Source organism: Diabrotica undecimpunctata, chromosome 1 (assembly GCF_040954645.1).
Source record: "Diabrotica undecimpunctata isolate CICGRU chromosome 1, icDiaUnde3, whole genome shotgun sequence".
In the NCBI taxonomy this organism is placed as follows: Eukaryota; Metazoa; Arthropoda; class Insecta; order Coleoptera; family Chrysomelidae; genus Diabrotica; species Diabrotica undecimpunctata.
Genome location: NC_092803.1, coordinates 84,329,279 through 84,617,636, shown reverse-complemented (window position 1 = coordinate 84,617,636; position 288,358 = coordinate 84,329,279). Strand labels below are relative to the sequence as shown.

The 288,358-nt window shown below is 32.1% G+C and overlaps 7 protein-coding genes across 10 annotated transcripts; 5 read left to right on the top strand and 2 right to left on the bottom strand.

Moving 5' to 3' along the window:
* Nucleotides 1-32,772: 32,772 nt before the first annotated feature.
* Nucleotides 32,773-33,342, top strand: LOC140432806 (uncharacterized). Its single transcript, XM_072520927.1, has one exon. The coding sequence runs from the start codon at nucleotides 32,773-32,775 to the stop codon at nucleotides 33,340-33,342; it is 570 nt and encodes a 189-aa protein (XP_072377028.1).
* A 16,832-nt stretch (nucleotides 33,343-50,174) lies between these two features.
* On the bottom strand, nucleotides 50,175-98,275 carry LOC140450974 (uncharacterized). 4 transcript variants are annotated; one of them, XM_072544692.1, is made up of 8 exons: nucleotides 98,109-98,275; nucleotides 95,007-95,102; nucleotides 90,835-90,929; nucleotides 73,323-73,463; nucleotides 71,568-73,003; nucleotides 71,308-71,515; nucleotides 55,716-55,888; nucleotides 50,175-52,881 (listed from the first exon to the last, which is right to left on the bottom strand). In XM_072544692.1, the coding sequence occupies exons 3-8, from the start codon at nucleotides 90,887-90,889 to the stop codon at nucleotides 51,985-51,987; spliced, it is 2,910 nt and encodes a 969-aa protein (XP_072400793.1). In that variant the 5' UTR covers nucleotides 90,890-90,929; nucleotides 95,007-95,102; nucleotides 98,109-98,275; the 3' UTR covers nucleotides 50,175-51,984. The 4 variants fall into 4 exon arrangements, with proteins under 4 accessions (XP_072400793.1, XP_072400787.1, XP_072400780.1 ...); XM_072544686.1 differs by having other exon boundaries at nucleotides 95,011-95,102; XM_072544679.1 differs by lacking the exon at nucleotides 95,007-95,102.
* A 26,794-nt stretch (nucleotides 98,276-125,069) lies between these two features.
* On the top strand, nucleotides 125,070-125,912 carry LOC140432798 (uncharacterized). The gene has a single exon (XM_072520915.1). It carries the CDS (start codon nucleotides 125,070-125,072, stop codon nucleotides 125,910-125,912), a length of 843 nt encoding a protein of 280 aa, XP_072377016.1.
* Nucleotides 125,913-126,623: 711 nt separating this feature from the next.
* On the top strand, nucleotides 126,624-127,148 carry LOC140432789 (uncharacterized). Its single transcript, XM_072520903.1, has one exon. The coding sequence runs from the start codon at nucleotides 126,624-126,626 to the stop codon at nucleotides 127,146-127,148; it is 525 nt and encodes a 174-aa protein (XP_072377004.1).
* Nucleotides 127,149-140,037: 12,889 nt separating this feature from the next.
* Nucleotides 140,038-141,687, top strand: LOC140432782 (uncharacterized). The gene has a single exon (XM_072520891.1). The coding sequence runs from the start codon at nucleotides 140,038-140,040 to the stop codon at nucleotides 141,685-141,687; it is 1,650 nt and encodes a 549-aa protein (XP_072376992.1).
* A 151-nt stretch (nucleotides 141,688-141,838) lies between these two features.
* On the top strand, nucleotides 141,839-142,786 carry LOC140432774 (uncharacterized). Its single transcript, XM_072520878.1, has one exon. It carries the CDS (start codon nucleotides 141,839-141,841, stop codon nucleotides 142,784-142,786), a length of 948 nt encoding a protein of 315 aa, XP_072376979.1.
* Nucleotides 142,787-156,757: 13,971 nt separating this feature from the next.
* Nucleotides 156,758-287,797, bottom strand: LOC140439493 (synaptic vesicle glycoprotein 2B-like). Its single transcript, XM_072529444.1, has 11 exons — nucleotides 287,508-287,797; nucleotides 257,777-257,977; nucleotides 256,873-257,035; nucleotides 222,940-223,115; nucleotides 186,189-186,373; nucleotides 170,962-171,125; nucleotides 169,043-169,193; nucleotides 168,714-168,828; nucleotides 158,126-158,285; nucleotides 157,067-157,194; nucleotides 156,758-156,887 (listed from the first exon to the last, which is right to left on the bottom strand). Exons 1-11 carry the CDS (start codon nucleotides 287,590-287,592, stop codon nucleotides 156,832-156,834), a joined length of 1,584 nt encoding a protein of 527 aa, XP_072385545.1. The 5' UTR covers nucleotides 287,593-287,797; the 3' UTR covers nucleotides 156,758-156,831.
* Nucleotides 287,798-288,358: the final 561 nt, after the last annotated feature.

The window sequence follows — 288,358 nt, the reverse complement described above, 5'->3', positions numbered from 1 at the left end:
GAGCAGTTGAGAGGAGATAATACAGTCAACAAGGAACAAGGATTTGGACCACTCATCATCAGAGAGAGATATTTTTGTTTTCTGCAGTTTTTTCTTTTATTGATAACACAATTTTTACACGTAATTTAGAAAGGATATAAATATTTGGATTAGGAGAGTTAGAATAGTTTGGGATTTTGAGATTTCAATTAATATTGTTTGTACCATTAATTTTTGATTGTTCACGTACGGAGAACAAAATTTTGAGAATCCTTATATGAGATTTGTTTATTGAAAACTTTTGAGTGTGAATTATTTCATTATTTTTATTTCAATATATAGTGTTAGATCATATGTGTTTTTTATTATTCCGGTATTCTCTGGACCTTACCTTTCACATGTAATAGCATAGATATTGAAGCACGAATTTAACCCTGAGATAAAAGAATTAAAAATTGTGATAGAGTCATAATCATATCATTTAAATAATTTTAATTAATCAAAAAAATTAATTAGCTAATTATAGCTTGGCGCACCAAGACTTTAAATATCACAATAATATATATATATATATATATATATATATATATATATATATATATATATATATATATATATATATATATATATAAATATATATATATATATATATATATATATATATATGTATATATATATATATATAAATATATATATATATATATATATATATGTGAACTTCTCTCTTATAATATAACACAAAGTATGATCCGTACCAAAGTTCGATAGTAATCATCCAATAATAAAACGAAAGGTTTTTTCCTTTTAGAAAAAAAAACTAGCAAGTTGCAGACTGTAGTCAGAAAAATTTAAAGATTAATACAGAACACAACTTAATAATCATCCTCAGAAGACGAGGAATCAGAATCAAACACGGTTTTGTCAGGCAAGCGATCTTTAACATGAAAACGACCAATTCGTTTATTTTACGAATTGTCTTTTAATTCATAAACAAGAGGTGATATAACTTTCAAAACCGTACATGGAATATACTTCTGACAAAATTTGGCCGCTATGACATCATTTTTACTGGACTTCACAAAATTTCATTTCAGTACTCTGTCTCCAGGAGAAAAACGTAACGGTCTTTTCTTTAGATTGTAATATTTCTGGAAACGAAAATAAGAAGATTTCAATCTTCTCCGAATATCAGCAAAGATATGGGGTAGGTTTTGGAGATCCTCTAGTCGGTGGAGTTTCCCTGAAACCTGTGGTAAGGTAGTTGCATTATCGGAAATTAGACCAAAATAATCGCGAGAGAGAGGAACGTTTCGTCCAAAGTTAAGATACGTGGGAGAACATTCAGTGACCTCATGAGTAGAAATCCTTATGAATGTATTTATCCCGCGATCTGTAGTCATCAAATGTATAAGACCTTAAAGCGGTAACGATACTACGATTTACTTGTTCGGAGTGATTTGCTTGAGGATGATATGCGGTGTTATAAAAAATTTGCTGCACTTTATATTTGGAGATAAGAGTTTTGAAAGCGTTAGAGATAAATTGGGGTCCATTGTCACAAGAGACAATTTGAGGGGCACCAAATACTAAAGATACTTGTTTTTCCAAATATTTAACAATTACAGGGACTGTGGCTTTCTGAAGAGGGCTAACCAAGGGAAATTTGGTGAAATAGTCAACTATTACAAGACAATAAGTATTTCCCATATATCGACGAGGATAGGGACCAATTAAATCAATAGAAATCATCTGCCAAGGGAAATTTATATTTCTAAAGGAACCCATAAGATCAGCTTGTGGTAGGTTACTTGGTTTACAAGTAACACAAACTATGCATTTAGAGATACTTTTTAATAGATTTGCGCATGCCAGGCCAATAATATAATTCAGCAATACGGTGGTACCGTTCGCGTCATAAAAAACTGGTACAACTCTTGTTACCGAAAATCGTGCTTTTCAAGTTGTGTAAGTTGAGCTTTTCACATGTGTCATTCTAATTTCTAGGGCACTGTTGCCAGTTCAACGAAAATATTATATGAAATCAGCTAAAAGCAGGGCTGTGTGACAGACCGCCAGTTTTGAGTATTCTAAAAACTAAAACATCGAGCATTCTCGATCAGTCAGTCACATTAAATTTGTTTAAACATGCATCCAAACAAATTCTCATATTAATTTTGTAATTTTTCATTATCTCAATTAAGTACTCATACCTTGATTTGTGTTTTATTATAATTTATAAAAATATTGCAATTCAAATATAGTGATAGATAAAATCAATCTAGACATAACTTTAAATTATTATAATAAAACATTACAGTGAGATATTGGATTGTAACTGTCACTTTATAATCTACGTAGGATAAAGTATACTTAATGTTAGTTTTTGTTAACGTTCATATAATAAATAATAAATTAATCTTGGTAGTTGGCCTGTGACTAAACTTATTGATACAAAATACAGTTCGTGTTCGGTAGGTAACTGAAGTAAAAAATTAGGTACAGTAGATGCATTCCAATGTTCCCTGTGCCAATAATCTAGGTTTAAAGATCCTTCAAATATTTTGGATATTAGCTGAACCCTATTTCTGGTTATTAAATTTTTTAAATACGGTTTTTTGTTGTTAATGATAAAATTAATACCTATCTAATAATAACTTTATTTTTTTTAATTAGATTTAGTGCAATTCCGTTATCTGTGATGGCAACAGCGAATTAATTCACGAACCACTGTATCCAGTCTAAACCCATGTTTACATTGGGAAAAAAAAGTGTACCAGTTTTATATGACGGGAAGTGTACGTTTTATAGAATCCAAAATGGCCAGCAGTAACTTCATCATGAAACATATGCAGAATATTTTCCCTATTTGGCGTAGGTACGACTACTTTCCATTCGGACATATTAGATAATAGTTCGACAGGACTTAAGATGTGTTTGTATAACACATTGTTCTCTACCTTAAAATCAGGATATTTTTGTGGGTCTTGAGTAACCCTCTCGATCATATTCTGATACCACGCATCAAGAATTAACGAGGATAAATCTAGAACATTAACATCAATATATATATATATATATATATATATATATATATATATATATATATATATATATATATATATATATATATATATATGGACAGCGATATGCATCACTAGACCACGCGTCATTTTCTCAGATTATGAATTATGGCGCTTTCTGGTGGGAAATAGCATAAACTATCTACAGAATAAATCAATAAATCCTATTAGTCTGTTAGTAACGGTTAACCAGATATATTTAAAAAGACCAAGTGTCTTTTTTGTTATTCTGGATTTTCAGTTTTGCATAACCAGACCAAGCGACTAATTTTGTGTATTAGTTTTGCATCAGTAGACCAAGCGTCTCTTGCGAGTGTTTTAATGATTGTAAATGGAATATTTGGCAACATACGTACTGAACGTTGTTGACAATAACTTGTTGAGACGTTTAGGTTAAGAAGTAGTGGCAGTTATTTCTTTAATTTTTCTATAAAATAACCTGTGTCTCAGTGACCTAGTGTGCGGGAGTTCCAAATGGTTGAGTACTTCCAGATGTGGAACCCAAAGACGTTATTCCTATTCTGTATTATATTTAGTTAACTTTCAGATTTTGTAAAAGAACTACGTAAAATACACCGCTTTCTCAAAACATAGTGATTTTTATTTATAAAAGTAAACCTTAACCCTCTGAGATTAATTAATCAGTAGTGTTACATGCTAGATTGTCGTCCCAACGTGTCGCGTTATAAACCGTCAATTTTAACCCAGATAATCCTGACATAAGAAATAGTATTAAAACTGCAATTTTTTGTGGTTTAATTTATTATTAAATAATAATAATAATTATGTTAATATGTTTTATTTGGAACACTTAAATACATTACTGTAATAATATTGCAAAAAATCGCAATGTACACAAAAAAAAATTAGCGTCCTACATCTAGGACGTCAGGATCAAGCACTACCATTTGTGTGAATTATGAATGTTCTTGGGAAAACCACTTTTTTAAAAACTGAACTTCACAATTAAAACTTTTATTTCGACTGACAAAGATTTTAGTAACAACAATAATAATTTAAATCAGACTTTTAATTAATCAGACTGAAAAATATTGATTTTAACATGGTGTTTTTATAATTTATTAATTGCTGATCTTGCTGTTCAATACGTCGCAATTTAGTCCAGAATGTTCAAGCGGTAGCCCCGTGTTGGAATCCACGTGGTGGAACTTACTGGATGGTAGCGGTTATTGTACTGTAACTACTCCATCCCCTGAAGAAGTTTTGTGAGGGACGAACAGAACTGTTGAGTTGGCCTCTTCTGGAGTTTCGTCGCTAGAGTTGGGTTTTTTGTTGTTTGTTTTATACCTGTAACATATATAGAGGCAGATTATTGTAATAAAGATATATAAAGGAGTCATCCAAAAATGGTTATGGCTATGGTTCCATAATTTCGGATTAATTGTCTCTAGATGTTCATCTTCCTTAGAGAGTTCATGCAGTTTGTCTAAGGGGATTTAATCGCTGTTTGAATATCTATGGTTCTTATTTTGGGAAGCATTAGCGGTTGCTCTGGGATGGTTGTCCTTGAGTTTGTGTAACTCTGGATTGAGGTTTTGAATTTGCATCTGGGCGGAAGATTGATGAGATAAGTTTCTTTTAGGGCCAAAATTTTGTTGTAGAACATCGAGTTGTAATTTCGGTTGATTCGGGGACATGGTTCTTCCAAATATTGAAAGGATTTCTTTTTTTTTTTTTTTTTATGGGAAGACATGGTTCAGGAGCAATGATTGTAGTAGAATTTGCGGTAGGTATAGAAAATAAATGATAATAAGTAAAGGAATTAAGATGTAGGACAAAAAAATGAAGGATAAATATAATACACGAAAAAGGTAATGGCTAAGTCCATTTTGAACTGCTGTGGTCTTTGCGTCGTACTGGTTTCAATTCTGTCCAATTCTTCTTTTATTGGTAGTAGTTTGAAAAAGTATATGAAATCGTGTGTACTAGTATGAATCTTTGCTTGTCCCAGGTTGAGGGGACTTATTCCTGGGTTGTCTTTCAGGTCCTTGATCTTCTGTTTTTCTCTCATCGTCAGGGTGATCCTGTGCGGATGGTTTAGAATTAGTTTTTGATTTAGGTTGGTGTTTTATGTTTTTCTTGTGAACTGTAGTTTTTGATGTTTTCACAGTCACTTCGTTATTTCTTTTTATATGTTTTGCGGAATATCGCGGAAGTAATTTATTTCTGGTAACTGTTTTCCGTGTGTAGATTTTTGTACTTGGTTTATACGTAATAGGGTCTTGTCTCGATTTATTTCTATTTTCAATGACTTTATTTTTATTCTCTTGTATTTGCTGGTTTACTTCATGGTATAATTCCTTTGTTATCTCTCTATGATTTTGGATATAATTGTTCAGTATTACTTTCTGTATGTCAACGTCAAAGGGATCTTTTGCGTCGATATGTCCGTTTAATATGTCGATGGGTCTTAACTTCGTTGCTGAATGTATGGAATTATTGTACCCAATTATAGCGTATAGCATTTGTTCTTTTATCGAGAGCTTTGCTTTGGTGTTCCTTAGGATTCGAAGATGTTCGATTAACGTAGAATGAAATCTCTCAATCATCCCGTTGGATTGCGGATTCTCTGGTGTTGTATAGTGGATTGAGATTTTATGAGAGTCTACAAATTCTTGTATTACTCCATTTTTAAATTCCGTACCATTATCGGCTACTATCATTGTTGGGAGTCCATGATGTGTTATAAAAATCATTGATTGCATTTCCTCCATTTATTGGGTAGGCTTGCCCATATTTCGAAAATGCGTCTATTATGGTTAGAAACTTCTGTCCATCAGCCTGGAATAAATCAATGTGAACTATTTCCAGTGGTTTAGTGGGAGTTGGTGTAACCATAAATTTTGGTTTGGGAGGAAGTCTGTCGTATTTATTTTCTTGACATATATCACAAAAGTTTATGATATCTTCTATGTCCTTCTTCATATTAGGCCAGTAATATCGTTTCCTTATTTGACTTTCTGTTTCAGCTATTCCTCTATGGTTCGTTTTTCCTTCATGATAGTTTTTTATAATCTCTTTTTGTTGTTCTTCTAGGTTAACATCTTCCAATAAAAGATTGCACTTTACTAAGTCATATGCGTTGTTTTTAAAAGTTTTCCTGATAATTTCGCAAATTTCTGCAAAAATTTCTTCTTCTGCTTCAAATAAAATTGCATATTTCTTTTTCGGGTTGAGGTGTTCCTTAAAAATTTTTATGGTATCAGCTTTTAACTGATCTTTCGACAGCTGGATATGATAACGTCTTTTATTCGGAAAGGTTTGTATAATTGCTGGAGGTCGTGGATTGTAGTTGACGATTTTGACTATAATTTGGTTATTGTAGAAGTTAAGTGGTTTTTCCGAAATAGAAATACCAAGAATTGGGTTTTCTACTGCTGTATGTATTGTTTCACTTCCGTCTTCGTCCATGTTTTGATCTTCGTTTTCAACAATATCTTCTGGGATGTTTGCTGGAATTAATTCTGTTGCTTTTTCTTCTACAATCTCGTCGATTATTCGATCTGCATCTGGATTATTAGTCATTGACCATCCATCGTCTTCCATGTCTACTAAATCATCAAAGACTTCCTTAATTTGTGAATCGATGTCCTTAGTTTCCTTTGTGTGTATTTCGATTCGAGACAGTGCGTCCGCATTTGTATTAGCTTTGCCTTTTTTGGAAATTACTTCGTAGTCAAATTCTTCTAATTTTAATCTCCAACGTACTAGTTTGGAGTTGGGTTCTTTTAGGGAGAATATATATTGCAAAGGACGGTGGTCTGAAAGTATTTTAAATTTTCTTCCAAATAGGTAAGGTCGAAAATACTTAGTTGCCCACACCATTGCTAACATTTCCTTTTCTATTGTGGAGTACTTGGTTTCGGTTTCATTTAGTGTCCTGGAAGCAAAGGCAATTGGTTTATCACTGCCAACTGGTCCTTGGGAAAGTACTGCACCGATAGCGAAGTTACTGGCATCTGTTGTGAGGTTAAACGGTTTGGAAAAATCTGGATATTGCAATAATGGCTCATTCATTAATAATTTCCTGCACGTTTCAAAGCATTCTACGAATTCGGGTGTATGTTCGATCTTTGCATCCTTCTTTAAGCATCTTGTTAGAGGTTTTGTGATTTTTGCGAAGTCTCGAATAAACTTCCTGTAATATCCCAGTAGTCCAAGAAATCCTCTTATTTCTTTCGCTGTTTTCGGTATTGGATATTTTTCTATTGCTTCAATTTTCGCTGGATTCGGTTTTATGCCTTCTTGTGTGACTACGTGTCCTAGAAAATTAACTTGTTTTTTTAAGAATTCGCATTTGTCGACTTGGATTTTTAGTCGGGCTTCTCTTAGTCGTTGAAATACTTTTGTGAGATTTACTATGTGTTCCTGCAGTGATGTTGAATATATTGTTACGTCGTGCATATAGACGAGGCATATTTCTCCTTGAAGTCCCTTCAATACGTTGTCCATCATACGTTGGAACGTGGACGGAGCGTTCTTAAGTCCAAAAGGCATTCTTAAATATTCATAGTGTCCATTTTCCACACATTTAAATGCTGTTTTGGGAATATCTTCTTCAGCCATCTCGATTTGGTGAAATCCGCTTGCTAAGTCGAGGGTCGTAAAATATTGACATCTTCCCAATTTGTCCAAAATATCGCTAATGTGAGGAATTCTGTATCTGTCGTCAATTGTCTTCTCGTTGACCTTTCTATAATCTACCACTATTCTCCACTTTATTTTACCGGATGAATCTGGTTTCTTTGCCACGACCCAAATAGGCGAGGACCAAGGCGATTGACTTGGTCGAATGATCCCTTGCTCTAACATTGAAGAGATTTGTTTCTTTACTTCTTCCTTGTGCACATACGGATACCGGTATGATTTCGTATATACAGGCTCTTCATCCTTGTTTCTGATGTGGTGTTTAACTTCGTTAGTAAAGCTGAGAGGAGTGTCTGGTTGGTGAAATATATCGGAGAATTTTCGGCATAGGTGGCGAACTTGTTCCTCTTCTTCTTCGTTAAGATGTTCGGTTTTAATTAAGTCGTCGATATCTTGTCTGTAGTCTGGTCCGGAGGTTGTTTCCATGGAACATATATGGAAATCTTGAATGTCTATTTTATTGCTTTCGAGTGGTTCCATAAGAGAAAGATGAATGGGTTCTGACGTGAAGTTGGCAATTTCGGTCCAGGCGAGGTGGTTCTCGGCGTCAATAAGGGCTTCTCGTACTACGACGCCTTGTACTTTTTGGGTAGGAATAATGATGGTTCCTTTTTCTTCTTTGACAGGAATTTTCACTTGGCTAATAGAATTTGCTTCCAAATGAATGGAATAAAATTGTGTTTTATTTGTTTCGTAATATTTAATGGGGATTGTAGAATCTTTTGTAACTAGAAGCGATTTAGGGAAGTTTAATTGGGCTTCGAAGAGTTTTAGATTGTCGAGGCCAATAAGACCATTGAAGGTTTTGTGAAACTTAAAGAGGTAAAATTTCATTTTGCTGTCAGAATTAAATTCTGAAAATGATGGAATTTCGGCACAATATTTTTGGGAATAGTTTTGAAAAATTGATGTGACGACAAAGGGTTCGTGTTTTATGTAACTTGGAAAATATGAAGAAGCTATTTCTGGATTAAGAAATGACTTTGTAGATCCTGTATCGATTAAAAGTCGTAAAGAAGGCTTAGAAATTTCGATGTAGGGTAGCTCCTTCTTGTCGGGAAATGAATGAAGTTCAATTACGTTCCGATTGCTTCTGGTGGGTCCTCTCGAAAATTTACGTTTTCTTCGTATTCGGTTGGTTGATTTTCGTATGTATCTTGTAGAAAATTGTCGTATTCAGGTTCGTAGTAATCATTGTAGTTGGCATTCTCTTCTTGCTCATCTCTGTGGCATTGTATATTGTAAAGTTCTTCTACGGTGAATTTTGGCTGTGCCCGGTAATTTGGTGTAAAATTTTGACGGCCTCTGGTTGTGGTTTCTGATATTCCACTCATAGGTGTTGGTCTAGACTGCTTTGACTGTCCTGGTTTGGGTGCCCATACATTTGACTGGTTTTGGGTCCTGAATGCTGGAGGGTTTGAATTTTGTCTAAATTGATCGAAGTTTTGTTGCCGATGTGGTTGCTGAAACTGATTCTGCGGATAGAATTGTCTCATTGGTTGCTGCCATCGTGGAGGTGCAAAATTTGTCTGTTGGTACAATGGTTTCTGGATTTGTGCAGGCATCTGCTGTCTCTGAGGTCGGTGTTCTTGATAATTTTCGCTTCTTCCTGATGTTGAAGGTTGACTTATTTGGTTTTTCTGAAGATATCGAACATTATTTTCTTCCTGTACGTATTGTATTGCCGTGGCTAAACTTCCTGGTCTCATTGCTCTGATAACAGAGCCCATTGGTTCTCGTAGGCCTGCTAAGAATGTTGTAAGAGCTTGTTGACGGAAAAATTCTTGTTTGCTCCTTTTAATATCGGCATTTATGGTATGTAATTCTAGGTAATTATTAATACAGCTTAAAAGTCCCATGATTTTTTCATAAAAATGCATAATAGATTCTGTTGAGCCTTGTCTTAAATTTGCTAGATCCCTTGTAAGCGAATTTTCGTCTCTCTGGTCTCCAAAATTTTGAATTAATGCGTTTTTTATTTCGTCCCAACTTTCGCATCCATATACAGATATAACTTCTTTGGCTCTACCTGTTAATTTACTGATAATACCATGAAGCAAAAATTTGTTTTGTATATTAGCTGCATTAAGTCTGTCATAATAATGGTTTAGAAGTATTGTAGAAACTTTAATAAATTCATGTAATTCATTTGGATTTCCGTCAAAATTTGGAAGAATGCATAAATTTTTAACGTCAAATTGTGGAACTGCCATATTTTAAAAATTTTCAATATAATATATAGTCAATAGTCAAATTGGTATAGTAATTTTCAATAATCAATATATAAATATATAAATCTTAATCTACTTTTTTTTCTATCTATTAATCTCTATGTTTATTAATATATAGTATTTATTAAGCTATTCAATTTTGTCTAAATCTGACTCTAAAGTCAATCTAAGGACTTAGAGGAGATATTTTTAAATTACTTTAATCTTTGTGTTAATCTATTCAAATGTTTGTTTTATTTATCTTCTAATTTAGCTCTGATTCAATCTAAGGACTCAGAGGAGTCTGATTTATTAAAAATTCTTTCAAAATCTAATCTCCTTAATTCTAAGTAATAATAAAATCGCTTACAGGATAAAGACGATGCCGATGTGCATTCCTTTGCTCCTGAAGGCTTCTTCTAACTTCTAATTCTCTAATTCCCTCGGGTGAACTCTGCAGACGGTTTCCCTGGGGCTGGTTCTTGGAACAGTGGACAAACACTTAAAAGTGACGAGGATCTGTAAAGACTCTTCCACTTCCGTACTGACTCTGCGCCAATTATGAATGTTCTTGGGAAAATCACTTTTTTAAAAACTGAACTTCACAATTAAAACTTTTATTTCGACTGACAAAGATTTTAGTAACAACAATAATAATTTAAATCAGACTATAATTTTAAATCAGACTTTTAATTAATCAGACTGAAAAATATTGATTTTAACATGGTGTTTTTATAATTTATTAATTGCTGATCTTGCTGTTCAATACGTCGCAATTTAGTCCAGAATGTTCAAGCGGTAGCCCTGTGTTGGAATCCACGTGGTGGAACTTACTGGATGGTAGCGGTTATTGTACTGTAACTTGTGGTAACTCACAAAGCAGCGTACATGGATACCAACATCACATTTTTGGCATCTTGTAGTTGTTTTTGTATGGCAGTAGCGACATCTAGTTTGTTTTTCTTGATCAATCACATAATGATGCATTCCATCGAAACGAGAATCGGCATTTTCTCTTCGACTTGGCCGTCCACAAGAAGATGAAGTCGCTTTTGTATAAAGCTGAAGAAGTGAAGTTGCAATGCGTCGTCGAAAAGCTAATTGATCCAAAGTGCGGTGATTGATTCGATGTAGTTGCCAAGCATTCCGTATAGCCAAATCGATACAATGAGTAAACAAACAGAAGTACCACTTTTTTCCTCTAATATCAGTTCTATATAAACTTACGTTTTGATCGCATCGATCTACGCCGCCAATATTTCGATTATATAATTTTACCATAAATGGTTGAGGAACAAGTATCGTTTTTTTTTCTTGTCGCGAATATCGCTTTACTTGATGAATAGGATTCGTACCAACTGCGTTCGAGCAGAGCGATACAACACTATTATCGTGCCAGCTGACAATTGTCAATTTCTTATTACCGTCAAACTTAGCATCGTACGAACCTCTTTTGTCTTTTTGTAACTCCTTTGCCGATTTCAGCGGATTTTTTGGTATTCTGTTACTTCTTATGGTTCCTGTTCCTCTGATATTTTTTTCTGTCAGCATTTCAAATAAAGGCATTGTACTAAAAAAATTATCAAAAAATAAATGAAATTTTTTCAGCTCCCACTTTGATCTAAGAATGTCAACATAACTGAGTACCACACCTACACCGACACCAAAATCCTTGTATTTAGGCGATACATGTGTTGATGCTCCCTGGTATGGCTCAAACCACGTTACTTACACATTTTTATTACATCCAACCCAAAGTTTATATCCCCATCTTATCGGTTTACCCTTTATAAACTGTTTACAGCCGTGACGCCCGAAATAAGGAACCATGGCTTCATCGACACTGTGGTTCTCTTCTAAAACTGCATGTTTTAAAAAATTTTGATTTAGTAACCTAAAGAGAGGTCTAACTTTACTGAATTTATCAGAATGATCCAAATTATTATTATCGGCTATATGCAGAACGCTCATTATAAAATCAAACCTATCCCTAGCAAGTGCCCCAGAAACTAAGGAATTACAGACGTCTCTATCCTTTTCCCAATACATCTTCTTCCTTGGGTTTTGAGCATAACCACTAAGAATAAGAATTCCTACGAATGCTTTGATTTCTACGATACATGTAGGCTTATTTTTCATACTTGCATATCTATTGGATTCGACAACCAGTAAATCAAAAATTTCTTCATCGAACAACTTCATGAACCAGTCTATGGGAGTATCTTCTGTATCAATATTGAGATCATTATCCTTTGACCAATCAAGTATTTCTGCTTCCTCTGAGGTGGTTGCTACTTCAGACCAGTGGTATTGCCGTGGAATTTTCAAAACTTTCTCAGATTTAACAGAATTTGATAATGGAATATCATCATCCGAGTCTGAGTCAACCGAACGAGGTACATGGATTTCAGCTACTGTTCTCAACATATTTGAAGGCAAATTATCCGGAGACACGTTTTCTTCATCACCAGAATCCTCATCTGTTTCAGCGGCATCTTCCGGAGGTAAGAGAACTATATTAGCTTGAGAATGAGGAAATTCATCTTCTTCTAACATTCTTTCTAACAACTCTCCAAGGCCTCATGTAAAGAAAAACCCCTGAAACAATAAAAGCAGTATGTTCATAACACTATCAACAAATTCTTTTGGGCTAAATACTAAGTAAAATAAACAAAGAAATCCAATGATTACAATAATTACTCAAAATTATAATTTTCATGCCATAATAGCACATAATCCTGACATCCTACATGTAGGACGGTCAAATTTATCACCACCTGGCAGCCAACTGGCAAACATTTTGGATAAAATTATTTCACGATTTGGAAAAATGAACACTTATATACAAACAACATCATAAAAAAGTATATTTTATCAAAAGTTTAATATTCATTTCTTACCTTGCAAATCTGATTCCATGCTCAGCCATATTTTACGTTTTTTACAACCGCACCACAAGTAGACGTTTCAAGCGATAGGAACAAACTAAACAACAATGGGACGATTTGTCCTTGAGTAACATTTTGTGATAGACGGCGTTATCAAATTTAAACAGGGCCGTGTTCAAAAATTATTTAAATTAGCGTCCTACATTTAGAACGTCAGGGTTATTAGGGTTAAATCAAGAACGAGATATTATGATTGCCAGTGCCGTGGTATCACATAAACTAGAAGATGTACAGGTAAGCAAATGAAATAAATATTTATAAATATGATTATACAGATCATATATCTGTACCTGAACATTTTTGTGACATCAGCTTTTTGTGACAAAGTTGGAATTTTTATGTATGTACGTGTTGTTAAATTAAATTTATGTCGGCAACTTAATGTTGATTTATTTTGTAGTAGTGTTGTTTTGTTTTGTAATACAGTGTTTCTCAATTAACTGTAAATAAGCAAACCCTCTGTAATTTGATTTCTTGATTATGATTTGGTGAATATTTTGATCTAGTTTTATTTTAATTTTTGTATTTTTTTGCAGACTGAAGCATATCAATTGGCACCAGATGATAGCGTTGATCTTATAGAACTTGTTCCAGTTGCTTGGAAAACCCCATTAAATAATAAGAACAATCCTATTCCTGACAATAAAATTTCTGTTGAAAATACTCATCAAGTTCTGGAGGTTGAACTACCAGAAGATGCACAAGAAGAATCACTTCAGATGTCTTCAACTTCTAAAGGAGAAACAAGAAGTAACATTATTCCTCAGCAGGAACAAAAAGAAGAGGAAATAGCATTAAACAGTGAAATGATAAAAAACTATTCGCCCATGGGAAGACCAAAAACGGAAGGAAAGCTATGAAACGTCCAATGGGTGTTCGAGATTGTCGTGGTCAAAGTGGAGGTCATAACAAAATTAACTATAATCGTGTACAAAAAGTAATTGAGCACATAACGAAATTCCCTAAGTACAAGTCACATTACAGAAGAACTAACACAGAAAGAGAATACCTAACAGAAGACACAACATTAAGTAAAATGTATGAATTGTATGTATATTGAAAAAGCAGGCAATGATCCTGTTCAATTTTCGTTTTACAAAAAAATATTTTTAACACGATTTAATCTTCAAAGAAAAAAATTAAAAAAAAATTTTTGTAGTATATGTGATTGTTTCAAATTAGACATTAAAAATTGTGCAGATAATGAAAAATTAAGCAATGTAAACGAAGAAAAAAATGTGCACTTAAAAGAAACTGAAAATGCACAATCTAGATGAAAGCTAGACATGAAGATAAGCAACGATCAACCAGAAGTGGAAACCTTTTTTTTTATTTAGAAAAAAATATTCCCCTTCCGAGAATTCCAACAAATATCGTATATTATAACCGTCAATTATGTGTTTACAACCTTGGTATCCATAGCGGCAAGGATAACAAAGGTTATTGTTATGTTTGGATTGATCGGGGAGCCTAGGAAGTAGGCAGTTGTCCTAAGAAACATATTAAAGAAAATGTTACTTTTGCAAAATATGTAATTTTGTGGTCAGACTCTTGCGGGGGCCAAAACCGCAAAATCAAAATAGTTTTGATTCTGAAAACGATTTTGGAAACTCATCCTAACATTGAAAAAATTACATTACGCTATTTTTTTCTGGTCATAGTTTTTTACCCAATGATAGTGATTTTGGAGATATTGAAAATGCCCCAAAATTTCAAAAACGTTTATATACCGTTGATGATTGCCTAAACGTGATGAAAAAATCCCGTAAAAAGAACCCACTAGTAGTTCACAGAATGAAAAAAGAAGAATTTGTTGGAACAAAGAAGTTCAAAACTATGATTACAAACCGTAAATCAGACATAGAAAACAGTAAGGTAAACTTAAGCTTAAAACAAGAGAAATTGAAATAAGAAAGGATAAACCACTGAGTATTTTTATGAAAACTGATTTTAACACTAGTGAAGTTGAAGTAGATCTTCACAAGAAACTGCAAAAAGGACGGCCCGTTGCAATGCAATCCCTAAGTAACCACTTGATTCTTCTTTGGCCACAGGCAATCCATTTTCTGTGCCTAAGCTTAAGGACTTAAAATCTTTAATGCACCTAATACCAAATGATGCAAAACCTTTGTATCGCTCCCTTTTCAGAACAATACCATAGAAGATGACATTGACGAATTTGATGGAGACTTAGACTTTGGCATACAAGATGAGTAAAGTTTATTTACTATTTTCATAATATTCAGAAAATTGTACCTACGGTTAACACTGAGTTTAAGTTTTTTTATATATTTTTGATTAATTTCTTAAGTAATATAAAATATTCAAAACAACGACTTTTATTGTCATACCCAAAAAGAAAAAATAGCTTGTGGCCTACTAATCATTCACTAAAAGTGATATTTTAGTTACGCATCACGACCTCCATGTCGCTTGGTCTATTGATGTAGAACACAATTACACAATGTGACGAAAATAGTAAGTCGACCAAAAGCCTTTTTATTTTTTTTTTTTTTTTCGTTTTCCGTCAACATTAGCAAGTTACTATTTTGCACATACAAAAAACATAAAAAACTGTCTTCGAAAACAAAAAATTACGACTATTGTAACATAATTGAATAGAGTGAAAACTTTGAAGTCAAAATATCTCAAAATCAATATTTGGCGCTTGGTCTAGTGATGCATAACGTCGTCCATATATAGTATATATATATATATATATATATATATATATATATATATATATATATATAGGGGAGAGGGGGTTAGTGTGGACATGGGGTTAGTGTGGACATAGTTAATTATTTAAAAACTCGCATTTAAATCTGCCGCCCAGTCTGTTCAGGAAGTGACTATTAACGCCACCGAACACCACGTAAAAGTTGGTTGAAATATTTTCTATAATATGGCCGCCAGTGACAGAAAGTGATTTTGTGTGTTGTATCCATTTATTTCACACGGTAAGTAAAATTATACTAAAATTGAAGTTATTGAACTAATTGTATACCTAAGTTAGTGTATGGCTTCTGGAATATTTAATTACTAAATTTGATATGGAATGAGATAAAATTATCATTTTTCGAAACGTCATTCCATTGTTACTGTCAAACATGGCGTTCGGGGTTAGTGTGGACAAATTATCAGCTGTCCACACTAACCCCACAAATGATTATATTTCCAAAAATCATGTGTTAAAAATCGCTTTTTTGTTTCAGATGAGGACTTACAGTAGAAAAACGGCGAGAGCTGATATTGATGAAAAAGTTGTAGAGCGTGCAATAAAGGATATCCTAAGAAAAAAAGGAAGCTTGAGAAATATTGCAGAGAAATATGAATTGAAAAAAAGTATGCTTCACAAAAGAGTCATTTTGGCTAAGAGGAACCTTCAAGATGCTAATATACCCTCTGGTGATGATTCAGGTAACGAAGATGAGTTAGAAATTGTTAGCTTGAATGTTTCTGGCGTCAATAAATTTCGAGGTCGCCAAATATTTTCTGATGAACAAGAACAACACATTGTCAATTATCTTAAGAAGGCGTCTCGATTACATTATGGCTTGACTTACAAGCAGGCTTGTACCCTAGCTTTTGAGTATTGTAGTGCTCTACAAATAGAAATTCCTTCGAATTGGACTAAAAATAAGATAGCAGGAAAGGACTGGATATATTCATTTATGAAACGACATGGAGATTTATCTCTTAGAAAACCTGAAAATACAAGCATAGCACGAGATGCAGCCTTTAACAAATCCAACGTGGATTTATTTTTTGATAATTACATTGGAGTTTTAGATAAATTTAAAGGAAGGCCAGAAAGAATAATAAATTTAGATGAGACAGGTATACCCACGGTCTTACCACCACCCAAACGTATAGCTAAAAAGGGAAAAAAACAAATAGGAGCTGTGGCCTCTCAAGAACGCGGTGAAAATGTTACAATGTGCGGAATTATAACAGCCACTGGACAAGCAATACCTCCAGTTTTCATATTCCCCAGGAAGAATATGAAAGACCGGTTCTTAGATGGTGCACCAATAGGGAGCATTGGTCTGGCTCATCAGTCTGGCTATATGACTGCGGAATTATTTTTAGAAGTACTAAAGCACATAAAAATGCACTTAAGTGCTTCTAAAGAAAACCCTCTACTGATATTAATGGATAATCATTCAAGTCATATAAGTTTGGAAGCTATAAACTTAGCTAGAGAATCTGGAATTACTCTTTTATCGTTTCCGCCACATTGTAGCTACAAACTACAGCCGCTAGATGTTGCAGTATATGGTTCTTATAAAGCTGCATTACGGGTTGCAATGGGAGACTGGCTTCAAAATCATCCAGGCAGACCTATACCAATAGATGATGTTGCTCAACTGTGTGGTATTGCTTTTCCTGTGGCATTTACAATGAAGAATATAACATCTGGATTCAGATCTGCTGGTTTATGGCCAATAAATCGTCTTGTATTCACCGATGAGGATTATGATGCTGCCGAAACAACAGATAGGAATCAAGAACCACCAACAGCAATGAACCCAAGAAATCCTGAAGATCCTGAGCGAATATTAGAAGTTGCTTCAATCTCCACAAGACTGCTACCTGTAGCTCCCATTACGCTTTCACCATCAGTAGCAACTACATCAACAGCTGTAATTACTCCTGAGAGCTGCCGCCCTTTTCTAAAAGCAGATCGCTCATCAAACTCCAAAGCAAGAAAAAATAAAAAGTCGACTATTTACACGAGCACACCAGTGAAAGATCAGTTGGAAGCTGAAAAAGAGGCTAAAGATTTGAAGGAAAGACGTGCGCAAGAAAGAGCTGAAATGCGAGAAAAGAATAGAGTGAAGAAATCTCTTTCCTATGAACCAAAAAGGAGTAGGAAAGAATCTTCCTCTTCCAATTCTTCTACAGAAGTAATACTTGAATCAGGGGATGAAGGCTGGATGGAAGATGATGGTCAGGACAACGATATTTTTATGGACAAACAAATGGAGAAAAATGATTTCGTACTTGTAAAATTTATGGGTAAAAAATCGGTAACACACTATGTTGGCCAAATCGTAGATATTCGAGATGTGGAGGTACAAATTAATTTTTTAAGGAAAAAAGTGAATAATTTCGTATTTCCCGAAGTTGAAGATGTCTCAGTTGTCGACAAGAACGATATTGTCGGAATTTTGGAGCACCCAGTAGACACTGGCACGAAAAGGCAAGGAAGATTATTTTCATTTAATATTAATTTCAGTTCTTATAATGTATCGTAGTTTCTTTTTGTTAACATAAAGTTTTCAGTATTCCTGTATATGTTTTACTATGCGTCCACTATAACCCCATACTCTGTCCACTTTAACCCCACCACGGGGTCATTGTGGACAAATTATTGATTCCGATTTGAATCAAAATATTTGTTCTATTAAGAAAGATACAAATAAAATATTCACATCGAAAGTTGAGTTGATGTTTACAGTAAATATGTGAGGTAAGTTCAGCAATAAGAATCTTATACATATTTTTTAATTTGCTAATAAGTAAAAATGGTCCACAGTAACCCCCTTTTCCCCTATATATATATATATATATATATATATATATATATATATATATATATATATATATATATATATATATATATATATAGATATATATATATATATATATATATATATATATATATATATATATATATATATATATATATATTGTTGTGATCTGCTTTATGATGTTTTATTATTAATTAACACTAATTTAATTAATCCAATTATTTAATTAATTGATTCACTAATTTATGCAGAGTCATACAATTCAATTACTATTAAAAATTCTCAGGGTGCCTTTTTAATTTTACTTTAATCAGTTTACTTTATATATCTCTTCTAGTGGGTTCAGTATCTCCTAGTTACTCATAATCGGGATAGAACAGGAAACGGAACTATCGGAAGCCTCTTTTGACCGGTATTCTTTATTCACAAATTCTCCTTTCTTTCTCAATTATATCTCGTGGACTATGCAGACTCAAAAGAGGTATTAATCTTCTCAATTTTGATCTGCTCTCAGCTTCCACCTTTTTCACTAACAAACGAAAACACTGGTACTCAGATTGACTACACGAAAAACACGTCTTCTCTTCTGGTCTGCCGGTAATATAATAATCTTTTCAATCTCCCCAGACAACCTTTTCAACTCTCTCATTCCCCATCATTCCTTTTTAACCAATCATAAGCATTCATCTTTCCCACTTATATTCGATTTAGAAAATTTCCAACATTATATTTAAAACAAATAAACTACTTTCACTCAAATTACTTTTCAGAAACCATTAACAATTTTGCCTTTTTCAACAGAAATAAGTTTCCAAATTCTTGTTATCTCATATCTAAATCTAATTCTTATTTACTTTCGAAAAATGCCCACCGCAAAATACAATTACAAGTTTATTCTTAAATCTATAAAATTATACGGGTTCCATTGTCCTTTCACTATTCACTCAGTCTTTCACGGAACAATGTTTTCTCTTATGGTCTATTACAAATAAGTACAGGGTTGTATTTTAACTTATATGCCCGCGGTATATTAAAATAATAAAAAAACTCTTTATTCTATTTCTGATCGATAAACTGATCCATAACAAAATATATATATATTTATATGTATTTTGATGTATATATATATATATATATATATATATACATCACGTTTACTATTCCCCTTTTCTACTGCTTCTTAAGTTTTTATAATGGCGTTGTCTTAATTTTTCTCTATTGTAAAATGCTGAAAACCCAAAATATGTAGTTTATGCAAGATGGTACACCAGCACATTATAGAGAAAAGGCAGTTAGAACATACTTAAATACAAGTTTTTTGAACGTTGGATTGGTCGCGGTAGTCATATTCCTTGGCAATGTGGTGAGATATTGATATAATTATTTAATTCATAAAAAATCCGAAAAGAATACTTATTATTCATTACATAAATTGTTTACCTATTTTTATTAGGACCAATAGAAACTAGAGCACAAGTATTGAATAACACATATGTGTCTTGTTTCATAATACTTTTGCTACAAATCTAACCTTAAAGACTCAGCATGTTTACAAAAACATCATCGTTGATCTAATAACCGATATTGTTATAAACATAGTAAACACACAGGCAATTTAGTTTAGCATAATATTAGTTTCTTAGTAAATCATAATAGTCTATTTGTTCGAGATGTAATTATAGTTACTCGTAAGCTGTAACGTAATCATACAAATAAGTAATGTCATCGATAGGTTATTCCGTGTGTACATAAGTAACCAATGAACGAGATACATCACAGTTTAATACATTATTTAACCTCTGAGATAAATAAGATGTAGTTCCATAATATACAATAAGATTTGGATATGTCTCCAAAAGAATATATTTATCCATTATACATTATAGCCATCACGTAGCCCAGAATTTAATCCGCTCGATTTTGGTGTATAGGGCGCATTAAAACAACGTGTATATAATAATCCCATAAACATTTGCAACCAACTATGGGAAGAAATAAATACTGCAGCAGTTTCTTTAGAACCAATGATGCTAATTAATATGAGACCATCTTTTATTGAATATATTGACAAATGAATTAAAGAAAATGGTGGACATATCGAACACTTACTTTAACAAAAAGTTATGTTATTTAGTTTAACTATTTCTTAATTTGGTTTTTAAACAAAATGTTTTAATTATGACTTTAATTTAACATAAAACGTAAAATATTTGATGTAAAATCCTTTTATTCTGTTATTTTGTCAAATCCATTAACTATCCTGCTGATATATTCATTTTATTTAATATTTCGTTAACTATTACTTTTAACTATTCTAGTTAAAGGTATTTTATACCAAAATTCAAAAGTATTAATGTTTTTGTCTATTTTTTCTTCGTTGCCTTGAGTAATTGCCTTAAATCAGAATTATGCAGCTGATTTGTAAAATGTGATTATCTCGAAAACTGTTGAGTTTTGAAGTTATTAACAGGTATACCTTTTTTTTGTTAAAATAATGTAGCTTTTATATTTTTTGTCCGAAATACAGATAACTTAAAGAACAAAAAAGTTAAGTGCAAATTTATACCACATATGTGGCATATTGTGGCAGTTCTAAATTATTGTACATAAATGTTTACAAACATGAAATGAAAAATAAAATTTTAAATTTGCACTTTAACACCCTCTATCTTTCTTAATATGTATCAACATTTTATTAAAGCAACTTGGCTTAAATCGTAATATTTTAAAGTGTACAATCTACTGTTTCTTTGATTTATATTTAAATGGGAATAAGAAACAATTAAAGGTTAAAATACGTTTATTGACGTTTCAATTTCCACTTCGGAAATCGTTCTCAAAATACAAACATTAGTAAATTAAACAAATTTTGTTTTTTGTTACTTAGTGAAAAATTCTTCTAATAATTTAATTTTATCTGACTCATATATATTGACAATTCAGACATACCTTATACATGTTAAAGTAGACGACTTTAAAATGATATTGCCAATATTGTTGAGTTTGCGTTCCTGGGACGACTTTACTTATAAGATAGTTCATTCGATTACATGAAATCAACTTTAACTTGAGAATATCCGTCACAAAAGATAACATGTAATTCGTCTTTAAAAAGACAAATACATGCCATGATGACAGTAAAATTCTCCTGTTAGTGATTCCATAGTAAATTATGAGGGAAAAACCAGGAAAAAAACCTCATAATACTATCCCGACATGGTAAGTATTTGATTGTGTATTTAGTTTACCTTCAATAAACACCAAATTCCGATTTTATATGTTTGTTATTTAAAAAACATAAATGATGTATTCTCTATATGTTACTGACTTACCAATACTGGTATTTTCCTTTTAATAACTTCCTCTTTCAATATGGGTAACCAGATCCTACTACATTCTGCCGAGGAATTCGCGACACAATTGGTCTCATTTAGCATAATTAGAGCCGCTTCTTTGATTTTTCTCTTTTTACCATCATCTAATTATGCTAAATGAGACCGATTATGTCGCGAATTCCTCGGCACAATGTAGTAGGATCTGGTTATCCATATTGAAAGAGGAAGTTATTAAAAGGAAAATACCAGTATTGGTAAGTCAGTAACATATAAAGAATACATCATTTATGTTTTTTAAATAACAAACATATAAAATCGGAATTTGGTGTTTATTGAAGGTAAACTAAATACACAATCAAATACTTACCATGTCGGGATAGTATTATGAGGTTTTTTTCCTGGTTTTTCCCTCATAATTTACTATTGAATCACTAACAGGAGAATTTTACTGTCATCATGGCATGTATTTGTCTTTTTAAAGACGAATTACATGTTATGATCTTTTCTGACGGATATTCTCAAGTTAAAGTTGATTTCATGTAATCGAATGAACTATCTTATAAGTAAAGTCGTCCCAGGAACGCAACTCAACAATATTGGCAATATCATTTTAAAGTCGTCTACTTTAACATGTATAAGGTATGTCTGAATTGTCAATATAGATGAGTCAGATAAAATTAAATTATTAGAAGAATTTTTCACTAAGTAACAAAAAACAAAATTTGTTTAATTTACTAATGTTTGTATTTTGAGAACGATTTCCGAAGTGGAAATTGAAACGTCAATAAACGTATTTTAACCTTTAATTGTGGCTTATTCCCATTTAAATATAAATTAATTTAAAATGCCACAAGAAAATAGCTTCAGAACAATACTACTGTTTCTTTTTGTACAATTACTTAAGGACCACCCTTTATATATATATATATTATAAATATATAAATAACAACTAAGTTGTCAAAAATCGGCAACATTTCTTATTTGTGACCATGGGTACTCAGTCACAACCCACCTGGTATAAGCAACTATCGGGCGTAACATCCACCTGGTCCTCAACTAGGAGTGAACGCGCTGGCATTCATTACTACGAATTTTATGGTTTACGACAAGGATAAGACGAACATGTGGGTCTGTACTGTTAATGAAGTACGTGTACCGTTGACAAGGGCTTTGTCCGATTGTGGTATCTATGATTTTATATTCAGCGCGTGGATGAGGAGTAAAAAACAATAAAGATAAAAGTCATTAAGAATTTGGTGATAAATGTTGATTGATTGAATTTTAATAAAAAATGCATGTATTGTATTCACTATTTAAGTATCTTTTTTTATTTGATTACATTTTTACTGAGGTTGTCAAAAGCCTAGTAACTTTAAAGGTTATTTATTTTCATGTGACTGTTAATTACGGTCTTCTGTGATGTAGTAGTAGACCTACTACGGGGTCTTCCTCGATCTCGTCTGCCCCTTCAGGTTCTTGGATAGAGTTTCTTTATAGATCACATATATGGCATTTTTTTCCATTCTAGGTTGGCTGCTTTAATATCCGCTACCAGGTCAGGTTCTCCATGAATTATGGCCTAAGCGGTTTAGAAGAACATTCTTTAAATATTCCTGCCCCATTAACGTAGTTGAAAGGATCCAACTAGTTACTTTATTGAATACCCTGATCATACTACATTGTAAACTTTGATGTTCTATGCTCAGTGATTATACTACATTTTCCAGGGATATTATACTTTACTATAAAGGAAGTGTCATTCTGTGAAAACAAAATCGTTAAGTTTAGCCACTATGGCATTTACAAAAAAAAGTAAATACTGGCTGTATAGTTGTCAGGAATTAAAAAAACGGTTTTGCTGATCTTGTTTGTGTTTGCTTGATTCAGCAAGTCATAATGTATTTGAAAAGATGGATCTAGTTTTTGGGCAAACTAAAAGGATCAAATTCGCTTTAAGATTATGGTGAAACAAAATAGACGACAAATTTTAGGACATATTTGAAGAGTTACTGCCTGCTCGAAAAAGTGAGATCTTTTTTCAGACGTCAAACTAAAAGAAAATTGTGTAAAAAATCGAAATTTTCTAGTTTTTAAATACAACAGCCAGACATTATAATAAGCTTCATTTAGACAATTCCGTTTTTCGTGGTCTTTCACCTGATATATAAGATGTTTTATATATTCTGTAGGTGAAGTGTGAAGTTATAATCAAAAAAAAGGTAGCGGTGTCAATAACTAGTTATGTCGGCCTAATTTTAGTCGAAGCATCTGATGAAAGTTATTGCAGAAATGACATCTATGATTCCGGTGTGGTACTAAAAATAATGTTCAAGAAATCGTTGTGGACTTCAAAAAGTCTGCACCGATAAAAAAGAAAATTCTCAGACCAGAGAAATTAGCAAATAATTCTCGTGGCACTTTTTGATACAGGTAAATTTGTGATAACACTATGTAATAAACAAAATATGCAAAAGTTTTAACTCACTTTTTTACTTAAATTATACGGAAAAGTGATACAATTTTACTGAAAAATCATAGAAAATCCTTTAAAAATGAGTGTCTGTTAAGTTATTTTTGTTAATTTGTTGCCTAATTATTGCAAAAATAAAATTATTTTTGTTCGTTCAAAGTCGATTGTTTAAAAATTCTTAATATTTTTTTTAAATGCACAAAAAACTTTAATTTGGAGTAATAATAGAGACAATATCACATATATTCAGCTATAAAAATTTGCAATAAGTTTCACCTATTGCAAAATTGAAATTGTTCATCCCAGAAAGCTTTTATCTACAACTTTATTATGCGTAAACTATTCCCTAATAACACACGTACGTCCCGTGGACGTCCCTCACGAACTTTAAGGACGTCCCTCGAACGTCCGCTCTGGTCCCAAGGACGTCCTATATTGGTCCGAATGTCGCTGTGCCAAACGTCCTATGGACGTCCATTTAACGTCCCCAGCATACGTTCGTTGGACGTACAGGGACGTTAATTTGACCTTAATCGAACGTCCATAATACGTCTGGTGGACTTACTCGACAGACTTTTGTGATGTCTCTCGGACGTCTATTTTAGCGCTGAGAATGTAAATTAGACGTCAACGCCATTGTATAAAGTACTAAAAGTGGCGTCATCCTGTGAATTTTAAGAATGTATTTTGTAAAATAAAACGTAAATGTTTAAAGGAACTTCCATTTATTATTACATTTATTTATATTTATTTATTATTAAGAAACGGGGCAAAACCACTGTCAAAATTATACAAAAATGCAACATTATAAAATATAAAATAATTTTGAGTAATAGAACATAAATGTTTAAAGGAACTTACATTTATTATTACATATATTTATATTTATTAATTAATAACAAATGGAACAAATTCACTGTCCAAATTATACAAAAATGCAACATTATAGAAATATACACAAAATTACAGATAAAAATAAATTATAAGGTAAACGTGAGGAATTCTGCATGCTCGCGCGGGAAAGATTTTGGGAAACGGTAATACCCACCATTGCCACCAGATGAAGCATGTCTAAGTTAGTGTATAGCGATCTGTCGTGGGGGGAACTTTGGTGTTGTGTACACTTTTGCAGATAAACACCATAAAAATTTCATCTTAGTAATTTCAAAGTTTTGTAATTTGTCTTTTTTTAAATTTTTTGTTGCTTTAGTGTATTATACGTTATTGTGCATTCTTTAAACTTAAAAACATGACTTATTTAGACACATAGCCCTTCTTGTTTACTATTAGCATTTTTTTACTTAAAATGGCGTCGAGTCGGGGATATGACGCGTTGTTGTGGTAGTTATGACGCGCGTCATATCCCCCACATAAATAAAACATTTCTAATTTTTAATATAGGACTTATTTTTCTTTTGTATATATGCCTAGCTACAAGTGTAAGAACATGCGGAGCTGCTGGACTAAAGATAATCTTCGTGCTGCTTTCAAGGATGTTGCAGACAGCTCTTCAGTTACGGGTATAGCTAAAAAATATGATATACCTGAAAAACCCTACGATTCCGACTCAAAACAAAGAACAGCATTAAAGGTAAGCTAGGACAACCTCCTGCCCTTGGCCTGGACGCAGAACAAAAATTAGTGCTTCATGTCAAGAGATTGCAGGCTGCAGGGTACGCGCCAACAAGAGTTTCTTACTGCCATTTCAATGTAGAGAAACGCAAAGCAGGCATAACTTAAAGCGTTTCTCGAACGGAAGCCATCATTGGCGATTCGAAAGGCCCAAGGAGTGTCTATGGAACGCGCGGATGGCATGGTAAAGAAAGAAGTGAATGATTATTTCAATTTGTTAAAAAAGACGTTAGAATCGTTAAGGGAACCTCTGGAACAAACCCGGAAATATTTACAATGTAGTTAAGTCAGGACAGTCAGGTTTGGAATTAAACAACCCTCCGCAAGAAGTTATAGCAGCAAGGCGGTTCAAGTGCGGCAATCAAAAGAACAAGAAGAGACAGCGACAGTTGTTGCCTGTTGTAATGCAGAGGGAAGATTTTTACCTCTCTACGTAGTGTTCAAAGTTGTATACAAACAACAAGTGTGGCTCGATAATATGCGTAACGGTTTTGAAGTGGTGATGGGTGGAAAATCAGCCTACATAAATAAAGACCTCTTTAAAAATTGGCTGGAAAACCACTTTATTCCAAGAAAGGCAGCTGGTACATGCCTATTACTGCTCGACGGACACGGATCTCACACTAACTCGCCGGCCATATTAGAGATAGAGCTGGAAAATAATGTCCACTTTCTTTGCCTTACCAGCCACACGACTCATTACTTACAGCCTCTCGACCGATCGTTTTTCAAACCGTTGAAGGCCTATTACCGAAGTGTAGCTATCGAATGGGGAAATGCAAATCCTAGAAAGAAGATAGAACGCAGGTACTTCGGCCAACTTCTACAGAAAACCTGGTCACAAGCTGCAACAATGTCTACGGGTTCAGCAGGCTTCCGGGCCTGCGGGGTGTTTCCATTCGCGCCCTCTTCTATTCGTGGTTACGCTTACCTACAAGAAACCTTGGAGTCCAACTCCATGGACAAGGACGACGAAAGTGTTAGCTCAGCATTGGATCCTCAACCCAGCAAATCTGGTTCACTCTCACTTAATACTCCAAAGAAGAAGCCTACTGACCCACATTCTCATAAAACCACAAAAGCAACTCCTACGAAACTTCTACAAATTGTATCACCAGTACCAAAATGTGATGCTCCTGTCGTAGCAAAAAAGAAACAGCATGCTCAACTTTTGATAACACCTGAAAATATAGAAGCTAAGAAGGCCAAACAAGCAATCAAAATTGCAAAGCAGGAGAAGACATTCAAGCTTCGAAAGCCAGCAAAAAAGAAGATCTTAGTAGAAGAAGAATTGCCATCATCATTTGGAGGCGAGTGGGACGAAAAATCCTCCGATGATGAAATTGTAGATGAGGAAGATTTCTTCCAATGTGTAGAAAGTGTTAACGTCGACGACTACGTATTGGTTGAGTTTCCAGGAAAGAGCAAGCCATTATATTATGTAGGCGTAGTCATTAGCATCAATAATGATGGCGTGGAAGTTAACTTTATGAAGAAAGGAAAGGTTCAGTTCGTCTTTCCATTAGCTGAAGACATCGGCAATCTCAAAATGGAACAAATTAAGAAAATCCGCCAAAACCTAATATTCGTCTTGGACACTTCAATTTTGTTGTTAAATTCCCTAACACTATGTCAGTTGTGTAGACAGTTTTATTTCACCTCATTTCATTAAAAGTTGCAAAATTAATCACTCTGAGTTTTTATTTTTGGTTTATGTAATTTCCCAAAAGTCATATCCCAACACCTAGTGCGTCACATATTACCCCCCCCCCCCCCCTCCCGCCAAAGTTGACTTTTTTGTTTTTTAAATTATAGTAATTCTTATTGTAGGATTTAGCTGGAATTTATGCTGTGAGTACCTGATAGTACTAGGTGTCATAAACACTAATCAACATGTTATTATCGGTATTCCGTTTGAGATCTGCGAAAAACCCGAATTGTGCGTCATATCCCCTACGTTTACCTTACATGAATAAAATAAATAAGTACACATTTATAAAAAGTATCATTTTTTATTTTAGTGTTTCAAATAGTACTTAAAGCTATTGATACAGGAGTTTCAGACGATAATTATATTTGAACCATAATTAGTTCTGCGGTAAGGAACATAGAAATGTGAATTCTGCCGCAGTGAATGGGGAGGAATATGAAAACAAAGTAGCTGAAGCAATTTAGGAGATTGGTTATTTTATGAACAAGCTTAAAAAAAGATTGAAAGGTAACTCTTCTAGTAAGAGAATCCAGATTCAAGAAATTAATCATACCAGAATAAGAATATGGTCTACACAATTTACAAGAACAATAGATACTTGTAGACAAGTCAGTATAAATCTAATCGACATAAAAAATGTTTTTTAATGCAATTATAACATAATCAGTATAAATTAGTAGAAGTTGAACGACTAGACCGGAAACCATGCTGGCCAGTTTGAAGTTAATTCTTCAGATTTACTGTCAAAAAATCAGTCAGTAAAGCCTCGAAAATTTTAGGCATAGCACAAAGAATTATAATGGAACGATAATTAGAAATCAATGATTTGAGGATGAAATCAATAAATAAATTGTGATGGGAAGTGTCGAGTAAATACTTTGTCGAGTAAAACGTTTGTTTTAAAAATCCCCTTGTAATCAAAGTATCGTCTTTAGTTTCGTTAGGATTAGTTAGTCGAATTTGTATCACCGAAGGAAACTTTTAAAGTCACATTTGTTTATTTTAATACAAAAGTAATTTTTTTGTAATAAAAATTTAATTTTGTATTTTTTCGAAACCAGGAGTCTATTGCGAAAATTAATCGTAGGACATTCCAAACGTAATATTTGACGACAGTGACAGGACTTATATATGGGTGTGCTTAAAAGTTAGTTATTTTCGCTTATTTTAGTGCAAACTTTTTTCCGGCGAATAATTTTGTTTTTGTCGTGAGGCTCGGCCAAAGTTAACCTATTTACGAATTTAGTGCATTTACGAAAGTTGCTACTGTTCTGGACAGTTTGTTAGCTGAATCGGTGGACATTCGACCCTGGCAGGGTAATTAGCGTACAGTGGGAACTTTTACAAGTAAAGTACAATGAGCTTTGTGAAGTGGAAAGTGCGTTACTTGAAAGTATATTGGAAGAAGCTTTCAAAAAAGAATTACTCAGTGAGATGGAGGCAAAAGATAAATATAGTGCAAGGTACTTTGAACTTAAGTACAAATATGATGACAGACCAGGTTCAGTAAGTTCAGAGTCATCAAGTATAAAAGGTAAGCGCAAATTTAAATTACCTCCAATCGAATTCAAGAAATTTAATGGAGACTTGAAAGATTGGCTTCCTTTTTGGTCACAGTTCAAAGTAGTGCCTTAAGATCCATCAATTGATTTGACTGATAAAATAGCTTATTTGAGACAAGCCACTGTAGAGTCTAGTAAGGCCAGACGATTAGTGGAGAGTTTTCCTGCAGTAACCGACAATTACTCAAAAATTATTCAAAGTTTGCAGCCTAGGTTTGGCAGAGAGGATCTCCAGATTAAAGTTTATATTAGGGAGCTCTTAAAGTTAATTCTGAGTCGAGTTTCTAGTAGTTCTTGTAATATGTCTGCTCTTTATGATATGATTGAAAGTCAACTTCGTTCACTTGAGACCTTAGGAATAACTGCTGACAAGTATGAGGCGATATTGTATCCTCTTATTGAGTCATGTTTGCCAGAAGATATGATTCGACTTTGACATAGATCTTCACAGTTTTTAAGGCCTTATGTTTCCGTGTCCATGGAAAATATCGTAGAAACCGCAGAAGTTACAACTCTAGAAACAAGATTGAGTGAGCTAATGAGCTTTTTACAAAGTGAAGTTCAAAATGAACAAAAAATTGATTTAGCATCGGAAGGTTTTGGTTTACCGACTAAAAATACATATAAATTAAATAGCCTCGTTGCCAAGAAAAATGTAAACTTACCTAAGCAAGGAACTGATCAGCCCTTAGCGACCGCTGCTATGGGTTAGTAAATTATGAGGTTTACAGATGTGTATTTTGTGAGAGGCAGCATGACAGTACAAATTGTTTTAAAGCACAAAAATTTACAATGGAGCAGAAACGTCGAACATTGTCAGAAAAGAAAGCCTGTTTTCGATGTCTGAAAGTAGGACATTCTTCTAAAAAGTGTAGAGGACGTTTGAACTGTATATTATGTTGTAAATCACATGCTGTTTTGATGTGCCCTAATTTGCCTGTTAGTAAAATTGATAAATCGACCTCAAGTACTACCCGTTCGGAAGAAAATATAACTGAGGTTCAGACGCTAGCTAATTTAAATAATACACAGGTTTTTTTACAAACTCTGCGAATAAACATAAGAAGTACACATGGTACTAAACAAGTAAGGGCACTTATTGACACTGGATCGCAGAGGACATGTATTTTACAATGTACCTCGCAAGAAATGGGTTTTTCTGCTAAGAGAAAGGAAAATATTGTACATGCATTATTTGGCGGTAGAAGCACTTCTGAACAACGACATAAATTGTACGAGGTAACTGCCTTAAAGGAACCTAAACTTGTTCATTTAATGCCTTAGATCAACCAAAAATTTGTGCAGATGTCCCTTCTATTTATGACGGGCCTTGGATTGAGGAACTCACTGACATGAATATTTCACTCAGCGATGTCGGAAAGACAGCACCAATTGAGATTTTGTTTGGAGCTGATATTGTAGGTAAATTGTATACAGAAAGGAAATATCAGTTATAGTGTGGTCTTGTAGCAGTTGAAACTTTGTTAGGTTGGACTCTTATGGGTGCCGGCAGTTGCTTCTAATTTTAGTACAAGTATGATTACATGTTCGTTGTTTGTTAATAATTCTTCTGTGGCGAAACTCTGGGAGCTTGATGTTATTGGGATAACCGACCCTGTAGAAAAAATGACACGAGAGGTGGCAGCCAAAGAGGCTCAGAATTTGTTCTACGAGACTGTACGATGTGACAGCGAAGGCTGGTATGAAGTTATGTTACCTTGGTTAAACGAGCATCCTTTAATTTCAGATAATTTAGTTGTCGCTAGGAGAAGGTTAGATAATACTTTAAATAAGTTGAAAAGGTCTAATTTGTTTGAATCGTGTAACTTTATATTCAATGAGTGGTTGAACGAGTATGTAATTGAAAGAGTAAATAATCCCGAAGAGAATAATTGCGTGCATTATTTACCTCACAGGCCCGTTATTAAAAATAATAGTGAAACCTCAAAAATTAGGCCAGTCTTTGACGCATCATCTCATGAACAGGGTTGTCTTTCTTTAAATCAGTGTTTGGAGGTAGGGCCTAATCTTATTGAACTTATTCCTTTTGTTCTATTACAATTCAGACAACAAAAGGTAGGAGTTTTGTCGGATATTCGAAAGGCCTTTCTTCAAATTTCTATACATTCAAAGAACAGAGATTTTTTTATTTTCCTATAGGTGAACGATGAGGGAAAGGAATTTGTATTTCGACACAAGAGGGTTGTTTTTGGAGTCAATTGTAGTCCATTTCTTCTTGGTACCACTATAGAGTTTCATTTAACAAAGGCGCTGGAGAAATGTTGTAATGTTAATCCGTATTCTAAAAACAACACAATGAAAAGCTTGTGACTGGGTTTTATGTGGATAATTGTGTGACCAGTGTTACCGATGAAAATGAGTTGAGAGTGTTTGTATCAGAAGCAACCGATCTTATAGAGGAAGCTAAGATGGACTTAAGAGGGTGGGAGGCCTTGAAACGTCCCATAACTAAGAGACTGATGCTTTTCATAGCTCAAAGTATATTTGATCCTATTGGTTTTACCCCTCCAGTATCCCTATTCCCCAAACTGTTGCTACAGAAATTTTGGGAAAAGCGCCAGCGATGGGATGCTCCAGTCGAGAATAATATGGCTGAAGAATTTTGTGATTGGTTACTCATCTTCCTGAACTGTCGAGTATTGAGATTCCACGCTGTATTCAGGCTGGACCTATGAAAGCTGATCATTGGAGCTTGCATATATTTTCAGATGCAAGTAAGAAAGCTTATACAGCTGTAGTATAAGAGTTGTTCGAAATTATGTTGTCTCAATTTTCCTTGTAGCAGTCCTGTGGCTCTTTTGAAGAAGATTTCTATATCCAGATTGGAACTGTTGGCAGCCACTATTGGTATTAGACTTTATCAGATAGTAAAAAGACAATTTTCTCAATATATTGAGTCTTATTTTTGGATTGTAATAGAGTTCAAGAGATTAGAAATTTAGTCAATCCTGAGTGTTGAAAATATGTACCTGGTTCTCTCAATCCTGTCGATCTTCCATTAAGAGGCTGTGGTGTTCGGCAATTGTTCTACTCTCTATGGTGGGAGGGCCCGGAATGGTTGTACAGAAAAGAAAATGATTGGCCCCAACAAAAATTAGAAGTTGATGAAGAGGAAGTCTGTACCGAGAAAAAGAAAAAGAAAAAGTTCGTCACTTTTGAATATGACGTCTGACGATTGGCATCTGCATTACTTTTCTCAGTACATAAAACTTTTAATAATGATAGCTTGAGCGCTACGATTTTGTTATAATACAAGAAATTCACACGAAAAACGTACAGGTAAATTGGTCGCTGAGGAAATCGATAAAGCCAAAATATTTGTATTGAAGCTAGTGCAGAACGAAGCGTTCGGTTCAGATACGAAACGAATTTCCTCGTTAAACACGTTTGTCGATGAATTTGGACTTATACGTTTAAAAACTCGCGTTACTGAGATACTTGACACGGAAGATTTTCGTCTGCCTATCTTACTTCCAGATGAAAATTTTATAGTGCGTAAGTTAATTTTAAGCCTACACAAAAGTTCTTGTCATGTAGGCACACAAGGACTACTTAGTTTGCTTCGCGAAAAATATTGGACTTTAGAGGGTAGACGGATTGTGCGGTCCATTTTAAAAGAATGTGTGTGCAAGAGACAAGAAGGAAATCGTTCGAAGTACAAACGCCGCCGTTGCCGGCTGATAGAGTTCGGGATACTACAGCTTTTGAAATTTCCGGAGTGGACTTAGCGGGACCTCTTTACTTGAAATCGGGTGAGAAAGCATGGATTTGCTTGTTCACTTGTGCCGTTTATCGTGCAGTTCATCTGGAACTCGTTACCTCGTTGTCAACAAATGCCTTTATTCAAGCCTTTCGTCGCTTTGTTGCAAGGCGAGGACGACCGAGAATACTTTATGGTGACAATAGAACAAATTTTACGGAATTCGAGAATGCATTTAAGCAATTGGACTGGAATATTATCGCGGAATATAGTTCTAAACAAAGTATTAAGTGGCGTTTCAACCCCCCTACAGCTGCATGGTGGGGTGGATTTTGGGAGCGATTAGTAGGTATTGTGAAAGGACTTTTGCGAAAAGTTTTAGGTCGAGCGTCTCTCAATTATGAAGACTTATTGACATTATTGTGTGATTGTGAGAGTATAACTAGTCAACTCGCGTCCGTTAACGTATCTTTCGGACGATTCTACTGAGTTAATCGCGTTAACCCCAAGTATGTTTTTAAAGGAACAAGTCGTTTACGAGTTGTCGGAATGTGATTTGCTAGAGCAGAATTCTCTCACACGCAAAATACGGCGTTTACAAGAGTTGCGAAATCATTTGCGAAAAAGATTTCGTGCTGAATATCTGGCTCAATTCAAAGCAGGAACGAAGAAGCCGAAGGTATCTATCGGGGATGTCGTTTTAGTCGGCAATGACAACATCAAGCGTCTTCAGTGGTCTTTAGGAAAAGTTATTGAACTTATTCCTGATAGGGATGGCCAGGTAAGGTTGGTTCGTCTTGCGATTGCACAAGGGCAACTTCTGAGACCATTACAAAGGCTTTACCCGGTGGAGATTGTCGATACAGTTACTACTGGCGAGAATGTCCAAGATAATAGTCTATCCTGTGGAAGTCAGACCGTTCCAGAGGGGTTACCCCAAGAGAACGTTGGTCTCCAGTTTGAGGAAGAACCAAGTGAAAAAAGTGCGGAAGTGATAAAAAACAGAGTACACGACTTAAATGAAAGATATACGCGTTGTGGCCGGGTGGTGAAAACTCCTTTAAGATTTAAGTGATATTTTCATGACTTTTTCGTAACTATCTGCATTTTTGATTTTGAGAAATTATGTCAAATTTCTCAAGGTGGGAGAATGTCAATACTTAACGTTTATTTTAAAAATCCTCTTGTAATCAGCGTATTGTCTTTCCAGCTGAGGGCTATTTTTAGGTACCTATTTTTAATAAATAAGAATGTCTCAAAAATTGACTGTCCCTTTCTGTTCACCAATCACACAATTTAACCATTACAAAATTAATCATATTTGCTAATGCAACATGCAAATTAAATTTTATTCATATTTTTATTTCAGCATCTGCCCTCTCTTTAGATCGCATCAGATATTTCATTATCAACTTTCAATTTCCTCCCCATGACAGCGCTGGTTTTGGAGTTTTTTCAAGCAGCATCCGAAAACAAAATTAATGTAAATTCATAAATTGAACAAACTAATTTCAGATTTAGTTCATTATACTTTGCTTATTGTGAATAAATCATCATTCAAAGGTGTAAAATTAAACACATGAGTTTCAAGTGCTGTAGTTTTAATGAATCTCGCCTGAACTAGAAGAATACCAATCCAACCATTGGTATTTATTTCTAATGACCAAATGAGCAGTAATTACACTTTGACACTTAAAAAACAAAAATAACAGTACCTATATAAATAAAATATATGGCCAACAACAAACCTTCATCTCATATCTCTAGCTGTAGTTCTTAAAGCAACTTCATAGCCAGACCTGAACATTTGTGAGTTGGTAAATTTTGCCATCTAAATTATATATAAGACACAGTTAACGATATCCTTCATCGGCTGTATGTGGCCACTTAAGCGATGGTGTAAATTCTTAAATGTACCTTAAATTGATTTATGTTTACAAGTTACAAACCTTTTAAAATCAGAGCTATGTTTGTCTTCAAAAGCTTTATTTTGCTTTTTCTCCAGCCAACTATATTTTCCTTAAATTTTATTGCAGATCAGCTTCTTAAGGCTTCTCCTAACAAATTTTTTGTGGTATCCTCACCAATATTGGAAAGCTCATTATCCTAAAATATAAATCAACGTGTAACAGTAATCTAACTACCCCACAAACTTGATCATTCATGCTTAACTATTTTAGCTTAAACTATCTAATAAAAAACAGCCTCTGTTACAAAATTAATCAAACCATGGTAAATGCCTATTAAACCTATAACTTTTGGATATATAAACAAATTACACAAACTATGATAAAATTGACTACTTATAATGGCTATACACCCCCAGTGTGGGGTTAAACCGCGAATGCTTTCTAGATCCTATTTCTTAAGTGGATCAGTCTTTTTTGTTTATCTTATCTTCTTGACAATATCTCTCCATTTTTTCCTGTCTCTAGTTCTTCCTCTCCATTCTCTGACTCCTGCCCTCTGGAAGTCTTCTTCAACTTCTTGCAGCCACTTTGATCTCGGTCTTCTCCTTATCTTTCTTCCTCTTGGATTCCATTCTATCATTGCGTATGTCACTGCCTCATCGCCTGCTCGCCAAATGTGACCTAACCATCTAACTCTGCATTGCTTTATTTAAGTTACAATGTCTTCCTTAAGTTCTTCCTTAATTTCTGCATTTGTTCTGCTTCTATATTCATTTTGCTCTGTTCTGATTGGTCCTAGTATGGTTCTCATAATCTTTCTCCCTGCTATTCTTAAGTCCTCTTCATCTTTTTTAACCATCGTCATTGTTTCTCCTGCATATAATAATATTGGCCTAATTATGGTGTTATAAATGCTCATCTTACTTTTTTTAGTCAGTGTTTTGCTTTTAAGTTATAAGCTTATTATTATTTATTATTAATAAGCTTTATTCGCTGCTAATATTTTTTCTTTTATTTCGGATTTCCTTTCTCCGGATTTACTTATTGTAACTCCTAGGTATTTGAAGTATTCTACTTCTTCAAACTCAGAACTTCCTATTTTGATTTTTTCTTTCATTGATTTTTTTCCTAATCTTAATATTTTTGTCTTTTCTTGATTTAATCTTAGCCCCATTACCTCCCCTTTCTCTCTTATTTCTTCTAGCATTTCTTTCATTATTTTTCTGTTCTTTGCAATAATAGCAATATCGTCTGCATATGCAATTATTTGACCACCTCTTGTTCTGAGATTTCCTTTGTTTATATTTCGTAGTACATATTCTAATGCTAGATTAAATAGCGTTGTTGATAAGGCATCTCCTTGTTTCATCCCTTTATTTATACTGAATTCCTCTGTCTCTTCTCTTTGTGTCTTTATGCTTATTTGAACTGTTACTGCCTGTTTATATTTTTTTCTTACTTCTTCATTACTCATTTTATTGACATTCCACTTTTTATGTTAGTTTTTTTGTTTTGTTTCAATATTAACTTTTTGTCTTATAGTGGCTGTGACCATGTAGTGGTCTGAATCTGCACACGCACCTCTGAACGTTCTTACATTTTTTATTGACGATTGTTTTCGTTTATTAATCATTATGTGATCAATTTGACTATATGTTTTCTGATCTGGTGACCTCCATGTTACCTTACGTATTTTAGGGTGTTCAAATTTTGTTGAGCTTATTAACAAATTTGTTCTTGTTGCTAGGTTACATAGTCTTTGCCCATTGTCATTCGTGTTTTCGTGTATTGTATGCTGCATATTCCTGCAATTTGTTGTAAAAAGTCCTCTTTTCTAATCTGGGCGTTGAGGTCTCCTAGTACAAATATGACATCTTCTTTGGGTATTTTTTCTATCTCCTCTTCGACCTTATTATAAAAGATTTCTTTTTCGTCTGCATTGCTTGTTTCTGTGGGGGAGTATAAATTCAAGACTGATATATTAAATGGTTTGCTGTTGACTCTAACATAGGCCATCCTTTCACATATTGGCTTGAAATTTATAATTTTCTCTCTTAGATGCCTTAGTATCATAAAACCCACGCCTTTTTGCCCTTGCTTCTTTCCTCCTGAATATAACATTGTAAAGTCTTGTTTATCAATCTGTCCCTGTTTCTCCCAGCGTAATTCTTGCAGTGTCGCAATATCTATTTTATACTTTTTGAGTTCTTTTCCTATTTCTAGCATTTTTCCTGGAGCTAGCATAGTTCTTATGTTCCATGTGCTTATTTTTAACTCTTTATTTTTTTTGTTCTGTTGTCTTCGTCTTTCATTTTTGTTTTCTTGTCTATCTTTCTTTATTTCATTTTTGTTGTACCCGAGTTTATCTGCAGTCATTTCTTTATTTCATCTTTTGCTATTCTTCGTATTTCCTTCTGTATTTGTAATTCCTCTGTCGTTAGATCATTGTTTATATATATTTTTTCTTTTTTCACTGCTTTAAGTTTACTTTTGTTTTCCATAATTTTTGTTTTTTCTTCTTTGTTTGGCAGTCTGACTAAACATGTTTTATCTCCTAGTTTCACTGCTTCTTCTATATTTACGGTAATATTTAGCTCTTTTGTCATTAACATACTTCTTTTAGTATTCTTCTATCTCCAGTTTCTATTGTCATTCCCTGTATTATCACTTTATTTTCTTTTCTTATTCTATCCAGCCTTTCAAGGCGTCCTTTTGTCTCATTCAGATCCTTTTTGATTTGTTCATTTTCTTTCCAGATTTTACTATTCTCTTATTTTAGTTATGCTAGTTCAGTTTTGAGTTCCCTCATTTCTTTTCTGTATTGTTTTTGTTCCGGTTTTACTTCTTTTATATCAGTTTTTAATTCTTGTAACTCTATTGTTAAATTTTTTATCATATTTAGTATTTGATCTATTTTGTTTTCATCTCTGTGACTTTTAACTGGACTTCTTTGTACTTTTTTACTGGGACCAAATAACAGTTCTTCTTCTTCTCTATTTCTTTTCAGATTGTCATCGGATGTATTATCATCTGAATCCAAACTGACTACTAGAACTCTTTTTTAGTGGGATTCCGTCAAAATTTACACAAATTTCTATAACATTGTTTTTTTGCGAAGATAAAAACATCTTTGAAATTTGAATTTTTTCAGAAGTAGAGTATTTTCAAGGGAAAACGTCCTTAGATTTAAGTTCTCTGGGTGAAGCAAGAAAGTTTCTAGCATCTGAAGGCAAATGAGAAAGATCAGGAACTTCTTTACGAATTTTTAATAAATCACCTAGTATTTTAAAGGACAAAGTCCAGTTGCATAATTTATTAGAAAATTTAAAAACATCTCGATAATGTTCTTCAGAATTCTCGTTACAACCATGTATAGACCCTTCTTCAGTTTCATTGAAAGAAGACCTTTGTAAAGGATCTTAACCAGAATGGTCGTCCTCGTGTGGTCCATATGGATTATTTTAGGTACTTTAACATGATGTTGATAAAAAGTTTAAATCGGAAGTATTGTAACTTGAACTATTTGAACTGAAACTCTCATAAAATGATCAGTTAGGGATTCCGAAGAAAGGTTTGAACATGGAATATCGGGGTTATTAATATTTTCAACAATATTCTCTACGTTTTTCGTAACCATTCTTTGTTGATGACGCTTAGAAACGAATCGTTTTCTTTTAAACATAACTAATTTTGGGAAGAATTACACTTACCTTTTTGTAATAAAACAAAATCCGAACTCGAAAGTAACCTAGCAAATGGTACCAAATCTTTAACAATATAAAAAAATATACTATATAACTAAAGCAAGCATCAAAAAATGTTGCTAAGTCACACCATTTGCACTGTATACTGCTTAAATAAAATTATTTTATTTCTTTTAAGCATTAATATATATATATATATATATATATATATATATATATATATATATATATATATATATATATATATATATATACCCGGTATTTAGGCGGCACACGCCCTTCCGGTCGGGATCTATGGAGGAGTATCACCGAGACGCAAGCCCTTATCTCTTGCCGTACTGCTCCACCATAAGCCGATCAGATACCAGCATATTATAGACTAAGCCGCAGATTCATTTAGAATTTTAAACTGCTGCGTTAGCCTTTTTGTTTTCTGTACAACGAGCTGGGGATTGAACTGACATCTCTCGCAGTGAAGCGAAGGAGAAGCCAGCCGCCCAGCCCGCTTGGTTATCCGATCGACTTAAGCATTAATAATATTAAAATTAAACCAAAGAATATAGACGCATATTAAACTGTGCCATTTGTTTAAATAGGTATGACATGGAGTTCGGCCATGATAGCGATCAAATCTACCACGTTATCAGCTGTCCCGAAATATAGTCATTTTAAATGGTAAAAACAAATCATAATTTAATATTTTATACCTCTACTACAAATTGTGCATTAGTTAGTGCTGACAATATTAGCTCAAGTGAGTAGCACTTCTTTTCGTATTATTTCTGTAACAACAACAAAATAATCTTTAAATAATACCTACGTAAAGAGATAACAAAAATTCCAGTTGGGTCTTGACCAGTTTTTTGGACCGGCCACAGGATCGGCTTAACTTGTGATCAAGAAAATTAATAAAATGACTTCATACAACAATAATACTACTCACAACTCCACTAAACACAGTTACTCAGATGTCGTAAATTATTTTAAACATCCAACAAAACAACAAGCAATAGTCATTTCCAGCATTGAAGGTACAAAAATCCATGATTACGTCGTAGCTGTTGGATCACTAGTGGGTCCAATTACAGTACTTTTTGCCTCCAGAATTGCTAACAATAGGATATGCATATACCTCTCTTCAAAAAACACGGTTGATGCTCTTTTTCATTCTTATCTTCTTCTTCTTCAAGTGCCATCTTCGTTCCGAAGGTTGGCGATCATCAGGGCTATACGTATTTTCGAAACTGCTGACCGAAACAATTCGTTGCTGCTACAGCTATACCATTCCCGTAGATTCTTTAGCCAGGAGTTTTGTCTTCTTCCTATGGACCTTTTTCCTGCTATTTTCCCTTGCATAATTATTCAAAGCAGTTCATAACTTTCGCCTCTTGTAATGTGTCCCAAGTATTGCAGTTTTCGTTTTTTGATCGTAAATATGACTTCCTTTTCTTTATTCATTCTTCTCAAGACCTCGACATTTGTGACTCTCTCGGTCCATGATATTCTCAGGATTCTGCGATACATCCACAGTTCAAATGCCTCTAATTTTTTGGTATCAATCTTTTTCAACGTCCATGACTCCATTCCGTAGAACAGCACAGAAAGTACGTAACATCTCATCAGGCGAAGTTTCATTTCAAGGCTCAAATCTCTTCCGCAGAACACTCTCTTCATTTTAGTGAATATGGATCTGGCTTTTTCTATTCTTATTTTGATTTCTGCTGAGCTATCGTTGTCTTCATTTATAAAAGTGCCTAAATATTTGTATTTGCTAACTCGATCGATAATTTCATTGTGTAAATATAAATTTTGGACATTTTGTGTTGATTTCGATATTACCATAAATTTAGTTTTCCTTATGTTCAAAGATAGTCCATATTCTTCGCTGTAGTCTGCTATCTTATTCACCAATGTCTGTAGCTCTTCAAGTGTTTCTGCGATCAGAACGGTGTCGTCGGCAAATCTCAGATTGTTTAATCTGAGTTTCATTCTTATAAATATATCGAAATAAATGGATGTCAAGTCGAAGTAAGAAGATTAATTTCTCCAGCCCAGAGACTTCTAATATCTAATTATCTAATGCATGTTCTACAATCCCGAACGAAATAATTAAACAAGAATTACAAAAACTTGGTATTCACACTGTATCCAAAATGACTTTTCTTCGAGTAGGTACGTCTGAAAGTGAGTACAGTCATGTTCTGAGCTTTAGAAGGCAATCATTCATTAAACCCCTGAAAAATATGTCTATTCCTGACTCTTTTACCATAACTCATGATAAAACTTTCTACCGGGTATTTCTCTTCATAGACGAATTCAATTGCACCAAATGTAAAACCATTGGTCATCAAGAATCAGAATGCGCTCACATTTCAAACCAAACTAATTCAACTACCCTCTTAGATTCAACCCAAACCACATTATCATTATCTAAACCTCATGAACCTAATGATACCCCTTCAACTCCCCTCTCAGATACAACTCAAACCACATCGTCATTATCTAAACCTAATGATAAAATATATCAATCTACGGAAACCGACCTCATCCAAAATATATCTAAAGATAATCTCTTAACTTCTAAAGATTACTAAAATGAACCAGAGGAACTAATTCAGATCCTTAATTTTGTTTATTGTTACACACAAAATTCTAGGTTAAGAACTAATATCACCCGACTAGAGAAAAAAATAAACCCTAACCCTTCTTCAGCTGACGAAACTGACGAATCATCACTAGTTGAGGGATAATCAAGGGATGATTTTCATTAAGCACTTGTACTCCGAAGTGATATCTCATTATCCTAATTATCTCCAAATTTTCAGTGATGCCTCTAAACGGACACGCTGCTGCATACTAGTGTAAATACACTACTCACACTATATCCATACCTTCAAACTGCTGCATCCTCACAGGCGAGACCACAGCCATTTTGGAAGCCTTAATTAATTTTCTTCAAAACGCGTAGTGAGAATAAATGTGTCATCATCACTGACTCATTAAATGCCCTATTAGGTGTAAAACAAATATACCCTACAAATACAATATTTCCGGCTATAAAAAATGAGATAAATATAATTCAATCAACTCGAAAAGAAGTAGCATTTATCTGGATACCGTCGCATGTAGGAATAGCTGGAAATGAGAAACTGGACAACCTAGAAAACACAAGTCGAATAAACTCACAATACACAACCAAATCAAGAAATTACCCATACTCCGATCTCAAAAACCTAATTAAGACCACTGTATGAACATATCGCAAGACTACTGGAAAGATTCAGGAACCAAACTATATGAGATTTAGTCCCTTGTGAAGACCATCTCAAATAATCCATCCAATAGAAGGGACCAAGTAATAACTAACCGACTAAGAATTGGACACACTGCACTGACCTATAAATTCTTAATCAACAAAGAATCTTCTCCAACCTGCAGAAACTGTTCTCTCCCATTGACGGTGAAGCATATTCTGATTGACTGTAAGTATCAAGAAGAAATATGGAATCTCAGATGACATCAAAACCACTTTAACCATAAACACTGACCATGTAATAAATTATTTTAAAAGATTTACGTTTATATACATATATTTAATGTAAATAAAATGAACTCTTGCGTACGTTACATACTCCACTAATAACCCTGCGTGGTTGATGTGGATTATATGTTTTTTCTAAATAAAAAAAAAGGTATGACATGACAATGACAATTGATATGATTATTTTGCCACACTTGTTCTCTTCGAAAAGATGCCTTTAAGATTCATCTTGTTGATAAAAATTATATTTTTATTTTTAGCATACTTATATCATCGTGGTAACTAGAATAATAAAATAATTGTAACGAATTAGGTAAAAATTTTTACACTTTACCAAAAAACAAAAACATGTTTTGGATATATTAAACTATACAACTTTTAATTAATCATGATTTAATCTTTTCGCTTTTAATTATTCAATGGGACAATTCTTAGTTCTCTGGTCTATTAGCAACACATTTAAATCATTATATTTAAAAAATGAACAACGAATTTAGCGATTTTTAGAAATGCATGGATTTATGTTGGAAAATCAATCAGTCAAAAAATGTACCTTGATTCAATCCCAATTTTTATTAAATTTTGGACGGTATTACTAATACTACAGTATTTTATGGTGGCCTTAGGAAAAAGAGCAGTTAACTAAATTTCCTATTTTCTCGCCTCTTGTGTTCGTTTTTCAGTTTCAGTTGGTTTTTGTATTCGGAGCCGTTTTAATTTTGACTATTGCTGCTACAAATAGTTCAAAATAAAGCCAGTTCCCTCGTTTAATGAGTTAAAAACAGATTTGAGAAATTCTCAAAGACCAGAGATTGTCAGCTCTAGTATTAATTTATTTTGAAGACGCTATTACCATTATTTGCGGATGGTGTTATATGCTGGACAGAACAAAAACCGAAGAATAGTTATATTTTAAAATCTAGATTTAAAAGTCATATTTTTGAACTAACCTCAATTGGAATAGATAAACCTTATGCGAATATGTATTAACCCATTAGCGCCGCGTGTTGCTTTAAAGCAAGGGCAAACATGCCTGTATTTGGGAGCTTGAAGTCATAGAACAGCCATAAAAGACGTGTGACCTTGTCAATTCCATCAACCACAATCGTCCACACCATAGTATAAAAAAGAAAACTGTACCCACACTCAGTTATGCGAATTTATTTGCGGTGTTAAGAACTGTTTGTTAGTTTAGTAATGCATTTAAAGTATAGTATAATATTAGAACTTGAAAATAATGGACATTCGATTTGAGTAAATAAAACCTATTATTTATATATGTTAAATTTGTGTTGATTATACTTCAAAAAAATTTTTTTTAATGATTTAGGTATATGAATTGATAAACAATTACTTGTCAGTACCCGTTGTAATCCAGCCGTTGCCTTAATGCCTTAAAACAACGCTAGGCGCTTGTACTACCTATATTTTAAATTAGATCATTTCTGTTCTATAGACGAGGTTTTTCGCTTGCTCAAGCCCTTGATATAATTTATAATGATGAACTAGATGGCGATATTTTTGTGGAATCTCCAGATACAAATGTAGACACTGACGAGGATTCAGGAGATGAAGATGAAGGAGGGTATGTAGTGATATAGTAATCAAATCTTTTATAATAAAAATGTAGGGCCTTAGTAATGTAATGTTAATACCTTACCATTTTTAGACTGGTATATCGCTTTCCCGGTGGAACAATGACGCAACTACAAAAGTGTAACTTTTCAGGAGAGCCAAAAATATAAAATTATTTTACTTAATACCTCATGCAATGAAGCATAATGAAGTTACTGGATTAGTATTGCAGTTATACTTAGCCACCGTGATATACTATAACTCATATAATATATAATATATACTCATATACTATAACACATTCGAAATGAATTCTTAATTTTTCATCTCTAAATTTGATCCCCAATTGCAATTACGTTATTGTTTCCACAAAATAACTGAGGCAACAATGACGTAATTGCAATTGGAGATCAAATTTAGGGATGAAAAATTAAGAATTTAGTTTTAGAAAGAAAAATTTAGAATTTAGTTTTAAAGATCAAAGACATACTCATTTTGTAAAATTTTTGGTTGCCTAGCTAGTTTTGAAAGGTGGAATCGAAATAAGAACAAAAAGTCACTAAAAAGTATATTAAACAAATCGAAAATTGTAGTAAAAGCAAACAATTTTAATAAAAAGGAACTTAAAAATAAAATTGAAATTGCAAAACAAGTATCAACGAAAAATTTAATCGTAAAAGGCTTTACAAAATCCAGGAATTATATGTTTTGAAAGTAACTGTTTCAAATTGTTAAATTATAACTGTAACTGTATAAATTTTTGAAGTTATACTTCTATACGCGCGCTCCACGTTTGAAATTTGTACGGGAGTGAATCAGTGAAATCATTACATATGTAAGATAATGAGTAAGAGAGAGACAGAAGATATATTTTCTCTCTCTTCATCTCTCGAGAATAAAAATGTTCCTTTTGTATATGTATTTAATATTATATATATATATATATATATATATATATATATATATATATATATATATATATATGTATATATATATATATATATATATATATATATATATATATATATTATATATATTTCTAAAGTATTCAACTAGTGGATTCAGAGGTTTAATCGGTCATTCAGGTTGGCAAATAAAAAAAGAAGTCAACTACTTCATAAGTTTATCGAAGACGTTTCGCTTTATATTTCTAAAGCTTCATCAGTTCTAACTCAATATGTAGTATATTATCGATGTTATCATATATCTACTGTACACTTTACTCATTATTTAAAACACTAACTTAACCAAAAAAGAAAAAACAAAAAGTTCAGAAGTTCAGAACTTTGTTGGTCTTCAGCGGAGAACCATCTAAATGAAGCCAAATGTTCGTTTAAAATTTTTTAAATATTCATATCTACGAATATGAACATTATTTTCGGCAAAGTTTGTGTGTTGTTTTTTGTTTTTTCTTTTTTGGTTAAGTTAGTTTTAAATAATGAGTAAAGTGTACAGTAGATATATGATAACATCGATAATATACTACATATTGAGTTAGAACTGATGAAGCTTTAGAAATATAAAGCGAAACGTCTTCGATAAACTTATGAAGTAGTTGACTTCTTTTTTTATTTGCCAACCTGAATGACCGATTAAACCTCTGAATTCACTAGTTGAATACTTTAGTATTATATATATATATATATATATATATATATATATATATATATATATATATATATATATATATATATATACATGTAATATAATATTTATTAATATTATTATTTATGTGATATGTTTTGTATTATTTATTAAATGTTCATAATTGTTTTAGTCTTTTGTATTTCAAAATAATAATCTCAATAAATCACTGTATGACCGAGAACTGTCAATTTCGAAATACGTTTGTGTCATGTCTAATTGGCAAATATTTTACGTGTTTGGTTCATACGCTGGTGTATGTGAGTTCGAACCCCAATATGAATTCCCTTTTTTGTTTTTGAAATATTTAAAAACCCCACGTTATTTTTATTAAATATATGTAATATACGCAAAAATGCTAAATTTTAAAATAAAATGAAAATTTACAACATAATCCCAGTTGTTGGTCTTATTTCGTTTTTGATTGTACACAGAAATTTGTGTGTATTCGTATATATTGAGTGAATCAGCAAAACCATTACATATATGTAAGATATAGGTAAGAGAGAGACAGAAGATATATTTTCTCTCTCTGTCTCTCTCGAGAATAAAAATGTTCCTTTTGTAAACATATTTAATATTTATTAATATTATTTTTTTATTAATATTAGTATCATGGTAAATTAAACATATGCGTAAGTTATGTATATTCTCATTTTTAAATACTTATGAATATTGCATTTTAATTTGTATTGTATTATAATATTGAATTATGTGGCAGTGTATTGTATTGTATTTTTATATTAATAACAAAATTAACAATGAATTTTACTGCGGAGTATGTGTAAAAAAATTTTTTTGCATTCAACTCCTTTTATACATATATGAAAAAAAAATATATATATTTTCATTAAAATATTGATTCAATCCTTCATTTACTTAGTATACTCCTATTACAGGTCAAATGTTTATATACAGCAAACGATGCACCATATACCTGTATACCTAATTCTTTTTCTCTTTCTGCTGTCTCTTACCTATATCATTACATATGTAATGCTTGTGCAGATTGACTCACATATAAATTTGTAACGACGAACGCGTGTATAGAAGTATAACTTCTACCGGCAGTCCCACTGGACTGCCACACCCGTTTTTTTTATACAGGGAAGTAATCTTTTCCTTTTAAGCTTTGAAGTAGCATTACTTCAGTTATTTTAAAGTCACGGTCTCCCTCGTCTTTGGTGAAATCTTGTCCCATTTTATTGTACAGTCCTTTTATATCGTAAAACTCAGTGAAATCCATTTCTTTAACGGTTAAAGGAGCTCATGTTTTTTAAGCATTCCTAATTAATTCAACTTATTGCTCGGACATGTATATGGGCCTTGATTTGTTTGCCCTCTTCACTGCTTTTTCTATTATGCTGTGGACTGAATCACCTTCATTTTGGGTGTGACCGCGAACAAGAAGCTTGTGAGTAATAGGATTGATGTCCAAAGTATTGACAGCAAACAGGTACATGGCTATTAGAAATTTATTTTTTTGTTGGCCTCCACAGTTATCGGAATAAAAAATTACATCAACTCCTGGGTTGGTTATTGACAATTCTTTTAGATAGTAATAAACGCAAGATCTGATTTCTATTGCCCCTCTATTCCTTATCACGTCATTCCAAAAGTATGACTTGGTCTTTTTTCGCCTTTACTTCTACTACTGTAAAGTTATAACAGTTTAAGCGAGATTTGTAAAAAAATGCAGCAACTTTGTCCTATTGGTACAGGTAGCACTGTTTGTAAATTATAAGTAGCCAGATGTATATTGTTATCAGAATTTTTATTTTCAGTTTATCGTTAGTTTTTCCTTTACGACTTAGATCCTTTTCCTCTAAGTGACTTTCAATGGCTGTTTGCATATTTTCTTTTTCTTCTGCTCCGGCATTTTTAAAAGATTTGCATTAGTCACAAAAATCTTTCTTCGGGATAAAAAAACCCTATATTAAATTCGCTGTTGAAAATATGAGAAAAACAATCGTAGGTTGCTGACTCTTCTTCTTTTACTTCTTTTCGTTCCTTTATATAGTTCCTGTGAAGTTCCGCAATAATTAAACCACCGTCTATGTATTGCTTCGAAAAATCACTTCGAAGATTGTGACTTTCAATTCGTGGAATTGAATTTATATGGCTACGAACAGAATCCAAAATTTTGTCACTTATTTTTTTGTGACTCTTGTGCTTAGCACGTTTATCTTTTGGTATAATGGTAGTTTTTTCACTTGAAACTGCTTTGATTATAGAGCGAATAGCTCTTTCACTTATTTCAAAAGTATTAATGAGAAACGTTTTACATAACAGTTCTTGTTTTCCCTTGCCTGTATTGAAAAATGCACAATTTGTATTTCTGGGAGTGGTTTTTGATGTAGAAATACGTCGGTAGCTCAACTTAAGTGGCTGATTACAAGAAGACAAAATATCTCGCTGTCTATGCAAGGACCCTAATGCCCAATACTCTTTAAACTGTGTTTCTCTCAGCTTTTCAGATAAAATATTTTGGACATTTCAAACGGCCTTTGTCGGTACACACACGTCCCATTTTTTTAGCAGCTACAGGTTTTCCTGTTCTAGAAGTATACCCCTGTCCAGAATTCTTTAGCCTTTTCCTTTTTTCTTTCAATCAATTACCCATATTTATTTGTCTTTTTTCCCTTCTTGACTAAGAGAGCATTACCAAGTGTTGGTGTTTGGGGTTCTTGGTGTACCTATATTTTACTTACATAAAATGCACTTATGTCAATGTTGCCTCACAATAAGGAGAAATCTAGATGAAAAATGACAGAATACAGTTACGTCAATGTTTCCGGGTATTTGTGAAAAAACCTTAGAGCAATAATAACATAAAATAAAATTGAGTCAATGTAGCACCGTAGGTACAAGGACACACTCGACCTATCGCAGCACAACAATACATTCTGTCTCTCCGAGATCGGCTGATTTTTCAAATATGACGCATCTGCTCCCTGGTGGCTAAAAGCTGAACAACACGTCTGACAGTGATATGACAAATGGGGTAACCAAGTTTTGACCCAATGACGACATAAACTCATTTTCAACCCGTCAATTACGTGCTGGAGCAAAAATACGACTAACAAACAATGAAAGAATTGGTTTGAACGAAGATTCTATACAGAATGAAGACATTTCTGGCCATAATTTTGAATCTGAGGTGTTAAAAAATTGGATTTCAGAGAGACTTATTGAGCCTCGAAATCAACCTCAATGGTTGAAGGGAGCAGACTTTGACAAAGAACGTTCATCGGCATTTCCAAAACCCGACTATTCTAAATAGGAACAAATGTCTCCAACGAAAATATTTAAACAATTTCAACATTTAGTGGACGAAAGTCGTCGCTATGCATTAGTTTTAAATTGTTCCGATCTCAAGACAGTCATCATAGCCAGAATGATCGCCAACGTTCGGAACGGACAGGCACCCTAAGAAGAAGATCTCAAGATAACAGGTGAGATCAGTTTGTTTATTACTATTTTATATATAAGTGGGTATAATCATTAACATCCAAGCGACATTATTGAGATTATAATACCGATATGAAAAATTATGCAGTATCCAAGGCCATGCGAAGAGAGATCGATTTTTACGGATTTGCCGGTTTTTTCACTGTTCAGATAATACCAAAATCCACCAAAATGACAAGGCGTGGAAAATTCGACATCTTGCTATGCTTAAAAAAAGTTATGTTGAAAGATTTGTACCGGAAGAACATTCATCTTACGATGAAAGTATGACAAAATACTTTGGCAGACATAGCTGCAAGCAGTTTATTAGAGGAAAGCCAATGAGTGATGTGTCAACAAAAAAAAAATGGGTATTTAGTTAACATTGACTTATACCAAGGAAAAAATCCAAAATCAAATATTGAGTATGAAAAACTATTTAGAAAAGCTGCTAGTCCTTTGTATTACTATTAGACGACCTGCCAGCAGAGAAAAGCAATCTAAGATACAATATTTATATGAATAATTTGTTTTCTGGAACGGCTTTATTTTCATTTTTAAAAATTCGTGAAAAAAGATCGAGGTTATTTTGAAACACCTATTGAACGAAATGATGGACAATTATATGTCCGGTGGATGGATAATGCAGTAGTAACAATGATTTCATCATCCTGTGACACTCAAGAAATGGGTCAAGTAAGAAGATTTTCTCAGAAACACATTTTTGGGAGGAACTGATCAAATGGATCAGAATGTAAGTTGCTACCGGTCAGTATTCGTGGCAAACAATAGTATTGGACAATTTTTACATGGTTGCTTGATGTTGCATTACAAAATAGTTTGATAGTGTATAATAAAACTGGCAGAGAAAATGTGTCGCAATTAAATTTTACAAGACATAAGCACATATTTAGCGAAGTATAGTGTACTTAGCAAAGAAAGCGGAAGACCGTCGGTTTCCTTGACAGCATCTGTCGATAGCCTAGTATCGGATGACATTCGTTTTGACACCATTAATCATTTGATACAGTACATTAGAGATGAGAAAAAGAGAATATGTGCGTCTAAAACATGCAAAACTATCGTTATAACAATGTGTTTAAAACGTGATATTGGACTATGCACTTCTTGGTTTATACCGTTTCACTCTCCATAGTGTAAATTTTTATAATTAATCACACCGAATTGCATTTTTTTATGAATAAATTTTTATTTTTTGTTTTATTGCCTACTTTACTGTATCCCAAATGCTTTAATTTTTGGTTTATTATTTTCAACAAAAACTAGGTAATGTAAGCGCCTAGCGTTGCTTTAAGGCAACACTTAATATCTCAGAAATGAAATATCCCAGAAAAAATATTTTATGAAGTTTTTTATTATTTAAACACAGTCCTTTAATAATATTGCAAAAAATAATACAAAATCAATAATTTATTAATCTCGGCGCTAATGGGTTAATCAAACTTAATGTCTATGATTGTAAAGTAAAACAAAAAATCTGATTAATTTTATTCACATATAAAGTACTGGTTTTCATCACAATGTATTTATGTATGTAATGTTAAATATAAACAATAACAGTAAATACATATAAAATTTTTTAACATGTAACAAACTATACTATCAATACAGTACCCACTAAGTCTTCCTTGGAAAACATAGCAAGAGGTTAAACGTATATTTGTCTGGACCCAAAAATGTTTTAACACTCTCCAATACATAGCCAAAAAGAATAACGTCGAAATTATAAAAAAATTGTTTTTATACCGAAATACAAATATAAAATAGGTATAAAAAAATAGTCAAAATATAAAAAAATGGCATTGGAATTGATAGACACTCTACCATAAAATACCTACTCAAAATCAATTTGTTAGAAGTAAATTCTTAAAATAAAAAAATGTAACTTCTTCTTGAAAGTCTAAAGCTATGATGTGATCAGAGTCCCAATCATGAAGGAATAAACCAAATTTTAGTTTAAAATACGTTTAATTTTACTTCATCTACTACATCATTATGTAATTTGTGTAAAATCCTAGATATGTGTTTAATTGTTTTTCGATCAGAGATTCGACCGCCGGTGTTTCTGTAGTTGGTGAGAGATAGTCTCAGATATATGTGTTGTTCTTGAGTTTTTGGGTACCATCGTGTGCCTGTTGTAGTTTTAATTACTCGTATTTCAAGAAAAACCGACGTTACATTAGCCTTAAAGTTGTTTTGTTTATTTCTGATTTATTTTCAAAATGAACGCCGAGAAAACGACAAGGTAAAACGACAGTGTAAAACCAAACTAAACTGTGGTGAAGCGTACGTTTCAAGAAATACAAAGAAAACTGTATCTGCACGCACAATCGGACTGCCATGTAAGTGTCGTCAAAAAGTTGGGCATGAACAATATCAATATGATTTTCAATAACTTTTGGCAAATCGGCAACTACGATAATCAAAACCAAAACCTTTCAAAAGTGGTAAGTTGGAATTATTGTAAAAAGTCTTCAATTACTGACAGAGCTCGTAGGAAACTTTGGACCATAGAATATAGTGTTTCAATAAATGGAAAGACCTTATCCTCTTTTAAGTTTTGTTAATAAAATAAAACTTATGCCCTTACTATTGTAACATTTTTTTAAACATTTTAATTTATAATTTACTATTTTTATTGAGAATTGGCCACAATTTTGCATTAAAATAAGCATTTTAAACTAAAATTGTGGATAATTACCCAGCGGAAATCGAAACGTCAAAATAAACACAGGTATTTCAAAAAAAAATTGTGATTAATTCCCAATAAAAACAGTATATTTTATATAAACGCCAAAAGAAAATAGCTTCAGAATAATATATTCTCTAATCAAAAAACAATATTAAACAGAGATCTATGATTGTGCACAAATTACATAACGATGTAGTATGAAGTTAATGTATAAGGACATCAAATATCACACATGAACGAATTAACAAATCTAGAATTAATAGAGAGAAGACTAAACAGATAGACAACTAACCCAAGAATCTTAATAAATACAATACTGGAGAGTTACTGGACATATTTTCGTGGAAAAAAGTAAAGTCTCTTTGGGTCTAACCTATTTCGAAGGATTTCCTATATTCTTATTTCCCTTAAGTTCAAAATTAACTTAGTTTCAGTCAGAGTTCTATAGATGCTAGTGTTTCAGTTATGGCTTATCCGTTTGTATAACTTTATTTTTAATTTTGTTTTTACATATTCAACTTTACACAAATTATGACTAATAACAGGAACATTTTCAATTAGATCTTATCAATGAGCCTTCAAGCCATAAACCACTTAATAGCAATCCATATTGTTCACATCGACATTGTCATATTCTTTCAAAATATCATCCAGAAGCGATTGGAAGCTGTCGGTTTGTTCTCTCCACTGGCTTTTCTCTACCAGACGACGTTCGAGATCAGTATAAACCAAGTTCAAGAACAACTCCGGCTTTAGAGCTTGCCGTTTTTTGATATCAATGTTTTTAAAACTGGGTTCATCCAATTTATTAAACACAGTCTCCAACAAGTTAAGGTCTCGGGTATCCAGGATATCTTCCAAGATGGAATCTGAAATCGGGGCGTATTGAGGAGTAGAGGGAGCAGTTGGCATGATAAAGTCATCCACTTCGATCTGAGGCGCAGCTACTGGAGGAAACACCACTTTTTCCGTTACCGGCGATACCGGCGTGGTAGGTGTAGGAGTGTGCACTTGCAAACTTTGTACGGTAACCTGATGATTTTTGAGCAAATCAACAAACTCTTTAATGGTATTCGTTGCAGTTTTAGAAACTTCAATATCACAGTCGTCTTGGAGAGCCTCGTAGAATACCGACAAACACCCAACTTGAGAAAGTTCATTCAAAACACGCACTAGTCTTTTTTCCACTTCCAAGTTGCTTAAAGTCACGATCTTTTTGAGCTCTTTTGAGAACGTTACGCTTGGAAATGAACCGTCTATCATGCCCTGTTGCGTCAGATGTTCGTCAATAATGTTCTTCCAAAACTTTAACGCTTTGACCCTGACTTCCCAATGAAGATCGGCTACGACGGCGTGATTCATGGCGTCATAAAAGCTATTCATTAAGTCTTGGGGTATGCTTTGGTGCGTAAAGATACAATCTACTAACGTGGCCGCTTCACAGCGAACGATTCCTTCAGTTTCATACTGTAATATCCTTAAAACAATGTCCTAGAACAAAATAAATATTTTTAGTGTGTTCAGTTATTCACGGTAGGGGAGATCCTTGTACTTTGAGACCGCTTGTACTTTGAAACGTTCGGACTTTTACAGCATACTAGCGGTTCAGGTGCATTAACTAGTTATATAACGTTCCTATGCGCTCACAGAGGCAGAACACGTAATATGAAGCAGATCGGTCTAAAAACTCGACAGTTAAATTTGTTTGTTTGTGGCGTGACCATTGTTGTATTTTCGTATCCTCTGCCATCGAATAAAATAACTGTAAATATATTCTTATATTTTGTCTATGTTTACACAAATATAAAAGTTTTAAGCAATATATTTTCTTAGTTTTTGCAGAGAATTGTGTTTATTTTGAGTAATAAAAAGCGAATATTTGAAACATGTGATTATCGTGTACTTTGAAACGTCGTCTGAATTGTACTTTGGACCATGTTCCAAAGTACACGGACGTGGTCCAAAGTACAAGTTGTATGGACTGTAGACGGTTATAAAAATTTAAACGCTTATTTTTTGGCTTGTTGATGCCGAGAAGCAAAACAGACGTTAAAAGAATAAAACCTGTAGCCGAAAATTCTGCTAATGCTGTATTGCAAAAACAGCTCACTCTAAGACAAGCCAACGCAGATCTAAAGCAACCTTATGCAGACATCTCAAGAAATACAGAGAATCTGGACAAGAACATTTTGTATATAGTGCATCACAAGACGTTAAGTTAGTCTTTACAAAACAGCAAGAGGAAGAGCTACTAAAGTATGTTACCATTTGTGCCAAGATGCATTACAGCCTCTCAACTATCGAATTAAGAAAGTTAGCATATAATTACGCACGTGTAAATAATATTGATTGTCTATCTTCATGGGAGACAAACCAAAAAGCACGAAAGAAGTAGTACAGGTAAAAAAAGTTTTACATTTTTTAGGTCATAAGGGTAAATAATTTTTTTACAGGTTCTATCTACGAAGACATCTGTATCATTACATAAACCACAAGCAACAAGTCTAGCCAGATCGACAGCATTTAATAAAACAAATGTTAATTTATTTTTTGATAAACTGGAGCAACTTATGGTAAGATACACATTTAGTCCGGATAGAATTTATAATTTAGACGAAACCGGACTAACTACGGTGCATACCCCGGTTCATGTTATTGCAACGAAAGGAGTTAAACAAGTCGGCAGCATCACATCGGCTGAAAGAGGTGTAAAGGTGTAAATCTCTAATTTGTTGTATCACTGCTATTGGTAATTGTGTACCTCCTTTATTCGTATTTCCGCGTGCGTTTTTTAAGGAACACATGCTGAAAGGGTCTCCAATAGGTAGTGTTGGGAGCGCGAATCCTAGTGGATGGTCTAACTCTACGATTTTTGTTGAGTATTTAAACCACTATATAAAACATACAAATTTAAGTACTGACAAAAACTCACTACTGATTGTCGACAATCATGAGAGCCACATTTCAGTGGAAGCTTTAAATTTAGCAAAATTATCTGGAGTCGCCATGCTTACCTTTCCACCCACACCAGCCACAAGCTACAACCGTTAGATAGATCGGTTTTCGGGCCTCTAAAGAAATATTATAATACAGCTTGTTCCGACTGGCTAACTGCAAATGCTGCAAAAACGATGACAATCTATGATATTGCTGAGTGTGTTGGGAATGCATATCCACAGGCATTTACACAGAAAAATATCCAGTCTGGTTCTACCGTTTCTGGAATTTTTCCATTCAACAGAAATATTTTCGAAGAGCACGAATTTCTCAGTTCATATGTTACGGATAGACCACCAGTTGCCGAAGAGTCAAGAAATAATCAAAATACCTCCGAAACTAATAGTTCCTCGAATATTTCTGTAGACGGTCTAGGAATGCCTTCAGGAACAACTAATATGTTTAATGATCCTAGTTCTTCATTAGTATGCCCGTTGCGCAAGGCAGCTGCCAGGAAATTTACGAAGAAAGGAGGTAAGAAACTAGGGCGTTGTAGAATAGTTACAGATACCCCAGAGAAGAACGGGATTGAAATCATGGCGCTCCTTAAAACCACGAAGAATTTTGTTTAAAAAAAAATAAAAAGCAACCAAAAAGGTTCTTGATAGTAGTTCTGATGAAGATGTAATAAAAGAAAGCGAAATAACGTGCGACGACTCACTAGACGACGTGGATTTTGCCAATGCAGAAGAGGAAGATAACGATTTTCTTAAGTCTGGCAACAAGTCCTGCGTGGGAGATTTTATTTTAGCACAAATTGCAACAAAAAAGACAAAACGATATTGTGTTGCTAATGTCGTTGGAGTGAATGATGATGGGTTTAAAGTTAGATACCTAAAAAGAAGTAACTTTGCCGCCAAATTTCTTTTCGAAAATGACACTGTCTATGACTTGCCTGACGAAGATACGGTGATGAAACTAGGAGCGCCTTCAGCAGTGGGGGGCACTGCCAGAAGAAATGCTGAGATGATATTTTCTATCGATTTATCTGCATTTAACGTCCAATAAATAAGCGTTTCAAAGTACACATACTTATGTTCCAAAGTACCAACCTCGGTGTGTACTTTGAGACCTTTAGGATATGGTGAATTTTTCTGTATTCATAAGCATATTTGCCATTAGAATTAATATTTTATTTTTCCATTTGTTTACTTAAAGATACTCTATTTCCATATTTCAATAACTTTTTTTATTTCAAAAAAAAATCTCAGTTCGAAATAAAATTTAAAAACTACTGAAACCTGCTTTTATTTAAGAACCGTTCTAAAGTACAAGGATATCCCCTAATCACTTTTTCTGCTAAAACAAGACTAATTATATTTACTTACGTAGAAATTGAACGAATTTGTTAATGCTTCCCAGAACTCAGGAATTTCTATTGCTTTGTGGACACATCTTACAGCTGAAGCTCTGACGAATGGATTTCCATCATCTGTGGCCATCCTTAGTACTGAACAAGGTAGATCATTTTCTAAAAGTAGTTTTTTGTAGGAAGTAAATTCTGGAATGAGAAAATGTTTGAATTAGTACTAAATGCAACTATTTTGCATACTATTTTTAATTAAACCTGCAAGAAACTAAGCTTAAAAAGGAAGAGAAATAAAATACAAGGAAAGATTGTAAGATGTGAAAAAGAAAAACACGTAAACGAACGAAGAAGAAATAAAATATAACCTCAATCCCAAAACGGCGCGTCCTAATAGCTGATAGGGAACGTCCTGTAGGTATGCAGGACAGGAATAAATAAATGCTGGGGGTGAGACTTATAGACAAAAAAACAGACAAATGGATTAGAAGCAAAACCAAAGTAAAAGACGCAGGAGAACATGCTGCCAAATTAAAATAGAGCTTCGCAGGACACAATGCCCGACTGCAGGATAAAATATGGAACCACGAAATACAACAATGGAGACCATGGTTAGGAAAAAGAAGCAGAGGAAGACCACAAATGAGATGGACTGATGACATTAAGAAGATCGGATGAAACAACTGGAAGCAAGCGGCGCAAAATAGAAAACACTGGATTGATTTGAGGGAGGCTTATGTCCAAAGTTGGATTACTTAAGGCTGAAGAAGAAGAAGAATTATTGAGGAATATACAGAAGAATCAGAATTGACACGAAAACAACATAGTGAACATCTTAAAATTACAAAATAAGAAAAGGTACAGGAAGTATTCGATAAAAGTACAATAATATTGCAACCCCCTACAGCTTTATAGGTAGTGCTAAACCTCACCTTCTAACTAAATATATGTAAGTAGGATGGCTCTAGAAAGTGTGTTTTCTCGAACACAGTCAGTGTTTAAAATCTGACTGAACTTCTGGAGATTTTACTAAATTCAGATTCAATGAAGATGCTCAAACAATTCAGAACAAAACTTCGAACTCATCACTAAATATAAACAAGTGTGAGTTAACATAAAACGAAATCAATCAAATCACGGGAGATGTTTCCTCTACTAGAATGCTTTGATAATCCACAATCCAGATAAAAGTAATCAGAAAGAGGAAAAATAGATGTACAAAAGAAAATAAAATAAAGAGAAATGGAGAAAAACGAGCGCAAAAATTGTGTAAAAATATACTATATCTACGCAAAGTATAGCAAAAATATGTAATACATCTTCAAAAAAGTAAGTAAGAATTTCGACATCTAGAAAAATTATTAGAAATATATAAAATTTACATATATAAAAAAAATGTTGTCCTGAAAGTATTTCCTTGTGTACTTCAGCCACTACTAAATATTTCGTTAGGAATAAATGACAAATAATTGTATAATAAACTGGTTAGAAGTACATATCAAATTTTTAATTTATAATTCCGAACCATAGTCATTATGAACAGATAAACCATTATATATATATATATATATATATATATATATATATATATATATATATATATATATATATATATATATATATATATATATATATATATATATATATATATCGCTCATTTGCGACAAGAACGTCATAATCAAAAAAAGCAAAGTTTTGAGAAAACGCTAACAAAGATTTTATCAGATCATTCCTAGTTTCACATTGCTTATGCGGCTTTCTATAACATATTAGCGAGTTATATAAGGATATCGTAATTTAACGAGACCTAATGTTTTCCGTAATTTGTTTCCCATTATTTTGTCTAAAGAAAAATAAATAACTTTTTATGTCGTTCTTTCTAAAAAACATTGGATCTATTTTGGTATTATTCCGAAAAATGACATTATTGTTGATAAGTGCTTTAATTTTTTTTTTAAGAAAAACAGTCAATATTTGGTGTTATATCTTACTGCAATTTTTCTTGGGATAAGTAGGTATTAATTTTTAAATGAAAGGCTATGGAATATAATCCATGTAAACATTATAATTAACAAAATATATCTTCTACAAAAAAAATATCATTTTGATGCTTATGCTAATGCTACAACTGAACAAGAAGATCGAACATTTTAAACCAAGGAAAAAAAATATAAATATTTATAATGAGTTAAAAAATGGTGCATATTATTTCGGTATAACATTTTTGTTTAATAAGTCAAGCAAATCGGTTTTTTTTTCTTTCAGAAATTCCTGGCTTGTGGTCATAAACTTTTTTGACCACGATTTCTGGATTTTTTCCTTTTGACTGTTATGGCCTTTTTAAAATCTTTATCGTCATAAGAATGTTTGTAGTATAAAACCTGTGGGGATGATTTTTTAAGTTTCAAAATTTTGATATCTGAAAATTTTACTGACTCGTCATCATTTGTAGTTACATTCAGTCCCATTTGTGTGCAAACGTTCTTCCAGTCAAAAAAATCTTCAAATGACATTTCATGTACATGATATGGCTGTCCACTTTTTCTTGCCGAGTTGATTGCCGCAATGAATGAATCTGGTGTGTACATGGGGCCACTTTTTAATTGTCTTTTCACCTGCCTTTCTATGAGCGAATGTGCAGAGTCACCCTCGTTTTGAGTGTGACCCTTAATTAAGTACTTATGCATTATGGATCTGATATTTGGAAATTTTTATAAACAGTATAAGTAAACAGCCAACATAAATTTGTTCTTTTGTTGTGTGGCGCAGTTGTCCGAGAACAAAATAATATCTGTGTCATTTTCTCCCACTCATTTTGCCGGCAAATATGAGTCCACTAGACTCGTCCCATACAAAGCAATCGGCAGTATTTGAGTGCAAGTCGTAAACTGTGAAATTGAAAACATTTAATTTAGATCTATAGTAAAAAAGGGACACATCACCTTTCGGGCACTGAAAAACCGCCTGTAGGTCGTAAACGGCGACTACTTTATTATTTTTTTCCTTATCTTTTATTTTCTGTAAATGTGACAGTTATTTTTCTTTTAAACGAAGATCGTAGTGTTCTTTTTGGTTTTGTTTTTCTTCATTTTCGGAATTGTTATAAATTGTACAAGAATCGCTAAGATCCTTTGTAGAAAACCCCTCTACTCCTCTGTAGAATTCTGTAAAAAAGAATGTAATTACCAAAAGGTACATTTTCCTCTTTGCACTTAGCAACATAATCCTTGTGAATTTCTGCTATTTATTTACTGCCGTCAATGAAATCTTTCAAGGTGTTAACTCTGGTGTAATGGCTTTCGATTTTTGGGGTCGAGTTGATATGATCCCTAATATCAGCCTTAACCTTTTCATCTATTTTGGGACGTTTACTGTGCTTCCCAAGTTGCTTTTTCAGTAGAGTGTTTATAACTAGTAGACTGTTAACTTTATTTTGTTTTTCCATAACTGTGCGAATCGGTCGGTCTGTTATATCCAAAGTTGTTTTAAAGAAGGTCTTACATACTCTAATTTTTTTGTCAGGCAAATGGAAATGAAAAGAATTGTTATTATGCCGTCGAAGTCGAAAGCCTTCTTCTAGAATATACCTCCTCCTTATTATGGCATATTCTAGTTATAGAATATGCCTCCTTCTATAGTTGTACAGGTTATATACAGGTTGTAATGAGATAAGTCCAGGTAAGTAACTATTTTGGGCATCATTGCCATTGTCACGGCCAATGTTATTAAACTGCCTTATTACATCACTTTGTTCGGCACCAGAAATATCCTGAAAGCACTTATACCGCTTGCATTGACAATCCGGTTTCAAAGACGGCCATGTTTTATACGCGTTTTCATTGATTTTTCTTGATTAACAATTTCTATGTATTTTCGTCACTTCTAGACATATTAAACGCTTAAAACTTTCAAAAAAACCTCTTAAAACTAAAGAATGCTGAATATTTCTTAATAAACTTGCTTCACTAAACGTGTCGGAATAAAAACTAATAAACACGACTGAGATGAACTGAGAGAGTAATAACAAATTTTATGGACTGCGTTGGTTATTCCCATGTTGGCACCTCATTGATCGAATTTCGTAAACATAATTATACTGTCTGAATGGTCACGTTTTGGTCACAAATGGTCAGTTGGTTTCAGCTTTTGGTCAGTTATAATTAATTTTTTTATTAAGGGTTAAAAATTTTCAACGACAAAAAAGATGTTGGCACCACATTGAACGAACTCTATAAAACAAATGACTGTATTCGACAGAGATTAAAAGGCTGACAAATGGTCAGATATATGGAACATTTGGTCAGTTCGGTTTTGCGGTGAAAATAATTATTAAAGTTGCAAAAACCCAAGCACGCACGGGCAGTACTTTAAAAGTTTTAAAAATACCAAGATTGCAGTTCCTTGTCGCAATAAACATTTTAAAAATACTAGGAAAACAGTAGGTTCCCGCGTTTTCCTAAATCACTATATTACAGCTAGTATTTCTGAAATGTAATTATACCATCTGAAAGGTCACAAATTGATCTCCAATGGTCAGTCATTTCCAGAAATTGGTCAGTCCTAGGTAATTTTTTTATTAAGAATTAAAATATTTTCAAGGACAGTGTCTAATACCAAACACACACAGTGTTGTCCAATTTTGAATAAGTTAAGAATTATAAGTTTTCATCCAGAAACATTCTTTAGATTGTAATCACAGGAAGCGGTTATAGTAAAATTTGTTGATATCTAGACAGTGTAACAAATGTTAGTGATAATACGAATTGTAATATATTTCTTCTTCAAATATACAGCGTTGTCACGTCTAAAATTTAGTTTTTCTCGTCTTATATCATTGTTATATTTTTTGTAGAATATCCAATTGATTCTTAAATCTGATTTGATTTTTATGCAATCATTTTATTTATTCTTTTATTAGAAAAATGTAAAAAATATTACTTAGACGCACAAATTCACAACAGTTGTAATTAAGAAAATGGCGAAGAGTTATTAAAGATCCTTGAAATCAAGTGTCCTGCGACATACTGTCAGAGAACAACCCAATACCAGAGAACAACCCAACACAGAGAAGCGACAGTTCTTTGAAGTTACGTGGCCAAGCCGCCAATGACAGCTAACAACCAGAAAATTAATAGTCAGTGGGCATATCACACAATATAAATTCTTAAGAGTGTAGGCGCAAAATTTCGGGCCAATGTTTTTTAAATGCATTCATTTTTTCCGAATCCTGAAAAAACTAATAAGTATTTTTGAAAAATTTAAACGCAGAGTGAAAGACTACATTATTACTGAGGGCCGAAAGTCCCTGAAAACTTCTATAATGTTTATTTTAATAAGTTACAGGGGTGAAAAAAAAAGAGAAAATTTAGTGTGATTTTTAATTTGAAATATCTCATTCAAAAAAACTTTTTGTTTATTCTAAGGGACTTTCGGCCCTCGGTAATAATGTAATCTTTCATTCTGTATTTAAATTTTTCAAAAATATTTGTTAGTTTTCTCAGCATTCGAAAAAAAATGATTGCATTTAAAAAGAATTGGCCCGAAATTTTGTGCCTACGCTCTTAAATCAAATTGAGCATTTATGTTGACTTTCAATAAATAAGAAATATTGCACTAAATAGTTACCTGCAGGGCCGACTTTTGTTGACATTCTTAATGGTGTAATTATTTTTTATTTACAAAAGGTAATTTACTGATGCCACCAAATGATGCCTGATGCCTACAAAAAGTAGATGAGTACCTATTTAGTTTTTTCATAATTTAATATAAGTTTGTTTATTTGCAACCATGTTTTTGCAATTTTGAAGTGTTGTTCTGTTGGAAATTTAAGATTTTCCCAATTATCGGTCTAATTATGTTTCCAACAATTTTTAGTTTGAGCATTTTAGTAATTTCTTTGTTTCGTTTAAGAGCGTAGACGCAAAATTTCGGGCCAATGCTTTTTAACATTTTTTTGGAATCCTGAGAAAACTAACAAATATTTTTGTAAAATTTAAACACAGAATGAAAGATTACATTATTACCGAGGGCCGAAAGTCCCTTAGAATAAACAAAAAGTTTTTTTGAATGAGATATTTGAAATTAAAAATCACACTAAATTTTCTCTTTTTTTTTCACCCCTATAACTTATTAAAATAAACATTATAAAAGTTTTCGGGGACTTTTGGCCCTCAGTAATAATGTGGTCTTTCATTCTGCGTTTAAATTTTTCAAAAATACTTATTAGTTTTTTCAGGATTCGAAAAAAATGAATACATTTAAAAAACATTTGCCCCAAATTTTGCGCCTACGCTCTTAAATCAAATATTCTCGTGTATAAAACCCTCTATATATTTTTATTTCTTAAAAATACTATATTCGTATTGTTGTCTTCGAGCGCGCCGACATTTGGCCACCATCTGTTGATTTTTTGACCTGAGCCTTCGGAGACTTGCGTCTTTCAATAAAAGAAATAGCACTGACACCAAATTTAAAATTTAATGTTTTTATTTTGAACTAGGTATCCCTTGGCAGACCAAAGTTTATTTTTTTATAGCTCGGACAGACACGTCGGCGTCGGCTTACTGTTCGAAAGTCAAACCAATACTATTATGTAATTAGTAATAACTAATAATAATTACAAAGCAATAGTAATTACCTGTTATTATTCTTAGGAAATCTAAATAAACTTATTCCTTTTCCTGTCACAGATGAACATCCGCGAATCGCACAAATATATCCAGACATTTTAAATATAAATTAAACTTTTAACTATAAACTATAACTATAAACTTATATATTTAACTATAAACTATAACTATAACCTTTTAACTATAAATAAATTATATAAATGGTCAAATGCACTTGTTGTGTCGAGTATTTACCATAGACGCCTACGGACTATCGAAAACAACCAGAATTAAAGAATAAGCACGTGTTTTTGACAGTAATACAACCAGAATCGGGCATGCGTATACAAAAATGGTACCCGCTTTTGGACCGCTATGTCGCTTCTATGTGTCTCTGTTATTCTAGGATACTGTGTTCTAATTTAAGTGTTCTGCGACAGTTTTCTACTTGGATTTTGAGTTAAAAATTCACATTAGCTAAGGTCTCCCTAGATTCTCTTACGTTAGGTTGCGCAATTGTGATTATTCATATCATAACAGGAGTGTCTTAAGCCGGAATCAGATAGCTCGTAGAATGATGCTCTTTACTTAGGCAAAGAGAAACAGAAAATCGATATTAGCGATCAGAAAAGAGACAACGGTTGGCACCTCACGTTACTGTGAAATTAGTAAATATTTGCTTTTTGGTAAATGCATTCGACATATCCCAAAAATGTAAAAATGTAAAAATTTTATTAAGTTGGGAAATTTATAGAATAATAAAAATTCCAACACAACTTCGTTGAACCACTCCCTAGTAAAATTATGACGACAATGACCATGCCAAGGTTTGGATATGCGGTGCCTCAGCTTTCGATTTTTTTGAACTGGATCGATTTACCGACAAACAACGGGATAGCACCCGCCGACCATAAATAGACAGCTTTGCTCTATCAAAAGGATCGTAAACCACAAATTTTGAGAAAAATTCGGTATTCCACATTGTGTTGGTTCTCGTCTTTATATTTTGTCTTTTTCTATTGCGTATTTTCTATTTCTCTTCTCCGATGGAGAACGCCAATTCACGTTCTGTGAGACCGCTCCTTTAAAGGAGTATGCTTGAAACTTTAAAATTTGTAACACTGGAACAGAGACGGAGAATGTAAGTAATGCTGTTTGTATATGTTGTTGTGAATATCGTAAAATTAAAGATTTATTCTTCATTGACCGTATAAAGTTCTTGGTACCTAAGATTAGCTTAAGGTTAAGCCGTAGAGGGCTGTTTTGTATTTGTTAGACAGATTGCTCGCCCATAAACAGCATGATGAGGCAGTGCAATATAATTCTAAAAAATAGCAACATAGATATCTTTAACACCAACACCAAAGCCATTAAATCTAGCTAACTACTAGCTTAAACCTCTATGTCATAGTGTGTATGTCTAGCATAGATATATGGATGTCTTTATGTATATGTATATGCATATATACACATATAATATGTGTATCTGTTTATATATATATATATATATATATATATATATATATATATATATATATATATATATATATATATATATATATATATATATATATATATATATATAAATTAATAAAAATTAATGAAACCTCGCTAGAAGTAGTAGATGAATACATATACCTGGGACAGCTCATACATAAATCGGGATCACTACTTCCGGAAATCAACAGACGAATAAAACAAGCGTGGTCAGCATTCGGACGAAATTCCATAGTCTTCAAGTCCAAAATGCCACTATACCTCAAGAAGAGAGTATTTGATCAATGCATATTACCCGTCTTGACATATGGATGTGAAACTTGGATATTAAAGAGAGAAATAACGTCGAAACTCCAAGTAACTCAAAGAGCAATGGAAAGATGTATGCTAGGGATAACAAAGAGGGATCGTAAAAGAATTGAATGGATACGGAGGCAAACCCAGGTGACTGATGTAATCCAAAGAATAAAATCCCTGAAATGGCAATGGGCAGGACATATGGCAAGAAGAACAGATAACAGATGGACCACTAGAACAACTATGTGGTACCCCAGGAACGCTAAGAGACCAAAGGGGCGCCCAAATCTCAGATGGGATTATGATATTAGAAAATTAACAGGAACAACGTGGTCTCGAATAGCACAAGATAGAAAAATATGGGCGCAAATGAGCGCAAATTATTAGAACAAAGTATAACTAAGACATCGTCGAATAATAATAAGAACATAAAATAACATTGAAATAAGGGAGGCTGCACCGTAATTGGAAACGGTTGATAAAGCTGCACATGATGATGATGATGATATATATATATATATATATCGACATAGGTGTATCTAAAATTCCTACCTGTTTTTATTCTGTAACATGTGTTTGTTGTAAAGTATAAATAAATAATTTACTATTTTTGTTGGCAATAAGCCACAATTTTACTTTAAAATAAGTTTATTTGATGTTTTGATTTCCACTTCGAAAATCGTTCTCAAAATACAGTTTCTGTAAAGTAAAATTGTGGCTCATTCCCAACAAAAATAGTAATAGCTTCAGAACAATATTCTTCTCATATTCTATACTAGTATGTATACTAGGTACATGAGATGAAGGTCACGTTTTTGATAACATGTACGTAAATATATTTAACAAACATTAAACTCATTATTAAATGTTAAAGTTGTATGTAAAATGAATAAAACAATAATGGAAGGCATCGAGATATACTATTATATAATATTTACTTAAAAATGTATTTTAGTTTTAGTTTGGTTTTTAATCTTTAAATATTGAAAGACAAGCAACACTACAAGCATTAGCTGTTACAATCTTAGTATATTTGATGTTGTAAAAAATAAACCAATCTCATTTCGGAACATTACCCTAATATCATCTGTGTAGTGTTCCGTAATGAAAATTTGTTCATTTTTACTTGTTCAAATAAACTAACAAAGAATATAGACGCATGCGCATACTCTTTGATACTAAGATAGTAACAGCTGATGCTTGCAGTGTTGCTTGCCTTTCAATATTTCTTTAAACCAACATAAAATTGCTTGACATATCTCGTGGCTTGGATTAATGTTTCATTCATTTTACATACAACTTCAACATTTATTAATGATTTTAATATTCGTTAGATATATTTACGTAGATGTAGAAGCTATCAAAAATAAAAATACAAAACGTTCTAAGTAACCTTAATCTCAAAAAACTGGATCAAGATTTAAAAAAATACCACTAAAATGATGAAAGACATACTGTTATGTAACTGCGTTATGAGCTGGTCATGTAACTGCGTATCTACTAATATCATCGTAATGTAATATATTATTTTTGTTAGGAATAAGCCACAGTTTTACTTTAAAATAAGTTTATTTGACTGTTGAGAACGATTTTCGAAGTGGAAATCGAAACATTAAATAAACTTATTTTAAAGTGAAATTGTGGCTTATTCCCAAAATAGTAAACTATTTATTTATATTTTAGAACAAACATATTTTAGAGAATAAAAACAAGTAGGAATTATACATAAACATAAAACAATATATATATATACAGATACACAAACATACACGTACATAAAAACATCCACGTATCTATGCTAGACATACACACTGTGATATAGAGGTAGAAAGCTAGAGTTAATGGCTTTGGTGTTGGCGTTAAAGATGTTGCTATTTTGAGAATTATATTGCACTCTCTCATAATACTGTTTATGGGCGAGCAATCGGTCTCACAAATGTGAATGGGAATTTTTAACTGAAAATCCAAGTAGAAAAATTTAAAACGGTTAAGAAACCAGTTCAGTATACAGTTAATACTAACTTTATTTTGTTCTAAAAGACAATTTACATTGTACCAATCTTAACTTCCTGTTAATGACATATGGTGCTAACATTTAAATTTGGTTAGTGATATCAATATTTTAACACCTCCACTTAGCTTATTAGCAGCTAAAGATTTAACAGTCAACGCATCAGCTGGAATAACATCAGTAGGCATATCATCAATCATCAATTAGCCTATATTTGTCCACTGCTGAACGTAGACCTCCTGTAAAATTGTCCACCTATTTCTATCTTGTGCTTCTTGCATCCAGTTTGTGGTGATGCGCTTGATATAATCCGCCCATCTAGTCGGTGGTCGTCCTCTGCTTCGATATGCCTCTTGCCTTGGTCGCCATTCCAGAATCTTTCTGGTCCATCTATCATCCGTTAATCTGGCAACATGTAGGCATATATTTAACATTAAGTATTATGTCAGATATTAGGTCTTTTAAAAAATGGTATCTTACTTCAATATGCTTACTTCTTTTATGATAAATTGGATTTGCTGATAGGTTTAATGCACTTTGATTATCATTAAATAAAGTAATACATTCAGTTTTTCCAATTAAATCACTTGACAAACCCCTAAGAAAAACAGCCTCTGACAAGGCCGTATATTCTGCCTCGTAGCTAGATAAAGCTACCGATTTTTGTTTTGCACTTTGCCAAGATATTGTAGAGACACAAAGCTTAAATACATATCCAGTAAAGGATCTTACGATCTAATGTATTTCTTGCACCATCAGCATCTACAAAACCTTGCAATTCTGAATCATCTGAGTCAATCAGATAATAATTAATAGTATCTTTTAAATACCTCAATACTCTTTTTGCACATTTCCAATGAGACACATTATATACATTGTTAAATTCGCTCAAGAAACTGACTGTAAATGATATATCTGTTCTGGTTAGAACAGATAAATACATCAAACTAAGAATTACCATTTGATAAGGAAACTTATCTCTAATACAATTGTTACTATCATCAATTGTTGAAGATAACTTTGGTTCAATTGGAGTTTTAACTCCTTTGGCATCACTCATGTTAAATCTCTTTAACAACCGAATAATATAGTTTTTCTGATTCAAATCAATATAACCTTTATTTTAATCAAAGTCTATTTGCATACCTAAACATTCCTTAATTCTACCAAAATCTGTAATAACAAATTTACTTTTCAGCTCATTTTTTAGTCTACTTGTTTCACTTTTGTCATTTGAAAACACAAAAAAATAATTTACATATACTTCTACAACCGTAATTTTTTTTTATAGATACAAGGTTCATGTTTTGATGTCTTATAATTAATATTTTCCAAAACATTATTTACTTCATAATTTCAAATCCTTGAAGAGTGTTTAAGCCCATAAATAGCCTTATGTGATGTTAAGCATATGTTACCTGCTAAATCAAAACCCTCTGATGATTGCTGTTTTAACATCTAAATGAGTAACATCCAAACCTAATTTTATAGAAACTGAAAAAAGCAACCTTAAAGAAGAATGTCTTATTATTGGCGCAAAAGTTACTGTATAGTCTATATATTCTCTTTTATTAAAACTAGCTCCTAGTCTTGAACGATATGTAATTTTATTTAACTTAAACACCCACTTTTTGTACAAGATCCCACTGCAGGATCCCTACATACATAACGTAGTTAATCAAACTCACATATTTACATACATTTAAAATTAGGAGAATACATTGATAATAGTTGCCACTCAAAAAGGGGCCGTAAATATGTTTAATTAAATTAAAAGTAATTAATTTTTGACAAATATTTTATTTGGTTAATTAATTTTTTAATTAAAATACGGTGTTCATGACGTATAAGCATGTGTTTTATATCAAATCATAGTTATTTTTTTTTAATATGATGATATAAGGCTGGTTGAGAAAAAATGGTCACAAATTAGGATTACCAGCTGTTAAAGACGTGAATTATCTAAGATAACGTACAATAGAGTTAAGTCGCAACGACACTGGTTTGACAAGTAATAATGTGTATATTTTTATATATCTATCGACACATGCTTTAAAATCTTACACAACTGAACACTTCAAACCTTTAGCGTTGAACGCTTGCTGTTTTTTATTTTATCTTTGATATCCCGCGTTTTTAACAGCTGAAACCCTCATTTTCGAATTCTGTTTTTTTTAAGTTTCCATTGAGAAAAGCGGCACTAAACGCATGTTTTTCGGATGTTTTCAAGTTCGGACATTTATTTGTATAGTAACCGGTTTGTTTGCAATAAGAAATAAGGTAAAAATAACAATTTTGGAATGTTAGATCGCCATTATAATTATAATGGTGAAAAACGATCGTAAAACCGCCAAAAGTAGTGAACATATCCACTCATTGTCAATTTTAAAACCAGTTTAACTAAATTTTGGTCCTTTTTGCAATCTTCCAATCGCGTTGAAATTAGACTTCTAAATAAATTGATTTTTCTCACGTCCCCAAGTCATCAAACAACTTTTTTAAAGCGCCCCACATTTATTTCGCGGTTTTTGCTTGTTATATATATATATATATATATATATATATATATATATATATATATATATATATATAAATAACGAAGCATCAAGCAAAAGAACTAACTTGTCATTAGTTTTTTCTTGTTTGTCTACTTCGGTTTCAGTTCCGTCTAAACACGTGTACAAACCTTCTAGAACAAGATAATGTTGCACTGCGAAACCCAATCATTCTAATTTTCGCGGCCTAACAACTTTGGCACCGTAGACATGTAATTCACTGCCATTGTGAACCTTAACACTCACTAGTATACAACGTTTATCTATTACTACTACTTTATTTTGTTCCAAAAGTGAATACAATTGGCAGTTTATATTATACCAATCTTAACTTCCTGTAAATGAGATATGGCGCTAATATTTAAATTTTGTTTACTTGATATCAATATTTTAGCAGAAAACAGTCGCAGAATACTTGAGTCAGAACACAGTGTGTCTCAGAACACTTGAAAATTTCCAGGATCTTTAATGACTCTTAGCAATTTTCTTAATTAGAACTGTTGTGAATTTGTGCGTCAAAGTAATACTTTTTTTAATTAATTCTGATAAAAGAATAAGTAAAATGACTGCATAAAAATCAGATCAGATTCAAGAATTACAAATTAGATATTCTACAAAAATATAACAATGGTATTAGACGAGAAAAACTAATTTTTAGACGTGACAACGGTGTATATTTGAGTTAATCCCAATGGAATATATTAGTATTAATCGCGTCCCAATATCCAAAACAAAGAAATATATTACAATTCGTATTATGACAACTGTTACACTATCTAGATATCAACAAATTTTACTATAACCGCTTCCTGCTTACAATTAATCACATATTCAAAATCGCGCAACACTGTTAAACCTTAGTGTCCTGTAAAAATGTTAAGATTTGGATGAGAAATAACATCACACTGTCCTTGAAAATTTTTCAATACTTGATAAAAAATTACGTATAACTGACCAATTTCTCGAAATAACTGACCATTAAAGATCAATTTGTGACCTTTCAGGTGGTATAATTATATTTCAGAAATACTAGCTGCAACAGTGATTTAGAAAAACGCGGGAACTTACTTTGTAAGTGGTATTTTTAAAATATTTATTGCGGCAAGGAACTGCAATCCTGGTATTTTTTAAATTTTTAATGGACTGCGCGTGCGTGCTATGGTTGTTGCAACTTTAATAATTATTTTCACCGCAAAAACAAACTGACCAAATGCTCAATAGATTTGACCATTTGTCAGCGTTTTAATCTCTTGAATACAGTCATTTGTTTGATAGATTTCGTTCAATGAGGTGCTAACATCTTTTTTCGCCCCTGAAAATTTTCAACCCTTAATAAAAAATTAACTATAACTAACCAAAATCTGAAACCAACTGACCATATGTGACCAAAACGTGACTATTCAGACGGTATAATTATGTTTACGAAATTAGATCAATGAGGTGCCAACATCCTAGAGCTTGTTTATCTTGACGATTTGTTAAGATAAAATACACGGCAAACAGAAAATGTCGAAAAATAAACCCGTTTTTTCATTTTTGGACACTGTTAAAAACACTGCTAACAACTGCTTACACAATATTACCAAATATTCCAGGCCAGATTAACTCCAGAACAATGAAAAATTACCAGATTCATTCAATAAAACAGATTCTCTACAAAATATTAGAATTTAACATTGAAACCCATCACCTATTTGTCGACTTCAAGGCTGTGTACGACAATGTCAAGAGAACAGTACTATACCAATCAATGCCTGACTTTGGTATAAGTACCAAAAAAACTTCCGATTCACTAGAATGATAACGTCTAACTTAAAAGTACGTGTTAGGATACAGGGAGAGAATTCTAAAACAGTTGGCAAACAAAGGCAACGAATTAGATATGGCTGTACTATGTATTTACAAATGATCGATACAAATCTTAGCATACGCTGATGACATTGACATAATTGGGCGTAACAAGCGAGATGTTGACCAATATTTCCTAGCATTGGAAACGGCGGCGAAACAGGTTGGTGCAGTCATCAACGAAGAAAAACCAAGGATCCTATAGCAAATGAAGAACGGAAAACAGTTATTGGAAGTCATATTTTTGAACCTGTTGACAATATTACATACCTTGGCTCGCTGGTGACTACTACCAACAGAACAAGCAAAGACATTAAAAGACGAATAAACCATACAATTAGGGCATATTATGGACTCTAAAAATAAATCTACTCAAGAAACATCCAAATAACTAAAATTATTACTAATAAGAATTAAAAATATTATATACAAAACACTTCTGATGCCGGTCCTCCTGTATGCGGCAGAATCATGGACTCTAACGCAAAAGGATGAAGACTTTTGGGAATATTCTAAGACCAAGAACAGTGGCGCAAAAGATCTTCGAAATATACCAACTCTTGACGTAACAAGACGTAACGTTCATTAAAACACAGCTGATTGCTAAAAAGCTAACCACAGGTCACCAGACACCGAACAGAATGGCGAAGAATCTTAGAGCCAGGATTCACAGAGGATTGTCGAGTCAAAGATGATGATGATGATGATGATGACAATAACTACCAATGCAACCGTTCTGAGAATATTTGAATTAAACGAATGTTAGGGTGTGATACTTAAAGATCCCTTATATCTTACTTGTATTGATGGCAGTCATGAAAAGTGACTGGAGCAGTTCAATGGTACTGTCTCTGACTTCCCAAGCTCCGTCGTGCAGTTTGACGCGTAGCAATGCAGGAAGTACATGCATGATGGAATCCTCGGTATCATCAATGAGAAGTGCCAAATCGAAGGTCATATATTTGGAGATTCCTTTCTCTGCCAATTTCAACGCCGTGACCACTATCTAAAATAAATATATTCATAACAAAAATCGTTCAACAAGAATGCAGTTTTACCTTTGTCGGCCATATCAGTCCATTGAGCAGATGATAAACAATGTGCAAAACACATAAAGATTCGACTGTGTCTTGCCATGTCATTTGAAATTCATCGATGATCATAGCGATAACTTTCAAATGTAGGTCCAAATAATCTGGCTCATTAATGAACTGTAACTGCAGCTCAGGCTTGTCTTTCAAACATGTATTTAGATCCTCTATCAAATATATCATCATCTGAAAGGCTAAAATAGCATTTTCTTTGGAATACAATTGTTTTGAATGGATGAAATACTTAAGCGCAAGTATTCCATTCGTGATCGAATAATGTTCTAGCAAATAATTTTGCCATTTGTATTTTACCCTGATCGTCTTAGGGTAAATCCGATCAACTAGTTTTGAGATGAATATATATCTGAAACTATCCTCGGAATCGCTGGTATATACATTAAACCCTATAGTTTTAACAAAAATCGTGTACATAGGCATCAATTGTATGGCTAACAACTGATCTTCGAAAGATACCACCTTAGGGTTGGAAAGCAAAGAACCTGGTAAACTTGCTTTAATTGTATTCCAACAATTCAGAGTGGTAAATAGCAGAAGAAGCATGCAAGGCACGGATATTTCATTGGCAGCTTCGTACAGTACGTTGAATACTACCGGAGATATTTCGGCTTTCTGATGGGATCCCGCTCGTTGATTTCCAATAAATTTAAGTTTTAGTTCATACAGACTCAGATAAATCACCGTTCTGTAGACCCAACCTTTAATTACGGAATGAGTCGTGGCACCGAGAATCTCTTTTAACCTCTTATTCAACTGGAAGGTTTCTAGTAGTACCGCGATAAGAGCGCTATCTGTGGATGCAGCTTCTGGTCCTAACAGAATATACAAAATTTCGCTTATAAGTCTTAAGGTGGAAATCAACCATCTCTCTTGACTTTCAGTAAAAGAATGATCAACAATAGCTTTGTAGCATTCGTCTAAAGGCACCAAAATGTGCTGGATCACGTTTTTACAGAATGGCACATTGAAACTGTGGGATTTCTCTAACATTTTGGCCACGAATTTGTTTCCTTCCTTATAGACAAAAACAGTCTCATTATTTAAGATAATATCCACTAAAAGTTCCCAATGGTTAGTAGATATCATCCACTGCAAACCTGATTTGTGTTCTACAAAGTGACCAAACAGTTTTATGAATGCTCCGGTTACTGTAGGCTGAGAAACTTTCTTTATTATCTTAACCAATCTTTCGAAGATGTCATCACTGTTGAGATGTACGAATATTTGTTCTGATTCACAGAGATAACGGGTAATATTTAAAACAAACGTGAGGAGACTAGCATTTGGCGGTTCCTGAAGCCTTTCGCACTGTACGACGTAACCTTTTAGCCATATCGTCAGGAATTTTTTGTGTGTTTCTATCTGATGTGGAGTAAATTTACTTTCTGCAACAAAAAGGAAAATAATTAGGCACTAGAACGTGATTCTAATGGACAAAACTGACCAAAATCCAAAACATTCTCGAATAAAACACGAAGCAATATAGATTATTTAATTACTCATATTCATTTTACAGAGTAAACAAAAGAAAGATACGTAAGTAAAGGTAGAGAATTATCTAAACGGATATGACTCATGCATGCGCAAAGTACCAATTTACGCTTTGACCGTACAAATTTTAATAATTTTGAACGGTCCGACGCGCAGATATTTTCAAGGTCATAGCCGTTTAGAATATCCACAAACTCTAAAAACAATGCTTACCATGTTCCTTGCTAGTTAAGTGTGTTAACAATAGATTAAGATAATCTTTGTTATATAGTTTAAATTTTGGATCTAACAACTTTTTTAACACTTTCGCAAGCTTTGGATTTATTTCTTCTCTCCTACTTTCTAAATCGATAACTGAAATAGAAAATAATATTGTTTAATGTATGTTAATTATTGCGAGGGTGTATTTAAGTAAAATATACGATTAAAATTTAGCATTATTTCTATAAGTTATTTTTTTACTTATTACAAAATTCAAACTATGCAATATCTATCTATATAAAAGGCTATGATGACAGTGACCGGTCACACTGTAATTCCAGTCCACTAACGGCGCCATCTAGGAAAGAAATATGAACTACCATATTTCAATTATATTTTGTTCTTGAAACGATACGTTTAATTAATAGTACTGTATTAATTACATATTAATATAATTAATAATAAATTTTAATAATATTTTAAGGTAGAATTTAATACAAAATTATTTAAAGATCTGAATTAATTAATTTTTTTGAAAATTGCTAAAAATATAGGTTACTGTAATTGTAAGGTAAGATCCATGACGTATAATATATTTTTATTATACGTCACTGGGTAACATAAATATAAGTACACTTACTATAAAAATAAAATGACGTTTAATAAACGTCAAAGCTTTACCAAAATAAAATAAAATAACTAAATAAAATTAAATAAAGGTAAATAGAATTAAATAAAATTAAATCAAGTTAAACAGAATTATTTAGAATTAAATCATTTTTCGATTAAATCGTTTTGTGGTGGGGATAGAATAGTAAGTCGGATCGTGACGTATGATACATCATTGGAAAGGAGAGGCAGTAGCAAATATGTTTTGTTTGGTCCGATTGGAGCGTGTGATACGTTAAATGAAAGGGAAGGATATCACGAATATATTAGAATAGAAAAACAAACAAACCGACTACCAAAAGGGCATTACACATTGTCTTCATTACTAATGAAAGTTACATACGAGATGTCATAGAGCACTATGCATAAAAATAGTTTAACTAGAAGACAAATTTTGACTTATTAACTTAAAGAAGGCCTCTGGCTGAGTACAAAATAAACAACTGAACGAATCCTAACATGCGACATAGCAAATGAAAGGGGAGGATATAACGGATATATTCAGATAGAAAAAATAAACACGGCTACCAAAAGGGCACTACACACTACACAGTATCTTCATTATTATTGAACGTATAGCGACATACGAGGTATCATAGAGCACTATAGATAAAAATAGATTTACTATAAGACAAAATTTTGATTTATTGCAAATAAAAGGGGAGAGAAAAATGTTTAAATACATGTTTTGTTTTCTATGGAATACTTATTTGTTTTTGTTTTGTTCCTAGGCCCATACAATTTATTGTTAAGGGGTGGGGGCGCGAGAAACTTTTATTTCAACAAAAGGGAGCGTGGTACAAAAAAGTTTGGAAACCCCTGATCTAGAACAAGTCTCAGTAAGTGTCCACTATATAGGTTAAATAACCTTGGGGATAATAAAATATGCATTCTTGTCTGGTGCCTTTTCTAATTTTGCACCGCGAAGAATATTATGTTCTCCATTCTTATTGTTTTCATACAAACTTTGTAATAGTTTAACTAGGTGAATCGAAATGTGCAGATTAATAAAAATGGGCCATGCCATAGTAAATATTATTATACATTATCGACAGCTTTCTCGTAGTCCACAAAACAGAGATACATGGAAACGTTTTGTTGATATTATCTTGATTTTTCGATAAGTTGTAGATTCAAAATTTGCTCTCGTGTTCCCCTTCCCTTTACGAATCCGGCTTGTTCAGGAGTTATTTGTCTGGAGGCACATTGATCTAATCTATTGTGTATTATCTGTAGAAGGATTTTACTAGCTTGTATTATCAATGAGATTATTCTATAGTTATTATATTTTGAGGTGTAACCTTTTTTATGCAAAGGAACAATTATGAAGGTTGTTCAGTCAGTAGACTATTTAATAGTTGTCCATATGAGTTGACATATGTAGTGTACGACTTTGAAACCAGTCTTCCCCATATTTTTTAACACTTCAGATGAAATTGCATCTACACCAGGATATTTGGGTTGTGCTATTTTCTTTGTAGCAGCTTCAATTTCTTCCAACATAACATCTGGTTCTTTTTCAGAATCATTTTCATCGATGTTTCCATCGATGAGGCCCTGCAACTAATGAGACGATGGATTTATAGGGATTTATAGGGGAAGAAATGGAGATTGAGATGGGACATGGTATACTAGGCGTGCAACATAGTAATCAAACTCTCAATTACCTATGCAAGGTGCAAAGACTTGCGTGTTTGAGGATAATTGGTGACGTGCGCACAACTCCAGCGGCAGCTATGGAGGCTGTACCTTACTTGCATTTCATAATATAAGGAGAGGCAAGATTGGGAGCCTACAGGATAAAACCATCAGTGAAACTTCGCTATGAAGGGGCAGGGCATGGCATATGAGTATCACAATGACTATGACGAAGGACATCTTTAATGTGGAATCGCATCATATGACAAAAAGAAACAATTTTAAGAATTCATACAGGGTGTCAATTCCAGACAGGGAGATATGGAGAAACAAGGAATACCACAACCAATAGGACAAAACCTGGTATACAAACTCATCCATAACTGGAGAGGGCGTGTGACCAGGAGCATACTCCAAAAATGCAAGACTTGGCGAAAGCTTTGACTTGGAGAGGAATTGCACCGTTTTCCAAGCGGTGATTTGTGCCATACTGCAATGTCCAAAGGAAAATAACGAGGGAGCACTCGATAAAGAGCAGATCTTTATATTGTCAGAGAGTCAAGCGGCATTGAAGTCACGTCACTAACATGTCAGGAAGTGACGTCCAGACTGGGATTCGAGAAAATCATAAGCAATATTAGGAGACAATCCCCAAGCAAACACATGAAAAAAGCTTCAGAACAGAAACAAAAACTAAAAACAGTAACAGGAATGCTGACTGGGCTCGCACCAGTAAGATAATTCATGAATAAAATAGGAATAAAACAGAGGAACTGCTACATATGAGCAAAAATAACAACTAAGAACAGTAACGAGAATATTGACTAGGTTCGCACCAGTAAGAGAATTCATGAATAAAACAGGCATTTACAATGGGCACTTTAACTACCAACTCTACAATGAGGAACCAAAAAGTGTAAAACATGTTTTATGCGATTGCGATGAGCTGTGCCGCAAAAGACAAAACCTATATGAGCAAAGAAGAGGAGACCCTTATATCTTTAGGACACACACCTGCACAAACTTGTACAGTCTACAAAAATTTTAGACTGAGTGTAGAAAACAAAAATGGCAGCAAACACAATAAGCTTTAGCTTCAGCGAAGATGGAGATCTTTATCTCAGACTAGCCCAGTCACAAAAAAAAAGATAAACAGTTGAAAGAAACACATCAAACCAACTTATTTTACATATTAAACATACAGAATAACTTATATTACAACATAACCTACAAAAATAGATTTTATAACTTCTTTGAATATTAATTATGACCCAAAAGAATTTATTTAAATAAATCCTAAGAAATTGCAATTTTGTATTCTGGCAGGTATTGTGACAAAAAAAATTGGGCCAACATAATATTTAATATTTTTTTTATATTACAATAAAATATAATTTTCGATTATATGTGGTTGGGTTTTCACTTATGAATACTTATTAGTATATACTCACATTGCCAACTTCTCATCATTCGTCTTCAATCATTTTCATTCCAACAGTGGAAAATTTTTATTAAATTACTGATCGACTCGACCGTTATTTGATGGAAATTCATTTTATATAACAAAAAAACACTGTTTTCTTTGTTTTTTTTTCTTTTTACACAGCTCCGTCATATAAACTTTCAAAAAAACTGTTGGGGATTATTTTAGAACACACTAAATTTTCGCCTAAATTTATCGTAAACAATACAATAGAACTAGTTAATAAAATACAACATTTTCAATTACCTAACAATTCCAGATTAATTTCATTTGATATCTGAAATTTTACATCTTCTAGAAATTTGCAAAAACCAGGACTACTTTGAATTTAATAATAAAATATATACAAATAACAGTGCAAGACTTATAATGGTTAATCCTCTAAAAGTAAAGGTAAAAGGTAAAGCTAAAGACTGGTAACTTCATTTTACTTTTAAATATTATGTTTCAATCTTAATCTATTCAATAATGTTACCTAAAGTCAAAATTAAATTTAACTAATAATATACTGTTGGAAGTGCATCTTATGATCTTTTTAGTTCTCTGCATATTAAAAGTTTTTTACAAAATTTTTTTTTATATACATGTACGATTACCACATGTTCTTTTGCTGTGCTAAGTTTGTTAATTTGTAAACTGTACCTAGTTTCAATTACATAATTGTTTATACAACTTGATCTCAAAATCTCCATTGTCGTAAGCTTTTTCACACATTTAAGGTAACACACATGTCTTTTTAAGGTAACTGTTCTATGGATGTTTGGTTTTTCATATTGTTCTTTTTAGATGAACTGATGATGCTTTCTGATTAGAAAGCGAAACGTCTTCAATAAATAGATGAAGTAGCCACCTTCTTTGTCTTTTATTTCTCCACTTTGACCGAAATCCCCACCACTCTTCGAGTGTTCCTTAATTTATATATATATATATATATATATATATATATATATATATATATATATATATATATATATATATATATATATTGATACGATTAGGGTTTATAGAAAATAATTTATAAGTTATATACTACATAATATTAGATATTTGGTTGTTTTAAATAAGTTATATACTAGAGAATTTTATAAAAATTATTTATGTGAGGGCATTTTAAGAAATTAGCATATAATAATTGTAAAAAGTTGTATTTTAGTAGTTATGATTTTGTAGATATTTTTAAGTGAGCCATGTGACTAGGCAACACACTATACCCTCCATTCCTAAGTGTCATTTTAAGAATTTTACGAATATAAGTGGGGTTATATTGTTTGAAATGTGTATTTTATTAAATTAGAGTGTTAGTTACTAATTTGAATGTTTATTCTGATCTGAAAAGCCTAAATGTCAACAAAATTATTAATAGAAAAGAATGGAATTCTCTGGATCACCGGAGATGGCCATGTTTGCGAAATGGTTTGTTCCAGAAAATTCAGACATGTATTAAATAGAACTAAATAGAACATGATATCTTACGAGATGGTTCTAGAATATCCAAAGGATATAAATACCCGTGATTTGGATTCAAGATGGCAGTTTTTAGTCAGAAGTCAAGCAGTTTATTATGAAAGTTAGTAGATTAGTTAGTGAAGTCAATTGTTCACAGTTTTAGTAAGTCAGTCAAGCAGTTTAATAAGAAATATGAAAGTTAGTTGGAGATAGTCCAATTGTTTAATATAGTGAGTTAAATGAAGATTAAAAATTATGCATATATTTAATGCACATTTATAATTATACACAAATAATTATTGAAGATTATAAAAGTATATTAGAAGAATATTGGATGGACATTGGAAGGAATTAAATTATATTATGATTGGAGATTAGTATAAATCAACTTATAATAATTGGATATTGGTATATTGAAAAGAAGAATAAATATAAATGGTGTTTGCTGGTGGTGTATAAATGCTGGTGAAGAAAACTATCTTAAATTGGTAGAAGCTGATAATTGGAAAAAGTAATTTCACAAAAACAAGGATAACCGAAGTACGAAGACATTCAGTGGTGATTAGAATCTATATAGTGGAAAACAGTTCATTTAGGCATTCAGTGAAAGAAAGGTACAAAATTTTGTTAATATAATTTAGTTAGTGTTATAACAATTTCAATTTTGAAGATAGTTTGTTTAAATTTAACATTGTCTATAGAATTTAATTAGTTTTATAAGAACATCAGTTTAAAGATAGTTTATTTTAAATTTACATTGGCTAGGTTAGATATATATGTGTGTTTCATAATAGTTATAATAAAGATAATTTAAAAAAGTACTTACAAGCTAATTCTTTGAGAACCGCGATAAAAACCCTATATATATTATATTATTAAAAATACTCATTGCTCATCATTCAAACAAAAAACACATCATAACAAATTTGGCGCCCAACGTGGGGCTCTCTATTTAAAAGAATTAGTTTGGGAAGATAAGTGCTCTCATATAATTAAATTAATTATCAGTAGAAAGGAAAAATTATAGAATTTATTTTTAATTATATTTGAACAAGTAAAGTCTCAAAATGTCTCAAGGAAAGAAAGGTACAAGAAGCAAAAAGAATGAAGAAGATGTGGAAGTAGAAACACAACCTATACAAGAGGAGAGTTTAGTTCAAGTTCCACAAGATACTGCAGAAATGAATCCAGAAAGAGAGGAAAATGTCAATATGGCAGCTTTGATGTCATTAATGATGCAGATGAACAAGACAATAGAAGAGAATTCAAAAGAAATCAAAGAAGTCATAAAAAAATTGGAAGAGAATTCAAAAGAAGTCAAAGAAGACATGAAAAAAATGGAACAAAAATTGGAAGAGAATTATAGAAAATTAGAAAAGAAAATAGAAGATAATAATAATAAAATTGTAAAACAAATGGAAAAACAAATGGATAAAAAACTTGAAGCTGCAGAGAAAAAAGTAGCAAATGAAATAAAAATTATACGGAAGGACTACAAGAAAAGGATAGAAAATGAGAGGACAGAAGTAAAGAGGATTATTCAAGATAATAAGATAGATATAGAACAGAAAATAGAGTTACAGAAATGTAACTTAGAAGTAAAAATTAACGAAGACAGGAGAAACACAGAAGAAAAATTAGATGATATACAACAAAATATCCAAATAAATAATAATCAAATAAGAAATGTGGAACAGAGAATAGATGATATTTCACAAATGAGAGACATAGGGAGACCTTACTTAAATTTAACAAATGAGACTGGGATTAAATTCTCTGGTAATAAAAAAAATTTGCATCCTAGAGTATACATAAATAGTTTAAAACATAAATTAAGATTTGTGATTAATATTAATGATATTAAAGATTATATTAGAGTGACATTAAATGACAATGCAGCAACTTGGTTTGCTAGTATTGAGAATGATTTAGATAATTTTCAAACATTTGAAAATAAATTTTTAAATTATTATTGGGGTGAATTAGAGCAAGCCAAGTTTAGAGAAATTCTATATTTTGGAAAGTATAATCAAAATTTAAAATCAAATATGGTAGATTATGCATTGAAATTGATAACAGTTGCAAAATATTTAGAACCACCACTTAGAGAGGATGAAACAGTCTTAAATGTATCTAGACATTTTGATGCTGATGTTGTGCAAACCGTAACTGTACAAAATATTCAAACAATAGATAGTTTTATTAATTTTATTCAAAGAATACAAAGAGGCAATATGACAAGTAATAATAACAACAGAAAAAACAACAATAACTTTCAATAAGTATAATAAAAATGATAATCAACAATATAGACAATCATATAACAATAATACTAGGTATGGTGATAGTTTACAAAATTTTAATAATACTAACAGTAATCCAAATAGACAGAACTTTAATAATAATACTAGTTATAATAGACAAAATTTTAATAATAATACTAATTATAATAGACAACATTTTAATAACAGTACTAATAATAATAGACAAGATTTTAACAATAGAAGAAATACAGAGCGACCTAACTATAACAGACAGGTAAATTGTGTTCGAAGGAATAGAAGCTGCGAAGACAGGGAACGAAATAGTACAAGGCAAGAAAATGTGAGTAGAAGTCATAGTAGGGAAAGACATAGGACAACAGATTCAAGTGGTCAGATACAATCTGACAATTCTAATAATCAAAATTTTGTGCAGTAAACTTTCTGAATTACAAGTTAGGCCATTGCTATTATGAAAAACCTTCTGAATTTATTTCTCTAGATGAAGAGAAAATTATTGAATCTATTAATTTAATTTATATAAATGCTTTGGCCAAAAATAAAATGATTAAAATTATGATAGATACTGGTTCAGAAAGTACATTAGTCTCGGAGAATTTTATTTTTAATACATTAAAACTATCAGATATAATAAAGATTCCAAAAATCAAAATTGTTGGTGCAAATAATAAGAAGTTGGGTGAAATTGATAAACTAGCCAATTTTAAAATTAATATTCTTAATAAAGAAATTAATATGCAAGGATTTATTGTCAAGGATTTATGTGTTGATATATTAATGGGAAATGATGAATTGGAAAAGAAGAAAGTAAAGATAGATTTTGAAAAAAAAATGGTAACTTTGGAAGGGCAAATAATTAAATTTATGCAGAAAGATGAGGTGGAAGAAGGAATAAGAGTTGATAGGATATTATTAAAAGAAAATAGTGATGTTTATGAAGAAGAAATGTATTTTGATGATAGGGATATGTCCCAAAAGAATGTAAAGAATAATTATTGTAGTGAATATTTAAGGAATGGAAATTTTAAGCAGATGAATGCCTACGAGGCGGAGTGCGTAAAATTGGAAGCAAGGAATAATGAGTACATAATGAAGAATAATGTTATTTGTAAAGAAGAAGATATGATGAAAGTTTTAAATTGCCCTGAAGAATATAAATCAATAGTCATTTCCATATTGCAGCAACACAAGGGACTTGTCAATAAAGAAAATAGAATTGCACAGAATTATATCCATAGTATAAGAGTTAAGGAGGAAAAAGATTTTAAAACAAAATCATACCCAATACCATATAAATACAGAGAAGAAGTAAACAAAACAATTAATAATATGTTAGAAGATGGGATCATTGAGAAGGCAGACACACGTTTTATTAACCCCATAGTAGTAGTACGAAAAAGATCAGGTGAAATCAGGTTATGTTTGGATGCAAGGAATATTAACAAGATTACTGAAAAGCAATTTGAAGCACCAATGAGTATAGATGGAATACTAGGAAGAATTACAGGAATGTCATTTTTCACTAAAATCGATTTACAGCATAGTTTTTGGTTAATACCTCTAGAAAGAAAAAGTAGACAGTATACAGGATTTCAGATAGATGGAGTAGTATATCAATTCAAAGTACTACCATTTGGACTTCAATCATCTTGCAGTGTTCTATGTAGATGTCTTCATGATATTTTGGATCAATATGAACATTTTGTAATTCACTACATTGGTGATATATTAATTGTTTCTAAAACGGCTGAAGATCACGAGAAACACCTAAAAATTATAATAAATAGATTAGACAAAGTTGGACTAAAAATAAATCAAGAAAAATGTACATTTTTTCAAAAAGTAGTGATATATCTAGGTTATAAACTTAACACTAACAGCTTACTGATATATCCATTTTATTCAATAGACTTGATTTGTTAAATAGATGGTAGATTTCATTATTTTGAATCAATTTGACATCATACTTGTTGAATTTTGTATATATGGAAATTAATTTGTACCCTAAAAATCATAATTTGGGGTTAGACACAAAATTGATACTATAATTGCTATAAAAATGTCTTTCTAATATAATAAAGTGGAAAAACTTACCAATTTATATTGATGAAGTTATTTTGAATGGAAATAATTCCTAGATTTTGTCTATAAATAAACAGAACACCATATCTATTATATTTTTAATTAAGGTTATATTTTATTCTCTGATATCGCATCCATTGCTCCATTTGACATGACAGTTTGACCATAGAATAGCCGAACTGTGCTCCGTTGTTCTCTGTTTTGACATAGACAGCGAACAGGGATGTATTTAACACATTTTAAATAAAAAAAAATTGATTTATTAAATTTAATAAGGTATGAGAAAATTAATATTTAAAAAAATAATAAGTAAATTATTTATTTTAAATATTATTTTGGGGTATTGATACGATTAGGGTTTATAGAAAATAATTTATAAGTTATATACTACATAATATTAGATATTTGGTTGTTTTAAATAAGTTATATACTAGAGAATTTTATAAAAATTATTTATGTGAGGGCATTTTAAGAAATTAGCATATAATAATTGTAAAAAGTTGTATTTTAGTAGTTATGATTTTGTAGATATTTTTAAGTGAGCCATGTGACTAGGCAACACACTATACCCTCCATTCCTAAGTGTCATTTTAAGAATTTTACGAATATAAGTGGGGTTATATTGTTTGAAATGTGTATTTTATTAAATTAGAGTGTTAGTTACTAATTTGAATGTTTATTCTGATCTGAAAAGCCTAAATGTCAACAAAATTATTAATAGAAAAGAATGGAATTCTCTGGATCACCGGAGATGGCCATGTTTGCGAAATGGTTTGTTCCAGAAAATTCAGACATGTATTAAATAGAACTAAATAGAACATGATATCTTACGAGATGGTTCTAGAATATCCAAAGGATATAAATACCCGTGATTTGGATTCAAGATGGCAGTTTTTAGTCAGAAGTCAAGCAGTTTATTATGAAAGTTAGTAGATTAGTTAGTGAAGTCAATTGTTCACAGTTTTAGTAAGTCAGTCAAGCAGTTTAATAAGAAATATGAAAGTTAGTTGGAGATAGTCCAATTGTTTAATATAGTGAGTTAAATGAAGATTAAAAATTATGCATATATTTAATGCACATTTATAATTATACACAAATAATTATTGAAGATTATAAAAGTATATTAGAAGAATATTGGATGGACATTGGAAGGAATTAAATTATATTATGATTGGAGATTAGTATAAATCAACTTATAATAATTGGATATTGGTATATTGAAAAGAAGAATAAATATAAATGGTGTTTGCTGGTGGTGTATAAATGCTGGTGAAGAAAACTATATCTTAAATTGGTAGAAGCTGATAATTGGAAAAAGTAATTTCACAAAAACAAGGATAACCGAAGTACGAAGACATTCAGTGGTGATTAGAATCTATATAGTGGAAAACAGTTCATTTAGGCATTCAGTGAAAGAAAGGTACAAAATTTTGTTAATATAATTTAGTTAGTGTTATAACAATTTCAATTTTGAAGATAGTTTGTTTAAATTTAACATTGTCTATAGAATTTAATTAGTTTTATAAGAACATCAGTTTAAAGATAGTTTATTTTAAATTTACATTGGCTAGGTTAGATATATATGTGTGTTTCATAATAGTTATAATAAAGATAATTTAAAAAAGTACTTACAAGCTAATTCTTTGAGAACCGCGATAAAAACCCTATATATTATATTATTAAAAATACTCATTGCTCATCATTCAAACAAAAAACACATCATAACAATATATATATATATATATATATATATATATATATATATATATATATATATATATATATATATATATATATTATAGTTACAGTGCTATATTATAGTTTGCTATAGTTACAGTGCTATAGTTACAGTACAGTTATGCATAGAACAGTACTTCTGAAGTCATTTTCTAATAGTAGTTTCTCGTTTACTGAGTGTATGGTCCACATATCACATACTGCTTCCATTTTCTATTAAAACAATTGCTCGTCAAATTTCTTCTGGCTGCATTTGCATTTTTTAATACGTATCTAATTATAGAATTGCTGTGATTAAAAAAAAAACTGAATAGTCATTTTGTAAAGTACGGGACTGAAAAAAGTTGAGTATACTACTTTTTGAACTGCGTGCTTATTCTTTATAATACAAATTTTTATTAGTTTCTAATTCAACTCAAGATTTCAAAAAAAAAAAACGTCAAAAAACTGTCAAAGTTGAAACACGCTTTTTAAGTTCCTTATAAATTTTTAGAGATTTAAATAGTATTAAATACAGTTCCGTAGTAGTATTCATAGAAATTGAATTTAATACAATTAATATTGTGCTTTAAATTGTGAAATTTGTTGCATTCTAACAGCAATATCGTTTATTGAACCACCTACCATATGAGTGTCAATAGCGGGGGGAAACCCCCTGGCCCCAAAAAACCCACAAAACCAGCTATATCTGGAAATATATTCGATAGTCAAAGTGATGCCAAAATTGATATTTCTGTAAGTACTCCAATTCCAATCAATTTGATGAATAATGCAAATACAACCAATCTGAATGAGACACAACAAAAAGTATCAAAACAGGTAAGGCAAGCATTTTTATTCAATTGTAATGATCTAGGCCCATATCATGTATATATCAAGAATAGCTCTACTGAGTTTAAAGGTAAACTAAATCCTTTAAAGATTGGTGAAATTATTTTGTCTAACTTTCCTGAAGCAGACAATATGATTTCAAGTATAGACGCCATTGGCCGAAATAGAATTAGAGTCAAATGCAAAGATTATAAAACTGCTAATAACCTCATTAAAAACAAAACTCTAGAAATATTTCGTTTAAATAATTTAGATCTGTATATTCCAAAATTTATTTTACACAGACAAGGAGTTATTAGGGATATAGACACAGATTTATCGGAAGAGTATATTAAAAATAAAATTAAACAGTATGATAGTCATTGCATATTTGAAATTACAAACGTTAAAAGAATTACGCGTAAAGTAGAAAAAATTGTTAATGAGGAAAAAATTGTCGAATATGTCCCTACTAAGTCTTGTATTGTGACCTTTAAATCGCAAACTTTACCTAAATATATAGTCATCAATAAGGTTATTAAAGAAGTTGAAATATATAAACAGAAAGTTTTGTTATGTTTTAACTGTCTTAGATACGGCCACTTGGGAAATCAATGTAGGAGTCAGCCAAGATGTAACAGATGCCAAGAAACTTATAATTCAAAGAATTGTACAAAAGTTGAGTTCACACAAGTATGTTTCAGTTGTAAGGGGAATCATTTGACCACAAACTTAAGCGCATGCCCAGAATTTACACGACAAAAGTTAATAACAGAGACGATGGGTTAACAGAAACGTTCATTTTTACGATGCAAATAAACAAGTGCCTAAGAATTCATATGCTAGTGTTCTTAGGACTAATACATCCAAAAATGATACAAATTTTCCACAAAATTCACAACCTTGTACTTCCTCCCAAGGAAATAATTTTGCTAAATTTATATTTAATCCTAACACAAATACCAGTAGGCCGAATAAAAGGCAGAAACCAAATAATTCAGACCCAACTGATATAGCTAGAAAAGAAATAGTATCTACAGTTTCCATTCCAAAACATCCTGAGGGAATAGTTAAAAGTCAATTTTACCAAAAAAACTTAAACATTGCAGATTCATGGTCAGAAGAGTTAAATTCTTCTGTAATAAATGTCATTTTAGATTCGGTTCTTACAATTGTTAATTCAATTAAACAAAATAATAATTTTAATATTTCAAAAGCTGATGTAATTCAGATAATTAGTAACCATTTTAACCAAAATCTAGCATCAAATTCGCAGACTTAAATAAAATAAACATATTACAGTGGAACTGTCATTCAGCAGTTGCCAATAAAGAAAATTTAGAATATTTACTTCATCAGAACATCACTATAGCTCTATTATCTGAAACCTGGTTCAAACCGGGAAAATATTATAATTTTAAAGAATTTAATTGTGTTCGAGCTGATCGCCCTGATGGATATGGCGGTTGTGCAATCCTTTTGAAATCCAACATCATATATGAAAAAATAAATTTTCAAAATACGTATTCGTTTACATATAAGTGTATATCAATAAAAATTTCACATTTCAAGATACCTTTACACATAATTTCTCTATATAATGAACCCAGGAACAAAGTTTTAATTCAACAATGGATCAATTTTTTAGAAAATATACCAAAACCATTTATAATTGGAGGCGATTTTAACGCACACAATTTGGCATGGGGCTGCGAAGTTGATGATAGATTAGGTAAAGATCTTCTAGATGCTATAGAATACTGTAATTTAGAATATTTAAACGACGGATCCCCCACTCTTGCTATTTCCAATAAACCTTCTGATGTAGACTTAACCATTTGTTCCCGAGATATTGCCTCTCATTTTCGTTGGAATACTCTACAAGAACCTTATGGATCTAATCATGTGCCAATTATTTTTTCATCACAAAGTTTCTCCGCAGCAGAAGCCACATCCAGTAGAAAACATAGAATATGGAACCTTAGCAGAGCCAATTGGATGATCTATACCAGTACTTTGGAAACAATGAAAATACCATTAATCTACAAAGAATTGTTGACAAATATAAACCAGGCAGCCAACGTCGCTATCCCAAAACATTCTTCCATTAAAGAAAAAAACAAAGGTCATATTCCGAAACCATGGTGGAACAATCATTGTCAGTTAGCAGCTGAAAAAAGAAAACATGCGTTTATAAATTATAAACAGAATCCAACGCTCCAAAACCTAATGGAGTATAAACGATTAGATGCTATTGCAAAGAAAATCTTCAAACAGAAGAAAAAGAAGAATTGGATTGATTTTTGTAGAAGCCTTAACTCAAGAACACCAATAAAAGATGTCTGGCAAAAAGTTAATTGTTTTAAAAACCGCAAACAAGCCAACAAAGTACCTATTGATCCCGAAGATACATGGTTGCAGGAATTCCATAGAAAAATTTCCCCGGCATGGGTTCCAAATGACGACACTGTACAAGAACATATCCAAACAGTACCCCGACAAAACCACAATTTTGACGAAAATTTTCATTTATGGGAATTGTATCGAGGCCTTGAACAAAGAAATAATACTTCTCCAGGTATTGACAATGTGTCATATTCGCTGTTATACAACTTACCTATTTTCAACATTTTTTCAACCCATTTTCAACAATATTTGGGAAAATAAGACACCAGTACCAAATAGTTGAAAAGAGTACCCGGTAATTCCGATTAAAAAACCTGGCACACCAGAACGTGATCCAAGTTCTTATCGACCTATCTCCTTATCTTCATGTGTTTTAAAAACATTTGAAAGAATAATTAAAAATAGATTTGAACGTTGGCTAGAACACGATGGTATACTTCCCAGTTCCCAATATGGTTTTCGCAAGTCTAGGTCCACTCAAGACGCAACTGCAGCTCTAGTTACTTCAATTCAGCTTAATTTTACATCAAATAAGTCTACAGCAGCTGCGTTCCTTGACATTTCTGCTGCTTTTGATAATGTTAATTTAGACATTCTTTACCAAAAAATGTTGTATATTGGAATCCCTAGATCATTTGCTCTCTTTTTAAAATCTTTATATTCTAACAGACTAACTTTTTTAAAAATTAATAATGAGGAATTTTCATACCCCCGACTCACTAATATTGGATTGCCACAGGGGAATATTTTAAGCCCGATTTTATACATCCTGTACAACATAGATCTTGAAGTTGGTATACCAAACCATACAAAAATTCTTCAATATGCTGATGATGTTGTTTTATACACAGCAGGAAAATTGTTAAGTACCTGTGAGGATAATTTGAAAGTCACATTAGAAATCGTAAATCAGTACTATGAAGAAATAGGTTTATCAATTTCTGACACAAAAACTGAGGTGTGTTACTTTTCACAAAAACATAGAGTTCCACAAGGCAATCTTAATGTGGGAAAGTTTAATTTCCCTATAAAAAACTGTATTTGTTAAAAAATCAGAAAACTCAATAAACATTTTAAGAGCTTTCTGTAAAACAAATTGGGGAGCAGACCCAAATATTGCTTTGATGTTTTACCGTAACATGATCAGGCCGATTTTCGATTATAACTGTCATTTATTTGGATCAGCGTGTAATACACATCTAAACAAACTTGAAATTCAAAAAAATAAATGCCTGAGATTATGCCTAGGTTATTTAAAATCCACTCCAGTCCAAATAATGGAAAATGAAGCAGTGGAACCTCCATTGCATTTACGCCGCCAATTCCTTAGCGACAAAATCACAGTCCGAATTATGTCCAAAAATTGTAAATACCTTAAAGATCTTAATGAGCTATCAGTTTTAGACCTCACCCATAGGTACTGGAGAACTAAAAAGTCTATACCTTTGGTAAAAAGCTATCTAAGTACGGTAAAATATAACGATATTCTCTATAAAAGCCAAATTCCGCCCTACTACGGTGAAATGGCAAAAACACTATTTTCTAGAAAGGTTAGGATATGTTACTTAAACTCACACTTACTCCCAAATATGTTTAATATTATTATTAAAGAAAACTGGACAAATTATCAGTACATTTTTACTGATGGGTCAAAAGATGCAAATGGAACGGGCTGTGCAATGTTCCACGAAAATAAAAATTACCATCACCAGTATAGCTTACCTAGTGAATGCTCAATATACACAGCAGAAATGATGGCAATTATGTTTGCTCTTCAGTATGTAGTACTGAATCCTACTAGCAACTATGTTATATTTACTGACAGTAAAAGCGTGGTCGACAGATTTAACAACATTCAAACAGTCAAACACATAAACCACATTGAACTGAAAATTCTTACAATTCTTTATGAAACTATACAATTAGAATTAAATGTAATAATTACATGGATGAAGGGCCATTCGGGAATAAAAGACAATGAAATCGTTGACAATTTGGCTAAATCAGCATATATGCTTGGAGAAAAAGTAAACAGAAATTTAATTCCAGCGGCAGATATTGACACCGTTAGTAGACAAAAACTTAAAAATAATTGGCATTTACATTACAGAGAATGTAAGACTGGCTTAAACTTTTATCATTGTAACACTAGGATACCCTCAATAAGATGGTTCTACACAGAATCTAATCGACATTTTATAAAGACCATTAATCGGCTGAGAGCAAATCATGCTCTTACTCCATCTCACATGCATGGAATCGGCTTATCAAATACTCCCAATTGTACTTGTGGTAAAATAGGCGATCTAACACATATTATATTAGAATGTGATTTACAAGTTATTAATATAAACGAACTTTATAAGAAATTAATAAATTCTAAGTGTTGTTTTCCAACAAACCTTAATCTTTTAATATTTTCAAATAATATGGAAATTCTTCATTGCATTTACAAACATGTTAAATTAAAATATGTAAATATAAGTTGTAAATAGTATATAAGCATAATCTGTTAATGTGATTTGAAAAAAAAAGTATACCACAAAGTAAAAAAAAAACATAAAAGAAATAAGAAAATAGGAAAAGAACACAAAACAAAAAAATAAATTAAAAAAAAGAACAAAAAAAAGCAAAAAACAAAAAGCAACAAAACAAGAAAAAAAAAAGAAAACAAAAAAAAATAAAACAAGAAAATAATAAAAGAATAAAAAAAAGAAAATAAAAATATATCAAAACAAAATTTATGTATTCATAAAAATATTAGGTATATGTAGTACTAACATTTGACTATGAATCTGCAATCAATAATGATTAAAAATTCAGTCGATTTTAACAATTAACACAAATAAGTCTGGCTAATTGGCTCTGCCAAAGCCATTTTTCATAAAAAAAAAATTAAAAACTGAACTGATTCTTCCCTATGTTAAAACTGCCTCAATAGTTTATCGTGTAGAAGAAAATAATCACTCACCAACAACATTTTTAGAGCTGACAGGGGGTTTCTGCATTACGAGACTGCCCGACATCTTGGAACACTACTCTAATATTAGCATCGCCAAAGTATGTCTAAAACAGAAAATACATGCTTGCAATTTTGATGATTTTGTAAATTATTATAGCAATACAAGATGCCTGATTTAAAAAATTAACCCGAACTCTTGTCTATTTGCCATTAAATAAGATTTTTATGAACTATGTTACTACTCCATTGTTTTTTGTAAAATTATCCGTTTTTTTGCACTTTTTTAAATAACCTTATATTTTTTTGAATGCCATTATTCACTACATACGTTGTTTGAAGGGTACAGCAATCGTTTTGGAAACAAAGCTACTTTATGGGGTGTATGGTTGTATTACCGATAGAGGTGGCACCTTTTATCGAAACGACCACATCGAACGTAATAGACGAAAGGTGGTTCTTGATAATTGGTACTCCTAAGACACCCAACTTTCACTTATGGCTCCACGTGCCACATTCCGGGCAACTACATTGTACTGCAGGCTAAACTAAGTGAGAGTAGCCAGATATGGCGAAAAATTTATCAAGTGATTGCCGATATAAGCAATTCCCCACTTACTGACCAACGGCTACGGACAGATTAGTTGGTAAGTGGTAGGGCACTATTTTGTCCTGGATTTGACAAATTGGCCCCAAAGGCAGATGAACCTGCATGTGGTCAACGGCATAAGGATGTAGAAGGCGACGGTCCAGGAGTGCTATGAATCCCTGCGAGTAGTAGCCACCTGAATGTGATAAATACCTATATAAACAACAAGTCATTTTTAAATTTAGGGATATAGAATGTGAGAAAATCATTCAAACAAGGAAAAACGAATAACAAGTTTAAGAAAATGAACAGACTGAACCTAGAAATATTAAGCCTAAGCGAAATGGTTCCGGCAAAACATTGGTTATGGATAAAACAATATTTAATCCGGAAATGACACCCGATATCATATATACGGAGTTGGCATAATTATCTCCAAGAGAATCCAAACAGCAGTTGTAAATTGTGTTCCCTTTTCCTGATGAATGCTGTTATTACAAATACATGGTAAGCCAGTGAACATCAATATAGTGTAAGTATAATGAGCCAACTGCGGATAAACCAAAAGCTGAAATAGAATATTTTATGAACAACTCAAACAACTTTTACGATATACTGGAAAGAAAGAAATTACAATAATGGGCGATTTAAATGCAAAGATAGAGAAATGCCGTGTGGACAATATAATATGTCCGCTTGATTTAGGTTACCACCCCACAGACTATATACCTTGAAATCTTCGCCGGATAATTAAGAACTTTGCATTAGAAATTACACCAACTAATCAATCTAAGATTAGAATTCCATTATAAGCGTTAAGACTTACCCTGGAGCAGATGTCCTATCTGACCATAACTTTCTTCCCTCAAAAATAACCTAACCTAACCTAAGAGTAAAAAAAGGTAATAAAATGTAAAAGTTCTGAGGCGAATACTCAGTTACTAAAGATAACGAAATACGTGCTGAAACTTTAACTTGCATAAATCAAGAAATGAAAAGATTAACGTTACAAATGAAAAATATTGATAATGTGAATATTATGTCAAGCAAAATCACAGACTCTGTTATAAAACACCGAGAGACCGAGGAGAGGAAGCATAGCTATCTTATAGTCTCAGCAAGGAGCGATGGTTTTAGTTTACTTTAATTCATTTTATTTTATTTTACTCTATTCTATTTCTGTTCGATTCGATTCAATTCGAATCGATAGAAGATTTGATTCGATAATCGATTTGATACTCGACTCGATAATCGAATCAATTTGTATTCTATTGTATGGTATTTCGATTCGATTCGATAATCGATTCCATCAGATTCGATAATTGATTCGATTTGAAATTCGATTCGATAATCTTATTCGATTCAATAATTAATTCGATTCGATAATCGACCCGATAATCGATTCGATAATCGACCCGATAATGGATTCGATAATCGATTCGTTAATCGACTCGATAATCGATTCGATAATGGATTAGATTCGACAATCGATTATATTTGATAATCGATTTGATTCGATAATCGATTCAATATTCGTTTCGATAATCGATTCGATAATCTATTCGATGTGATTAGATAATCGATTAGAATCGATAATCTTTTCGATAGTCGATTCGATTCAATTCGACAATTGATTAGATTCGATAAGCGATTCAATATTCGATTCGATAATCGATTCGATTCGTTTATTTATTTAACAGCTTGAAAGCAACTGACTTCATTTGCGGCAAAATGCAAAAATTAGCTGCACTCTTCACCACTAAAACGCATTTTGATTTTTGTCTATAAGACACTCCGATCAAAAGACATCGAATTTTTACCGGCTAGTTAATACAAAATTTATTTAAAAAATTGATTTCGCACGCGTAACTGGCATTCAATATCTCGGATCGCTTCAAGCGTTGTTCCTGAGAGAACGGTTCATTCTACACAATAAACAATTTTGTTTAAAATTATCTCAGCTACATTTCTTGTTTGAAACATTTTTTCCCACTGCGTATAGATTCTCGGTAAATCGATATTTTCCGTTTTCCCTTAGAGATAATTTTGGAAGAAGCCTGAGCGTAGGAGTAGTTGCATCTTTTTCAGCTTTCAAAATTGACATTGTCATCAAAATTCAGCTTGTTGGTTCCGTTTTTAGAAATCAAATCTCTGGTAGATTTAGTGCTTCATTGCCTCACTTATTAAAAAATAAATAAATATATTGTTTGACAGGAAGCAAATTCCAGTAGATTTAGAAATGCATTTTATCACTTCTTGGTCACATTCATAGCTTTGAATAAGAATTTAGATATGTACAAAAAGTTAACTGTGTGTGTGAATTTTAGTTATCATCTCTCTCTCTCTCTCGCTCTCTCTCTCTCTCTCTCTCTCTCTCTCTCTCTCTCTCTCTCTCTCTTTGACATTTCCATAATTTTCTATTTGAAGTCATATCAATATCAATCCCCGGTTCTGACATGTCCTGCCTAAGATTCTTCCCAGGTCCTCTTTGGTCTTCCTCTCCTACTCCTTCCAAGAACCCACAGATCAGTAATTCTTCATATTGGGTGATTATTGTCATGATGTTGAACATAACGAAACCATCTTAACCTATGCTCTCTAATTTTGGCATTAATTGGTGACTCCCCTAATATACTCATTCTTAATTTTATGCTTTTTGCCACTCTACTCATCCATCTCCATATCCCCCATTACTCTGTATTACCAGTCCGTAGTACTTAACACTATTTCTCCTCAGAATCATTTTATTATTAAAACATATTATTTTATTTGTGGTAACTCCTTCTTTAAATGAACATTTTAAATGCTCCGTTTTTGTAGTAATTTTAAACTTTTTTCCTCAATAGCTTGTCTCCACTGTTCCAGTTTTTGTTCTAAGCCACTGTCACTATTTCCCACTAACACTACATCATCTACACATGTTAAGCATAAGGAAATATAACCTTGTAGTTTGGCTATCATCGGATCCAAAACTAATGAGCATAAATAAGGATTAAGCAGTGAGCCTTGGTGCAATCCTAGTTTCACATGAAATGTATGTCTCTCCCCCACAGGTCCTAACACTAGTTTTTACTCCCTCATATGTGTCTCCCACAATCATTACTGCCTTATGATGAAAATTGCAGAAGTATCACTTCCTCATTCTTAAAACTTCTACTACATTATCTTTCATTTCACTTTCAGTACTTTACCAACTCCATTCCTTTTTACTTTTTCCTACATACCACCATTTGTAACCTTCATATAGTTTTTTGCCTTTCAGCTTAGATTCTTGAATGTAAGCAATTTGTAGTCTACTTTATTTATGTGCTTCTACTCCACACATCTATATGACTTCCAAGATTCCAATACCCTATCCCATAAATTTAGAAATAATAAACTAGATGTATAACTCAGCGAAAATAAGTGAAGCTGATTTTTTAAAGATTAGTGCATGTGTTGAACACTAGGTGGAACAAATAAGGGGGCAGAAAATATAAACAATTTTTGAAATCTCATTTGTTTCCTGTAATATTTACATAGAATTTTTTGAGAGTGGTTTTTTAAAGTTTAAAGTAAGATAATCTGGTCGAAAAATAATCATTTTTACTTGTACCTACTTAGTAGACTTCATTTGTCACCATATCAAGCTCATTCAACTGGTTAGCAATGAATAACTTGGGAACAGACTGTATACAGTGAAAACAGCGGACTGAAAAAGTAAATGCTACTTCAAAAAAGTATGCACTAACTAAATATATATGGACTAACTAAAGGTATGAACCATGGACGTATAAACACAGATGGACTCAGTTATTTACATAAAAATGTGAAGCCAAAATTATTTGACTAGGTCACATTCTCAGCACCTTCAAATGTCACATTTTTTTTATTAAAATATCTTATTCACGTATCGCTGAAAATATTACTATATTTATTTTATACTCTACAGGTGCTATCAATCCAAAATAATAATTTATTACTTATATTAATATATTTAATTGTAATTAAAACATCAAATGTGCACATAGTGTGCATATCATTTAATAATAGAATATAACAGATATCAACCAATTATTTTATATGTAGAAGTACTGAAACCTATTTATTAATGGCAACGGTGTTTACATTTCTCTGTCTTATGGCTCTACGTCAAACTTCAAATGCTGTTCCATGTCATGTCCATGTTTTGTTTACTTTTTACCCAAGATGAGGAAAAGTTGTTTTTCGATATTTTGGCTGTATTTTAAGTGATATTTGTAAATAGTGAAATAAACAAATTATAATAATGGTGCTACAGTTTTACATTTGCAAAAAAAACGAAATATTTACATCCCAATGTCTCATTTAATTTGTAAGTACTGTTTGTTTACATTATTTAAGATGAGGAACTGAGGAAGCCTGTGTGTTTATATTTTAAAATATGTCTTTCATAGGCGTACCATTGGGTTTATTAATTAATGTATTGAACAAGATATTAGTTCATGAAATTAGTATAGACATTTTTAAATTGTAGTAGACATCATCTGATTAAAAAGATCTGTTTAGTAGCTTTTTAATTTAATATTTCTCATGAATTAACAATAAATTAGTGAAATGAATAAAACTCATTTATTTTTCTATGTAGGTTTCCAAATAATATTGATTAATGATGAAACTTACTCTAAACTTCAACAGAGAAAACAGTATAAAAAAACCTTTCAAAAGCATCCTTTTTGGTTATTTAAACTTGTAAGGAAGCTGAAAAATATTTCAGATTTTTTAATAAAACTATAAATATCTACAACAGACTAGTTAAAAACCTTATGAATATTTTGATTAATAAAACCATACAAAATGTCCCAAAATCAATCTATGAGCATTTTGGTGACCATATGTATGATGAAAATGCAATCGATGGTCACTCTATGCAACTTTTAAAATTGGTTCTTGAGAAATATTTTAAAATTGGAATTCATCATGAAACGAGGACTACTTTAGATGTTAACACCGTGCGCATAAGAAGCGTTCTTACTAAGACTGTTTTATTTCGCAATCAATAAAAATTTATTTTTATACCAACGTCTTCTATTATGTCTATTTACCATTTTTTCTTTAATATTTCTGTTCGGTAAATAGCTTTCCAATAATTTATACATTTTCAGGCCTACTTTTTAATAAGTAGGTATATTTGCAAATAATTTTATGTCAAATGCTAGCAAGAGCTTTGGAATGATCAATAAATAATTTTGTAGCAGAAACCCTTACTACGTGGAATCTATTGATATTGTATTAAAACAAATGTGTCACAATTTGAAAAAATATGTTTTAATACATTATCAATAAATATAGGTATGTACTTAAATTTGACAAATGTATATTTTTTAATTGTTTTTTTTTTATCGTAGGATTATTTGATACCTATTAAAAAATTAACTTGAGCTCAACTATATTTTATTGTATTAATTTTAAAGCAAATAAAATTGTATTTTATTTTTTCTATAAAAACGTGTTTTTATACATTATTACTACTTCCAATTATTAACTTCTGAATAATTATCCCCGCGAGTAAAAATTCAAGCACGCTTATGCTCATTGAGGAAGTATCACAGTCTATCGATACCCGGTTTACTCCCCTTTACCCTCTTGTCCAGGAATATCGAAGCTTCAAAACAGTGTGTGTTTAAGGTATCTTATTGCTGGGTCCATCTATGTTTATACGTCCATGGTATGAACTAACTAAATACTACATTTTCGCATTAAACAATCTTTTTGCTTGCTTCCAAGTTTAAGTTAATAAATAAGTTCAAAACTTCATTACTGCAGAATAAAAACCATAAATAAAGCTAACATAAGAAAGATTTTTCAAAATTTTCTTATATTCAGGCAAGTTCAATTTTCAAATTAATTCCTCATTTTTTTTTTTTCACTAAAAAATAGTGGGCTTCAATTCTATATTAATGAGATTATGAGGAGTTTGACCTCTAAGTTGTTTAATAGAACTCTCTGCCTTATCCTAATTTTTCTAACCTGTTATCTATCCTTCTATTATATATTACATTGGAGGTCTTTTCATTATTATTGCCTGAAAATATTTTCGTGTGTTTAATGCTGAATGCCTTTTCTATCATATCCTGCACAATTTACAACACAACACAAATGCCACAAAAGTGTAGTATTACCTCATACCAGCTTGTATTTTCTGTATAAATTTTGTTTTTGCGGCTTTCTAAATATGGCAGTCCATGAACTGTACCTTACCATTTGTGTAATAGTTTGTCACCTAACCGATTAACAGTTAAAATATCCTGAATAAATTACCCTTTCAATATGGATTAAAAGGCATGACAGTACAGTTAACCTTTAAAGTTAAAGTAAACTTCACTATATACATACACATACAAATTATATTTAAATTACAAATTAAACTTAGTAAAAGCAGCAGTATCACACAAAACTGTAAGAGAAACCAAAACAATTACAGTTTGTTTCTATATGTACATATATATTATTTCATCATTTATGATGTGTCAAATAGAACAAACTATTCATATAGTCTTAACAAAGCAGGGGACTGAAGAGGGATAATTATCATTTCTAGTTAGACAATATTCCACAGCCAGACACTGATAGAATTTAGAGATTTGAATGAAAGATAACTTCGCCTGTTAACTAATTTTCCACCACGATTTTTGATCATCCATACTCTTACAAATTAATATGTAAATACTGAACTTACCTAATGAAAAGTCCTTATCTGATTTGATAGAACTCTTTTTTTATATACGAAACGGAACTATTAATTATCCAATATCCATAATAAATATAATTACGCAGAATTTGAGTTATACTTATTGACCTTACCTAATCATAACCTTATCTGTTGTGTTTGGATTGGATTAGCATTACCACAAGCACATTCTTCTTTTTTGTGTGTTGACATAACTTAAAAATTTGTCTATTTTTGGGAGTGTATTGCTAGAAGTCTAACCTTAAGGTATCAAATAACTTTTAGAATTATGGTGTGACAATTTTTCAAGAAAAGATATACTTATAACATTTGAAAATAATGTTTGTGAAGTAATAAACAACATTAGATATTGAGATGGTACGATAGACATAGGTATTTGAGGAATACTGGATAATGTTCAAAAAACTCAAACACACGGTAACAGAATTACGCAAGTGAGCGAAGAGCATGAACTCACCTTAAATATGAAAAAGATTATATGTAGGTACAAATTCCAATTTACACTATAAAAACAGAAAAAAAATATTCTAACGAAAGTGGTCATCTTACTTGGCCTTTGACCACTCATTATTTTAATATCACATGATGTCGCTGATGCTGTTCCCTCTTTTCATTGCTAAGGGCCTAAACTATGAGTAAAAAAGCAGAGTGAGGTAGCTACTTTTAAGTTTTTTTCTATTCCATACGTACACATATATTGGACCTACAGTTTAACGTCGAATTCAAACGACAAGTCTAGGGGACCTTTACTATATAGATTACGACTTCGAGGTTTGTCAGAGCCTTTAAAACGACGACCTAAGCAATACTTTTTGATTTCTGTAGCCGAGATCTAACCCAATTCTTCTTTTTCTTCCTCATCTTTTTCCTTTTCAGGGATTGCTGTTTCCTGCTCTTTTATGTCACTCATTGCTATCCATCGTGTCTTCCGTATTTAAACTTTTCTATCTTAAATCATTTGCCACATAGTCCTTCTATCTTCTCCGCGGTGTTCCTCTACCTCTATTTCTCTCAACTTTTAACAGTTTTATCCTTCGTCCCACATATATCTTATTTCTACGTCTGACGTGGCCAAACCATTGCAGTATTTGTTCTTGAACCTTTTTTGAGACTGTAGTCACCCCGGCTCTTTCCCTAATCACGTATTTCTTGATCTTGTACCTTCTAGTCTCGTAACATTTTAATTTTAGCTACCCCCATCTTTTCCTGAACCCTCTTTACAATCAACAACACCCTTGGAATCTTTTTTCATGAAGAGACCAATCTCAAAATTTCAAACGATCCTACTTCTATATAAAGACATGCAACCAATTAGAGACGTTATTGACAAAAATGACAAAATCTTAGAAAATTTATTGGATATCATTGAAGAAGTTGTACCTCGAATGCTGGAATTCGAATCCGAAGTTCAAATTCACATAAGTCTCCTAAAACAAATTTCTAGTTCTGTTAGTCTTAAATATACAGAAATAATGGCCGATACGAAACAGTACACATTTCTAGAGAAAACTAGGCTTATTAACGGAATAGGTTCGATATGGAAATCAATTACCGGAAACTTAGACTCGTCAAATGGCAAATATTTCAACGAATGGATAAATAAGATAACTCCCGATGAGTATCAAATCGAAAATCTATTGAAAAATCAAATATCGGTTAGCACTTCTGTCGTTAAGAACTTCATCGCCACAATCCAGAAATTACAAATAGATGAGGAAACATTCAACAATAATATTAAAGAAATTCGAGAGTCAATAATGGATACCTTTGACCAATTAAACTTCTATCAATCTCAAACAATATGCTAAACTTGTGTGAATTACTAATGGAAAGTTATTCATTAAAATTAAAAATATTTCATAACCCAATCATCACACCGTTTAATCTAATTGAATCGCCTAGGCATATTTATATCATAATCATTAAATAAAAATAATCTTCCATTATTAATCTATACTTCGAATCTAGCTCAATATCTCGATATTATCGAATTACAAGCCTATCAACTAGACATAAGAATTGTGTTTGTCTTAAATATTCCTTTAACTGGTGCAGAATAATATACTTTATATCGTCTCTATCCAATACTAATACTGGATAATCGAACAGGTCTTCACTCAACATAAATTGAGTTGTTGTTGATATTAAAAACAACACATAAATACATTGCGCGAAACGATAATTCGTTGTTATACCTTACAACTTATGACTTGTCTTGAGTCATGCAAAACCTTGCGAGCTCGGACCAAGATCTGTTACAACACACTTCCATACCCGATCGACAGCGATGCCATATGCAAAGGCCAACTTCTGAAGCGATAAGAATTCCTTCCCAGAACATACGAGACTTCCGTAGTATTCACCAAAGATTACAAAGTCCAGAAGGTCAACATAAACTTTTGGCTCAACACATTCTGATCCACTGCGTATTACCATCAAATGTGAGACCAGAGATGTTAAATCGGAGATCATCCACACCAACCATGTGTTCAAACTTCAACCCACAAGTGATGCCTTTATTGGTAGTACAAGAGAACCCTCACAAAAATTGATCGGCGTGCATGACAATGTTACTTACCTGGTCCAAATACCATTCAATTGTTGCCATCACTTCCCAGATAAGATCCATCTTCCCGACTTAAAACCACTGAAGCTTAGCAAGATCTATACTCAAGACCTCGAGAAAGCTCATCACAAACTCAACAAACTAATCAATGAACCATTCGTCAATAAACATCTGAGCTGGTTCACGATCTTAACAACAGTCTTCATTTTGACTGTTATTGTTCTTTACATCACATGTAAATGCAGATTCAAGAAAAGATACAATATAGGAATTGGCAATACCAATGACAATGACCATCCGCCCTATCCGCCAAGACAGCCAGAGACAGCCTTAGCCAGGAATTGGAAAAAGACCCTTCCAAGATGAAGACCCAGTATCCACCTAAGCGACTCCATAGACGACGAAGAGCAGATCAAACTGAGTACCAACAAACACACAGTCTAAAAGTTGCTGCCACGTACCAACTTTCATCTAAAAGGGGGAGCTGTTATATGCATTGTACCAACCAAGCTGACTTATAACGACGATTCCCAGGGTCTCAGGTTTCAAGTTCCATTTACCAGAGGTGATAAGGATTCCTGCACCTGCAGTATCAGCAGAGTCAGCGAGACCCGAGGTTTTTACACGTCCCAACTGGGTCAGCTTTCACCAATATTATAAAAAAATTTGTCGTTGTTTATATCCGTTCATTATAATTAAAATTATAGCACGTTACTTTGCTCCTTGTATTTTCAAAATAAAATTCTTTTTTAAAAAGTCAAAAAAGTGTTTAGTGATATAAAATATATTTTAATGTTGTATAATATCGTTATATATAATGTAATATATAATAAAATGTATAATGTTATAACGGGAGAAACAAAACAATATGTAATAAAAGCTTTTCTTATTTTAGTATTGTATCAAATTAAATAGGCAATAGTAGGTATATTAGAAAACCATTGGCGGAGACGATTCACGTTTCTTTCGGTGCACACAAATAGTCCAGTGGCATGACAGGGGTTGGCATCATGAGCAAAGTTACAGTGGCGCAAGGTGTACCATCAAACTTGCAAACATCAATAATTACGGGAAAGACGTCAATAATATGAGATTTCTGAGAGTTTTAAAAAGTCTGCTTTTTGCTCTCGAACATAAATGTAATCGGCAACATAAAACAACTTGGATTCTAGTATTTTATTTATTTTGAAATATTCAACATCTCCATCGGAATAGCGAATGACTTGTACGTTTTTCTCCAAGTACGTAGCAGTTTTATTGTCTTTATTACTTATAGTCTAGGTGCCAGGAGATATACTGTGTCACTCATACATAACAGGCTACAATTTTCAGGATAGCTTCATAAGACCTCGACCCCCAAATATCTTTTGGGATATTTTCTGTACCGGGTGCTTTTCTCTCCAGCTTATCCAAAAGTGGTCATTTTGAAGTGATGTATCAAATTTAATAATAACGTATTGCTGTTTAATGAATACAAAAGTCGACTTCGTGAAATATCCGAAAAAAATCTTGTCCGATAAAAATTTTGGTTCCATAAGGGAGTCCACCAAGCTAAACACGCCAAAAAACAACTTCAAAAAATTTAGTAATAACAAGCTGTATCGTTCTCTGTATCGTTCAAAAATAACGTGAAAAACACTATTTTTACATTGTCCGACAAAATTTACTCCCCGATTTTTCCGTCCGACAGTGAAAATCGGCTTTTCCACGAGTCTGTGGAAATTCATTAATAACTGTCGGAAAAAAAATTAGATTTGTGAAAGATTTACATACGGAATATGTGTCCGACAAATACAATGTACCCAAACTGCAGTTCGACAGAAAATGACATTTTTTTTTATTAATGTAATCTATATAAATTTCAGATATTACGCAAAGCTTAAATTTTGTCAATAACCGTCGGACTAAGTGCAAAGTTCATTTTTAAGATAATTATTTAATGTTTAATACTATTGGCAGACAAATCTAATGGTGCGGGAGCGCCCCATGAAAAATCAGTTATTTTTCGCGTGAAATGCAAAAATTCGCATTTATTAAATCGCGAGTTACAGTACAATGACCGCTACCATCCAGTAAATTCCACCACGTGGATTCCAACACGGGGCTATCGCTTGAACATTCTGGACTAAATTGCGACGTATTGAACAGCAAGATCAGCAATTAATAAATTATAAAAACACCATGTTAAAATCAATATTTTCAGTCTGATTTAATTTATTGTTGTTGTTACTAAAATCTTTGTAAGTCGAAAATAAAAGTTTTAATTGTGAAGTTCAGTTTTTAAAAAAGTGTTTTTCCCAAGAACATTCATAATTGGCGCAGAGTCAGTACGGAAGTGGAAGAGTCTTTATAGATCCTTGTCACTTTTAAGTGTTTGTCCACTGTTCCAAGAACCAGCCCCAGGGAAACCGTCTGCAGAGTTCACCCGAGGGAATTAGAAGTTAGAAGAAGCCTTCAGGAGCAAAGGAATGCACATCGGCATCGTCTTTATCCTGTAAGCGATTTTATTATTACTTAGAATTAAGAAGATTAAATTTTGAAAGAATTTTTAATAAATCAGACTCCTCTGAGTCCTTAGATTGAATCAGAGCTAGATTAGAAGATAAATTAAACAAAGATTTGAATAGATTATCCCAAAGATTAAAATAATGTAGCGAGATTAAATAAAACGAGCGGTTCGAATTTATATACATATATTTATTTATAACTTTACAGTTCGGTACTCTCTTATCAACTAAACTCACTCCTAAAAACGTTACATATATATAACAGTTACTATGTTCTAGAATATTCTGGCGTTGTCCCACCTCTAATTCGCCTACGTGACCGGTTATTCTCTCTCGCACTCGATACATCGCAAATGTTCTAGAAGAGTATTAGAGATGCAATGCAACCGTTACGTGGGCCATGCCAAAAGTATGTTCGTAACACTGCTCCCCTCTTAAATCTGATCGTCCCGATCAGCAACTCTATAGGTAGGCACAGGATGGCGGAATCTACAGGACCCTCCAGCTCTGCATGAACCCTTTAGAAAGAAATAACAGTCTACTGACTTTAAAGGATACGATCTCATCGGGTTAATGCAACACACAGTAATTCGTACGCCGGTGTCTCGGAAGATCACTTCAAGCATGCTTCTGACAATCTTCCAGTCCAGATTATCTAGTGCATGGCTTATCTTGGGTAAGGCCAAATTCTTGATGTCGTAATTGCACACAATTTTCTTCAAATTAGTTAGAGCACGCCATATATCCTCGTAGCTTGCCCTGTCTGTATATGACTTCCTGGTCACCATATACAGCAAAGATCGAGAACCATCTTCTAATCTCAGTACTCTTCCAACTTTAGGCTGCTGGTTTTTTAACTCGTCCAAGCGACCGAATTTCTTATAAACTACGGATGAGATTCCTTTAGTCATCTCAAGATCTTGGGCAACACAGTGGGCTAGAGAGACGTTATGCGGAACATTAAAAAGATCCTGCTGAACTTCTGTGGTCACGCCGAATCTAGCACTCTTTCTCTCTGCGTAATTTGACATAAATTCATTAAAGCTTGGTCGCCGGTCATCTTTGATCTCATGTTGAAGGGTTCGTGCTTCTTCTGTCTCATTTGAGCCAGCATATGGTGCAAGACGATTTATGTGAACTACTTTTGGTTTACCTTTCGGCAACTTCTTAATTCAGTATATTACGTCATTTAATTTCTTTTTAATTTTATACGGACCTTCCCATTGTCTTTGAAGTTTGGGAGACAAGCCTCGACGACGTTGTGGATTATAAAGCCAAACAAGATCACCTACTTCATAGCTTTCACTCTTGCACCGAGAATCGTATTGATCTTTCATTCTGTCACTGGCTATCTGGATGTGTTGTCGGGCAAGTTCATGAATGTTGTTCATTCTTAACTTCAGGCGGTCGACATAATCTTCGTAAACGAACTTCACGACCTAACATCAGGCAGGTTGGAGTCTGGCCTGTAGTTTCATTCACGGCCGAGCGGTAGGCCATTAGGAATAAATGAATGTGCTGGTCCCAATCTCTTTGATGTTCTGATACAACCTTGGACAGGTGTTTGCCCATTGTTCGGTTCATTCTCTCGACCATTCCATCTGATTGAGGATGCAGGGGTGTCGTTCTGGTCTTATTGACACCGATCAATTTACAAACGTTTTGGAAAAGGGTTGACTCGAAGTTTCGCCCTTGGTCGGAGTGGATCTCCAAGGGAACACCAAATCGGCTAAAGAATTCTTTAACAAGTACCTCTGCAACGGTAGCAGCTTCTTGATTTGGTATCGCATAAGCCTCAGTCCATTTCGTAAAATAATCCATGGCTACCAGGATATATTTATTTCCATCATTTGTCTCTGGAAGTGGACCTGCAATGTCGATTGCTACTCTTTCCATAGGACTACCAACATTGTACTGTCTCATGGGTGCCCTCTTTATACCAGCTGGACCATTACGGGTTGCACACAGTTCACATTTGCGGCACCATCTTCTTACATCATCTTTACAGTTCACCCAATAGAACCGTTCTCGAACCTTTTGCAGAGTCTTCGTGATACCAAAGTGTCCACCTGATGCACCGTCATGCAACTGACGCAATGCTTCTGACATTTTACTTTTAGGTACAATTAACTGAAGCTTAGTTTCTGTACCATCATCGTTCTCAAAGGTTCTATACAGAAGATCATCTTTCAGCACTAGGCAATTCCATTGGCTCCAGTAACACTTGACTTCTGGACTACATGTACTAATGTCTTGCCAAGAAGGTCCCTCACTTCGACGCATCCAATCCAATACTTTTTTTATACATGGATCATCTGCTTGAGCGTCTTGTAGCTGTTGAGGTTGCCATTGCTCATTAATGACGGTGGTTCGTCTCACGGGGCAAAGTCGTTCTTCTAATTTAAGACAGTGATTACAATTTGCACTGCACGGCCGTCTCGAAAGGGCATCAGCATTTGAATGAACTCTGCCAGCCCTGTGTTCGATCTCGTAATCATATTCTTGTAATTGTTCTAACCATCTTGCCATCTGGCCCTCTGGATTACGAAATTGTAGGAGCCATTTTAGAGCAGCGTGATCCGTGCGAAGAAGAAACTTTCTGCCATACAAGTATTTATGGAAATGCTCACAAGCCTTCACTACGCCTAGCAATTCTCTTCTGGTAACGCAATAGTTTCTTTCTGGTTTTGACAAGACTTTGCTAAAGTAAGCGATGACTTTCTCCTGCCCATCTTGGATTTGGGAAAGAACAGCTCCTATTGCACTGCTGCTTGCATCGGTGCAAACACAAATTTTCCTGCCTGTCTAGGGTAGCTTAAAATCGGTGCGCTGATCAGAGCCGTTTGTAAGTGTTCAAAAGCTCTTTGACACTCTTCGCTCCATGTATATTCTTTGCCTTCTTCTGTCAACTTTGTTAATGGCTTGGAGATATTGGCAAATCCTTTGACAAAACGGCGGTAATATGTACATAGGCCAAGAAAACTTCTAATTTCGTGTTTATCTCTTGGTACTGGCCAATCCTTAATTGCTGCAAGTTTTTCAGGATCAGCTGTTACACCATTACTTGCTACAATATGTCCCAAGTACTTCACTTCTCGTCGAAACAAGTGACATTTCTTCGGACTCAACTTCAGATTCGCTGCCCGCAATCGTTGAAAGACTTCTGTTAGATTATTGGCATGTTCATCGAAGGATCTTCCAACTACAATTACATCATCCAAATAAACCAGGCATGTTTTCCATGTTAGACCTCTTAAAACTGCATCCATTAATCTTTCAAATGTGGCCGGGGCATTACATAAACCAAAGGGCATAACTGTGAACTGCCAAAGCCCTGATCCTATCGAGAATGCGGTTTTTTCACGATCAGCTGGCTCCATGTCTACTTGCCAATATCCACTTTTCAGATCGAGTGTGGAGAACCAACGAGAACCAGAAAGTGTATCCAAAGTATCCTCTATTCTGGGCAAAGGATAACTATCTTTTTTAGTTACTGCATTGAGCTATCGGTAGTCAATACAAAAACGTGTTGAACCATCTTTCTTCTTTACTAGGACTACTGGTGATGTCCATGGACTGTTTGATGGTTCAATTACCCCTTGTTTGTTCATATCTTTGATGATGTCTTCGGCTTCATCCCTTTTCGAAAATGGAAGTCGTCTAGGTTGTTGTCTGATTGGCTGAGCGTCTTCGGTATTAATTTTATGCTTTACTATGCTTGTTTTGCCATTATCCTTCTTATCCATGGCAAAAACATCTTGAAATTCTATCAGCATAGACTTCACTTTTTTAGTTCGTTCATCATCAAGATCTTGGCACGTTTGAATCATCGTCTCAACAAGCTCCTTTGGATACTTAGATTTCGACGGTTTCTCATTAGTATTCATGGAACAAATCGAAGCCACGGGAACACACTGTCCGATCAAAGTTCTTTTACTTAACTTAATAGCAGTTCCCTTTAAATTCATAACTCTTACAGGAACGACATCTCGAATTCTCACCAAAGCTTTTGCCGTTAGGAACTCGGCATTATTCACATCTTCGACCATCCTTAAACTTCCCTCTCGGCAGTAACCATCAGGTCTGGTCATCAAAATTTTCTCACTATTACCGGGTATTGTTACGTCACAAGTAGTTATTAAGCTGATAACATCTTCTTTGTCTTCATGAAACGGCAACTCTTCACCACTGATCTCGAGAACTCCATCTTTGACATTCAATACAGCCCCAACTTTCCTTAGTAAATCCATCCCCAATATGAACTCATCGGAGATCTCTGCAATTAATACTGTATGTTTCACTGTGGTCTGGCCAATGGATACTGACATATTAGCCTCGCCATATGTATTAATTATCTCACCAGTTGCTGTTCTAAGCTTTACTGTTGCAGGCAATAATTTAAGATGGCCTCGTACTACTTCTGGCCGTGCAATAGTTCTCGTTGCACCTGTATCTACCAAAAACGATATACATTTATTATTGATACGACCCTCTATGTACAAGCTATGAATTCCACCTGAGGACGTAATGTTCACAGTTACTATGGGGGCTGTGTTTCTCGAGGTCGGCAGTTGCCCCTTGTTGTCGACCCGTTCTAGTTTTCCGACTGTTGTATCATTTTCATGCAATTACGGCGAATATGACCTACGTCACCGCAATTCCAACATCTGGGCTCGCGTCTCTTCGGCATCGTGTTACGAACTACTTTTCGTACCATTTCTTCCAGACGTTCATCGTTTGGTTCGTCGCCTTCTTCAATGGTTCTTACTCGATGACTCCGTGAAGTTTGACTAGCTGTTTCATGTTCCAAGGCAATAGCGAGCGCTTCATCTAGAACTTTCGGTCTTGCTAGTCGTAAAGCTTTCTGTAATTCACTTTGTTTTAACCCATTGACGAAGGTATCTACAGCAATTTCTTCTAAAATGTTGTCTGGTACCTCCGGATAAGCCAACCGCACTATATGAGCAACATCTGCTTTAAACTCTTGCAAATTTTCACTTGCTCGTTGAATTCTACTTCTTAGTTGCGCCTTGTAGACTTGTTGTAGATGGGCATCTCCATAACGTTTGTCTAGTCGGGTAAACAAGGTCTGGTAACATTTTTCTTGACCCTTAGGAATCGATCTTAGGATATCTGCAGCATCACCTCGTAAAGCAGCAGTCAAGGAAACAGCTTTTTCTTGTTCTGTCCAATGATTGGCTGTCGCAATAGCTTCAAATTGTCTAAGGTATATGGACCAAGAAGACTTTCCATCAAATGGTGGCAATTTGAATCTCATATTATGTGTTGTTTCGTCTCTAGGTGATTCTTCTTTCACTACCGGTTCTAAGGCTATTGTATTAACTGGTGGTAGCACTTTTGTATTAGTTATCATGCTCTCTAACTGTTTGATCTTCTCTTCTACGTTGTTTACATTTTTCTGTATGTTATCGAATGTTCTTGAGACTTCTTCAAATTTCTCATTGTTTTGATTACATACTTCTTTAATTATTTGAGAAGTCTCGTCGAATCTTCTAGACACATTTTCAAATTTCTCGTCATTTTGTCTAGCTATTTCTTTAATAATTTGAGACGTTTTATTGAATCTTTCATCATTCTTTCCAGAAGATTCTTCAATTTTTTGCGAAACGTTTTCAAATTTACTATCATTTTTTTTTAGAAGTTTCTTCTATCATTTGAGACGTTTCATCGAATCTTTTGGAAACAGTCTCGAATTTATCATCAGTTTTTTTAGAAGATTCTTCTATCATTTGAGACGTTTCATTGAATCTTTCATCATTTTTTTTAGAAGATTCTTCTATCATTTGCGAGACATTTTTTATTTTAAATAAAACTGCTTCTTCTGCTGACTGGAACTGGAATGTCTCTGGGTCTTCTCCATTCTTGTTGAGAACAGTCTTCAGTCGTTCTTGAAGTATCTTTTTGGACCCGCTGCAGTCTTCATCGCGTTCTTCTAGTTGCTCACGCAACTGTTTTACTGAAAGTTCTACTAGCAGCATCTTTGTCAGGCACACACGTACTTTTAAATGTTCTTTTCGTACAAAGATCACTACCGAACTACGCGGATGTTCCCGACGAACAATACTTTTCAAAAGTTCAAAAGTCTTTTTCAAAAGTCACTGCTGAATTTATTTCTTTTACTCACACCGTAACACCACTGTAGCGAGATTAAATAAGACGAGCGGTTCGAATTTATATACATATATTTATTTATAACTTTACAGTTCGGTACTCTCTTATCAACTAAACTCACTCCTAAAAACGTTACATATATATAACAAAGTTACTATGTTCTAGAATATTCTGGCGTTGTCCCACCTCTAATTCGCCTACGTGACCGGTTATTCTCTCTCGCACTCGATACATCGCAAATGTTCTAGAAGAGTACTAGAGATGCAATGCAACCGTTACGTGGGCCATGCCAAAAGTATGTTCGTAACAATAATTTAAAAATATCTCCTCTAAGTCCTTAGATTGACTTTAGAGTCAGATTTAGAAACTTATTTAAAGACAAATTTGAATAGCTTAATAAATACTATATATTAATAAACATAGAGATTAATAGATAAAAAATAAGTAGATTAAGATTTATATATTTATTGTTTGACATTAATGTAAGATAGGCTTAACGTAAACCTGGTAACTATGTCAAATATGTCAATGTCAAGTCAACACCACTTCCCAACGGGGACAATGGGCGACATGATTATGTTGTAATGTATGAATATTATTAATATATGTTCAGCCAATACAGTAGTTTAATTGAGACCTTATTAACATACTTTAAACATGGCGCAGTCAATTTATGGAATCTACGTGTCCAAGGATAAAGTTAAGTGCTAAGTTTATTAAAAAGAAAAATTTAAGTGTTCCCAAAATGGCAAGCATGGTCAATGGAATAGGTTATGTTAAGTTACCCCAAGATTTCGACCTCCAGGGTCAGAGTGCCGCTTCTGAATGGAAATTTTGGAAAATTTCATTCGAAAATTATTTAGTAGCAACAGGACAACACGACGCTGTAGATCAGGTGAAATTATCCATCCTGCGAAATATTATTGGCCATGAATCAGCACGGATTATGGCTACTTTTGTTATCCCTGATGAAGAACTAAATAAGTATGAATTCACAATGCAGCTGTTAGATAAGTATGTGAACCCAAGAGTTAACGAATGCTTTGAGAGGTACAACTTTATAAAACGAGTACAAGAAGATGGGGAGACATTTGAACATTTTTTGACAGAGTGCAGACATTTGGTTAGAAGTTGCAATTACAATGCCCTAGATCCCGATGAGTCATGTGAAGACAAGGCATTAAGAGACAAAATTGTTATGGGAATTAGGGATCCGACCACACGAGAAGCCCTCCTGCGAATAGACAAATTAAGTTTAAATAAAGCTATAGAATTCTGCAGAACAAGTGAGCAAAGTAAATCTCAAAATTTACAGTTTCAATATAACACAGGAAATATTAATCATACACAGAAGATAGAGAAAAAGAAATATGATATAAAGAAGAAACCTTGGAATGAAGAGAAAGAAGTTGAAGAAGAAGTTTTTTTATGCAGAAGGTGTGCAAAAAAGCATGGTCCGAGGGAATGCCCAGCTTATGGCAAGAAGTGTAACAAGTGTGGACTAAAAAACCATTATGCAGTTGCCTGCAAGGTCAAAAATATTAAAAGTACTGAAAAAGATGATTGTGAGTCAACCTCTTCTAATGAATTTTTTGTAAGAAATGTTAACAGCAGGAAAAAGGTATGTAATGTTGATTTGATAGACACTTGGGAAGAGTATATAGAGGTTGAAAATTATAAATTGAAAGCTAAGTTAGACACAGGGGCAGATGTAAATGTTATTCCTTTAAATGTTTATAAAAAATTTAATTGTCAATTTAAAACCAGGCCTACTGAATATGTGTTAAAGGCATTTGATGGAAATGTGTCTCATCCTATAGGTGTAGTAAATTTAAATGTAAAATGTAAGGGTAAGAATATTTTTGAAGATTTTGTCATTGTGGATGGTGCAAGTCAGGTTCTGATATGTGGACAAACATGTTTAAATTTAAGTTTGGTAAAACGTATTGATTCTATAAAAATAAATAAGATAGGCCGGTCTGATTTAACAGATAAATTTATCAATGAAAATTTTGAAGTTTTCACAGGGTCAGGCAAATTTCCTGGCACATATGAAATTACAACAAATGATAAATTTGAACCAGTTTGCTATCCACCTACCAAGTGTCCAATAAAAATTAGAAATTCACTTAAAACTGAGCTAGATAGATTAGTCCAAAGAAAACCAATTGTTAAGGTAGAAAACATAGACCCCAGGGCAAGTATTAATAGAATGGTGATAGTCGAAAAGAGTAATGGTAAATTAAGAATATGTTTAGATCCCTCAGATCTAAATAAACATATAGTACGCAAATCTAGAGTTGGGGAGTCCATTGAGGAAATATGTTCAAAATTATTAAACAAAAATGTATATTCTGTTTTTGATTTATCTGAAAGTTATCACCAACTTTCAATTGATGAAAATTCTTCATGGAAATGTTGTTTCTCTACACACTATGGAACTTACAGGTTTTTAGTTTTACCTTTTGGGTTATCAAATTCTCAAGACCTTTTTCAAGAGGCAGTTGAAAAGCATTTTGGTGATATTAAAAACATTGTAGTTTGTCATGATGATATGATCATAGCAGGGGCGTCTCAAGATGAACATGATCAAGCGGTCAAAGAGGTGATAAATAGAGCAAAAGAGGTGGGTGCTAGATTTAATAAAGAGAAAATTCAATTTAGCAAAAAAGAAGTAAGTCAATATCAATGCGGATTTACTGCTGGAAAGTCAACTACACATCAAATTCAAGCACATAGGCAGATTCTAGAAAAGTCACTGGAATATAACATAGAAACACACCATCTCTTCGTTGACTTCAAAGCAGCCTATGACAGTGTGAAAAGAACTGCATTATATAATGCAATGATAGACTTTGGGATCCCACCTAAGTTAGTTAAGTTGACCCACCTAACAATACAAAACGTAAGCTCATGCGTTAGAATTGAAGGAGAAAACTCTACGTTCTTTGACATTAATAATGGTCTAAGACAGGGGGACGCGTTGGCGTGTCTGCTCTTTAATATTGCCTTGGAAAAGGCAATCAGACAATTAAATATTAGAATGAATGGAACTATTTTTAATAGATCGACGCAAATTCTCGCATTCGCTGACGATATAGTTATAGTGGGCAGAAGTATGAGAGACATGGTGCAGTGTTTTACAAGGCTTGCGGACGCAGCAAGTGAATTAGGACTTGTGGTAAACGAGGAAAAAACCAAATATATGTTGGTTTCTAAAAACCCTCGAAATATCCAAGAAATAATTCAAATTAACAACCATACCTTTGAGCAAGTCAAAGAATTTACATATCTTGGATCGCTAGTAAACGCAACAAACACGACAAGCGACGAAATAAAAAGACGCATAGCAATAGCAAACAGAACTGTTCACGGCCTCCGGAGACATTTAAAAAATAAAAATATAAAACGTGCACTAAAGCTTAATATATACAGGACCTTAATAAGACCAGTTTTGATATATGGGGCTGAAACGTGGATCTTATCTCAAAATGATAAAAGACTTCTTGGTATTTTTGAGAGAAAAATTCTTAGAAAGATTTTTGGGGCCGTAAATGAAAATGGGCTATGGCGTCGAAGATACAACTTTGAACTGTATCAGTTATACACCGATCCAGATATTGTGAAGTTTGTTAAAGTGCAGAGACTTAGATGGGCTGGACACATTGCTAGGATGTCAGATCACGAATACACGAAGAGATTAACATTTTCACAACCAGAGGGCACAAGAAGCAGAGGACGACCACGAATGAGATGGATTGATGATGTGGAAGAAGACCTACAGATTCTAGGGGTTAGAAGATGGAGGGAAGTTGCCAGGAATCGACAGGAGTGGCGACTTCTTTGTGAGCAGGCCAAGATCCACAACGGATTGTCGAGCCACTTATGATGATGAAAAAAGAAGTAAAGTTTATGGGACAAATTTTTTCTCATTTAGGAATGAAAGTAGATCCTGAGAGGACAGATGCTTTATGTAAATTAGAAAGTCCAAAAAGTAAATTAGAGTTACAAAGAATAATAGGTTCCTTTAACTATATTAGACGTTATGTTAAAAATATGGCTGAGCACATGCAAATTTTATGTGAACTTTTAAAAAACAATGTAGAATGGCAATGGTTGCCTAAACACCAGGAATGTTTTGATAAGTTAAAGAAAATAATTTCAAATTCTCCAGCTCTGGTACCATTTGATCCAAATAAAAAGATAGTTTTGCAATGTGATGCATCCAAAAATGGAATTGGGTGTTGTATGTTTCAAAACTATAATGGTATGTTGAAATTAGTTGCATGTTCATCTAGGTCTATGAATGAACATGAAATAAATTACAGCCAGACAGAGAAAGAGTTATTAGCCATTTTTTATGGTACACAAAAATTTCATAACTTTATTTACCAGTGTGATGTTGATGTCCAAACAGATCATAAACCAATAATTTCAATTATGCAGAAACCAATATGCAAAATTGGGTCAGTAAGGTTGCAGCGTTTAAGGCTAAAATTATTAAAGTACATATTAAATATTTATTATGTTCCAGGAAAGCATATTCAATTTGCGGATATGCTTTCTAGAGCTAGTTTAAAGGCACAAACCCTTGATTTAGAGATGTTTGATATGGTTTATTCAGTCTCACTATACTTACCAATGACAGATAAAAAAATATATTAGTTCAGAGAAGAAACCTCTAAAGATAAAGTTTTGGCTACAATTGTTGATTTTTATTATAAAGGCTGGCCTAAAGAAAACAAGATTCCAGAGTATATAAAGCCATATTACAGTATTAAAAATGATATATATGTTGAAGCAGGAATTGTTTTTGTTGAAAATAAAATAATTGTACCAAAATCTCTAAAACAGGAAATGATTACTCTGTTACATAAAGGTCATATAGGAACTAGTAAAACTATTAATAAAGCAAGATCTTTATTTTTTTGGCCAAATAATTATAGAGAGCCAATGTTAGCACATTCAATACCAAAATTGAGGTTTAATAAAATTGCGGCTGATATTTTGGAATTTGGTGGTAAATCTTACTTAATTCTAATAGATTATTTTTCCCATTGGATAGAGATGCTATCATTAAATTATAAAACATCTGAAGCCATAATAGATGCAATGCAAGATGTTTTTTCCAGATTTGGCTATCCTCAATTTTCAATTGCAGATAATTTACCATTTATATCATTTAAGTGTAAAAAATATTACGATAATAAACAAATTACAGTCCTGACATGTTCACCTCATTACCACCAAAGTAATGGCCTTGCTGAAAAGGCTGTAGGAATTTGTAAACAAATTTAAAAAAAAAGTTTTACAGAAAACTCTGATTATCGTGAGTTAGTTTTAGAATATAATAATACTGCTATTATTTCATTAAGTGCATCTCCATCACAAATATTAAATAGTAGATCTTTGAGAACAGAAATACCATTAAATAGTGAACAATTACAACCTAAAATTCAGAATGAGATTTATAAACTGTTATCGGACCAACAACAAAAATCAAAAGTTCGGTATGATAAACATAGTAAACGTACACCAACAACTTATAAAAGGGGGGATAATGTAGTTGTTAAGAGTAGTGTTGATAAAGTATGGTATAAAGCTGTTATTGTAGAAAAAGCTAAAGAACCCAGATCGTACTGGATAAGAAAGGAATGCAATAATAGGATAGTTAGAAGAAACACAAGACACATAAGACCATCACATACAAAATCAGATGTAGCAGACATGTATCTTGAACCTGAGTTGTATCCACACACAAACCCAAATAGTTATAAGGATAATGATAATAATGATTTAAATAATGTATGTATTCAGGATAATGATTTAACAAATTTGTTTAATGAACATAGGAATACTGATATTGTAAGTCCTCATTATAGCTGCTCAAAAAATAATGATAGTAAGAAATGTAATGTTTCAAAATTCGGACGTACAATTAAACCTAGGGTATGCCTTAATCTTTAAGGGGAAGGTGTTTGACATTAATGTAAGATAGGCTTAACGTAAACCTGGTAACTATGTCAAATATGTCAATGTCAAGTCAACACCACTTCCCAACGGGGACAATGGGCGACATGATCATGTTGTAATGTATGAATATTATTAATATATGTTCAGCCAATACAGTAGTTTAATTGAGACCTTATTAACATACTTTAAACATTTATATATTGACTATTGACTATATTATATTGAAAAAATTTAAAATTTGGCAGTTCCACAATTTGACGTTAAAAATTTATGCATTCTTCCAAATTTTGACGGAAATCCAAATGAATTACATGAATTTATTAAAGTTTCTACAATACTTCTAAACCATTATTATGACAGACTTAATGCAGCTAGTATACAAAACAAATTTTTGCTTCATGGTATTATCAGTAAATTAACAGGTAGAGCCAAGGAAGTTATATCTGTATATGAATGCGAAAGTTGGGACGAAATAAAAAACGCATTAATTAAAAATTTTGGAGACCAGAGAGACGAAAATTCGCTTACAAGGGATCTAGTAAATTTAAGACGAGACTTAACATTTTTAAAGAACACCTCAACCAGAAAAAGAAGTATGCAATTTTATTTGAAGCAGAAGAAGAAATTTTTGCAGAAATTTGCGAAATTATCAGGAAAACTTTTAAACACAACGCATATGACTTAGTAAAGTGCAATCTTTTATTGGAAGATGTTAACCTAGAAGAACAACAAAAAGAGATTATAAAAAACTATCATGAAGGAAAAACAAATCATAGAGGAATAGCTGAAACAGAAAGTCAAATAAGGAAACGATATTACTGGCATAATATGAAGAAGGACATAGAAGATATCATAAACTTTTGCGATATATGTCAAGAAAATAAATACGACAGACTTCCTCCCAAACCAAAATTTATGGTTACACCAACTCCTACTAAACCACTGGAAATAGTTCACATTGATTTATTCCAGGCTGATCGACAGAAGTTTCTAACCATAATAGACGCATTTTCGAAGTATGGGCAAGCCTACCCAGTAAATGGAGGAAATGCAATCAATGTACTCAACGCCCTATTGATTTTTATAACACATCATGGACTCCCAACAATGATAGTAGCCGATAATGGTACGGAATTTAAAAATGCAGTAATACAAGATTTTGTAGACTCTCATAAAATCTCAATCCACTATACAACACCAGAGAATCCGCAATTCAACGGGATAATTGAGAGATTTCATTCTACGTTAATCGAACATCTTCGAATCCTAAGGAACACCAAAGCAAAGCTCTCAATAAAAGAACAAATGCTATACGCTATAATTGGATACAATAATTCCATACCTTCAGCAACGAAGTTAAGACCCATTGACATATTAAACGGACATATCGACGCAAAAGATCCCTTTGACGTTGACATACAGAAAGTAATACTGAACAATTATATCCAAAATCATAGAGAGATAACAAAGGAATTATACAAGGAAGTAAACCAGCAAATACAAGAGAATAAAAATAAAGTCATCGAAAATAGAAATAAATCGAGACAAGACCCTATTACGTACAAACCAAGCACAAAAATCTATACAAGGAAAACAGTTACCAGAAATAAATTACTTCCGCGATATTCCTCAAAACATATAAAAAGAAATAACGAAGTGACTGTAAAAACATCAAAAACTACAGTTCACAAGAAAAACATAAAACACCAACCTAAATCAAAAACTAATTCTGAACCTTCTCCACAGGATCACCCTGACGACGGGAGAGGAAGTGAAGATCAAGGACCTGAAAGACAACCCAGGAATAATTCCCCTCAACCTATGACAAGCAAAGATTCATACTAGTACACACGATTTTATACACTTTTTCAAACTACTACCAATAAAGGAAGAATTGGACATAATTGAAACCCAGTACGTTGCAGTGACTACAGCAATTCAAAATGGACTTAGCCATCCGTATCTTAGCAGTTTACAAAATTTCGACCAAGCTCTTAGATATCAATTAAAATCAGCTCAAGAAAAATTCTCAACAATTTACCCCTATAGCAGAACAGAAAGAGGGTTAATTAATGGAATAGGAAGCATTATCAAAGCAATTTCTGGAAATATAGATCAAGATGACGCAGAAAAATACAACAATGCTATAGAAACCTTACAGACGAATCAGGAAAATCTTATAAATCATCTTAATCGTCACATTAGCTTGTACAAGAAGATTATAAAAGAGTTCTAGCAAACTATCACATTACTAACACATAACCAAGAAATAATAGCAGAAGAAGTAAATAATATCAGCACGAATTTCAATACATTCATTTTCGACTTCAATCATTATTTGCAAGCAAGGAATGTTCTGGACCAATTAAATTTGACCCTTCAAATTATACTTCAGTTACTTAATGACCTAGAAGAAGCCATTACATTTTCTCGTGTAAACACTCTCCATAACAGTGTGATCAAGAAAGACGAAATAAAATGGATCATCAATAAAATTCTAGAACACCATAAGGCAGACCAACTTGTGTACATCGAAGACGAGGACATCCTAAAGTACTACGACATCATCAAAGTAGATGCCTATTATTCAAACCGTACTATTATATTTATCCTTCATTTTCCTGAAAAATAAACGAAAGATAAACGAAAAATCCTTTCAATATTTGGAAGAACCATGTGCCCGAATCGACACAAGATATCTTTGCCAAGAGGAAACAATACTAGAAGCAACGAAAACTGATGACTGTATCAAACAAATCCTGCAGTTGAGCACCCAAGAAGCTTCTTGTCAATACACCCCCGTCCAAACTCGAGATGTCATCATTCAAAGATTATCAGATGCCCACTATATAGGAATATTTCCCGAATCAACCAAAATTACAACTCGATGTTCTACAACAAAAATTTTGGGCCTAAAAGGAACTTATCAATCTTCCGCCCAGATGCGAATTCAAAACCCCAATCCAGAGTTACATAAATTCAAGGACAACCATCCCAGAGCAACTGCTAATGCTTCCCAAAATAAGGACCATAGATATTCAAACAGCGATTAAATTCAAACCATTAAGAATAGATCACATCCCCTTAGACAAACTGCATGAACTCTCTAAGGAAGAGGAACATCTAGAGACAATTAACCCGAAATTATGGAACCATAGCCATAACCATTTTTGGATGACTCCTTTATATATCTTTATTACAATAATCTGCCTCTATATATGTTACAGGTATAAAACAAATAACAAAAAACCTAACTCTAGCGACGAAACTCCAGAAGAGGCCAACTCAACAGTTCTGTTCGTCCCTCACAAAACTTCTTTAGAGGATGGAGTAGTTACAGTACAGTGACCGCTACCATCCAGTAAATTCCACCACGTGGATTCCAACACGGGGCTACCGCTTGAACATTCTGGACTAAATTGCGACGTATTGAACAGCAAGATCAGCAATTAATAAATTATAAAAACACCATGTTAAAATCAATATTTTCAGTCTGATTTAATTTATTGTTGTTGTTACTAAAATCTTTGTAAGTCGAAAATAAAAGTTTTAATTGTGAAGTTCAGTTTTTAAAAAAGTGTTTTTCCCAAGAACATTCATAACTCGCGTTATTGAGAATTATGCTTATAACAAGGATTACTGGTATTTAAGGAAGTATTTGATATTTTATATTATATTCTGTATGAATATTAAAAATATTTGTAAAAATAATATAAATATATATATATATATATATATATATATATATATATATATATATATATATATATATATATACAATAAGTAAGTTCCAAAAAAATAAATCTTTTGGTCACGAGGATATCGGTCAAAGGAGAAATAATAAAAGAAAATCACAGTTCCATTCCTATATTTGAAGACGTTTCGCTTATTTAATTTACAAGCTTCATCAGTTCAATCTAAAAGAATACAAAGGTGGTAGGTAAGAATATAAAAAAACATGGAAAAATAACTTACGAATGGTGAGTGAAGAAAGTTAAGGTGTAAAACAAACACACCATTCTCTTTGTATCCGTGGTCAAAATATTAAAGTTGTAATATTAGCTTAAATGTTCATATGTAGTCGAATTCATGTATAACCATAAGAAAAAGATTACTTTAAAGGTGAAAAAAATGGATAAAAACTACTGCGAAGCAATAGAAAAACCCGTCACATTGTACGTAAAAAAACATATTATACTCGGTTCGCTATCTCCAGTCCGAACTGTCTAGTGAATTTAGTAATGATTTTTTTGCGAAGTTAGTTACTTCTTGACAGACTCGAAGTGGCTGGAAATCACTATACAACCAAGCACACGTACTCATAGCCAATATTAATAGTAAACAAACTAAATAGTATATAAAATAGAACTTTACAAATTACCGACAATCAATATTTATTTGTTTGCACCATATATAATAAATAGTTATGTTAAATTATAACAACTAAAATATATATATTTTAAATATATACTACCCAAAATGTTATGGGTTTAGTATGCACTTCCACTATTTAGAATAATTCTTCTTTTTTCAAAGAACGAAGTCTGCAGTAGTAGTATACTTGAGCTATTAATACTGAGAAGTAGGAATTGTTGTGTTGTAAGTTTCCGACAATGAATCTGTCAAAATATGCCCGAGCTAAGCGAATGGAGTATAACAGTAAAGTCTAGAAATAAAAACAAAAGATTTTACAAAACACACTGGCACCGAGCTGTTATTCTAACAAAGTTAACGTTTAAAAAACATCTTATACTTCACTTTAGGGCGCATCTCAAATTCAAAAATTTCAGCAGGAAAACCAAGTCAAGTTACCGGTATTTTCGTTGAAGTAATTGTGTGTCCTTTCATAGTTGTGCGTCGGGGTAACTTATTGGAAGTATGAGATGAGTATGCGCAATACAACAAGAGCGCAAACCAGCAACGCAGAGGACGTTGAAGAAAATAAAATTATTTGATTGGAATGTCTACAAAACCAATTTGTAGTGAAGGAAGGTTGAAATCTGAAATTTATTATGCCGATTAAGTCAGGGAATGAGGAATGCGAATATGGATTATGAAATAGATAAAGCTTTATGTAAATTAGGAATGAGTCAGTATAAATGTAAAAGGTTGGATATAAGGAAGTACTAATGGGGGATAAAAAGAAGGTTGATAGGTAACTAAGATGTGACGATGGTCAAAGGGAACGGAGGTGATACCGTCTGGAAGCAAAAGAACTTCGAGAAATTCCTCATTTGATGTTGGAAAGAAGAAAATGGTATAATAAACTGAGGTTGTCGATGTCAGTACGTTTGTTCATAGAGGAAGGATTAAGGAAAATGTGGCACATTTCTAGGAAACTTCTCTTGAAATGGTTGCTTTCTGTACAAAGAATTTTGACCTGTTCATAATCTGGTCGGTGGTCAGAAGTAAGAATGTGTTGTGCTAAGGCACAAGAATGTTTATGGCATCTAATATCACTCTTGTGAGAAGTGAGTCGACCTTTAAGGGATCTACGAGTCTAGCCAATGTAACATAGGTTGCAATCCATGCAGGGGATGTTGTAAACCACATTGAGATATATATATATATATATATATATATATATATATATATATATATATATATATATATATATATATATAATAAAAAATAAATTTAATAATTAAACTTTTTTTTTGTCGTTCTTCATCAGAACTGTTATTTAACTCTTCATCACTTGAACTAATAATGTTCTTATCGTTCTCTTCATTTTGACTTTCCGTATCTGAAATAATAATAGATTATGATTTTTTACAAGTACTATATTTTAAATATAAATAACAAGCATAAAATATTATTACCTGATATATTTGAAGATATATCGTCAAATGTAGGACACTGAGGGCCATCAAACCAATGTTGGTAATATTTTTCTTCTATCAGTGTTCGTCCAGAATTCTGAGGTTTTAAATGAGTTGGTGATATTGTACTGGTGGTCTTGCACCACACACTGCATATAAAAATTGTTCTTTTAATTTGTTGCAATAGCTCTTCTTTAGTTGGAGACATACTTGATGCATCGAGACCTCTTATCTGAGCTTTTATTACCATTTCATTGTGGTTTTTGTTTCCAAAAGCCTTCTCGAAGAACTCAACTCGCCCCATGTTGACGTCTTTGCTTTTTAAGGAATAAACTTTACAAATAAATTCTTCAATGACTTTAAAAGTTGGGTTTGAAGTATTCATTTCAGATGGAGGGATTCTTAAAAGATCCAGGAAAGCTACCTGGTATCTCTCGTTTTTCTTCAAAATATCAAATGGTCTCTTCTTTCCTTTTCTATAAAATGCAGGGTATTATAACCATTGCCATAACATTGCCAGTAAATACATGACATATTGTTAGAGCTCGTGTCATTTGCTCTCCATAATTTTGATAAATATCATTGATATTAAATTTTTTTTCTGTTGGTTGGCATATCTATAATTATTACTTCCACATTAGATTTTAAAAATTCCATATTGAATAATGTTACGAATATTTATTATTTTTATATAATGTATTTAGTTAATTTTAAGTTCTATCATATTACCCAAAATTTCCCGTTGCTACTGTTCTATAGACTATGTCAAATATAATATCAAAACGCCAGAAAACAAACTGTGACCGATTCGGGAAAAATTTAAATAATTTAGCAGACAGCAAGAGAACAGTAAGTAATGGGAATTAATTAATTTTTTATATTGTTAATTTTATATATTGTAGGAATTTGAGTTGTTTTTTCGCAAACAGTAAACTACAAATCCGTCAATTGCTGGCTGTACAATAAAGATAAATTCCCAACAAGCTCAAATTCTATTCATCACACGCGATTGCTGAATCACACAATCTTACAAGATCTACGAATTTGGGTCCATCAGTTGTTGGACGAACCAAAATTGATCTATGTCCTGTGTGCGGCAAACCATATGAAGAACGGATGGTAGAATGTACAGAATGTAAAAAATGGTGCTGTTTTGAATGCGTAAATGTACAGGATGATTCCGAAGTAATTGGTGATGACAGCTGGAAGTGCCCTCTTTGTGTAGACGCAGCCACTAAAAAGTCTCACCCACAAAGTTCCAAAATCAAGAAATCTTGTTCTGCAACCTCCTTAAAAAGCTCCTCATCAACAAGCAGCAAAACAAAAATGAAGCTTCAACTTCTGCAGGAAGAACGAGATCTATTACGTCAAGAAAGAGAGTTAACCAAGGAGTCTAGGAGAATTATAGAAGAAGATGAGTGCTCGAATGCTAGTCAAGACATCGATGAAGAAGAAATAATTGAAACTAACTCTTTGGTCAATCAATTCCTTTCTCTTAATATAGATAAGCCCTTTATCGACAATATTGCCCCTTTAGCACCAACACTTGGTAAGCCTCTGCCAACTTATAACGATAAAAGTTCAGGTATATTGTATAAAAGAAGGGATCCTGGAGATCTCCCTATTTTTAATGGTAATCCATATGACTGGTCCGTGTTTATTAGTAGTTTTGAAAGATCTACTGAGCTATCTATGTCAAGTAGATAATCATGAGAATATATTAAGATTACAAAAATGTTTAAAAGGTCTAGCAAGAGTCAGTGTTTCAAGTTTTTTAATACTACCTCAATGTGTGCCCCAAATTATAGCTACATTAAAAGTTCTTTTTGGAAGACCCGAGCAAATTATTGAAGCTCATATAAATTCTATTCGTAGATTACCACCTCCTAAACCGTAAAAACTTGAAACTCTGGTAGAATTTGCTTTAGCAGTTAAAAATGTATGTGTTTAATTGGAAGCATCTAATTTAAAAGACTATCTTAATAACCCTACCCTTATGCATGAACTATTAGAGAAACTACCTTCACAGATTAAAGTTAATTGGGCGATATATCGCAGTGCTTTTCAAAATTTTCAGGGATTAAGGGAACTTGCTAATTGGTTGTATAATCTGGCAACAAATGTTTGTTCTGCTCTACCTACATTAGCCCTTAATGACCAAAGTAATAAAAAAAGGCAATTTAATAATAATGTGCATACTAATATACATGAACCAAATGCCTCCAGTGAAACACATAATTGTAAACTGTGTAATCACAGAGATTGTAAAAAGATTGCAGGTTGTTCAGAATTTCAGAGATATTCATTATCTGAAAGATGGGAGGCTGTTAAAGCCTTAAATTTATGTAGGCTTTGCTTAAAGAAACACAGATTTCCCTGTAAGTATCCTGTAAAATGCAACAAAGAAGAGTGCCAAAGCAAGCATCATCCTCTTCTTCATGAATTTTCAGAACAAGTATCCAATAAAAGTACAAAGCTTATCAAAAAGGAAAGCGGTATGCAAACAGTAGAATCACACCTCTTATCTGCAGATGAAGAAAGTAATGCACATCAAGGAACACGCTTTCGAATACTTCCCGTTATTTTAAGAAATGGAAGTATGGAGGTCACTACATTTGCCTTTCTAGATGAAGGGTCTTCCGTTACTTTGTTAGAAGAAAGTATTGCTAAAAAACTAAATATTAGCTTATTAGAAACCAACAACGCTTAGAAGATGCGTCAGACAAAGTATTCTTTTCTATTGCTGGTGATTATAATGGGGCCAAACAATTTGACCACCGACCAGCCAGAACGGTAAGAAAATTAGGCCTTCCAAAACAAACTCCCGATGCAAAGGCAATTAAAGAAAGTTTTCCCTATCTAAAAAAACTTGCCTTTCAAATCATATAAGAACGCTGTTCCTCAGATCTTGATAGGCTTAGATAACTGGGACTTGGCGTTACCACTTCGAGTGAAGGAAGGTCTAGAACTTCAACCGATAGCTGCAAAGTCCAGGTTAGGTTGGACCAGTTTTGCAATGTTTTCAAATAACGATGTGGAAATAAACTACTAGTACCACATTTGCGAATGTAGTTCTGAAAGCATTACTAACCAAGAACTCTTTAATAGTGTAATATATTACACCGTCTGTTTCCAAAGAATTAGACAGGGCTATTCGTATACAAGAAAGTACCCTAGTTCAAATTGGTAACCAATATAAAATTGGATTACTCTGGAAATACGACAACTTGAAACTCCCTAATAGTAAACCCATGGCTATTCAAAGACTGGAGTGTATAGAGAGAAAAATTAAGAAAAATCCAGAACTAGGTACCAAAATTAATCAACAAATTCAAGATTTTCTAGAAAAGAAATATATTAGAAAACTGTCAGAACAAGAACTCTTAGAGCATCAAGAAAAAACATGGTATCTTCCCATATTTCCGGCCTTTAATCCTAATAAACCTGACAAATTCATATTAGTTTGGGATGCAGCAGCAACCTTACAGGGAATATCCTTAAATTCTATGTTAATAAAAGGAGATGACCAATTTGCTTCTCTATTAGGCGTCCTCCTACGATTTCGTGAAAGAAAGATTGGCTTTTCTGAAGACATCAAGGAAATTTTTCTTCGTGTAGGTATAATAGAAGAAGATCAATATGCACAACGATTCTTGTGGCGCAATGGTAGCTCTGATAATCCTTTGGAAGTTTATGTCATGACTGTGAGGACCTTCGGGGCTACCTGCTCACCCAGTTGTGCACAGTTTGTTAAAAACGCTTAAAAACGTAGAATATCCTAGCGCTGTTGATTCCATAGTAAAGAATCATTATGTCGATGATCTCTTAGAATCAACAGACACTGAGAATGAAGCCATCCAATTAGCAAAAGAAATTGCATTAATTCACGCCAGCGGAAATTTTGAAATAAAGAAACTGGAGATCAAACTCTGAAAAATTAATGAAAATAATGAACACCACCCACGGAAATAACGAGGAAGTCAACCTAGATCTAGGAAACAATAAGAGCATGGAGAAGGTTCTAGGAATGTGGTGGAATTTAAAGGGAGATAATTTTATTTTCAATTTAAAATGTAATAAAGGAAACAAAGATGTTTTAAGTGGATTAAGAAAGCCAACAAAGCGAGAAATTTTACAAATCTTAATGTCTGTATATGACCCTTTAGGTTTGTTAGCAAACTTTTTGATTTATGTGAAAATTATTTTACAGGAAATATGGAGGAGTAACATTTCTTGGGATCAACCAATAACCAATGAACAGTTTCAAAAATGGCTTGTTTGGTTAAAACAGCTTCCAGAAATAGAGAAAGTTTCAATTGAAAGATACTTTCTTAATAAACTCGAAAACTGGAAGGATACCAAAACGCAAATGCACATTTTTGTAGATGCCAGCGAATACGCAAGTGCTTGTGTGGCATATCTAAGAATAATGAAAAAAGATGTCATAGAGTGTACTTTGATTGGAGCGAAAACACATGTAGCACCATTAAAACCACAAACTATTCCTCGATTGGAACTTAATGGTGCGGTAATGAGTTCAAGGTTTGCTAAAAGCCTTTGTCAACATCTTTACATAACTGTGCACAACATTGTTTATTGGACAGATTCTTCAACAGTTTTAAGCTGGTTAAGAAATGAAGACCCAAGAAAATTAGAAAAATATGTTGCTTACAGAGTGGCCGAAATTCAACAAAACTCAATGATATCACATTGGAGATATGTACCTACTAAAAACAACATAGCCGACGAAGCTACTAAATGGACGAAACGTCCCAATTTGGTGTTGGTTTAAAGGTCCTGATTTTCTGTATCAATTAGAAGACAGTTGGCCTCCAGACACCACCCTTAAAAAGGAAAAGGCTGATGAAATTTTAACCACTCACGAAGTAAAATTTAATAGTCCACTTTTAATAGATTTTAAAAGATTCAGTCAATTTAATAGAATTTTAAGAGCAACTGCATATATGTTTCGATTTTTAAGAATTGTTAATGCAAAATTGATGAAATCTGAAGAGCCTAAAGGAATATTAACTTCGGAAGAACTTTTAGGTGCTAGAAATATTTTAATAAAGCAAACTCAATGTGAATATTTCAAAAATGAAATAAAACAATTAAAAACTAATAATTCTGGTAGTTTACAGAAAACAGTTAATAAATCAAACAGTTTATATAAATTATCGCCATATCTGAATGAAGATGGTTTACTTCGTATAAGAGGAAGATTAGATGAAGCTAGAGATGTTATTTTAGAAACAAAAAGGCCATTAATTTTACCAAGAGGAAGTCGTTTAACTTTACTAATTATTGAAGACTATCACAAAAGATATCACCATAGAAATCATGAAATTGTAGTAAATGAGATAAGACAAAAATTTTATATACCAAAACTCAGACAACTAGTTAAAAAGATTAGGACCAATTGTCAAAATTGCAAGGTCAAAATTTGAAATTTAATTTGAAATTTAATTGTCAAATTTAATTTGCTAAGCCAAAACCACCAGAAATGTCACCTCTACCGCCATGTAGACTTGCAACATTTACTGCTCCGTTTACACATACTGGCATGGATTATTTTGGTCCAATAAATGTAACTGTTGGAAGACGGACGGAGAAAAGATGGGGAGCTTTATTTACGACTAGAGCAGTCCATCTCGAAGTAGCTTACAAACTAGATGTGGACAGTTTTATACTGTGTTTGACAAATTTTATTAACAGAAGAGGACGACCAAGGCATATATATTGTGATCGAGGTACGAATTTCATTGCAGCTGAACGAGTATTGAGAGAAGAACTGCAAAAGGTTGACAGTAAATTAATAGCCAATTCACTGATTAGCCCAGAGCTAAAATTTAACTTCAACGCACCCCTTTCTCCATATATGGGTGGGGCCTGGGAGCGCCTAGTGAAAGCGGTTAAAATTTCGTTATATGATTCATTACCAAGCAGGAACCCTACCGACCAATTACTTTATAGTTGTCTCATAGCTGCAGAAAACATAGTAAACTCAAGACCACTTACTTATCTTTGAATAGAATCTGAAGAATCTGAATATCTAACCCCAAATCATTTTCTAATTGGATCTTCAAACGGAGATAAACCAATTGGATTTTTAAACGAAGATGTTAAAGTATTTAAATTTAATTATTTATACAGAGAGCAATTTGCAAATAAATGTTGGCGACGCTTTATTTCTGAATACATACCTGAACTACTACTTCAGACAAAATGGCATAAACAAGTTGTACCAATTAAACAGGGCGATATTGTAATTATATGTGATAAAGATTTACCAAGATGCAATTGGCCAAAGGGTAAGGTAATTGAAGTTAAAAAATCATCTGATGGGTAAGTGCGACGAGCAATAGTTCAAACAAAAAATGGAATATGTGAACGTCCTGTTATAAAATTAGCAGTAATACCAATAAATGGAGACTAAAAAGATGATCAAAAATAAGTGGTACAGTTTCTCTTTTGCATAGAACTGTACCGGGTGGGAGTGTTACGAATATTTATTATTTTTATATAATGTATTTAGTTAATTTTAAGTTTTATCATGTTACCCAAAATTTCCCGTTGCTACTGTTCTATAGACTATGTCAAATATAATATCAAAACGCCAGAAAACAAACTGTCACCGATTCGGGAAAAATTTAAATAATTTAGCAGACAGCAAGAGAACAGTAAGTAATGGTAATTAATTAATTTTTTATATTGTTAATTTTATATATTGTAGGAATTTGAGTTGTTTTTTCGCAAATAAAAGCAGTAAACTACAAATCCGTCAATTGCTGGCTGTACAATAAAGATAAATTTCCAACAGATAGATCTCTATATATAGATATATGAAGAAGATCTCAGCTTTATGCTCAGAAAACTAGAAGAAGAATATAAAAACAACGGAATGGAAATAAACTTAGAGAAAACCGAATACCTAACAACAGAAAACAAGGATATGAGAAACCTAGAGATAGACGAGGGAAGACAAATAAATGGAACAGATAAATTCAAGTATTTAGGAACCATAATATCGAACCAGGGAACAACAGAAGAAGATATAAACAACAGACTGAGACAAACAAGAAACTGTATAAGACAACTAAACTCAGTGTTGTGGGATAAGAACATTACGATAAAGACAAAAAAGAGAATATATAACACCCTGACAAGAAGTATCCTGACATATGGGTCCGAAAACTGGACAATAAACAAGAGAAATAGAGGTAGAACAAGAGCAGTAGAAATGGAGTTCATGAGGAGAAGCTGTAGACTTACAAAAAGAGACAGAATTGAAAACGCAGAGATTAAGCGGAGAATGGGAGTGCAATCAGACATAATTGACTATATAGAGGAGGAGACTATCCTGATACGGCCACGTCCGAAGAGCGGACAGAGGACGCTGGATAAACAAAATCACAGAATGGAGCCCGATTGGAAGAAGAAAGAGAGGAAGACCCCGAAGGTCATTCAGAGATGAAATCGACGAGGCTATGGAGAAAAGAACCCTGCGAGATGGAGACTGGAATGACAGGGAAAATTGGAGAAAACGTTTGAGTGAAGGAAGACAGTGAAAACTGTGGAAATCCTTAGTAGTAGTAGTATGTCAGAATCGGTACAACTAACTGTCACTGGGTAGTTCGTGTTCATCTGGCAAATATGGTGTACAATCTTTATATCTGCTTCTTCATGTGTACAAGATGAATTATAATCTTTTCTTCTTAAAGTGCCTATCCGTTCCGGATGTTGGCGATCATCACGACTATCTTTACTTTATTTATTGCAGCGCGGAACAGTTCAGTGGTAGTCGTGTTATACCACTTTCGTAAATTTTGAAGCCAGGAAATGCGTCTTCTTCCCGGTCCTCTCTTACAATTTACTTTCCCTTGGAGAATCAGCTGGAGAAGGCCGTAACGTTCTTGATTTCTCATTACATGTCCTAGATATTCCAACTTTTTAGTTTTGACGGTCATGAGAATTTCACATTCTTTCCCCATTCTATGCAGGACCTCCACATTAGTAACTCTGTCAACCCAGGATATACGTAAGATGCGCCTATAACACCACATTTCGAAAGCTTCGAGCCGATTCATAGATGCAACAGTCAGTGTCCATGCTTCCATTCCGTAGAGCAGAACTGTGAATATGTAGCAGTTCAATAGACGGCATTTTGTTTTTAATGATATGTCTCGACTGTTGAAAATGGTTCTCATTTTAACGAATGCTGCTTTTGCTTTTATTATTCGCTGTTTAATTTCTGTTGAGTGGTCCCATTGGCTATTTAAATTGGTGCCTAGATATGTATATTGCTCGACTCTTTCGATATTCTGTTGGTTGATTGTAAGTTGAGCGTTTAGTATTGGTTTTTTACTAATTGTCATAAATTTGGTTTTCTTTATGTTAAGAGCTAGTCCGTATCTGTTGCTGACTTCTGTTATGCGATTTGTTAATATCTGTAAGTCATTCAGATTATCGGCAAAAACTATAGTGTCATCTGCATATCTAATGTTATTCAACCATTCACCGTTTATTAGTATTCCTTTCGCACAACCGTCTAAAGCTTCCTTAAATACCCATTCAGAATAAATGTTGAACAACAATGGAGACAAAATACAGCCCTGTCGTACTCCACGTTCTATTGCAATTTTATCAGTTAACTGGTCTTCTATTTTGATTTTGGCCGTTTGATTGTAGTAAATGTTTCTGATAATTCTAAGATCTTTGTTGTCAATTCCAATTTCTTGCATTAGAGTCATTAATTTGTCATGTTTTACTCTGTCCAATGCCTTCTGGTAATCTATAAAGCATACGTATATGTCACAATTCACATCCCTGCATCTCTGAAATAGCACCTGTACATCAAAAAGGGCCTCCCGTGTTCCCAGAGCATCACGAAATCCGAATTGTGTTCTTGTTAGTTGTTCCTCACATTTTGTATATATTCTTTTGTGAATGACCTTTAGAAATGTTTTAAGTAAATGGCTCATAACGCTTATAATTATATAGTCTTCGCACTTTCTTGCATTGGGTTTTTTTGGAAGATTTATAAAAGTTGACACTAACCACTCTTGGGGAGCCACGCCCGTATCATATATACTGTTAAATATATTTGTCAACCATTTTATGCCATCATAGTCCATAAGTTTTAAGAATTCTGAGTGAAAATTATCAGGGCCTACTGCTTTACCATCTTTGGTGCTTTTGATGGCATATTTTACTTCTTCGACTGTAAATGGTGGTCCAGATTCGCAATTGGTGTTTGTTGTAATACCAGTGTTACTTCGTATATCTTCAAAAGTTTTTTCTACGTATTTAATCCAAATATCTTTTTTATGCTCTATTTCCAGTACTATGTTTCCCTGATTATCTGTCAGGAATCCAGTGTTCTTGTGTTTATATAAGCCTGCCGCTTCTTTAATCTTTTTATGGAGGTTAAATGAATCATGTTTTTGTTGTAATGACTCTATCTCTGTACACTTCGAGCTAAACCAATTTTCTTTTGCTATTTTAATAGCCCTTTTTATTTCGTTATTTATGTTGTTGTAGTAATTCTTATTATCTTTAGCGTTTCTTTTGTCTTCCATCATACATAGAATCTCCTCCGTCATCCATTCCTTTTTATTTGTTCTTTCAGGTTTTAAGTATTTCTCTGTTATTTCTTGACTTATTTTGTGCAAATTTTCTAGTTCTTTATCTGTGTTATCTGTTTCTGTACGGGCCCATGGTTTTTCTGTACGAGCCCAGGTTTTTTCTTTTAGGCGTTTTTGTACCTTTTCCTTTACTGTTTTATTTTTCAGTTGGTTAATATCGTACTTCATAATTTTTGGTCTTTGAACTTTCTTTAAACTAAGTTTCATTTTGGCGATAAGTGGATTGTGGTCCGAATTTATGTCGGATCCCGGGTATGCTTTAACAGATGTTATAGAGTTTCTAAATCGTTTGTTAATAAGAATATAGTCTATTTGATTTCGTACTGTGTGATCTGGAGTATCCTGTGGAGATTTCCACGTATGTAGTCGTCTTGGAGGAAGATCATAAAAGGTGTTTGTCACTACGAGCTGTTCTTCAGTTGCAAATTCAATCAAACGGTCTCCGCGTTCATTACGTTCCCCTAGACCAAAGGATCCCACTAAATTTACACTTTGTCCTTTGCCAACTTTGGCATTAAAGTCTCCCATTATTAGTATTATTTCGTTTTTCCGAATCCTTTTGACAATATTAGTAAGGTCATTGTAAAATTCTTCTATGATTTCTTCTGGGGCGTCCGCTGTAGGAGCGTATACTTGAATAATGTTTGTTTTTATGGGAGTTGTGTTTAGCTGAACTAAGAGCATCCTTTCTGATACAGGTACAAAGTGACTGACACAGTTGGCGATTTTATTATTCATAATTAGGCCCACTCCATTTATATGTTCGTTCTTAAGATTTCCTGAGTAGAATATTTTGTGATCTTTGATAACTCGGTATCCCGTATTTGTCCAGCGCATTTCGCTTATTCCCATAATATTAATCGAGAGTCTTTCCATTTCTTGAATGGCATTATAGATTTTTCCCGCCTCGTACATTGTTGTAACGTTCCATGTACCTATCTTTATGGCTGTTCGCAATACTCTTAGAGATCCATCATCTAGAATGTAGTTTGGTTCGTGAGGATTTCTCTTAATAACAACCTGGAAGGCCTCACGGTTTGAGCTATATTTACCTTCCCTGCCGGATCTTGAATTCCGATTTTCATGATCAGTAGTCGGAATCTTAAAGTTTTTTATCACCATGATAATTGTACTAGAGATACTTACAAGAAGTCTTTAATGCAGTGGTTTCTCCTTGCCTTCTGCATCCTTATGCCGTTCACTAAAAGTCTTAGTTCCTCCGCCTTCGAAGCCGATTTCTCAAACTCCAGGACAAAAGAGTGCCCTAAGATCGCAGTATCACAGCCGCCTAACTCATAATGTGAGTGTCGCCTGTGAGTATCTGGAATTAAGCCTACAGGATTTTTACTTCCCACAGCCTTAATCCAGTAATGACATTACTGCTGCCTAATGTCATATCCTCAGTTGATCCGCGGGTACTTATTTGGCAATGCCTTATTCGTACCTGTCCTGCATATCTGCAGGAACTTTCCCTATCAGCCATATGGGACGTGCCGTATCAGCCGGAGACCGGCCATGGTCTCCGCTTTCTCATTATAATCTACAGATCCCTTTATTCGATTGTTGAAAACTTCATACACGTAACAATTATCATAATTCAATTTTAATATTTTTCCTTCACATATCGCAGCAAATTCGTCGTTGCACCAGTCTTCAATGAGAAATTCCACAAACTTTTCTTTAATATTTCTATTTCTTAACAATTTGCCAAAATCTGTTGAGTGGATATTTTCTCTTCTGACATCATACTGAATATTACTCTCTTCTCCTCTGAACTGATGTTTGTGGTCTTTAATAGTTGATGAGTTGTATTTGTTAAATATGATATAAACTTCTTTTCTTTCAAAGAGTAGAAATTTAAAAAGCTATTTAGAAATTGCTGCATACTTTTGAGGTAATCTTGTTAAAGTATGTAGCAAGTAAAATCCATCATAAGTAATGTCAGGTACTGGAGGATCAATAACTGTATTTTGGTGATGGTGATTATGCAATTCCTTTAGAATAACATATTTCAGAGTTTTGCAAATTGTGCCATTTACATGACCTAAAGAAAATGGTACAGGGGTCAAATGATAACTTAATGCTTTTTCTAAATCAATGTTATTATGCAATGCTGCGTACAATAATCGTCCAAAAATATTTCTTTCAATTTTTATTTCTTGTACTTTCTCATTAATTTTGACTTTTTTCGTATTTTTAAAAGCAAAGTTTATGATGGTATTTTTTTTATTTGCTTTATCAAATATTTCTGATGCTTGTAAAGTTTCTTAAATAAACTTAAGACGCTGTTCATTGTCTATACTTTCAACGGATGACAAGAAATTGTAAATATCGTTGGAAACTATTTGTCTAGAAGAGATGTTGTATAAATCATCCTGATAAGTCATGCGAGAAAGGATTATGACATTGGTTGATTCATTCGAAATCATATATTAAATTTATATATCAAAGATATTAATGAATAAATACGCAAGATTTACAATTAAAAAAAATTATATACACAATTTCAGCGAAGGGTCCGACGAAACGTGTCCGACTGAAAAATCGGAAAAAGATTCTTGTCCGTCAATTCTACATTTTGTATACTACGAGATTTTATAAAACAGCTTTAAAAAAATCAGCTTGTTATTTATAAATATGTCTACAATATAAATGTCTACAATTTAAATGCTCACACATTCTACAAAAAAGTAATCTCGACTGTATATTTTCTAATTTTTACATAAAAGGCCCTATATTTTTTTATCGGACAATTCATTCATTAAGTTGTACTCTAAAAATCATAAAAGAAAAACGTTATTAATAAATTTCAACAGACTGGTGAAAAATCCAATTTTCACTGTCGGACAGAAAAATCTGCAAGTATATTTTGTCGGACAATGTAAAAATAGTATTTTTCATGTTATTTTTGAATGATACAAAACAAATCAGCTTATTATTACTAACTTTTTTGAAGTTGTTTTTTTGGAATGTTTAGTTTGGTGGACTACCTTATGGAACCAAAATTTTTGTCTGACAAGATTTTTTTCGGATATTTCACGAAGTCGACTTTGGTATTCATTAAACAGTAATACGTTATTAATAAATTTGATACATCACTTCAAAATGACCACTTTTGGATAAGCTGGAGAGAAAAAGCACCCGATACAGAAAGTATCCCAAGAGATATTTGGAGGTTGAGGTCTTATGAAGCGATCCTGAAAATTGTAGCCTGTTATGTATGAGTGATACAGTATGTCGCTTGGCACCTAGACTATTAATGTAGCAAATGCTTGTAAAGCCATAAATATGTAATGACATCGTTTGAAGCCAATTTGGATACTGAGTTCCTTGGGAACAAACCATTTATTAACAGTAAATCCCTGAATGTCTACGAACGCTATTCTCAAGACGGCTGCTTGTCTGCTAGTAACACTTCATTTAACTTTAATATCCAACACTTTAATGTATTTTTAAAACAGTACGCTCGAGTATCTGCCGAAAAATCTTCATCTGCTTCGATTTCCAACCTAATATCAACGGTTACAGATCTAAATGATGTATCATCCTGCTTGGAACAGTTAAAAACAAACAAGGTATAGGTATTTTTTTAATCCATCATAATTTAAGATGGGATATTTTGTTGTGGAACACGCATAACTGGGAAATCATTCGGCATAGTTGTCGTGGGCTATAGCGTAGTAATTTTTTGTAAAATAAATTGCATTCTCTCGTTAGGCCAATATTCCCCATTACAATGGCATAGCGTAGACGTTTTACAGCTGAAGTTATTTTTACACTCCATTTCTCTCGTCGAGATCCTGTCGTAAGTAAAGTTAGTTAATTGAGCTCCCATTTACGTAAAGGTATAGTTATCGGCATAATTATTCTTAATCGGAGTCCTTAATTCAATTTTTTACATCATCATTGGGAAAGATATGTTTGACCGTAAGTTCCATAATGGCAACAGTTAAAGATACTGTTGTTGTTGTTCTAACATTAGGTTCTTCCACTTAAATGTAGTCTCTATCGACTTAAGATTCTTCCACTTAACTAAAGCTAAAGCTATCTCCTGATAAATGTGGATTATTTGGATAGTTCTATCCTGCAGTACTGAGAAATTTGGAATCTTCAGGTGTACAACAAAAGAAACTGCGAATAATGCTAACTACGCCTGGATCTCGAACTATTTCCATGTCGCGTGAACATTGGTTATATGCACATGCATCAAACAAGTTGGCTTCAGCATTCAGTACAAGAGAAACAGTTCCATTACACCCTTTCTTTATACTTCTTTTAATTTCCAAAAGTGTTTTGTGTATAGCAAAAACTGCATCTGATCGATTTCTGATAAACTCGACATCTCTCGATATGCAAAGAATATAAAGCAAAAGATGTTTAACTTGAACAAAAATCTTAAAATCCATTAGAAAGATTGAAAGCATTTTTACTAAAAAAATTATTAAATTATCTGATGATAACAAAATAGTTGGTTTGAAAATATCTGATTTATTAAAACAAATGCATCATTTTAAAAATGATCTAGATATTTGTAAACAGGAGATGAAGAAGAACATTACAGAGCATTTAGTACAAGAGAAACAGTTCCATTACACCCTTTCTTTATACTTCTTTTAATTTCCAAAAGTGTTTCGTGTATAGCAAAAACTGCATCTGATCGATTTCTGATAAACTCGACATCTCTCGATATGCAAAGAATATAATGCAAAAGATGTTTAACTTGAACAAAAATCTTAACCATTAGAAAGATTGAAAGCATTTTTACTAAAAAAATTATTGAATTATCTGATGATAACAAAATAGTTGGTTTGAAAATATCTGATTTATTAAAACAAATGCATGATTTTAAAAATGATCTAGATGTATTTAAACGGGAGATGAAGAAGAACATTACAGATGCTGCTTACCAAAGTACACAAAATATGATGAAACCGCTGAAAATAGAAAAAAATGGAACATGGAACAACGAATTAAAGTGTTAGAAGGTAAAGAGGTTAGGTAGAGTGAAGAAAATATAATAAATTACAGCGCGAGTTACAGTTGAATCCAGATCATTTTAAACAAACGATAAATCATAATAAGAATAATAATCAGATATGAGATCTTTATTAGATGGTAGAACTGTCTAAGACTTTGTTCGAGCTAGATAAACGTTTGTCTGCAGCAGTAACAGAAATCCAAGATTTATTTGCTGTATTTAACAAATATTTACGACCTTTAGTTTAACGAAATGAAGCGTTAGAATCTAGACATGGCATCTACCAAGGAGAAGATACAACTAGTTAACGAGCTACATAAGCAAGCGCGAAAAAATTATTCTCGTCGACGAACAATCATTAAAGGATTAGATGATTTATGGCGGATGGATCTTGCTGAGATGCGACCTTATGCCAAACAAAATAAATTTGACAAGCTCACTCTTGTTGTAATTTATTAATTTTTTTAAATTTGTGTGGACTCGACCATTACAGACGAAAACAGAGGAGGCAATTACTCGAACATTTTCGGATATTCTTGCTCACACTCGACCATGTTCGAGAAATTTACAGACAGTTAAAGGTACGGAAATCTTATGAAAAAACATGATATTATTCACTGTTAAAACTTTCGAGCAACCCTGTAAAATATACTTTTAGTTAAATTTTACCCGACCACTAGCTTACACCCCGAGAGAGGGGCTACAGAAGTTGCGGACAGATTGAGATTACAGTCTCATCACAACATCTTTACAATAAGGACACTAGTTTTAAATTTATACTTACGAAATATTTTACATGTGCCTTTTTTTATTTCTTCAATACAGTTTAGTTTTAGTGATTTGTTTTTGTATTATTCTACGTAAAATTCTAATAAGATTTAACTTACACCCCTTACATTCACTATAAATTTTTAGCATTAAAAAAGCAGCCATTTCTGAACGAGTTATTTGTACATTGAAGGAGAAACTTCAATGAAACTGAAATAGATATTTCAGTCCTATTGGTACTTACAAAGAAACGATATATTGCTTCAAATTACAAAAGAGTACAACAACACGAAACACAGCAAAATTCGACTTATACCTGTTGACGTTAATAAATCTAACAATAGGGACGCTAGTTTTAAATTTATACTTACGAAATATTTTACATGTGCCTTTTTTTATTTCTTCAATACAGTTTAGTTTTAGTGATTTGTTTTTGTATTACTCTACGTGAAATTCTAATAAGATTTAACTTACACCCCCTACACTAATGGTCCTTTGTTAGAGCCAAATTAACCAGTTATCAACTTTTGCTGTACATTCCATTGGAAGCTATATTTTTTTCGACGAATTTGCATCGTCCCATTCACACAGCATCGGAAGAAGATAGGGATAATCTTTCGTCAAAGTCAAGGTTAGTGCATAAATAGTTTCCTATTACCCATTTTAATCCTTATGGTCGTAAAATGTACATTTTGTATTTGATTTAATTCAGTGGAAAATATTTATTTTTAAAATCACGTATTTTACTGTTATAACACATTTAGATATTTCAATATTTTCATTTATACATTAATACACGAATACATAGTAGCGTCCTTAAATTTATTTCAATTTATTCGTTTTCATTTATAAATTATTACAAAGTTGAAATATTATCTTTAACGTTTTTTATTCACTCGCAAAACTTTTATACATATAACATTACATAATTTGCTTTCAATTTTTTTGCGTATACATACATTTTTATATATACATTTTTATATATACATTTTTATTTTTGTGAATTTATCATATAAAATTATATTGTCAATATGGCTGACATCGCTACAGCAAAAATTAAACGCTCCTCAATCAAAGGTTCTGTAACTCGTTTTAGTACGTATTTTAATTCTATCAAAAACAAACCTTTAGAACAAATTAACTTTAGAGATTTGCAACTTAGACTTGATAGAATTGAGAAACTTTTTAATGATTTTGAAAACGCTCAATCACTTATTGAGGCCTCTGATGAGGACTATACTGCCAACGCAGATACTATCCATGGTATAGAAAGGTCGTCTTTCGAACCATCGTTTTTTTATATTACTAGCGCTGTGCGAGACTTTATTGACACCAATCTTTCAAAACCCCGTGATCAAGCTGCTCAAGCTTCAAATTCGACAATTTCGTCCGAAAACAGTTCACAAAGGTCTATTAACATTAGGTTACCCGCTATCAACTTGCCCTCCTTTGAGGGTGATTATGATAATTGGTTGTTCTTTAGAGATACATTTAATTCTATCATACATACCAACACGGAACTTTCCAACATTCAGAAATTCCATTATCTAAGATTATCCTTACAAGGTATTGCCGCAGAAACAATACGTAACCTGGACATTTCTGAAGCAACATATGAAACTGCATGGGATTAACTAAAAGACAAATTCGAAAACAAATCTCTTCTTGTTAATAATCATATTAAAAAATTATTTAACTTACCAAATGTTTCAAAAAATTCACATCATGATTTACGCACTTTACTTGATGGTTTCCAAAGACATTTACGGTCTCTTGAGTCCTTAGACTTAGACACAACATCTTGGGATGCCCTTATCATATATCTAATCACCACAAAACTAGACAATGGGACTACACACAAAGAATGGGAACTGTCAATTAAAGACGACAAGATCACATTGCCCACTTTGAGTAACTTAACTGAATTTCTAAAAGGCAAATGTAGAGTCTTAGAATCTATTAATTATCAAGACGAAAAATCTCGCCCCAAATTCCCATCTACAGGCAATCCCAAGTTCAAAAATTTCTTGTCAACTAATAATTTTTCTAACTGTTCTTTATGCAAACAAAAACATCTAATTTACACTTGTCCTGAATTTCTCAAATTAGAAACTGATAAAGGAGGAAGAACGGTCCTTACAAAAGATCATATGGCGATCTGATCATACAAACTCTCTCGAAACTTATACTTTAAACACCGTAACTTACGGTATTGCTTCAAATTAGAAACGTCATTAAGACATAATGAAGCAAAACGCTTACGACTTTGCATAAATTGTCTGCGTAGTGGTCATTTCACAAAGGACTGCAAATCTTCCGGGTGTCGTAAATGTGGGAAAATACACCACACACTTTTACACTTTCAAGGTAACTCACAAAAGCTTATTGAAACCAGTAATCAAACCAGCAGCAGTTTACCTTGCTCAAGTCCAGGTACATCAGAAGGCTCTAATGCACTGACAGCACGTAACATTTCGTTTGAGCACAACTATACTACTTTCCTGTCAACTGTAAAAATAAAAGTCTTTGACATCTCAGGTAACGAATACGAGGCTCGTGCGCTTCTAGATAACGGCTCGGAAAGTAATTTCATTTCCCAGCGCCTATTAAATCTTCTAAGGTTGCCTACAACCAAAACACATTTTTCTATTTCTGGTATAAACCAAACAAATTCTATTGTAAGCTATAGAACATCAGTAAAATTTAAATCCAAAACTTTAAACTTTTTTCAAGTAATTTCTTGCTTAGTACTTCCGGAAATTGCAGAATATTTACCTTCTGTCACATTCGATAAGAAAACACTTAATATCCCTTCTAATATTACTCTGGCCGATCCAGACTTCAATATTTCATCTCCTATTGATCTTCTTATCGGTGCAGATATCTTCTGGAATTTAATTTGTATTGGTCAGATTAAATTATCACCTGGACAACCGACTCTTCAAAAAACCAAACTCGGATGGATTATCTCAGGTCCATTATTTCCAAACAATACCCTTGCAGCCAGAACTACATGCCATTTGTCGACCATAAACAATTTAAGCATTGAAGATCAACTTCAAAAATTTTTGTCCAACGAAGAACTTTCTTGTGAAGATCACTTCTTAAAAACGACCTCTCTTAATTCTTCTGGTAGGTTTGTAGTATCACTGTCCTTGAAATCTTCCTTCAACAATCTAGGCGACTCTAAGACTACAGCAACAAAAAGATTTTATTCTCTCGAAAAGAAGCTTAATACGAATTTTGAATTAAAAGATGATTACACTAGATTTATCGATGAATATTTATCCTTAAACCATATGTCCGTTTCACCCTTTTAAACCATAGGATCTGAGTTCTTTCTTCCTCATCATTGTGTCTATAAAGGCAATAAAATTCGTGTTGTTTTTGACGGTTCTGCCAATACAGATTCAGGTGTTTCTCTGAACGACATTCTTATGGTTGGACCTAATTTACAAGATGATCTTTTCACTATCATCTCACGTTTTCGTAAACATAGTTTTGTACTAACAGCCGATATAGAAAAGATGTATCGACAAATACTGATAAAGGAGGAAGAACGGTCCTTACAAAAGATCATATGGCGATCTGATCATACAAACTCTCTCGAAACTTATACTTTAAACACCGTAACTTACGGTATTGCTTCTGCTAGTTTTCTTGCCACGAGATGTCTTCAAGAAGTGGCACATATGTATGCAACCGATTTTCCTGACATATCTTCTATAATTTTACGGGACTTTTATGTCGACGATCTTCACACAGGTGGTTCTACAATAGAAGATATCAAACGCATTCAATCACTTACTTCCGAATTATTATCTCGTCATGTTTTCCAATTGAAGAAATGGAAGTCAAACGCTCCTATTTTAAACTTTGACAATCAAAATAATGTTTCCTTGGAAATTGGAGCTGACGATACTATCAAAACTTTGGGCTTATTGTGGAGTCCAAAATCTGACACTTTTCATTTCAATGTTCAACCTATAGAGCACAAGTGTAAAGTTACAAAGAGACTTATTCTTTCCACTATATCAAAAATATTTGATCCACTAGGTTTGCTTTCGGCTGTAACTATAACAGCTAAAATTATTCTCCAAGATTTGTGGAAATTAAAAATTTCCTGGGACGAAGTAGTTCCCATGGATATCTTTACGAAATGGGTTACATATCAGACTCAACTGGTTAAACTTAATCAGTTACAAATTCCTAGGCATGTAATTTGTAGAAACTACAGGTCAATTCAACTACACGGTTTTTCAGATGCATCCACCGCTGCATATGGTGCTTGCATTTATATTCGTTCATCTGAAAACTTCGAAAATTTTCGTTGTCATCTTCTTTGCTCCAAAACCAGAGTAGCTCCTTTAAAACACATCCTCACGGTACCGCGCCTAGAACTTTGTGGAGCTTACTTGCTAGTTGAGTTGATAGACAAGGTAAAACAACACATGCAATTAGATTTCGAAAAAATCACTTACTGGTGCGACTCCACTATTGTTCTAGGATGGATAAAGACTTCTCCGAGTTTGTTAAAGACGTTTGTGGCAAATAGAATTTCTCAAATTCAAACTTTGACCGAATCTCACATATGGCGTTACGTGAATACACTTGAGAATCCCGCAGATCTACTATCAAGGGGAATTTCTCCTACATCACTTATCACTTCTGAAATGTGGTTTCATGGCCGATCATGGCTAGCTAAACCAAAAACTCATTGGCCTAATAAAACATTCGAACCTTCTGAACTCCCTGAGCTTCGACCAGCATCATCCCTTATTGCAAGAGTTCACATGAAATTAGACATCATCACTAAAATATCCTCATTTGTAAAACTACAGCGCATTATCGCTTATGTATTACGCTTTATAAATAATTGTAAATTTTCTCCTAAACGAAGGAACTTCGACAATTTTTCTTGTGATGAAATAGATAATGCTTTAAAATATATAATTCGACTAGTACAAAATGAAACATTTTATGACGACTTGACACACCTTAAGAGACATGGTAACGTTGACTCTAAAAGTAAACTACTTACCCTTAATCCGTTTATCGATAAGGATAACATACTCCGCGTTGGTGGAAGACTGCATAATTCTGATTTTTATTACGATAAAAACATCCCATTGTCGTTGATTCTAAACACCACTTACTACTATTCTTGTACGAAATGAGCATCTTACCTTAAATCATTGCGGTCCTCAATTACTATTAGCTTCCATTCGTGAAAAATTTTGGTCCATTAATGGACATCAAGTGGTTCGCAAAATCGTTCGCGATTGTATTATCTGTTGTAGGGTGGCTCCTAAATTAGAAACCTATCTTATGGGTAATTTACCCTCGTCACGTCTTGTTCCCTCTAGGCCATTCTACAACGGTGGACTTGACTATGCAGGACCTTTTTTGCTAGAGGATCGATACACCCGAAATTATAAAACTATCAAGGGTTACATAGCTCTATTTATCTGTTTAGCAACTAAGGCCATACATTTAGAAGTCGTGAGCAGCTTGACCACGGGAAGTTTTCTAGCAACGTTAAAACGCTTTATTTCTCGACGCGGAAAATGCGCTTCCATCCTTTCGGACAATGGTAGTACCTTCGTTGGCGCAAAAAATGAGCTTGTCAAATTTTTTGACACCTCTAGTTCAATTATTAGGGACAATTTAACTACCGAAGGTATCAATTGGCAGTTTATTCCGCCACGATCACCTCACTTTGGAGGAGTTTGGGAGGCGGGAGTAAAATCTGTCAAATTTCACCTAAAGCGTGTCATTGGCAATACAATTCTTTCATATGAAGAATTTTCCACTGTTTTATGTCAAATTGAAGCTTGCCTAAACTCACGACCACTCTCACCAATGTCTAACGACCTTTCCGACTTACTTCTTCTTACTCCTGCACACTTTTTAATTGAATCCACATTGACCGCAATACCTGAACGGAATTTCTTAGATGTCAAGGAAAACAGCTTTAGCAGATTCCAAAGGCTTCAAAAAATGATCCAAGGTTATTGGACTAGGTGGTCCAAGGAATACATTTCATCCCTCCAGCAGCGAGTTAAGTGGAAAAAACATTTGAACAGTCTTCTTAGAATTGGAAGTCTAGTGACGGTGAAGGAAGATGGGACTGAACCCTTAAGATGGTGCCTGGGTAGAGTGACTCAATTACATGCGGGTAGTGACGGAATAGTTCGTGCAGTGACAATTAAAAATAATGGAGGTTGTTTCAAGCGACCAGTGACAAAGGTGTGCGTCTTACCCACAAATCAGTGACTTAAGCTTTAGTGAAACAAACGGTGAAACAAACTTTTAATTCAACTCGATTACTTGTTGAACCCCTGCAGGCGTTCAAGGGACGCGGCTTAAATGTTAAAACTTTCGAGCAACCCTGTACAATATACTTTTAGTTAAATTTTACCCGACCTCTAGCTTACACCCCGAGAGAGGGGCTACAGGTAGTTGCGGACAGATTGAGATTACAGTCTCATCACAACATCTTTACAATAAGGACACTAGTTTTAAATTTATACTTACGAAATATTTTACATGTGCCTTTTTTTATTTCTTCAATACAGTTTAGTTTTAGTGATTTGTTTTTGTATTATTCTACGTAAAATTCTAATAAGATTTAACTTACACCCCTTACATTCACTATAAATTTTTAGCATTAAAAAAGCAGCCATTTCTGAACGAGTTATTTGTACATTGAAGGAGAAACTTCAATGAAACTGAAATAGATATTTCAGTCCTATTGGTACTTACAAAGAAACGATATATTGCTTCAAATTACAAAAGAGTACAACAACACGAAACACAGCAAAATTCGACTTATACCTGTTGACGTTAATAAATCTAACAAAAAAGAAACTTTACGAAAATATTACTCACTTGAAAATTACCGGCCCACGAAAATTAAAAGTTACATCCCACAACATACTTGATTAAAGATATAACTAAAGCGCCTACCAGAGGAGCATTCTACGTAGAAGAATTGCAAAAAAGCAGCTAATCCTAGCATTTATTTAGTTGAAAAAGTAATGCTCAGAGCGGGGAGTGGTAGACTAAAAAGCATAAATTGCAAAAAACCTCACTTTCAGTTATTAATGTAAGTTCATCAATACGAGTTCTCAAGATAGTGGTTATAGTTCATTATTAAATGATGTGGTAGTCGCTGATTCATCATCAAACAATATTGACTATAATTCCTAATTAGACAGAGTGTTGGCAAGATTAGAAGAAGCAACTAAAAATTAAGACTTATTAGAAGCTTTTTCTCCACTTAGCAACTACATAATCAAAGTTGGTCTTTCTCCAGCTCAGCATTTCTCACCAGCCATTATTTTGTACTAGCACTCCAAATCTTTTAGAATTAGGTTAAACACCTTCAAGTGGAATGATATAATCGAAGTTTTTAAGCAGAAGATTAGTGATTTCTTTAACAATAATTATCAAGATGATTACAATCCTATCGAGTTTCAGCGTGGAGACTATTGTAAAATTAAACAAATAGTGTATGATGCAACCAAATTTATCGTTGTATCGTTGTTGTAGAAAATTAATTGTATTTTCTACAATAGTTTGTTTAATAAATAAACGATAATACTTATTATTCTCACTAATATATCTTACTAATTTAAAGAAATACGATCAGCATAACATGCCTTCTTTCTGCTGGATTGTATCTTCTGCTACTATCAGTTTTTCAGATTTAAACTATTCAAACCCAACTACCCTTAAAGCACTTTGCCTTTGCCTTCTCAAATAGAAGTACGTAAGTCAAACTTCTTATTCAGCTTCTTAAATAGAAGCAAGTAATAGTTTTTCTCACGCTTCTCAAATAGAAGCAGATTTAAAGTATAACTTATTTTATTAAATAGGTTACTATATTAAATTCAGTGTTAGTGCATCTAATATGTAAGTACCTGAAATAAATTATTCTTTCATACAGAAGAAAATCGACAGTTTTGTGCCAACATTTCATAAATGCCGGTCCGACAAATTACAGGGTTGCCGGATATATAACAAACTATTAACTTTTTTGCTCTATAAATTGCATTTAATTAGTTTTAAGAAGAACAGTTGTGAATTTGAAGAACATTTGTTTTTTATTATCTTTCAAAAGGGTGATTTGTTGGCAATTCCGATACTGCTATTTATTTGTGTAAATAATACAATAAAAATATTTCTACCTCCATTCTTATTTTAATTATTCTATTTTCAATTTTATTATTTTCTACATTATTACTAATCCGCGATTTTGCGACCTGTTGGTCGCTGTAATAAATAAATAAACAATATTTATGTAAACACGTCTTTTATTTTATGACATCAAACGTTACGTAATTGTTAAATACGGCGTCAAACGTCACATAAATGTCACGTTTTGTATCAAATGTTACGTTCTGCATCGAATGTCACATATCACATTATATTTCACATTCTGCGTCAAATGTCACGTGTGACGTTTCACAAATGCAGATTTTTTTTAGTTTGTACTAATGTAAAAGTTTTATTTTGTACTTATGATTATAAATGTTGATTTTTAACAAATTCTAATTAACATTCTAAATATTCATTTGAAAATAGAGAGATATTGATGAAAATATAATAGAGATTGATGAAGCTAATTATATAAACATACAGATAATTCCATTGGAATCAGCGAACCACAGTCCATCCGATCAGAAGGTATAAATAGGTCTGCACTTGTTTATAATAAATTAATAATAAGTTAAGCATTTAAGAAGTTAATTGTATTCAAAGCATTTATTTATAGTTCGGCAACAAGTATTTTGTATTGTATTTTTAAAAATAAAGTTTTTAAAAACCAAGTTTCCACGAAAATAAATTTAATTATATATAACAACGTCGGTTAAGTTTTTCATTTATTAATTTTTTTATTGTTTTTTGCTCAATCATTTCGGTTTCATAATGACCCCAAGGTAAAGTATCATGAGAATTTTGTTGCAAGTAACGTTTATCGTCATACGAGCTTAATGCCATTTTTTCTTGTGTTATTGTAAAAACATCATGGGCGTAGAAACGGAACGTTGATTTGGAAACGCTTTTAGTGGTTAATTCATTTAAACACTCATACTTCCTATGATATCTGTTCTAAACTTCATTTTAGTCTCCCCACTGTCTGTCAATCACCTTTTCTAACCTAGTGGAAATATTGTTTTTTTGTCTGTAATTGAAATTTATAACAGAAGATAGAATTATTATAAGCTTGTTTTTATCGTCTGCAGAATTCTCTTGGGTTTATTGGAAGTTTATTGGAGAATTTACTGAATATTACATGGGATATTTGTGAAATTTTATATGTAATAACTGCAGCAGTCAGTAGGGACTACCCACATGCTCTGGAGGCCACATAGCACATATATTTAGAAGCAAGCAGCCCATCGATGCCACAAGCATCAATTACAAATTTATTTAATGTAAAGCATTAGGCAGGTTTATTTTTGCTATTTAAATATTATTGTTTTTAATGTTAAATAAATATGATTAGTTAAATCATTGTCTTATTTATTACGAGCTAAATGTTCATGGTTTAATTGATAGTTTTAATTCGTAGTTTAAGACAAATTTGGTTTTGGCCCTTAAAACTAGGGTTATCAACTTATCACACATCGAGTTCAGGGACAAAGGACTAAAAAAGTTGAGATCTATATTACAAGAGAACTCCTATCCCACAGGGCTTTTGAATAAACTTATTTTTGGTTCTCCTTTTCCTTTCTCAGTTCCAGTTCTGACACCCAAGCTAATGAACATTTTCAAAAATATTAGTGGCTTAAAAATTGCATCTAAAAATGTGAAAACGGTATCGAAGTTTTACACAAAGACAAAGGATCCTTTAACAATACAGGAGTCATCGAATGTTGTTTATTCTATACCGTGTGCCAATTGTAAAAACGGGTACATAGGAGAATCATCTCGTAATTTTCACAGTAGAGTGATCTCACATCGCAGCGACATAAAAACCAAAAAAATAAATGCATGTGCGCTGACAGAACATGCATTAACGTTAAAACATGAATTTAATTTCGAGGATTCCTGTATTTTGGTAAAAGTATCGGACCGGGTTGTAAATAATAATAACAGTATAGGAAATACTACCGACTTTAATTATCATTCCAAAACGTACCACTCCCGTCTGTCACGTCCCGTGTTTCTTCCCAGCAGATTGTGACGTAACCGCCCTGCATGGTTGCCAATACATAACACTGTCTTATGGCTGATTTAGCTTGGCCAATCCCATAATGTATTATTTTTATAAAATATAATATTTATAAAACTCGTATAAGGCTATATAGATCACTGATAGTCCCCGTTCTCACATATGAAAACAGATGAATCCGCTCTATCCATTTTTGAAAGAAAGGTGCTACGCAAGATATTCGGAGCGGTCTGTGAGAACGGAATATGGAGGCGTAGATACAACTTTGAACTGCAGAATATCTACAAGCATACGTTTGGTGGTAAAGATATTACCACTATAATTAAGCGAAACTGCCCAGGCAGGACATGGAGCCCGGGCCCCTGAATCGAACATGATAAAAAAGATTCTAACAGCGCAACCCGTGGGAATGAGAAGACGGGGTAGACCAAAGCTGAGGTGGATGGATGGGGTAACACAAGAGTGTTAATGAGTGTGTATTTTTTGGAGGGTAGCGCGAGAATGTCTTGAAAAATGTCGTATGTCATTTGTTTACGTACAGGTTTTTATAGGTTTTAAATCTAAAGGGAGGTGTGACGTAACGTAAAGTTATTTTGTAAAAGTTTTGTAAAATAAAAGGGAAGAAAGTAATTTTATGTTATAGATATTATACCATTCCCCCCCCCCTGCGAATAAGGACGAAAACAAAAAGTGGGGACGTGGAAAATACAGGCAATAAAAACAATTCTTATGCTAAGTTATGCTAAGAGGGTAAGATATTAAAACAACTAAAAAATAGGAGGCAAAGGACAAATCTTTGTGATCGAACGGGTACAAATGCTATCCTAGGTTTGTAATTTTACAAGTCTTGCCTTATCATCATGACCAGGGATAACTTTTATTATTCGAGCAAGAGACCATTTCATGGGAGGTATGTTATCCTCCCCGATTAAAACTAAATCATTAATAAATTTAATAAAATCCTTTGTAAAAGGTATATATTTAAAAACCCAAACGGGCTGTGTTAGACAGAACGTTTTCGGAATACATCATTCCATCATCGGTGTCTAGGAGTACATGAATGTAGCCACTAAATATATGGGTAAAAACCCGTTAACAAATAATTAGTTACATTTGTTCGACATTAAATCTTATAAATACTTATGATGTTAAAGTTACCGTTGGATTAGGTAACATGGCGACATATGACTCCACGTTGAAGTTGCAAGTCCTGAGATGGTGTGTCTACGAGGACTTTATGGAAGCAACTACACACATATGGTATACAGCCAAATACAGGAACGTAGATTCCTTGTGGATTTTAAATCATTAATCTTTAAGTTTTTAGCAGGTGACACCCATTTTGCAGTCTATGGAGGTACTCAACCGACCACTGTTTCCAAAAGTGTTGCTGAATGAGGGAAAGACGTTGCCAGAAGGAAAGGCTCTTTTCTGGTACTTTGGTAATATCATATTCAGGGTAAGCTGTTAGGCTACTTACATTTGTGTCCGGGAATTGTGTGTTGTCCAATTGGAAGTATCCGGGAGTTAAACACTAAAGTTCAGAGGGATCACAAGATAAGGGGTATAAAGGCCTTTAATTTATGATAGCTTCTATTTATGTTAATACAGTAGCTAGCTCTTCAAAGGTAAATCGAGTACTATTCATAAGTCGATAGAGATAATATTTTATCGATTTCACTGCAGCTTCCCATAATCCACCCCAATGGAGACTATAGGGGGAATTAAAGTCCATTTTATTTTTATTTCGCAAGCAAAATTCTTAATGAGAGTTAAGTGGTCTTTATTTTGAAAGAAATCATAAAATTCTTTTAATTGGTTGCAAGCAAAATGAAAATTGGTAGCATTGTCACTAAAAATATTTGAAGGATTTTCTCTTCTTGAGATAAATCGCTTAAGGTAAGTGAAAATGCTTTTAAGGATAAAGAAGAAGCAAATTCTACTAAAGCTATTCTAAAAGAATAGTTTTAGTAGCCAAACAGACAAAGACAGCTACGTAAGCCTTAATAATCGGAGCTTTACAAAGCTTTGAAGTTTTAATTTGAATAGGACCGGCACACACACACCAAAATCCACACCAACATTCTCAAAAGGTCTATAAGGAGAGATCCTTACCCTTGGCAAATTTGCCATTACTTTTTGAGTGGTTTGAGCTGCAAATTTGTAACAAAGGATACAGCTTCAAATTATCCTTTTAGTTTTTCAAAGACCATATAGGGGCCAGAATTGTAATCGGATATTAGTCAAAACAGTTTGGAATCCTACATGTCCAAGACGATTGTGTTCATGTTTAATCAGTAGTTTAACTACATGATGCTTGGATGGTAATAAACGAGAGTTCTTTTGACGAATGGGAATATCGGCGTTTTGTAATCTACCGCCTACACATAATTCTGCTTGAGAATGATGGGCTTAGTGATAAAATGGGTTTGTTCGAGAGAGGTTTGCCAGACTTTAGATCAGTAATTTCTTGTGATAAAGATTGAGTTTGGATAATTTTTATTATAGAAATAAGGGCTTGATCCAATTCCCTAACTTAAAAGTGACTAGATAGTTTGATTGATGAGGTTGTAATATTCTGGATAAATCTTTGAAGATATACAAAAGAATAAAGTAGTCTTAAAAATTTAGAAAATTTTTCAAATACTTCTTGCCAGAATAAGTCTTGCATGGTTTTCTGGGAATGCGAACTCACAAGGGTTTTTTTTCTATATTTTGAGAAGGTTGAGGTTCATGATTATGTTCTAATAAATTAAAACTGGAGTATGAAAGAAAAGACGGGCCATGCCACCATAATTTGGAGTTTATAAGTTGGTCTGCTAACATTCCACAGGACAGGACGGAATATCAGCTGGGATGTCTGAAGATTTGACATATCTCCATTGACAATTTTTTGACAGCGTTGGAATTTTAGGAACTCTATTAATAACAAATGTTGTCCAACGAGAAGAGTGAGATCTGATCCAACACAAAGCAATTTCTGAATCAGACCATAAGTTAATAGATTCAAACTAGAGCTGGTTTTAAAAATTGCACAGAGTTTATTTATTAATTGATCAAGAACAACCGTAGCGCAAAGTTCAGGACGAGGTAGAGATACAATTTTAATTTACTCCAGATTTAGATCAACACAGTCAGCATGTACTTTGATACTACTGTCAGCGAAACCATGTATTTGAACTTTATTAACAGATTTGTCAAGAAATATATACTTCGGAATTTTTAATAACTTTAGTTTGGGAAACATTTAATAAACTTATTCCAATCGTGAATAAACGAAGTACTTAATGGTTTATCCCAATTTACCTTTATCAGCCATAATTGTTCCTTATCTGTTTTTAAATGCATCGCTAATCCAATTAATGTGATGGCTACTGATACAAATCCTTTTATTAGAAAATTAAAAGTAAGAATTCATAAATTAAAAAAAAAGTCAATACGAGTTAAAATTCACTTGGGTAAAAGCTCATATAGGACTTCGTGACAATGAAGTTGCAGACTCCTTAGCCACAAAGAAATCGTTACAACTGGATGGTACATCAACAGCAATTTAAGTGCTCAAGAATATTTAATGATATCTAAGAGTAATTTTAAGGCAAAATGGGAATTGCATTGGAAAAACTATTGCGTTAATAACCTCACACGATATACACTATTACATCCAAGTATTCCGACAGATTTGTGGCACCAAGAATTTGATTTTACAAGAAATGATATTGTGACCATTTGTAGGCTGAAATTCGGACATGCAAGCTTCCCTCAACACTTATATAAAATCGGTGTAGTCAACACCGAACTTTGTAAAACTTGTAATGTGGTTTGCGACTTAGATCACATTTTTTATGCTTGTAGTAAATTTGAAATACAAAGGCAAGAACTTATTCATAGTTTATTATTGCCAAAATTATACCCCCCTTTCAATCTACTTTATTTGATATAATTAAATATGTACAAGGTATATAAAATTATTCTTAAGTTTATTAAAATGTGTAACTTAAAACTTTAGTGTAGGTGTTAAGCTCGTTACCTCTGTTGAATCGCCAAATATTTCAACTTTTTACCTATACTTTTCGTGGTCTACACTTTCTGTCTGTGAGTTTCCTTGAATGAGCCCTAGGTGCGACAAGTATTCCTAGTTCCTCTCCCATCGTGGTCTTCTTTTAATTTCCAGAATTGTAGTGTATTTAGTTTAGTTAGAATAGGTTAATTTAAGTGAACGTTATTACACATTTGCTGCTGGCTGGATGAGCACTTAGAATAGAAAAGAGGCACTTAGAAGAATAGAAATAGCCTTGCGTTTTGTGAGTGCAGTTTCGGGAATTATTTCAGGAAATGAGACGGACAAAGTTATCAGAGATTTGATGCCAAGATAAGCCTAAGATCTTGTTTGGGGAATCAGTTAGAGAAAAATCGTAAGGTTCTTTAGATTAAATTTCGTTGGATAGGTTAAAAAATTGAGAGGAATTAGAGTGCCATTTGTGTAACTGAAATCCAGCGTTATCAGTAACTTAGTGAGTTGGTGATATGATAATTCCAAATCTTCAAGGGAGTTAACACCGTACAATATGTCATCCATATACGTATGATTTAATATTATGTTTTTTTTCATAGGGTAATTTTTACCATCTCTAATAGCAATTTCATTGAGAGTGCGAGTAGCTTCATAGGGAGCCCAATTATTGTCATAGGTAACCGTCAAAAGCTCTATGCAACTAAGAGGCTTGTCGGGAGAGTCTCGCCAGAGAATATTTTGCAAAAATGTTTGCGTAGGGTTTATCTTAATCTGCCTATACATTTACTGTATACTTGCAATAAACACAGTTGTACTGCCGAAATCTAACCAAAAGATCAAACAGTTTAGGCTGTACAGTGCAGCCTTTAAGGATTATGTCATTGTGGGAGTAGCCAGTAGTTAAACTAGAAGCGTCAAAAACTACTCTTAGTTTTGTTGAAGCACTGTTGTCCTTTAAAACACAGTGGTGTAATAGAAAATATTTAGAGGTAGCGTTTGTTTCCAAAGAGAAATGTATGTATTGAGCGTGTCCCAGTTGTACATATTTATCTATGAATTTTTTATAATTTTTCAAGAGGTTTGGATTTAAGTGTAAACCATGAATGTGTTGCTTGTGTGAGTCCATTTCAAATAGGTAAAAGAAATAAAATAAGACTTACTCACAATCAATTTAATTTTACTACCGAAACGACCGGTTTCGCTTTCTACACTTTGCAAAGCATCTTCAGGTCAAACGGTACAAAGTAAATTAAATGCTGAAATTATAAAAAGCCCATATTAGGGTGCTGTCTTATAAAGATAAAGATCAAAAAAGGTTATAGTAATTATGCCAATATTACATGTCTGTGTTTATTAATATGCATAAAATTGATTAAGCAGACAAAGTGAAAACCCACAAATTGGTAAGAGATAATCTATTGAATTGTAATAAATTAGTAACAAACAAAATACTACTTACATGCCGGTACAAGAATTTTAAGTTAATGATTCGTAATACATAGTTCAAACTATGCTGTATTGCTGATGATGGGTGATCTTCGGTTAATATTGTAACTGACAATTAACGAGGAAGTTTCTTAAGGGGAGAGATTTTAACAAATGAAATAGGAGTAAGGTATATGTAATTGTTTGTTAAATGAAAGTGATGTTTTATATTATTTAAATTATTAAGTTGTAATATCTTTTTAATGAGTCAATTCACCACTATAATTATTAATCTTGAACTAAAACGCTTAAGAAAAATGTTGATAGTTTTTTAACTATAGAGTTATCGAATGTGTATTTTTTTGAGAGTAGCGCGAGAATGACTTGAAAAATGTCTGATGTCATGCGTTAACGTACATGTTTTTAAAGGTTTTAAATCGAAATGGAATCATGACGTAACGTAAAGTTATTTTGTAACAATTTTGTAAAATAGGGGAGAGTAACCTAAAACGGGACGGTAACCTAAGATGAGACACGTAATTTGCCCGTCTATTCTGTGAGGCTACTGACATCTACCGTCCCGTGCGGAAACCTTCCTTCAGTATGAACAAGTTTTACGAATATCGGCCATCATCGATCTCGCAGTGTCCTGTGAGAAGCCGTTGCTTGTTATCGTGCCATTCGTTAAAATATTCTGGTTTATTCGAGGCGTGTTTTTACTCGGAAAATGTAAGTGCGTTTTATTTCTTTATTTGGCATAACATTAGGTACTTTATACTGTACATATTGCTATGGTTGCATGATTTTATTTTCGACTGCTGATAAGTAGGGTTATGAAATTTTTTTGTATATTCATTATTCCTAAGATGGGACAGAAAGAAGTTTCCTAAGTCGAGACGTCCCATCTTAGGTAACTTATTCTATTTTCTTCTCTTATATTTGGTATGCATTACAATAAAAATAAAACATATTTTTATAAAGTGTTATCGGTTAGTAGGGTTATTTAAAGAGTTACTATGTGAATAGTAAACAGCATTTTTTCTTGTTTCTAGATGCCCAACTTAGAAAAATACAAATATGTTAGAAAAACCAATCGCGGCAAGTGGTCTCAAACAGATATGTCGCAGGCGATTGTCAAGGTCCATAAAGGAGAGCTTTCCATCAGAGACGCGGCAGAACGTTACAATGTGCCAAAAAGTACCCTCGCAAGAAGAACGGGAAATAAAAATAAAACGGTACAGAACAGCGAAAAACATCTGGGCAGATTTCGTAGCGTTTTCAATGAACAGCAAGAACAGGAAATTATAGCATACGTTTTGGAAATGGAATCAAGATTCTTTGGAGTTTCCTATAAAGAACTTCGTCGATTAGCCTTCGATTTCGCTGCAATTAACGGCATCCCCAACAACTTCAACCAAGTGACAAGAATGGCTTCCAAAAAATGGCTCTATTGTTTCCTGTCCCGTCATTCGAACATTTCTCTTAGAAAACCAGAAGCAACGTCCTACGCAAGGGCGACGGGCTTCAACAAAAATGCTGTCTCGACATTTTTCAAAAATTTAGAAGCCATCTTTGCCAAGTATGATTTGTCTCCTGATCGAATATGGAATGTGGATGAGACAGGAGTAACAACAGTACAAAAGCTTTTTAAAGTACTAGCTCAGAAAGGTAAACGACAGGTAGGAGGGCTAACAAGTGCCGAACGAGGAGTGAACACCACACTCGTCTGTGCAATGAGTGCGACGGGAAATTTTCTAGCACCAGCATTTATTTTTGCTCGTAAGAGGATAAAACCTGAGCTTATGGATAATGCTCCCAATGGAAGTGTAGCATTTGCTCAAGATAAGGGCTGGATGGACCGCGACGTTTTTTTGAAATATTTGAAATATTTTGTGGATAATGTAAGACCTACTGCCGAAAAACCAGTCCTATTAATATTAGACGGTCATGTCTCGCACACCAAAAGCTTAGACGTAATCAATTTTGCAAGAGAAAACCATCTTATCCTTTTAAGCTTGCCTCCTCATTGCACGCACAAAATGCAGCCATTAGATGTGTCATTTTTTAAACCTTTTATGACATTCTACGACGCTGGGCTAAATAGATGGATGAAAAACCACCCTGGACGTACTTTTGGCATATATCAGGTTGCTGCAGCGGTAACTGATGCTTTTTCACAGGCAGCCTCTGTTAAAACTGCTATGAATGGTTTTAGAGCAGCTGGCATATGGTCATACAACCCCGACATATTTCAGGAATACGAATTTGCCCCAAGTAAAACGACAGAATTACCTTTGGAAGAAAACGACAGAACTGAAGCCCCTCCCCCTCTAGTTATTGAAAGTAACACCAATGAAGTGTCCATTCTGGGTAAAGATCAGTCACTAAATATCCCGAATAAGAAAAAATCAAAGGAAAACGCTGGAATCTTAAATAATCCACAACCTTCAACATCAAAAATCCAGGACGAAAGTGAAAAATCTCAGAAAAAGCATATCAGCATATTGCAGATAAGTCCTGTTCCAGTAGCCCGGAGCAGAAAAAAGAAAATGAATTCTAATAGGTCCCTACCATCAACCATTCTTACTGAGTCTCCGTATAAAAATGAACTTGAAGCGAATGAAAATACAAAAAATAAAAGTGGAAAAGGCAAAAGAAAGCTAGACTCAGAACAAAAAAAAGAGCGCGAAGAAAAGGAGTTGTGTGCAGTGTGTAAATGTATTTACGCATCTAGCAAAGAGGACTGGTATCAGTGCAAAAACTGTTGCCTTTGGGCAAATGAAACTTGTGGAATTTTAGATGAACTTTATTTCACATGTATCAACTGTTGTACTTAGTGTCCCTTTTTGAGTAACCCCATGTCCCATTTTAGGATATAGGTTGCCTAAAATGGGACATTTGCAAAGTTTTTTGCATTTTAAATTAGAAAAAAAAGTTTTGTTTTTTTACATATTATCTATGAAAATGTTTCTTGTCAATGTTATAAAGTTTCTGTTTCCATATTTTGTTTTTTCATTTGCCTTAATGATTGTTTAAAATTCGTTGGAACAAAAAAAGTGTCCCATCTTATGTTACTCTCCCCTAAAAGGGAACAAAGTAACTTTAGGTTGGAGATATTCCAACAGTTTGGAATAGTCGTAATCTTGACTTTTGATAATGTTAGTGGTTCTTCTTTAATTATTGTTGTCTTGGAATTGGTGTAACTTCGTTATTGGTTCGTAGTTTACATCCAGGCGGTAACTTAATTTGATAGGTCCCCTCGAGTATTTCAGTGGTGGTGCAACAGGCAGATACTTTCGTAGCCTTAGGAAAAACATTGGTCACCATACTTTACTTGTAACCATATATTTAGTTTTGTGGATGTTTAAAGACAGCTAAATTTTCTCATTCTATGTCAACTGTATTGATTTGTTTCTGAAGGTCGTCGATGTTTCCAGCTAGAATCACAGTATCGTTGGCATATCTGATATTTTTAATTATTTCTCCTACGATAATTACTTTTGATTTTTTAAAGCGTCCATACATATATTCTTATAATACACATTAAAGGGGGTACGACAGAATATACAACTGTCTGATTCTCTGTCGTTTGTACTAATAATGTCTGTTTACTTTCAGTAAAATTTGGCAGTAAGTTTGATGTCTTTATTATTTGAACGCTCTTTAAGGCGGTAATTAATTTGGTATGCTGTACGTAATCCAATACCTTTTCAAAATCCATGAAGCACATGTATATGTGTTTTCTTACTTCCCAACATATCGTTGTGTTTCCATAGAAAAAAGTGCTTCCCTAGTTCCAAGGCACCTTCTGAACCCACACTGCTCTTAACAAAATATTTCTTCAGATGTATTGCTAATTCTGTTTAGAAGGATATGCAATAATATTTTAACGGCATAGTTCATTAAACTAATGAGTCTGCAATCGCAAAATTTCTTAACGAGCTGAATATTAATTTGAAGAAAACTAAATGTATAGCCATGACTAAATCAGCAGATGCAAACATCCAATCGATTATTGAAGATGCTGTAATTGAGAGTGTGTATACCTACAAATACTTGGGAACATAGATAGATAGAAACATCAAATTTGTCTTTGTTGTCAATATATAACGTTAGACCTACGCCCAAGGATGCTTCGGTGTTACGTTTTCTCTACTCTTTTTTATGGCTTGAATACTAAATAATTATGCACTAGTACTTAAATGCACAGCTTTACGCACTAAAATAATAAGTGCATATAATTAAGTTGGGTCATTTGAATTTTGGTATTACAGAAGAATCCTATCATGGATTCAAAGAATGTCAAACGTGGAACTAGATGGATGGAAAATGAAGTGGAAATAATATTAACTATTAAAAGACGAAAACTTGATTACTTAGACCTGTGGTGAGTATAAGAAAATCCCGGCTTAAAAACTTGAGGGAATGGTTTGTATGTAATAGTGAAGAATTATTTAGAGCGGCTTCGGCAGTCAACAGGGTCCGCATGAGCTTCCGCAAATGAGCGCTTTATTATCAAATAAAAAACAATGTTTTAAAATAAAATAAGCCTAACATACTCAAAGGATAGAAGAAGGTTTGAACTTATTTTTTAATATTAATAAAAAATGATTTTTAAGGAATATCTATGTTGAAATTGAAACAAGTCATTTTATTCTAAAAAATATATTCCTACTTAATGTTTTAAAATAAATTAAAATCTTAAACTAATGGTTTGTTTTCTGTATTTGAGTACAGCATTGATAATAGTCCAGTGGCTAAAACAAAATATACATTATAAATATATTTTAATTTAAATATAAATTTATCAAAAACTATCCTAATTTTTTAGGTCAAAAACATAGTTACAAGAATTATTACACAAAGATTTACATATTTTTAGAATGCTTTAAAAATATAGCTCTTAAATATTATTGAAATATAGAAGTTTCCTTACCAGATGCAAATATTCCTATAAATAAAAATGGAGGTAAGCATCCCATCTGAACTAAGTAGGGAAAAATTGCATTTCCTAGAGTAGTACCGAAACGCTGTGCTGTTAGATGAATTGATAACGCTATTGTTCTAAAAATAAACACAAATTAGTTACTATATAGATCTAAATTTATAATTTATAAAAAAGACAATCTTAATGTCAGTCAATCTTTTTGGGATACCTACTTCCCGGATTCACTCTTGATTTCCATTCTAAAGTTTTTCTAGTCCATTGTATTTAATTCTGAATATATGTTCTACCCACCTACATTTAAGTTTAACTATGTGCTATATAATATCATATACATCAATTCTACGAATTTACCGTGTCACTTCGTTTCCTATTCTGTGACTCCAAGTTATGCCCAATAATGATTTCCTCATTATTGTGTCCCTTATAGTTTACATTCAGATGTGTTTGTAAAATTAAGAATGGGCAGAGTATCTTGGTTTTGTACTTTTTATCTGTGGATGTGATTTATGTCAATGTTGGTTTGTTATAGGTATACAACATCTTGTAGAATTCTTAAACTATTTTTATTATTGATTCTCTGTTTGTTGTTACATTACCACATTTATCGCTTAGATTTCATTTCTACTTAGTGCTACTTTTCATTTCATTACTTTCACGCTTCTATTTTATTCTATCGTTTGTACAATTCTTTTGTTTTGAAATTTTCTAATATCTCTTCTCTTGGCATTCGATATTTCTTTATTAAGTGCCCTTATTTGTTGTGGATCAATGTTTCTTTCACTTTGTAATTATTTTCTTTCTTTTATTATGGTATTGTTTCTAAAACAATCTTTAAATTTCGTTTAATGATTGGACAGAATCATGATTGTGCTAGTTTATCAGCTATTTATTTGTTCGACTCATTTACATCGCTTGTCGATATATAGTGTTCAAGGGTATGTTCTGTACCTGCTACATTTCATGTGGGTGCTCAGTGCAAATACTTCTTTTTAACATATAAATGGGTTGATATATATTCTAATCAATCAGCAAAAAACACTAACTTACCTTAAAGTTGTTGGGAACAATTCTAAAGTTATAGTCAGTAATAGGTTTTCCGGTACACTTCCAACAGCTGTTCCAGCTGCCGATAAAATGGTTACAGCTAGTGAACTCCTAGCAAAGTAAATGCAAAACATACATGTGGCACTAATGAATGTTAAAATAACTAAAAGAAAAGAGAAAAAACGTGTTTAATTTATATGTTTACCTTTGGTTTATTATTGCAATAATAAACTTGATGATGAAATAACACATTCATCCAACTGTAAGTTTTATTGATTCGTATCTTTACTAAGAATCTTATAATGGTGTAGTATTTTTTACAGCTCGGGAATAATTTTCTCATGTATCCTTCTAATATTTTTTTCTGTCACTCTCGGATACCCTGTATCTTTTTTTAGTAGTATTCCCAATTATCGAACGTTGACGACCAAATTGGTTTGAATAATTTTGTTTGTTGTGACGGGTAGCTCTATTATACACCAGATTTAGTAAAATGCAAATAAATGTATGTATATATATGTGAGTATATATATATATATATATATATATATATATATATATATATATATATATATATATATATATATATATATATATATATATATATATATATGTATGTAACAAGATTATACTTGGCAACCCTGTCAACCATTGTGACGTCATGTGACGTAGGATGCTGTCAACGGTTGTCTGCCATATTAATTGGCATGGCATTGTCATATTGTCTATATAACAACCAACATGTGTGTATCTGTATAATGTAGTTTTAATAATGTCTATTGTTTTATTTTTCATCTGAATACACCACATCAAGCAATGTGTTTTATTATCATTTACATCAACCTATGCGTTGCTACCTATTTGCAGTGAAGTTATTACGAAATAAACCCTTATTTCTCGAGAATCACATCCCAACCTAACCATCCCCTTAAACCTGGCGTCCCAACTAGTGGCCGAGAATGAACATTATTTCGTAAGTGTTAAAGTGCTTTTGATACCGTAGATTTCGCTGTAAGTATTTTTTTGAATCATTAACTCTACTTTCACAGAATGGCACCATCCATTTCGCGCGGTTTTACGCTTGTCCATGCCGGCATATCGATTTTGGATCGACGTGATCATGTCGTTTTCGTTTGTCGTTCTACGCAGTGTTGCCTATGTCTAACCTAATTTCGTAGTTCTTCAAATTTTTTCAACATTTTGTTGCCAATTGTAAAATTTTATCCAATTTGTTCAGATTTTCTATTAAAATATATAATTATACAACTTTTTCAATAAGTTTCAATTTTCAATTTCAGTTTTACAATAAAATAATTTTATTGCATATTTAGTGATATTTCGTTGTCTGTTATATCTTGAACAATGCAGAAAGCCAATTCACAAAATCTTACAGGAGAGTGTTCTGCTCCTACTATGATGACAATGTCTCAAGATTAGTTTCAATCTTTACTTTCAGTGCTTACTAATTCTAATAAACAAGTATCTGAAGATCTTTTGGTACAAATCAGAGATCTTACGAGAACTCCTACACATATGTCAGGTGGAAATTTAATAATCACTTTTAAGGACTGCTCCCAAATAAGTGATGAGAATGCTCTTCGTGGTTTATCCATGCTGCTTAATGGTTTTGCTGCTACATGGTGGCAAGGTATTAAAAATACAGTTCTCACATGGGAAGATGCTGTACAGGCCTTAAACGATGCCTATTCGAAAAAAATTCCGCCTCATTTAATATTTCGAGAAGTATTCTCGCGTGAACAAAATTCTAGTGAACCTACTGAATTATTTGTTTCCCATATTCGAGCTTTGCTTGCACAATTACCTTATACCCTAACTGAAGAGGTTCAGTTGGATATGGTTTATGGCTTACTGGTACGCAAATTACGAAAAAGGCTACCAAGAAATAAATTTTAAAACTTTAAGGAACTTTTAATGGAATCTCGAGAAATCGAAGCATCCTTAAAGGAAGGTTTAGTTGCTACCGACTCTGATCATCGACAAAAACCTCAATCAAATCCAAAAAAGGACCCTCGCAAAATAAAATTCAAATCGAAGTGTACGTTTTGGAAACATTTTGGCCATATTCAGTCAGAATGCAGAAAATTTAGCAATATTAGTCAAAAGACTAAACAATCTAATTCTAATGATTGTTAGCACGTATGTACCTCCTAATCGTCTATATACGAATCCTAGCAATTCAAATGTACCTCCTCAACGTTCTTCCAGTGTAGTTTGTTAGGTTCGCACTAATTGTCCTAACTGTGAAATTTCTGTAAATCCTATTACCACAGAAGCAGCCTCTTCTGTAGAGTTTCTTTTAGCAGAAACTAACAATTTGAATAATCGCCCCCTCTTACCAATAAGTGTCTTAGGTTTGAATGGTTTCGCATAAGTATGTTGATACTGGAGCAAAATGTACTATAGCTGGAATTAAGCTACACAATCATTTTTTAAACAAAGGTCTACACTATGTTTCCAAGAAAATGAGTTTAGTGCTTGCTGACGCCGTAAGCCGCACAGTAACAGCACATATTTTTGAATGTTTGGTTCTCCTATTAGATAGGTCCATACCTACAACTTTTGTTGCATTTCCTGAGCACACATCAGCTAAAACTCTTCTTGGCATAGACTTCTTAAAAAATACTGATATTATTAGTAATATCACTCAAATGAAATTCTCATTTGCTGATTCTCCTAATATTCAACATCAATTATTACGGGAACCTAACTCCTGCAATGCTTCAATTAACCTTCTTGAACTCACTTTACGACAGGACGAAGCCTCACAGTTAAATACTTCTGATCGTAGTACCTTACAATGCTTGATAAATCAGTACAGTGGTGTTTTTATGAAACATAATGAACATACACCATTTGCTGAACATTGTATTAATTTAACCAGTGATATTCCAATCGCTGTGTCTCCTTATAGGACAACTCCTCAGAAAGCTGAAATACTCAAAAATGAAATCCATCATTTATTGGAAATGGAAATCATTGATGAATCCGACTCAGCTTATGCTGCACCTACTGTGCTCGTTCCTAAAAAAGACGGTACTTTTCGCATGTGCGTCGATTACAGACGCCTCAACGAAATAACTGTACCAGATAGGTATCCTCTGCCGAGGATGGACGATCTGTTGCATGCGACAACACAGACACTATTTATGACAACACTAGATTTGAAAAGTGGTTATCATCAAATAAGTGTTCGTCCATCAGATCGAGATAAAACTTCTTTTATTACTGCTTTTGGTATTTTTAGATTTAATCGTATGCCTTTTGGTCTCCGAAACGCGCCTGCTACTTTCCAAAGGCTTATTGATCGTTTTCGTAGCGGATTAATAAGTGTCACTATTTTGGCATATTTAGATGATATTATTATTCTATCTAGTTCGTTTGAAAATCATATCAACGATCTAACTAATGTGTTTCAAAGATTGCAAGTATTTAAATTGTGTGTAAATAGGGCGAAATGTACTTTTGTGCGCTCTTCAAGCATTTAGGACACCTTCTGACGCCAAAGGGATCGCTCCTGAACCTGGGAAGATATCAGCAATTGCTGACATGCCTATACCACGCAATGTTAAACATGTTTTATCATTTTTACAAACTTGTAGTTGGTTTCGACGTTTTGTGTAAAACTTCGTAGGTATATCCAAACCTGTTTCAGACTTAACTACGAAGAATGTAGAATGTAGAATCATACATGTTTTGTATCAGTCATCTTCTACGTCTGATCCAAAGGGGGAGGATGTAACAAGATTATACTTGGCAACCCTGTCAACCATTGTGACGTGGGATGCTGTCAACGGTTGTCTGCCATATTCATTGGCATTGTCATATTGTCTATATAACAATCAACATGTGCGTATCTGTATAATGTAGTTTTAATAATGTTTATTGTTTTATTTTTCATCTGAATACACCACATCAAGCAATGTGTTTTATTATCATTTACATCAACCTATGCGTTGCTACCTATTTGCAGTGGTGAAATTATTACAAAATGAACCCTTATTTCTCGAGAATCACATCCCAACCTAACCATCCCCTTAAATGTATGTATTTCTCTAATAAAAATCTTTGTTTTTTCTAGGAAACTCAATATTTCGATATTTATTTAATAGCTTCATCAGGAGTAAACTGTAAAACAATTTGAACATTACAAAATTGACGTACCTAGAAATACATTTAAAAGACCCAGAAAATTAAAAGATTTAACAAATAAAAACTGACATTGAAGTATGTAAAATATTGAATGTCAAGATTAAATTGTCTTAAGCACGTTCGTTACAGCAATACGATAAAAAAAATTAAAATTACTTCAAATGTAAAAATAAAAATAACAATAAAGGAAACGTTAGAAGAATGATATTTTTTTGATGAAATATTAAGGTTAGTTGTTATTAAGATAAATGTTGGCTATTTTGAATATTTATAAATTTTGTTCAATATATTACAATATATGTTACTTAACTGTCCAGTGTCCGTTTTATAATTTAAAGTGTTTTTATTTTTGTTAATGTGATACATCTCAAGAAATAATCTACTTTTGTAGTTGTCAGTCTGTGCCAAAATGTGAGCTTTGTTATAGTCTAGCATATGACCGGTGTTTTCATAGTGCTCAACTACTGCGCAAGTATTTTTTTGCAACATTAGATATGACGATTGTTAACATAGGTATTCTTTCAATAGCGAGAAAGTTAACTTATAACGTACAAAAGTGGACAAAATTACTCTTAAAGAGACTATTTTATGACAAGAAAAGAAGATATATGTGAATGTAAGGACTACAAGGTAGTAGTTAGTGAGGCTGTGAGCCAAAAAAAAATCAAGTGGTGGATGTTAAAAAGTGAAAAACAAGGTCCATTCATGGCAAAAATAGTAAAGAAAATAAGCTGGAACATGAAAGAAAGTCATAATATAATTTAGAGGAATATACATTATCAAAGACACTGCTATTGAAATACCTGAAAAAACCAGAAGAAAAAAGAAATTTAAGAATAAAGACACATATAGTTTGGTAGTTCGAACGAAGTTCCAGAAGAAATAAATAGGAAGATAAAACTATATAAACATCACTAAATGATCACAAAAATAACAAACGGCGAAGTTGCTCAAAAATTTTAAAAAATAAATAAAAATAAAGTAGTTGGACCACAGTATATTGCACAAAACAAAAATCCATTCGAAGATGAGAGGCTCATTAAAGATGCTTTTTAGACGCTGGCGATAGCTTATCTGATAGTTTCAACAATAAACTAGAAATAATATCTGCCATTAAATATATACAACTCTGTGCAAACACAGTCATGAGCAGAGTTGAAATTATAAGCTATATGATAGTCTTACAACTTAAAACCGACCTAGATATTTGCAGTTATTTTTCTCTGCAACGATCAATGTCGTTGATACAGCTCAGTTAGCTTTTTTTGTACGAATGGCTTTCTTAACTTAGCTACCATAGAAGAGTTGGTAAAAATGATACCGCTTTTGTGTCTTACCATAGGACAGGACATATTTGTACCAGTAAATACTTGGGTACACTCTGAAAGTATCTGAATACTTGGGTAGATTCATTAACCGATGGAGCTCCATCAATGGTGGGCATTGGGAAGTAGCTCAAAGAAAGTAACGTTCCTGAGTTTCTTCCATATCATTGTATTATACATTATACATATTATCAGCAAACATTGTGTGGGAAGTTTTTAAGCCTCACTGATTGGATAAATTTCTGTAAGAAATGCTTACAGCAATGTATTCAAGTGTTGTTACGCCTCTGGTAGTAAAATAATTTTTACCTTCAGAAGATGATTTTACCCACCCAAAACTTGTACTCAGGAAATCCTGGGTAACAAACATTAAAAATGTGGTTTTACCTAACCAAGAGAAATTTCGAAGTTGTCCCCCACCAACCCCTTGGTAGGCATTGCAATTATAATTCGAATGTAGTTAGTAAAAAGTTAGAATTCACCCAGGGTAGACGCTGCGTTTATTAGTTAGTATCAACTTAGAAACCAACATTCTTTTTTTAGTTTAGATTGTTAACTCTCGCGTATTTTATATAGTTGTGTTTCTCGCTTATAGTTTAACAGCTACACGTTTCGCAAGCGTTTGTTGTTAATTAAGTTTATTAAAGTAAAGAAAACATCCTTAGTTTATGTCCTAGTTAGTGACTTAAAAACTGTAACAGTGCTATAGTGTTTTGTACTTCGCAGACTTGTGCGAATCGCACAGTACATAGGAGGTTTAAATATAACAACTCTACGAAAAAACTTTGACCAGATCTTAATATTTAGTTACAGTAACAAAGCTAGTCATTAAATTACATATTTTTGAATGCTTGTATCATTTTATTCCAACGTTAGTGGGTGGTACTTCGAATTGTAATTTATTACATTGCTTATTAAACTCTAAAATTTATTGTTCATCTTCTTACATTTTTGATGGTATTTAAGCCAGATTTTGAACCAGTCGTCAATCACTGATGTTATGCAAACTGTTGTGAAAGTAGTAAACAAAGTGAGGGTCTATATATTTCTGATACATTTATTCTGAAAACTAACTGATGAACTGGATTTCCAGTATGATGATTTACTACTACGTTGGCTTATCAGAGACAAAGTTTTGCAGCATGTTAATGAGCTGTTTCCTGTTTTAGTAATGTTTTTAAAAGAACAAGAAGAATCATTTCCTGAACTATAGGACTCAGTTTGGTAATGAGATTTTACGTTTCCTGTAGATATCATAGAAAAGTTCAATTGCCTCAACTTGCAGGTCCAGGGAAAGTACAAAGAACTCAGTGAAACACTTCAGCTGTTTTGTGGTTTTCAAAAAAGCTTAATCTCTGGGAAAATAATCTTATCCTAGATGAATTAAAACATTTTACATGTTTGAAGGATATACTTGACAAACAAGACAATGATCGAAGTTATTTCGGACATAAACATAAATTTAACTCTCACTTCCAAGACTTTAAAAAATCTTAATATTAGCATAAATTGTAAAATTTCCTCTTATGAAGATTGATGCTGGAGACTTTGCAGTTTGTATTATAGAGCACTTTTAAGGAAACAGTGCTTCATTAGAAATGGAATTAATTGATTTTTAGCAGGACTTCACTTTGAATTATGTTGTCTCAAGCCTTGAGACCTTTCGACAACAAATGGCATGGTATATTACTCCGGAAACAGTAGTACTCAACACAGACACGGCGTAGCAGTTTTCGTATCTAAGTCTATGATGCAGTATATTTTACTCCAGTATCAGATCGGCTCTTATTTCTCCAACTACAAACAAACACAAGTAAACTAAATATCATACAGATCTATGCATCTACTGCAGATAAATCCGAGGACCAAATTGAACAATTTTACGAAGAAATCAATCAAGTATTAAAATCAACGAAACCACGAGACATCACCGTAATTCTAGGTGATTTTAACTCAAAAATTGGTAAAGGAAAAAGTGGCAAGCATGTAGGAGAATACGGACTCGGTAAAAGAAATGAACGAGGTGACTGACTACTTCAATTCTGCCAGTAGAATAACATGATTGTATCTAATACATTCTTCAAACTACAGAAACTCCTTAAAATCAGTTAAAGCTTACCCAGGCGCAAATGTCTTTTCAGACCATAACCCTCTAATAGCGCAAATGAGTATTAAACTAAAAACATTAGAGCAGAAAAGAAGAGCAAATCAGATAGACGTCAGTCATTTATGTAACCTGGAGGTAAAGGAGAAACTGCAAAAATGTATTAATAATAATTTGAAAATACTTCATGAAAAAGAAACATCTCAGCCAACGAACAACATAGATAAAAAATGGCAAAACGTAAAAATGGCGATAACAGGTCCTGCGAAGAAAATTCTGACTAAAGAAAAACCAAAAATAAAGCAAAGGTGGATGACTGATAAGATCCTTCTTCTCATGGACAATCGGAAAATAATGAAAGGAAAAAACGAACAAAGGTATAAACAAATACAGAAAGAAATCAAAATAGAAATGAGAATAGCAAAAGAAGATTTTTATAAAAGAAAATGTGAAGAAATAGAGCAATTGCAGGCAAAACATGATATTTTTAATGTACATAAAAAAGTGAAAGAACTTGCAGATACACAAAAACGTAAGCAGCCAAATACCCTGTATAATGTCAACGGAAACATAATGACAGAACTAGAAGAACAGTTGAAGACATGGAAAAACTATATTGAAGAACTCTTTGCAGATGATAGACAAGAATCTGAGCTAAGTAACATACAAGGAGACGAAGGTCCAGAAATAACGGAAGAAGAAGTAATGTACGCACTAAAAAGAATGAAAAATGGTAAAGCCCCAGGTCCAGATGAAATATCAACGGAAATCCTTAAACTAATAGAAAAAGACTCGATTCACATTTTAGTTGAACTTTTCAATAGCATTTATACATCAGGAAAAATACCACAAGAATGGCTTTTATCCACCTTTATTATTATACCAAAAAAGATAAATGCCAAACAATGTAGTGATTACCGTACAATCAGTCTGATGAGCCATGTACTGAAAATCTTCCTGAAAATTATACACTCTAGAGTACACAGAAAACTGGAAATGGACATCAATAATACCCAGTTTGGATTCCGAAATGGACTTGGAACAAGAGAGGCGTTGTTTGCACTGAACGTCATGTCTCAAAGATGTCTTGACATAAATCAAGATGTATTCATGTGTTTCATATAATACAACAATGCCTTTGATAAAGTGCGGCATGATCACCTAATCAGACTCCTGACAGAAAAGAATTTAGATAAACGAGACATCCGACTAATAGCAAATATGCACTACAATCAGAAAGCAGTAGTGAGAGTAGAGAATAATAGCACTGAAGAAATTGAAATAAAGCGAGGTGTGAGACAAGGGTGTATACTGTCACCAACCCTGTTTAATCTCTATTCCGAAGACGTAATGAATAGAACACTCTCTGAGCAATCCGTAGGTATTAAAATAAATGGTGTTAGATTAAACAATCTGAGATCTGCCAACGACACCGTTCTGATCGCAGAAACACTTGAAGAGCTACAGACATTGGTGAATAAGATAGCAGACTGCAGCGAAGAATATGGACTATCTTTGAACATAAAGAAAACTAAATGGTAATATCGAAATCAACACAAAATGTCCAAAATTTATATTTAAACAATGAAATTATCGATCGAGCAAATACAAATATTTAGGCACTTTTATAAATGAAGACAACGATAGCTCAGCAGAAATCAAAATAAGAATAGAAAAAGCCAGATCCATATTCACTAAAATGAAGAGAGTGTTCTGCGGAAGAGATTTGAGCCTTGAAATGAAACTTCGCCTGATGAGATGTTACGTACTTTCTGTGCTGTTCTGCGGAATGGAGTCATGGACGTTGAAAAAGATTGATACCAAAAAATTAGAGGCATTTGAACTGTGGATGTATCGCAGAATCCTGAGAATATCATGGACCGAGAGAGTCACAAATGTCGAGGTCTTGAGAAGAGTGAATAAAGAAAAGGAAGTCATATTTACGATCAAAAAACGAAAACTACAATACTTGGGACACATTACAAGAGGCGAAAGATACGAACTGCTTCGAATAATTATGCAAGGGAAAATAGCGGGAAAAAGGTGCATAGTAAGAAGACGAAACTCCTGGCTAAAGAATCTACGGGAATGGTATAGCTGTAGCAGCAACGAATTGTTTCGGTCAGCAGTTTCGAAAATACGTATAGCCCTGATGATCGCCAAGCTTCGGAACGAAGATGGCACTTGAAGAAGAAGCCTTGAGAAAACAGACTGTGAATGTAAAGTTAACTCAAGCCAAGTAAAAAAAATTTTGACCAGAAAGCGTTATTTAGTTTAACGTACTTGTGTGAAGCAACTATCTGCAACATGAAAATCGTTAAAAAAAAGTACAGAAATTGACTTGTTGATGAAGATCTTGTCGAGTGTGTGCGGATGTCATCAATGACGTACTTATCTAATATTAAAAAATAGTTAAAAATGTTACTCTTCTCCCTAGGCAAGTATTTTTCAATGTTTCATTGTCTGTCTTGTATTTTTCATACATGTTTACTTTATTTAAACTTTTTGGTGTTTAATGACACATTTGCTTTTTCTTCATAAAAACTTTCTTCAGTTAAGTAGTTTAGTTTAATTTTCTTTGTAACATTAAGATAAACTATAATAAATGTAAGATTTTAAATTTGCTTCTTTAAATGTATCCTAAAATTTATTTATATATCTCCTGAATATCATAAGAGTGAAAACAAATTTTTAGTTGCCAGAGTAGTGAAAAATGTGACTTTCAGGTGTATAAATTTCAAAATTTCTTAGACCCCCCACTTATCTCCCTCAGGTCCCCACCCCAACTGTATTTATAAGGTAGCTTTCACTAGGTTTCAAAAAGATCAAAGGTGCTTATTGCTAAACAACTGGGGCGACCACTGCTTTAGACGATATCCGGGTATGTTTAAAATTACTTTTACTGCAAAAACAATACATCTGTCTTACCATAAATCTAGAACATATTTTGAATAATTGATCTTGTGGTACAGCAGATTTGATAAATACTTACTACACAGTCTTTTTACTCCTACAATTCGGACTAAAGTCCCAGCTACCACAAAAACTCCAACTCTCGCAGCTGCTACAATGAAGGTCCTAAGGTAAACGGAAAAGTTATCCAAATCCTAGAAAAATAAAGAAGATTGCTTTTTGTGCAGGTTGAATGGTGCACTTCATCAAATCGCTTATTTTAAGTCCCAAATGACAAGTATTTATAGATGAACATTATGGGAAGCCTTACAATTTTTAGTTAATCCAAACTTAATATCTGCTTTGGAATTGTCTTTTGTGCTCATTATTAATTTTTTGCTACTTTAGATAAAAATCAAAATTACTTACCACTGAACATTCTTGACTAGAAGTAATATTTTTTGGTTTACTCATCTCTCCTAGCATTACGCACATACTACTACTGGTACCGTTGTGGTTGTTTTGGTAGTCACTAATAGATTGGAAGATTCCCGGAAGCCAAAACTTTAACGTGTTTAAACTAAAAAGAGAAAAAAAATAACTAACCGGTTTTCTTGAAATAATAGTTACATACATAGTTTATATAGAAAACTAAGTTAGTTTTCGAGTTCACAAATAGAGTTATTAAATATTTTCTTGCAACAAACTAAGATTAGAGTATTTTTTAAGTTTTTCCTTGTTGTATAGGACAGCCTATTTTTAAAACTATAGACATCATTATTATTTTCGTTATTTGGGCTTTGATTTTTTTGATTTGGCTTTATTTATGTTCTATCGTCATGTTCTTTTTTCGTTTTAGTCTGGACCTTAAGCTTAAGCTCTTAAACTTCTATTTTCTTCTATAATCTCTATTATATGTTCTCTTTGATGTTATTTCAGATCTTGTTTTATTTTTGTCAAACTTCATAAAAAAACTTTAATTTTCTCTGCCTTTTTGTAAAGTATGTTCCCAGATTGTAGTGATATGCACTTTTTGCTGTTTGTTTTTATTTACCTTGGTCCAGTGATTTCAGATTTTAGATGTTTAAATTTTCCTTCCAACCTATAAAGTTTTTCCTCTATAGATATTGAATGTTACTATGTTTAACTGAATTTTTTGTTTAGGTAATCTCACATGCAATTACAGCATTAGTTAAGTTGTAGGATTTGTCACAATCTGATCTACTTACCTAGAGACCAGTTACGGTCAGACGCTAATTATGAATGTTCTTGGGAAAAACACTTTTTTAAAAACTGAACTTCACAATTAAAACTTTTATTTCGACTTACAAAGATTTTAGTAACAACAATAATAATTTAAATCAGACTATAATTTTAAATCAGACTGAAAAATATTGATTTTAACATGGTGTTTTTATAATTTATTAATTGCTGATCTTGCTGTTCAATACGTCGCAATTTAGTCCAGAATGTTCAAGCGGTAGCCCCGTGTTGGAATCCACGTGGTGGAACTTACTGGATGGTAGCGGTCATAGTACTGTAACTCGCTGTTCGCAGCTCTCCATTCTTAATAAGATACTACTGTTTTTATTTTGTTTTTCTCATATAGAAGCCAGTAAAACTATCGGATCTGTCTACTAGCATTCAATAAGAAAACCGTTAATAATCAATCCCTGCAAGCATCAGCTGGTGTGGAAAACGTTGCTTAAAGTTTTCAAAACTATCGTATGTATAACCTAAACCAATCAAGGTTTCATCCAAGAACTTAACCTTTTTTATAGTAGCCCCTAATTAGGTCCTTTTATAACGTATCCAAGATAGTAAAGTTTAATTTTCTTTTTTAAGGGAATTTCGTCATCTTCCTGACTTCTGCGACACAGCTGTTTGCTTGTAAGTTTTGTAGACCATAATATTCCTAGCATAACACCACCTTTCAAATGTCTTAAATTTATCAAGTGCGGTATTTTTTGCGTCCAGGCTTCCTTATTTTCTGATAAATTTGAGAAAATAAAGCAGCTTAGCATTCTTGTTCCAAGATTTACTTAGTTCATATTTTACTACAGATCATTCAGTATATTTAAAATATAATTTCTCAATAAACATATAAGCTATACTCGGTTTGAACATGCATCATAGCATAATTTTTATGACATAAGATTACAAGTTTGTACGAGAATTTAAAAAATAATACGACCACACCGACAAACTTTGAATACGATATAACATAAAATGCAAAGTAGCTGTGTCATAAAACCATGGTATCAATAATTTACAAACGAAGTATGTTCTAATTACCTCATACTAATTTGCAATATGTATGTAGATATGCCAATTCCGTTAAATCTTACCTCATTACAATAGAAAATGCATTAAAAGAGGCCAAAATCATATTATTGATATGAGGTCTATTTAAAATTGTCTTCATTTCATCCCACCCACTTTTTAGGGCTGTCGTCATTTCAATTCTACTGGAGGTGAAATTTTGTTTTGCTTCGTTAATCAGTTTTTTCACCTAAAAAGTGTATATAATAATTCTACACATGGTTAATTAAATTATTGGGAAATAAAGGGATAAAAATACTCATTAGGGTTTTAATTTGTAAAATGAAAACACCACGTTTGTTTAATGGGAACACGTTAGGAAGCTATGGAAGTTATAGAAGTGGAGCTATAGCAATGGAAGTTTTATTCAAATGTAAAAAAATCTCCATTTGTATTATTTATTTGAATCCCATTGTTTAATTAATATGTAAACTGAACTCATTACTTCAATTGTCCAAAAATATTTTATTTACATGGTCATAAGTCAAAACTGCAAACAGAATATTCTGACTTCACATAAAAGCGCTTTAAGAGGCAACACATTAAGATTGCAATTGCTTGAGACTATGTAGTTATAACATCGAAACTAATTACTAGCTATAATTTAGCGTCAAAAAGATTATGCTCTTCTGACTAGCAATACGATGAAAGGTGTAACGACAAAGGGAGATATAAAAAACTGTAACGATGCTTCCCAGCACTACTTGACGAGACATAATGGACCAACTCTTCACCTATAACAATTAAATATATGTAGAAGAAATTAGCAGGTCAAAATCAGAACATCTTTCTAAAGTATTGACAGAGCAAAACGTAGACGTCATAGTTATTTAAGAAACACATATATCCTTTTAATCCAACCTCCTCAAATGAGAAAAAATTCCGTTGTAACGTTAAATTTTTACTCCGTGAAATTTTTACTTTAGAATAAAATTATAACGTTAAATTTTTACTCTGTGTTAAAATTTTACCTCTGATTGGGAGTAAGTAAAATATATACCACAATGAAAAAATTGATCAACCCTATAGTATATTTGAAGAATAAGCTGGAGTAAATTCTCAGAATACTAATCTTCGCACCTCGAAATACATAGGCGTGCACATCTTCTAACTAAAACGTAATCTTAAAAGAAAAATTTGGGTTAAATTTATTTGGATATTTAGAACAAAGTAATTAATCCAATCCAATACTGGTTTAAAATAAAAAGATATACATAAAAAGAATAAAAATTCTATTATTTGTGAAACATACAGTTAATATAAAATAATAAAATACAATAAATTATACTGAAACGTAAAATACATACACAAAAACTGTAAGTTTTTATATATTAATAAATAATAATATTCTTAATACTAATAATATTGGAAATAAGAATTAAAATTAAATTAGCAATAAAAAATAAATAAAAAATAAACAATGAAGTTGTCGGCAATTAATTCAAATGTAAAATAAACTTCTGAGCTACAGTTTAAAGTTAAGCTTCCTCATATTCTATTTCAGACGAAGTGTTATCCGATCCGGGATGAATTATTATAGGTTCTATACTGCTATCTATTATGTATATGATCAAGCCCCCACATATTTTTCTCAATATCCATAACGTGATTAATACATTTTTGCCAATGTTCAGTCGTTACTTCGGATATAGATTTATGAAAAAGAATAGTAACATCTGGCAATTTAAAAGTTGTAATATTTCGAGCAACGTTACTTTTAACTTCGGCCCATTGTAATTCAATTGGATTTAGCTCGCAATGATACGGTGGTAGGCGAAGTATTTCAATTCCTCGTTTTTCGGCTATGTCCTCAATGACATATTTTTTCTAATTTTGTTTATTAATTCTAGCAAGCTCTAATAATTCTGCTTTTGTCATTGTATCGTCAAAGATTAAATTTTTAGAAGTTAACCACATTGCAATTTCATCTTTCCTCCATTGAGTAGTTTGTAAACGTTCAACTAATCTGGAGTGGTGACTTGCATTGTCCATTACAATAACTGAATTTTTAGGTATGAATTCAATCATCTGTTCGAAATATTCTTCAAACACGTCTCCGTTCATCTCTTCGTGATAATCACAGGTCTTTTTTGATTCAAACAAAAGTAAACCCTCCTTGAGAAATCCATTCATACTACCTATATGGGTAACAGTTATTCGTCTACCTTTACCTGTTGGTTCCTTGAAACCAGGTGAATATCCTTCCAGAAATGCTTGTCGACATGTTTTTATAGTTTTGTCTTTCCAAACTCTCCCTACAGTATGCCCCTCATTAACCCACGTTTCATCTAAATAATAAATGTTCTTATTTTCTGTCCTCATTTTTTTTATTTTTCTGAGGTAGTCTCGTCTCCAACACACAATTTCTTCGGAATCGATAAGCATTGACTGTCTGCCCACTTTTTCATACTTAAAGTTTAACTCATGCAAAACTCTCCAAAGTTTGTCTCTACTTATTGTGGATAAATCGGGATCGTCGGTAATGGCTTGTAAAACTTTATCTAAAGTTGGTATTTGTTTGTTAAAAAAAATTAATGGACCATTCTACGAATTGCATTTTTGAAAAATTCATCCACATTCATTTTTGACAATTTTGGTTTTCCTGGTCTTGGTTTGGGTGGCGTTATCCCAGCTGATTTTTCCTCTTTTAAAACGTTATATACAGTTGATTTTGAATATCCCATTACTTTAGACGAAATTTCAACTATAGTATCAACAGTATTGGAAGGATTGTGTTGCTTAAAATAATTGTAGACGTTAAGAATAACACTCTTTTCGTTAAGTGATAAATGATTCAACTTAAATTTTTTAACTGGTGTATAATCACACGTTAATTCCATATTCTATAAACTCACTATTCACTCTTGCAAAAAACAACTGTGTCAGATCTCTTCACTCGCTTATAATCGACTAAACAAAAATTTTCTGATGCTAATGAATGGCTATTTAAAGACCATTAACCATTTTATTAATCATTGGTGTTTTCCAAACAAAATCGAAATTTATACTATTTAAGATAGCGTTCACATTTATCAGAAACCATCTTTCGCTAATCGACTTTTTCTATCTAAACTATCAAAAGACCATTAACTAAATACCTATGTATTTTAAGAGTTTCTTTATTTCTTGCTATTTATTGGGTCATATCATAACGACAAAAATAACCATAAATAACGTTACTAAAATAAACAGACTTGTATAAATATAATATGCTTTGAAAATGGTTTAAATATCTAACAAACCGAAACCAATAATGTAATACCCTTAAAGTACGTCTATGACCAGCTGAAAAAACCCTAGCCTACACAGTTCTAACAATAGCAGGTATTTAAATTTTACAATAGTCCATGTGACATGGAAAAATTTCTATTTAAATAGTCAAACCCAACGTAAAATAAGCTAAAATATTGACGTTGTACGAAAAGCACACGTACTAAAATATGCTTAACAATTTAGTTTTTTTTCTGAGAATTTACTCCAGCTTATTCTTCAAATATAATATAGGTTAAAGAAAGAGGTGTGAGTATTGTGTGTGAGTGAGTGTGAGTATTTAGATGCTTGTTTAGTTTCTTCCCTGATTTGTAGAAATGACTAATAGTGGAATAGTTAGAGAACAATTTTTTTGGGCTTTACGGCCCTCCACCTATCTTCCGCATCACTGAGAGCATTTGGTGATTATTTACGAATCTTCTATCATTTTTAATGTCTCTGTATAATATATAGTCTACTGTGAAAAACCGATGTTTAGTATTTAACCTAGATGTACGTTGTTTATCGTTTTAGGGTGAAATTTGCGTTTGTTTATATTTGTTGTTTACATTTACAAAAAAAAAACAAAAAATCGGGGGAAAAACTAAACAAGCGACGATATATAAAGTGTTTGTTCTTAGTTTCAGTTTCATAAAGTTTTGTAGTTATTGTAAAGTAATGAATCAGAAGAATCAATATGAAAAGTTTGATTTTTTTGAAGTGAAAGATTGTTTATTAAAGAAAAAGTATCCCTAGACAGTAAACAAAGATCCAGGCAAAAAAGCCAATTTTAGTCGCCTGTGCAAGAAATATGTTGTAACATAATAAGTTGTATTACAAACAAATAAACATTGAATAAAGATGTTGTTAGCTATTTTAATTCATAATAGTGAAAAGGACACATTTTATAATACTTTCGTCTTCAACCATTCTATCCCCACAATGCGATATTTAAAAATGTTGCTGCATTCCATGAAGAACTCGGTAGTATAAATTTATTTTACTTATTAGTAACCAGAAGTAGTTATCAAAACATTTAGTAAATTCAGTTAAGTAGTCAATTCAAAGACAATCACATTTAACAACACAGAGATTAAAAATTTAACGTTAAAATTTTACTTTAGAGTAAAATTTCAACGTTAAAATTTTACTCTATATAGAGTAAAAATTTAACGTTATACCGGGATACCGCTTGATTTTAGCCGCTTAAACCGATGTTTCTAGCACTACAATATATGTACGCAAAAAGATCCAGGACGTACGGTTTGATGGTCATAGCTATGATAATGATATATTTGTATTCACTGTAATAAACAGGATGAATATCATAAACGTTTAAAAACTTCCTACAGTTAGATAGCTACAAAATATAATCAAAATAGGAAATAACCAACCTACGGTCTATGTAGGAGATTTCAACAGCTATCAAATTCTGTAACCATAATGATACGGACAAAAATGTAGAAGGACTCCTGAAATGAGGAGAACAACAAGTTACACCTTGTCTATAACTCTAATGACCAGCATACTTTCGTTTCCAGAAGATGATATAATGGATACGTCGTAAAAGATAGAACCCTGATCTTTGCTGGATTTCGAGCACCTCATAGATGCGATTATTACCTAGTTCCCGAATCGTGCTTCCTAACTTCCCTCACAGCCAGCATTCTGTCAACATAAATTTCTTGATCTAAATCAGTGGATTTTTTAGTATTTAGTAAAGGATAGGTTACAGAAAAGGATGTTTTATGGTAGGTTTTTATAGGAAATATAGATTAGAAGCAAATACGAGAAATGAGATCAATATGAGCAGATTTGGTGCGAAATGGAAAGAAACATTAGAAAGTTAAAGTATAGCGCTAAAGACGATATGGACAAAAAGGTAAAGTATAAGAAGATACGTAACAACAATAAGGACGCAAACAAAAATAACTGTAGCGATAACTACGAGGTGCATAGGGACAAAAGTAGAATTAAATTGCAAAGATGCGAAAGAAAAAAAAAACAAAACGAAATTTCAAGGAAAATTCAAATTCTGAAATATCTCTATCTGATGAGCAATTAAATTTGGAATCCGATGGTGGTGATGACATTTCAGCTATTGTTCCAACATTCAACAAATCTCTTTTAAAAGAAGGTGACTATGTTATTGTTATTTATGAAGATCAACACTACCCGGGAAAAATAAAAGAAGTAGAAGAAAATAAGGCGTTTGTTAGTGTTATGGTAAACAGCAAGTTTAATTCGTGGAGATGGTCAAATAAACAGGATGCAATATGGTATTATCATACTGATATTGTGGAGAAGATCAACGAACCAGCAAGTTTAAATAATCGTGGAATGTACAGAGTTCAAGAAATAATAAGGTTTTCCTGTTTTAATTAGATATTTTAATAAATAACTTATTTTTTTTTTATTTAAATACCTTTTTTTATATGTCAGGTATTGGGTATTTTTTTGGATTCTGCAAAATTTGCAAGCCAGGTATTGGGGACAAAACATGTATTTAAAAATAAATTTTTTTTGCAAGTTTTATTTAAATCAAATCTCCTTTCACATGTACAATTAGTAATAAACTAAATCATACATTTTGCTTAACAGAACAAAAAAATCTGAGTAAAATTAACGTCTTAATATAAGAACATGCATCTTTCTGACCTTATAGTTTCGGGTACTAGTACCTCTACCTTAGTACAGTTAAAATCATTAGACGATAAATATTAAGCAAGAGATATTAAACTTTTTTTTACTTTTAAGCACAAAAAAGTAAGTTCATTAGCGGAACCGAATTCAAAATTATTCTTCCTAACTATTCTACTAATTTCAATTTCTGAGCTGAGTTCGTTATATATAGGCGAGCGGTTTACCCCTATAAGCAGAGCATCAACCGACTAAAATTCTTTTTGCATTTCTAATGCACCAAACCTTTTTTATTCGAGTATATATATTTTTCCAAGATGAAATGTATTTTTTTTTAATTTTTACAAGTGGGCCGGCAATTGTTATTAACAAATAACTTATACAAAAAAGCAATTTCACCGAATTGTTTCGGAATCAATTGTTGTTTTAGGTATATCTCATCAAAATAAACACTTTTTCTTTCTTGATAGTTTTTCGAAAAATGCTTCCTTTTCGAGTTATTTGCATTTTTTTGTTGAAAAAATGCCTTAATTAGTGATTTTTGGGATTTTTTTTCTAAAAAACTACTAAATGAATTGCAATTTTACAAATAGCTTTATAATCTTTAAACCGTCAAGTACAAGTTAGAATATTTTGACAAGGATAAAGGGTTTCTATCTCGCTAAAAACGTGGACCCAAATATTTCGAATATGCCTTTCGAGAGTATCCCGCTAAGCGTGTACAGCGGTTGAGGTGTTGTAGGCGCTCGAATCTTTTCGACTTTTTTAATAATGTAATATATATATATATATATATATATATATATATATATATATATATATCGAGAAAAGGAGTACGACCGTCAATCCAAAATAAACTAAGGTACTAGTGGCTACTTCATCTATTTATTGAAGACGTTTCGCTTTCTGCTCAGAAAGCATCATCAGTTCATCTAAAAAGAACAATATGAAACCAAACATCCATAGAGAAGTTACAAAAAAAAAGTGTGTTACCTTACAAAGACATGTAGCAGTCAATGATGTTAAAAATATGAAAAAGCTTACGAAACTGGACATTTAGAGTTAAAGTTGTATAAAACAATTAATTGAAACTAGGTATAGTTTGCAATTTAACAAAATTAGCACAGCAAAAGAACATGTGATAAACATACATGTATATAAAAAAGTTATATAAAAACTTAAGTAAAAAACATTAAGGTTTATTGTAAAGTGTAAAGAACTAGAAAGATCATGAGAATGCACTTCCAACAATTTATTTAATCAATTAGATTTTAATTTTAACTTTAGGTAACATTAACTGGTAACATAACTGGTAACTTCATTTTATCTTTATTACTATATTAATCTTAAATAACTTAATAATGTTACCGTTAACGAAAAATTGTAATTGTATTTCCTATAATTTAGAATGCTGCGCAGTATGTGCATGTACACCAGAGAATTGTAAAAATGTTAAAGACGACTCTATTGAAGACAATGAAATCAGCTTATTAGATGGAAATCCTGTTGCTGTTGACGAAAATTTTCAAATTATTGACAATGAAAACGATGTATAATTAATATTATATTTTAATTTTGATATATTTTTCAATGAAAATTAATTATATATTGCTTAATGTATTTCACTGTAATAAAACATTCAATAATATAGTCACCACATATATTAAAAGAAAAATTACATTATTATAGCATTGTAAAAAATTAATTTTAATTGTTTTAATTATAATATGTCTATATAAAAATAATTAGAAATATCTTTTTTTTAATAAATTGTACGTAATATTTGTACTGAATTAATTTTTTAAATTTAAACAAATATTTCTACGCGCCGCACGCCTGTATCGCCGCAACCGCTGTACACACTTAGCGGTAAACTGCTCGAAAGGCATATTCGAAATATTTGGGTCCACGTTTTTAGCAAGATAGAAAAAAATTATCCTTCTCAAAATATTCTAACTTGTACTCGATGGTTTAAAGATTATAAAGCTATTTGTAGAATTGCAATTCATTTAGTAGTTTTTTAGAAAAAAAATCCCAAAAATCACTAATTAAGGCATTTTTTCAACAAAAAAATGCAAATAACTCGAAAAGGAAGGATTTTTCGAAAAATTATCAAGAGAGAAAAAGTGTTTATTTTGATGAGATACACCTAAAAAAATTGATTCCGAAGCAATTCGGTGAAATTGCTTTTTTGTATAAGTTATTTGTTAATAACAATTGCCGGCCCACTTGTAAAAATTAAAAAAAATACATTTCATCTTGGAAAAATATATAGAATCGAATAAAAAAGGTTTGGTGCATTAGAAATGCAAAAAGAATTTTAGTCGGTATATTCTGTTTCTAAGCGTCTTTTGAGGGGTAAACCGCTCGCCTAATATTATTATTTGTGCTCTTTGATTCCAGTAAAGGTTTGTTAATTCTAAAGTCACTTTTGTATATGTTTTCTGTATTTAAAATTTATTTTTAATGGATAATTTGAGAACATGACTAATTAATGATATTTTTCTGTATACGATGTATTTTACTGTAAAAGATGAAGAGTAACCATTGTTTTGGAATATATCATGTTTTGTACATTGTGTTAAACAAGTCTACTATAATGGCTAAGGTTTCATCATTTATGTATTTTAAGCTTTTTACTGGGATTTGTTCTGGACCTACTACTTTCTACACTGTCATTTTTGCTGTTTTTCTTACATTTTAATTTCCTCTTTTAATACCTTTAAGACCACACCATCTTCTACTTCTACTTTCATCTGTTCTGTTCGTTTGTGAACAACTTATTAATGTATTCTCGATCTCTTTAATTTTTAGTTGGTATTCAACACTAGTTTTTAATTTGGATTTTTCAGTAGTCCTGGTTTTCTTTTTCTATTGTTGTGAGTTAATTCTTTAATTTTGTGTGTGTGTGTTAAACCTATTATGTCTTTTATGTCATTCTTCTATTTATTTGTTTATCCGCTTTTTGTATATCTGATTATCTTTGTTTTTATGTTGACGTCTTTCTTCCATTAAATCTAAAATTTTCTCCGCCATCCGTTGTTTCTTTTTGTATCTGTTTGGTGTCAAATTTTTTTTGGCGATGATATATTTTTCTCTTGATTTTAACCATTTTGTATCCGTTTTAGTATTATGCAGATTTTGTTCTTTAACATATATTAATCGATTATTAATTTCATCTGTAAAGCGTTGTCTTATGAGTGGGTTCCTTAATTTAGTTCTATCGATTTGTGCATCTGTTGTTTTTCGTTGTCGCCATCATCATGCACTGAACTAAATAATTTTTCTGCATTTTTTCCAATAAAAATTTGTTATTTTATGTACAGGATGTTGACTGATGTTATTTATTACTATAATACCAACTTTCTTATTTTAAATGAAACATTGGTTATATTACTTATATAATTTTTTGATTCTGCACAATTGCCATAACTTTGATATATTGCATGTTAGCTTATTTTAGGATACAGGGTGTTTAATAAATAGATCACTCTATGTGTGTCCCCTTATGACTTTAAAAGGTTCTAGACCTAATTTCAATAAAGAAGATGTAGTTCATTTTCGTTTTTTAACTTGTTTTTAATAATGTATAGGTATATGTACTCTAAGATATGTATCTATATTCTTTTAAAATACATAAATGAAACCTGCCAATATTTTTAGCAGGTTTCATATGGAAAATAAATCGCGTCGGTGAAAGTGCAAGACCTCGTATGTGCAAATATGAAAATTTTTCAGGAGGTCAAAAAAACCTTATAAAGAAAAATAAGACGTTTTTGTGCCATAATTTTTGAACTGTATTTAGTTATAATAGTAAAACTTAAAGGAATTTGGCATTTATTTCGTTTTGCGTATTAATTTGTAAAAAACATGTTTCATACGAGGTCTTGTACAAAAAATTAGTTTTGTTTTTTTAGATACGAGTATCTATACATAGCTTATTTAATGATTATTCAAAGTAAAATGTCACCGTGTTAACAGAAGGATTCTAATTGTTGACTAAAAAGGTTTTGGAAACTCACTGTAGGCTTATGGGACCAATTTTTTATTTGTTTGGATACTAAACATACTATAAACAACTTTAATTCTTAAGGCACTAGTAAACAGCACATCTCAAAATATTGAACAGAATTTTATTCAGGTAGGAATTGAAAATTTGAATTTTTCGAAAATAAATTGAAAAATTGAAAACAACTGAATATAAACCTAAATGTGTAAGAAACATAACAATATTTTAGGAACAGTAAACTTTAAACAGGGACTTAACACAGTCACAAACTAAAATTCTAAATAAAAATCAACCACATAATTAATGAGGTAATTTGTCATAAAAATCCCAATATTGTTTATCAAGAACAACTTACAAGCTTTGAAGGTGGTCATATTTTTGTATATAAGGTACATAAATATCACGATTTTTGAGTCGTCTTTCAATTATGCTATAGACCGAGTCGACTTCCATCTGGGTATGACCCTTGTGGAGATAATTCTAAGTAATATGAACGTTGTTTTCCATACAAAATTGAAGAAGAGAATTTGAAAGTATTAAATTTTTGTTTTGATACCCACAACTATCACTATATGATAAATTATTTTGTTGATTTATTTTCTGAAAGGTAATTGGAGAGTAACTCTGTAAGGAGGGTGGCGAAAATATTAGATTCAAGACCGCCTTGGGCTTCATCCCAGAGGTAACAGATTACATCTTTAGTAGACATATTGTAGACAGTATAATTATGAACACAAAATTTTGTGTTATACTAGATGGCACTGGCTTGCAAAACAGGAGACAACTTTACAGTTTGTACATCTATACAAAAAGCCGCGATTTTTTTGGGGTGACTAATATCTCTCTATTTATTATATATATATATATATATATATATATATATATATATATATTTCCCTTTATCTTCCATTTTCAAACACCTTGCTTGTTCTTTTTTTCATGATGTCTCATGTACTCTTTATCTGAAATATTTCCCAATCCGTGGATTGTAGATTTTTTATTAGATTTGTTCATTTCTTCTAAAAAAAATTGTTTTAGAAAGACAATTTGTATTTATATTTTGACAGTAGTATTTGTACTCTCTATATAATTCGGCTTTGTTTCCGAATACAGGCTCTAAGTACAACTTTTTTGTACTAGCTCGGCAGTAATGGGACTCCATTTTAGGGATTTCTGACAAAAACTTTTGAAGTATGTGTCTTGATTCATCTGTACTCCTATTTCTACCAGCTCTCCGAACGTTTACTTCAGGCACATTCATTCCACTATCTTTTCTAGCACATTCTTTAACCATTCATTCACCTACATTTAATGTTGACAAAAACATTTTTTTACAGACCTTTTTTTTTCTCAGTTCCATTTTTTAAATAGTAATGGAGAGTGCTACTTCTTCGAGATCCTTCTACTTTACGTTAGCTAGAAACAACATCAATCATTGAACCTAAAAATTTCTGTTTTATATCCCATGATAATTGCCAAAATGAATCAAAAATTGCTTTTCTGTCTTGCTCCTCAAATTCATTACAAAATATTGTCTTTGATGTTTGACATTTCCGAGAGTTACATCCCGGTTTTAATGTACGTTTGTTTGTATTAAACATCAACCTATAATGCCCATCATCATCTTTCTTTAAGCCCAAATACACTTTTCCAAGTATTCTAGATTTTTATTTTCATTTCTGTTCTCATCTGTTCTTCCATTTTGATTACTTTCTTCTTCGACTAAACTGATGGCTTCATGTTTGCTATCTGAGCTCGAGTCTTCTGCGGTTGCAACAAAATGTGGATCTTTGTCATCTACATTATCCACCTTTTTGTCCACAAGTTTTGCATTTTCAAGTCGCTTTTCCGCACTGTCTAGATTTTTTTATTTGAATATTATCAATATCTTGATTTAAGTCAATTTTATAGGTAGGCGATAGGTAGGTATTTTAAGGGTTAAATATTTAAAAGTTAATATAGAAGGGATAGAAGGCTGGGGGTACTCATCCAATGTCATATCTTAAGGCTTATAAAATAAAACACAGCTATTTCTCATTTCATTTATCCAAGATTCTAGATTAACCTCATCATTTTGATGTCTTATTGTAGTAGAACGAAGGTTAAAGGTGGCCTCCATATTATAAAGATCCATTTTTGTCAAAAAGTGCTTTCTTTGTAACTTGTCTGCATCTGAAATTCCATCTCTCACTTCATCTAAAACCGCATTAAATGGAATTTTTGCAGCTAGTCTCGTAGCAATTGATTTTCTTTCTGATGGTGACAAAAATAAGTGCCCAATTGTATTTTAGTGACCAACATGAGTTTTGACGATATATTTTCAATCACTTTGGACACCTTCTTTTATCATAGCAGGACAATCTTATATACTAAAACGCTAAGCCCTTTTCTTGTCCACCACTTTACTCAAAAACCATATTAGATAATTAAAATATTTTTTCGGAATATTATTAGTATTACGTATGAGATTGTCAAGATATACTTTGGGTACAAAAATTCACTTCCGGTTTTGAGATGACCGGAAGTTAAAATTTACTTTAAGTTTTAGACCCCACAATGTATATATGGATCGAAAGGTCTCGTCGAGACGAATCTAAATATGTACTTCCGGTTGCGATCCGACACCGGAAGTGTCCCGAAACGCGCATAAAACGTCAAGATATAGCAAATCTGACACCTGATTCGTAATCAGCATGCAAAATTAACTGCTAAATGATATCCATGTCGACATTTGATGAACTAAAAATTGCATTCCGGTTTTGAGGTCGACTTCCGGTTTCATTTTTATTAGTCAAATCAATAGAGAATTCAACGTAGAGTTCAAAAATGTAAGTTCACGAAATTATCATTTATAGTTTTTGAGTTATTAATAAAAATATTTTTACTTCGGGTCATTGTATATATTGTATATTTTTCTCGCAAAATAAAAATTTCATTTAAAAAACTCGATATCGAGTTGGCCCGCTAGTATCCATTAATTTTATTAGGTACTACCTTGTGTTTTAAGATGTCTGTCTCCCTTACCTTTTGAGGTGAAAAATTCAGATCAGTGGCATATGTAGCTCACTATTCCTGCCTTTTTTCCTTTTCCATAACAAAACTAGCATTTGTTTCATGTTCTATTTTATTCTTCCAGGAAATAAAGTCATCCTGATTGGAAAACTCTATTATATGGTATTGCATAGGAAAGCTATGAGAAGTTTCATAGTGTTTAATAAAGTCCTTTTTAAAAGTGGCAGTATAATCACAGAGTGGACATTTATGTTGAACTTTTTGAGTTTCTATAGAAACCGACGCAGAAACTGACACATTTGAGTGAACTTTTTTCAGATGAAAGTTTAAATTCGGCTTATAACTAAATTGTCTATCACAATATGTACACCTATAGACGTTGCCTTTTAGAACTTTTAAAGGCGCAATTAAATCCAATTTGTCGGGATAAGAAATTTTTACATGTCCTCTTAGTTCACTTAAACGTTTATAAACTTTTTCGCATTCCACACTTATTTACGCTTTCCGCACCGGACATTTTCGTTGTCAACAAAATGAAATGTTCAAAAACAAAACACAGAACTGTAAATGATAGAAATATTCCGAAAATTTATCAGTGTAGTCTTTAACAAACAAGACAAGAAAACACTAAGTTGTCACGTCACTAAGACGTCATGCGTAAGCACGGTTCGTAGACTTAGTACAGTTGCCTCTTCCGACTGGGGTGGGGATGCTTGAGTTACGACGTCACAAGAGTACACAAGAATACAAAACCCATTTATTATCACAGTTTGTTCGTGGTAATTATCTTTCAGTTTATTATTTGCTTTATTATTTATCGTTTCGTAAATATCTCAGTTTACTTTATATTTTTGTATTTGAAATTTTGGTGTTTTCTATAAAAACTTATTTTGAATTATCGAAGAAACGTTATTTATTGTAGTTGTACATCGTACCTTCCATACATTGTACAATACCATTGTCTTCGTATCTTTTTATAAGGTAGGTTAAAACTTTAAAATTTCATTGTGTATTAACGTAATAATAATGTTGATGAAATTTTAGAATGCCAGGTACAGGTTGTAGTGTGTAGGACAGATATTAAAAAAAATGGAAAACATATTTATGTAATTCGGTAATTCATTCAATAATTAATCCAGTATTGATGGAAATTCAGTATACGCGACAAATTTTCAGTGTAAAATGAAGATTGAAGTCCTAGATTTACGTAAATCCTGCATTAACATTGGATAAACGTTAACAACCTGATTAATTTTAAGTACCAAACTGCCTACATATCAACAGTTTTCCATAATTAGGTATTATAATCCACTAGACATCTTTATTTCATAACTATCTTTACAATTTTCCACACATCAAAGACATAAAAACGACCATTAACAATGTTACGATTCAAATTACTGTACTTTCGTGACGTAATTTCGGGCTTAATGTTCATTGGTTCGTCGGAAGAGGCAATTGTAGTAAGTCTACGAACCGTGATGCGTAAGCATCGAGCAAAAAGACAAAAGAGGGAATGTAAAGGTAGTGGGGGCAAAAATATTGTTAGACAGGAAGTGCCATCTTGAGAGGCCAAATTAAACAAGGAAAGAGAGTCTTTCCTTGTTTAAGAAATCAAATTTAGTTGGGTTATGTTATTATTTGTCCCAACTGTCACATGAAATCTTATTTATATTGAAGTTTTTTAACAATTGTTTCAGTGCGTAAGTCTGTCAGTAATTTCCCCGATTCAAATTCATAATAGGCAACTCACATTACGCGGCTCAGAGTAGTGGGTCAGGCTCTAGACACAAGTGCAAGATCTCTGTTTCACATAGTAGTGACATGGGTATTTATTTTTTGTTTTTTTTTGTATGGTCGGTTTTGTATATAATAATGCAGTGTATGCAAGCACTTGGCTATCTAGATAAATGTTTGAAAGGCAGAAGCCTGTACATTATTTGGAGTCGAATACACACCGTCGTTCTCTCCATTACATCGACAGTTGAAAACATTTGTCTAACCATATTAGATAATTTTATCATAACTTCTTAAAATTACGTGTACAATTTATTGCGAAAATGTTTTTATTATCACTAATAGGGTATTGATAGCAGACTCGTTTCTGTTACTCCTTACAGTATTAAGTTCAGATGGAAACTATACGTTACGATAGGTTACGATATATATTTTTTCTTGTAACAACGAAATAATTTCTCTATAGCCTGCGGAGTATTTTAGCATTATTATGTAGCAACATAATATTTCATAACCTCATATACGCTTAACGTTGGGTTGCGAATTAATAGAACAACACAACAAATTTTCCTAAATCTAAATTCTATACCTTTGTGTTTTACTTACTGGAAAGTCTTCTTGAGGTTTGCCGGTGTTTCTAGAATAAACCTTCTTCATAACTGCTAATGCTGCTCTGTTCCTTCCCATACTCATAAGGTATTTCGGACTCTCTGGTAAAAATATATATAGGATGCCAGAGATTATGGTCAAAGATGCACAAATTAACATGAAGATGTTCCAAGCGTGAAATTCTATAAATTAAAGAATAAGAAATAAAATATGAAAAAATGAAAAGCAAAATATGAAAAACCAAACATCCATAGACAAGTCAATATAAATGTGTTACCTCAAAAAGACATGTAGCAGTCATTGGTATAAAATGTAAAGAAGCTTAAGATAATGGACATCAATAATTAGTTGTATAAACAATAAATTGAAAACTGAAATTTACAATTTGATTTAAACATAGCACAGCAAAAGACCATGTGGTTTTTGTACATGTAATTTAAAAAAGTATATAAAAAACTTATGTAAAAAATAAGTACCTATTTGCTGAGAACTAACAAGATCATAAGATCACACTTCCAACAGTTTAATATTAATTTAATTTTTACTTTAGGTAACATTATTGAACAGATTAAGAATTTAATTAGTAATATTGTAAAAGGTGTAATGAAGTATTTTATACTTTTATATATATATATATATATATATATATATATATATATATATATATATATATATATATATATATATATATGTATATACAGCGTGTCCCAGACTAATTTACCCAAGCTATATCTCTTAAACGAATAGAGATCTTCGAATGGGACAAAAAGTGATCTATTCTACTTGTAATACACTTTAATATGGCGTAGAAAAAATCATCCCCTAAATATTCATCCCTTAGTTACAACCTATAACTTTAATTTTTTTAATAGCACCCTGTATATTTTTTTACAGTTTTGGATGTGGTCTTCTATCGTCTATTCAACAGATTTATTAAAAGTAAAATCGGTCTGTAAATAATCAAGAAATGAATTTATTTTTTATTTTTGTTAAGTGTCCCAGACAAATTTATCCAATCTATATTTATTAACAAAATAGAGATTTTTTAAAGGGACAAAACTGGTCTATTCCATTTGTAATACACTTTAATATGGCGAAGAAAACATCATCCCCTAAATATTCATCTCTTAGTTGAGTCGCTCAGAAGCAGAGTGGCCCAACTGATTTTTGTGTATAATTCAGGTAGGTAGTACAATAGGTGGCATTTTATCATATCTTTCATTTCAGAGTGGCTCAACTAACATTTTGTTGTATACCAAGAGATGGCGCGACTTGTACAGTTAGGCTACGTAAACATTTCACATGATCTATTATAGTTATGGAAACGTGGCCCAAGTGACAGTTGGGCCAGTGTGCAGTATGATATTTTAGACATTGTCACTCTTGCCTTGTGTGTTTGTATCAGTCTTGTCTAGCGTTAATTCGTTCTTTAAAGTACTATCAGCCTTTTATACGGTTTATGTTTGTGCAATATTGAGCAAGGTGAGTAAATTATTGTATTTTAGTGTAAATTAATAGTGATTGTAAATATCTCGGCTCAAAATTTAAATTAGGATTCTAAATTTTTTAAGATTATAACCTTAAAATTATAACCTTAAAATGAAGAAAGCAGGCTAGTTTTCTACTTAGACATATTTTTATAATAAACTCCATTCGCTTAGCTCGGACAAATTTTGACAGATTCATTGTCGGAAACCTACAACACAACAATTCCTGCTTCTCGGTATTAATAGCTCAAGTATCCTGCTATTACAGACTTCTTTCTTTAAAAAAAGAAGAATTATTCTAAATAGTCGAAGTGTATACTAAACCCATCAAATTTTGGGTAGTATATATTTAAAAAATATATATTTAGTTGTTATAATTTAACATAACTATTTATTATATGGTGCAGATAAATAAATATTGATTGTCGGTAATTCGCAAAGTTCTATTTTATTTACTATTTAGTTTGTTTACTATTAATATTGGCTATGAGTACGGGTGCTTGGTTGTATAGTAATTTCCAGCCACTTTTAGTCTGTCAAAAAGTAACTAACTTCGCAAAAAAATAATTACTAAATTCACTAGACAGTTTGGACTGAGATTAGCGAGTTTATCTATGGTATGTTTATGGTTTTCTAAGCGATGTTGCCAAAAGTTTAGGTTAGTCTTTAACTTAAAGACATTTGAAAAGGATTTTATTCAAAAGTTTTTTTTAAAGACATTTGATCACTAGAATTAATAATTAATAGAGAATATTTTTGTTATAGTTTGGAAATGCCGTTGTCGGATACATCCAGTACTCGTGAACCCAGTGAATTTGAAACAGATTCTGGCTCTGACTTCCATCCACCTTCTGATGCTGAGTCTTCTACAACTAGGGAAAGCTTCACAGAAGATGGAGTTGTGGAACCTGGATTAAGTAGGGGTAAAAAACGTAAGAAAAATAATTCAGTTTGGAAAAGATCTAAGTCTATTTCTAAGATTTTTTCATGGAGTTTGCAGTTGTCCACGAAAGTGTCATTTGTTGTTATCTCTTGAAGAAAGAAAAAATATTTTCCAAAGTTTCTACAACTTATCTGATTTTAATTTACAGACTGCTTACATTAATATACAAGTAAATGTTGTCAATAAAGGTCGACATACAGCAGCTCAAAACCATAATAAACGTTCTAAGACACGAATTTATACATTACCGAAAGAATCAGGTGATATGGTAACTGTTTGTAAATTATTTTTCAAAAAAGCTCTACAAGTTTCAGATGGAAGGCTCACCAGAGCTTTAATAAACAAATCAATAGGTGGCGAATTAATCACTCCGCCACTAGATAAAAGAGGCAAGCACCCCCCTAAGAATAAGACAAGGGAAACCGATATTCAAAATATAAAAGATTTCATTAACAAATTTGCCAAATATACATCACACTATAGCCGCAACAAAAATCCTAATCGAGAGTATCTGTCACCTGATTTAAATATCTCAAAAATTTATGATTTGTATGTGCAAGGTGAAGAACCAGAAGTGAAGGTATCCAAATTCATCTTTTCGAAAATATTTAATGAAGATTTTAATCTTCATTTCCGTTATCCTCTCACTGACACTTGCAAACGATGTGACTCTTATAACATGAAAATAAAAAGCTGTGTAGGTGTAGAAAAAAGCAGAATGGAAACAAAGAAAGAGTTACACCTGCGGAAGGCAGAAGCAGCTCGAAGTGGAATGAAGGAAGATGCAGCCAAGAATAAAGATACCACAACAGTAATTACATTTGATTTGATGAAAACTTTAGCTACTCCTAGTATTTCTACGGGAGTGGCTTATTACAAGAGACAGTTGCGGACGTATTGTTTTGGCATCCACAATTTAACGACAGGACAGATACACATGTATGTATGGCGTGAAGGCATAGCCTCACGTGGCCCACAAGAAATTGGTTCTTGCATTTTACACTACGTAAAAACATATGTTAACACACCAGTTTTGATCTTGTACAGCGACCAATGCGGAGGTCAGAATCGAAATATTAAACTGGCATCTATTTGTACATACATGAGTGTCTCCAATACTTTCAGTCCCACAGTCATACATCACAAGTTTCTAGTTTCCGGTCACTCCTATTTGCCATGTGACAGAGACTTTGGAGTGATCGAAAAACAAAAACGATATTTTAAAGACATTTTTTTGCCAGACGATTGGGTGAAAGTTATTTTCAGTTCCAAAAAGAAGAACAAATTTCAGGTATTTAAAATGACCTCTGAAAATTTTAAGTGTACTGAAAAACTAGAGAAGTTACTTACAAACCGAAAAAAAGGAAAGCAAGAAATAAAAGTAGAATGGCTTAAAATACAGTGGCTAATGTTCAAATCAGAAGAGCCATTCAAAATTTATTTTAAGTATTCTAATAACGAGAGTGTATTATTCAATTGTGTTGACGTCACAAAAAAAGAACAGACGTCTTTCAGATAAAAAGAGAAGACTTCTACTTGGACATCCTCTATCCTGCTGGAAGACCTATAGAGCAACTAAAGTATAAAGACCTTCAGAGTCTTCTTCCTTACATTCCGCCGGTCTATCATGAATTTTACATAAACCTGAAGACAAACGTGGAGGCAGTAGATAATGATATTGGATCGGAAACAGATGAATAGGTGACCCAAGTGAAAGTTATATGTTTTTTCGTAAAAGCTTAATATTTGACATAGTGGCCCAACTGACTTTTTTTTGTAGAAAAAAAGATTTTTTTTTTGTTAATTTTTTGCGATTCGACTCATATAATGTATTAGGTTCCAGAAATGTTTGTGTAAGTGAATAAAATAATACTGGTTAATAAAAAAAACTGGTTTCATTTTTAGCTCAATTCTTTATTTGCCAATATCTCAAAACATCAATTTTACACTTAGGCCACTCTGCTTCTGAGCGAATCAGTTACAACCCCTAACTTAAATTTTTTAATGGCACCCTGTACATTTTTTATAGTTTTAGATGTGGTCTTCTATCGTCTATTCAATCGATTTTTTAAAAATAAAATGGGTTTGTAAGGTATCAAGAAAATATCAGTTTATTTTTTAGTTTTGTTAAATTAATCAAAATAGCCTTAAAAAATAGAATAGAAAAGAAATATTATGCTTTATTATCACTAAAAATTTTACTATTTTAACTACGTAGTATAACTTCTTACGTGCGTACGAAGTACACACTCTTTTTATTTAAACATTATTTTTAATTTTTCAAAATTTGGTCTTTGTAGGAGCATACGTTATCTTCCAGTGTGCAAAAATTAACAAAAAAATCTCTTATAATAAAGTCACAATATTTGAAAAACTTTTGAGGTTATTTTACGTCTTGGATATTACCCTTAATTCTGGTTGCCATGATTTGATCTGTCAAATCAACGATTATTATTTTTGACGTTTGGTATTAGACCAGTAATAATTATATTTGTTGTAATTGTGTATTTATAACATTTCAATATGCCTTATTTATTTTCGCCTGACGAGTACGTTAATATCCTTTTGATTTATGGAGAATTTCCCGACAATTATATCAAGAAAAGTTTCCAAATCGAATTCCTAGCTAAAAAAACCTTTAAGAATTTGGAACGCTCACTTAGACAGGGACATTTTCCTAATAATAAAAGAGGTACAATTGAACGCACAGTAAGATGTAACCAAAACCTTATTAATGTACTAGCATATGTTAATTTTAATACCAAGGTGTCTGTTAGAACCCTCGCCAGTGAATGTGGCATTCCAAAAAGTTGTGTGCATAGAATTCTCAAAGATTTTAAGTACCATCCTTTTAAAGTGCACCTAGTTCAAGGATTACAGCCTGGTGATGACCAAAGACGTCTTAAGTTTATTGCAAAAATGATGTTAAAAATCAGTGATGATCCACTTTTTTTATCAAAAATATTGTGGAGTGATGAGGCTAGATTTCACAATATGATGGTGTTGTCAACCGTCACAATTCCAATTATTGGTCTCCCGTGAACCCACATTGGATGATGCAAACAAGATTTCAGAATATTTGGGGTATAAATGTGTGGTGCGGTTTATTTAATGGCAGTATTATAGGTCCTGTCGATCGGATAGCCAAGCGGGCTGGGCGGCTGGCTTCTCCTTCGCTTCACTGCGAGAGATGTCAGTTCGATCCCCAGCTCGGTGACAGAAAACAAAAAGGCTAACGCAGCAGTTTAAAATTCTAAAATGAATCTGCGGCTTAGTCTAGAATATGCTGGTATCTGATCGGCCTATGGTGGAGCAGTACGGCAAGAGATAAGGGCTTGCGGCTCGGTGATACTCCTCCATAGATCTCTACCGGAAGGGCGTGTGCCGCCTAAATACCGGGTATATATATATATTATAGGTCCTTACTTTTTTACCGGCACTCTAACAGGTGTTCAATATTTAGACATTCTAGAAAACATTCTACCCGATTTGCTAGAAGATATTCCTCATGAGCGTCAAGAAATGTGGTGGCAACAAGACGGAGCTACTCCACATAATGCGCGAATCGTTAGCGACAACCTACAAAACCGTTTTGATAACCACTGGATAGCAAACAACTCTCCAAAAATTATGTGGGCCGCACGTTCATATGATTTGTCACCTCTTGACTCTTTCTTTTGGGGAGCGATAAAAGATATTGTTTACCAATCAAAACTGCAAAATTTAGAGGAATTAAAAGAAAAAATAAGACAAGCATGTCGCCAAATTACTCCCGAAATGATTAGAGCCACATGTACCAGAACTCTTCTGGAACGATTCGAAATGTATGTTGCAGCAGGTGGATTACAATAATTCGAACATTAAAAATGTAAATAATATTAGTTATTTGGTGTTTTGATTTATTTTTTCATGTAATTTTTATTGCATTTATTTTTATTGTTCCTTTAAATTTTATTGTTCCTAAGGTTGTATTTTATTTGTACGAGTAGTATGTTCAATTTGCAATTTATTTAAAGTTTGCAATAAATTGTTTTTGTTTTACTTTCATTCTTTTATTTTGTAATATTGACGATTTATCTAATTTCAGTGACAATAAAGCATATTTCTTTTCTATTCTATTTTTTAAGGCTATCTTGATTAATTTAACAAAAATAAAAAATAAACTGATATTTTCTTGATACCTTACAAACCCATTTTATTAAAAAAAAAATGAGTTAAATAGACGATAGAAGACCACATCCAAAACTATAAAAAAATGTACAGGGTGCTATTAAACAATTAAAGTTAGGGGTTGTAACTAAGGAATGAATATTTAGGGAAAGATTTTTTCTTCGCTATATTAAAGTGTATTACAAATGAAATAAACCAGTTTTTGTCCCTTTAAAAAATCTCTATTTTGTTAATAAATATAGCCTGGATAAATTAGTCTGGGACACTTAACAAAAATAAAAAATAAATTGATTTCTTGATTATTTACAAACCGATTTTATTTTTAATAAATCTGTTGAATAGACGATAGGAGACCACATCCAAAACTATAAAAAAATATACAGGGTGCTATTAAAAAAATTAAAGATAGGGGATGTAACAAAGGGATAAATATTTGGGGGATGATTTTTTTCTATGTCATATTAAAGTGTATTACAAGTAGAATAGCTTACTTTTTGTCCCATTCTAAAATCTCTATTCATTTAAGAGATATAGCGTGGGTAAATTAGTCTGGGACACCCTATTTTGACTTTAATCTTAGTTTATTGAGCCAATAAAAAAGAATTATAACTTATTTGTTATCAAAAGTAAAATAATCCTTATATTACCTGTGTTCGATGGATTCAAAAGATTTTCTAGTTGTCTTTTATCGGGAAGAGAAGAAAGGATAAGAATACAAATATATTATATTACAAAGATTTATGTTTCTTTATTTTATATGAACGAATAAAACAATTATTAAATTCTGTTGTTATCTTATCAATCAGCATACAAGAAAATAAATCAAATTTTTATAATAAGATTATAAAGCTACATACATTTATATTACGTGAAAACCAATTTTACTTAAAATTTTCTTTACTTGAAACAAGAAACAACAAAACTTTAAACTTTTGATTAGCCTAACAAAACCTCAGTTCTTAAATTTGAATACTAATGACCATGATGTCAAACCGATCCTTCACAGATATAAAATTCAATTGTACAAACACTTACAGCTTATTTTCTTCTTGAGTTGTATGTTGGAACATACCCAGAAAAGTCCAGTCTTCTCAACGATGTGATCTCTCCTCTTTGGCACCTCGGCTCATTTTTAACGTCTCTGCAAATCTCCTGCAGACTACACAAAAAACACCTGATTCACTTCTCCAAACTCAGCTACTTATTTATGGCACCAGGACCTCCTTTTGTCAACTTGATGCCGTATGAATACTTTCACATATACTTTATAAAATGCCCACGGTAGATACAAGGACCTCTTTTAATCTACTTGTTATCTCCTTCTGCAAACTATTCACTTCTTTTCGTTACGCCGGTATCCAAACTCACGAACCACACCCTATCTTGAGACAAACGACTGTTTCCTTTCGATGACCAAAATATCACTAACTCCTCCGGTCTCCTGATCGGCTCACAAATTCCCATTTAAAAACTACCGTCCAATCAAAAGCTCAAATTGTGTTTACCATGATTTTGGAAAAGCCTAATTTCGGTTTCAGAGAAAAAATAAATAGCTTACTTTAAAATTGGTTTTGTCAATACACAATTTATACATATTTCAAAAGATTAGAATATGGTCATTTAATACTCGACTATACAAACAATGAAAAGATTAACTAAGACAGGTAAAATGTCTTCTAATTCTAAACAAAGGTTTTTTTTTGATAATTTTGTTTGAAACGGAAAAAGGTCGTTTGCCAAACAAATTTCTATTCTTATCTACACTAAATCTTATCTTAAATTACTATATACATTTTTTTTTTATAATGATATCTTAAAATTTTATTCCGATGGATATTTTTATTTATTTTTCTTTGGTTGGGAAAGAAAAAGTATGACAAATCCCCGCCTTTGCATATGATAAAATTTACTGAATTATGCAGGGATTTTTCTTTATGCAAAAACAATACCAGTATTTTATTCATAATATTTGTAAACATCGTTGATATTATAAATTCCCCTAATCTTGTCTGATTCTATGTGCTTCAACTCATAACTATTTATCCCATTCTCATTGTTTACTATGTACGGACCCTCAAAAACAGGCATTAACTTTCCGCACACGTTGCTAGGTATGTTGGACACGCGCAATGCTCTCACCATAACCTTCTCACCTTTTTTGAAAGTAATTGGTCTTCTTTTCCTATTTTGGTCTTGCCTCTAGATATATTTTTCGTTTGCTCTCCGCAATCTTTTCTGCACATTTTCCATTATCTGTGTGTATTCCTTTCGTTCTCTATCTTCCCATGGTCTTAGTGGCATTATACCCTTCATTATATATTCTGGGGTCTCTTTCGTTACGGTGCTCGGGATGGTATTTAGATACGTTTCTACTACGGCGACTTTCCTATCCCATCGTCGATGTTGATCCTCTGTTGTAATCCGTAGAAACTTCGTCACTTCCTGTATAAACCGTTCCGAAGGATTACTCTGTGGATGTCTGATGCTAACAAAATTTGTCTCTATTCCCCGTTCTCGAAGTTGTCCCTTGAAACGATCATTTCTAAAATATGTTGCATTGTCTAGAAGAATCCTTCTTGGTGTTCCTACGGTGGCTATAAAATTGTCGATTTTTCTCATTATTTCTTCCCCTTTCGTGGTACGGCAACTGTATAATTTTACATATTTGGAAAACACATCTACCATGACTAAACCATGTTTATTCCTCTTCGTCGTCATAATTAGATCGTTTAACATATCTATTGCTACAATATCTAATTTGTTCCGGGATATAATATTTTTTGTAACGTTTTCATTTTTGAAATTTCTAATTTTATATTTTTGACAGATCTGGCACTTTTGTGTAATTTCTTTTGCGATGCGGTAATCTTGTCGGCAAATATAATTTTCTCGAAAAACCAGCCAGACTTTTCTGCTACCGATATGTCCATTGTCTTCGTGTAAATTTTTTACAATCTTCTCTGCCAATGTTTGTGTCACCAAATATAGTTCCCTTCCGTCTATTCTCTTGAAATATATGTCGTTTTCTATTTCCGCTCTTCTTTTTTCTCTTTCCTCCAATTCTCCTTGGTCTCTTCTTATTTCATTTAATGAGAATACACCTTCTTCTTGTGTCAAGTTATTTAGTCCCACATGTAACGTAATTGCTTCCTTTTTTCCTGTGTCTTCATCCCGTGTTAGCACGTCGGCTATGATATTGTCTTTTCCTTTGATATACCGGAATTCAAAATCGTACTCCTATAGTAATAGAATGCCTCTATGTATCCGATTATTCACCAATCGGTTCTTCATGATGTGAACCAAAGCGGCATGATCTGTCTCGATTGTGAATTTAGCTCCCAATAAGTAATATCTTAATTTGTTTACACAAAATAGTACACTGGCAAATTCCAATTCTGTCACACTATATTTTCTTTCGTGAGTTTTGGTCACCCGAGATATAAAACATATTGGCACTTCTTGGTCGTTTTGTATCTGTGACAAAACTCCTGCAAACTTTTGTATTGACGAGTCAGTTCGGAGTATGAATGGTAGATTATAATTGGGGTGGTATATTTTTGTTCCTTTTGCAAATTCTTGTTTTAATATTTGAAAAGCCTTCTCCTGTTCTTCTTTCCAATTCCATTTTATCCCTTTCTTCAGCAATTTTATTAGAGGAATTTCCTTTTGGCTTAAATCGGGAATTAGTTTTTTAAAATAATTGATCGTGCCAAGAAAACCTCTCAATGTTTTCAAATTCGTTGGTATTGGATATTCATCAATGAGCTTGACTCGGTCTTCGGCTAAGCTAACTGTTGTAGTGTCCAATTGAAAACCTAGATAAATTACTTCCTTTTGGAGAAATTGACATTTTTCGATGTTTAATTTTAATCCCGCTCTGTCCAATTCTTCCAGAATTATCTTTATATGTTTCATATGGCTCTGTATATCTCGTGAAAAAATCAACAAATCATCGATGTAATGGACTATGAAATCTTCGTATCGATTTAAAATAGAATGTAGAGCCCGTACCAATGCTGCACAAGCGCTTTGTAAACCAAAAGGCACTACCTTGAACCTGTATACAATACCATCAATTGAGAACGCGGTATAGTTTCTACATTTTTCAGCTAAAGGTATCAACCAAAAACTATGCTTTAAATCAATTTTAGAGAATATGTGTGATCCTGTAATTCTTCCAAATATGGCCTCGATGTTTAGAGGTGATTCATATTGTGATACCGTGTGCTGGTTGATATTTCTGGCATCTAAACATAGTCTTAATACTCCACTACTTTTTTTTACTATTACAATTGGATTAATATACGGTCAATCACATCGTTCAATTATTTGATCTTCCAACATTTTATTAATTTCTTCTTTCACCTGTTGTCGATATTTATATGGGATCGGGTAAGTCTTCGATCGAAAGTTTCCCAAGTTTTTTACCTCAAAAGAATGTTCTTACTTTTTTGCCACTCTGTTTTCCTCATTTATTAAAGTTTCGTCATTGTTTAAATAGGACTAGTTAGACAATTCTTATGGAACAAACGTTTGACTTTTACTCTGCCGTCATGTAGCGGCCTCTAGTCATAAATTTAAAAAACTATTAACAGAAACTTAATTCTCGGCAGGATTCTATTCGAGTATATTTTTACCTGTCTCATGACTAAGGCAAACCTGTACACGGATGCCAGATTGTGAAGAAAATATAAGACTTTAATAAAATGCTTATTGTTATTATCGTTGTATGCGTCTAGTGAAAGATAACTTGACTATTTCGAGCGAATATTTCAAATTGTTTTTATACTTTGAGACTTGCTAAATCTAAATCGGTTAGTAATCTATTTAAATAAAGTAGGTAAATGCTGACTTTTTTAAAATTTTTATTAGTTTATCAGATATTTATTTTGGTTATATGATTTGCTAGAAAAGGATTAAATATTTAATTGAAATACACTCGATTGCTATCGTCTTAGAACACTCATGCGGAGGTTTATTTTTTAGTCAAGACTTAAGTTTTATCATTGTTTAAAAAAGAAAATCTTTTTAAACAATGGTTTTATGTATGTTTTGAGAAAATTAAATTTTCAATCTTTTAATCTTTAAAATGACGTTTGAAAATATAGTAAATTTATGGGTATGGTTTTTTGATAATGGTTTTGAAACAAATAAACACATCGATATGCCACAACAAGAGGCAACACATATTTAGGGACAAATTAATCTATGTGTTGGGATAAAAGGAATAATAATTCACAACACTTTAATAAATAGTATCCTTTATTTTATTTATTTATGTATTTTATAATATAAACACCAGTTTTGTATTTCTGTTTACATAAATGAGAAGTTTAAATGAATTAGCTGTTCATTAATGAAATAATTTTAAATTACAAAGTGATAAAGATACAATTAGTGATAAAAATTGATTGTAACATTGTTTTCATGAACTAAAATAAGCAATGTATGTAGTGCGAAACACTATTGGCACCGTGGATGGTTGTTTTGCTATCGAATACGTATGAAAAACGCGTGGTGTCGTTAACAAACCTTCCTCTTCTACCTCACTATATTTTTTTGGTTTGCATTTAGATAGTTTTGGTCAAAATGCTTACTGCATAGAAATTTTTTTTTAAATCGGGTAGCTCCAGACTTTCCAATGCAGCATTACCTACAACAATATTATTATTAACACAACTGAAAAAAAAGCAATTTTCTGCACAATAAAGTAAAAAAACAATTTAAGTTCTGTATTCAAAATATAAATAACTTGGCAGTTATGCCAACATATTTATATATATATATATATATATATATATATATATATATATATATATATAAGAGTAAGAAAAAAGAAATTTTTTAGATAGGAAAAAAAAGATTCCATAGACTACCAAAAACAAATTTTTTTTGGTAGTATGGGTATGGGTATGGGATCTAGTCTTTCACCCATTCTAAGTAGCTATATCAAGGATGATGTTATCAGTGATTGTATCAACAATTGTACTTTTTTCATTCCTTTTTTTAAAGATATGTAGATGATTTAGTTTTGGCACTTCCTAAACACAAAATTATTGAAATAGTCAACATTTTTAAGTATCATAATCAACATATACAATTTACAGTTGAGGAAGAGGTAGACAATTCTCTAGTTCCTTAGAGTAGGTTTCAAATCCAGTGCTTTATACAGGTTGGTGAATTGTTTGCAGTTGGTAAGTTTGGTATGGTTGATTCATAGTTGTAATAGTCGATGCTTCTCTTCTAGTTATGAAGTCTAGGGAGAGATGACCAATAAAAGATTGAAGTTTATGAAAAGTCGTTTTGCTCTTTTGCTCTAAGTTTTGTCAAGTATCCTCTACCGACTTTTTAAAAACGAATTTCGAGATTCGTTAGCTAGTTGAATTGGAGTGACTTCAGTCACCCCATGGTTGGTAGCTTCTTTGGCAAAATGATCTGCTGTTTTATTACCAGTAATTCCGGTGTGAGAAGTCAGCCATATGAGAGAGACTGTTACATCGTAAGCAGAGAGATTTTGGTATATGTCATGAATGTTTTGAACTAATAGGTGCTCAGTGAAAATTGTATTGACTAAATGGATATATGAAAGAAAATCTGAACAAATGGCAATATGTCTGTTTTGATGTGAGATACATTTAAAAGCCAACACAATACTATATAGTTCACCTGTGCAAACGTTGCATATTAAGGGTAACCGAGATGATCTTACAAGTTCATGTTTAGTGGTTACTGCACAACCAATACCAGTGGTAGTTTTAAAAGCATCTGTATAGAGAATTAAATTTTAAAAATGCTTTCCTTATAAGAAGGTTAGAAAATTCAAGTTTGTTAAAAATAGTGAGTGAGGTATATATTGAAGGGATATCTTTAGCCCAGAGGGGAAGTAAAGGTAGAGGAAATAAACTAGTCAGAAAAAGGTCAATATTTTTAAGTAGTGGACAAATTAATTGAGGTATAGGTTTTATGATAAGGTGTTGGTTATTGTTAGTGGAAGAAGACGGCATTGTGGCAATTAGGGAATGAACAAGATTAAATGGATTTGCAGATGTTGATGCAGCATACGAAAGTAGAAGTGATTATCGTCTTAGGGTAGGAGAAAGTTCATTAGACTAAAGCGAAAAGCGCTCAGACCTAGAAGTAGTTTTATTGGCAACCCATTGAAGATGACTGAGGGTTTTAACAATGTTCAACCTTTTAAAACAATCGATTTTAAGTTCAGAGATTTGATTTTTTCAATTTAATCTGGAGTCAAACATAAAACCGAGAATTTTACAATAATTAACACCAGAAAGTAGAGAATTGTTAAATAAAATTTGGGGTAAGGGAGTGGAAATCCCTATGGAAAATTTTATTAATTTGGTTTTGCTCTCAGAGAGTAATAATCCTAGTTCGTTAAATCTATCTTGAAGTAGATTTACTACACTTTGTATAAGTTTATATGAGGATGGGACAGATTTAAGATGGCAGTAAATGATTAGGTCATCAGCGTATTGAACATATTTGATGGGAGGCAAATTTCGTTGATGGCAAGAATGAATAAAGTTAAACTTAATGCAGATTCTAAAGGGACACCTTAATTTTGAGGAAGAGATCGAAAAAGTTTACCCTTGGCAAGGACTTTAAAGATTCTTTCAATTAGATATTTTTTTACAAATGAGAAAATATTACCATTTAAATTATAGTGGGAGTTTTTGTCAATGATTGCTTTTCTGGAGATTGAATAAAATGCCCCTTCAACGTTAAATATAGTTGCTACGACATCTTGTTGATTATAGATTGCTTAAGAAATGTGTGTTTGAAAAATAAAAAAGTTATCAATAGTAGACCGATTACGTCGGAAGCCGGATTGAGCGTCGGGAATAATATTATACTGTTTAACGAACCACGTGAGTATTTCATTGATCATTGTTTCAAGAAGTTTGCAGGTAATACAAGTAAGAGAAATCAGACGAAAGATATTGGAGTTATAGAGGGCTGGTCAGGTTTTTTAATTGGAATGATTATAGAATTGCGCCAAACATCTGGGAATTTTTGTGTGTTCTAGATAAGGTTATAAATTTCGAGAAGTTTGGAGAGAGATGTATTAGAGAGATTTTTTAAAAATATATAAGGGATATCATCGGGATCATCAGCAGATGTTGTACATGAAAACAAGGTAAATTTTAGTTTATTTAGGGCAAACAAGCCGTTCATAAACTTGACATCGTGTGGAGTTGACGAGATGGTGGAGAAAGATTGAGCGCGTAAAGAACTGGGAGTAAAAGCCATATTACTTTTATTGAATCTGTCTTCAACCCCATTAGCGAGTGTGTCAGAAATGAATTGACTGTCAGAGATAACTGTGTTGTTGAAGAAGATGATAGGAGAAATAGTTAGGATATAGGAATGAAGGATGACTAAATTCATAGGATGAAGGTTAGTTTTATTGCCTTGGATTTGTGAAACAGTTTTTTTTATAAATGAGAGTGGAGTTATCATATCCACTGGTAACTTTAACATCCTAATATATAAGACTAAATAATGTAAACTAAACTGTAACATATAACTTTTATCGGGTTTTTACCCAGATATTTAGTGGCTCAAAAAATGTACACCTAGACACTGATGATGGAATATGGATTCCGAAAACAATTTGTCTTCATGACATAGCCCGTTTGGGTTTTTTAATTTATGTACCTTTTATAAAGAATTTTAACAATTTTTTTTTTGTAATGATCTTTCTTTTATCTTAGTATAGATTAGGGCAAGACCTTTCATTAACGATTGTCAGCGGTATGTCAGTGGTAAATTTACTGGCTTCATTTAGAGGTTCGTTGGTGCCTAAGGAATTTTCGAGAAATTTTTCAAGATAATTCTAGAAAACCCTAATTTTTGTGTTTTTATAGGATTTGAGTGCAGCTTTTAGTTCGAAATAGTTTATAAGAGAGTTCGGATGATTGGTATCTTGTTGTGAAACTGAGGATGAATAATGAAAGGGCGAAGGAAGAAAAGAGTATATATGGTTAGGTCCAGATTTGTTGCAAAACTTTTATTTTAAATTTTCTGCCAGAATTTTGGCTGTCTCTTAATTGTCAAGGATAACCTTTCGATTAAAAAAGAGATTGGATATTTTAAGGTTATTTTTTGTTAACATTTTTTTTTCCAAACTGGACTTGGACTAGTATTTGATGTACATAAAGTTTTCTTACTTAATTAAATATCGTGTCTAAATTTGGCAAAAGATGAAGTAAAAATATACAGAGAGCAGAAAAAATGAATAAATGCGAGAGAAAGAGAGAAATTCTATTTATCATGTATGCTGTGATTAGATTTGACATCAGAAGATTTATCAGAGGATGCACTTATATATACTCTTGTAAGTCGGAGATAGGCTGTTCTTTTAACTTTTTTAAGATTCTAGTGATACGGTTTTTTAGTGATCTTTTCCTTGTACCTATGTAGAGCTGCAATAAGTCCTTTTGAATACCATCTATGTTGGAGGATTTTTAAGCTTCTTGTAGTGGGGTGATACATACAAAAGAGTTCTCAAGAAATGTAATAAGTTGCGTGGAATTGAGTGTAAAATTAGTCGGATTATCTTTGTAAATCATTTCTATAGCGGAAATATAATAAGGTTTCATCGAGTAATCCAATCAAAGATTAGATTTGGACATTTTTTGGCTGGTTTCAGTGGCATTGAAAATGTCGAAGGAGGAAAAGAACTTAATAGCGCAAGAATACCGGATGAAGATAGATGGTAGGAGTATCATGAGGACTGTCATTGAAGTGTTCCCTTTTTTGTCCTACTGCCAACATGGGCTTTGAATTAGTACGACGAGAGATGGATAAATCCATAATGGCAGCCAGGATGGATATGCAGTTAACAGAGATGGACTCAATTTCCGAAGATAGAAATTCTTTTGATGAAGTTAAGGATTCAGGATTAAGGACTCTTTAGAGTCAGCTGAAAATAAAGAAGAGGGAGGAGCATTAGCTGCAATGAGTGTGTGATCTGGTCAACTGGAGACTTTGCAATCAGACTCCACGGTACGACCCGTAAGCTTACAAAGAAAACACTATAGTCTGTCAGAGAATAAAAATATTTTAAAGGATGTATTTTCATGGTTAATTAACAGAGAAGATTGCACTTCGAAGTTCACCTTGTCAGCTATTTCAAATGTTACCCTAGGAAAACTCATGATATATGCCTATTGATCATCTGATGTTCCGTATTTTTTAGGGACTGCTCGATTAGGAATGCGGGATGGAAGGAGATACATTTGAAATAAGGATTCTTTTGGTCGCAGAAAGAAGCCTGCAGATAAAGATGACGGTGGAATTAATTATGACGTTCGGTGTATTAGTTGATCAACGATGTCGGTAGAAGTGAGGAAAATGCAGATTCGATTATTCGAAATGCGAGATGTAAAAGTAATATTTTTTGGATAAACTATTTCACCAATTTCTTTAATATATTTAAATAAAACAGTATTCAAAATGGAGTGCATGACAATAACTTGTTCCCTTTTAGAAAACGAACGGGAAGGAGGTCTAGAGACTGCGTCAACGACATATGATTTTGGGTTGGAATTGAAGTTGTTTTGTGTAAATGTAAATATTAAATTGCTGTTCATGATGTGTAGTCCTGGTTACCCAGACCGTAACACAATACCTAAATGTGAGTACCTAATGGATCCTCTTCCAAACTGGAAAGAAAGAAAAAAAGGATCTCACCTATTTCTTGGGATTTTCACTGGTTTTCTTTAATTACACCAATATAGCCGCAATTAAATTCGACTATTGAAATATAAAACCAAATTTGATACTCGTTTTCTTATCACATTGCAATTAAAGAACTTCGCTTCGTATTGTTAACTCGTCGATGAATTACTTTATCTGTTTAACACTGTTTAAATCTTTTTTAAATCCGTGAGGAACTTTAAAAAGGGTGTTTAACCTTTGACAGTTATTTGACGTTTTTTGAATCGATTATTTGAAGCTTTATTTATAAACTTCAACATTTTATTAAAAAAACAGTTTAAAAAAGTACTTTTTAGCTTCTAAACATTTATACTACTTTCGATATTTTTCATGTCATACGGCTGTACGTAGGCTCAATGAAAAGCTGGTGTAAAAGCACAATTAAAAAAAAGCAGAAATTTCCATAACCAATAACAAGAAACAAGCTGAGAAATTGCAGCGGACAGATCTCCCTTGCATTTTTCTGTGGCGATATTTTACGAGTACCATTATTTTAATGTTTCAAAACTAATTTACTTCTTCACTGTGTATACCATATATAAATCGAATTATAAAATTTAGATATTCTTTTACAATGTGTTCAATTTTCAGCTCTTAATGTTAATAAACAATGAAAATATTGGCAATTTCTTAAATAAGAAAAAAAAATGCTATTTGATTTCCTCTGGGCCATAGAAGGTTTTGGTTTTTTTTTAAATGTCTTTTTTTATTAGCTTTATATTGAGCCTACATACAAGTGTATGACATAAAAAAGTCAAAGTTATTAGAAATTTTTATATGCTAAAAATTTGTTATTCTTCAAACTGATTTTTAAAAACAAATTTAATATAATCTTGATGTTTTTTTTTAATAATTTAAAACGAAGCCATAAATCGATATCTATTTACAAAATAACCCTAGAGTGACTGTTTGGACAAGTACAGTTGTTTAAATAATCGGTCTCCTGGATAAACAAATTGAATAACTCATAAACTGTATGGTCGTTCTGTATGATATTTAGCATACTTTAAAAACTCATTAACTGCCATAATTTTAAATAGTTATTACATATCGTTATGCAGAAAAGAAAGTTATTTATATTTATATTATTTATATGTATATTAACATTTATAAATTTTACTTTAAAAATAAGGGTTTTTAAATTATCTCGGTCAATTCTTTATGTATTTTAATTATAAAAATATCAATATTAGAGAACATTTTATGATCTATAACTTTTATTTTAACCATATATCTCTAACATGAATAAGAAACGTTTTATGCTCATAAACTTTTTTCACTTTTTACGATTGTTTAATAAAAAAGCAAAGCAAAATTAGCTGAAGTCTTCACATAATTGTCATCAGCTACCCCTCATATACCTTTTAGAGACTTTAAATACCTGTTTAAGATTTTTTCAGCTTTTTTAGAGTTTTAGATCATAAAAAGTTATGTAATTTTTGAGAGTATCCAAATTAAAATACATGAAACTATTAACCGAAATAGTTGCAAAAAAAACCTTATTTTTGCAGTTGTTTATAAATTATAATAACTCTTTTTTGGGCAAGGACATGTACCATAGCTCCTTGAAATTATGGAAATTAATAAGTTATTAAAGTGAGCTAAATATCAATCAGAGCAAATAGTTTATAGGTTATTTAATCTGTTTATAAACATTTATAATAACGTTGATATCGTTTATGCCACAAACTTATTTAGAGGCTTATGAAAAACTGGTGAAAAACACACTTTCTAAAAAAAACAGAATCTTTTATGACCATTACTAGGCAAGAGAGCATTTTATATTTTAAACCAAAGCATTTTATTCTTAAAATCATACTTCCATTGTCTATTAACAGTAAGAGCTGAAAATTGAAGGGACCCTAAATGAAGATCTGAATTGTGCGTTCCAACTTACATATGGCATATGCGGTAAAGAAGTAAAAATTTATAACCCGTTAAAATGATGGTATTCGTAAAATACCGCTTCGGAAAAGTAGAATGGAGAACCATTTGAGCTCGGTTTTTTTTTAGATTTGAACTTTTTCAAAATGAAGCGCGATTGCAAAATTTGCAATATCTTGGCTTCTGTGGCACGTAAAACATAATTTTTTTTTAAACTGGGATAGGTCAACAAAAAGTTGTTTACATAATCGCTTTCTACGATAAACAAATCCTCACTATTTTTATTAGTTACATTACATACCATTATGCAAAAACAAAGTTATTAAAATTTATAAATTTCTGCAAAATCAAGGGTTTCTTGCAACTATTTTGATGAATTCTTTATATATTTTAATTTAGAAACTCACAAATGGAAGAACTTTTTGAATCTACAATTTTTATTTTAACTATTTTTCTCTAACTGGATAAAAAACATTTATAGCCAAAATCACCTGTATGTCTTCACAGATTTATTATTAACTAACCCTCATATATCTTTTAGAACCTTCAAATATCTGTATAAAATTTTTACGTGAAACCAATAATTTTTTCCCAGATGGACCTTTGTATAAATTAGTTCTCCGATAAAGATGAACTTATTTCTACTTTTCAATACAATAACTAAAAATAGCTAAAGAAATACATATTTAAATATCTAATACTTTGTTTATGTTTATTAACTTGTTTATTCACTAATTTGTTTTTCCGAAGTTTATTATATCATAATTATAATACCAACGAAAACGTAAAATTCAAATTAATGCATCTCGAATATGACGCGTGCACCCTGGCGATAATAAAAAATGATGAATGAAAAAAAAAATTAAACATTTTTTCAAGTTAATTACGTAACGGAAACGGTGTAAAATAACAGAATATAAAAAAAGTTTCTATTTACTTACCAGAGTGTAATATCCATCTTTGACAAGCCGAAGGATTTTTGTCGGAAATCTGAACATTCTTAATCCATGAATATTGTATGGTGATAAACCACATTTGTAATAACAACAAATATTTCCGGCCATCTGTAAAAAACCATTTATTTATTATGGAAGTAACATTATTTTAATTTAAAATCACTTTTTTCAAATATTATCGAATGTATGTAATATCCGGTAAAATTTATTTCTAAATACCTAATTTGTTTTCTCATACAATGTTTTTTTATGTTTTAAACACATATAATTAAAATGTTTTACTTACCTCGGACCAAATTTTTGTAATACACTTCCAAATAAAATAAAATATTTAAATTCTTTAAACTTATTTAGATATAGGAAGACTTAGAAACCACAGTACGTTTATGTACAATTTTAGTTGACACCATATTTACTAGTTGATAGTAATAACTCTATTTTAAATGAATATCTTAAGTGATTCAAGGTCTGTTTTTTGTAACATTTTTAGTTTAACAAGTAAACCTGTTGCTACTATGTCAGTGAAATATTGCAACGCTGGTGAATTTAATTCAGTGGATCAAAAATGGACGTTTAGTTTAGTCCTTAACTTTTTCACATAGCACCATCTAGTATAATGTATATCAAACAAACAATGGTATATTAAAATCTATTGAGACAGACAGAGTGGTGACATCTAGTGACTGTCTCAATTAGAATCAAACAAATTTATACATTGCGTTGGCTAACTAGTCCTATTTAAACAATGGTTTCGTGTTCTTTTAACATCAGACGCACCTCATTTTCTTTTTCTTCTCCACATATCAATTTTCTTTCTTTTTCCTCAGATTCTTGACACATATTTATCGCACATTGTTCCTCCTCTTTTTCATCAATCTCTTCCTTAAATACCACTGTTTCAATCATATCCTTTTCATTTTCCTTTGTTGACACTATTTTTTCTTCTTCTTCGGGGCTCATTCCTTCTTTTGAGGAATCTCCGGTATTGACTTCCTTTATCCTTTTCTTAAGTTTTCTTCCTTTTCCTCTTTGTCCTTGCTTCGTTGCCAAATTCATTTCCACTGTTTGTTCTTTTTCCGAATTATCAATTTTCTTTTTCCCATGTTCATTTTCCTGTTCTCCTTCTTTTTCTTCTGTTAGTTTCATCGTATTATTTTTGAAATCTATGACTACATGTTTTTCTGCCAGTTCGTCCACTCCTACAATCATGTCATGCGACATGTTTGGCATTATTACACATTGTAGTGCATACATTTTCTCATCCAATCGTACCCTCACTCGTATTCCTTCATTTATCGTTGCCAATGTCCGTTTATTTGCACCCACCAAATTTACCCTTGGTATTTTGTAAATTAAATTTGTCAAACTCACTTCTTCTATTAATTTTCTGTTTACCAATGTTATTTCTGAACCGGTGTCTATCAAAATTTTGATTGGTCTATTTTTTATGAAACCATCTACAAATTTTAAATTAACTCCTCTTCTTTCCTCATTATTTCCTGCTAATTTAATGAATTCCTTCGGGTGACAAAAATTCCTGCCTGGTTTTTTGGTTTTAGTGGGTGCTTTCGTGAAAAACCGTCTGTTGTTCTTCCGTATTTCTTCTTTCATCGCTGTGTCTTTCATTTTCATTTTCCTCTATTTGTGTATGATTTACCTCTCTTCTGTTTTCTTTTGGTCTGTCATATCCGTTCCGGTTTCCACGATATTCCTGTTCATTTCGTCTATTGTAATTTCTGTTTTCGGGATATGCGCGTGTGTTATTTCTGTTGTGATTTTCTCGATATCTGTCCTCATTCCATAGCCGATTTCTGAAATCATCATTTCCTCTTCTGTTTTCCCTATTTTCGTTTTCCCTCCTGGGAATAAATTCTCGTCTAGTGTAATCCCTCCTAAAATTTTGTCCTCTCTCTCTGTATTCCTGAGTTTCTCGGTGTCTGTAATTTTCTTGTGACCTTCTTGCTCTTTTTTCCTGTATCAGTGATGCCCTTATTTGTAGGAATTGGCATAAACTATCGATGTCTTTGTAGTTTTGTAGATTGATTTGATCTTCAATTGTGTCATCAAAGTGTCTTGCAATCAACTCTACTAATTGCTCGGATGAATAATTGTATTGCAGATGTTTTGCGTTATTGTACATTTGCAATGCGTATGTTTTTTCTGATATACCCATCCTCTCATTATTTCCCATTTTGCAATTCCTTGTTTATCTGTAATTGCTCTGTCTTTCCCCAGAAAAAACTCAGAAATTTATTTTCAAATTCTTGCCAATTTTCAAATTCCTCCGCTTTGCTGTCGAACCATAGACACGCCTCATCTTTGAGATGATTTCTGATCATTTCCTTAGCTGTCTCAAAGTTTTCCATGTATTGTATCTTCTTCTTTAGATTATTCATGAACGGTACGGGGTGAAGTTTTCTTACATCCCCGCCAAACTGTAATTTTACCTCGTTTGTTCCCTGGATAAACATTTCCCTTCTCTCCCCGGAATTTTGTTCCTTTTTGATTTCCTCCATTTTTCTTTCTATTTCTCGCATGTCTTCTTGTAAAGCCATTTCAAATTTTGTTTCTAACTAATTTCTTTTTCTGTACAGTCTTAATATCTTTCATTTTAGTTTCTATTTCTTCTCTCTGCATCTCTAGTTTCCTCTCTGTTTCTTCTCTGACTTTTTCTAAACAGACTTTTACCTCATTTTCATATTTGTCCAAACGCTTTTCCATTTTTCTATCATTTTCTTCTAATTTTTGTTCTATTGCTAGCCTTGTTTCCCGTTGGTTTTCTTCCATTGTCTGTTTTGTTTCAATTTGGTTTTTCTCTATTGTCTGTGTCTGTATTTGCATCATTGCTAACAATTTTTCCAGCATCCCTGTTTCTTTTCTTTTCTCCATTATTGTAGCATTTCCTTCATTATCCGATCCTTCATCAATAATTGTTTCCTCTTCTATCTTATCCTCTTTCCTTTCTTGCGTTTTGCTTTGACTCCTTGTGGTCGACATGTTAGTTAGATTATTTATCCCCGCCAAATATGAAGCTTTGAAATTTGTGCAATAATATCCCGGCCAAATATGAAATTCGAGTAATGTTGCAAAGGCGAAAACTTTTCCTCTTATCCCAAATGCAATAAATGCAATAAAATTTTAAAACTTTTGTCAGTTGTAAAAATCAATCAAATATCATAAATTATATCATGTAAAAATTTGTACCTAGAGAAATTTGAAATGTAATGTCATAAAAGCAAATATTATAAACTTTAACCATCGGCAAATAAATTTTCAATCAATCTGCTTTCTTTCTCTATCCGTTTAAATTTTAACTAGAAATACTTTCTACGCCTTACACGTTGGGGGCCATTTATTATGATTGTTTATTTTGACTTTAATCTTAGTTTATTGAGCCAATAAAAAAGAATTATAACTTATTTGTTATCAAAAGTAAAATAATCCTTATATTACCTGTGTTCGATGGATTCAAAAGATTTTCTAGTTGTCTTTTATCGGGAAGAGAAGAAAGGATAAGAATACAAATATATTATATTACAAAGATTTACGTTTCTTTATTTTATATGAACGAATAAAACAATTATTAAATTCTGTCGTTATCTTATCAATCAGCATACAAGAAAATAAATCAAATTTTTATAATAATAAGATTATAAAGCTACATACATTTATATTACGTGAAAACCAATTTTACTTAAAATTTTCTTTACTTGAACAAAGAAACAACAAAACTTTAAACTTTTGATTAGCCTAACAAAACCTCAGTTCTTAAATTTGAATGCTAATGACCATGATGTCAAACCGATCCTTCACAGATATAAAATTCAATTGTACAAACACTTACAGCTTATTTTCTTCTTGAGTTGTATGTTGGAACATACCCAGAAAAGTCCAGTCTCCTCAACGATGTGATCTCTCCTCTTTGGCACCTCGGCTCCTTCTTAACGTCTCTGCAAACCTCCTGCAGACTACACAAAAAACACCTGATTCACTTCACCAAACTCAGCTACTTATTTATGACACTAGGACCTCCTTTTGTCAACTTGATGCCGTAAGAATACTTTCACATATACTTTATAAAATGCCCACGGTAGATACAAGGACCTCTTTTAATCTACTTGTTATCTCCTTCTGCAAACTATTCACTTCTTTTCGTTACGCCGGTATCCAAACTCACGAACCACACCCTATCTTGAGACAAACGACTGTTTCCTTTCGATGACCAAAATATCACTAACTCCTCCGGTCTCCTGATCGGCTCACAAATTCCCATTTAAAAACGACCGTCCAATCAAAAGCTCAAATTGTGTTTACCATGATTTTGGAAAAGCCTAATTTCGGTTTCAAAGAAAAACTAAATAGCTTACTTTAAAATTGGTTTTGTCAATACACAATTTATACATATTTCAAAAGATTAGAATATGGTCATTTAATACTCGACTATACAAACAATGAAAAGATTAACTAAGACAGGTAAAATGTCTTCTAATTCTAAACAAAGGTTTTTTTTTGATAATTTTGTTTGAAACGGAAAAAGGTCGTTTGCCAAACAAATTTCTATTCTTATCTACACTAAATCTTATCTTAAATTACTATATACATTTTTGTTTATAACGATATCTTAAAATTTTATTCCGATGGATATTTTTATTTATTTTTCTTTGGTTGGGAATGAAAAAGTATGACAATATATATATATATATATATATATATATATATATATGTATCGCACTAATAAACTCCATTCGCTTAGCTCGGACAAATTTTGACAGATTCATTGTCGGAAACCTACAACACAACAATTCCTACTTCTCAGTATTAATAGCTCAAGTATCCTGCTATTACAGACTTCTTTCTTTAAAAAAAAGAAGAATTATTCTAAATAGTGGAAGTGTATACTAAACCCATCAAATTTTGGGTAGTATATATTTAAAAAATATATATTTAGTTGTTATAATTTAACATAACTATTTATTATATGGTGCAGATAAATAAATATTGATTGTCGGTAATTCGCAAAGTTCTATTTTATTTACTATTTAGTTTGTTTACTATTAATATTGGCTATGAGTACGGGTGCTTGGTTGTATAGTAATTTCCAGCCACTTTTAGTCTGTCAAAAAGTAACTAACTTCGCAAAAAAATAATTACTAAATTCACTAGACAGTTCGGACTGGGATTAGCGAACCGAGTTTAATACAATAGTTTTAATAGTGAAATAAATGAATAAGAGATGACGCCATAAGACGTTATGCATGACTGACCGACTGTCATCTTATCTTTAGTTGCGACAGTGATCGGGAACGCACGTGTTGCTTTGCTCATCATTTCGAGTTTCCACGTTATTGTTGAATCAGGTATGTAATTTCCATAGCTGTATTTCGAGATATTTTTCATAGCTATATTCTTGTTGATTTAAACCTAACCATAACATTGTTATTTTTCTAGATATCACACTATTACTGATTTACACCAGCACTTTTTGAAGTAATATTTTTACTAACGACACTATCATTGGTTCAGTTCATTATTTTTGACATGCTACATTATTGTTGAATCATCACTTTCAATCATTTTTGTTGTTGTTTGTAAAACATTTTACAGTTAATAAGTTTATTTTTTAACATAAACATATTAACGCAGACTCCCTGCATTGATAAATTCATATCATGATTTTATCAAAAATATCTGCCAAATAGCATAACTTGAGAAGCCATAAATTATCGTGAAAATAATCGGCCAAATTAGAATTTTGCTCTGTTAGAAATATACGAACTTCATCTTTTAAAGTTAATAATCGTTTCAAACTTCGACCTCTTGATAGCCACTTAACTTCAGCATGCAGCAATAAACTTGTATAATCCGAATCCATATCAATGCACAAATTGAATAAGTAATTAAAATATACTTGTTTTCCTGTTCTTCCTCCTCGATGGTATAGTAGGTTATTGGTATTCGCAATGCCATGTAAAATTAAATTAAATTAAATTAAATGTAATTAAATTACATTAAATTTAATTTAAAGTTAAAAACACAAGTTATTAATTTAGAGATAAAAGCTACATTTTCAGACATAAACTTTTTAGAAAAAAATATGTTAGAAATTAAAGATAAATTATAGCGCATATTACCACAACATATTATAACTGAATTTTTTCGTAGACAAAAAATAGCTTACAACAAAATATTTCATAACATAAAACAAAATAACATACATAAATTTGAAAATCTGAAAATGAAAGCTTATAACTCTATCACTTTTAAAGAAAAATGGTTTAAAAATTTAACGAACATTGAATTCCCTTATAATGTAAGAAAGATACTCGCATTAGGTCAAAAATTCTGTTTATTACCAACACTTAAAGATTTTAAAATTTCAAATATACTGGCTGATATCGAAAGTACAATAACTAGATTTTCTGAAAATAATAAAAACTTAGTCAGAGCTCAATGCACTAACATCATAACTAACTATTTACACAAAAATAAAAATAATAATCATTTTTTAAATAGTTTATATCATGAATGTAAAAAATGTATCAAAGAACACCCTGAAATATACATCGTAAGAAGTGATAAAGGAAATGTGACTGTTGCAATGTACAAAGATAATTACTATAATAAAAGTTATGAACTTTTAAATGATCCTAAATATTATAAAAAATTACAAAACAATCCCACAAGTACCTTGCAACAGAAAGCTAACAAAATAGTTACCGAATTGAAAAATAAACAAATGATCACTAAAGAAGAAGCCTCAACTCTCACTATATATAACTCTGTCACACCACGCTTTTATGCCCAACCAAAAGTACATAAACCTAACATAACAATGAGACCAATTGTATCTTTAATTAATTCACCAAACAGTAAATTAGCAAAATTTTTGAATGATATTCTTACAAGGTCATATAACTTGATAATAGTTTCTCTATACAAGATTCCTTTGAACTAAGTAATTTTATCAATAACTATCAACTACCAAATAATTATATAATAGTAAGCTTTCAGGTTATATCTTTATTTACTAATTTACCACTACATATTATTAATGATAGTATAAACAGACATTGGGATGAAATCAAAATAAATTGCAAAATTAACAAAAAAACGTTCTTAAGCACTTTAGAATTCATTTTTGATTCTAATGTATTGATTTTTGATAATGCATTCTATAAACAAATTTTTGGCACACCTATGGGCTCAAGTATATCGTGTATATTATGTAATTATGTACTAGACGATTTAGTAAGAGATTCTTTAAATAAATTGCCTTTTCATATCCCATTTATCAAACGATTTGTGGATGACTTAATACTTGCTTTACCTGCAGACAAAATAAATGAAACTTTACAAACTTTTAATAATTATAGTGAACATTTACAATTTACATGTGAAAAAGAGATAGAAAATAGCATCCCATATCTTGACATAAAAATCAAACGTAATGCACAAAATGTATTAAGCACTGAATGGTACAGAAAACCTATATTAATAACAGATTTATTAATTATCATTCACAACATCCACCTCATATGAAAATAAATTTGATATTGGCTTTAAAAAACAGAATAGTCAAATTATCACACATCAATAATATCAACAAAGGGTTATTAGAACTTAAAGACATTTTATTGGAGAATTCATACCCAATTAAAATAATTAACAATTTTTTATTTAACAATCCTAATAATAGAATGATTGACATGAATCAAACAAGAGAACCAAATCAACAAATCGTGCAATCTCAATTTACTTTCACGTCACTACCTTACATACCAACATTAACACCCAAACTAACTAAAGTCTTTGCTAACTATTCTGATAATAAAATTGCAACTAAAAATGTTAAAACATTAGCATCATTGTATACAAAAACTAAATCACCTATTAGCATTATGGAAAGCTCAAATGTAGTTTATATAATACCATGCGAAAATTGTGATAAGTCATACATCGGACACACATCTAGAAATCTAATAGGCAGACTAACATCACATAAAAGTGACCTTAGAAATAATAAAAATACGTGTGCATTAATAGATATGCAATTAATAAAAATCATTCATTTAATTTCAATGAAACTAATATATTAAGACGTGAAAACCAATTAAATAAAAGAGAATTCTTAGAAATGGTATGCATAAATAAATATCAATGCGTTAATAAAAAAACTGATATTGATAAACTAAGCAATATCTATAATTACATTCTGTCTTACGAAAATTAATACTATAATTTTCTAATATTAGATTTTCTGACTATAAATACTATAATTTCAAAAAATTTAAATATTTGGCGCCACTTTGTACGTAACCATAATAACAATCAAGAGCTAGTTATCAACAACAAAAAATATAATAAACAGAAACGAGTGTCTTTCTGGCATAAATCAAACATCAACATAATCAATGTCATAATGAATTTGTACAAAATTAAATAAAATTAAAATATTGTACTTACATAACTAGATAATTTTAATAAGTTAAGTTTTAATGTTTTGTAAATTTGAAAATTTAATGGATTAACCTCATGTTGTAAGTTTTTATACTAGTTTTATACAATGCTATTTAATTTTAATTTGATTGTATTTACTGATACCATATTTTAACATATCCTGAAGAAGCAAATAAATTTTGCGAAAGCTAGATAAAGAACAAAGAGTTTCACTTTCCTGTCCCATTAATGACTGCAACCCCAAAATAAAACTTTATTTTACATAACGTGTCAGTCAATAATACCTAACTACTTTATATATATATATATATATATATATATATATATATATATATATATATATATATATATATATATATATATATATATATATATATATATATATATATAAAACCACCAGTGCTGCAGTCAGAAGGTTGGCCGAGATGTTAGAGAAACACTCTTTTGACTTTTTGTCAAGCTTTCGGAATTGTTTTATTCTTTTTTCAAAACACTGTAATATAGATAAAAAATGTGTAAATATTTACAAAATATCACAATTCGTCAGTGCAACTTACTAGTCTTTGAGATTATTTACAATAAACCTTGACACTAAAACATTAACAACACAAATATAAAATATAATGATGGACAATACATTCTAAAAATTTTGGTAAGGTTAGTAAAACTAAGTTTCTTGTGCTTGTGTTCTTATTTCCCATGTTAGTGGGTGGTCCTTCGATTTAGAAACAATTACATGATTTAGTACGCTCTAAATGGTAGGAAGTAGGAAGATCACCATTATAATTTGTTGAACTAATGTCCGTTTAATTCTACCATCCATTTACTTTCTTTTATAAGAACTCGTACGAAGATATAGATTACCAAAAGGTTTTCGTACGTAGCTTAAGACGAACTGAAAGCCAGACTTCTTTATTTGCTAATGATTTGACACAAAAGTACACAAGCAAGATACCTTTAACTCAAAATAAGAAAAACGACTTGAAGGAATTACTTGACAAAAATATAATACCCAGGAGTTATCGTGAAACTTACTATAAGGATTTGACCGATTAAAAATTAAAATTGCATTTAATTGTAATCAGTAATAATTGATTTTTTAGACTGAGTTAAATGAAGTTTAAATAATTTGTTTTTTTGAGTAGGCCCTTTTAATTGACCGCGAATTATTTATATGTATATGACTAGATTTTGTGTTCTTTTTTCGGAAGGTTTACTTTGTCAAATATACGGATTAAGTACAAAATGTTCAAGAATACTGTATTTTGTTATCTGTATCTGAATTTGTTTGATTATAATATAAACCTAATTAAAAACAGTCTTGATTTATTTATTAATGTCAAAAACAACAATTCTCGGTAATTGTTAACGTGTAATACAATCTGTTTATATCCAATGTTAACAAACATCAAGAATCAGTTTCCAAAATTATTGTAAGTCCAAAAACTAACGTAAACCGCAGAAAAAAAAATAGTAAATTAAATTTTGTCATCACTAAAAATACTATCTCATTTCGAACACTTTGCTTAGAGCAATACAGTGTTAACTCAAAATTATTAAATAATTTCACTGTCAGTATCTTTATTTAACTACTAGTACAAAAAAACTTTTTTCGTTGATTCCGAAAAATAATTTTTTTTGAGTAATACACTATTGTATTCTTACTGCGATATATATATATATATATATATATATATATATATATATATATATATATATAAAAGTAAAAGATTGCATTTCATTTCAATAGGAACTCCACCATTGCTCTACACGTGTTTCGAGTTATTCAACTCATCATCAGGAACACTTGTGGAAGTTCAACTGAAATGAAATGCAGTCTAGTATTTGGTCATTATAACCAAAATAACAGCCAGGTACGCTAGCAGCGACATCTATACGAAGTAACAAGAAGTTCAGAGACCTCTCTCTGATAGTAAATTAGGTGAACCGCAAATTCAAAGCCTCTTACTTTTAACGACGCTAGAAGTATCCTTTTACTTCAACATGCATCTACGATTCACCTTTGAAAATTACTATCTTTTTCGCTCTTTACGTAGTAAAGTGATACTTCTAAAGTGAAGTAAAAGGATACTTCTAGCGTCGTTAAAAGTCTCTAGTAAGAGGATTTGAATTTGCGGTTCACCTTATTTACTATCGGAGAGAGGTCTCTGGAGTTCTTGTTACTTCATATATATATATATATATATATATATATATATATATATATATATATATATATATATATATATATATATATATATATAGAAAAGAAATTTAATCTTTGCAGATTAGTTAAATAGTAAACTCTTAAATATTGGGGAAATCTGCAAGAAATACTCTAATGTGTATCAATTGTTTCGCCGAACGTTTTCGCCAAAGAGAATTAATTTGGCTTCTTCAGGGCTGAAAGAGAATAAATTATAATTAGCTACCATATATTATCTATTAAAACATTATTGATCTTACCGTAACTTAGAATTGTAGAGTTAGAATATTAAAAAACTTTGCTAGTAACATAGTGGTGTTTTTTGTTACTATGTGCAAAAAAAGTTTTTTATAAGAATTGAAATGTATGGTAGCTTCGAACTTGACACGTAAAGGCTTACCCAAGGTTAATCGAAAAACGCAATGCAACTACATTTAAAAGGAGGTAATTCTTTGAAATGTCGGCAATAACTAAATTTTTGATTTTAAATCGTTAAAAGTGAGGTTCTGTTTAAGCCAGAACGCAAGCGCTGACAACTTCATTATAATTGGTATGAATCTTTATGTCGTTAAGGTTCATTGGTAAAAAACGAATGAATTTAAATCCCAGTAAAGGGAAATATTATTTTGATTTTCTTTATTTAATTATATTATATTGTTCATGTATTATTGAATCTTATTGAGACGTATCTAAGAAAAGCAAGGGAATGTTATATATTTTTTGTTAATGAAAATTAATTATAAAGGTATGTTAGTTGTTAATGGATATATCAGTCAAGTTAGTAATCTGTGATATAGTATTGTTCTTGGTATCTGATTTAAGTAACAGGTGGTATATATCGCTTAGATTCTTGATGTCACTCTTAACATTAATGGAGAAATCGTTAAGAAAAATATAAGACATTTCAATGAACTCTCTTTTAGATTTATTGTTCTCACGGTGGAGAATTGTGGTGTTGGTATAGTCCATGAGATGACCAGTGGAATGGACATGTTTGGCTAATGCACAACGGTCAGGGTGAAGTCGAGAATCACTTTTGTGTAGTGTAATACGTGATTTCAATAATTGAGATGTTTGACCGATGTAGGAATTGTTGCAAGAGAGACATGGAATGTTGTAGACAATATTACTAAGCATATCTATGGGAGTCTTATCTTTTATCTTAGAATAAAGATTATTAATTGTTAGGGCTGATCTACAAGCTACATTAAGTTTAATGTTGTTATTATTATTACCAAAGCTATTTTCAACACTTTTCAGAATCCTTGTTAACCCCGGAGTGATATCTCTGAAATATGGTAATGAAAAATATTTGTTTATAGGAGTATCAGAGACTGGGTTCCCACTTAAGACATCAGGATCAGCATTGTTAGTCGCGAAGGAAGGTGAAATATCTTCGTCATGGATAGTATTAAACAAAATCTTATTAACTAATGGTGTTGGATAAGCGTTTGAAATAAAAAGTTTCTGTAGGATTTGTAGGTTTTTTGTATGAAATGAAGGATCTGATAGTTTTGTTACTCTATTTTTCATCTGTTTGATTAAGTTGACTTTGGTAGAATTATTATGGTATGAGTTGTAGTTAAGGTATCTACCAGAATGGGTCGGTTTTTGATACCAATCTATTTTGATGTTGTTGGTTTCCCTGATCATCCTTATGTCGAGAAAGGGGACGGACCAATTACCATCTTCCCTCTCTATAGTGAACTGGATGTAGGGGTCATAACCATTAAAAGTGTCTAATAGTTCATCTACCTTGTCATTGGGTATAGCCAAAATGATATCATCAACATATTTTTTAATAAATGGAATATTAAAGGATAGTAAAGGAATGACTGAGTCTAATACATAATCCATAACGTAAGTTGCAATGATAGGAGAAATCTTAGCTCCCATAGGGGTACCGAAAGTTTGTTGATAGAATTTATCATTGAATGAGAAGTAAGTGTTGTTAAAGAGAAATTCGACGATGCTGATGAATCTGTCGTAAGACATGGAACAACAACCTCTAATACGGTCCCAGTTGATCTCTATTGATGTCAAACATATTCCTAGATGAACATTGCTGAATAAGGATACAACATCAAGGCTAACGAGGACATAATTTGATGGAAGTATGTAGCCATTATATTTATTTACCATCTCAAAAGAATCTTTAATGTAATATTGACTTTCATAATTATATGCATTAGTAAGTATGTCTGTAACAAAAGCTGAGATATTTTCAGTGGGTGTTCCAATGGAAGCTACTATGGGACAAACCAACACTATCGGTTCGTTTAATACTATCCATGACGAAGATATTTCACCTTCCTTCGCGACTAACAATGCTGATCCTGATGTCTTAAGTGGGAACCCAGTCTCTGATACTCCTATAAACAAATATTTTTCATTACCATATTTCAGAGATATCACTCCGGGGTTAACAAGGATTCTGAAAAGTGTTGAAAATAGCTTTGGTAATAATAATAACAACATTAAACTTAATGTAGCTTGTAGATCAGCCCTAACAATTAATAATCTTTATTCTAAGATAAAAGATAAGACTCCCATAGATATGCTTAGTAATATTGTCTACAACATTCCATGTCTCTCTTGCAACAATTCCTACATCGGTCAAACATCTCAATTATTGAAATCACGTATTACACTACACAAAAGTGATTCTCGACTTCACCCTGACCGTTGTGCATTAGCCAAACATGTCCATTCCACTGGTCATCTCATGGACTATACCAACACCACAATTCTCCACCGTGAGAACAATAAATCTAAAAGAGAGTTCATTGAAATGTCTTATATTTTTCTTAACGATTTCTCCATTAATGTTAAGAGTGACATCAAGAATCTAAGCGATATATACCACCTGTTACTTAAATCAGATACCAAGAACAATACTATATCACAGATTACTAACTTGACTGATAAATCCATTAACAACTAACATACCTTTATAATTAATTTTCATTAACAAAAAATATATAACATTCCCTTGCTTTTCTTAGATACGTCTCAATAAGATTCAATAATACATGAACAATATAATATAATTAAATAAAGAAAATCAAAATAATATTTCCCTTTACTGGGATTTAAATTCATTCGTTTTTTACCAATGAACCTTAACGACATAAAGATTCATACCAATTATAATGAAGTTGTCAGCGCTTGCGTTCTGGCTTAAACAGAACCTCACTTTTAACGATTTAAAATCAAAAATTTAGTTATTGCCGACATTTCAAAGAATTACCTTCTTTTAAATGTAGTTGCATTGGGTTTTTCGATTAACCTTGGGTAAGCCTTTACGTGTCAAGTTCGAAGCTACCATACATTTCAATTCTTATAAAAAACTTTTTTTGCACATAGTAACAAAAAACACCACTATGTTACTAGCAAAGTTTTTTAATATTCTAACTCTACAATTCTAAGTTACGGTAAGATCAATAATGTTTTAATAGATAATATATGGTAGCTAATTATAATTTATTCTCTTTCAGCCCTGAAGAAGCCAAATTAATTCTCTTTGGCGAAAACGTTCGGCGAAACAATTGATACACATTAGAGTATTTCTTGCAGATTTCCCCAATATTTAAGAGTTTACTATATATATATATATATATATATATATATATATATATATATATATATATATATATATGTGTGTGTGTGTGTGTTGGGCTCAGAAGCCGATCAGTGTAAGTCAATAATTATAAAAACTGAGAAAATTATCTTTGTTTTAAAACTTGTAATAAAATAACGACTCCCATATAAGTGCTAATAATATTTTTTATTGAAAGGTAACATACTGATTAACTTAAATATAAGAAAAGTTAATGAAAATAAAAAGCGTTTTTCTTTTTTGATACATTGAAAGAAGGAAAAATGACTTGAAAGTGTCTACTGAACTAAAAAAAATAACGGGAAAGCAGTTAGGCTATGTAATTATCCATCCGAATCGTCACTGTATTATAATCGTCATTATTAGACTGAAGCTCGAAGCTCGAGGTTTAGCCCTTTCTATTACTGGCAAATTTGTGATAAATCAAAGTTATGGTAGTGCGGTGGAATGTAAGGAAGCAAAAGCTTCTCTGTTCAAAAGCTTTTTAAAAGTAAGTACTTAACATGACATCATCGATAATTTTATTCCACGGAGTAATCCTACATTGACTAGACTATGAATACAAACTCTTTTCAACAGTATCTAATCTATTTTGGTTAAATTTTTATGTATACTACAAATCTCGTTAATAGTCGCACACATTTATGTGCCCTAATGCTTATTGAGACAATATTATAGAAGGGGAGCTTAGAATACGCAAAAGGTTAATTTTATTTTACATTATCGGTAATATGAAAGGAGAATTATTTGAATAAGTCATTAAGAATTAAATTATTTCTTTTTAAATCATGAATGTGTTGCTTGTGTGAGTCCATTTCAAAAGGTAAAAGAAATAATAAGTTAGACTTACTCACAATCAATTTAATTTAACTAATCGGACTTTAATTTAACTAAACGTCCGATTAGTTATATTTCTTTTTAATATATTAATTTTTAGGTAATTTTGATATCAATTATTTCGTTTTATAATAATATTAACTCAGCTAGGCGATGAGATTATACAGTGCTTAGTGTACTAATTTTCTCCATTTCTTTTTATTATTCATCACATATCTCCTTTCGCATAGAAATTCTTATGCGTACATTGATACAGATCTTAAGTTGCTGAGAATCTTCCAAAGACCGTTAAAAGATCTTCTGACTTATTCAATACGAGTTTTTATTTCGTAGCGATGATCTCAGGTATCATTAATATTGCAGCCCAGATAGCATATTTTCCCCACTCTTTGTAACGGTGCATAGTTTATTGTGATTTAGGCGTTTAAGTTTGTGTTCTTACTAATGGTGGCCATTTACTGTAATACCATCTTCTGATTCGTTCAAAGCTTCCCTAAAGCTCTTTTTAGAGTATGTGTTAAATAATGCTGCTGACACTATGCAACCCTGTCGAACTGCTTTCCCGACTGTGAAGATCTCGTACAGTTCATTTTCCATTGGCACTCTTCATTTTTTAAGAGTAAACAGTACACTTGTTCCCTACGCAGACGATAGTGTAATCATGGCTTCTAGCTCGGTTCCTTACAGCGGTACTTGTTACAGCGTGCCAAAATTTACAAATTCATTTAAATGATCTAGACAATTACATTACACATATTACATTAATTTACTTTACGCAGGGTGAGTTTAGCATGTGTGTACAAAAAATATAACGCGTAATATAAAGTGCGTATAAAAAATACCATCATACCATCAACTAAACATCGAAATCGGTTATGGTATAATATGCCATTAGACATGTATAAAAAAATATCTAGGTACCAATTTTTGTCCGCTGGGACTGTCTGCACAGTATGATTTAGCAAAGCCAGAAAATAATAGAATTTCGAGGTTAATATTCGAGCCGTTGCTGATAAATAACTGGCGACCGGGGGACAGACACGCGCGTCTTACGCGCGCCGATGTGTTTAGGGTTAGTAAAAATATATCTAAATAAAATTAATCGTAGGTTTAAAGAAAATATACTTTTACACTTTCGGTGCAAAGTTACCCTAACCTCGTTTTACGGTATTGTTTTTTTATTTGTAAAAATAGATTACAATAAATAAAGAATGTAAAAAAAAGTATAAAAGATAGATAATAATATGATAGAATCATTTTTAATACGTTAAATAAAAGATTACATAGTAACCTACTAGTTAGTATCTTTTAGCAACACCAAGTGAGTGACTCGTATTATTTTATAAAAATGGAAAAATGGGTTTTGGGCAGTGATAAAGAATTTTCATTCCAATGATTTCGTATCATTCATTATATATTATAACCTTATTTACGTATTTTATACTTTACCAAAACCAAATAGTGATATATTAATCTTCCTCGGTAAAATGGCCCACGCTAACACTGGCAAAAAAAGATTTATCACGCTGAAGAAGATTCCTCTTATCATGTGGACAGTCCCTCTGTATTTGGACGAGTGGAATTCGGTGATGTGTGAAGTGGTGGCTGAGTATGGACCGTTTAAACTGAAAAAAAATGAATATTTTTATGAGATGAACAAGTCATAACGACAAATGAAAAAACATCTAAGATTCAGAAAGAGGAAACAACATAAAGATAAGATTGAAAGGCTAGAAGAACATGAAAAGAAAAATTATACAAAACAATTCTATAAGGAAATAAATTTTGGGAATAAATTTTTCCAACCAAGAACAAAATTGTGTAAAGATAAATATGTTGAGCTAATAGCAGACGAAAAAGCAGCGCTAAAACGGTGGAGAGAATATTTCGAAGAACTGTTAAATAAACAAAATCAACGTTACGAAATAGAAGAGCTAAGATTAGTTGAAGAAGCTAATGCACACCTATATGCATTAACAGATAAATAAATAAAAGATGTAATATAAAAAAATGAAAAATAACAAACCTCCAGGATGCGATACAATAACCATAGAAATGTTAAAATATAGAGGACATAGATTACAGCGGGAATATTTATATGCAGTGCTAGTCAAAAGTCCGTTCCCCCCTCGTATCTTGTGAACGGTTATACTTATATTAGTCAAATTTGGAGGGAGGTAATAAACAGACGTAGACTTCTTAAATAGTCATAAAAAGTGACGTAATGGTGACAGATGACGTTACATCTCCACTGTGACAGATAATTTTGAATAGGACCTTATGGTAAGTGATACCTCATTTGAAAGGTATTGAAAATACCTAGGTATTCAACCATACTAATTTTATTTAAGCCCATTTTGATGAATAAGTTAAATAAATACTAAAATTGTAGTTTCGCATATAATTAATAAGTATTAAAACCTCCGTCTCTGGTTACTTGTCAAAAAGTTCACGTTTTTCAATTTTTAGTATTGTTTTTACATCAACGTCGACTTTTTTGACAATTAACCAGAGGTGAACGATAGAATATTTATGAATTAAATGCGAAACTACAATTATTATTTTAATATACCTATTCAATCATACTAATTTTGTTTGGATTTAAAATGATTTTGACAAATAAATACTAAAATTCTAGTTTGGCATTTAATTAATAAAAAACATAATGTCCGCTTTTGGTTATTTGTAAAAAAAAGTTGACATTTGTCAATTCTCTGGTTATTTTTAGTTTGCAAAAACGTTTATACCTCAATATTTGGTTTCTGTTTCTGCTTAGTTTAGTCAATTCTCTAGTTATTTTTAGTTTTCAAACTCGTTTATACCTGAATATTTAGCTTCTGTTTTTGCTTAGTTTAGTTAAGTTGTTTTTAGTTAGTTGTTCTTAGTTAATATTTAGTTTAAGTATTGTTTAACGAGAGGTTTAAATTTTTACAAAGGCAGAATGGTACGTACTGTAGCCGACAAAGTAGCAGCTCTGATAATAATTAGTAAATGTGGAAATAATTTCCATGCAGCGGAACGTCTTTTTAATGAGAGGTACCCCGATCACCCTACATCGAGAACTTATTTGAGGAAACTTCTTAGGAAGTTTAACAAACAGGTAGTGTTCAAGATGTCAAACGATCTGGTCGATCAACAATTAGTGATGACAAAAAAATTGACATAATTTCAGAAATTGTAGTGAACCCTACTTATTCTACAGCCCAAGTTGCATCTATCTAGTGAATCAGTCCAAAGACAGTACATCGAGTGTTTGCTGAAAACACATTTCTTCTTCTTCTTCCTACTTTATAAATAGGCAAAATGCCTGTTTTACTTCGGTTTTTAGCCTCAATTGACGTTGTCTGACCATCTTTTTCTCGGTCGTCCCAATGATCTTCTTCCATTTGTTCATCTTCTTCCTGTCTCTTAGAGTTTGGTTTGTTATTCTTCGTAAGACTTTCATTTCTGTTGTTTCCAGTAGTCTTTGTGTTTTCGCCGTATCTGCTCTTGTTTCCGCTGTGTACGTCATTATCGGTCTTATTGTTGATTTATATATCCTGGTTTTCGTTTCCGTTGTGAGGTATTTGTTTCTCCAGATTGTGTTGTTGAGACATCCTGCTGCTCTGTTTGGCATGTTCACTTGTTTTTGTACTTCTTCTTCCACTTTTCCGTAGCTTGACAGTTTTATTCCCAAGTATTCAGTTTCCATCACTTGTTCTATTATTTTGTTATTTACGACTAGTTTACATCTTCTCGGTTCCGCAAACAAATTTCATCCACAAAAATTAAAAATTGTGCAGCAACTTTCAGATGATGACCCCCACCGAAGACTAGAATTCTGTGAAAATATGTCCGATTAAATTAACCAACAACCCGATTACATAAAAACAATTAGTTTTAGAGACGAAAGTACTTTTTCTCTCAATAAAAATGTTAACACACATAATGTGAGGTATTGGAGTGACACAAATGCTCACGTGTTTCGTGAAATATATATTCCATTTCAAAAAAAAAAAAATGTTTGTGCAGGTATTTTGGGAAACCACATAGTTGAACCTGTTTTTCTCAATACTAAGTTAACCGGTGAAGTATATCTGGAGATGTTACAAAATGCAATTAAACAGTTGATACTTGAAATTCTGGAGGATATTCCAGATGAATTCGGCAACTTGGAAATAAAGTTTCAACAAGATGGTGCTTCTGCACACCATTATGGTGCAGTAAGACGTTACCTAGATGAGGAATATCGTGGTACATGGATTGGACGACGAGGTACGATAGAATGGCCAGCTCGGTCGCTGGACCTCACACCATTAGATTTTTTTATGGGGATACTTGAAATCTAAAGTTTACGCTACAGCACCCGACAATATTGACATTTTAAAACAACGAATTGTTGACGAATTTCCCCCGACACATTTGAACGAGTACGGCAAGTGTTTAGAAATATGATGCATTACTGACAGGAAAAAGATGGAGCACATTTTGAACACTTACTATAAGAACTGGTTGTTAAATATTTATTAATTAAATGAGAAGCTACAATTTTAGTATTTATTTAATTTATTCATCAAAATGGTATTTTCAATACCTTTCAAACGAGGTATCAGTTGTAATAGGGTCCCATTTAAAACTATCTGTCACAGTGGCGATGTAACGTCATCTGTTACTATTATGTTACCTGTTATGACTAGTTGAGAAGCCTACGTATGTTTATTACCTCCCTCCCAATTTCACTATTATAACAATAACCGTTCAAAGATACGAGGGGGGGGGTGAACAAACTTTTGACTCGCACTGTATAATATATTACACACAATCAAATTTATTTTAGTAATGACATTTTAAATATAGTAATCATTCTGTTTACTATACTATACTATGCTAATAGTTCATTAAAAAGTTACATTTTTGAGAGAACGCAATCTTTTTTTTATGTGTGCGTATGGTTAACATAAACTTAAGTTCAAGTTTGTAGGGTCGCTACCTTTGTCCCACGCTACCATCTTGGCAAAAAGGGCAAAGAGTTTATCTCGTAAATTAGCAACGCTACAGAAAATTTTATAAAACATATATATATATATATATATATATATATATATATATATATATATATATATATATATATATTATATATATAATATATATATATAATATATATATATATATATATATATATATATATATATATTTAGGGATTCTATAGTATTCACTGTTTTCCCTCGATCAACCGTTTCCATTTCTCTCTGTTGTCCCATTCTCCATCGTTTAGGTCTCTCTTACTCATGGCGTCGTCTACTTCGTTACTCCGGGATTTTCGGGGTCGTCCTCTTTTCCTCCTTTCATTCGGTTATTCTCTTTATCCATCTGCTGTCGCCAGTTCTTCTTACATGTCCATACCACTTTAGTCTTTTTTGTTCTATAGATCGTATAAACCATAATTTGTAGAAAATTAAATTGTCTACACCTTTATTTGTATTACTTTTTATCGTGAAATTGAAAATAAAAAAGTTATCAACAAAAATAACTTAAAATTTTAAAACAATTTTTTTGTAGAGTATAGGCTTTTATAGAGTAATTTTCACTACAAATTTGTTAAATTTAATTAATTTTTCTAGATTTTACATCGCTCCGAAATTGACCAGGTTCTTGAATATACGCAATTTTGGAATGGTGTAACGACTTGCATCGCCTCGGTCCCGTCAGCGCTTTGTACACAAGTATCCCCACCACAAGTAGTGACCAAGTACTGATTGGTCGCAGTCCGTTCCTCGCCGGGCCGAGTGTTGATTGGCCCGTTCGATCTCTGTTCCTGTTACCTGTTCCTTCCTGTCTGTGTGTGTGTGTCTTAACACACCGTAATTGCCGTTTAGATTTAATTTCATTAGGGCTATAATGTATCGTTTATGTGAAATAATTACATGCTGTAAACTCCAATTTTAACACATTTGTGTAAAAATTTTCAAATCGGTATAGTGTAAGAACTACGTAAAATGGGTTGCCTACCTTAATATGTAATTTAGCTTATGTAAACGTAATTTTTAAGCTGTCTAAAATTACGTGCCATTTTCACCCTTAGTTAGGTTTTTTTATTGTATGTTATTTGTGAAAATATTTACTACTTTACTATTTTTTTTTAAACAAGGAAAAATGGTGACAGGTAAGAAAACTAATTTCTGTACTATCAAATTTAATAAATGCTAAATTTTTAGGTGTTCAATGAGTGGAAGATTTTGCAACTCATTTCAAAGATTCATCTTGGGAAGCCCCGGATTACAGATACATTTGATTTTAAAGGTAAAGATTTTATTATTGATTGAAGTATTATGTTTATTATGGTGTATAATATTTTTCAGAAGAAAAAGGAAATCAACCTGGAAAAATTAAAAGGCAATATTTTTATTTAACATTTTATAAACATATCATTTATAGAATTATATCTTAATTATGAAATAAACTGACCATACCTAAACATTTTTATTTAACAATTTGATAACTGTACGTTTTGCTAAGTTCGTAGCATAACATTTCTTCGTATTCTAAGTGTTTTGAAAACTTTTGATCCACTTTGTAATATGTTTTAGATTTTTTGTTTTGTTTTGATCTTTGTGTTATTATTTTGGATTATGTAACTTATTGTAACATACATTCCTGTACATCGGAACCATAAGACACTATATCCACTTTTTTGTTAAAATAAATACTTTATGTATCCTGTTTTACTTTTCAATACTATTTTCAGAGATATATGACACTATGTTCTAGCCCTACTAGATTCTATTTTAGAACCAAAATTAAAACACGATGTGCCTTTTCTAGTTAGAGATATACAAGGCTGTGAGTACATAGTGTCTTATGCCTCTAAAGTAACAAGGTCACATCCATTTAACAACGTTATGTCCACATGTTCAAATTAAACGAGAGTTTGACAACACGCATTAACAATGCTTTGTTGACGTTTGTTAATATTATAACTTTTACTTTTATATTGTAAGTGTTTTCTTCGATAATTCAATGAGTTCCCGAGCTAAAAAACTTGTACTGCTGACACGAGCTGCTAAAGGTAATATTCTTGATACTCTTTGTATTTTAAACACCGCTATTGTCAACACATTAAAAAAACGCTTGGCAGGAGGTCTCGAGGATTCAACTCGATAGAAGAGGAAAACATGTACCAGCAACTAAAACATCTGAAGTTGTTAAGGAAAGTGTCAGGACGCATATTGCGTTTATTCCAGATTACGGGAGTCGAAACAGCAGAGAAAAAACCAAAAAAAAATACTTAGGCCCTGAAGTGACTATAAACAAACTATATAATTTGTACGTGCAATAATGTATTGAACAAAAACTTGAAAAAGAGTTAGTGGCTAAGGAGTCTATACAGAGATCTTTAACACGTTGATTTGGAATAATATTGGCAATACTAAAGAAATAATTATATGGTCTAATAAATGTTCAAAAGTTCTTATTTAAGGATCATGCTCACATGGAAGTAGACACCTGTCATGCTTTAATTGAACGAAAACGTAAATATCTGGGTTGTTTGGAAATTATGACTTGGGACTAGCAACAGTTCATTAGACAGTGCTCAAATAAATACCAGGTACGTAACATGGAGGTTTCCGATATGTTGAATTTTGAAATTCTCTACGATAACACATTTGTTACACCGAAATTCACTTCAAACTTTACTTTTTCGTGTCTGGATCCGACTACAGTTTTTCTGCCCAATATCTGGCTACGTCTACACCCTTTGTATTTGCGAGAAATAAATCATCGAGGGTGCACTGTGATGGGCAAAGTCTGCATACTCTCAGGTGCTCCACGTTGTGTATTTTCCCACATTCACAAAGTGCGTCGCTGTCTGTCTTGATGTCCCATTTAATGAGGTTCTGTTTTACAGGGGCAACACCTGTGCGTATGCGATTGAGTGTCCGCCAGTTTCTCCAGTCCAGGTTCATTCCATTAGGTCGTTCTGAATGTAGGGGGAACAATTCGGGTGGTTCGACGCTGACATTTCTCATAAACCTTTTCCTTGATTTAAGCCGGCTGATTCCTGGCGGTTCATCAAACCCGTATAATTGATGCCTTTTATCGAAAGTTTGCCTGAACTTCTCCAGATATTAGGAGGCGCATCTAGGATCGTCTGGTGATGCGAATCCACCTACCCGCTACAGTAGGGGTAGAGGGGTAGGCTTCATACAACCGGTAATTATTCTACATGTTTCATTTAACGCCGTGGTGACTTGTTGAGCGTGTCTAGATCTACCCCAGACGGGACAAGCATATTCCCCTGTTGAAAAACATAAGGCCCCAGCTGTTGTCTTCAAGACCTAGGGGTTTGCATCCCACTTGCTCCCTACAAGTTTCCGGAGAAGGTTGTTTCTCGTAGAAACCTTTTGTCTTGTGCTCTGACAGTGGAATTTATACGTTAGTGACCGGTCTAGTACTACTCCAAGATATTTGGGCCTATCAGTATGTTTCAAGCGTTGTCCATAACATTAAGTTTTACATACGGCAGTTGGTTGTTGAGATGGAATGCACATACTTGGGTTTTAGTAGGGTTTGGCTTTAATGAGTTTTGTTTGTAGTAAGTTGACCATTAAGTTTTTTGATCATATTCCAAGCCTGCTAACTACTGTGCGTCATATCCATTTTACTTAAAGTCTCGCTCCACCGTTGTTGTCTGGAGGCACTTTACTATGTTCTTCGGTGTACTTTGTCATAATGTCTTTTGTTTCATCGTTCAGACCAGATATGTAATGTTGTTGACATCCTCTGGGTATGTGTTTACATGAGATTCGTTTTACAAGTTTAATGAACGCGTCATAGTATTTGGGGATCGGGACTATATTTTTCACTTGTGTTTCCAATTCATCAGCAAATTTTTCCCAGTTCGGTTTTTTGAAATTAAACCTTCGTTTGAAAGGGATTTTGGGAGCTTTTATAGCGCTGTATACGGTTATTCCGACGGGCCTGTGTTGCGTCTTCGGTATAGGCTTATATACCTTCCTAACGCAACGGTCCTCTAAAGGCATGTTTTGGGTCATGTAGAAGTGCCAGGTTGTTTTGTTCAGCCCACGATTCCACTTCAAACAAAGAACCGTTTCTAATTTCGTCAGCAGTTCATTTTCAAGTTAGGCAAGACGAAGTTTGAAAACTTTGAGGAAGATCGAGTCGTTGGTCATAAAAAAAAGAAAAGGGGTACATTAAAATTGCCTTATTCCTTACCAGCTATACGTAGTATACAAAAACCTATTACCGAAAATAACTATAAAGATGTTTTATCACTGATACCTTTCCTTCCGTCATATTCCCATGATTTTTACAAAAATTTGAGTTATAGTGATAACACTCATTACGATTACTCATTGATTGTTACGATTATGTTGAGTTCGACGTTATGGAACCAAATTAACAGTTCTAAGCTTTATTCCTCGTATTTCAGTGTACAAGTAAATGCATTTTATTATATAAACGTTTATAATACTTTATGTTCTTATAAATAACAATAAAAGCTGGACATAACATTTTTTAATTTTTTCAACAAAAATATTTTTTTTGGAGTTACAAAACACCATGTCCTTTTAAAATTCTACAAAAAAAAATTAAATCGAAACTACTGTCAGGTATCGTTCAACTATTTAGTACAACATTAACTACCTTACTAATAAAATACAAAATAATTCGTAAAACTTGGAAAATATAAAACAAGAGTGACAAAATCATTTTTTGCTCTTTACCAACATTTTCATTTATGTGACATGGTGTCTTATGGTTCCGATGTACTACAGTACATATTTTGTGTTTATCATAATATTTTATTATTAATATTTTTATTTAACATTATATACATCGATTGATTATATTATTATGAAATAAACTAATTATAATTTTATTAAACAATTTGTTTTTATTTTATAACACGAAGTTCGCAGCAATAATACTTCTCCATATTCTCTAAGGGTTTTGAGGACATTTAAGCACAATTTTGTGATATATTTTAGTTTATTTTAGATTTTTTTACCATTATTATTATCTAAAGGAGGAAGTTTTTCTTTCATAACCGTGTTGTGGAATGCAGCACAGGAATACATAATGTTTCTAGCTTTAACAGTGCTGTAATGTAAAACCCTGTGGTTTTACAAACAGTACTTTACAAACAATACTTCAGAACAATCCTTCATTCCACCCCAATGTCTACCAGCTCTTCTCTATGTACTCTTCTCTATGATTTTAAATCATCCTTTAAGTTGTCTTGATTCCTAAGTCTTGGTCCTCTGGTTTATTGTCCCATCAGCCTTTTTCTGTCAAAAATCTTTCTGACTGTTGCACCTACATCTTGCCTGATGAAATGCTCCATCCATGTAAGGCATGCTACCTTAATGAATTTTACATCAGGTTCCTCAAAGCTTCTATACAACGCAAAGTTGTAATATCTGTGCTCCAAACGTTGTTCTTTGTAGTAGTATATTTTAGGTGTATTTGTAGGTTTACTTTGTAGTATATTTTAGGTTTGTTTTAATTTTTAAAAGTGTATTCTTTACTTGTATGTTTTAATTTTCTAAGGGTTTTGATAACCTTTGGGCCACTTTTTAATATATTTTAAATATGTTTGTTTTGACATTTTTACAATTAATTGTAACATACAGGTTTTATGTTTTCTTATCACTACAAACTTTGTGTTATGAAATTGTTAAATAAAAATGTTTAAAAATATATTACAACCTGGCCCAAAAGTTTTGAAAACCCTTAGAGCATTTAAAGAAATGCTATTGCTGCAAATTTTGTGTTAGGTATATAATTTTTAAGTAAAAAATGTTTATGATTAGTAAAATATAATTTTATAATCAATATATAAATAAAAGAAAACATAAAACCTGTTACAATAATTGCAAAAAGGTCAAAACAAACATATTTAAAATATATTAAAAAGTGGTCCAAAGGTTGTCAAAACCCTTAGAAAATTATAACATACAAGTAAAGAATACAATTTCAAACATTCAAATATATATATATATATATATATATATATATATATATATATATATATATATATATATATATATATACATATATATATATATATATATATATATATATATATATATATATATATATATATATATATATATATATATATATGAAAATTACTGAATGCTCGACGTTTCGGCACCCATTTTGGGGTTTTTACGGTTCCATTCGAGTTCGGGGTCTCAATCTGCCTACTCCCCTCACTCGTAACGTACCAGTATTGTGTCCTGTATAAATACAAGAACCGTCAAACGGCACTGTTTGACGTAAAATGAAGTATGCGCTAACGTGGTCTGAGCTGATGTGGCCTGAGCGGTGTGGATTGGGGTGGGGGAATGGTCGCCATGTTGCGGGCGGTCGTTTAGCGTCATCGCGCGTGTTTAAACTGTTCGGCCGTTGTATTCATTTCGATGGCTTCACGAATGATTCTCGATTTTAAGGAGCGGATGAGAGCGATGGTTTTTGCTTTTTCGAAATCTATTTTGTGGCGTGTCTGAATATGATGTTGGGCTAGGGCTGAAGTGATATCGGAATGTTTGACTGATAGAGAATGTTCGTAAATACGGTTATGGATTCGTTGGTTTGTCAGTCCTACGTATGTGCGTGGGCAACAGGCAACAGGCAGGAACAAGGTATCTCGTAGACACAATGGTCTTTATTGGGGATGAAGACCTTGGTGTATATATATATATATATATATATATATATATATATATATATATATATATATATATATATATATATTTATATATATATATATATATATATATATATATATTTATATATATATATATAAATATATATATATATATATATATATATCTATATATATATATATATATATATATATATTTATATATATAAATATATATATATATATATATATATATATCTATATATATATATATATATATATATATATATATATATATATATATATATATATATATATATTGATATGATATAGGAGAAAGAAAAATAGTGATTAAAAATAATTTATAAGTTATATACTAGATAATATTAGATATAAAAAGTATTTGGTTATTTTAATAAGTTATATACTAGAGAATTTTATAAAAATATATTTATGTGAGGGCATTTTTAAGAAATTAGCATATAATAATTGTAAAAAGTTGTATTTTAATAATTATAATATTGTAGATATATTTAAGTGAGCCATGTGCATAGGCAACCAACTATACAGTAAGTGACAGACAGAAATTAATAATTATTACGAATATAAAGTGGGGTTATAATGATATGTTGTTTAAAATGTGTATTTTATTAAATTAGAGTGTAAGTTACTGATTTAAGTGTATATTCTGATATGAAAAGCCTAAATGTCAACAAAATTATCAATAGAAAATTAAAGAATTCTCCAGAATGCAGAATTTGACCTTTGTTTACGGTGGAACATTCTGGAATAATGGTTATGTCTGTGGATCGAACAAATACTGTTTCCAGAACATCCATATAGAAGAAATAGAACAAAATCGAATAGGATTTCTTGCTAGATGATTCTGGAACATGGAAAAAGATATAAATACCCTGTGATTTGGATTCAAGGCATCAGTTATGAGTTACAGTTACTATAAGGCCAGTTTAGTATGAAAGTTAGTTAGATTTAGCATGAAATAAGCCATTCAGTTAGTAAGAAGAAGTCAGATCAATTATAGTCAGTCAGAAGGTCCAATTGTTCAATATAGTGAGTTAAATGAAGATTAAGAAACAGTATAAAGAAAATATTATTGAAGATTAAAAATTATGTTATGTATAAATAGTGATTGGATAATGGAAGAAGTATTAATTGAATATTAAAATTATATAATATATTTGGTGATTGGATATTGGTATATTGAAAAGAAGAATAAATATAAATATATAATATATTTGGTGATTGGATATTGGTATATTGAAAAGAAGAATAAATATAAATGCTGTTTGCTGGTTGCTTGGTGGTTTATAAATGCTTAAGAAGAAATATATTTTAAATTGGTGGAAGCTGATAATTGGAAAAAGTAATTTCACAAAAACAAGGATAACCGAAGCACGAAGACAGTGAGTGGTGATTAGAATCTATATAGTGGAAAACAGTTCGTTTAGGCATTCAGTGACAGAAAGGTACAAAATTTTGTTAATATAATTTAGTTAGTGTCATAACAATTTCAATTTTGAAGATAGTTTGTTTAAATTTTACATTGTCTATAGAATTTAATTAGTTTCATAAGAATTTCAATTTAAAGATAGTTTATTTTAAATTTACATTGGCAAGGTTAGATATATATGTGTGTTTCATAATAGATATAATAAAGATAATTTAAAAAAGTACTTACAAACTAATTCTTTGAGAACCGCGATAAAAACCCTATATATATATATATATATATATATATATATATATATATATATATATATATATATATATATATATATATATATATAAGTAAAAAACACTCATTGCTCATCATTCACAAACAATACATCATAACAATATATATATATATATATATATATATATATATATATATATATATATATATATATATATATATATATATGTTAGATCACTAATCACGTATTTGACTTTTTAAAAAAGAACTTTATTTGTTACAAATTAAATATTAAATAATAGTACAAAATTAAATTAATTTAAAATGACTACAATAACTGGACTGGTCGAAGTTGCAGCTAAGAGTGATTCCGGCATCTGAGAATGGTAATTTATAGGTTTGGTATGAAGTGCTGAATTGCTGTTCCCATGAATGTTGGCCAACGGTTCGTACAAAGTTCTAATGCGTGCTCAGCGGTTTCTATGGGAATGGGATGATGAAATCTGAAGTCGGCGAACTTAAGCTAGTTCAAGGTTAATATTTTCTCATATAACAGCTCCCCTTATTAGTGAAAAGTCAATGCCATTGCTTTGACTTTTACAGAGTAATTGGTGTTTCTGCTTCGCTTTCCTGTTGGACATTGGGTCTTCTTCTGAAGGAGGTTAAGCTTTGAAGTTTCTGTCTAATGGAATTTCTGCGTGGTAGTGGAGTTGGAGGCTGATCCTGGGACAAGGAGATTGCAATTTTTGGGAATATTTTGGTTCGGTATTTGCAGAAAAGGTATAAGATAACTAGGATAATAATCAGGGATAAGGTTGATATAGTGAATAAGGGTAGATGTTCCTCAATGAATGATTGGCTCATAATATGGTCCAGTTCTTCTGAATATTGGTCCAATTTGTGTTGTGCAATATTTAAGTCATCTACGTTGATTTTACTGAGTTTTAGTGGTTTCAATTTTGATAGGTGACTCTTTGTCTCAAAATGGTCACAGCATCTGTAGGGTACGTTAACTGGGTGAGTTCTATACGTGATATTTGTATATTTCTCAATTTGGTCTCTAGCATGAATTCTGGTACTGCCAATGAATGCAATACATTCGGGAATTAATCTTAAGATTGAATTTGTTTTTATTATTTGTGTAGTGACGTCTTTCCTTGCACATTTGATTGTTACTGGTAATGGATCGGAAATGGTTAGTAACCATAAATTTCGGTCAATTTCTTGTACATTGTAACCTTGTGCCAAGAGCATGGACATCTGGCAAGTTTTTGGTAAGTTGCTGAGAGGTTTCAAAAGCTGGGCTTCACATATAGCATCTGTGTCTATGGGATACGGAAGAATGTCTGTACACATTCTTTGGTTTTGACTGATTTGTTTGCATTTTTCGGTGTCCATGGGTAAGACATATGAAATTGAATCATCATCTCGCGCTATGTATTTATGAACAGTTGAAAGTATATGATGAAAACCAGTTTGATTATCTAATATTGGTATTGAATATAATTGATACAAGGTGAATATTTCGGGATCAACTAACGGAATTTCGAGGACGAAAACAATTTTTGAATCAAGCTGATAAGCTTGCAGTTTTATTATGTCAATATACTGAGCTATATTTGACATATACGTGGGTAGAGGCAATACGTTATTTTGTAATGACTGTGAGATTTCTTTTAATGCGTCCATTAAGTCTATGGGCGAAATAATAGAACTATGTAGAATTTGCAGGCGAGAGAATGTGATAGAATTTAGTATATCATTTAAATAATTTTCTAAAAATACGTAGCTTTCCATTAAGGACTCACATAAATCTAGTATTTGTAATTGTGCTTGGTAAAAGGAGATGTCATTATTAATGTCCAGAAGTGTAGTCTCGATAGTTTTTAAGTCTTTGTTAAAAGTTTCTTCGTCTATTTGCAATTTTTGAATTGTAGTGTTGAAAGTTCTTATAACTGAAGTGGTAACAGATATTTGATTTTTTAGGAGATTTTCAATTTGAGTTTCATCGGAATTTATCTTATTTATACATTTATTAAAGTATTCGCCATCAGAGGCGTCTAAATTTCCAGTAATAGATTTCCAGATTGTTCCAATACCATTTACTAAACCGCGTTTTAGGCGTTTATTATAAGGTACTGTGTCAGAGGTTATTTCTTTATATTTTAAATTAACGGAGTTTGAGATTTGTTTTAGCAGACTAACATGTGTCTGTACTTCGGCTTGAAAGGCAAGTTTTCTCGGTGTATCCACGTTAATAAATTTTTCTAACAGGTTTTCCAAAATTCTGTCATTATTGGATATTGTAGTTTTGATAGGTAATAATTCTTTGTAAACAAGTAAAGTCCATTTGTCATTAGATATTCGTATAGTTCCTTTTTCATGAAAAAATATTCCAATTGTGTTATTAATTGGAGTGAGGAGAATTTGGGATTGGACGATAGAAAGGAGTCCATAGAATCTGTAAAGGAAAATTATTCAAAATAAGGTTTAAGTCTGTCAAAATTTACTTTAGAGGTTTGGTTAGTTTTGGGGTTAAGGATAATTGCAGAATTTGTAAAAACTTCTTGAATTTCGAAAGGTCCATTAAAAAGATTATCCGATTTTGATTTAATTTGGGATTCTTTTACGTAAACTTTGTCACCAATTTTAAAATCAGGTCTTCGTTCTGAAATATTCTCGTCAAATCTTACTTTCGCCTTTTCTTTCTGTCTTTCTGTTTTTGCTCTGGCTACTTTGTAAAAATATTCCATGCGGTTATTCAGGTCTCGAATATATTTACTCATTAGTGTTTTTTGATTGTATAGAGTTTCTGGTGGTCGGCCTGCAGTGTGCCCAAATATAAGTTCATATGGTGTGAAACCGTGGGTCTTATTCTTTGTGTTGTTATAGCATATTATTGCATAAGGAAGTATAGTGAAGGGATGATCGTTTTCGTTCTCGGCTTGATTTGCTCTAATCATTTCTGAGAGTGTGGCATGAAACCTTTCTATAGATCCGTTAGATTGTGGATGGTTAACGCTAGAAAATGTTAGTTTAATGTCGTATAATTCGCATAGATCTTTGATTATAGCATTCTCGAATTCTCGACCGCAGTCACAATGAATTCTTAGTGGTGTTCCATAGTGTTGAAAAAAGAGTAGGAGTGTCTTGACTACTGTTACTGCCTTTTTGTCTTCCAAAGGATAGGCTTGCGTGAATTTTGTCAATTCGTCACGAATAGTTAAAGCGTAGTTCTTAGTAGGGTATTCGAATATATCCATATTTATTCTTTCGAATGGTGTTTTTGGAGTTTCTGTTATGACTAGTGGTCCACTTAAGTTTTTCCTGCAAATCTTAACTTTTTGGCAAATTTCACATGCTTTTACAAATTTCTCTACATCTTTTGTTAAATTCTTCCAATTGTATTTCTGCTTTATTCTTCTGACAGTTTCGTTTATTCCTCGATGTAAGTTGTTTTTACCGCAATGGTAATGATCTAAAATTTGAGGGATTTCGTCTTCGCTGGCTGTTTTAATTATATTTTGACAGATTCTTAATTTTAATTCTTTGTCAGCAAAAATATAAGAAAATATCTCTAGGATAGGTAGTTCGAGATTATTTTCGACGCAATATATTTTTGATTCATCGAATTGATCTTTATTTGCAAAAAGTACAAGAAACAAGTGTGATATTACTCGTTCGGGATCAAACGGTAATGGTATAATAAAATATTTTCGATCTTTTACAGTTTTGCTGTGTACAATATTAATTCTTCGGTTACTATATTCCATGTTTTCTTCGAATATGTCATTCATTATGTTCTCGTGGAGTTCTTCAAGTTTATTTTGCCAAAAAAATGTAATAATATTTTTGTTGGATTTGTCTAATAAGTCCGTATTCGATGTTTCAATTTTAGAATAATCGATTATTGACTTTGTCCTATACAGTTCGATAAACTTGTCAAGTTCTTCGGACATTTTTTCTATATTTTCTTCATCGTCGTCTTCGTTTTCTTGAGTTTCCGTGTCATCTTCATTCGATGCATGTAATGAGATTTTTGATTGAAAGTTTGCACAATCCTTGAAATGGTTAATCTTTATCCTTGAGAGGGCATCTGCATTTCTGTTTATTTTTCCTGCGCGATGTTCTATTTTATAATTGTATTCTTCGAGTTTTAGGCGCCAACGCGCTAATCGGCTTCCGGGATCTTTTATCGAGAAAAGCCATGTAAGGGGTCGATGATCGGTAATCAGGGTGAATTTTCGGCCAAAAAGATATGGTCTAAAATGTTTGACTGCCCATACGATAGCTAATAGTTCTCTCTCTATAGTCGAATATTTTGTTTCGGCACCGCATAATGTTCTGGAGGCATAAGCTATGGGTAAATCTTTTCCAATAGGGCCTTGCGATAGAACAGCTCCAATCGCGAATGCACTAGCGTCAGTCATTAGTAAAAATGGTTCCTCAAAATTGGGATATATAAGTATTGGATCTGAAGTTAAAATATTTTTGAGTTCGTTAAAGGCTTCTTTGCAATCAGAATTAAAAATAAAAGGTACGTCTTTCTGGAGTAGTTTCGTAAGTGGTTTAGAAATTTTGGCAAAATTTGGAATAAATCTTCTATAGTAACCGGCTAAGCCTAAGAATGACTTTATTTCTTTGGTGTTCTTTGGTTCCGGGAAGTTTTTGATGCAAGATATTTTAGCTGGATTTGTTTTTACACCATTTTCTGTTACAAGGTGGCCCAAATATGCTACTTCTTTTCTTAAAAATTTGCACTTGTCTGGCTGTATTTTTAAATTTGCTTTTCGTAACCTTTTAAAAACTTTTGTTAGTCGTGACATGTGATCATGGATAGTGGGTGAGTAGATAATTATGTCATCCATATACACTAAGCATCTTTCGTTTTGTATTCCTAAGAGGATGTTGTCCATTACTCTTTGGAAAGTAGATGGAGCATTCATTAGTCCGAATGGCATGCGGACAAATTCGTAATGTCCATTTTCGACGGAAAAGGCCGTTTTCTGGATGTCTTGTGGCTCGATTTCAATCTGGTGAAATCCAGACGCTAAATCTAGTGTTGTGAAGTATTGGCATCTTCCTAGTTGGTCCAATAGTTCTGATATTTGTGGTAGAGGATAACGGTCTTGTACTGTGAGTTCGTTGAGTTTTCGATAATCAATAACAACTCGCCATTTTTGTTTTCCTGACGCATCTAATTTCTTCGGTACGACCCAGACTGGACTCGACCAGGGCGAGACGCTTTTCTGGATTATTCCTTCTTCTAACATTTTATTAATTTGCGTCTTTACCTCTTCCTTATGTATTTGAGGATATCTATAGGATTTAGTGAAGACAGGTTTAGCGTTGTTTGTTTCGATTTTGTGCTTGATTTCGTTTGTGAAGGTCAGTTTGTCGCCTTCGACATAAAATATATCTGCGTATTCAGTACATATATCTAGAATTAGTTCTTGTTCTTCGCAATTTAGATGATCAATTCTTAGTTGTTCTTTAATTATTCGTGTTCTATCTACTACGGGTTCTTCAAAATCATTTCCGTTGTAGGATAGGATTGTCTCCGAATTTTTGAAAGGTTCGATTGAAATGTCTGAAAATTCGATTGTCTTCGGCATAGCATTAGCATTTAGTACGGAAGTTAAAAATTCTCCATTTTCATCTACATGGACTAATGCATGGGGTAGTCTAACTTTTTCTATTTCTTGAGCTGATAATATGGCATCTGTATTTGATAAGTTGCATTTTAGTCTGCATATTTGTTCGGTCCGGCTGTCAATGGTAATTCTGTTTTTTTCTTTTATTCGTTTTCTCTCTGGTCTTTCAAGATTTTTGTCTTGATCTCGGTTTTTTACGATAGTATATTTTTCATTTATAGGGTTTTGATATTTTAAATTTGATTCCTGTTTAGAATCTGATTTAATTTTTATTTTAGGTTCGTTTTGTCTTATTTCTGTGGTGTGTGTCGGTGTTTTGTCTTTAGGAGGTGTGTTTGTCTCGTGTCCTACTTTGTGAAGGGTGACAGTTTTAAAATTTGTATGCAACTGTCGGGTTTTAAGATCTATTACGCATTCATAATGATCTAGAAAGTCTAGGCCTATTATGCCATCGAAATCAATGTCTAGATTGAAAATAAAGACTTTGTGAGGATTATCGGCAGTGAAGGGAATCAGGACAGATTCTGTTATTAACAATTTTTGATCGGTTATACCTTGAATAGTAACGTTTTCAGGAAATCTATTATGATAATTGCGTGCTGTGTTTTCTTTGAAAACAGTGATTCCAGCACCTGTGTCGATTAAAAGTTTAAAAGTGTTGGTAGCATCGTTAATGTAATATAAATTTTTGGAACTCATTGTATGAAATGGGGTTACATGAATGTCTGTTCGGGAAAATTGAGATCCGGATGAAAGTTGTCCAAGTTGAGTGCTTGAATTTGTTCTTGGATATTCGTAATATCCGTTGAGGGGTTCGTATGATTGGGAGGATGATTTTGATTCTGAAGTGAAAGAAAATCCTGATAATTTTGTGTGTTATTGGTTTCGTAAATGTTATCAGTTTGTGGATTATTTTCTGTATAATAATCTGTTTCATAGTTTTCATAATTATCGGTATTATAATAATTATCTGTATAGTATTCGTCTGTATAATAGTTAGTCGTCATTTCATCAGGGTATTCGTTTAAAACATGTGCTCTTTGGAAGTTTGGGTTTCTTTGAATAACAGATGGACGATTTTGATTTTGATTTTGAGATGAAAAGGAAGGTCTCTGTTGGTTGAAATTTGGATTATTGGACGAATATTGATTCCTATTAGGGTTCTGATTGTTTTGATAGTTGTTAGGTCCATTATTATATTGGTTTTGGTAACCGTGTGGCCTAGAAAAAGTTTGGTTTGGCTGTACGAAACGTGAAGAGCAGCATTCACTATTTAGATGACCAATGCGGCCACAATTTGTACATTTTGTAAACTGAGATGAGGGTCTTCTCATTGGTTGAGAGGGTTTAGGAATAGTTGATCTAGAATTAGATTTTTGTTCTTCAAAATATGACAATTGAAGTTCGCGTCTAATACGATTGCTTGCTTCAATGAGATCTTTTGGATTACTAGCCCTAATAATTTGTCCTAGACGAGGTTCTAAACCGGTTAAAAGTGTGTTTAGGGCCATGGTATCGATTAAGTCACATTGGGCAGTTTTTTGATCTGGGGATAAATTTGCTACTTGGATCGAGGCGTGCATTTTTGCATTCAGAACTTGTAAACGGTTAAAGAAAGTTAGAGGAGATTCGTTAGATAGTTGTCTTAGTCTTTGTAAGTCTTGTATTAAGGAGGTCAGGTCTCTACTGTCTCCGAAATGTAGATTTAGTAATTGTTTTATTTCTGTATAAGAAATTGGTTTTCTAGAATTAATAAGCTGTGCAGCTTTACCTTTAAGTTTATTTTTTACGTGAATCGTTAATAGAACGCGCTGATCGCCTGTGGCCATTTTAAAAGCACAGTCGCACGCATCTAAAAATGTAGAAAGAGAAATCGGATCGCCTTCAAATTCTGGGATAATAGAAAATATTTCCGAAAGCTTGTATGGTTCGATTTCTTGTTGAGTCTGGGAACGTGTCTCAGGCATTTTTCGAGATATTTTTAAACGAAAATGAAAAATAGAAGTATGGAGAAATATAAAATGTATCAGTATGTAAGGGAGAAAAAAAAAATGTGGTGGTATATAAAGGGCAAAAATGTATCAATATAAAAATATCAAATAATATATCAACAAAAATGTATCAAATATACCAAATAAAAATATATCGAGAGAAAATATACCAAAATATAGCAAGTAAAAAAAAATATGTCAATAAAATATCAGTATAAAATAGTATGTAAAGAAATATCAATAATTTCAAATATTAGATAATCAACTTGTATTTTCTTTTATGTATCTTGATTAATTGACTTGCAGTATAGTCAATTTCGTAAATTATTATAACAAAATTATTAACGAGATGATTCAAAATCCACTTACATAAAGAAGAACATCGGGACGCCTTGTTCTCTCTGCTCAGCTACCAGGGGCTTCACTAGGTGTTCCTTCCGTAGATCACAGGAGTGAGGTTGTTCGGAGATGCTTTCTTCTTTAAGGGTTGTCTTGTTCTCTCTGCTCGGCTACCAGGGGCTTCACTAGGTGTTCCTTCCGTAGGTCACAGGAGTGAGGACTTCCGTAGATTCTTTGTTCCGTTAAGGGATGAGAATCCGCCGCTGCCAGTGAGTATACACGTGTTCTAGCAACGTTAACCGGATCCTACTGACTTTGCGCCAATTGTTAGATCACTAATCACGTATTTGACTTTTTAAAAAAGAACTTTATTGTTACAAATTAAATATTAAATAATAGTACAAAATTAAATTAATTTAAAATGACTACAATAACTGGACTGGTCGAAGTTGCAGCTAAGAGTGATTCCGGTATCTGAGAATGGTAATTTATAGGTTTGGTATGAAGTGCTGAATTGCTGTTCCCATGAATGTTGGCCAACGGTTCGTACAAAGTTCTAATGCGTGCTCAGCGGTTTCTATGGGAATGGGATGATGAAATCTGAAGTCGGCGAACTTAAGCTAGTTCAAGGTTAATATTTTCTCATATAACATATATATATATATATATATATATATATATATATATATATATATATATATATTTAGCCCTCTTCTCTATTCGGATTGCCGAATATAGGCCTCTCCTAATTCTCGCCATTCATCTCTGTTGTTTGTAAGACGTTTCCACATTGTCCCTGCAGTTCTTTTAATATCGTCGCTCCATCGCATTTTCGGTCTTCCTCGTGGTCTTTTGGCTTCATATGGCCGTCAATTCCCGATTTCTTTATTCCATCGGCCATCCGTAAGACGTTCGTTATGTTCAGCCCTTTTCCATTTCAGTTTAGCTGCCAGTTCGACAGCATCTTTTACTATTGTTCTATTACAAACGTTTTCATTGGTTTTATGGTCTTTGAGTGAGATACCCAGCATATCTGTCGTTCCATAGCTCTCTGAGTTTTTCTGATCTTCTCCATGTTTATTTTAGTAAATGTCCAGGTTTGAGCTCCATATGTATATATATATATATATATATATATATATATATATATATATATATATATATATATATATATATATATATATATATATATATATATTGTTATGATGTGTTTTTTGTTTGAATGATGAGCAATGAGTATTTTTAATAATATAATATATAGGGTTTTTATCGCGGTTCTCAAAGAATTAGCTTGTAAGTACTTTTTTAAATTATCTTTATTATAACTATTATGAAACACACATATATATATCTAACCTAGCCAATGTAAATTTAAAATAAACTATCTTTAAATTGATATTCTTATAAAACTAATTAAATTCTATAGACAATGTAAAATTTAAACAAACTATCTTCAAAATTGAAATTGTTATGACACTAACTAAATTATATTAACAAAATTTTGTACCTTTCTTTCACTGAATGCCTAAATGAACTGTTTTCCTTTATATAGATTCTAATCACCACTGAATGTCTTCGTACTTCAGTTATCCTTGTTTTTGTGAAATTTCTTTTTCCAATTATCAGCTTCTACCAATTTAAGATATAGTTTTCTTCACCAGCATTTATACACCACCAGCAAACACCATTTATATTTATTCTTCTTTTCAATATACCAATATCCAATTATTATAAGTTGATTTATACTAATCTCCAATCATAATATAATTTTAATTCCTTCCAATGTCCATCCAATATTCTTCTAATATACTTTTATTATCTTCAATAATTATTTGTGTATAATTATAAATGTGCATTAAATATATGCATAATTTTTAATCTTCTTTTAACTCACTATATTAAACAATTGGATTATCTCCAACTAACTTTCATATTTCTTATTAAACTGCTTGACTGACTTACTAAAACTGTGAACAATTGACTTCACTAACTAATTGTGTACTAACTTTCATAATGAACTGCTTGACTTCTGACTAAAAACTTCAAAAACTGCCATCTTGAATCCAAATCACGGGTATTTATATCCTTTTGGATATTCCAGAACCATCTGGTAAGAGATCATGTTCCATTCTGTTCTATTAACTTCTATATAGATGTTCTCGAAAAAAATATCTGTTCGATCCACCGACATAATCATTATTCCAGAATGTTCGACCGTCAACAAAGGTCAAATTCTGCACTCTGGAGAATTCGTTAATGTTCCATTGATAATTTTGTTGACATTTAGGCTTTTCAGATCAGAATAAACATTCAAATTAGTAACTAACACTCTAATTTAATAAAATACACAATTCAAACAATATATTATTATAACCCCACTTTATATTCGTATTATGATTAATTTCTATCTGTCAATTCGAGAGTATTTTTGGTTGCCTAGGCACATGGCTCACTTAAATCTATTTACAATATTAAAATTACTAAAATACAACTTTTTACAATTATTATATGCTAATTTCTTAAAATGCCCTCACATAAATAATTTTTATAAAATTCTCTAGTATATAACTTATTTAAAACAACCAAATATCTAATATTATGTAGTATATAACTTATAAATTATTTTCTATAAACCCTAATCGTATCAATACCCCAAAATAATATTTAAAATAAATAATTTACTTATTATTTTTTTTAATATTAATTTTCTCATACCTTATTAAATTTAATAAATCAATTTTTTTTTATTTAAAATGTGTTAAATACATCCCTGTTCGCTGTCTATGTCAAAACAGAGAACAACGGAGCACAGTTCGGATATTCTATGGTCAAACTGTCATGTCAAATGGGGCAATGGATGCGATATCAGAGAATAAAATATAACCTTAATTAAAAATATAATCGATATGGTGTTCTGTTTGTTTATAGACAAAATCTAGGAATTATTTCCATTCAAAATAACTTTCATCAATATAAATTGGTAAGTTTTTTTTTTTACTTTATTATATTAGAAAGACATTTTTATAGCAATTATAGTATCAATTTTGTGTCTAACCCCAAATTATGATTTTTAGGGTACAAATTAATTTCCATATATACAAAATTCAACAAGTATGATGTCAAATTGATTCAAAATAATGAAATCTACCATCTACCATTTAACAAATCAAGTCTATTGAATAAAATGGATATATCAGTAAATTATTAGTGTTATTATATTTGTGTTAAAGGTATAGAAATCATTATTCAATCTCTTCATGATATTGAAAAATGTCGTTGATATGAAATATGCCTCTTAGTCTGTTCTCTGCATCTATTAACACATAACTATTTAGTCCATTCTGATTTTCAATTGTATATGGACCTTCAAACATTGGTTGTAATTTCTTACAACGGTTTTCTTTAACATTACTTTTTCTAAGTGAACGAATTAACACTAGGTCTCCTTTTTGAAATGTGATTGGTTTTTTTATATTTCGATTTTGTCTTCTGATATATTTTTCAGCTTTCCTCCTAATTCGGTTATTCACTTTCTGCATTACTTGTTCTAACATATCCTGATTATATTCACTAATCCACTTTCTGTTTCCTATATGGCCAAACATTAAATATTCTGGTACTTCCTCTGTATTCAAATTATGTGTATTATTTAAAAAATACTCTACTTGTGGTATATGTTGCTGCCAAGTTTCGTGTTGATTTTGGCACAGTATCCTTAAATATTTTATAACTTCTTTAATATATCTTTCTGCAGGATTTGCCTGAGGATGTCTGATACTTGTAAAATGAATGTTGATTCCCTTTTTCTCACAAAATGTCCGAAATTTTTGGTTGTTAAAATATGTAGCATTATCTATTATGCAATTTCTAAATGGTCCTATTTCTTCGAAAAATTGATTAATATATAATTTTAATGTTTTAACATTTGTTCTGGAGCAGGGATATAGTTTAATAAATTTTGTATATAAATCAACTATCACTAGTATATGCTTTTTTCCTGTTGGACTGAGAACTAAATTTGAAATAAAATCCATGGACACTGTATTTAGTTTTTCATATACAACATTAGATTTATATGTGTTCTGGTTTTTGAAATTCTTTTCTTTGTTTAGTTGACATATTGGGCATTGGGTAGTAATTTCTTTTGCTATACTTATGTCATTCTTTGTAAAATAATTGTCCCTAAATAGCATCCATAGCTTTCTTGAACCAATATGCATATAATTGTTATGTAAATTTTTCAATATTTTCTTTGCTAAAGTTCGAGTTATTACATATACTTCTATGCCATTTATTATTTTATAATATACCCCATCTTTCCTAAGGACTTTTTGTTTTTCACTCAAATTGATCTGATCTCTTATAATTTCTTCTTTAGAATATAATCCAGTACTTTCTACTAATTGATTTAATCCAATTTTTATTGTTCGCTGCCCTTTTTGTGATGTATTTTCTAACCTTGATAAAGCATCTGCCACTATATTAGATTTTCCAGAAATGGCTGTGTGTAGTCAGGATAGTATATTTTCAAATTTGACAGAAAAATGTTTTTAATTTCTTGGAATGCTAGTTGTCTTCTCTGATCCCATCTCCATTTTACACCTTTTCTCAGTAGTTCAAGTAATGGAATTTCTTTTATACTTAGATCTGGTATCATCCTTTTATAATAATTAATTATTCCAATAAATCCTCTTAAAGTTCTTAAATTGTGTGGTGTTTTATATTCCTGAATGACTTGTGTCCGTTCTGGATCCATTTCGATTCCCTTAGTGTTAAGTTTATAACCTAGATATATGACTTCTTTTTGAAAAAATGTACATTTTTCTTGATTTATTTTTAGTCCAACTTTGTCTAATCTATTTATTATAATTTTTAGGTGTTTCTCATGATCTTCAGCCGTTTTAGAAAAAATTAATATATCATCAATGTAGTGAATTACAAAATGTTCATATTGATCCAAAATATCATGAAGACATCTACATAGAGCACTGCAAGATGATTGAAGTCCAAATGGTACTACTTTGAATTGATATACTACTCCATCTATCTGAAATCCTGTATACTGTCTACTTTTTCTTTCTAGAGGTATTAACCAAAAACTATGCTGTAAATCGATTTTAGTGAAAAATGACATTCCTGTAATTCTTCCTAATATTCCATCTATACTCATTGGTGCTTCAAATTGCTTTTCAGTAATCTTGTTAATATTCCTTGCATCCAAACATAACCTGATTTCACCTGATCTTTTTCGTACTACTACTATGGGGTTGATAAAACGTGTGTCTGCCTTCTCAATGATCCCATCTTCTAACATATTATTAATTGTTTTGTTTACTTCTTCTCTGTATTTATATGGTATTGGGTATGATTTTGTTTTAAAATCTTTTTCTTCTTTAACTTTTATACTATGGATATAATTTTGTGCAATTCTATTTTCTTTATTGACAAGTCCCTTGTGTTGCTGCAATATGGAAATGACTATTGATTTATATTCTTCAGGGCAATTTAAAACTTTCATTATATCTTCTTCTTTACAAATAAAATTATTCTTCATTATGTACTCATTATTCCTTGCTTCCAATTTTACGCACTCCGCCTCGTAGGCATCCATCTGCTTAAAATTTCCATTCCTTAAATATTCACTACAATAATTATTCTTTACATTCTTCTGGGACATTTCCCTATCATCAAAATACATTTCTTCTTCATAAACATCATTATTTTCTTTTAATAATATCCTATCAACTCTTATTCCTTCTTCTACCTCATCTTTCTGCATAAATTTAATTATTTGCCCTTCCAAAGTTACCATTTTTTCTTCAAAATCTATCTTTACTTTCTTGTTTTCCAATTCATCATTTCCCATTAATATATCAACACATAAATCCTTGACAATAAATCCTTGCATATTAATTTCTTTATTAAGAATATTAATTTTAAAATTGGCTAGTTTATCAATTTCACCCAACTTCTTATTATTTGCACCAATAATTTTAATTTTTGGAATCTTTATTATATCTGATAGTTTTAATGTATTAAAAATAAAATTCTCCGAGACTAAAGTACTTTCTGAACCAGTATCTATCATAATCTTAATCATTTTATTTTTGGCCAAAGCATTTATATAAATTAAATTAACAGATTCAATAATTTTATCTTCCTCTAAAGAAATAAATTCAGAAGGTTTTTCATAATAGCAATGGCCTAACTTGTAATTCAGAAAGTTTACTGCACAAAATTTTGATTATTAGAATTGTCAGATTGTATCTGACCACTTGGATCTGATGTCCTATGTCTTTCCCTACTATGACTTCTACTCACATTTTCTTGCCTTGTACTATTTCGTTCTCTGTCTTCGCAGCTTCTATTCCTTCGAACACAATTTACCTGTCTGTTATAGTTAGGTCGCTCTGTATTTCTTCTATTGTTAAAATCTTGTCTATTATTATTAGTATTGTTATTAAAATGTTGTCTATTATAATTAGTATTATTATTAAAATTTTGTCTATTATAACTAGTATTATTATTAAAGTTCTGTCTATTTGGATTACTGTTATTATTATTAAAATTTTGTAAACTATCACCATACCTAGTATTATTGTTATATGATTGTCTATATTGTTGATTATCATTTTTATTATATTGAAAGTTATTATTGTTTTTTCTGTTGTTATTATTACTTGTTATATTGCCTCTTTGTATTCTTTGAATAAAATTAATAAAACTATCTATTGTTTGAATATTTTGTACAGTTACGGTTTGCACAACATCAGCATCAAAATGTCTAGATACATTTAAGACTGTTTCATCCTCTCTAAGTGGTGGTTCTAAATATTTTGCAACTGTTATCAATTTCAATGCATAATCTACCATATTTGATTTTAAATTTTGATTATACTTTCCAAAATATAGAATTTCTCTAAACTTTGCTTGCTCTAATTCACCCTAATAATAATTTAAAAATTTATTTTCAAATGTTTGAAAGTTATCTAAATCATTTTCAATACTAGCAAACCAAGTTGCTGCATTGTCATTTAATGTCATTCTAATATAATCTTTAATATCATTAATATTATTCACAAATCTTAATTTATGTTTTAAACTATTTATGTATACTCTAGGATGCAAATTTTTTATATTACCAGAGAATTTAATCCCAGTCTCATTTGTTAAATTTAAGTAAGGTCTCCCTATGTCTCTCATTTGTGAAATATCATCTATTCTCTGTTCCACATTTCTTATTTGATTACAATTTATTTGGATATTTTGTTGTATATCGTCTAATTTTTCTTCTGTGTTTCTCCTGTCTTCGTTAATTTTTACTTCTAAGTTACATTTCTGTAACTCTATTTTCTGTTCTATATCTATCTTATTATCTTGAATAATCCTCTTTACTTCTGTCCTCTCATTGTCTATCCTTTTCTTGTAGTCATTCCGTATACTTTTTATTTCATTTGCAACTTTTTTCTCTGCAGCTTCAAGTTTTTTATCCATTTGTTTTACAATTTTATTATTATTATCTTCTATTTTCTTTTCTAATTTTCTATAATTCTCTTCCAATTTCTGTTCCATTTTTTTCATGTCTTCTTTGACTTCTTTTGAATTCTCTTCCAATTTTTTTATGTCTTCTTTGATTTCTTTTGAATTCTCTTCCATTTTCTGTTCCATTTTTTTCATGTCTTCTTTGATTTCTTTTGAATTCTCTTCCATTGTCTTGTTCATCTGCATCATTAATGACATCAAAGCTGCCATATTGACATTTTCCTCTCTTTCTGGATTCATTTCTGCAGTATCTTGTGGAACTTGAACTAAACTCTCCTCTTGTATAGGTTGTGTTTCTACTTCCACATCTTCTTCATTCTTTTTGCTTCTTGTACCTTTCTTTCCTTGAGACATTTTGAGACTTTACTTGTTCAAATATAATTACAAATAAAATCTATAATTTTTCCTTTCTACTGATAATTAATTTAATTATATGAGAGCACTTATCTTCCCAAACTAATTCTTTTAAATAGAGAGCCCCACGTTGGGCGCCAAATTGTTATGATGTGTTTTTGTTTGAATGATGAGCAATGAGTATTTTTAATAATATAATATATAGGGTTTTTATCGCGGTTCTCAAAGAATTAGCTTGTAAGTACTTTTTTAAATTATCTTTATTATAACTATTATGAAACACACATATATATATATATCTAACCTAGCCAATGTAAATTTAAAATAAACTATCTTTAAATTGATATTCTTATAAAACTAATTAAATTCTATAGACAATGTAAAATTTAAACAAACTATCTTCAAAATTGAAATTGTTATGACACTAACTAAATTATATTAACAAAATTTTGTACCTTTCTTTCACTGAATGCCTAAATGAACTGTTTTCCACTATATAGATTCTAATCACCACTGAATGTCTTCGTACTTCAGTTATCCTTGTTTTTGTGAAATTTCTTTTTCCAATTATCAGCTTCTACCAATTTAAGATATAGTTTTCTTCACCAGCATTTATACACCACCAGCAAACACCATTTATATTTATTCTTCTTTTCAATATACCAATATCCAATTATTATAAGTTGATTTATACTAATCTCCAATCATAATATAATTTTAATTCCTTCCAATGTCCATCCAATATTCTTCTAATATACTTTTATTATCTTCAATAATTATTTGTGTATAATTATAAATGTGCATTAAATATATGCATAATTTTTAATCTTCTTTTAACTCACTATATTAAACAATTGGATTATCTCCAACTAACTTTCATATTTCTTATTAAACTGCTTGACTGACTTACTAAAACTGTGAACAATTGACTTCACTAACTAATTGTGTACTAACTTTCATAATGAACTGCTTGACTTCTGACTAAAAACTTCAAAAACTGCCATCTTGAATCCAAATCACGGGTATTTATATCCTTTTGGATATTCCAGAACCATCTGGTAAGAGATCATGTTCCATTCTGTTCTATTAACTTCTATATAGATGTTCTCGAAAAAAATATCTGTTCGATCCACCGACATAATCATTATTCCAGAATGTTCGACCGTCAACAAAGGTCAAATTCTGCACTCTGGAGAATTCGTTAATGTTCCATTGATAATTTTGTTGACATTTAGGCTTTTCAGATCAGAATAAACATTCAAATTAGTAACTAACACTCTAATTTAATAAAATACACAATTCAAACAATATATTATTATAACCCCACTTTATATTCGTATTATGATTAATTTCTATCTGTCAATTCGAGAGTATTTTTGGTTGCCTAGGCACATGGCTCTCTTAAATCTATTTACAATATTAAAATTACTAAAATACAACTTTTTACAATTATTATATGCTAATTTCTTAAAATGCCCTCACATAAATAATTTTTATAAAATTCTCTAGTATATAACTTATTTAAAACAACCAAATATCTAATATTATGTAGTATATAACTTATAAATTATTTTCTATAAACCCTAATCGTATCAATATATATATATATATATATATATATATATATATATATATATATATATATATATATATATATATATATGTATATATATATATATATATATATATATTTATATATATATATATGTATATATATATATATATATATATATATGTATATATTGTCGAGTCGTTGTTCATGATTACCTATCATCTTCTTGATTACTTCATTTCCAGGTTACTGATATTGCAGTATTATAATCTTTAAGATTTAATCGAAGTATTTCGGACTTTAAAGGTCGATTTATAAATATTCGTGCCGTGGCCCTTCCGTGTTATGACAGTGCCCGGCGAAAAAAAACAATCATGTACTCTTATAAGTATATTTATATATTGGCGTTTTCCGGATGAGGTCCGGCCTGAAATTCATCCCCAAACGCACGGACTTAATAACTAAGATTTTATTATTTTGTTAACGCGAGTGCTTCTAAACAGACAAGCAGGAGATATTGTGCAGCTAGTATTTTATGGTTTTTTATATGTATTAAAGCAAAAAGAAAAAGAAAAAAAGAGTACAGCGACGTTCTAAAATAATCGTGAAATTTTATTTCATCGTCCAATAATTCTCTGTAGGTATATTTTAAATTCTTCTTCGGTTTGTCTTTTTTTTCCCACATAGGATGCATACTCCATCTTCTTTGTTTTCACCTTTCTGCTCTTGCTCTTCCTCTTCATCAAGTAATAATACCAACACGGTGAGATATTCTATCCAAGCTACTTATCTATTTTCAACTCTCTTTTACACAGAAATATGTAATAACGTTTTCATTTCTATTAGGCCCGGTACACACACTACTACAATCCGGTTGTATGTAAATATAACATTAAAATTACCCGGACTAGGCACTGACACGGAACAGACACATCATGGATATGTATAAATCGACCTTAAAGCGTTAGGTCGGTAAATCCCGGAACGCAACGGTAATTTAGTTTGTTTATTAGCAATTTTCAGCTAAAGAAAGCGTTTTACAAAAAAATTACAAGAATAACTTTCGTCCTAAAAATACCATAATTACCCAAAAAAATTGTTTTAATCGGTTTTTTTTAAATTTGTTATAAATAAATACATTTCCGTGATAAATTTTGTGTAAACTTTTTACTGTAATGATGTGTCATCATATTATTTCGATTAAAACAAAATTCAACGTGTGGGTACGAAAAAATCAAGGTGTTTCGATGTTAAATAAAGTTCAAAAGTTTGTCAAGTCTAGGAACGTAACGTATATCAATTTGTTTATGGATTTTTTAAACTGACACTAAAAATATAAAATCAAAATGGAATTTTATATATTTTGAAACTACTTGACTTAAGCTTTCATCTCATGTTTTTTGATATTTTACATTCAATGTCTAACCTATTGAAAAAGGGACTCAAAAAAAACTAAAATTCTACTTTTTTTTCATTTTTATTTGTTTATTTGCATTTTACGCTTAAAGTAAACATTTTACAAAAAATCCCAAGAATAACTTTCGTCTTAAAATAACCCAGATTATCAAAGGGGTGATTTAGAAGGTAAAAAAGTAATTTTTTATAATTGGTTAAAAAATTGTTTAAACAAAAAAAAGCATATTAGCTTGTTTTAATCGATAGATCATAATCTATAGATTAAAACAAGTTTCAGCTTGTGGGTATGAAATCTACCTTTTTCTACAAAAATCACCCGCCTATATTAGATTATCAGGTGGAATTTTTTTGAGATTATACCTATTCGTTTAAAATGATCTAATCTGTGACTCATTTAAAGTCTTAAATTTCTTTGATTTCTAATTACCTTTAATTTAGTTGTTTTTTACTGCCAGGAAAATCCATATGGTTTTTAAATTACTGTTTTTCACTGATCGTTTTGCTTCAATGGGAAATTCCCGAATAATATACTATTTAACATACAAAAAGTTAAATTCACGATCATGAAAACTTGAAGAAAATAGCACTTTCTCTACATATGCAAACGGTATTATAAATATTTTTTAGTGCACTTTTGTATTTATACAGTGCATATGTATGGAATAAATTGTTTATTTCAGAAACATAGTTGCCTTAAAAAAAAGTCGTTTTAATTTTTGAATGGCTAAATTGCTATATTATTTTATGTGTTGGCGTAATGATGTAATCAACGTTTTTTTTTTTAATACAAACAGAGGTCACGGCACACCTCATTTAAAAGGTCTTCTAATCGCCTTTCCAACGATATGTGCTGTATTTGATTTTTCCATCTCAGTTCATTCTCTTGGTTAGATCCTATCAGTTTAGATTTTTTACATCACGATTGGACCAATAAGACCGAAAATACATAACTAAGACCCTTTTGACATGCAGCTGTATTTGATTTTACTACCCCATTATATTCTATTGATTAAATCCTATCATTTGAAGTACTGTGCGTCACGATTGGGTCAATAAAAGCGAAGATATGTAACTAAGGCCCTTTTGACGTGTTGCTGTATTTAATTTCTAAGTCATTGGACTAAAAGGACCAAAGATAAATATACATAACGAAGGCCCTTTTACAATGTTGCTGTATTTGATTTTTTTGTCTCATTTTAATCCTATTCATTAAATCCTATCATTTGAGGTACTGTACGTCATAATTGAACTAATAGAACGGAAAATACATAACTAAGGCCCTTTTGGCATACGGCTGTATATAATGTATCTCATTGTATTCTATTGGTTAAATCATATCATTCGAGATACTGTACGTCACGATTGGACTAATAGGACCGAAGATACGTGACTAAGGCCCTTTTTACATGTTGCTGTATTTGATTTTTCTGTTTCATTGTTTTTTATTTTATTTGTTAAATCCTATTATATAAGTTACTGTACGTCACGATTGGACTACTAAGACCGAAGATGCATAACCAACCCTTTTGGCATACTACTTAATTTGGTTATTCTATCTCATTGTATTCTATTAGTTAAATCTTATTATTTGAGGCACTGTACGTTACGATTGGACTTATAGAACCGAAGATATATAACTAAGGCCTTTTTGACATGTAGCTGTATTAGATGTTTCTGTCTCATTGTATTTTATTGGTTACATCTTATCATTTGAGGCGCTGTACAATACGTCTGGACCAATTGGAGCGAAGATACAATAGGTAGCTGCAATATATCATAACCCGTTATCATATATATATGAAATGAAAAAGACAGAAAAGATTTGATTTCACGTTCAAAGCGTCTATGTATCTGTTGATACGTATTTCGACTTAATAAGTCTCATCAGAACAGTTATTCATAGACGGCTATGAATAACTGTTCTGATGAGACTTATTAAGTCGAAATACGTATCAACAGATACATAGACGCTTTGAACGTGAAATCAAATCTTTTCTGTCTTTTTCATTTTATTCGGAACTACTCTGTATGAGTACAAGAAACAAATTTGTTAAGAATTTCTGCTTAGTTGACGAGACATGTCGTGGAATGCAAATTTTAGATTCTCCTTCTTCTTCTTCTGGTTCCTATCCGTTTCGGATGTTGGAAATCATATTGGCAATCATGACCTTGCTCGCTGCAGCTCGAAACAGCTCCGTTGAGGTTTTCTTAAACCATGTTCTTAAATTCCGCAGCCATGATATTCTCCTTCTACCGGGTCCTCGCTTACCTTTGACTTTACCTTGCAATATAGACTGCAGCAGGGAGTAACGGTGCTGATTTCTCATAACGTGTCCCAGATATTGCAATTTTATGCGTTTGATCGTAAACACAATCTCTGGTTCCTTCTTTATGTCTCTATTAACACCTTTATCAACGTCTGGCTATGCCTTGCAATTTTTAGAAGGCTCCAGATTAAAGCAGAAATCTGAATTTGTTTCGAAACTATCTTACCGATATATATATATATATATATATATATATATATATATATATATATATATATATATATATATAGCAAAAAATACGACCGTTGATTAAATTTAAAATATATTCAATGGTTGAATAGCAGAGGTTTTATCGGTCAAACCTCTGCTATTCAACTATTGAATATATATATATATATATATATATATATATATATATATATATATATATATATATATTCTCAAATTTACTATTTCGTTCTGGGTAATATTGTACTTAACAACGATGAGAAATTTCTGATACCAAAATGATTGTTAATGAAAGTGGAAAATACATTTTCATGTATATAGCGACAGCGAGTAAACGGGAAAACACTGAACTAAATATATTTATAATATTTTTACTGCACCATCATTTTGGATTCAAACATTTTCTAGAATAAACTTATATAACTTAGTGATAAAAACAAAGAAAGATAATATTTTAAAGTACCAACATGGCAACAAATTTCTAACTATTGAGATGATTAGACTTCTTCTAACAAGTACAGGAAAAAATTTATTAAGATCTTGTAAAGTAGCATCGACATGCAGATTGAAAAACGATGCCAAATTGATGGTAAAAGCATTATATATATATATATATATATATATATATATATATATATATATATATATATATATATATACGTTTTTATAAGGAATCTAAAGAAGTATACTCACATTAACCCAGACATAAATTTGGCCACCATCAACATCCCTTTGCTTGTGGACAAAGCTGCCATTACAGAGAAAAATCCAGTCACCAAGTAACCGTACACAATTATTTTTTTCCTCCCGAGAGCATCGCATAGGTAGCCCCAAAACAATCCACTAGAAATCATACCTAAAATAATAATACTATGTTTCTCTTAACTGAGGACACGATAGGTCCTTAATAAATATCATTATCAGTCTGTCCGTCTATGCAATTACTCTTTAATCACAAATCTTAGAATCTTAAAACTTGGTACAACATACGTTTCCCATAATGTCTACTACATTTCAGATCACTACCTTTTTTCCTTCTTATCTTTCCATGCGTTTTTTTTATTTCGTTAAGAAATAAGTCTCTTTTGAATTTGGTACATTCTACTAAGTTTTTCTTAGTAGGTATAAGGAAAACTTCATTAGAGTTGGGGTCAAAAGTTCTTCATCTTTTTCTCGTTCTTTTATGGTATTTCTTTTTCTTGATCATAATGAATGTGGAGTCAATAAATCTTCTTGTTCTCATATTTTTCTTTTTATAGTGTTATGCCTATTATTTCTCAAATAGTAAAAGTTCTAAAGCCTTGTAACTTAATACAAAAATATATTTTGATGCAATCAGGAAGAGTCCTATTAATTAGAAATTAATCGATCCTTATTCCAAACTCTTATATCGAGATTTTGGTGTACTGATTTATTATATTCCATTGATAAAATATTTTTATTTATAAGGATAGAATACGATATTATTATCAGAAATAAATGCTGAAAATATCTCAATTGTTGACGTTATCTGACTAAAAATTTCACAACTTTATGTAATATGTTATGTTTTCTCTGCATATTTATCAACGATATTATTTTAAAATAAAAAGCATACCTGCAAAAGTAACTCCATTCAAAATACCCTTATCTTCAATAGTAAGGTGCAGATCACATTCTGCTACTGGTACTATGTAGGTCATTCCTACGGTTTCAACCATTTGTGTCGCACACGGAAATAAGATCACTATCAACAATATATAGTTAAACGTACCAAATCCAGTTTCCGAGATCGCTTCTTCAAAAGTTTTCGGAACTTCTAGAATAAAGTAAGATAATTGTAGTCAAGTCAAATATTGGGGTCACAAGAAAAATACTGTATTTAAGAATAAAACACTGAAAACTTTCTTTTTCTTCACTTTCACAAAATTTATTACATTAATATCACTATAGCTGTTTCGGCAGGGTACCTTCCTGAAGTGAAGTTGGTCATTCAAAAATGATATCTGTATTTGTTTATTTATTAATTTCCAGAGATTCTAATGAAGATAGCTTAAGGTCTTTATTTTGAATATGAAGAATTTTTAATTGGTCATTAAAATAATGATTATGATTTTTTAAAAGGTAAAGTGAGTACGTAGAATCTGTTTTTTTTTGTTATTGAAAGCCCTTTTGTGTTCTATAACTATTATACTATACTAAACGGCTATTATACTATACGTTTGTTAAAGGTTCTACCAGTCTGACTGATATAAGTTTTTGAGCAGTCACTACATGTAAGTTTGTCAGTGGCGGCTCGTGGCTTTAGAGACAAGGTCGACAAGGTTTTTTTTGTCTCTTCAGATAGGTATACCGTCTAATAAAAAGACTTCAATCGTCATAGGAGATTTTTTATTTTTTTTTTGTTTTTTCCTATAAATTTAGAACCTAAATATGTTTATAAATTAACTCTAGTCTACGTTGGTTTGAAGTAGCAAAATGGGTTATAACGTCATCGTAAAATTTATTAGAGTTTTGGAGAGATTTTAAAAGTTTTTTTTCTATTGACATTTGAACAATCTTGACATTCTCTCTTGTTTCATGGTGTTTCGACAATACGTTTTGATTCTTTTGAGACAAGAGAAATCTCGTTTATTTGAGGCAGAAGTTGGTGGTAATGAGAGAATTAATAACAATAATTTATTAATTTCGGTAACAGTTTGTTGTAATGAATTGCAGTATATAAAATTATACATATCTTATAACTTATCCCACCTTCCAAAAATATTTGGACCAGCATATAAAACTTTTAATTAATTTTCTAATTTTTAAAGAATGATGGATAATTTTTAATTAACCTGTCTAATAAATATCTTGGAAATTCTCTGGCGTAACTTTTAAATTTTGAATCGTCAAAGAGGTCAAAAATTTGCAAATCTTCAAAATTCGAAAAACGAGTAGGTATCTATTTGCATAATAATAGTATCCAAAATATCAAAATATGAATTTGTCTTTTTTGGGGGTTCAGAAATATCAAACGAGTGCAAAACGTAACTGCGTATATCATCATTTAACCCTGATCTATCCACTGCTGGATATAGGTCTCCCTCAGTATTTTCCATGTATTTCTGTTTTGTGCTGTTTGCATCCAATTTTTGTCGATCCGTTTTATGTCATTAGACCATCTTGTTGGTGGACGACCTCTACTTCGATGTGCTTCTTGTCTCGGTCTCCACTGTATTATTCGCTGTGTGCATCTGTTATCCGACATTCTAGCTATGTGCCCCGACCAGTTCCACTTAAGGGTCATAATTCTTTCTATGGCATCTGTCACTCCTGTTCTCCGTCTTATTTCCTTGTTCGTGATCCGATCCCTACAAGAAATGCCTAACATCGATCGTTCCATGGCTCTTTGGGTAACACAAATATTATTTCTTATTTTCTTGGTTAGTGTTAATGTCTCTGCACCATATGTAAGTACTGGCAACACGCACTGATTAAAGACTTTTCTTTTAAGACACGTAGGCAGTTCTGATTTAAGAACATAGCTTAGCTTGCCGAATGCCACCCAAGTGAGTCCTATGCGGCGGCTTAGTTCGCACGTTTGATTATCTCTTCCTATGCGTATCTCATGTCCTAAGTACTTATATGAGGTGGTTTCTTCAATATGCATGCCATTTACTGAAATCTTTTCGCTTAACACAAGATTTGTCATGATTTGTGTTTTTGTGCGGTTGATTTTTAATCCTACTTGTAGGGAGGCTAGGTATAGTTTCTCCAGTTGCGATACTGCATCATCGATTCTGTCAGCAAAAAGGACAATATCGTCAGCAAAGCTCAAATGACTAAGCAATTCTCCATTGAGATTAATTCTTTTTTCACTCAGATTTGCGTTCTTAAACATATGCTCTAATAATTTTGTAAACAATTTTGGCGAAATTGTGCACTCCCGGTTTTATTTTAAATACGTTGGTCTTTTTATCTGCCAGTTTCACACTTGCTGTCCCATTTTGATAGATGTATTTTATCATGTTTCTCTAGCGATGATCTATATGGCACTCTGTTAAGGCTTTTAACATCTTTTGATGACTTATTGTGTCGAAAGCTTTTTCGTAGTCAACAAATATCATGACTAATGGCTTGTTATATTCAACACTCTCTTCTATTAAGTTCTTAATTACTTGTAAATGATCATTCGTGCCATATCCTGCTCTAAAACCTGCTTACTCTCTTGGCTGATAGAAATCCAACTTACTTCCTAGCCTGTTGGTAATAACTCTTGTAAATAGCTTATATACTTGTGACAACAAGCTAATGGGGCGGTAGTTTCTAAGGTCGCTGATATCTCCCTCCTTATGAAGTTAGATGATTTCCGCGTTGTTCCACTGCGTCGGTGTTATCGCTTCGCACTGACATTTATTGAACAGTTTAGCAAGTGTCAGTAAGAGCTTATTTCCTCCTAGTTTTAGGCTTTCGGTCATTACCCTGTCTTCACCTGGGGATTTATTGTTCTTCATCACCCGAAGTGCATTTTTAATTTCGTCAACAGTTATGTTCGGCATTAGTTCTGAGCCTTGATTCTCTATCTTTGGTAAGGGGCGTCTTTCATCGGATTCACTTGTTTCGTAGAGTTGTCTGTAGAAGTCTTCCACTGTTTTCACTATTTCTTCCTTATCAGTCACAATGTCGTCTGACGACGACATTGTGACTGCGTATATACTGGAAATGAAATTATTATTATTACGAAAATCTCTGAGACTTTGCACCAGTTTTATTATTTTATTTTTGGAATGAATAATGTCAAATGACTGATGTTAAACAATATTGAATACCAAATCGGTTTGCGTAAACACTTTCTTAAAAATATTTAAAAGTATGTTAAAAGAGTAATCATTTAATAAAGTTTTCAAACCGATTGCTTCACGGATTAAGATATCATCACTCTCAAAATCGTCGCATTCTATAATAAAATCAAAAACTTCCAAAAGCTGTTCACGAAAATTTGCTACAGTGAAAACTAACCGAGATTTAAAATTCCATCGCGTCTGACAAACTGTTGGCATTTTTTTCGAAACAAACTGTTCTAAAACATTAGTCCGTTTATGCGTTAAAATTTATTAAAATTACCTAAATCGCCAATATCACAAAATAAAATATACAATCCCTTGCAAAATTTAACTAAATTGCAAATTGCATAATAAAACCTTACGAAATAGTTTACGAATAAGTTTAAGTTGCTGCATGTGATACCCAAATGTATATAAAAATACTTTAGTTGCTTGTACCTAAACGTACTGTATTTTCTTAGTTATTCGTTAAAAAACTCTTCCACTGAATAATATGGTCTTTCGGATAGATAGGATTTTGTCAATTTACGGAACTTAAGGAAAGAAGTTGTAGATTTAAGTTGCAAAGGGAGATGGTTGTATAATTTTTTTGCTGAATATAATATAGATTTCTTTACTAACTCAGTGGACGGGATCGGTAAATACACATCAAAGCTTGAATTTCTGGTGGAGTAGTCATGATTAGGTTTTGCTCGAAAACATGTAGGTGTTTACGAATTAAGCAAACAGTTTCTAGAATATATAAAGAGGGAAGAGTTAAAATCCCGTGATTTTTGAAGTTGCTTCTGCAATATGTTATTCTACTAAGGCCAAAAAGATACCGTATTGCTTTTTTTTGTAATTTAAAAATAACATCAGATTGGGCAGCTGTACTAGAACTCCAAAAAGGAAGGCCATATCAAAGATGAGACTCGAACAAAGAAAAATATGTTACTTTGGAAGATGCTAAATTGATTTTCTTCGAAACAGATCTTATTGCATAGCAGGCTGAGGCCAGTTTATTACTTAACAAATCGATATGAAGGGACCATTTAAGATTGCTGTCTATAAAAATACCAAGAAATTTTACAGAATCAACGATACTAATCTGGCTATTATTACGAAGCAAGTGTTGAAGAGCTCCTTTATAGGATAATGCTGCTGTCCACGTTAAAGAGAGTAAATTAGATCAAAAGTTATAATTGCTTGAAGAGTTGCAATATTAGAGTTCCTCCAGATAATACTGGTATCATCAGCAAAAAGAAAAAATTTTACATCGATTTTTAAGTTGGTGATGTCATTTATAAAGATAAGGAAAAGTAGAGTACCCAGTACTGAACCTTGTGGTGCTCCGCATACAATGCTTTTGTAACTAGGGTCAGTATCATTTGCTCTAAATAATTGTTTCCTATTCCTTAAGTAAGATTGGCACCATCCTCGAATTCCGTAGGAATTTAGTTTTTTTATCAAAATGTCGTGATTTACACAATCAAAAGCTTTAGCACAGTCACAAAAAACCATGGCAGTATAAAGATTATTGTTTAATGCTTGATAGACCTCATGTAGTACAGAAAATATAGCATCGCTGGTACATTTATTAAATAAAAAGCCGAACTGACTTTGTGATAAAATGTTGTTTTCAACGAGAAAGGACATAAGTCGGGGTTTTATAAGAATCTCAATAATTTTGGATAGGGCCGGTACTAACGCAATAGGTCTGTAGTTATAGACATTAGATTTTTCACCACCCTTATGAAGAGGAATAATAATGGCTGTCTTTAGGGACTCTGGAAATATACCTTTTTCAGAAGAATCGTTAATTAGTGAGACCAGGACTTCCAACACATTTGTTGGGAGATGTAAGAAAATTTTTATGGATAGTCCATCAGTACTACAGGAAGATTTGCTTTTAATACTACTTATTGTTTGGATCAGTTCAGATTTATTAACTGGCCTTATAAAGAATGAATTCGAGGCCTTTTTTGAACTCGGGAGATAGGAAATAGGATCTTGTTGTGGCAAAATAGTTGATGTTATATTTTTACTCACATTAACGAAGTATTTATTTAGATTTGCAGGGTTTGGAAGAGAAAATGTTTGAGCTGTGTTAGTTTTATTTCAAAGATCGTTTATTATGGACCAAGTTTCACTTGCAACATTTTTAGAGCTTCCCAGACGATTCTGATTATATTATATTTTTTTAGCTGTTTTGATAATTTTTAGATAGGTTCCTCTCTACTTGGAGATATATTCAGTGACAAAGACGTTGGTAGTAAATCTTTTGATGTACAGTAGTGAACGCATATTCTTGGCTGATATGCAGATACCTTTGGTAGGCCAGGATTTGTGATGTTTTGACTTAATTGTAATTAAAGGAAATGCCTTATTGAAATATAGACAAGCCTATCTAAAAAATCACTGAAATTATAGTCCACGCCCACAGAGGAAAAGTGCCACCCAGAAGTAAAGCACAAATTTTGAAATTTACGAAAGTTCTGAGCGGAAAAAATCCTACCTAAACGTTGAATTGTCGAGGATTGTTTGTTACGAGTGTTGTACTTGGTATATACTGCTTCATAATCAGATAGTCCTGCATTAATAATTGTAGAGCGTACATCAAGGAGTGAGAAATCTGATACAATATAATCAATTATGGTAGATGTTGTTTTAGTAATTCTTGTGGGAGAATTAACGTGCATTATGAAACCATACGATTTGATTATATTGACCAAGGATAATTGGGTAGCACAAGCAACAGCGTAATTAATATTCAAGTCACCGCAGAGAATCATTTTGCTTTTTTTGGGCAGGTCGTCTAACAAATTTAACAGGTTCTGAAAAAATAGTTCCGAAGAAGAATCAAATAATCTATAAATGCAAAGAATGTATGGATTAAGATTCTTGTTATAAACCAATGAAAACTCAAAAAAGGATTCATTCAACAGAAAGTCATATTTTGTAATAGGAGAGAAATCATTATTTGTAGAAAGAATTAGGGTGCCACCATGAGCTGAACTTGGACGATCATACCTAGCAATTCTGGTATATTTTTCTACAAAAAAGGCTCGTTGACTTCAAGCCAGTGCTCGGCAATCGCAACTATTGGGCAAAATCGTAATTCCTCTAGAAACGAAAATAATTCATCTGTTCTATATCTTATAATAGAACGAATATTAATCAGAACCATGCTAAAGTTGTCATTACTAAAATAATTTGAGGTTTCTAGTCCTACAAAACACGTCATATTATTTAAAAATTTCGTCTTGGAGAGGCAACGGAATAGTAGTTTCGGTGACTTTCCCTTGATTTTTGTAGCTGAATAATTCTTTCCGAAGTGAGAAAGGACCTAAAAGCAACAAGATCAGCTTCCACTTCAGTTGAACCAATTCCATGGGCATCATTAAATTCTAGAAGAATTTTTCGTAGATCTTCAGTCTTAGTGGGAAGTCCTTCGAAAGCCAAAGAGCTTAACGCTTGTGTTGGTGAATCCTTCGTAACATACTGAAGCAGGTTGATCGTGAAGAAAAGCAAGATGTAGTTTAATGGCTTTCAAGATATCTGGTTCCCTTAATCTCGCTCGAAGATATCGACTGTTCGAGTTATTGGTTAATCTAACTCTTGGTGGGGTCAAAGGATGCAGATTTATCGATGATTCCAAAGTATCCTTCTTAATGAAGATAATACGAGAATGAAAAGCATTCTTAGATTTACAAATTTCGATGGCCTGCTTGTCTGTAATTATTTTTGTGTTTTCCACTTCACTTTTGTTGTTGCTTAAAATCGTAATTGGACTTTCCAAGCTAACGGTGTTTCTGATGTTCTTCGGACTCATATTTGACTCAGATGAAGGCGTTAGTTCGGAATATGAAGATTCTGTAGATCATTTAATGTTAAACCAGGTGGCCAAATTTCCTTATTAAATAATAAGTCAATGGAGGTTTTGGATTTTATGCCTATGAATAAGGAAAAACTCGCTGTGTAAGCATTTTGAAGGAGGGCATAACATCTAATATATCCCTTGATACCCAGCTTCTCTTTAATAAACAGTGATCAGTAAATAACTTGTATAGGGGTCTAAATTGTTGTTAAGTTGGTAATAACTACATAATGGCATTCATCTTCTGTAATTTTTAAAATTTACTGTAATTTACTGTAAAATTTCTGTAATTTAAAATCTATAAGGTAGATGGAACAAAATATTTTCAATATATCGTCAGTTTTTTTCGGTTATTCTGATGACACTATCAAGGTTAAAATCCAAGACTGAAATTCAACTGAGATTAAGATGGAGATAGAGAGGCTCTCTTTAAACATCAGTGAAATATGTAATCGAATGGGTAATCTTACCAACAAATTATTGAAAACAAATACATTTTATACCACCTTAGGTACCCAAACTGAAGTCCCTCAACATTTCGAATCAACAGAGAAAAAATAAAAAATATATATGATATATAATATAATAATATATAATTCTGAATGATCATCTTGAGATTTCCTCCCATCCAGCATAGTAAAATTACATTACTTGAAAAAGGCATTCTGACGAAACAGTTGTAGTGAAAATAAATTGTAATAAATTTTGCGGAAGTGTAGAACACAAGTTTTCAGTGTTTTGTTCTTAGATAAAATAAATTTCCATCAAGTAACGGTCAAATCTATCACTTAATACTATGTTTCAACAATCCGTGTTAAGTATAGGTTGGTACAATCGTGTAGGTTGGCTACAGTGTGCTTATGACTTACGTCAAAGTTAACGACTATAATAATTGTAAGCAAGACAAGATGGTTGTAATATGTTGTTCTAAATAATAAAGAAATAATCCAATAATAACATACTTATTTTGTCATTTATAAACTAAATATTGAATAGGTTATGGGCCCAGCTGACTCCTTGACAAATAAGTAAAGTATAAATCAAGAAAACGTGATTACCTTGGAAGGTGTTTAGTGGTCAACAATTTCCTATTCTCGCAGGAGAGAATTTTAATAGTTGGAAGTTTCGTATTAAGATCCAATTAAATGAAAAGAAAATATTATCAGTGATTGAAAGTTTATACCCAACACAGAGAGAAAATTTTACAGATGACGATTCAAAGGCAAAATCCATTATAGTTCAATGTGTGACAGATAAACATTTAGACATTATAACAGATGTAAAAACCGCCAAAGAAATAATGAAAGCACTTGAAGACGTATTCGAAAAAAAAAAGTATATTTACCCAGCTTACATTAAAAAAGAAGCTATTTTATTGACTTTTAAGTGTAAAAGAGATCAAAAACTAGAAAAAAATTTTATGAATTTTGACAAAATTATAACAGAACTGGAAGGTGTAGGTAGTACGATGGGTGAATCAGACAACGTATGTCAATTTCTTTTAACCCTTAATGCAGAGTATGAACCTGTATTTAACGCAATGGAAACATTTGGCATCGACGCTTAGGCCATTTGAAGCATTTAGGCTTAAAAATTTTACAATTTCCTTTTTCAAAAGAAGTATGTGAAAGTTGTACTTGAGGTAAAAGTACAAGACGAAGCTTTTATAGTAAAGAAAGGCAAAAGAATTGGTGATTTAATAGATTCAGATATAGCAGGGCCAGATACTAATCCTATTTTAGATGGAGAAAAATATTTTCAGGTATTAGTTGATGATTTCTCACATTTTACAGTAGTTAAATTGTTAGGATATAAAAGTGAAGTTGAAGGTAATGTTCTTGTTTTTATAAATGTAATTAAAACTAAACATCAGACTAGATAATGGGGGTGGATTCTCATCACATAAATTTAAAAATATTTCTAGACAAATGGGTATTGAGTTACAGTATACTCAACCATATACATCACAGCAAAATGGTACATCTGAAAGAATGAATCTTACATTGATAAATAGAGTTAGAGTCAAACTAACAGAAACTAACTTGCCTAAATCTTTATGGAGTGAAGCAATGAGATGTTCAGCTTATGAATTGAACAGAAGTCCTACAACAGCTAATGGTGGTAAAACACCATCTAAGATATGGTATGGTGAGAATAATATTAATCATCTTAGAGTTTTTGGTTCTAAAGTATGGAGTGTAATTCCTCCAAATCCGAATAAATTTGATACTAGAACAACAACAAAAATAATGGTAGGTTATTATAATTCAGGATATAGATTGTGGGATTGTAAAAATAACAAAATAATTACATCTACAGATGTTATTTTTGATGACAAACAAGTTAAATATAAAAATAGTGTAACTGATGATGTTAGTAATAACAGTAAACATCAAACAGTTTGGATCAAAAATGAAGGAAATTCTGAAAGTACTGAAGATGTAAGCGCAAAAATAAAAGTTTAGCTGAAAACGAAGAATTAATTAGAAATGAAATAGAAAATAATGAAGAGGATCCCATATGTACTAGAAGAGGAAGAGAAGTAAAATTACCAGAATATTTTAATGAATACAAGTTATATTCAGTATATTGCTTACTATCATTGAATGGTGAACCAGAGACGTTTGAAGAAGCGCAGAAAAATGGAGAGTGGAATAATGCAATTAATCAAGAACTGGAGTAATTGGAAAACCTAAACATATAGACACCGGTTAATTTACCTGATAACAAAAAGATTATAGATACAAGATGGGTTTTTAAAATTAAAGATGACGGAAAATCTAAAGCAAGGTTGGTTGCAAAGGGTTTTTAAGTACAGGAGCAGTGGCGCACCCAGAATTTGCCTGAGGGGGGATTTTGAAATTTTTTTATGTTACCTCCATTTTAAATCCCTAAAATTTGGGTGCGCAGTTGACTGTCACACGTACCGTACTCCGAAAGTGGGGTGGCCGTTATAAGGCTGACGACATTTTGGGAACACTCCCTTCTCTTATCTAGATCTTATCTATTGTTCTGAAGCTATTTTCTTGTGACATTTTAAAGTAATTATATACATTATATACTACTTTAATGGAAATAAGCCACAATTGAATGTTAAAATAAGTTTATTTACGTTTGACATTAATCCAACTTGTAAATACAATACATTTTGGAGACGGCTATCGCCGTATTCCCGTTCTCCTCCGCCAATCGTGCCGGTCCAAGGCATGCTCCTCCTCCAAACTTCTGGATTCCATCGCTCTTCTAATTCCTTTATTCCATGAGTGTCGAGGTCTACCGCCTTTGCTTCTTCCAGGGGGCTTCCATTTGTGAAGTTTTTGGGGCCAACGTTAGTCAGGCATTCTCAATAGGTGCCCAAACCATTTTGAACCTCTTCTTTCTATTCTGCCAATGACCGTTTCTGTAGCATTCATGTTATTTCTTATAGATTCGTTGGTCTTCCTTTCCTGCCTTGACGTTCCAACACTTCTTCTCAAATAATCCATTTCAACTGCCAACAATCTTCTCTTCAGGTCTGCATTAATTGCTGGCATTAAGGCTGGCCTAGATATTAACCTCGCGAAAACAGAGTACCTATCTACAAGTGAAGAAGACATAGAAGATCTACAGATTGATGACAACGTAACAATCAAAGGAAAGGATAAATTCAAATACCTGGGGTTTATAATCACGAAAAAGGCAACAACAGAGGAAGAAATTACACAAAGATTAGGACAAACAAGAACAGCAATCCGACAACTTAACTCAGTATGGTGGGATAGACACCTAAATATGAAGACAAAAACGCAGATTTATAAAACATTAGTGCGAAGTATTATGACATATGGGGCCGAAAATTGGATCATAAACAAGAAAAACAGCAGTAAGATAATAGCAACAGAGATGGAATGCCTGCGAAGATGCTGCAGAGTAACAAGAATGGATAGGAGAAGTAATGACGAAATAAAGCAAAGAACATCAATAGAAACAGACATACTAACATATATAGAACAAAAAAGACTAAAGTGGTATGGACATGTAAGAAGAGCTAGCGACAGCAGATGGATAAAGAGAATAACCGAATGGAGCCCTATAGGAAGGAGGAAAAGAGGACGACCCCGAAAATCCTGGAGGAACGAAGTAGACGACGCCATGAGTAAGAGAGGACTAAACGATGGAGAATGGAACAACAGAGAGAGATGGAAACGGTTGAGCGAGGGAAGGCAGTGAATACTGTAGAATCCCTAAATATATATATACTTCAGAGCCATAACAAAGAACTGACGCAGTAATGCAACGTTAACAAAAAGAACCTAAAGTCTTGAAATTCGTTAAAGAAAGAAAGTTAGCATACTTCGGACATATAGATAGTGAGAAATGAAGATAAATACAGAATACTACTATTGATATTAGAAGGGAAAATAGAAGGAAATAGAGGACCAGGACGCCCCCGAATATCCTGGCTTAAGAATTTGATACAGTGGACAGGTATTACCACCAGAGACCTATTTCGAACAGCTGCTAATAAAATTCGATGGGCCATTGTGGTAGCCAACATCCATAGAGAATAGGCACTGGCAGAAGAAGAAGATGGTGGTGAGTGACATCAGAAATCTTGTCTGCAATCACAGAAAGAGGCTACCCCTTTTTTTCGTTCATACCCCATATAATTTTGAATGTAGTTGCTAAAATAAGTTTTTTTTTGGCCGATTTCAAGTATACTTTAAATGAAAGATTACATGTTTTAAGAAGTTTTACAAGTTTGAGAAACAATCCTTTTTATTACTTTCTTCCATTTCATCATGACCATGAAAAGGTATTCCACCTTTTACTAGAACTTTATTAATGATATTAATTAATTGCTTTATATAATCTAAATTTTTTTGTCGCTGCTTCTCTCTGGCTTTCAGTTCAGCCTTTTTTCTGAATTTGAAGATCTACGGACTTCACGTAGTAACTTTTCTAAGTTGTGTGCTAAATTCATGGCAACTTGTATTTTGATACTTTTTAAATTGTTCTATAGCTTTATTCTATGATGCAAATCCACTAGAAATAAACACAGTCTCTATCAATCCAGGCTTAGTACTGTCGTTCATGCCAAAACATATATATTACAGGATCCAACTTGTAAATACAATACATTTTGGAGACGGCTATCGCCGTATTCCCGTTTTCTCGATTCCATGTCTCTTCTAATTTCTTCATTCCATGAGCCTCTTTTTCTTCTTCCAGGGGGCTTCAATCTGTGGTGTGAATCCACGGTGGCTTCAATTCAAGTTTTTGGGGCCAACGTTCGTCAGGCATTCTCAATAGGTGTCCAAACCATTTTAAACCTCTTCATTGTATTCTGTCAATGACCGTTTCTGTAGCATACATGTTATTTCTTATATTCATTGTCTTCCTTTCCAGCCTTGATGTTCTAGCACTTCTCAAAAAATCCATTTGAACTGCCAACAATCTTCTTTTCAGGTCTGCATTAATTGTCTATACTTCAGAGCCATAATAAAGTCCTTTTACGTCCCTGATTAATTCGTTGTTTAATTTCGGTTTCTCCAAGCCGTACTTAGCAATGAGTGTACCTAAATATTTAAATTTTTCCACTTTTTTGAGTTTCACGTCTTTGTCTATCAACACTTCAAACCTTGCATCTGAATTGATAACTAAATATTATGTTTCCTTCATTCTGACTTGTAACCCACATATTAAATATTCTCTGTATAGACGCTTTATCATAAATTCTAGATCATAAGAATCTTGAGCTAGGACGACTTGGCCATCCGCAAAGTTCAGGGAGAACAGTACGTCATTTCCTATGGGGATTTCCATTTCCTGGCAGTGGTTTTTCCAATTTTGGAGGGCTGCCTCAATATACAAATAAAACAGTAAGGGTGACATACGGCATCCTTGTTTTAGTCCTTTGTGTGTTCTACATATTTAAAGTGGTAATTTAATTATTCAATTAGCGTTTTGGATTTTTTGTATTGTGTGTGAAAGACAAGTTACATTTTCCAACTATTCTTTATATATTGTTTAGTTTATATTCCCTGGGGGGGGGGGTTTAACTTAACCCCCCAAACCCCCCCTGGGTGCGCCACAGTACAGGAGGAGAATCAACTAAAATCAACCTATGCATTTGTCGCAAAAATGAGCACAGTGAGAATGATGCTGGCTCGAGCACTGCAAAGAGATTGGAAAATTTATCAAATTGATGTGCCCACAGCTTTCTTAAATGGAAAACTTGATTTAGAAATATATATTTATCATCCGCAAGGACTAATAATAGACAGAGTAAATATTTTAAAATTAAATCAAGCGCTATATGGTTTAAAAGAATCACCAAAATGCTGGAATCATACTTTTAATAGAGTTGTAACAGAGGATGGATTTATTAGCTCTAAACAAGATTTTTGTCTATATATAGGAGAAGACATATTTATGATTGTTTATGTGGACGATATAATATTGACAGGTCATGACACAAAATAAAGGAAACAATAGATATTTTGAAAAAAAAAATTTGTGCCAAGGACCTGGGTGAAGTGAAGAACTTTTCAGGAATGAAAATGATGTCAAAGATACTGAGTTCATTTGGTATGAGTGATTGTAAATGTCTTTGTCAAGCGTTTCTTAACTGATGTAAAATTATTGTAAGAATATTTTTGATTGTTTAGATTTAAGCAATTTTTTTCCTCTTATGTAATGTATTGAAGTTCAAATCGAGGAGGAGTGTCAACGACTATAATAATTGTAAGCAATACAAGATGGTTGTAATATGTTGACATGTTATATGTTAAGAGCATACTTATTTTGTCATTTATAAACTAAATATTGAAAAATTTGAACCTCTTTAGTAGTCCTGATCTGTGTCTATGTATTAAACATTTTTTTCTTTAAACGTCAAATAATGATGACATTACTTATCTAACTTGATCCTGTCAAAGTTTGATGTCCTCGCCGGCAGCAGTTTTTTTTCCCATTTCTTTACGGCGGAGGGAAAAATGTTGTCATGGCAACAATATGAAACATGTCACAAAGCAACAATACAAATGTCATTAACAACAATTAAACATCATTTTTATTTATAGTAATATTAAAAGTACAATTAGTTAATGAGGCATTTTCAAAATTGAAACCGTGCAAAAATGTTCCCGACTCTTGATACGCATTGGTAATTGTTGATGATACTGATGGTCGAGAACAACTTTCAGCAATCATTCCAACGTGCTACTGCATCATTAGCCGCGGACTCAATTTCATTTAGTTTTTCCATTTTCGCACTAAATTTGCGCTTGCGGTTGCAACAACAATAAGCTGTCTTTAATAATTGCAAACAACTGTACCCAGGGAGACGCAAATCCCACCGACGACTTAATTATTTTAATTTCTAACATCTAGACGACTTTGATAGTTGTCACAGTTAATTTCGAGTAAAAATAGCGTATGAATTGTACTATTTATGGTTGAAAATTGCTACGTTTGAAGAAAAAATAGTATACTTTATTCGGCAAAGAAGCGACTTTTCTTGACTTGCCCTCTATTACGCGCCTCACTTCGTTCGGCGCGTAATATCGGGCGCGTCAAGAAAAGTCATGCTTCTCCGCCTCATAAAGTAATATACTGTTTTAGTACCTTGAACATTTAGATAGCCGTTTAGTTCATACATTCATTAATCAAAATCGCAATGTGCCAATTCAGTTTATAAGTCGAATATAAGATAATTTTTTATTTTAATAGTGTAACTGTGTCCTCTTTTACATAAAAAATTGTTTATTCTTAAAAATAAGAATTATTTTCAAGAACGCTGACATAGGCTATAGTAATTATTTTGTAATGTGGTTTATTCATGGAGTTAAATCAATAATCTAATATCGAATCAATTATTTAATATATTCAAGTGTTCACATAATTACATAATACCCAAGGCTATCTTTAAAAAATAGTACAGGTTATTTTTTTTAATTAAAAGAAAATAGTCGATTTAACTTGTTCAATTCAAATATTCTAGAGCTATAGTCTAGGAGGGAAGGGGGGAAGTTGGGTATGTACTTTTATGTCCCATTGGTACGATGACGTTTTTTTATGTTTTTGGTGCGTAGATTCGATTTTTTGAGGTATCAGGCTGAAAAGCCGTCAGATAATTTGTTACTATCAATTTAATTTTTTAGATGCTTGTATCTTCTAGAGATAACGTATAAGGTAACTTTTAGAGATATTTAATTTTACTAATATGAAAATTGTTGCTTTTTAAAAAATGAACAAAATTGAGTTTGGTAATATTTGATACAATTATTAGAACTGGAGTTATTACAAATTTCGTAAAAAACAATTGTACAATAGGCATTTGATGGGGCTTTTCCAAGTATAACTCAGCTTTCATTTTCAAGGTATCTTGCATCAGCAACATTGTATCAGCTTAAAAAAATGTGCTTTGCAAAATTACTTAATCTTTATTAATAAAAAAGTTCCAACAATTAAACATTAAAAATTTCATTAAAAATTTGCAAATTAATTTGTTAAGGGGAGATTCAAGCAGAATTAAACTATAAACTTTGAAAATTTGAAATGGCTAATGGAAATTACAGGGCAACTCAAAACAAACATTTTAAGCTTTGCTAAATGTTTCTATGTTATTTTTTGACCAAGGTATGGAACTTTTAATAATGTGTTCTGATGCGCACGGTCAGCTCAAACGGGCGAATATAATAAAATAAAACCAATATCTCTCCACATACAAAGACTCTCGTACACACTTACAAAACATTCATTCGGCCCGTTTTGGAGAATAAGTCCAACTTATATTGCAAATGTTGCCACAATCATTGAGAGAATCAAAGCTCTCAATAGAAACTTTACTCTTAGAACAATCAACGGCCCCCATCTATCACAAAAAACACCCTAAAAAATTCCTGTTCGCATCTAGGTCACATAATATCCTGGAAGCCCAAAATAAAAAAACTTGATATTTCGTCCGTTCTAATGCAGGCTTGCATCCTTAAAGCTACACCGCTATAAAAAGAATAGCTTACCGAACCTATATATAGCTTAATCCCTTTTCCATACCCCGGTCAAGGGGAGTTTGGTTTTTTGCGGTTTCCCAATCTCACTACTCAATGATACCTGTCCGTCCCTGAGAAAATAGTCTATCTAAAAACCGTCTATCGAATGCCGACGAGGCCTGGCCGTTAACGCAAGCGATCAATAACACGAATTTTAGTGCAATAAATTAGTTCTGAAGTTTGTAATACACTAGTTTTGAAGTTGGGTGTAGACGTAAAAATGGCTACAGGAACAATAGTAACTAAAGACACGGTTCTGTCGCACTTAGCTCAAAACACACAATTCTTTCTGGAAAGAACGGCATGTCCAGACAAGCCTCTCGTCTCTGATTCGAATAGTGACTACAGCTCAACAGCCTCCAAGATGCTCCACCACAAAACACTGCTACCTCAGTTGTGTTTTTCGATCTGTTTTGCTTTTTTCCATTACAAAAAACACATTCAACTGTAGCCTGAAGAGGATACAACGATCCTAAACGGGTACTCACTTGTTCATTCCTTTTCCTATAAAAATTTCTTAACATATCCCTCAAAATGAACATTGAGTCAGTCTCTCTCTCTCTCTCTCTCTCTCTCTCTCTCTCTCTCTCTCTCTCTCTCTCTCTGTTCACTGCCACTTTATCCTCCCACCCTTTCCGTAGCCTTCCTCTTGGTCTTATGTCCTGAATTTCACTGTCTAGAAATAAAACCAATACATACGTAAAATCCATGTATTCAGAAATGCATATTACTTTATTAGTATAAAAAAAGTTATTGCAATTTATAGTTAAAATTTTTGTTAAAAAGTGGTGACTTAATTTGTTTAGAAAAGTTTTAAACAAAATTGATCAGTAAAAGTTGCCAGTTTGGTTAATGGAAGTTATAGAATAATTCAAAACAAACATTTTAAGCTTTGGTAAATGTTTTTATGTTAATTATTTTGTCGAGATATTAAAAAATTGATAAACGTCCGCGATTTATGCGCCCGCTTTCGCTGCAAGCTGACCGCGGTGCACCTTAACTGGCTCCCAAACTCTATTAAACCACTTTAATCTTATACGAATTGGTACCTAAACCCATAAATGAACTGGCTCCCGCCCATTACGAAATTCCCAGAAATTGAATCTCCATCTGAAACCTTGGATTTGAGGAACAGAGGTATAATCTACACCAGAAATTAGAAATGTAGTCGTAAACACGATACACAAATACCGGTATACTATTGCGCACGCTAGCTCAATCTCTCTTGCACTGTGTGACGTCAAGTGCGAAGCAAAGTTTGAAAGTTTCCTTTAGAACACTAACGCTTGCCCTGTTAGTCTGTTAATATCAAATATATAGGCAAATCAAATTATATCAAATTATATATATATGTATATATATATATATATATATATATATATATATATATATTTATATATATATATATATATATATATATATATATATATATATATTTATATATATATATATATATATATATATATATATATATATATATTTATATATATATATATATATTTATATACATATATATATATATATATATATATATATATATATATATATATATATAAATATATATAAATATATATATATATATAAATATATATATATATATATATATATATATATATATATATATAAATATATATATATATATATATATATAAATATATATATATATATATATATATATATATATATATATATATATATATATATATATATATATATATATATATATATATATATATATATATATATATATATATATATATATATATATATATATATATATATATATATATATATATATATATATATATATATATATATATATATATATATATATATATTTATATATATATATATATATATTTATATATATATATATATATATATTTATATATATTTATATATATATATATATATGTATATAAGAAATACAGGATATTAGTGACTGTCGATATAAACAAAACCACAAGTTTATTAGGGCTGCAGTCAGAAGGGTGGCCGAGATGTTAGAGAAACACTCTTTTGACTTTTTGTCGAGCTTTCAGAATGGTTTTATTTCTTTTTCAAGACACTGTAATGTATATAAAAAAAAGTGTGTAAATATTTACAAAATATCACAATTCGTCAGGGAAAACTTACTAGTCGTTGAGATTATTTAAAATAAACTTGGACACTCAACATTAAAAAAACAAATTTAAAAATATTATATTTTAAATTTATATTTTTAATGTGAGTGTCAAAGTTTACTGACTGCAGTCCTAATAAACTTGTGGTATATATATATATATATATATATATATATATATATATATATATATATATATATATATATATATATATATATAATATATATATATATATATATATATATATATATATATATATATATATATATATATACACTGATGGACAAAAATATCGAATATTTTGGAATTTTTCAATTTTTTTTTGTAGTCACTATTATTTCAAAATAATTTTAGATTACTGATAATACTCATAAAGTAGGCTGATTTACTCAACTGGTTTGAAATTGTTTGATGTTTATTTTGACGTTTATTTAATGGTTAGTGTTATTCGTACATTTTATCATAAAAATCCTTCTTCACCCAAAGGAAAAATCATACTAATTCGGTTATTTTTAGTTTAATTTATTAAGTTTAATTAAATATTGTTTTGATTTAACTAAGTTTAAAACAATTATCCCACCAATTCGGCACTGCGATGAAGTCCAAGTAGCACATATTGTAATTTTGTACGAGGAAGGATATGCACAAAAAGGTATCGCACGACGTCTCAGCAGAACTGAATCTATAGTTTCAAATACTCTAAAAAGGTACCGCGAAACAGGAAATTTTGTACGAAGGCCTGGTCAAGGACTCCAAGGTGCACAACCGCAATTGATGACCGTTTTTTGGTTCTTAATTCTACACGAAATCGTTCATTCACATCGATACACCTCAGAAATGTGCTCTTAAATGTTAGACAAGTTAATGCGAGTTCGCAAACAGTTAGACGAAGATCAAATGAAGCAAACTTAAAGCCCAGACGCCCCGCCAAAGTTCCATGTCTTCTTCATAATAAAATAACAGCCAGGTGTTGGTTATAATGACCAAATACTAGACTACATTTCATTTCAGTTGAACTTCCACAAGTGTTCCTGATGATGAGTTGAATAACTCGAAACACGTGTAGAGCAATGGTGGAGTTCCTATTGAAATGAAATGCCATCTTTTACTTTCATTTAAACGTCTTTCTCTACGTAAAGAGCGAAAAAGATAGTAATTTTCAAAGGTGAATCGTAGATGCATGTTGAAGTAAAAGGATACTTCTAGCGTCGTTAAAAGTCTTTAGTAAGAGGTTTTGAATTTGCGGTTCACCTAATTTACTATCAGAGAGAGGTCTCCGGACTTCTTGTTATTTCGTATATATATATATATATATATATATATATATATATATATATATATATATATATATATATATTCGTTTAACGAATTTGTCCTCCTAGGCCATATATTTGGCCATTTAATTCAATAAAGCGATAGCAGCTTTCGCTAAAAGATTTAATCTTTTACATGAAAAATATTGTAATATTATTGAAAAATAAAAAAACATTTTTCAACGTTTCGCTACAGAAAGTGTGTATAATCATAGTAATGTACGAATAAAATAATGTCTTATATGTTCAATTAATGAACATAAAAATTAATTCTATTTTATATAAGTATATTTCGATGGTCGAATTCATTACTGGAATATTTTCAAATTCGTGTATTTTGAGCAAAGTATGTAGAAAGGTTACATATTAAAAACACTATCTGAATCACTTAATTAACATTTAAAATTAGAGAAATTTGTTTTAAATGAACGTGTTACAAAATATCTTCGAACTTTGAGTTGCATTTCCAACATTAGCTTAATTTATAATGTTTCAGTAATGAATCCGGTCGACAATTATTCGTAATAAAGATTTATTGAATATTTTATACTACATTATTAAAATTTATTTCCTTAAATTAACAAACTGACATATTTTTGTCGAGTTTTCTTTAATAGTTACTGAAACTAATCTGTCTGTTCATTTCTCTTAATCTTATTTTATTTAATTATTAAAGAAACTTACAAGACTTTGCAACTTTAGCAGAATATACAGTTTGATGCCTTCTTGACATATTTTTTACAAGCCCCAAAAGCAGTTAAACGTTCTTCCTGTAAAAGACGTATTTGGTGATCAATTAAATTAAAGTTCTTTTAAGACGTATTGGTTTTCGGTATACTCTTTTAGGGATACTACTACTTCTTACTTTAATGCAGGTATCTATTTGAACATTTTTCAGAAGCTCCAAAAAGTTAAAAATGATCGGATGGCAAGTATAAAACAAAGACTTGAATTTTAAATGAAAACTCTCGCATACATTCGTCGTTCTTTGAAAAGATGTACTATTTTCGGCCGACATGGTAGGTGGAAATTTAGCAATGTAGTTCTTCAGCAAGAAATCTGCAAGATTTTGAACAGCTGGATGTCTGAGTAAGGTTGCTCTAATATCAATCGCAAAACAATCACCTACGTCTTCGGAGTCCAATAAAAAAAAGACTAAACACGTATTTTAATTAACACGAAATATACGATTCTTTCAAATTTTCCGTTGCCAATCCCAGTTTTTGAATCTTTCGCCACATGTTGCATATAATTAAAGTTCATATAGACTAACAATCGTTTAATGATAACAACATAAAACGACAACACATATTTTTGACTTCCAATATATGAAAGTGTCGTAATACCAAAGGAATGGCTTAACTTAGAATACATAGCTATATTACCTTAATGAGTCACTAACTAAAAATATTCCTTAAAGATCATACAGAATCGAATTTATAAAAAATATGAAAGAGACATAAGTGACTCTCAGTTTGGATTTAGAAAGGCCTTGGGAACAAGAGAGTCACTTTTTGCGATTCAAACACTCATTCAAAAATGCCCTGATCGCCAGAAAAAAGTTTATATCTGTTTCATCGACTACCAAAATGCTTTTGATAGAGTCCAGCATGAAAAATAGTTGTATGAACTACATAAAATGAAGCTAGACGAAAAAGATCTGGTATCCGACAAGGCTGTGTCATGTCTCCATTGCTCTTTAACCTGAACTTTGAAAGCATATTCAAATGTTTTTATACCTTTATATTCGGCAAAAAAATTATACAACCATCTCCCTTTGCAACTTAAATCTACAACTTATTTCCTTAAGTTCCGTAAATTGACAAAAGCCTATCTATCTGAAAGAGCATATTATTAATCAGTGGAAGAGTTTATTAACGACTAACTAAGAAATTACAGTACATTTAGATACAAGCAACAAACTATTTTTATATATATTTGCGTATCACATGCAGCAGCTTAAACTTATTCGTAAACTAGTTAGTAAGGTTTTATTATGCAATTTGCAATTTAGTGAAATTTTGCAATGGATTGTATATTTTATTTTGTGATATTGACGGTTTGTACTTTTAGTAAATTTTAATTGTTATTGTTATTTTTTTTACTGTTTGTAAGCTTTGTCCATAAAATTGTACAATATTTGGGTATCACATGCAGCAGCTTAAACTTACTCGTAAACTAGTTCGTAAGGGTTTATTATGCAGTTTGCAATTTAATGAAGTTTTGCAATGGATTTTATATTCTATTATGTTTTATTTTGTGATATTGATGATTTATGTAATTTTAAAAATTTGTCAAAAATTAACAGAGAAACTTTTTCCACAGCTTAAAATCTTCCCTTTGAGTTATTCTATAACGCCCATTAGCCAGATTTTCAAAGTTTATAGCTTAATTTTGTTTAAATCTCTTATAAACAAATTAAATATAAACAAACTTTTTAGTGAAATTTTTAATGTTTAGTTCTTATAACTTTTTTACTAATAAAGATAAAGTAATATTGCTAATAAAGTAATAAAGTTTATTTAAAGGTGAAACAATTACCTTTAAAATTAGTGGAGTTCTAAAGTTAGTCGCACGTATAAAAGCTGAGTTATACCTTAAAAACCCCGCCAAATGACTATTTTGCAATTCTTTTTCACGAAATTTGTTATAGCTCCGGTTTTAATAATCGTATCAAAGTTTACCAGACGCCATTTTGTTAATTTTTTTGAAAAATGAACAATTTTCATTGTGGTAAAATTAAATTGCTCTAATAGTTTATGAGATGCAATCATTTAAACAATTAAATTGTTAATATCAAATTATCTTACGGGTTTTTAGCCTGGTACCCTAGAAAAATTGAATCTACGCACCAAAAAACATAAAAAAAGTCAAGGTACCAAGGGGACATAAAAGTGCATACTCAATCCATCCTGGGTCTTAGACTACCTACTAGCAGAAATTTACAAATATATATATATATATATATATATATATATATATATATATATATATCACATGATAAAGTAGAACAGAAAATTAAAATACTTGAAGAAAAAATAAAATAATTTAAAGTGTGACAGAATCTCATGCAATATTGAATTACATAATTAAAGGAAGAGGTTAGTACTGATTCTGTAGTTTTGGAGATTGCTAACGATCTGCTATGCTGTAAGATTCAAGTAACATACATTAAAGAATGTACTAGGAAGAACACAAAAAGAGGCTCTGCTATAATAATAATAAAACAATAATAAAAAACAAAATAATGAAATGTCGACAAAGGAAAAAGTTAGACTCAGATATGCTCAGCTGTAATAAAAACAATAAAACAAAAACCCAAATATATGTCAATGAGTTCCTTACACAAGATGGTAGAAATTTGTTTAATATGGCCTACAAAACTAAAAAACAAAAAGGTTATAAATATCAATGGCTTAGAAAGGGGAAAATCTATTTGACAAAAGAAGATGAAAGTCCTCTTATACGAATAACATGTGAGGAAACAATAATTGGATTACCATAAGATATGAAACAAAATGGCTCTGAATCAAAATATTCAAGCTTGTTTATTCGATAGTTTAGAAGGGTTTTATAACACAGGTGGACTAAGTGCTAAATTTAAACTCATGTACATGAATAGTCGCTCAATTAGAAACAAACTTGGTGAGATTGAAATCTTATGTTACCAAATTTTACCTGATATTGTGATAATAACGGAGTCATGGTTATATCCGGAAGAAGAAAAGTTCTTTAACATCACTGGTTATCAGTAATTTTATGTAAGCAGAGAAAAGCGAGGTGGTGGTGTTGGTATTTCAGTAAAAGATCTCTACATAGTTAGTGATATTACTCGATATGATAATATGTGTTCAATGTTATTTCTTTATATTGAAAAAGTCAATATAATTTTTGGTGCAATATATAGACCATAGGATTTTAGAGTATATGAATTTTACTCTATTCTAGAAAACAAATTTGACATGTTGAATGAGCTGAATAAGAAATGTTGGATTATGGGGGATATTAAAGTGGACTATAAGTACCAAACCACAAAATGATCTTAAAGTGCTTCTAAATATTAACGCTTTTTTCTCTTTAAATCAAAGTATACCTACTAGAATCACAAGTAATACAAAATCACTTATAGAGTATACATTCACCAATACTAAATTAAATCCTGAACTGGCAGTTATAGAAGCATGTATCAATGATCACCGAATACAAATCTTATGCAGCCAAACACAGTCAAATCAATCTGAACATTATTGTATGTTTAATAGGCTAAATAAAGACAGATTTAAGTGTGAGTTACTTCAATTACTGGAGAAAATCTGGGACGACTCCATTATTTTATGTGATGAAATAATTAGAACCTTCCAAATAAACCTCGTACAAGTTAAACTAAAAAATCGTTTTCGAACAAATAGTGCCCCGTGGTTTAATGTTGACATACTAAAATTAGTACAAGAAAGAAACTATCACTACAAAAGGTCTAAGATGTACCCCAATAGCAACTATTTACTTCAACTTATATAACATCTCAGCAGACACTCACAGAAAACATTGAACAGAGAAAAAGAGAATTTTATCAAATGGAGATAACAGCAGATGAAAATGATCCAAAAAAATTTGGACTATACTAAACACCATATACATAATAAAAAGCTAACAAAAAAACCAACAACAATTTCCAAACTTATAATAGACAATTTAGTTATTGATGATCCTAACCTCATCTCTAACAAGCTCAATGACTACTTTGCTACAGTTGGTTCGGAACTTGCTCAGGTCATTCAACCCTCTGGATATGTTCCACCAGGACCACCCTTAAACAACATTTTTTCATGGAGTTTCACAACAAACAAGGAAATTGAAGATATAATAAATAAATTAAAGGGTAAAACAGTATGTGAACTAGACAAGTTATGAGTTGATACTATTAAAGAGTCCAAGAGTGAGATATCAACTATTTTAAGTACTCTAGTAAATTTAACATACACTACAGGAAGTGTTCCCAGTGCTCTAAAAATGACAAAAGTTATTACAGTATATAAAGGAGGTAACTCCTCAATGTCTATAGATAAATTCACATTCAGATGGCAGCGTTCCAGAGATAGGCCTGTACTTTCTATATGCCAGAAATAACTACATTGTTGTCAGTTTTTAATCGTACCTACAATCGTACGTTATGGGCCGGCTCCTATAAAAGAATTATAATTTCGGAAATATTTATGAATGTGAAACGGAAAAATACTACATTTTTTTAATTATATAATTTTTCTGTTGGTATTTTAAAAATAGAAAGTTATATTTCGGAAATCTGGTCTTTTCGGAATTATATCTTCTGTTCAAAATTGTTTACAATTCGTGGAAATGAAATAATTATTTGTATAATCCGTTTTTGATCTTAATGTCCTTTTAATGACACACTTTCTCTACCTGCATTTACAGTTACAGACATTAAAAAATAATTTAGAATTAAAAAAGTATACCTATTTATAAATTCAAAATTATTGTCTAATGCCAGCAATTATAAATTCAGGTAAATACTTGAGAGTCATTAAAAGAATTTTCAGTTGATATCAGACGTTTGTGTCGTGTCAGTGTCAAAATGGCCGCGAGTGTAATAAAATTCAAAAACGGTAATTTGTTAAATAGTGAATGCAAAAAATAGTGTTAAATGTTTTTAACTATTTATCAAACAGTAATAATGATAAAAGTGTATCAACAATAGTGCGGGAAGTTTCTGCTATGACTGGAGTCTCTGAGCGAACGATATTCCGATATAGAAGTGAAAGTAAAAATGGTCCACTCGTAACTCCTATAAGAAAAAAAAAAGAACCGGTTATTTGAATAGTCGTGAGAATAGATATGATAAAGCAACTCGGTCTAGAATAAGACAAGTAGTGCACGGTTTTTTTATGGACAATATTCCTCCAACCCTTGACGTAGTACTAGAAAAAATTAAGCAAATGGAGCATCTTCCGAATTTTTCCAAGAGTACGTTGAGAAGACTATTGCACGACATGGGTTTTATATATGGCAAACAAGGTAGAAATTCAATATTAATAGAAAAACAAGAAATAGTCGCTTGGAGGCGTCACTATCTCCGGGAAATAAAGAAACTGAGGAACGAAGGAGCCAATATCATTTATATGGACGAATCATGGGTTAATACTGGAATAACCAATGGGCAAGTATGGCAAGATACAACAATAAAAAATAGCCGACAGGCTTTCGTAAATGGACTTACCACAGGTTTAAAAACTCCGACCGGAAAAGGACCAAGATTTGTTTTAGTCCATGCAGGAAACAAAGACGGATTTGTTGAAGGTGCTGACATCACTTTTCTTGCCAAAAAAGGTGCTGAAGATTATCATGAAGAGATGGACGGAGATCTATTTGAAAAATGGTTTGAAGAGATGTTAATACCGAATCTCCCAAAAAATAAAAAGAATGTCATTATCTTGGACAATGCATCTTATCACTCTAGGAAATTAAATTTTCCCAAACAATATTGGGTGAAACGTCAAATTAAGGAGTGGCTCTATGAAAAGGACATTTATTTTGAAGAAGATTACTTAAAAAATGAACTTCTGGAAACTGCTAATGTATTTAAAAATATTTATGACAAATACAAAATTGATTGTATTGGTGAAAAATACAGGAATCACAGTGACGAACAATGCCGCGTAGATGTACATATCTTAAGACTTCCGCCTTATCACTGTGAACTGAACCCAATAGAAATGGTGTGGAGTGAAGTGAAACGGTACGTGTCCTCTAAGAATTCAAGTTTCAAACAAAACGACGTTAAAACATTGATTTATGAAGGTTATGATAAAGTACAGAACAATGGACATTGGAAAAATTACGTCAACCATGTTATAAAATTGGAGAATAATTTTTGGACAGTAGACAACATTCAAGATGACATTGAACCTATTAGAATTTCATTAAACGATGACTCTGAAGATGAACTAGATTATGAAAATGAAGATGATTGAAAATTGTTTTTCGGGGGTATTCTTTTCTCAGTAAAGGTAATAAAATATTTAGTTGATCTGGTTGAAATGTAGCACACTTAAATAACTCATTAATCGACATAATTTCAAGTAGTTATATTAGACGTCATTATGCAAAAAATAAAGTTATGAACATTTAATAAATTAGTGCACAATTGAGGCCCCTAGAACACAAGGGGTGTAAGTGCCAAAAACAAAGTTTTGAAAAATCTTTGTTCAAAGTTCGATATAAATTTAAAAACCTAGGTAGCACTTTTTCAGTTTTCAGCATGTTTTCAATGACATGTAATTTTTGATGGTGTTATTGTTGTTAATGTAGAAAGTTTGAAGCCAAAAGTACGTGCCTGTTGTTACATATCAGTTGCTAAGTGATAAGCAACTGCACTTACACCCTTGTGTTCTAGGGGCCTCAATTAGGGGTTTTTTGCAATTATCTCAGTCATTTGTTTATGTATTTTAATTTACAAACTAAAAAATTAAAAAACTGTTTAAGATCTGCAACATTTATTTGAAACATTTTTCCCTAAAATGCACGAGGAACAAAATAGGCAAAAAAATGATTTTTTCCAAACTTCATCTTTCTTTAAAAAATAAACAAAGCAAAATTGGCTGTAATTCTTCAAGGAATCATCATCAGTTATCCCTTATCTACCGTTTAGAACATTAAAAAACCTGTAGAATATTTTTCATATTTTTTTCCCTATTAACTGCGGTATTATGTATAAAAGCATTTTAGGAATTATTACCATTTATTTCATTCACGAATTTTCTATTAACAACTTTAGCTTACCTAAACATATCTTAGTTTACCGTGAGTTTGGCCCTGATTATTTTACAAAAGTAGCAAAACTTACAATGGCAGTAGAATTGGCAACGCTGTTATCCTATATCCGTACACTGCCATCTCAACGTGACTTTATCTATAGTAATTATTGACCCATTTCACTTTTACCAACCATATCCAAGATTCTGGAAACTTGTTTAATAATAGAATCATGAATCATTTAGATAATGAAAATTTCGTCAGTCGCTCGAACAGCACATATAAATATAGGTGATTTTCAGGTCAGCCAGGCCAGTTCTTCACGGGCTCTCCTAGAGCATAGAACTCTAGAGGCTAGAGCATAGTGCTCTAGGGGCTCTGCTTCCTGCTTTAGACTCTGTGGCCGAGCTTTCATTCGACTATAATTGAAGTTTGATTTCGACCTTTACTGTTGTTATTTAAGAAATATCTTGTCTTTATCAAGACAAGACAACAATATACAGAGCGTCCGACGTATTTTTAAGGGTTTAAGACCCATATTTTCCACCCCGAGACGACAATACCTGCATTATATACTTTAGCAAAAACCCCAACGACGCAAAAAATGAAATTACAGATGGTTAAAGGATGGTTAGATCATTATAAACTTACCCTTAATGCTGATAAATCAAGTTATATGGTGATAACAGGGAGAGAAGAGTGGCAACAGTTAACGATAGTACTTGAATCAAGGCCTTTACAAAAAGTGGAATAAATTAAATATTTAGGACTGTACATTTACCACAGACTTACTTGGGAGTATCACATACAACCTTTATCCAAAAAAATCTCACCTGCAATTGGAGTTCTTGGAAGAGCAGCAAATTATGTAGAAATTAAATATAGGAAAAATATATTACAGTTTAATAGATAGTCATGTTACCTATTTAACTCAAATTTGGGGAAAAGCCAGACATAACTATCTTCATGCTCTTTATGTGCTTCAAAATACAGCTATAAAAAAATTTTTAGACTGCCAAGACTCTTCCCAACAAAAGAACTATATATATATATATATATATATATATATATATATATATATATATATATATATATATATATATATATATATATATACATATATATATATATATATATATATATATATATATATATATATATATATACCAAGTATGTACGTTCCTACACCAGTGTCAAATGGAGAAATTTCACTCTAATATGGAAACAACTGCCACTCATCAAGTTTACAACTATAACGTAAGAAATAGATTCCACCTTAGAGCTACAGCAATGAACACAACTGCAGGACAACTAAGCGTTATGGTAGAAGGAATGAAGTACTACAACCTTATCCCGGACATAGTGAAGTCAATGAACATCAATGCCTTCAAACGAAAATAAAAAAAATCTAATTTATGAGAACCTTTTTCTAACCTCCTCACACTGACATTTTTACATTTGTTTTTTTTGTTGTTTCCTTCTTTTATAAATAAGTTTAAGTTTTCTTTCTGTTATATAAATATTAATAATGATAATATATGTACACCATATACAATACAAGTTGTTTGCACAGTTAAACCTCATCTTCATATTAAAAGATTCTTAATGTGTTCAAGTTATTATATTAGTGTTTGTAATATATACTTTTTCTAGTTTGACCCACATAGTAGAGAAACAAAATAAGTATAAAATAGTGAGATATGAAATATTGTAGAAATAGTTATCTAAAGATCAAGAACTTATCTTAGAACAAAAATCTAAAAAGTATTTTAAAGTAGTTATAAAAGGTAAATCAGATGACAAAATAACACCATATTATCTGAACACGAGTTTACAAGGACATGAAAAAATGAAAAAAAATCTTATTGCTAAGCTGACAAAATTTATTATTTAAGGAAAATAAATGGCACGTAATTAAAGGAAAGATAATCTAAAGAAATTTAATATATAATCAGAATGGTTTCAGGAATGTCTGTGAGGTTTCAGGTAAATGTAAAATATTTCAGAATTAGTTTTGAATATTTTTATACCCTTTTGGAGTCTTATTAAGGCTTCTAAAGAAGTTTAGATTATGATTAAAATGATTAAAGTGACTCAGAAAAATCTTCAGAAATAACCAACAAGCTTTGCTCTACCAGATGCTCTGCTAGCTGCAGAAATTGGAATATTTCAGAACAGCCTGTTTAAATTAAAGAGTTTTGGTGAACATCAGGGCAATCTGCAATGTTTTAAGAATCTTAGAATTTTTGTAATGTGGCAAGATTTTTGGAATTGAAATTGTGCAGCTATAGTTAAATTAGTTTTGGGAATCGCAAAAGTAATTATGATTTGAACTAAACTAGAAGGATGGATTAACTTAAATATTATGATTTATGATGTATGTGTAAAATAAAAGAAGATAATTTTTAGTTCATTTATATACATACCTTCATATTTATTTAATAACTTATATTGTTCTTTTTCTTCATTTTCTGCGTCTTTGACAGATATTTTAGATTCACCTGAAGCCATTTTCTGTCATTATCAACTAAATCAAATCAATACTTCCATATAATTAACTTTGATAATTAATATAATAAATTCACTAATTATATTGTTGATAAGAAGTATAGCACTCAATACGGGAAGATAAAGTTCGCTACGGCGTGATTTCTATCATTTCATGATTTTGCAACCATATCATTTATTTCGTTAATACAAATCGTCTGATACAATAATCGTACAATGAGAATGTTTATTTGGATTGTTGGATTATTCAACTATTTAACGTCAGGCTTCGATACGTAATGATTCAACATATTAAAAAATAGTACAGTAAATATTTGAGTTTTGCTTAACGAATATTTCTCATCATATTTCATTGTTATTACATGTTTTGTCAACAGCATCTATATATATATATATATATATATATATATATATATATATATATATATATATATATATATATATTGTTATGAAATTAAAGCTCCTAAACAGTTTTTTTTTTATATGAATAGTATGAACATAAAACAAAATGACAATATTGAATATACCACATATATATTTAACTCAAACAATTGTATTATTGTTGTTAATTTAATAGTTGAAACTAGATTCAACAATAAGAAAGAAACTAAAAGCAAAAATAAGCAGAATTCACAGACATGTAACAAACCAATAAGGACTATATTGTATCACCAGATTTAATTAATGTTTTCAAAATAATTTTATTATTATTATAATTAAAACCAGTTGGTTTATTATAAACAAATTTAGCATAATAGAAATAAGATTC

What these genes read in the sequence shown, in the direction of transcription:
- LOC140432789 (XM_072520903.1), top strand. Translation starts at nt 126,624, where the DNA reads ATGTCACCTCTACCGCCATGTAGACTTGCAACATTTACTGCTCCGTTT.
- LOC140432782 (XM_072520891.1), top strand. Translation starts at nt 140,038, where the DNA reads ATGTATCGACAAATACTGATAAAGGAGGAAGAACGGTCCTTACAAAAG.
- LOC140432806 (XM_072520927.1), top strand. Translation starts at nt 32,773, where the DNA reads ATGTGTGTGCAAGAGACAAGAAGGAAATCGTTCGAAGTACAAACGCCG.
- LOC140439493 (XM_072529444.1), bottom strand. Translation starts at nt 287,592, where the DNA reads ATGGCTTCAGGTGAATCTAAAATATCTGTCAAAGACGCAGAAAATGAA. An exon ending in TATATCACTATTTGGTTTTG is followed by an intron (nt 186,374 to 222,939) that starts GTAAAGTATAAA and finishes TTTAATTTATAG; the next exon opens with AATTTCACGCTTGGAACATC. An exon ending in TATAGGAATATTTGCATCTG is followed by an intron (nt 156,888 to 157,066) that starts GTAAGGAAACTT and finishes ATTTTGTTTTAG; the next exon opens with CCACTGGACTATTATCAATG.
- LOC140432774 (XM_072520878.1), top strand. Translation starts at nt 141,839, where the DNA reads ATGGGTAATTTACCCTCGTCACGTCTTGTTCCCTCTAGGCCATTCTAC.
- LOC140450974 (XM_072544692.1), bottom strand. Translation starts at nt 90,889, where the DNA reads ATGTCGGGCAGTCTCGTAATGCAGAAACCCCCTGTCAGCTCTAAAAAT. An exon ending in CTTAACTAGCAAGGAACATG is followed by an intron (nt 73,004 to 73,322) that starts GTAAGCATTGTT and finishes TTTTTGTTGCAG; the next exon opens with AAAGTAAATTTACTCCACAT. An exon ending in GACTGATATGGCCGACAAAG is followed by an intron (nt 71,516 to 71,567) that starts GTAAAACTGCAT and finishes TATTTATTTTAG; the next exon opens with ATAGTGGTCACGGCGTTGAA.
- LOC140432798 (XM_072520915.1), top strand. Translation starts at nt 125,070, where the DNA reads ATGAACACCACCCACGGAAATAACGAGGAAGTCAACCTAGATCTAGGA.